The sequence below is a fragment of the Seriola dumerili genome, unplaced genomic scaffold (assembly GCF_002260705.1).
Source record: "Seriola dumerili isolate Sdu_G_001 unplaced genomic scaffold, Sdu_1.0 BDQW01000092.1, whole genome shotgun sequence".
In the NCBI taxonomy this organism is placed as follows: domain Eukaryota; kingdom Metazoa; phylum Chordata; class Actinopteri; order Carangiformes; family Carangidae; genus Seriola; species Seriola dumerili.
In genome coordinates, this window is record NW_019174347.1 from 1 (window position 1) to 229,221 (window position 229,221).

The following is a 229,221-nucleotide window of genomic DNA, read 5'->3' on the forward strand; positions in this document are numbered from 1 at the left end:
TATGACTTTTTTATCCTTACTATACATATGACGTTTTTTATGACTTTTTATGCCATACTAATATACTATGACGTTTATTATGACAAGTTTTGGTGATCTACTATGATACATATGACGTTTGTATGCCATAACCCTCTCTCTTTATATATACTATGTCGTTTTATAGTGACGTTTATGCCTAGTACTTATACTATGTCGTTTTGTATGACTTTTTATGCCATACAATAACTATGTCGTTTTTGGTATGACTTTGTTTTATCTCTTCTCTCATTATGACCTTATAATATACTATGACGTTTTATGACTTTCATGCGCTACTATACTCATGACGTTTATGACTTTTCTGCCTACCCTATACATATCTTATGCCTTACTATTTACTATACTATGACGTTTTTAAGACTTTTTGTGCCTTATTACACTATGTCGTTTTTATGACTTTTATGCCTTGCTATACTATGACTTTTTATGCCTTACTATACTATGTTGTTTTTAATGACGTTTTATGCCTTACTATACTATGACGTTTTTATGACTTTTTATGCCTTCCTATACGATGTCGTTTTTATGACTTTTTATGCCTTACTATGACGTTTTTATGACTTTTTATGCCTTACTCTACTATGTCGTTTTTATGACTTTTTATGCTATGAAGTTTTTATGACTTTTTATGCCTTACTATACTATTTCGTTTCATGCCTTACTATACTATGACGTTTTTATGACTTTTTCTGCCTTACTATACTATGTCGTTTTTATGACTTTTTATACCTTACTATACTATGACGTTTTTATGACTTTTTATGCCATACTATACTATGACTTTTTATGCCTTACTATACTATGTCGTTTTTATGACTTTATATTCATTACTATACTATGTCGTTTTTATTACTTTTTATGCCTTACTATATTATGTCGTTTTTATGACTTTATATTCATTACTATAGTATGTCGTTTTTATTACTTTTTATGCCTTACTATATTATGTCGTTTTTATGACTTTTTATGCCTGACTATATTATGTCGTTTTATGCCTTACTATACTATGTCGTTTTTATGACTTTTTATGCCTTACTATACTATGACGTTTTTATGACTTTTTATGCCTGACTATGCTATGAAGTTTTTATGACTTTTTATGCATTCCTATACTATGACTTTTAATGCCTTATTATACTATGACTTTTCTATGACTTTTTATACCTTACTATACTATACTATAGTGAGGCATAAAAAGTTATAGTATAGTAAGGCTTAAAATGTCATAAAAACTACATAGTATAGTAAAGCATAAAAAGTCATAAAAACGACAGAGTATAGTAAGGCATAAAAAGTCATAGTATAGTAAGGCATAAAAAGTCATATTACAGTAAGGCATAAAAAGTCATCAAAATGACATAGTATAGTAAGGCATAAAATGTCAAAAAAACATCATAGTAAAATAAGGCCTAAAATGTCAAAAAACTCCATAGTATAGTAAGTCATAAAAACGTCATAGTATAATAAGGCATAAAAAGTCATAAAAATGTCATAGTATAGTAAGGCAAAAAATGTCAAAAAAACATCATAGTAAAATAAGGCATAAAATGTCAAAAAACGACATAGTATAGTAAGTCATAAAAACGTTATAGTATACTAAGGAAAAAAATGTCAAAAAAACGACATAGTATAGTAAGGCAAAAAATGTCAAAAAAACATCATAGTAAAATAAGGCCTAAAATGCATAAAAACGACATAGTATAGTAAGTCATAAAAACGTCACAGTTTAATAAGGTATAAAAATGTCATAAAAACGTCATAGTAAAGTGAGGCATAAAATGTCATAAAAACATCATAGTATAGTAAGGCATAAAAATGTCATAAAAACATCATAGTATAGTAAGGCATAAACACGTCACAGTATAATACGGCATAAAAACGTCAAAAGACGTCATAGTACACCATAGTACAGTAAGGTATAAAAATGTCATAAAAACGTCATAGCATAATAAAGCATAAAAACATCACACTATACTAAGACATAAAAACGTCAAAAGATGTCATAGTATAGTAAGGCATAAAAATGTCATAAAAACGTTATAGTATAGTAAGGTATAAAAACGGCATAGTATAATAAGGCATCAAATGTCATAAAAACATAGCATGAATAAGGCATAAAATGTCTAAAAAGGTCATAGTATAGTAAGACATATGTGCATGTCTTTGGAATGCAGGAGAATATACAATCTAAACAAAGAAAGGGCACCATGCCTGGGATTCAAACCAACAACCTTCTAACTGAGAGGCAGCAGCTCTAACCATCATACCATTGTTCCACCTCATCACAAAGTAATAGACTTATGATATATTGTGCCTACATCAATAGTAACATTACCATATATGTCATCTATAAGAGGACATATCAGTATGACACATCCTCTGGATATATCACGATAAGTTTATAACATATACAGAATACTCATAGTAAAACTTTGGTAAATCAACATGCTTATTAAAATTCAATGTTTGTATATGATTTTCAAAATAATTTCTCATTAAATTTCACCATACATGTCTATATTTTCTATTTACAAATATACTAAACATATACTGACAGGCTGGGATGGATATATATTTATGTAACATATATCTATAGTATAAACCTATAATATAAACAGACATATTAAAATACATGTAACTAGTAGCTTGAAGTAAAGACAAAATTTAGCAGTGCTTTCTCTTGTATTACTCATCTTGTATTATCTCAATCTTTTAACTACGTTTTCAGCTGCTTGTCCAAGCAGAACAATGTAATTAACTCTTCTAAACATGAAAAACTTTTCCCCAAACTTTCTTCCAAAGCCACACAACAGCGCCATGTGATGCAGTGGTCTCTGGAGAACAGCAAGAATATTCTGGAAAGTTTGGAGGGGCAATCAGAAGAGTCCTCAGGGAGTTTTCTCTGGATAGTTTCAGTGCTGAGGAGCTGACAAAATCATGTTGCGAGTAAACATTCAAACAAACAGTAAAAAACAAAGTAAAAAAAATTCTGCTGCCACAAAAATCAGCATGGCTCTTTCATCTGTGGCTTTGGCAAAATCATTCATGTTCACATATATTGACTAGAATACCACTCAGCCTGCAGCAAATGATTATTTTCAATGAATAGTTTTGACTGTAAAATTTCAGAAAATAGTTAAAAAGCCTATCACAACTTCCCAGAGCTGAAAGTGACATATTGTTTACAGCTCGTTTCTGTCCAACTAACAGTCAAAAACCCACAAATGAGTTTAATCATAAAAGTCAAAGAAAGAAGCAAATTCTCACATTTGAGGAGATAAACTAGCAAATGTTCAATACTTTTGCTTTGAAAATGACTCAAAAATAGTAGCTGATTAATGTTGATCGACTAATTGAGACTACTACAGAGATACAAATATAGATCCAACTCAATTTAAGTACAGTATTATATATATCTATATAATATCTTTGTTCAAAGCTCAGAAAAGAGAAATAACATTGATGCATGCCACATTTATAAAGGATAATGAGCTCTTAATATGGAAGGACATGATATGGGAGGAAGGAAATCTGGTGCCCTACTTCCTCTTTCAGCCACAAGAGGGCAGTGTGAGATCAGGCATGAGAAGCACAATCAATGAGACATCAGTGTCTGTAGATTTATGATTTACTTTATGGTAGAGGAACAAATCCCTGCAGTAATAGGGCCTGTTGTCACTGTGTTATAGGTCCATTAAGACATCTGCACCCTCTGCCACAGCTTAAACAAATCTATATTATATTTACATCGACCCATGGAAAGTTTAAGTACACAGCTGCACAAACACACTGACATACCCATGAGCATGTAACAACACAATGTAAGCACACATAATTATGTCTGGATCGACACTGTGTCATTACATATTTGTATGGACACATAATGTCATGTGCTTGTAGTAATTTTCCACAGGCTGATGCTCTGGACAACAGTGGCACACAGTGTTACCCAGGGATACCATGCTATGCTAATATGCTAATTAACCATGTTTACGCCTCAGTGTGAAAGGGACCCATTACTGATCTTTTTGCTCACATGTGGCACTAACAAGATATAATATGGGTATTTTCTTGGGCTGCTTCTAATGATTATTAGCTCCAACAGTAAGGTCATGTTTTCACCCATGTTTGTTAAATTGTCAGTAGGATTACACAAAAAGCACTGAACCGATTTGCACTGAACTTGGTGGAGGGGCGGATCATTGGCCTGGGAAGAGCCCATTAAATTTAGGGGGCTCATCCGGATCATTTACTATGAATTTGAATTTTTTCTCTGAAGTGTGGTGTATGTTGTTTGTAACTGGACTTCGGGAAGTTCTGTGCTTTCTGAGTGCCCTTCTAGCTTTCACTATCGACTAATCCGCAAACCTTTTCCTTGATACATTAATTTATTGTTTCTTAAATCAAATATTTAAAAACAGCAGCATGTGCCCGTTATAATATAGCTGATGTCTTCAAAATGTTTTGTTATATCAGACCAACGGTCTGAAACTCAAACATATTAAACATATTAACCTTACAATCATGTATGATGAAAAGAAACATCAAATTCTCCCATTTGAGAAGCTGCAACCAGCAAATGTTTGGTATTTTTGCTTGAAATATGACTCATGATAAATTGGAAGACATTTGTTCAAAGCATAATAATACAATAGTAGGAATCTGATGAAGCATTTAATGCCAGCCTTTGATACATTTAGTTTTCACTTTGGTGGAAAGTAACTAATTACATGTACTTAAGTGAGGTAGTTGTATTTAACTTGAGTGTTTCTATTTAATATTACTTTGTATTTCTACTATATTTCAGAGGTAAATACTTCACTACATTGAACTGAAAGTTATGGTTATTACCAAGTTTTCAGATTAAGATTTTACAAACAAAACCTGATCAGTTCATAAAATATGATGCATTGTTAAAGATTAAACTACCTCTTCTCCTCCTCAACCAGCAGCGACATGTAAATGCCACTTACTTATATTAATGCGTTCAATTCTTAATGTACAATTACACGCTAAAAGGAGTCATTCTGAGTATTTCTACTTTTGATATGTTAAAACTTCTATTGCAGGACTTGTACTTGTACTGGAGTAATTTTCATTTTGAGAAAACGTTTTTATGCCAAGAGTTAAATGAGAACATGGTTAAGTTAGTATTACATAAAGTAGTGAAATTAGTGTTACTAGTGAATTTAAGTTGTATTGATTATTGTATATTTGAACTTTGAACAGAGCCAGACCAGCTGTTTCCCAGCTGTTTACCAAGTTGTGAGTCTCCTGAGCACAGCTTCATATTTAGCTTTCAGGCACTAGAGTCATATTGATCTTCTCCTCCAACTCTCGGCAATAAAGCAAATAAATATCTCCCTAAATGTCAAATGATGATGTCCTTTCAGTAAAAGACCACCATTGTTGGTCAGTACAGTAATACAATACTGATTCATTGCACCTTGTGTTTGCGTCATGGTTTGTCTGTGTGGGCTGCACGGACACACTGATTTTTATATGTGTGGTTTGTTTTAAGCCGCTGTGGCGTGATCACATTAATCAGATATGGGTCACTTTTAAAAGTAGGTATAAACAGGAGGTGAAAAATATCTGGGGAAAAAAAAACCTCAACTAATGATCAAAGGCCTTTTATGTAACCAGGTGTGAAATCAACAGGTAAACACCATCTACATGTTCTTCACGCTCTAAAAAATCTACAAGGACTAAAGAAAATACTCCTGGATGGTTTGTCCTCACCTGCACCAGCACCTTCACTCAGCTAGTCAGGCAGGACATGTGACACTTTTCACAGAGGTCACAGGGGAAGGTCAAGGGCTGCAGGCACTTATACTGGGGGGGTGGGGGGGTGTCGGGGGGGTGAACCCTTCACATCCTCATTAGCTGCTGCTGCTTTGAGCCAGCTCTTGGCAATCGGGACAGGTGTAAATCATCTCATGTGCATTTTGGCTCATCCAGACTGCCGTCCCATTGGCGTCAGACTCTTGGGCCTTAAGAGAGCGATGCACCTTGGCACAGTAGCTGCTGCTCTCACGTGGGGGTTGGCATGAAGGAAGCAAAAAAAAAGCAAAAAAAAAAGAAATAAAAAAAAGACAAACACAAAAACTGTGACGTGAGGGAGGGGATGCTGGACTCAAGGCAGGTTGAGGAAAATAAGGACGGATTGATTTCATGAATGAGGATGACGATAAATAGGGGGAGATTAAACTGGTCAACTCACCAAGCTAGGTATATCATAGACACTATGAATATGAGGAGCACAAAGGCTCCGGCTGCTACACCATACACCCACATCTTCAGCTTCCCATCTGTGGAGGAGGAGGCTTGTCAGTTTGTCTGTCTGTTTTCAACATGGCACCAGCAGCCATTAGAAAGTGAAACAATTCATCCTGTGAAAGCTTCACAAAACATCAACACATTGCTGCAATTGCTACTTTTTCTATCACGGTTACACTTTATAATAATACAGCCCACTTAAGCCCACCCCATTTAAAGTGTAATTTCCTTGTATGAATCAATTACCAATGAAATATGGGTCAGATATATGTACAGAACATGGGGAACACAGCAGTAATATCTGGCCATAAAGGAGAAATACATTATACCAGGAGGTGTCTGATATTTGTTTTTTGTAAATAATTGTATCATTATTATTATTATTATTATTATCATTGTTGTACAGTAAATACTTTGGTTCTGGCTACTATAAAAGCTGACCAGAGTTCTCCTCTTTAACAATTACAGTTGTATGCAAAAGTTTAAATGAAGCAAATTGTGACATATTAAAAAGTTTGAGCACAGTGTCGATTGACAGTAAAACATTACACCATAATTATTTATCCCAGACTTCAGTTTTGTTTCCTAGACCCAGTATTTACAAAAATACATAAAGGACGAGGGATTTGTCCTTTCCTCTAAAAGGCCAAATTGTTACTTTTATTCCCCACAGTCTTGTTTTCTTCCACTGTACGATCATCAGTATCTTATTGGCACCTGATTTATACAATGAAATGACACTGTAAATCACGGGCTGTGACATAAGCCTTTGTTTTCTTTCTTTCTTTCTCAAAAAGCAAAAACACATTTTAAATCTTACTGTAATTTACTCTACAATAACAGAGAGTGTGCTGCAAAAAAAAAGAAAAGAAAAGAAAAGAAAAAGCAAACATTTGGAAGATAAACGATACAAGGGTTGGTGTATGTGTTGGTGTTTGCTCCTGACAGACGTTAACTCAATCTGTTCTGCACTCTTGCATCCTAAATGTTTATTTTTCTGTCATGCACCATCAGTCATGACGCTCTGTGCAGACGCAGCTCTCAGATGTTAATGTACCAGCAGCTCAGAGGCGGCGGCGACGTCCATACATGCCTCTGAGAAGCCCTGCATTTGAGAGAACACTTCTGATGCATTGTCAGTCAGTTGTATTGCATGCACAGTTGTGAGTATGAATGTGTTAAACCTAATGTTAATTAAACCCCATCAACACTAAATCTGCCCGACGTGAACTGAAAGTAAAGCATGTTCTGCTGTTGACATGTGAAAACCTCTCAGCTTTATGTCTTAACTTCACTTCAAGGATTACATGCTGCTCTGCAGGTTGAGAAAATTCTACTAACTCTCTGGGCTTACTAAAACCTTTTCACTTTAGATAAACTTCAAAAGACATAGTGGGCACTCGAATAATATGGAGGCTGTTTCTCTTATCCACAAGTGCAAGTGGAAATATATTAAGTACAAATTCCTGTCTTAAAACTTTCAAATAAACATGAAGTTGCAGCTTTGGAAAGGATGTGTGATGTTTTACTGACCTTTGCACTTTTACCTTGATAGTAATTTCATTTTTGTTATCAATAAAGACCTATTTACAGTCATCACTGGCTGCTTGTGTTTTATTTCTACTTTTTGTTGTAATATAAACCAGCCATGTCTGTATTACATGTGGTGGTTTTTATAAGTACGACTTGACAAGTGGAAACTAGGAGCTTCTGCAGAGAACATTAAGGCGGGGTTAGTTCCCTAAAACATGACAGTTTAATAGATTAAAGGTTTTCACTTGACAGCAACAAAACACTTCTTCAACAATTCTTTACAACTGGATGTGTGGGATCCATTTTTTAATATTTTTAATTCATGTGAAAAGAAGCTAGATTTTGGTAATCCAGTGGGATGTGGTCTGACCTGGTCCGTAGGGCTGCAGGTACCAGGTCCGTCCGCTGCGTCCGGGCTGGATGGTGCTGGGCTGGGTGGGGTTAATGGCACGACTGGTCTTCACATCGCCCTTCTTGTCCCCCGCCGTGGGGATCTCCAGGACTGGGATGGGGGCGCACTGGTCCAGCTGCCCAGTGGGCGACAGCACCTCTGTGAAGCCGTCCTCGCACATGCAAATACCAGCCTGCAGGGGGCAGCGCACAATCATGATTGGTTTGAGCTGCAGCTACAAGTACAGTACAAGAAAGTGATGAGCAGTGTCGGAGTGGAAGTGAAATAATCTGGGGGGGGAGGGGTGTTTGGAAGAGGCTCTGGTATGGTAGGGTGACCGGCCCGTTACTGTTTGGTCACATGTTCAACCCCCTGTATGTCCACAGCAGCAGTGTGTACTGTTGACACGTCTCTGTCTCATTCACTCAATCTAGATAAAAGCCTCAGCTTCCACAAAAACCAGAAGCATTTCAGAGCATGTTTGTGACCTGTTGGCCTCATTCCCGTATATTGTATTTTCTACTAATACGTGTTTCCAGTTCAGCTGGAAAACTACACAGCATTAACCTGTACTACTTTTTTTTCTCCATCCTTTATCATTCACGATAGCTTGGCTGACCATGAATGCTCTTTTAACGTCTTGGACACGAAGTTACACAAGGGCTGCTCCCAAACTTCACCCTGCTGAAACTAATGCAGACGTGGTGATTCAACTCGCTGTGGAGGATGTAGTTCATGATGCTGCTGAACTGCAGTGTACAGAGACGTGTTTCTGTTCTGTAGCCTACAGTCAATGATATAAATTGAGTGGATGAAAAATTAGGAACACCATTCGTTTTAGCTAGCTGAACCTAATAAACTGGCATCAGAGCATAGATTTCTCTCTCCGGTCAACCAGTGACCTCAGAGGTCACTTCTCATCAGATCATTGTGACCTGGTTATCCTGTGGTTATGAAGTCTGACAGCACCACCACACAACAGCTGATAACCAGCCTTTACTGCTAAATCTAATTTTGGTTTTTATTTAAATATACAAGCCACTAAAATGGATCAACTTTGAGATTTACCAGCTGCTGCATGTGCTGGACGAAAACGGATTCTCCTCATTCTCATGCAGCACAGCTGAGTGACACTATGGAGAAATAGGTTTTACATCTCCATGCTGCCATCATTTCATTCTGTGCTGTATTCAGATTCAATTCTGGCAGCAGTGTGTCACAGTGAGTACAGAGGCTGCCATTCATCCAGAGGACCTGTGCTTCCAGGTTTATGTCTTCTTATTGTTTTTTTTTTTTTAATACTGTTTATTGGGTTTTCATTGTATATTTTTGTCACCAAACCAAATTTTTCTTCACAGTATTTTGTTTTTGTTGCTTTTTATTTTGTTGTCGGTTAAATTGGTGATATGAGAACAAAGGGGAAGCTTACCTCGCTGCAGAAAGACTTTGGCATGAGACAGGGAGGGTCACAGGAGCTGTTGTCCACTGGAGGGTTCATGGCAGGACAACCTCCTGCGGGTAAAAAGACAATCAAAGTAAATAGGTTACATGTTTTTAAAAGGAAAACAATGAACATCAACGTCATCTGTGTGTCCTGGTGGATCCACTGCTCTCTGCTGCTGACATTTTCATATTTAAAAGTTACAACTTTTATTACACAACCTGTACGGTCATCCATATGAGCATTAAAAAAAACAAACTGTAGCTACACCTCGATACAGCTGATGTAGCCAGGTTTATTTCTGAAACTATTTCAGGTGAGTGGGCACGTGATCGTGTTTTATGCGGCGACCAACAGTTGTATGGGCTGCCATCGCCCACCACCTCACCTTCTTATAGAAATAAGTCCCTAGTTTTTCAGAACAGTGTGTTATATTTCTGACATATTTTGTGTAAATTTTACCTCCTACATGAAACTGCCACCAGAGCTTCAGACTTACTGCTGAGCTATAGAGTCGCACAGTCTCTCACTTTAAAGATAAATAAAGCAGCACTGTGTATTATCACTATGTCAGAACTGTAGGATGGTGTTTCCCAGATATTTTAGTGTGTGACACCTCATCACCAGTTATATGTTGTGACCAGTTCAGTGATTTTATTCTGTTTATCAGTTTTTTGTTAGAGCTGAAACTATTAGTCCATAAATAAATAGGTCGATTGGCAGAAAATGAAACCACAATTTTCAATGATCGATTAATCATTTAAATCATTAAAGAAAAGCCTTGAAAACGTGACTATTCATTCTATTCACTATTCATAGTCTTCTATAGTATTACTGAATATCTTATGTTCTGTTTTGATGCTCAGACAACACAAGCAATCTCAATACATCAACTTGGCCTTCGGGAAGTTGGGGTGATCATTTTTACTGTCATTGACCAAAGCAATAAATCATTTAAAAAAGGAAATAACAAGCAGAATAAACGATAATGAAAATAAAGGTGAAGTCATCCAGTTATTTACAAGAAAAAAACATTGCAGAAAAGTCTGTTTACACATTGGGTGGGTGACAGAAAGTCGGAGGAATTTGCCGACCTCTGATGCAGAAAAAAAATGTTTTATGGACTTAACAAGTAAGTCAGCCAAAAGCCAAGTCTTCCAGAAATCTGTAAACATGCTACTGTGTAATCCAAGCTCCACTGTAAGACTAATAGTTCCTTACCGGTGACATTGAGTCCATCTGAGCGCTGACACCACATAAAAGGGCGGGTGGAGTTCGGACGAGCGCTGCTGAACCATTTGTACTCGTAACATTCGCCCCCTGAAAGCAAAATAAAAAAACACTCAACAACCATAAAGACTGTAGAGTGGGAGTCTTCAGAGGAGACATTAATCAGACGAATGACGGATTAATAAAGCAGCTGCTAAGTTATGGTTGTATAATAGGCTGGTGTCATATAATGTCACTATCAGTGTGTCTTCACACAGAAGGGTCCAGTTCAATGTTTTAATCTTCAGTAAGAGCTTTTGCTTAATGACTTTCTATCAATGCTATTATGACTTTATCAATATCTCCATCAGTGCAGTAAATGACCGTATTTCCCTGCGGAGTCCTGTGTAACCAATCATCAGCCCTGCCCATTCGGTTAGCATAAATGAACAATTTAACCTTGAACAAAGGAAAGATCTATTCTCCACAGGCCTGGGTACAGTATCTCCAGTCGATGGCACAGCTCTATCTGCAGCTTTCACGGGACGATTTGTCTGCGGCTGAGGCGACTTCTCCCTTTATGTTCTTCACTTTTTCTCATTTCTTCCCTTTCTCTTGCCGTGGTGCAGCTGAGGTCGTTTTTCAGATGTGTTAAGTTATGATTGAATCACTCACTTCAGCTGGGACTCTCCTCCATCCTTTACAAGCAGAGTGGGCTTTTACTGCTATAGATATATTTATCAGAAGAAGAGCTGCTCTGGAAGAAGAAATAATGTCAGACGTTGTGTTAACCCAAAAAAAAGAAAAAACAAATAACAGGTTTTTGAAACGTGACTGAAAGTCTCTGTGAGGGTAAACAAGGGAAAAACTGATGTTCTAGCCTGTTATATAAAAAAATGCCATTATAACCATCTTGTGTAGCACTTTTATACCAAAAGGGTTTACTGTGTGCCTGTCACATACACTAACATGGCAATGGTGGTAGAGCAAGGCCGAGACATCAGGGAGGGTTCAGTGCTCAAAGACACTTGGACTGGATGAGTCAGGGATCAAATCAAATGACCCATTCTACCATTAGCAAGCTAGTTAGCTAGTTAGCTAACCGGCTGAGCTCCAAACACATTGAATCCATGGTTACGAGTGACTGTAAAAAGTCTCTGCCATTCATACCTTAGTGTACAGTTTTAGCTTTTAGCCACGTGAGCGTCGTGTGTTGACAATACTGTATTTTGATGGTTGGTTTTAAAGGAATTGATTTTGCATTCCAAAGAAATGATGATCACACTGCAGCATTTAAACCTGCAGCATTATCATGTTTTAGTTGTGTCTCTGGCCACCTGATGAATGAATGTTTCTCCAATATTCACTCTTCTTTTAGCTCTGCTTTGGTCTCAAAAAAATATTGATTAGTGCAGTTTTAAACTGCTGCCAGTTTCAGATGTGAAAACCTCAAAAACAGCACGAAGGGTGTTTCATCAAGGATTTACTTTTATGTCCCTGAAGCTGTTTGGAAACCATCTATGATTTTTGCATTTCTTCCAGCTGTGAGCAGCTCCTTTGTTGCTTTTTTTGGGTTGCATTGAAGTGAAATGGTGCAGACCAAAAATCTAGTAATTTTAGTGCGTGTTGTCATTTTTAATTGTTGCATTGTGAATGTAGTGTAGAAACAAAGCATGGTAAGAATTGGTATACAGTAAAGTGTGCAACTGGGACACAGCTGTGGTTTTGTTTTTCTCAAGCGAGCCTCACATCAAACCGCTCCCTCCCTCTCCATCCCCAGCCTCCCTTTCTCCGTCACCGCCCTCCCTCTTCCCCTGCCTCCACTCTCTCGTCCTCCTCCGCCTTCACTGGTCTTGGCTGGGCCACTCCTCCCCCTTGTGCCTTGAGTGATGCTGTGAAACCAGGTCAGGCTGGTGAACACTGCTCTGGGGCTGTGTGTAGTAGCCAGGCAGGGAGGAGAGGAAGAGTGGGAGGCGAGGGAGGAAGGAGGGGATGGGAGGGGGTGGCCGCTCCGCAGACTGAGCCTATGGCTACTGTAGATGTTGAGCTTTGGTGGTGGTGATTCACAACCCACACTGAACCTAATGGGTGATTAACACGCCTGGGGAGCTGCAGAGATCACAACAGTAAATGAGCATGTGGGTTTCCTCCGTTTGGAGACCTGACTTGAGAAATCCCATCTGGGAGAACGCCAATTGACCCAGTGTAAACAGGGAAAAACAAAGTGATTGTAGCAGTGTAGCGCTTTAGTTCCTCTGGATACCAAGGTGGCTCAGTGGTTTGTACTTTCACCTCGCAGCAAGAAAAATCTTCATTTGATTCCTGTCGCCAATCCCTTCTCTACAACCTCAACACGTTTTCTCTCTCTGTGGGTTTCTTCTGGTGCTCCAGTTTTCTCTGACAGTCTAAACGTGCAGGTTCAGATGGATAGAAGACTAAATAGCCTGCAGGTATGACCCTGAATCTAAGTGTCTTTTTGTGTTAGCCCTCTGATGCACTGACAAGCAGTCCATCGCGTTTCCCTGCCTTGCACCCAGTAATGTCCGACACTGACTCCAGCTCTCCGTGAGCATGCATATTAGGAGTACTTGTTATAAGGAAGGCTTTGTTTGGGTCTGTCGGCTGATTTGCATTCAATAAAACTTCACTCTTCAAAGGGAGTTTGCTTCGGGTAATTTTTTCAAAACTTCTGGCAGTGAGAGGATGAAGCTGTCACTCACCTGTGCAGGGCTGAGACTCCCACGCCTGGTCCGGACAGAGCTGCAGGTTTTCAGGCTCCTGGGCCAACACAGCTCGCGAGCGAACCTGAACCGAGCCAAAGTCCACGCCTGCCCCTTTGACGCAGATGCTCACACATGAGCTCCAGTCTGACCACTCCATCAGGTAACATTCACCTGCAGCAGAGAAGAGACGCATCACATGACAGGGACGGTTAACGTGAGGGTTTTGGGTGGGGAAGGATTTTACTGATTAAGTGTGGCTATGAAAACTTTTCAGCTGAATAAATACAGTTCTATATCACAGTGACATTACTCATTATACATGTCACAGAAGGGTAAAATAACTTTTTCTTTAAATTTAAAATCAATTAGTCAATCAACAGAAACTAGGCTCAAAAATATTTTGATAATTGAATAATTGTTTCATATTTTTAAAGCAAAAATAGTTACAAATTTCTACACCATTCATTTCTAAACATCCTGACTCCAGTTTCTCCTGTGTGAGGATTTACAGCTTTTCTCTGCTTTAAATAAAGTTTCAGACTTCACCTTGGACATTCACAAAATTTATTATTATCATTTTATTATTAATCAAAAAATAATTTGGCAAAATAATGGATAATGGAAATAATTGTTAGTTGCAGTTCTATTTAACAGCACTCCCAAGAAGTTAAGTTATTCTGTAAACAAACCATTTTAATTTACAAAACAATAAAAACTGATTTAATTCTGAGTGATAAAAAAAAATCCATTATAAATCAGTGAATAAATAAATAAAATGATGCAAATGTAGAACAAACTTTGCTAAGTGACAAAGATTTCACTTAATATCGCCAAAAAGGCAAAAATATGTAATTTTAAATAAATGAGAATTAACAATCGATTACTGTAACACATGTAAACATGAACTGCAGCAGCAGCAAAGGTCCAAGGGTCCGAGTCTGAAACCTGAACGTCCAACCACATCTCAGCTCTCTCACTGGTGCACGCTCACTATGGAAGTTTTGAAACACCTGACCAATGACCTGAAAAAAAAATTGCGAGGTCTGGCTTCGAGCCGTATCACAAATCTTTTAATTTCCTGTAAGTCAGTGTGCAGCCTCAGATCCTCAGGCTGGGTGGCCCTTCTGGCTCCGGAGTTCAAGACTAAAAGGTGACCAGGTTTTTGCCATCAGGGGCGCTGGCGGACGGGATCGGGATTATCTCAGTTCCCATCTACTAGATAAGATGTCTTTTATTTCTTTTTCAGTATTACTGTTCATTTTTAGCCTCCATCTCTTGTGCTACCCTCTTGTTTTCACTCATTTCCACTGCTTTTATTTGACTGTTAAATAAGTGTTTATACTATTCAGGGAAATATCTATGTTGCAGTGTGGGTGTCCTTGGTGGAAATCAGATATTCAAGTCTGATAGTATTAATGCAATGCTTTACCTATTTACCTATTTATCTGTGGATGAGAACAGCTGAATGTGGGTGAGATGTTACGCTAGGCAGCAGAGTTGCATACAGAATATGTATTTACTATTTACATATCACATCATATGATGCTTCAGATGCTTTGAAGAGTTTCAGGAGGAGGAAGGTGTAAGTTCGAGATGCAGGGTGGGTTGGTTTTGATCACAGCTGACAACTGCAGCTCATCAAACAGCAGGGGAAATAGAACACAGGTCAAGGGTGGCAGTGCATGAAAGTGTATGTGTGTGTGTGTGTGTGTGTGTGTGTGTGTGTGCATGCGTGCGTGCGTGCGTGTGTGTATGTATGTATGTGTGGATGCAACCTGCCAGAATTCCCAAGCTGTCCCCGGCCCTGCACAAACAGCCCTTGAATTTCCTCCCAAATCACACTACACTACCTCCCTGCACAGAAAACAGTCTGTGCTTTTGATTGCTGTTTGATACTTCAGTGCTCCTGCAGTTTGGCAAAAGGGGTTGGACTGACTTGTTATCTAGGGCAGCGTTTCTCAGTGTTTTCCATCTCAGGGACCAGCAGACATCTGATGAGTTTTTTTTTTTTCCCTCCAAAATGAGAAATCCGCCAGTGGAAACACATGCCACACACTCTTAAAATATAAAATGAATTGAAACGGTGGTACTTTGAAACAACGAGTTGTGGGTTGAAGAACATTCTCCTCTATATTTAAGAGACATTGAATGCTGAACGATCAACGATGAACTAAAATAGAAACAGAGCCATTTGGAAATGAACTTCACATTTGTATTTTGTCTTTTGGCACAAGTAAGGAACAATAATTCTCCCTTCAGGGACCGCTAACACTGAAAATAACACATTTATATTTAAGAGGCACTGTGTGAAAAGACACTGTTGTTGTCAACTGCATAGCACTGTAAATCGGGGGTTCAGTCTCCCATCATTTCCTATTGAAATGTTGCAGATATGCCCTATTTACCCAAAGGAAACACTCATGTTCACTTGTGTATGTGCAGCACGATATCAGGGGTGCATCATCACAATATGAGGAGCGATGTTGTGATTGTGGGAGGGAGGGGCAGCTAACCGACCTGGTGGACAGAGTCCAGCAGCTGTTGGGCAGAGCTCACCTGTCTGCTCTGCTCTGCTCTGCAAAGCTACATCAAAACCCAGCAGCTGACAAGCCTCCGTCACAAAACCTGACAACAACTCATCAGACCCAACCTTTGAAGTGATAATCCCATCTGTGAGATGTTTTTTTCCAGTAGGGGGTTGACATCCTTGGTGCTAAGATGATATTGTGCTGTTTTTGTGCTGCAGTGCTGAGACGCCACCTGTCAATCAAAGTGTGGTCCATGGGCTGCGTCTTCTGACTTACCTTTTTGTATTAATGAAGGCTTCAGCTGCAACAGTGATTACTGCTGTTATTGGTAAATACCCACTTCTACTTATTCCCAAGAAAATGCTGTTAGTGCCGCTGGAAAGGATCCATCCCTGTAAAGACCTGCGATACTCAATACCGCCTTTTAAAACAACACTATAAACGCTGTCATGAGTTATAACGTCACTACTTTCAAAGCTGCTTCATAATGCCTCCCACATGTTTAGGGTTCATTGTTGTATAGAGCCTGAAAATATTTAAAAACATTTTTCCCCATTTTTATTTAAGAGAAATTATTCTATTTGCTGAAAAATTTGAAGTTTTTTAAAATTAGTTTTGTTTATTTATGTCGACATAAACACTTCAGCTGTGACCTAAATGCCTACATATAAAAAATGCCTCTTTTTAAACCTGAATCCAAATTTTGACCTGGAGCACAGACAGTGTTCAGAGAGGTGGACAATTTTTCATTTGAATGCTTCCTGTCTCGTCTGCTCAGAGAAAGCTTCTGGTCTCCTGAAATGTCAAGCAGCATTTCTGTAATAAAAATACAAATTAAGAGGGAGAGGCGACAAAAGAACTCGTCGCTCAGCTTCAGATCGTTTATAGTTGAAATCTTTTGTTAAAAAACACTGAAGTTTGTTTTCTGCAAAGTGGAGAGAACAATCCTTTATGTGGGCTGCAGGCAATTTGAATAGGAGACGGCTTTCCTAAACTATTGTTATTTAAATAATGTCTGAATTTTTTGGGCGACATGAACAAATAAAAGCGTAACTGCAACAAACGCTGGCTAAATTATCTGAGAAACTAAAATAAAATGACCATTATGCTGCTCTGAGTTTCTCTTTATAAGAGAAATACTGTCTCCACTCACTTTTCACTTCTTCTAATTTGCCATTTTTTTGAGCGATGTTAAGCCACTGAAACTTCCTGTGGATATTTCACATTAAAAGCCTCCCAGGAAAGGAAAAGATCTTTGCAACGAACAAAAAAAACAAAACAAAAAAAAACTGGAATTCATCCGTGAGTGTAACTGTATTTCTGTTAAAGAGAACTACAGTGGTGAGTATGACATGGCAATATTGTTTGTGATGCTGCTATGGACACGTATGTTATCCTGACTTTATCAAGACAACATGTGAACATGTAAAAGCTGATTTACAAAATCAGGGAAAACAAGGAATAAAGGCCCAGTTATCTCTGCAGCAGGGGTAAATAAGGAATTTAAGTTCAGCTGAATCACCGCTGTGTTATATTAATTAATGACAGACAGCAGCTGAAAATGAGCTCATATGAAAACGTTATGGATTGTGACTTTAAAGCCAGGACGCTGCCCACAAAAGAGGCAGAGAGCCCAGTGGTCTCCTGAGTGTGAGGAGTGATGTTCTTGAAGGTGGAGTTGGCGTGTGAAGTCGACCGCCAAGGACGGAGGGAAATGAGGCCTGGCAGTCATCTGGAGGGAAAGTCTGATACGCTCCTGATTTTAAGATTCCTATTGTTTTATGTTGAGAAAGTAAAAGTTATATTAGACTCAAACTGCAAGAGTGTTTGTTTACTTTTGCAAACCAGACTGCAATAAACCTTAAAAGGGCTTATAGTGATTAAATAAAACCGTGCTGTGTAATACCTAAAAAGGATTTGCTTTGTATGGTCGCATATCGAGTAAATCACAACAGATGTCCAGCTCAGCATAAAGACTGCGCTGAGACCTAATCACTCACCGAAATTAAAAAAAAGTCATCCTGTGCAGGTCGAGCGTCGAGCAACACTGCCAGGTTTGAGGGTTTGTTACCCACTGGGGCTACTCATGCTGAAAATGTGTGCACACATGGCACACTAACAAGCTCTGGGTGGAAGTATCGACCAAATGGCACCAGGCACCAGTCTAGTTTTAGGTTTTTGTTTTACACTCAATCGGAGTCTGTTTAACAGTTATGCATGAATAGTTTTGTCGGCGTGTATCACACAAGACTTTAAAAATAATGTAAAAACAAAACAAAAAAAAAACCCTGCACAGGCTAGATCTAGAGTCAATTAAGCATTTGTTAAAACCTGAACCTGAACAGTGATTGTTCAGTTATCTTTTAGTAACCATAAGTGCTCGCAGCAGGGCCGTCAAGCTTTGGATTTGCGGTAGCCGAGAGAGAAACTCAGCATCTAAAGAGTCCGGAGGGTGGTGAGTTTTTTATTTTTCCAGTTGCGTTTTGAAAAGCAAAAATATGAGGAATGTATTAAACAGAGTGTTTATCTGGCTAAATAACTTACTACCTGCAGCAGCAGTGCTATCACAGTGTCATTTCCATCATTTAATTAGCTCGGACTGCAACAGCCACTGTGTGGGAGCTGCTCTTGGCTGCTGCTACATCAGAGTCTATAGGCCAGCTGTCCTGCTCTGTACTGGGTCTTTACACTGCAGCAGCTCCAGCCAACATAACACAAGGCAGCGTTTCATCTGTCAAACACCTTGGTGAGTCGTCGCCCTGAAAGTCTTAAATAAATAAAATAAATACAAACAAGCGGCTAAACGGATTTATGTTGTAATGACATAAACGTCTTTATAATACCAGGACGAACTATCTCTACGCTGCAATACAAGAACAATGCTTCTTCTTTATTTCTTCTACAAGGATCATTAACTGGTGAAGGGCTGGGACCTGTTAGCGTTAGCCTCAGTCTTGTGGCATGATATAATATATGTAGAATAAAGTGAATATTTAAGATCCTTTTATAGGATTCCTGTTCTAAGACAAATCACGTAGAAACTGTGAGCCAGAGACAGTGTTTTCAACTAATTCATGTAGCTGCTGTTAGCTTAATTATCTACTGAGACTTTCCAGTGCTTTTGAGGCTTATAACTCCAGCTTCTATCCTTTTATGTCGTGTTTTTAATGTGTTACGCTACATTTCTTATTTAATGCTTTTATGCAATATGTAAATCAAATGCTTTTGTGTTGAAATGTGAAATACATTAACAGCCTTACAGAGAGTCTACCAAATATGGTGCTGCACATAGTTTCACATGAGTCATGCCTATGATCAAGAGTGAAAAACACATCTTCAGTCTGCTCTCTTGTTAATCAGCATCTCCTTTCATATGGGAGGTGCACGAACGCATAAAATCTGCACTTTATTGTCATTTACACACAGCAGACTGGGATTCAGCGAGGTTGTGTCTCAGCTCACCATCTTGTCTTTTTTAAAAGCCCTTAGGGTTTTTGTTATCTCACCCGCACATATTATTGATTGCAACCTTTTTCTGTTATTTTATCTCTGTGTGTCTGTTCGTGTGTGTGTGTGTGTGTGTGTGTTTTAATCACTTTGCCTCTGTGTTTCTTCACTGTACAAATGGAATAAATTGAATTGTGGGGGTCAGAGCTTTCATCTGGATTCGCCTCTCAGTCTATTTCACTGAAAGAGCAGGTGGTCCAAATAATCTGTGCGTTCCACATAAAACAGAAAATAGTTCCTGACAGCGGTGCCTCTGGCTTGGTCGGGAGCTTCAACAAACACCACTAACAATGTTCACTGGTCGGTAGGCCTGCGAGGGATCGTCTTTTGACTGCCGCACTAGTGAAAACCTCAGTGTGTTTTACTCCTCTCACTGTGAGGTAAAAAAGAAGTGGCTGCAGCGCCTCGGGTGCTTTATATAAAAACTGTGGATGGATATCAAGCAAACTGCAAGGAAATGTGGAGAAATGGAACCAGAAAGACTAAAATATGAGACGCAAATCTGCAGGTAGACTATACGGTGGAATGTCTGTCATGATTTAGACTACTTACTACCCTGGCAGAGGAAAGTAGAGTGCTCTCTGAGTTGCTACAGGCAATGAAATACAGAAGCTACGAGTAAATTTAATTCGCATAAAACAGCACAGCTATACAAACCATCTGCCATAATGTAGTCCATTTATTCTGCCTTCAGGTAAGCTCCTACCTCTGATTTTAGAGGTCATGAATAGGCACTAAGTGGTATTGGTTAGAGATAATATAATCTACCTTGTGACAAAAGTATTTTTTAGTGGCTGCTTTGTGATATACAGTAAATCAAACTGCTGACAAGTGTCGACTGTGTTATGCATTGCAGCGTGACGTTCTCCTGGTTGAACCTGAAAGCTGCTCTGCAATGCAAAATAAATTAGCATTGGGTCTTTTTGCTTATGCCTTTGTTTTTCATTCGGAAGGATGACGCTGACCCAGGAGCTCAGGTAAACAACACACACTCAGCCACTGTTTACTGTTGTTTGTGTGGTAGAAGACATTGTTGTCTGGGTCTTTCTTTATCAGGAAAATTGAAAAAATAATCATTTTAGTCACATTTTTATAATGTAAAAATGACAAACCCTAATTGCAGCTTTGAACATCGTATTTAGTGGATCACGGACTATATATTTAAATACAAGTCGTCTGAGTGCAGAGATACACAGTAGACTCTTGTAGACACTTGCCAGACCGATGACAATGATGTTCAGGCTGTGAAAACATACATGCTATAACAGTACTGCCTCTACTCTGTCCGGTGTTCGGACATCACTTTGCACGGTGGCTCATGCGGCGCAGGAAGCTGAAAATTTCCATTTGTCGAACAGCATTATTACCTGGACAGGGAAGGTTACAGGCTTCCTTCAGTCTGATCTGCTTGTCTCCGTCGACGGCGAGCTCCAGGCTGCTGCACAGCTCCTCGTCCACCAGGCTGCCGTCGCCGTAGCTGGAGCCGTCTGACACGAGGCAGGACAGGTTTCTGTAGCGCATGCCGTGACCACACACCACATTCTGACAGGACAGGAACACCACAGAAGAAGAAGAAGAGGAAGGAGGAGGATGAGTTACTTCAGTCAGGGAGAGGAGTCACTTGGGGACAGATGAGTGCTGGTTAATTTTAGCTTTGGCTGCTCATGTGGCGGCAGCAGCCACTAATAAAGAGGTTTGTATTTTTACGTCTGAATTACAATAAACAGAGTGGATGATAGATAATGATGTAGTTTTGAAACATACAAAGGTTTACATGTAATTAATGTGTAAAGTGCATATGAACATTAACTGCTGATGCACGTGTCTGCCCGACTATTAAAGATGGTAATGAAGATAAAAGCCACTATCCCTTATTGATTTCCATTATTAAATCAATATCCAAACATCAAGGGCAGGTGTACATAAAGACTTTGAGCTAAATCAGGAGACTAACGTGAGACTAACTAACTTTTCATGGACAGTAAGCTTTCTGAACTGATGGGAGTTTTGAGATCTGATCCTGAAATCTAAGGGAAAGAAACCTGCTCACAGACGCTCATTACTTTTCCTGTCTTTCAAACTATTCTTGGCACAGTTTCCTTCAGTTCATCAACAACAACAAAAGACTCTGCCGTCTCTTTGTTGGACTGCTGAAGAAACCTCAAGAGTTTGTGTTGTAACAAAGGCCAATTTGTCACTGAGTCTTACGTAAGTCATGTTCCCTAATAAACATAGATCAGATAAATGCTTGTGTTGAAATTGAGTTTCACTTTGAATTCGATGAGTTGACTATTTGCTACTTTGAGTCTTTCTAAGACTTTTAAAGTATTTATCCCCGTGATTTTCATGAAAACTTGTCAGCAGTTTTTTTAGCAACGGTCCTTTTTGGTATTTTTGAAAGGTGGTGTGGAACAGGCAGGAGCAGCAAGTTGAACTTCACTGTGCTCAACTACTCGCACCATGTGCAGCATGAAATCACATTACAGTTACAATTATTACCGACTGACCTCTTCATCTAACAACATGGATTTGTTTGGCTGCGCTGCAAACAGACACAAAGAAGCTGCAGATACAAAGTGTCTGCTGTAGCTGTGGTGTTAAAAAAAAAATAAAAAAAAATCACTTGCCGTTACCATGGTAACCACGGAGGTTGCCAGATTAACTTCCAACTTTAAAGACGTGCAGACATTGTGTATTACTAACTCAATAACAAGAGACTGCATTAGTCACTTTATTAGTTGTGTAGCATCTAAAAAAAAACAAACAAAAGAAAATCAGGTCTGACAGTTTGTTTATGTGAATCACGGGTAACAGCTGATCTCCGAGATATCTGTCTCCGCGTCTCTCTCTGCCATTTGTGAGATTGACAGCTGATAGAGTTGAGTGAGGGGAACAGGTGATGTATATGATGTATAAATAATTAAGCTCGCCCTTTCTGCCCATAAAGCCGCAACCGTGCTTTCACGGTTTTCTTTTATGTCATAAAGCAACGCGGCAGATTTCTTTAACAATCTGACCTGGTGGCACAAAACGCACAATGAAGTATGGAAGCTGCCAAATTCCTTGGCGAAGGTATTCGTTTGCAGTAATGTATCAGCATTAAATGTGCATTAGATTGATTTTTACCATCCATCTCTCAAAATAAGTGTATGAGCATGGATTTTATCAGGTTGTTCATCAATACTAAAGACTCCATTATTTTTTGCCAGATGCTGAGATTTCTTTTTTTCCAAAATCCACTTTCTGGCTCAAACTCTTATGTGTATTGATCTCGGCTGAGCCAGGCACCTGTCAAAGTTGCATTTCTTGTAGGCTGACAGAGGTCGATACAGTTATTAATATTTAATGTCCCTGGATTATGGTATAATGTTATGATTTATTGACCCACCTCCACCCGACACTCGGACCAGGGGCTGTACTGCCAGCGGTAGCAGGGTCGGACGGGGCAGGGCTTCCACTGCTCCATCTGGGAGGGGCAGGGCCGGCCGTCGCCCTGAGACGCCTGGACCACCGACCGCCGCCGCCACATCTTACCTGGAGAAAACAAAAGGTGACATCATCAGTGTATTATCATTCATTTTCCCTTTTTTATTTTTCATATCAGGAAGATTTTTTCATGCTGTACTGACACAGTCTGTGAAGGACTTGAGGACTTGTATTGCCATGGTTACACTGCGTTCATTGTTTGCAGATGACATTATTCTATAAAAACAATTATTGTTTAAATAAATGAAATTAAGTACCACTCAAGCCAGAAAAACAACAACAGTGTCCTCTGTGACCAGCTCTTGAGTCCTGTGCTTGAGCAGCGTGACATAAAATAAATGTCCAGTGATTTTTTTTTTTTCTTTCCTGCTCCTGTAGAGGTTTAGATTCCTGTCTAAAATAAAACGATTACACACAGAAAAGTAAAGTGGCTGTGTTTTCTCTTCATAATAAACTAAATGCAAACAGATGGGACACATGTGGTGACCATTGCGGTGTGACACACAGCAGTAATCCATTCCCTCTGTAAACAACTCATTTTAGATGCATGTTTGTTTTGAACGCTTTAAATTAATCTCACTGTGCGCAAGAGCACTTCACTTAACAGAGCAGGAGTTTCTAAATGGCCTGAAATACGGCACTTTCTCTCTGTGCCGTCTTTGATTGGTTCTTGGTCCACTTGACTGAAATGGCTTTTTTTTTTTTTTTACTCCACATCAATCAACAAACTGACTTTTAATAAATCCAATACATCACAGCAGCTAACACCTCAGAGACCGTTTGTTTTAAGTGCAGAATCGATGCTATGAATTAACTTGAAAAAAAAAAAAGAAAAGAAAAGCATACGCACACGCACGCATCTCAAAATCCAACCTTCCTGTCTACCTCTTTTAAATAGCCCACTCTCAAATCTCACAACCCTTTATTTGTTGCATATCCCACTTTGATTTCCACCTTGCCAGACCAGCAATCTGCTCACCTCAGAGCAACCTACGACATCTTTCAACACGTAAAACACTAACCAGCCTTCCCACACAAAAACTGTACGATCTCATATCCTGTTCCAACGAGAGAACATCTCCCACACACACACACACACACACACATACACACACACACACACATACACACACACACACATCAAATGAGATCCCTTCTTGCTCCTTTAGCCGTTCTTGAACTTTTATCTTATTCCTTGTGATTTAGCAGCTCTCGCTGTGGCGCCTCTTCTTCAAAGTCCTCCCCACAGCCCCGAGGAGCAGGAAGATGTAATGGGACAGAATCAGCTGATTGAGCTGCTGGAGTTGCAGCCAGGTAAACAGGAGAGCACATTTTTTCGCCGGCCGTTTGACGACACTTTAAAGCAATCACTCTCTCTTATTCAAACACCCCCTCTCTTTTGTTTAGGTGAATTTTTTCTGGCCAAGAGCCTCCGGTGGGAGCAGGAAGTGTGTAACTTCTTTAGTTACCCAAGTACGTTTTCTTCATCAACACACACACATCGCTTTGGTGTGAAGTTACACACATGCAGAGAAAACTATTAATGCAAAAATACTGGGATGGTTTTTTCAAACCGGTCCCTCTACGCCTTCATGTTTTCACTCGGATCCTCCTGCCTTACATTTACACATGCATGAATGGATTATGACACAAAGGGCCCCTGGGTGCAGACATGTAACAGGCCCCGCACCCCTCCTACATGGGAGCACACCCTCACACCAAAAGAGATGCAAAAGGGACACAAAATGATTGTGAGCCGAGTCATTTGTAGCAATTTTGTGTCTCATTCAATGACATTTTTCAAGGTGAACTCTCCAGTTCTGATGTTATTTCAAACACTGCACCTGGGCTTCAGTATCTAGTTCACACTGGAGATGAAGGGAGGTTGTCTGACTCCTGCCAAAGCTTCCTGCCGCAGCAGATTCACACAGACACTGATCTGTACAGGCATTTTACTAAATACTACAGCACATTGTACAAAACAGTAGAGAAAACCATCAAAGAAATGAATGCAGAAAAGATGCAGGTTCTGTTACAGCTGTTCTGCTGCTCTGATTCAAATTCCATTAGTAATTTGCCTGTATTTTAATTAAATGTTACTGCGGCCTCTGTACGCAGCTGCAATATGAAGGAAAAATGTAGAAAAACTAATACTATGTTGGATTTGATTCACAAAGAACCAATATTAAATTACTCTGATACGGATCAGGAGCAACAGAAATAATCAGGACATCCCAACTTTTCTGAGTTCTGTGATTGTCCAACAAAAACATCTAACTTCATACAGACGCTCTGGCTTTAGGGCCCCAGGCCTCTGCCCTTCAGGCCAGTTCAATAATCCAACTGCAGTCTTCTGGTACTGACCACTGAGCATCATAAAGTCGAATTTCAGTCAACTTAGAAGTCAGACGGGGAAACAAGTTTATTTCAGCTGGAAGGTTTTTTTTTTTTGGCTTCCTTTTTAATTGAACTATATGTGTATATATGTTTAGAGATTGAGCCGGGAATCGAACTCACGACCTCTCTGTCACCAAACCAAGTGATCAGGGGCTTTCTGAGCTACAGCAGCTCTCACTCAAATAACAATCAGCTGACAACATCATCATAATGATAATAAAGCTCAAGTCTGCCTCCTCACATTAACTATGTAATTATCGTCCACTTGATGACATGCACACCTGGGTGGACGTGACCCCTGCAGTTGGACACACCCACCGACGCCGGCTTGTTCTTGTGTGTTTAATGGAGGTGAGGTGATACCAGTCAAATGATGCATGTGTCTGACATGTTGTAAACCTTTCAACCTCTAAATATAAAGTTTCTCCTCATTTTTCTCCCTTTAGTTTAAGGTTGTTAAATGAATCTTACTCCACACTGTGACAGAGTCAGTTCTGTACCAGCTTGGTCCAACTCTTTCAGAGTGAGTAAAATATTCCCCCCAAAACTTGGTATCATATTTGGTATCTTCAGTAACTTTATGACCTCCAGTGGAATTTGCAGTTTCTGTGGGTGTGAGCTGTGTTTGGTTGCACAGCGTGAGTTTGTATTGACTCAACCAACAGCAGTGAGCGAGGTTTAAGCTTTAAGCTGGATCACAGGACCTTGTTGTGTGTTACACTTTCAAGATTTAAGACTAGATGTTGTTTGACCATTTGCCATCAACACTGCGAAGTGATCAGGTTCAAACTATTTCGGCATCATCTTTTATTTCATATCTGAAAAAAACATTTATAGTCAAGCTTTAACGTCAAGGTGTTTTATTATTTGGATTCTAAGTGCTTGTTTTTGCTTTGCCTTACTTCGCTGGCTCTGGCTTTTACTGCGATTTAATCTCATTATTGTACATTAATAAAGTGCAGTATAACTACATTTCAGTTTAGTCATCATTTCAATATGCTGCTTGAGTGATGATGAAAAGATGAACTGGTGTCATGTTAGAAAAAGGCCACAGATTTGTCACCAGTGAGTCGGTTCCTTGATCACACTGGAAGTCGCTCAAGATAAAAACGCTAAATGTCAACATCTATTGCACAATTTTAGCTGATTATAGTGTTGAGCAACATCTTTGATACGACGAGTCTTACCCTCCAGTCCGCAGGTCTGTGAACACTCTGACCAGGCCGACCAGTCTGACAGCTGACAGTTGACGGGACACTCGACCACGCAGGAGATGATCATCTGCCACTTCTTCTCCAGATTCAGCTGCAGCACATTGAGGGTAATTCATGACACATGATGGAGTCGTCCACAACACAGATGAACAGTCATGGCAGCAATCGATCTATGACTGCCAGACAGCAGCTTGACCTCTCAGAACTACAATTCCCAGAAGTCTTTGTTCTGGCAGGGGGGAAGTCTATGCTGAGCAGCATCTGGCCGGCAGAGTTGGAATATCGAAGCTGCTGCGAAAGCCATCCTGACACTGTGTTTTTGTGAATGAGCCAGATGATGAAGGTGGCCAAGGGTTAAATAGCTGTGGGGACGGCTCTGCCACAGGCCGCCGGCTACAATTACAGGGAGCTGGGACACATTATGAATGAATAAAACACTCAGCCTACAGCAACGACAACAATCTCTGCATGGGAATACGTCTGAATATTTCATGTTGCTGTGGGCCTAGTAGTACAAGAAGGGTACAATAATATATTGCAATGACTGATGTGATTAAGTCATTAAGAAAAATGAGTGTGTCAAACAAAGAAAGTAAAAACGAAACTGCCCAAGAAACAAAAAGGGAAAAATACCAAACGAGACACTTGAGGAATTTTCTGCAGGTCTCACCTCCTCGCAGAATTTGATATCCACCGATTTGCCGTCGCTGCGAACACAGTCCAGCATCCGGGTCTTGATGCCGCTCCCACACACGGCGTTAGGACTGAGCTGACATGTGCTCCAGTCTGAGGAGAAACAAAACAAAGCCACATTTACATTTCTGGCAGATAATGTTCACGCAATTGCCAAAATAAAGTTAACTCAGAGAGCTTGATACAACACTACAGGGATCTGTTAGTGCCAGGCTGAAATACCAACAACACAGGCAATCCCCCGCGACACAGTACGGGCAATGTTGTTTATAAAGGATTACTACATAATGATGCAACCACAGTCTTGTAGCGCTGGCCACTGAGCATCATTAAGTCGATGCATTTTCTGAATTTGATTCCTTCATGTCACAAGCAGCCCGGGGACTGTCAACAAAAGTCGCACAGAGGTTTTGTCGTTTCTTGGTTGTGCTGGAGGTTTTCTGAGCTATGTCAGCTCTCACCCGGAGAATAATGAACAACTCCACATAATGATAGGTTGAATAAATATGCAGTGAACAATTAGCATCTATTTTCCATCACTTATTTCATCTACATCTACTTTCTGCAAATAATCACTCAAAATAAATGTCACAGAAAAAGAAACCCAGCGACACTGTCATCATTGGAATTTTTGCTCTGAACTTCATCAGTGCAACTCTAGGAAAAGCTCATTTTCCATCAAAGCATACATCAGAGCTGTTTTGAAGTCTTTCGGGGGCAAGTCCCAATCAGATCTCAAGTCATTTGAGACATGTCTAAAGTCAAGTCTTAAGTAAATTGCGAGTCAGAATGCAAATCTTTCAGGTCTGAGAACTGACAACTAAAATGGCACGCTGTTTGAACATTCCTCTACAGCGAGACTGCGTTCTTTTTAAATGTGTCGGCGTGACGAGCGTGTCGCTGTTCCTGGCTTTCCTCACGCTGTCTTATTTATTTATTCTACCAGAACAACTTGAATGTTTTTGCTTTTAAATCCAGATGTGTCTCCGTGCAGCCAAATCCAAGATAAGATCATATTTGTGACAAAAAACCTGCATTAACTCTTTTCTTTTTTTGGCCACCTGGAGGTGTGGGATATTAACATTTTAGATTGAGGAACTAATGTTCTGATTTGTTGTTATTGTACGGGTTTGAGAGGATAACACAAAAGGGTCATTGTGCTGAGAAAGGCGTGATTGACACCTGAACGTACGTCCGATTAAGCCAACTTTGTGATGAGTCAGCAACTGTTGTTCTATTGTTCGCCTGACAGGATATAAAGCAAGGTCTTTAGAGAACAGCCGTGTTGGGTCTTCTCTGCCTGCTGCAAGACTTAAAGAGATCTGATTCATCACGACGCATCTGTAATTATTCAGAGGACTAACAACTCTCGACATTCAAGAGGAATTTCTATCGCAGAGACAGAAAAAATCAATATGGGTTAATGTGTTAACAGTCATTTGTTTGCACATCCAAGAGAAACAGAGCAACATCAGCATTCATTTGAAGTGGTGTTTGTGTCCATCTGATGAATGGTAAGTCCAACATTTACTGTTTTTGGTCTCGACCAACTCCTGAGGGAAATACATGGCTTCATTAACTGCTGAATGCTCCATGTGTTAACCAGTTAACTGTGTCAGTCTCCTCGCCTTGATGCTGGGATGGTTTTGTACAGCTACACGCTCCATCTGAAAACGACCGAAACAATAAAGTTTCAGGCCGGAAAAACTGAAATTATGTGTGATCATCTCTACAATCGACCACATAGTTATTTGATCCATTGTTAATATGGAAATATTGATTACAGTATGACTCAACCAAGTCCTGACTCTCTTATTCTGGCTAACGTTACATACACCTGGAATGGACAAAATAAAATGGGTGTATAAACACGCTCATGATTTTTATTATTAATACTTTATAGAGAAATGTACATGTGCACGAATGCAGACATTAAAAATCAATATGAACTACAAGAATGGTTGAAAACCTTTTCATCCTCTAGCAGTCGAGTAGCTGTTAAATCCCAGAGTTCACTCATCACAAATTCTCCAGCTACATTTTATAGCCTCACATGATAAATGTTACCCGCCAGCTTGAACAGCTCATAACTTTACCTCACATAGCAAATATTTATTGGTGTTCAGCAGGTTGCTGCGATTCATATTACCGTCCTGGGTGCAAGCAAAGCTGGAAGGCGGGCGAGAGGGAGTCGTGGTATCGACGGGAGCAGGGAGGAAAACGAGAGGAATGTATTCAAGTTACAAGAAAATAGCATTTCACTGGTGTTCTGCTTCTGTAGCTGGATGTATTCTCAGTCGAAGCGGGGATGGAGCGCGGGGACAAAACACGAGGAGAGGCTGTTCACGAGTCTTCAAATGCTTGTTGAATGAATAAACCCCAGACAATATGAAAGCTGTGGTGTCTTAGCTTTTAAAGGGTGAACACACAGAAACACACTGTCGCACCATGTTGTCCTGTGTTACTCTAACAGTTGCTTTATATGCTGATATACAACAGCTCGTCCCAATTCAGGGGCTGCATCCTTCGGAGGCTGTATTTGAAGACCGATTGCGTCACAGCGGCGTGACAAGGCTGTCCTGTTTCGCAGGCTCCTTCAAATGCAGCCTTTTTCTTTTTTTTTTTCCTATGGACCCACCTATCCCAAGATTCATTGCTGGCAGGTAATGAAAGCAAACAACACCGACTGAGAGCCAGAGGATTACACTTTTAAATAAAAAAAGTATTGCGTTTCAGCTCAGTTCAACAGCTAACGGTACAACTGTTAAAACCAAGGGCCTTAAAACTTCAAGTTATGTGTTGTCAAGGTTGCCAGGCAACAGGAGCGGATACAGCAGGTGACACAAAGCGAAAATCCTCTGTAGGCTAGACTGTCTCATTTCGGTTTATGAAGTCTATGACGGGCCACACCTCAACGGGCCGCGTCCTCCGAAGGATACGGCTCCAGAATTGGGACACAGCTGATGTACAACGACCAGATTTCTAATATAAAATATCAAGATTTTATCAGACTGATAAAAGATTGATAAGATTGTATGAGGTGCATTAACACAGTGCAACTCCATCAAATTAATTACCAGCTATTTTGCTGACATAAACAATCTCCTCATTCCTTCACTGCAATGTATCTGGATAGATGTTTTAGGACCGACGTGTCATGCATACAAATCAACTACTTTAGGCATCCAGATGACTCAGCAGAACGGCGAGCACGCCCTGTACTTGCCGTACTGTAAGTTTGACTTCAGCTCATTACCTTGCATGACACACCTCCTCCCTCTGCCTCCCTTTCCTTCTGCCACAGCCTTCAAATAATCACCCTGTGTGTTTCTTTGTTGTCTCTTTGGAGTCAGACTCTTAAACAGCTTCTGGCTGGCAAAGATCACTGTCAATAACAGATGATTACTTTGTCAGCAAAGAGGTCATTGGAGGTTTAAAACTGCTCACTTAAATCCAATAACTGTGGCTGCCATCAGCATCCTTTTATGCTGGCATCATTAGTGAGTTGTGTGGGCAGGCGGTCAGATTTAAGTTTTCTCTTCTGACAAAGTAACCAGGATTTAAAAGCAACATCACCACAAGTTTTCCTCAATAAATCTCACCACACAATTTCAGAGCTGTGAGAGGCTGAACCTCGGCACACCTCCACCTTAAAAAATATATTTCTATGAAGTAAAGAGACGACATTTTATTCCAGACTTAGGGTGCAAATGCCTTTAAAACCACAGTGTGCCATGCTGTTGTTAAAAAAACCCTCTGTGACAACAGGGAGGCGGAGGTATCATCATGAAGTGTGCCCTCCGCTGACAAAGATGAGTGGCTGTTTTTAGCTGCAGAGAGCTCGTTTGCAAACTCAACTCAGGGAATTGTGTCTCCTTCTGCCGAGGAGCTTTGTGGCACTCTGGGGACCGAAAATAGGGAGATTGCAACAAGAAAAAGCGACAGTAAGAGACTCAGAGAAAAGGCGGCAAGAAAAGGAGAGAAACACTGAAGGAAGGAGCAGCTTGGATGGTCTCGGCATCAGCAATGAAAAAAAAATGAAAGAAGAAAAGTGTGTTTTACCCAATAATAATCTCTGCTTCTATATTATGTACACACACCTTGGGAAGCCTGTATGCCACTGTGAACCCAGCAGTAGGGATTATATGTCACATCTCTTGGTGTAACAACACAACAAGGAAGACGGGAGGGTTGGTGAAAATATGAAGCAGCAGCAACGAAGGCAACACAATAAAAATTTCAACAAGTGAAATATAGGAACGCTGCCAATCTCTCTTTTTGTTTATTTTTTATTGAAATAGTTTGTAACAGTTTCCAGAATGAAATGTGAAAGAGTAACCTCTGTGACACGCGGTATGACGCGGTGATATCCTGCAGATTAGAGAGCAGAGATTGGGAAGCATGCAAGCTCAAACCTGTCTGATTAAAGTAAATCAAAATGTATTTTCTATTCTCAACAGTCACCACAGAGGTGCCACCGAGGAAGGCACTTAACCCACAGCAGCCAACAGTCAAATGTTTTACCTGTACTTCGCTTCCAGACTTTAAAGGTCCCATATTTTACACTTTCCTGTCTCTTATTTGAAGTGTTGATCCATAAGTTTTAAGAACCATCTCAGTGTAGTTTCACATCTCCTCTCTCAGGCTTCTCTCTGGAGCTCTAGTAACAACAGGTCTGTGAGCCAATCAGAAGAGAGGAGGCTCTGAGACCGATTGGCTAACAGTTTTCTGAGTGATCGAAAACACTTCAGAGAAACCAAATCCTGCAAGGTTGGATGGTGGGTTCAGGTGGGCGGGGCTTGGGCCGTGGCTGAGAGTGGCGACTGCTTTGTTGTGACATCACAAAGTTACAGAAGTCCTGAATACAGGCTGTGTGCATTTCTCTGTGGACTGAGGCTTTGATACTTTTACAGTATTAATATAGAACCCAGACCTGATCTATAATCAGAAAAGACATGGAAATCTACCTTTATACAATAGGGGATCTTTAATGGCTGTAACTGCAGGAATCTGCAGAAAAAAACTTACAAACCGACAAACAAAAAAATGATCCTGTGGTCAGAGAGGAGCTTTGCAAAGAGCAGCTGTGAGCAACACTCGAAAGAGCTCCATTAACATTACATCATCATAACACAGCACACAGTCTGATAAAACCTTGCAAGGTTTGCAATTATCTTACTTGAAGAAAAAAAAGTGATGAGGCTGTTGAAAACAGAAAAACAGATAAGTCAGTTATTGATTCTTTGTCTCGCTGTTAAAACAGATGAGGAGTCTCATTCTGAAGTGGAGACTGTGTTCACAGTGATGTTCTCCCAATTCAATAGCTGTTTTAATATCGGTGTTGTGGTTAAAGTTGAGAAAACTTCAACCCGAAACACCCACGGCAGCAAAAACCTGCTCCGTCCAAAACACAAAGCACCAACAGTGTTGTCATAATGAGGAGACACACAATGTTTTCACGACCTTACAGACAGAAGGAAACTCAGCTTAGTCACTCCAACCCGCTGCAAAGATATGAAGATTTTCTATTCTTCGACATGTACTGTACCTGTGATGTTGTAGAAGTAGTTGAAACAGTTGAGGTTCAGGCTGCACGGCTCCGGATCAGTCGTGTCCGGACACTGCCTCCCTACACTGGGCGACCGGAGGGTGAGCGCCGTCCGCAGTCGATTGTTGGTTCTGGTACAGGGCTGAAACAAAGACCGACCGTCAGAAGCTGCAGCCTGTAGAGTGTGTACATGATTAGGCAGTCCTCATTGCAGAGTGATAAGAAATGAATACAAACATATCCCTGGACTGGAACAAAGCCACAGAGCTCCTGTCACACTGATGCTCATATTTATTGAACATTAAAGCTGATAACTGTGAATTTGCCTGCTTCTGGATTGTTTCCCAGCTTCTAGAGCCACAATTCATTTAAGATTTCTTGTCAAGACATTCTCCCTCAGTTTGCGCAGGCCTGGTTCCTAGGGATTCCCAGTATGTGGAATTTGATTTTTTTTTCCAGCGGGAGATGACAGGACGGCTAAAATGGATATTCTGGAGGAATGGTAAACCACCAGATTCTACACAGTCATTGCTTGCTCAGAAGAGAGTTGGGGGAGAAAATGACAGCCTTTGAATAACTCCATCGCTGGCACGATGAATAAAACATGCACGAGGCCCCGCTGGTGCCGCTGCAGACTCCATGTCGAGATTGGAATTGTGGGAAGTCTTTGTGTCAAGCACTTTGGGAGAGAATGGGGTGTGATTAACAATGGCCAATGTGATGCTGCGAGAACAGCAGGTGAAACCGGAGCAGTTAAAATGGCTTTTTTACCACGAATCAGAGGTGTCAGGGATGGAGGAGCTGAACAGGACGTTCTGACACCTTTCATGGTTGTTTCTTTTTGGTTTTTTTTTAGGTGAGAATGAAGATTACGTACATGCTGCAGCCTGTTGGTGTGTGCTCTCCAATCAGGTGCTGGTGTCTCTTTACAAATCTCGATTTTAATATTTAACACAGAGTTGGAAAAAGGATCATTGCATATCTTATAAATCAATATTTAATATTTTTCTGAAATGTAACTAATTATACTCACAGTTTTTAGTTTTTTGCCAAATGATAATCACAAACAGCCAGGTTTATGTTCGCCACTACATCACTTCTGTGTGTGTGTGTGTGTGTGTGTGTGTGTGTGTGTGTGTGTGTGTGTGTGTGTGTGTAAATGTAAATTTGGAAACCTGCTCAGGAGTTCCGAGTCTTTATCATAAATCACCTTCCTTCCCTGCTGAACACACAGTGAGCACACTATAATATAGGTGATGTATCAGCCATTTTCTTCCTGTTTCCCAGTTCATATATCTCTTTTATTCTTCCTTGGTGGACAAGAAATAACCTGTTGACAAAGATTCAGTCACTGCTCACAATAATACAGTGCAGCTACGCTTTGAATTCCTCGAGCCTCAGAGGAAATATTTCTGACAAGAAAAAGATATCATGATAAATCTCAGTGGGCTTCACAAAAAGTCTGACGCTCCCGTATCTCCTCTGTGTCAGACAGCTGAGCTGCTGCTGTCTGATCTGGGTTCAGCTCTCACCAGGCTGCAGCGGCTCCAGGGCCCCCAGTCGTTGAGAACGCAGTCCTCGGGGCAGGGCAGACGGCTCTCCCTGGCCCCCAGGGGCATCTCCTCCGGGTCACATAGGTAATCCTCCACGGGCTCCGACGGGCCGTCTATGGTGTTCAGCATGCACCTGTGGGATCGGCCGACAGACACACTGAAGCTGACCTTATTTTAGCAAAGCTGATGTTGCGCTCCAGCGAACAAAAGAGACGTTGGCGTTGGCTGGTACATGAGATACTTAACAACCTGCAGCGGAGTGTGTTCCTCAGTTACGAAGGTCAATATTAAGGAAAAATGGAGTGTGAGTGTAAACGCAGACAGTCTGAGCAGGGACAAGCTGAATTACAGACCTGACATGAAGTTGCACCCCACTTTTAACTTTCATTTTATGTTTTAACCAATTGTTAAAATACCACAGTAAATACACATATACAGAAAAAAAATCCTGGCTTTCCTCGACCACCACTGCCACCACATTTCTTTTTTTAAATTTCACCTTGAAATTGCAGCTTTCTAACATCATTTTCTTCATTTGATGTTTTTCAAAAAACATGAAACTTTACACAGGGTTGTTAGTTTGGATGTGTCACATTTCTTTAAGCCTTGACTGCCTCCAACTGTTGGAAATAAAGCCAATTATTTTTTTCTTATTAACTAATTAATTACACAGAATGTAAAACAGCAAAAAAGTCATTTTCAATCATATAAAAATAAATAATATTAAAAAAAAAAAGGATTAAAAACAAGCAAATTGTCACATTTGAAAAGCTCGTTCGGCCATTTTTGAATCCATTTTCTGTTGACTGACTAATCAACTAATTACTTCAGTGCTACATTTAATGGCTATGAATATGCTAATATACATTATGTAAATAATGTAAAGATGGAGAGAAACAGAAGGACAGAAAAACACTTTGACAGATACCTGACTTTTCTGGTCTGGACGCCTTCGCCGCAGTTCTCCTTTAAGTCCACGTTGCTGACTTTCCACACACTCCACGGCTCAGCCACCCACACATACTGATTGCAGTCGCTCTGACACGGCACCACCTCATACACCTGAGGACAGAATAATCTTATTCATGTGCTCGACACTTTCACATGGATTTCATGGCACATTTTCTTACGGCAGGTTAAACCTTGATTGTTGGGACTTTGTGATGATCACGATCATGAATAGAAAAAGAAAAAAGTGGCCTCTACAAATCGTATTTTCATAGATATTTTTGCCTTAGCCAAGCAAGTTTGTCAGTTAAGTTTTGCCTAATACGTAGTGATTCAGCTCTCTGAGGTTTAACTCAGCCAACGAGATTATTTCTGCCCCCGGAGCAGCTCTGCCTCTGAGAAATGTCTGTAGAAATAAAACTCCCATCTGCCGTAGTACCTTGTTTACTCATAGTGAGGATATTGTGACTGTGTACATCTATCTGTCAGTGACCTACTGACATCAGTGACACTTAACATCTGTGACTACATTACAAATAGCTGAGAATAGCAGCTCTTACCTGGGCCTGTAGCAGTGAGTCACATCCAGTGAGCATTGAAGTGGATTAAAAGGAGACAGATGGATTAATGAGCACATGCCAACTGTTCATATAGTGCAAAACCTATGATTAATGCAACATTCAAGAGCACATAATCAGAAAAGCCTTTGGCATAAATACCTGTGTGAACTGTGTGAGTGCGCACACACACACACACACACACACACCCACACCCACCCACACACACACAAACACACACACACATCGGCACCACCTCAATCTGAATCTGCTGATACTCACAGGCCTGGAAAGCATTTCATTTATTGCAAATCATGGAAACCTGAAGGAGTCAACTGGCTCACGTTGGGGCATTAATATGGTGGATGGGATCCATTTATAGCACCCAGTGCTTTTTTACTGTTGCTGCTCAGCAAAAAATGAGTGCAGCAATAATGAGGAGAAGGTAAAGCAAAGCTCTGCAGACTCAGGCTAATTATTCATTAATAATTAATTTCTTCCTCTCGCTCTCTCACTCCTCTGCCTGTGTTGGATATGTATAATATGCATCACACTTGTAATAAGTTTAAATATATTGTTGCACAGTTCATAAATATTCAAGCAACAATGGTGAGCTGAACACCAGGCTTCAGTACCGAGCTCCAGAGAGCCTCAGCTTCAGTGTCTGCTTCACCTGGTTGATGTGGTCCAGTTTGGGACACGGCCGGCCGCCGTTGTACGGCTTCTCTCTGAGCCACTTGGAGCGAACTTTGACCCCGCTGCCGCAGGACTTGCTGCAGCGCGACCAGTTGGACCATTCGCTAAGTTTACAGTCTGAAGGACAGGGGATGATGCACGCCTCCTCAATATAACCTGAAAGGAAGAGAAGAAAAAAGAAAGGTTGTTTGACAGAAAATCAAACACACGTTTACGGTGGTGATTCTGGTGAGCTGAAGGGGATGATGATTCGTAATGGCGCACTAGGTGCATACACCTGTCAGAAGAAACACTGAAAGAGAAAATGATGACACTTTTCAGGCTATGAATATTTAGAAAGCGTATTATAGTCTGTTATTAATTATTTCAGAAGGAAAGAGCATCCACCAGAAAATTGATTCATGAGAAATTACCTTTGAAATAAAACCTTTGTTCTCTCTACATCCTACAAGCAGCCTCGCAGGTTAAGAACGACTGCTTTGGAGAAAAACCTCGGCTGGTTCTTAGAAGAATCTTGTTTTCTTTATCCTTTATGAAACTACATTTGTCCTAATTCCCAAAGCTCAGTTTGTCTTTTCAATCTAACAAGAGACCATTAAAGTTCAAGAACTCTTTAAATGCTACGTGGGGAAAATACCCAGCTGTAAGAGCAAACTATTAACCGATACTTCACAAACTAATCTAACATGCTCTTATTGATTTTCAGCCCAGTGGAATGAAAACAGGGCCAACATTCAAAGGCACAATTTTAAAAAAAATCTAGCAAAGCATTGGTTAAGTCTGGCAACAAGCTTCATTGTTTGAATCTATTTTCCTCGACTCACGGGGTCGTGGCACAGTCAACAGGGGAGGGTTTAACCATCTCACTCTGCTTGTTCCGCTTTGGTTTTTTTGTTTTCCATCTCTGGACTGTGATTTCCTTTGTTTTTGTCGGTACACACAGGTCAAATGTGTTGAAAGAGATTATTGTTCTGAACCTGAACCACACATATTTCCACTTACTCAGAGAAAGCAAGAGAGAGAGAGAGAAGGAGAGAGAGATCAGAACTTGATGCTTCTTTTGGGTTTGTAACAGCCTGTAAATCAGTTAATCCTTTGATTAAGAAAATCGACGAGGTGAACGGAGGCTGCCCAACCACTTCCTCTTTCTGATGTGGGCTCTTTTACACCGCTGCTTCGCTTTATGCTGAGAGACATGAGGTGCTAAACTGACTGACGGCTTCGCTATAAACACACTTCCCACGATTTCAGAGGAATCCCACATCGGCCAGTCAGACCGTACAGATCAATTTTGTCAGAGTATTTTTTCTCACTTTATTTAACCTGGGAAAAGTCTCGCTGAGCACATATGTTCCTTGTGTAGCGCCATCATGCTTCACACTGACACACTGAGCTGCCAGGTACAACAACACATATCCAGTGCCGGCCGCCGGGAGCTCTGCTGGAGCAAATGGAGGATAACTAGAGGGGAGAGTGGCAGTCATTCATATTCTTTGTGCAGAATTTCTGAGTTTGTCCTATAACTGATTTGAACAAGTGACGGCTCACTCTGGGAGCCGTGTCTCAGCCCAGGTTCAGACCCAAAATAGCACTGCAATGAAATAAAAAGCAGCTGTGTTGGTGTGGCTGTTGTTGCAAATGGTACTATAGAGAATATAACAATAACTTTAATAATGACACAGTGACACAGGATCTAACAGTCCTCTGCTGTGGTCTAACTCAAAGTGGTTATCAAAGCAAAAAGGGGAATACTTTATTTTCACTATGATTCCATCCATAAGAAACACAATGACGGAATGTATGACCTTTCTTTGTCAAAGGTTTCAAACACTTTCTGTAATAAAACATCTAAAAGGTCCGTGGTCTACTTTGTGTCAGTTCAGGGGTCCTTGAAAAAGTTTCAGAATCACATGTGAATGTTTGTTTCTTGTAATGTGAGTGTTTCTCTCAGCCAGTCTCAGCCCTCAGTTTGGTAGGAGGGTGACGACTTTAGCTCCATAATAAGGAAGTGAGTGTGAAGCCCAGGAGAAAAAGCTGGGGTTTGTTTTACCGAAGCTGGAACGGTTTATATAAAAGGTAAATTCAAACTGACAGCCGGATGTTTGCCATTCTTCTCCAGCCGCACACATTATTACAAGAGGCTTTTGTGATGTAGTGCGAGTGTCGGTGTGAAGGCAGCCTGAGCATTGCTTCGGACGGTGGTTGTTTGTCACAGAGGACAATGTATGCATGAGACAAACCCTGACCAGAACCAAACAAACCTGCGTTTTCTCAACACACACTCACACTCCTATGTGTCCTTTTAATTTTTCTTTTCTGTTGCCGTCTTTCATCTGCACACGACTGCTCTCAGAGGTGGTAGCGTCTTGCCTCAAAGCCAGTTTAGCAAGATGGATGGCTGGAGCTTAAACCTGGGGTTTCAACTCGGCTCAGCCGAAGAGGACAGTTGAAGGGTGATCTCGTCGCCCACTCCACCGGCCCAGAGCTGAGGGGTAAGATGCATTGCAAGCTAATATGATTAGAAAATAAAAAGTCTACTTAATCCAGTCAAGACTAGAGTCCTGGCAGCACTTTGGCACCAACTAAATACACAGTGACAGCCATACAGCTGCGCACACACACACACACACACACACACACACACACAGACACGCACTTCTGCCTGACCTCCTTACACTCTGGTGAATGCTCAACATCGTTACATCAACACCTTGCTGAGTTCAGCATAAGCTCTGAAATAGGCTTCTTCACCTTTGACCTCCCGCTCTAAGGCCCCACAGTTCACTGAGTGCAACTGCTGCAGCACCTCAGCCCTCAGTTATAATATAAACCTGTTCGGTGTCTTGCCGAGCTCTCGGGGAGGTTTTTTTGGGCTGTGTCCAGGTGGGAGATCACCGCTGCTGCCATTAGAAGTCAAGTTGCAACCTGGCACAAGCTCCCGCTGTACCTCCCAAAAGCAGTTGTCACTGCTGTCGGAAGCTTCCCTGGCTGCTGCCCCACTTCACCTGAAATCTTAACAATTTTACTGCCCAGCTGATTCTTCAACCTCCCAGCGACAAATGGGATCTACGCTGAGATGCCTCTAAAAAACAAACGAGCTCTACAGTAACAACCATGATCGATCAATATTTTTTTAATATTATTATAATTTTGCAAGTGTTATATTAAAGTAATTAGCCATAAGGAACATTGTTCAAACAGATCACATGTTAATTTAATCTGTACGTCACCACTATCGATATCGTGGTAACAACACTGCTTTTGTGCATTCTTCCTTTTTCTCTTGGCACATGCAGGAACCCACTGGCATCTCTAGCACATTGGCACATTGTTTAAACTTGAAGGGGATAAATTGATGTAGAAATAGAAGACAACCACTTATTGTGGCAAATACAAAAAAGTGCAAAAGATTGATCACTTGCATAGGGATCCATTTGCTGAATTCCCTGAAGCTCCATAACTTCTTGGAATCCTTGGCATTCCTCCCAGAAACTTTCTGAACTCAGTCACATTTTTCAATTTTTTGTAGCGGTTGTTTTGACAAGTAAGATTGTAAAAATGTGGCACGGCAGGTCTAAGAACTGGATGAGCCCCAGCACGAGACAGGTCAGGTTATTACACTAATAATGCTGCATTTTCTTTTATTTAAGCCACGTTTTTGTTTTGGCTTCACAACCAGTGAAATCACTGGTATGTGTGATGCTACAGAGAGCAAAATGTGCAGAACTTCTATAACTTTATGATGTCACAACAAAGCAATCACCACTGTCAGTCATGCCCCAAGCCCCGCCCACCTGGACCGGCCCTCCAACCTTGCAGGATTTGGTTTCTCCGAGTGTTTTATCTGAAATCTGCTATATGTTTATTTAATCACTCAGAAAACAGCCAGCCAATCAGAAGAGAGGCTCACAGCCTCCTCTCCTCCTGCCCATGAGGTTAGTCCACTTCTGGACTGATGCTTATACCCACAGCAGTTAATGATGTCCTTTTTTCAAATATTTCTTTACTCTCTTTTTGCACTTCTAAGGACCCACTTGGATGCTGGGCCCCTGGGTGCCCACCCAGGACACCCTGATTGTACATCCAGCCAGAATTTGGAATGAAAATTTCATCCACTCGACGGGTGGCTGGCCCGAGAAGCTTTATGTGAACCTTTTGGCTCCAGGAATCCAACATTACTGCCTGATTTCTGACCTGTTACTCCCCCTGCACAATCATCTCCATGGCAATGAGGCAGCATAATCCCTGGGAACTCTGAAAATAACTGTGTCCGGCTCTGTGCTCAGGCTGCAGCACAGAGGAAGAAGAAGAAAGAGTCACCAAAGGACAGAGGGACCCTTTCATGTACATGACTAACCTTATCAGACACCGACCTTAGTCCTCAGACCTTGACAGCACACTGCTAACATGTGGTAACACTCAAAGCAGAACAAACTCTTTTATATACGGCGCAGGCTCTCAGTGTCTTCCTCTTGTTATTACAAACATCCTGCACCGACACATGTGTCGACTGCAGTTCTGCTCAGGTTCAAAGGATCCTCATTCACATCTTTGGCTGTAAGTTTTACCCTTTATGGCTTCACACAGTGACCCCCTTCCCTCCTCCTTCTCCACATCCCGCTGAGACGAGACCAACGCCCCCTGAGCCGTCCTGTGGTATTAAGTCATGGAAAAGGTCAAAGCGTAATGGGTCGCTTACAGGCATTAATACAAGAAATATATGAGTAATGTCAAATATATAGGACAGAGCAGGGGACTCCCAGGGGACGTCCCTCACTTCACTATTGCCTTTGGCACGATGCCATGTTTGTTGCGTAGTAACATTTTGTTAAGCTGTTACACACTGTAGTATCATCGAGTAGTTCCATTCATTTGTTGAGTCGTTATGCTTTTCTCTCTTTTTGTTGAGTAGTTACATTTTTATTGCTCAGCAGTCTCTGCATTGTGCATTTCCCTCGTGTGGAACAATAAAGATCTGAAATCGGTCGGAACAATATGCAGAAAAAAAATTATCCCTTAATTATTATTAAAATTAATATTATTATTAATTATTATATCATTATTTTGATTGCAATATGAGTCACACTTTAGTGGGAATGGTCATTTTTGCTGGGATCTGAACCAAACAAGCTTGTTCTCTCACATCTGGAGAATATGTTTTGGGGCAGAGCGTCTCTCTTTATCCAAAACATTGCAGCTCCTGTGATTTGGATAATGCTCGTGGCCATATTGCAGTTTCAATAATATTGTGATTAATTGTCCAGCTCTAAATTAAACTGTTTCATTGGCAATTACATTTTGTTGAGTTTGGTTCACTGTTATAAACATATGTGCAGAGACATCTGCATTATACCCCATTCTTTATTTTGAAAAACAATGGAAACTGTGTCACTCACATTATGTTGGCAGACCAACACTCTTTCAGTCACTGTGTTGAACTGTGAGTCTGCTGATTGGTTTTGAGTCTTGACCCGTCTCTGTCTCAGTTGTGATTTGCCTTGATTATATTCAACATGACAACACACTAACTAGATCTTCTTCTGGCTGACTGCAATTACTGCTGGGAACTAATAGAATCAGGAATTTGTCACTGGGATGTTTGCGCTGCTGATTATTACATCAGTCAAGCTTAACTTTGACCATTTAGATTCTTAAAAGTTAAAAGAAAAACACATGATATACAAATTTCCAAAATCATTTCAAATGTTTTAATCTCTGAAGTTCATGATCCTCAAATTGTTTCTCGCCGCATGTGTGTGTTAACTCCGAATGGCACTCAAGAACATTCAGCGTTATCTTCCCTCATAGTATTCACTCCCTCTCACGGAGGAGTAGGGCAATCTGAAAAGTGAGCACCACGACAAAGCTTGGATCAGTGTGCACTTTTAATGAGAATCCCCCTTTTTTTCTGTTGATGTCTGTGGAATATGGAGATAACAGTGGCACAGTTCGCCTGATCGACATCGTTGCCGAGAGCATCGTGTCAGCAGCGGAGTCGCGGAAGGACTCTGTCTCCTCCTCGATCAAGATTAAAAGTGATGATGGCTGCGATGGAGAGAATGGAACGGAAAATGAAGGAGGGAGTGGCAGAGAGAACGGGGGGAAGAGTGACTGAATGGTGGGGAAAAAAAAGAGCTTTAATATCTTTTGAGATTCACATGTTCTAACGCCAACCCCTCATGAATGTGTTTTTGTTTTCCTGTGCACCTCAAGGAACATTTCTTTCTTTTTTTTTTTTTCTAAGCTCAATGATGCTTGAAGATGAATGCATGGGTGCACACACACACATACACTCAAACATTCACATAGGTGTAAAAATACACAGAAGCTGACAAACACACACACACACACACACAAGCGCGCACAACCCCGTCTTTACGATGTGCTCTTGTCACACCCACACTCAGATTAACTGACGCATATCTGAATCTGTGACTCACACAAGGAGACTAAAACCATGTTTATATATGCACAACACTGATGTATTCATTTGAACATCTCCCGCATTCTATTTCACAGCAATTTCACAACGAGTTTCTGAGCCCAGATTCTTTGCTTGAAGTATTTTGGATCTAAGATAAGACCTTACAACGAGGAGACAAATGATTCTGACAGGAATGTGCCGGAAAAAGGCCTCCTTATGTGAAACTAGGTATTCAGAATGAGTCGCTAGCCTCCGTGGGAGGGGCTCTCATATGTGCACAAACAAAATCTTTCACTTCAGATGAATATTTAACAGAACAAAAAGTTATTCTTGCATCTGCAGCTTTCCCGGTGTGCTACAGTATATTTCTCACCTGAAACTGAGAAGTCAAGGCTGGCGAGCGAAAAGATCTGATTCGCTACATAATGGGCTGCACCCAAGACTAGAGATCTATTTCTGTGCTTTAGTGCAGATTCCTGCTTCCATCATCAGGGGTTACAGGCCAATTTAAAAATGTCACTTTATTTGTCCTGGTCAATTCGACAACAACATCGCTTTCCACACACAGCGTCTCTGACGCTGGATAATTCATGTAACACCCTGTTAACAGTTTTCACTGGGACTGTTTCTTCATTAAAAAGTAAATCCAATGAAAAAAATAATCACAGCAACTTTTTTTAATGATTCTGTCTTTCAGTCTCTCTTTATCCACTGCACACATTCGAAAATCAACCTAAGTGGGGTGGGGGAGAGGAGGGTGTCAGAGGGCGTGGCTCAGCTCAGAGATGCATCATCAGGAGAGGCAAACTCGGCAAATGCTCGGGGCCCCCCAAGGAGAAAAGGGGGCCCCTGATGGCCACAAATATTGGCACATTTTGCAATGATAGCCATGATAACCCCCTTAAACCTCCCATAAAGACACTGAGTGAGCTGCTGTTGCCCCGAAACCCCTTAAATATGATGATGTGTTCCGTAGCTAGCATCTGCCCATTGCCTGCATGTGAGGCGTTAAGGGGACATCTGTAAATTGTAGCATCTGCCAATAGTCTGCACGGGGGCTGGCCACTGGCTCTGCTAAGCTAAGCTAGCTCAGTGGCGCCTCCGGTTACTGAAATCACCATTTTGACGCCCCGAATCACCGAATTGTATCACAGCGGTTTGATCAATACGTTACTATATACAGTATTTCATTATATATCATTATATATCATGTCATTATGCCTAACTCAAGGAGGTTGTTAAATTTACATCACATACCATTTGCAGCACTGATGAATGTTTTTATATGTATTTATTTTTGTGTTTAATCCTCCAAAGCTGTGAGCCCCACAAACAAAAATCCATTTACCCCCATGGTACTGCAGCGGCAGCTCAGAGGGGGATATGTCAAAACTTGAACAAATAAAAATAACCTCTGCGGTCACAAGCACACAAACATGCACATGCGCTCACCGTGACTGTTGCAGCGTGAGGTCTCCACCAGCCTGTTGTCCTGGTCGTAACACACCATGGCCTGATAGCGGTAGCCCTGCCCGCACTCCTTGATGTCTCCCTGGACCTTCATTCCCAGGATGCTCTCCACTCTGCCTCCCTCAGGAAGGATGCAGTCCGACCAGTTCCCCACCGGCTGGGCGTTGTACTTGTCGCAGGGACAGTACTGGGTCTCACTCAGAGGATACATTTGCGTGTTCTTGCACTTGTCTTTCTTCTTGCTCCTCCCTGAGGAGCGGAGAGGAAGAGGAAGAGGAAGAGATCAGCCAAACTGCCTTCGGAGAGGTGACTCCGCTCATTTGCTGGTGTTGGTGGATTTCTGTCTCGCTGAGTTTCACCCCGACGTGCTGAGGCTACTTTCTTGGCCTTGTTTGGTACAGTCTACTCACTGACAGCAACAGAAACTCCTGAGGACAGATTACGCTCGCAAAATGGTTTCAAGCGGAGTGATCTTTCACTGAAACAACCTGACATTTCTTATCCTCAGACATGTCAAACATCTTCGACTGATGCAAAGAAACTTTCTTTTCTTGTTGCAGTCTATCATTAGGAGCTGTTTCACATACAAATAAAGAGATATGGCATATTTACCTGTGGGTTCCAGTCTCTGCATCAAGCTGGCCTTCTTGTTTTTTTGCATTAAAATAATTCCAGCTGAGGTCTGATTTATCCTGCATTAGAATCACGCAACAAGCAGCATACTGCTGTGCAGAATGCTATAATGTGTCTGTAAAGGTCGGAGTATATGTTTTGCTCCACTGACTTTGTGTTGTCTTGGTATTGTTTTGGATTGAGCTAAGATTACTGAGATTAATAAGAGGATATAGACGTATTTTTCACTAGTAAAAAGATCTGAGGGACTGGCCAACATCTAACATATTGTTGATAACCTCTGCCAAATGTAGCTGCAGGATTTTGGATAAAACTACAAAATCCATGCTCTCTCCTTTCTGATTTAAACCTTGGAACCTCTTCAAAGAGTCTTAATATGCCTTACATGACCTCTCTGCTCTCGTATACGTCGGTGAATGGGTCAAAAGATATTCAACATTCACATCAGGAGAAAATAAAAGCCATTCAAACCCACTTTCTCAATGTTTAAAGTTGACTTTTCAACCCCCCACAAACCTCTGGCGGAGGTGCATTAATGCATTGCACCACTTTTGTCATTTTTGCTTTTACGGCTGTGATGCACAGGACAGCTCTCCGGGGACACACTGATGGATAACAAAGGCTGAGGAGTCATTTCATATTTGTTGCTTTAATCCCACTGGAGCATTTAGCTGGCAAGAACTATGTGAACAGATTTATGACCTTGTGTTTCACTTTACTGCTCTTGGAGTTTTGCCCACCAACATTTCCCCCCCCCCCCCCCCCAAACTGCCTTGTGCCTCATCAACACTTAAACTACAGTGCAGATAAGCTTGTCTGAAAAGAGTTCACATCAACAGCCCATTGTGTGCGCTGTGCCTCTCTCTGTTCTCACCTATCAATGCCCTCTTTCTGGTGCGGACCCCCACGCAGTCAGCTGTGCAGGACGAGAACTTGGACCAGTTGGTCAGCTGGCAGTCATCCTGGCAGGGGAGCTGACAGCGCTGAGTGATGGCAGGCATGGCCTTGGCGAATTTCAGACACTCGCTGATGTCGGCCTGCGTCCCGTCCAGCTGGCGACAGGACACAGCTGGAAGAATTAGAGGAAGTCGTGTCAGAAAGGCTCCATTAGATGGTGTAGGCCATTACATAGTTTAATGCTGATTATTTCAGCAGACTGATTGATAGTCAGAGCAGGTACTGAAAAGTGCAAGACAAAGATATATGCTAATAAAGCAGGAAATGAGTCAACTGCAATGGCGGAAAATACATTTACTCAAGGTCTGGACGTTCTGTGAATACAGCTTTGTGCTACTTGTACTCTACATCATCTATTGTACGTGTAATAACAAGATGATGATGATTAAAATGTCAGTCGTTCTGCCTATATGTACTTTTCCTTTCAACAGTTTCACAGTTTATTACCTTTTGTTGTTAAAAATAGTTTGACATTTTGAGAAATTAGCTTTCAAATAGAGAATTTGAGATACAGAGGAGATCGAGACCACTCTCAAATCTATCTGATAAATACGGTATAAAGTTAAAGATGCCGCTCTCTAAAAGCGTATATTGCAAGATATGATATCAGGCTAGCTGTTTCCCCATGTTTCCAGTCATTATGCTAAGCTAAACTAAGCTAAGCTAACTACTGGCTATAGTTTAATTCTATATTTAATGGAAGAAATGAGAATCAGTCTTCTCATTTAACTCTCCGTAAGTATTCCTCCTTTAATTCATTAGTTTAGTATTTCTCTGCTGTAACTGAGTATTTTTCCATCATGTTGCTCGTCTTACTGGAGGTGTCTTACTGGACACTCCAGTAATTTAGTATCGCATTTCCATAAATCAAATGATAGCACTTGAGTCCTTTTTCTCAGAGCTGCTGAGAGAGATGAAGCTGCTCCAGAGCTTCACAAGACACTTTACGTCTGTTTCCTCTGGCTCTCACTGGCTCCCTGTGACTAATACAATTACTTTGATATGTAAAACTGGTGTAGTGCCCCTTTATGTAGACCCCAACACTTCTTCCCCCACTGGTGAGCTACATAACATCAAAAATAGATTTAAAGAGGGGGAACTAAAGAGTTAATGAAAAATAGATCAGAACTGTGCTCTTCACATTAGATCTCATGAGGGGCTAAATAACAATTATGAGCATGGCAGACACAAATGCATTTGTTTTGAAGCCCACGAGTCAGTTCGTCTTGGCTTGCATCATCCCATTCTTTGTTCTATCAATTAGGGGTATTACTTGTGTTGCTGCAGTATTTCATTTTCCTGTGATGCAGACGTTCTGCAGGGCTGTACCTTCATAGAAAAATCAATCCCTAAGCACATTTCTCTGCTGAACCCCCACGGGCGCTGCTATTGGTTTGGAAAGCCTTCGTCTGATGGTGTGTGAGGTCAGGTCTTATCTTATGCGAGAGTGTGTGTGTGTGTGCGAGAGAGAGAGAGAGAGAGAGAGAGAGAGAGAGAGAGAGAGAGAGAGAATAGCACATGCTCCCAGTTGTTCTGTGTGTTTAATTCTGCCACTACAGTGTTTTTTGTTTTTTTCCTCTAAGGAAAGCCTCTGTCCAGGTAAGCAACACCGCCAGAAAACACAGAGTAGGGAAGACAGTGTGTCTCATTTGGTTTCAGTCAATGACAAAATGATTTCTGCCATTTACAAGTGTCAGAGGTGTGAAAACAAGTGCAGGAGGGCCAGGACGTCAGGTGTCACATGGTATTAAATCAGGGAAAAGCTGCATGGAATCTGTAATAGCGCGGTGAGCAGAGACAGAGATCCCGCTGCATTGACGTGAAGAAGTCCCCTTTGTCTGTCCAGCCACGCCAGCTCCGTCAATCCGGCTCTGTCATTACCTACGCTGCCGCCATTCGCGCTTTTCATTAATAGACTGATTATTCCATTAATTAATGTAAGTTAGCGAAGAAGAAACTGAAATATGATCACTAATAATGGCCTTCTATAGGAGCTCGAATGTAATGAAATTGATCATTCTGCGTGACCCTCTGAAATTGGATTTTTCTGAAAGCCTCCCAGGACGACATGGTACATCCGTCCTCTAATAATATAATAAAATAATAAAAAAAAATTTAAATAGGCACGAGGAAATATGCTTTTAAAGAGGGAGAGCCACAGCTCCTTTAAAGCACTTGTCATTTATGTGTTGAGCCCATATGAACAAGAGGTTGAGCTGTCGTAAGCTACTGGCAAGGTGCAGCATCTTCTCCAAAATTTCAACATTCGATTAAAATTGCATGACAAGAGCCTGAGGTGGGAAAAAAACCAGCGGTGAGACAACCCGAACTGTCAAACGAGTCTCAAGAGGCGCCGTGTTGAATTGTGAACACATTTCCTTCCACACTTAGGAGGATTACAAAAAATAAAAATAAAATAAAAAATAACCAGAATAAAAAACTCTTGTTGATGTTTTTAGGGGTGTCAGCTCCAGTTTATGTTGTTTCTTGTAAGTTGGAGGATTTGATTTGTGCTCTAAGTAAACTGGCTTTAATTTGGCCTTTTCTCTAAACCCTGGCACATCCAATCTGCCGCCTCGGGGGCCGCACTCCAGATGCACCGGTGCTGAGGGATTGGTTCACGGAAAAGACACAGAGGGGAAACGGGAGATGAAGAGATTGGTTTTCTTCACCTCTTGTCTGAAGTCCTTGTCCACAGGTCTCCTGAGCGCTGGGATTGTCCTGTCGGAGAAACCACGGGACCAGCTGGCACTTCCTCCATTTGTGGGTTTTCCACCTGGAATAGAGCAGGACAGGACACAGCATTCTCCTTTTTTTTTTGTCAGTCAGAGAAAAGTCAACTTGAAGATTTCACCCAGTGTTCTTCACATTTATTCAGATATTACGTCAGTTTTATACTTGACGTTACTCAGTAACCTCCACATACAGTCATGACATTCAAAAGTGGCGTGACACCCATTACACCCAGACACATTCAAAGCTTCATCCTATCACACCGTCTCCTCCTCCTCCTGATGACTGCTCTGCACCTGCCTTAAATCCCAGGAGATGGGAGAACACAAACACATAAACTATGAGCCTTAAGGTCTTCTAAATTTCTCAGCCCACTTACTCTAATTTGCCAAAATCTGGAAAAACCTTCATCTGACATCAGTACTATGGGATTGCTCCAGTGTGTTTACCTGAAACCCGGACAGACGCTGGGCACCTCGCAGTCCCTCTCCTCCTCCAGCACCTCTGGACACTCCTGTCCTCCGTTGGATGGCAGCTGGATGATAAGACGCTTCCTTGATTGCTTTCTCTTCACAGCGTTGCCAGCTGCACAGACACAGACACAATTCTTGAATTAAAATAAGAAATGTCTGCATGGGAAAGTGATGAGAAAAATGTCAAAATGATAAGCTAGGCGGCTCCTTTAATAGTCCTTGAAGAATGGGCTTGGAGACCACTATTGCCAGATCTAATTGACAGCTATCGTAGACAACATGCACGTCTGATTACCTACGATATCAAGCCAGCAACGATGATGTAGAAAAATCCCATTAGAGCTTGGAATTGACTCAGATTAAATTTATGGTATTTACATGTGTGGAGATGCCCTCGAGTAGTTCATTAAGATGAAACGAGCCTCTGGGTGCTCCTGAACCCAGCGTTAAACCTTTTGTATGTGGGTGGTGTGTAATTCTCTGCACAAGGTGAAGATATCAACAGCATCACATTAAAATGCGCAACCGCTGCTGCAGCACGCTCCGAGTGAAGAGATTTATGCCGGAGTGTCACACGAAGAGGTCATAAAAATATGGACAATAATGATTTTCAGTCGTAAATCAATATAATGTATTTGCCACTGCTCAACAGCTCGGGCGAGATGGCCGCCTGACAAAGGTGACCTCCTCTGAACATTGTTTTCCTTTCACAGCACGAAAACTACAACAACGTCACGCACTCGCTGACACTTGTAGCCATGGGCGAGTCGGCTCGCCGGGCGCACTAAAGGAGGTCAGCCCAAAGATTGTCTTACATGCCAACCTGTCAAACTAATTACGTGTAACAAGATGTGAGTGCACGTGTCTGTGTGGTAGCTAATGTGTCTGGCTCTGATCCGCCTCTGTAGTTTTTCTACATCATTAAATTAAACTTGCTTCTGTGTATATGTCTAGACTGGGATAGAGTCAGGGCAGTACATGTTTATTTAATGATTATTGTTTATTATCATATTATAGTTCCTAAGACTATGAAACCAAATACTGTAAGCATTAGAAACCCTTGCCATAAACACTATTTTCTAAATTAAGTAATAAAAAAACTACCAAAGACAGGCTGAAAACTACATCAAAAATGATCTAATTAAAAAAGGAAATAAAAAAGTTTATTTAGAGGTTAATAACCATGACAGTTTCCCAGCCATCTGTATGAGGCTGTATAACTTCACATCAGCTGGGTCATCTCATCTTTTCGTTTTCCACCGTACCTGCGTCACAAGTAACGGGACAGGGTGTCCAGTCGCTGAATGGGGTCACGATACAATCCTTCTTGCAGGGCAGCTGACACGGTCGCACAGTGCTGGGGCGAGGGCCGTCTGGACACCTAGGCAACAAAAAACACACTCAGCAGGGCTTTAGAGTCGCACTGTGGGGGCTCACGCTGGGCTACACATTCACCAATACACAACAGTGAAAGGTCTGAGGCCAAAAAATTGAATTATCTTGATACACGGCAGCAGATTCTTTCTCAGTGGTTTTTTCAGGGAGCCACTCAACAGCCATAAAAACACCGTTATTACGACTGAATCCAACCCATGGTAAAAAACCCATCTTAGGTAAACATCAGACTCACATCACTGGCTGTTTAACAAGAAGCACCAGTTACACCTCGCCTGCTTTTTGCCCTCAGGATTGTAGAAACCCAAATTTCTGCTCATTTTCAAGCTGTAGCGGGGAGAGCCTGAAAATTCACTCTCAAATGAAATCCAAAAATGTGTCTTATGGGCATGTTTCTTTTGAGCCCTCACAGGAAGTAGCAATTTAACAAGAGAAGAAAAAAAAAAGAAAAGAAAAGCTTTGCACACAACTGCAAGATGAACATGTAGAAGGATACACCATGAGTGTTTCACCTCCTCACACTGAGCCCATAAAAATATACGGTCAAGGGCATTTTATTAACACTCATAATATCAATACGTTTCGCTCAGTGCTTCATCAGGATCTTGAAGAGGCAAATTTTCATAGTAAAAGATCATTGAATATACAGTATATTTTTATGGGCTGCAGCCACCACAGTGTAAAAGCTGGAGCCGTCTTCCCAAACCGAAGTGAAGTTGAACTGAGAATCTTGTCGCTTGCATTTTTCACATCTGTTGGTCCAGCGTTTTACTGTCATCAAGTCAGCTGGTAAACATGTTTGATGGGTTTTACATTATGTTGCTGTGATTTCTAGTTACTGAAGGTCAATGTGTTTTTTCTTTTTTTTTCTCAACAAGCAAAGATGTCTGTAAAACATCACGCAGCCCCCTGTGACTTTCACATACAGAGGACTCCACTGACATTTGAAATGTTGACTGCTAGAGGTATAAACCATGAGCTTTCATAAATATCTCTGTAGAGGTTTGGCACACCAGCCGTCTGGGTTTTGCTTTAATACAGAATGTAATTATTCGAGGCACAATCTAGGGCAATAAAAACTGAGGGAAACCTTCGTAATCACATCCGGTTTATGTCTGATGAATGCCATCTGGCTGACAGCAGATATAAAGGAGAGGTGGTCATATCCCCCGACAGAGCACAGCGGGCATTACGGGAGATGTTTAGCAGGTCTATATGAGGATGCTTTACATTAATTACTCTGCTGAGGACACAGAGCTACTGGAAGGCTAAAGCCAGCAGGACAGAAACTCCCTTGTTTTAACTGCAAGCTGCTGTCAGTAAGTGATAATCCTTTCGATGGCACAGAATACAGGGTCAAGCCGAGTTTTTTTCGAACTATGGTTATGGTTAATCTCCAGTCATTTAAGCACCTAAGGTCCCCCCTGTGCATACGACTGGACCAAGATAAATAGGTCGAGATAGACCTGCTGGAAGACATCTTGTAATGTGATCTGTGCAACACTGCGTCCCCGGGCTCTCAGCCGGATGTTGCCGCTCTGTTTCCTCATGTATGGCTGACACGACGATCATCTGGGTCAGGTTTAATGTTGCTAAGAATGAGCGCTCTCCTCTGGGCCTTCCATACTCGTTAGCGTGGTGTTATCGGGGGGAAGCGATAGGGAGCCTCACAGGCCAAATGTAATAATGTAACAGTGACACAAGGAGAGATTTATTTTTAATACCAATAGACAGAGCTAAATCCCTCTCGAGCGGAACAAATCCTCTGGTGTCTTCAGACGAGTGAATGGTCCTCAGGAAAAAAGAAAAGAAAAAAAAGAAACAGCAAGGGGAAGATACATTTAGATTTCCTGTTTCCAGCTGATGCTCACATCCGTGAAGAAAGTGAATGAACAGGTGTCCCACTCAAGGACACTTCAACAAGGCTGTTGAAAATCCAACCTGCGAACTCAGACTGGAGTGTCTGCTGACAAGGATTTTTATCAATTTGTATAGAAACGTATTTTAACTCTAGAGTCTGTTGAGATCAGAAACCACTTTATCAAGGGAAACCTGGTGTGAAGATGGAAATAAAGAGAGCAAAAGAAATCTACAAGATCTAAATACAATCAAAGTTTCTACAGATAAGAGAGAAAAGCAGTTTATAATATGAGTAGTCCAATAAGCAGGAGGCCAATATCAAAGCTGCAGGTTCAAGAAGCAAATTTATTGAAGAAAAAATAAACGCAGCTTTTTCGTTTTGTGTCATAAGTTCTTTTTTTTTTTACCATTTCAGTTCAAAATAATAAAACAGTTATTTCAGCCTCAAACTATTTTCCTGTGAGTTCAACAAAGAGGTTATTATCAGGATACTGAGTGAGTTTTATTGGGTGGTAAAAGTTTTTTTTCTGGTATAAAATATCTTCAGACTTCTCTGTTTTGTTGGAGTTTTCAGTTTTTTTTGAAAATACAGCGGGACTCCTGTAAACTCTATACAAATGTTACATCTCCTATTTATTGGTTCTTGACTCGGACATGCAAATATCTCTCTGTGTCATGGGGGATCAGAGCACTGGTGCTATAAGATGCTGTGACTCCAAGAGCTGTTTGACAAAGAGGGGATTAAACCTTTGACCTTGATTTACTCCCTGTGCTGCTCAAAAATGGCAACTGTCTAAGGATGAGCTACAATCTAACACTCCGGTGAGATCTTGAAAAGGACATGCGCAAATAAATGTAGATTCCCATTTAGTGCACACAACACTGCAGTTTAAAAATACAGCTTGACTTTTGCCTTTGAAGCAGGAAGAACTCGCTCTGAATACCAAAACTAAACCTTAGGGGACTGTGAAGTGCAGATTGCCAGTGTTTTAGATTTCACCTTCTCAGTGTGCTTCTTCCCCCAGTTGCTACACTACACAAACACTAAGCTAATGTTCTGGCGAGTTGGGTCCTCACCAGAGAAACAACCGCATTGATTGTTGGTTTCAAACGCCTCACACAACCTCTGTTTACGATTTTTTTGCTGACAAGGAAAAAAAAAAAAAGTTTCTCCCGGTTTCGATTGAATTATTACTGTTGTCTCCCAGAGGTGAGGGTGGAGACGGGGTGGAGGGCTGGGCATGCAAAGTGAGTGACTGCAACTTGGGACGCCACTGTTCACATCTTGTCTCCTACCAGCAGTCAACATTGATTTTTTTTTTTTTTTTGCCCAGGCATGACTACGATCTCTTACTGAACCATAACATTTTAGTTTCTTCATCTAATGAGCCTTCGACTGCTGCTGCTGCTGCTGCCGCTCCCCCCTCTCTCTCTGTCTGTGTGGGTTTCCTCTGGGTGCTACAATTCTCTCTCACAGCTCTAAAACATGCAGGTGTTGTGAGCTGGAAAATTAGAATTATCCATAGGTGTGAATATGAAGAGAAATATGACGTGTTTGTTGTCTATGTCTATGTTTAAGCCTGGCTGCAGACTGGTGAGCTGCATGCTCAGACTGGACAAAGACCTTTTCACTATCCTTTAAGTGTAATTGTTCTTGTTGTGCGATTTTGTACAGTTGTGGTTACAGCCTCTCTCTATAAATAAAGCATCCATCTATCTATCCATCTATCTATCTATCTATCTATCTATCTATCGATCTATCTATGGAATAAAAAAACAAAAGGCTGTGGTTGTGTTGCATCAGTTTGAGAACAGCAGCCTTATCTCAGTGGGCTCTGCAGTGTCTGAGCTGCTGTATCATTCACCTGTTGGGCAGACAGTTGTCATGAGTTTATCTTACAAATACCAATTATTGACACAAAACTGAACTTTGAAGGAAATTGTGAAGCTGTCTGCAAGAAGGAAGTTTGTTGTGTCTGAGGAAACTGTTGTATTTATATATTTGACCTTATTCTGCTGTGCCTCTGTCGAATCAACTTTACGTTTCTCTCTGGCGTCATGGTTTGGAAACCTATCTTTACAGAACGGGGATTCTCTGAATCAAATTGTTAAATGGGCCAGTAAGCTGATTGGCGAGTCACAGCTTAACCTCGCGTCCCTGTACAGCAGCAGCGGAGAGCTGGCTCGTTTCCTCTGAACGGTGAATTTCAGCTTCTTCCTCCTGGAGGAAGGTTTATCGTCCCAAAGTGCAGAAGAAAACAGTATAAAGAGAGCTTTGTTCCAGCAGCCATCACTCATATGAATACGTTTTATTCATCTATGAGTTTATCTGACAGGGACAATACATGTTAATGAACATCAGAACAAAATACAGGATGTAAACCTGCCGGTTTGTTGCTAAAAATGTTCGTGATGTTGTCTGTGCTGTGTGTTAAATGTGAATGTGTAAGACTGATGACTCCTTTTTACTGCAAAACAAAGTTACCTACGAGTACAGACAAAGTAACCTGATCTGACCTGAGAGAAAAAACCCACTTCACAGTGAAGAAATCTCTTAAGCTCCACTGATTCTGCTCAAATTTTTTACAGCCTCACTTCTGGAGAACCTAAATCAGATCAATTAGGGCAAAAAAACAACTGGGTGGACGGTCACTTCCCCTCAGTATCCATGTCTGACTCCTACAGAGACAGATAGGGTGAACAGGGACAGGTGCTTTTCTCTTCACTTACTGTAACAATCTCATGTAGTGCAGCATTCACTCCTACTTTTGATCTCTGCTCTCCCCTTTGTGACCGACCTGTATGTTTTAAGTGTTTTAAACACAGGGCGAGGAGTTGACTCATAGCAGGTTTCCCTCTGCGGATGGAGGCTCCCTTTTTAGTCTAATTATATTGTAGCCCCGCTAATGATGGGTATTATCCAAATTTCGATGATTAAAATCCAATTAAATTCCAGTTTTCAGGGAGAGAAAGAGGCCATGTTTGTTGGCAGAAACACAATACCAGCCAGAGTACTTCCAGCACAATGCTTGGCTGGAAGACTCTGTCCGTGGGGGTGTGAAAGCTAGCTGTAATACTGTATTGTCGTTCATGCATTTTTTATTATGTATACATTTTTGTTGTTCCGCTGCTTTCCTCCTTTATTTCTCCTGCTGTAATTCTTTGTAATATTAAATTCTATTATCTTTTGCTTGTCACATTGTTTTTATTGTTTGTTTGAAGAAAAAAGAAAAGAAAAAAAAAAACGTTATTTACAAGGAGCTTGGGGTATTTTATCCTAACTGCACAATTTTCTATTATCCATTTGTGTGTTTATCGCTGTGGAAATGCACTGCACTGAAATGAATAAAGCCACCCACTAATGGCATGTGGTTTTAACTGACTCGCTGGTTCCAGTCAGTGTCACAATCTCATAATGATCTTTAAATGTCATGAATTGTAGCGAGGAAAAAAAAAAAAAAGACATACACAACACGGCACTGGGAGCTTGTCCCAAAGCACGACATTAAGATGAGCAGCCGGGCTAATGCTCATGTTTTGCTCGCTGCTATTAGCGCGCTGAGTAATCTGTTCAGTGAGACGCTTCTTTTTTGAAAAAAAAGAAAAAAAGAAAAAATGAGCAGATGGTTGAGCAGGATGAAGAGAGGAGATTCAAAGCAAAGAACTGTCAGTAGTTTTAAAAGAGTGCACGCACACACAGAAATGAAGGTCTGGTGGGAAAAGATAAGGCCTAATTAATTTCATTATTAAAATTACGGACTACAAAACAAGAACATCATTTGTTTAATTTAGCATAAAACAGTTGCAGTTCTTCAAGGATCCTTTCAGTGGTGTCTTTGGCCTCCATCTTGGAGGCCCCTCAGCTACTGTTTCTATCGTAGTCAAAAACAAGGAGTGAACACGGCCTTTATTAGAAAACACGGCGGGGAGATGATTGACTGGGCTTAATACAGCTCCTGTCGAACATCATAACCATGAATCATTCACTTTCCTTTTTCACAGATTCCGCAGCATCAATGCGATTATACAAACACACATTTGGTACCATTCAGCACGCAGACTGTCAGAATCAATAAGCAGACGTTGTTGTTTTTTCCTCACACCACAACAGCTTTCTCGATAGGATGATAGCAGCCCAACCCTGAGGCACTGGCATATTTGTCTCTGTTGTGTCTGTGGTTTCTATTGGGCTCTGACAGTCAGTATTTATGTGTGTGTGTGTGTGTGTGTGTGTGTGTGTGACATGCACTCTGTGAGGTTCACTGCCTGAGGCTGCAGGAGGAAGACAGCTCAGATCCATCTGTGAATGAGACAGGGCACATCTGCATATGCAGGGTGCAGGCGGCCATGTTTGTTTGTTCTACTGGGATCCCATGGGTGCACTGATCAAGAATACCTGCCAGTTGGATGAAGACATGCAGGATGGGAAAAAAACAAAAAAAACAAAACAAAAACATAATCATTCCTGAGTACAGCATAGGAAAGACTGCCCCTCAGCAACAAATGGCCAGGAGACCAGGGCTGTTTCATTCCTTATTCTCTTAGTTTGTTTAATCTTGCAGTCTAAGACATACACCATTAAGGTCTGTGTCAAATACAAGGTATCAAACGCCTTCATGAAAGAAGGACCATAACCGTTACACACCGTTACCGGTGAGAAAGTGAAAGAGAAACCTGGATAAATGAGTGGAGGAACTTAATGAATTCAGACGATGGCATACAGGGTACAAGGGATCAGTGGATGGTGCGATGTAAATGATAAATCACACGCCACGGTCTACCAGACCTAAACCCAGCTGAACACCTATGGGAATCTTTGATGAGACACGTTAGACGGCGCTCTCCACCGCCATCATCAACACACCAAATGAGGGAATATCCTTTGAGAGAAGAACACTGTTTTATATGACTTATTAAACTTATTCTCTTGGCCTTTCACTCCTTAAAAAGTCTTGAAGTAGTATTGAAAAATGCTCATCAAGTCTCTCGGGTTGTCCATAACCAAAAAAATATTAATCTTACTCTCATATTGGAAAGGGAACGAGGCATATCCTTACATCTGAGGGGCTCAAATTAGGAAATATTTAACATTTTTTTGGCTTAAATTATGACAGATTTTTCTGTCATTCAATGAATCGACTAATTGTCTCAGCTGTATTTAACAAGTTCTGCCACTGCAGTCTTTTGTGTATCATCCCAGGGTGGGGCTGCTGGCAAATATTACAAAGCAGCTACCAGAGGCCAGTTTTTCCCTCTTTAATGTTTGATTGATTCATATTTACGACCATGATATTAACATGAAGACAGGGATCTGTATGTGTTGTTACTGTCTTTCAATAAAAATATATTGCAAATAAAAACTGACAACAAATATGTGTATTGGTCTACCCTTTATATACTGTACATCCAGACTGGTACTGTCAACCTCTGACCACTGTTCATCTTTGCAAAGGCAGTTCTATTTCCCTTCACATACATGGATGTGTATGTATATTTTTTGAAGTTGAGAACAGATGATGGGGCCTTTTGGAGGGTTTTTTGAGGTTGGCTACTAAAGTGCTGAATGCAAGGTGAAACAAAGTAAGTGTCGGCCTCATCCAGATGGGTTTTGATTCTGCTGAGTCTGGGACACATGCCAGTGCTGTCTGTCAAATTTACAGGGTGAGACAAAACAAACACTACTACAGACTACAGTTTATGCACAACTATATTACCAGTCCTATTACACCAACTGCTCCCTCAAATGAAATGACAAAATATCTAAGCCCTCCAGAACGACAAATAGAAGTGTTTTCACGTCCTTAATGTCAGAGCGGCATCATTTCAGCCTGTGAAGACTCTCAGTCATCCAGTTAACCTTGATTCAAGGTGAATCGTGGGCAACTGGACTTGATTATAGATACTTGAAGACGTTTCACCTCCTGATCAAGAGGCTGAATCATTTCTGATTGACTGGTGGGAAGACCTCTGCGGGGTCATAATCAAGGTGACTGATGTCACTTGGTCCGTTAGTGCTCCTGGTTGCTGTAACAACGAATAGTTGCTAAAGCTCCTGGAGAGGGCTGAGAGGACAGCACTGTGGTGTTGTTAAAGGCATCATTTAAATCATCAGTTATTAATCATAAAATCAAATCATATTTGGTCTAAACAGAAGGAACATCCACCCCAACCTCCCCAACAGGTGCACTTTACTGGGAGGACAGTCTCATTAAACTGGGTACCAATAAGATGTATTTTCAACACTCATATTGTGTAAGTCCTTTGTTCCTATCAGCTTTTGACATCTGACTCATTGCAGATTGTGTTCATTGCATGTTGTCATTATATTTTCAAAACTGTTCCTGTCAACATATTAAAAGTTTTACTTGTTTTTGTTTTGTCATGCATGTTGTGATGATTTGGCCTCTTCCAGCTCTGTTAACTGTCTCATGTTGCTTTGAACACTTACTTATCAAAGGGTTGATTGCCAGGCCTCTTTTATAGCAGACAAATGGAGCTAATTGGCAATCAACCTAATAGGACCCATCTTGGTGGCAACATTTGTCATTGCGAGTTGAAGAGTCAAAGTAATTTCCCCATGAGGGGTTTGTGTGTGTGTGTGTGTGTGATAGTTCTGAGCAACAACCAGAACACTTTTATGTGTTCACAGCTACAATAAAAAAGCAATATTGCACACCCAGAGACCCAGAGACTCACAGCCAGTTACTGGGCCCCTGCCAGTGACTGTGGCCTGATGAAAATCCACCTCAGGACTCTGAACAAACATCTTTGAAGGGTTGCAACAGTCAGAGTGGCTGCAAAAGGGATATAATAATAGACACTGAGGCATAGCTGAGGTTGAATACAGGCAGCGGCAGAATAAGAGCAGCTTCTTCAGCACCATGGACAGCACCACTGGTCCATGAAGGCGGGTGAAAACAAGCCTCACAGTCTGTGAGAGACCCCTGTTTGACAGCAGTCACAGGATCTGTCAGTCTTTGCTTTTGCCTCCAGGCAGATGGAGACTGAGGCTGTGATGACAGATCCACCTTTTTTTTTTCTATAGTCCAGACCATTGTGGATCATTTGACTTAGTTATGTTTTGTCTATTAAGGTCCACAGCTCTCAGCTAGGGAGGTGGAAGGGGTCAGGACGTATAAGGACTGTCTTTATTTCCTGAAGAGGCTGAGGTCCTTCAACGTCTGTAAGAAACTACTGCGTTTTACAGTCTGTGAGGAGGGCTGGCTCTGTGGTGGCCATGGAGCCGGACTCCCAGGTGATAAACTGCCCTGGATAAACTGCTGTCCATCTTGGACAACTCCCACATTCGCCAGGCAGAGGAGTTTGTTCAGCGGCAGACTGCTGTCCCAGCCCTGCTCCTCAGACAGACTTAGATTTCTCCCCCAGGCCATACGGCTGTACAACTCTTCCCAATGATGGTGGGGGGGAAACTGACAAATGCTCAGCCGCTGAACCCTGGGCACAACAGGTATTTGCAATCTATAATGTCACCTCACAATTCAACAGTGTGGTTGCATGGTGTGACTGAAAGGCAGTGCAAATGTAGAGGGTTCATCCCTAAATCAGAGCTTAGACTCTCATTCAGCAAACTGTCATTAAGAGCTTAAGATTGCCCGAACGTTACAAGTGAAAATCCAAGAACAATTCTCCCACTCCTTAAACCGCTGAAGCAACATGCCAAGATAACCGCATACAACAGATTTTCCTCTCTGCCACTCCAGACAGTATAACCTGAGGACACTACCAACTTTTTCATATATCCCTGTGGATGGATTAAAACTAGTAATGTCAAGAGGTTATGCTGAAAGACTGACTTCTGAAAGGCTTTCCACCTCAAACACAGTGCATTTTTAAGAGGAGTTGTTGTTCTACTAAAAATATTCATTAAAATTAAAACACTTGGCACAAGTCTTCTCCAGTACACCATGCTTTATTCTACAGATGTCTTTGGATATCTTGCCTTCATCAGGATGAATAAAGCATGGTGTAATTTGAGCTAAATGCTAACTTAAGCATGGTAGCATGCTGCTATCCATCGGGTATAATGTTAACCATGTTCACAGTCTTAGTGTAGTGTGTTAGCATGCTAACATTGCTAATAACACCAAAGTCAAGGTACAGATTATTGGAATATCATTACTTCTACAGGTCATTGTCTTCCAGCTGCTCCTGTAAGGGGTCAACACAGCGGATCACCGTCCACATATTGATTAGGCAGAGGTTTTAAGCTGGATGCCCTTCCTGACGCAAACTTAACCTGCTCCACCACTTCTGCAGGTATGGGGTCATTAGACTAGATGAAAATTACCAAACTTATTACAATTCATTCAAACCGGGACATGAATGTATGAATAAAATTTGAAGGCAATCCATCCAAAAGTTATTGAGATATTTCACTAAAAACAACAAATTTGCAGCTGCTCAAGGGTAATTCATGAAATAGCTCTTCAAAACCCAACATGTTTACAATGAACAGCTTGGCTGATACTGTGCAGTTTTCACTTCAAATGAGTGGTTTGGAAAGTAGGGACTTATTTACAGCCAGTCTGATAGTCCGACTATTTGTGTTGTTCGGTCTAACAGACTCTGTTTTGATCCCCGTTACCATAGCAGCGCCACACTGATTCATCCATTACAAGCAAAAGAAAAAGATTCTGTGGTAACTGCATATCACAGAAGTGACCTAAAAAAACATTTCCCTATTAAATGGTACACAGGTTGGAAACAGCTCCTGGAATATTCTAAGTCGAGTGTGTGACCTTCATTACACTAAAGCTCAGTCCGACTCAGCTCAGGTGAATTACAGTGACCACCTGCTGAGTGGGTGAGTAGGTGTTGATGGGAGTCCACTCTTCTTTTCACTCCTCATTAGTGATACTGTTACATGTTGTTCTTTTGCCCTTATAACAAATGATACTTTACTATATTGTTATATTTATATTATCCTTGTTATATATAGTTATAGACCCGCCAAAACAAAACATAATGGAGTCGAATCGACTGAAACCTCTTTCTCGCCTCTACCTGCTGCTGCTCTCCAGCCCGCTGAGCTTGTGTTTGTCTCTGCTCTGTTTAAAAAGTAAAATACATCCTGGACTTCGACCTCTCTTCTGCAACTCGATAAGTGCAGCTGCTGCGTCTGGGTCAGCTGCTGAACCAGCCGCCACTGAACTGGACATTAATCTTCATTTTATCCAGTGCTGTTCTCTGTGAATCACATTTGCCTTGTACACAACGCACTCCGACCCTTTAAATAATTTATGTTCCCATCCTCTCCTCACTGATAACTACGCCTGAGGGTGGGGGGTGTGATACAGGAGGAAGAAGAATTTTCTTGTCTAATGTGAGAGACTAAAGGAACACATTCAACGAAGGAGAACATACATTAAGAGGCCCCCTTCTTTTTTTTTGCGAGGAATAAATCCGTCTACTCTGGGTGTCGTTTGCACAGAACATGACACAAGCAGATCCGCTCCTTTATCTTGTGTTACGGAGTGAAGCAGTCGAGGATAATTGACACCAGACCAGAGCTGAACTTTCCGGCGGATGTTAAAGTAAACTCGACAGCGTATTTTGAATCTGCCTCAAGCAGTGTGGTCTTTCAGAGCTCACCACAAACATCTTGTCTCTCATCTGCCTCATGATTAAATTGCCTTAAAGTATCAGTCCCATTTAATTACTGTCATTATCATCAATGAGAAATTACCAGAGCCCAAAATGGCAGGGTTAATTAGGCTTACAGGGACGGAGAGATTATTTATTTATCTGTGGTCGCCTGCGCAGGGAAGATATGAATTGGGAGGTAACTTCACGTAGAGTTTGCTCAGCTTACTTATCCTGCTTTGTCAGCGTCTCCTTGTTTTGTTTTTTTCTTCTTCTCTGACTTGCTTTACTCTCCTGCTGTCACTTTGCTTCCCACCACTGCTGCTTCTCTCATCTGTCTCTCACTTCCTGACTCTTCCTTTGTTTTTAAATCTCGCTCACTCTCAATATCACACACACACACACACACACACACACACACACACACACAAATCTGCATGTACCATTCAGTCTTACCATGGACAGTTTACCACTGGCTTTTCAAAAACATACTTAGAAATGTTTACTCTGTTCGCCTCCTCATCCTAACAGATGCTCACAGATCTCTGTTTGACCTGACAGTGGAAGACGGGCTTTTCTTGTTTCACACATCAAAAAGGAACCGAAGCACCCCTTGTCTTCTGTTTGTCGGATCTCACCTCTAGATTTCACTGATTAGTTTCCTCCATTTTGGATTAAAATGTCCAAATCAGTAGAAATCGGCTGTTCTGGAGATTTGTCTGAAATGAAAGCGCGCCTGCTCTTGGATCTTGATGACACATGATGGAGAACTACTGCTCAAAGCAAGTGGATTTTTACTTCTAAGAAGTGAGCAATTTTCTCTCTAACACAATATTCCAGGAGCTGATTTCACAGTTATACACACTTACAAATCACAGAGGCTGGAAACACCCACCACATCTAAATATGACTGCTGCAGGATGAAGCAACCTTATGGCACAGACACAGCTGTTAAAAGCAAACACGCACGACTGTTAGACGGATAAGCGAGATGGAAAAACAGATAGAAAAAAAAAAGTGAAAAATAGCTTACTTCTTAGGAGGCACCTGTCCCACGTTGACCCGCACGCAGATGACTTTGCGAGTCTGCATTCCCATGGAGCAGGGGCCCTGACCGTTGCTGCTGGAGGAGTTGAGGGACGAAGAAGAGGGGTCTTCAGTACAGGGGCCCCATGGTCCAGTCTGCCAGTGGTAAACCGTGCAGGCGTGTTCGTTACAGTTCCGCACCTCCTGAAGGGCGCTGCTGTTGGGGCACAGGGCGCCACCTGAGAACCAAAACATAGTGGGGGTCAAAATTGTTCTTACGTACGGGATAAAAACTAAAAACCAAACACTTTTTTTACTTATACAATGACAGTTAAGTCGCTCGTCATGACAGACCCACAGAGAATTACCAACTCAGCACATTTAGCTCATTATTTTGGTTTATGGTCCAAAACTTTGCTGGTCTGGTTCACACTCACTGCTCTCATCAACCTTGTTTCATGTAGCTGCTTTCAGCATTAAAAGGCTCTAATAAACCTTCTTCACACTACCTTCCCAAACGGCAGGTTGCAAAGTTAGCAGCACATAATTTAACATTTAGCTGCTAAAGATCCCTGACGAGCCGAGCTAACAGGAGGTTGAATCTTGGACATCAGTCAAAATAAATACTAATGTTATAACTAGTCAGCTAGTTAACTGTTTACTAAACAATTGACATGATATATAATGATACAAAATCTGATCTATAGATGTTTGTGTAGGTATCTGATTCTGTTATGTGGGTTTCGTTTCTTTTCTTCCTCTCTTTGTCTTTGTCTTTGTTTTCTTGCTATGGATCCCCCATGAGTGGTGTGCTTAATACAGATTGAATGAATGTTAATAGGTCAATGTTAGTGTTTACTACAATTAATACTGCTTTACTGCCACCGTTTCAGGAGGACTGCGCTGTCGCCACGTCACCAGTCGACTAGGTGCAGAAAGATGCTCAAGCAGCAATGAACAATGTGAAAAGAACAACTCAGCAGCACAAGCTGACTAATTTATTTCATTTCACCAATTCATTTCAGCACAGGATCAAAACACCAGGGTGATTTACAGAAGCTACAAATATAAATAGCTTCATCAGCTGTGACCATGTTGGATAGGCAATTAGTGTAGCCAAGCCGTTTTTTCACACTGATAATCGTACCTCAGAAATATCATAACTCAAGGCCAGAGTTGTGATACGTCTTGGGTTATATGCTTCTCAGACTCGGGGCTTAAGCACATTTTCCCTCCAGTAAGAAGCTCTATTAAATCCAGCACAACCTGTCTGACAATTGCTGTTAGCCTATTTTCTCCCTGAAACTCCTGGATCTGTGAAACTTACCGAGTATAACCTACACTCCCACACATAAAAGCACCTTTATAGTAAGAGTTTCCTGTTGTTTAAGAGACGCTTTCAGCAGCTTTTCACCTGCATATGTAACTTGACAGCACGGAACAAAATGATAGTAGCTGTTTGCCAAAGCACACCTGGATTTTATTTACATAAGCGGGAGCTAACCATAAACTTTTTCCAACCTTATGTTCAATGGCAGCCAAATAAAAAGACGTAGCCAGATTTTAATGTTGTGAAACGTTCTCAATTTTCACAAGGAATTAAACCTTAAAGAATATATTCTTATGCACAATGCGATGCAATAAACAACTTTGAAAATGAACAATAAAGGAGCCGGTGTGAAGTTTCAGGAGAGATGTGAGAGTTTGTTTCCCTGAGGCTACACACTGAGGCTCAGGTTGATTGATTTGTATGCGGCTGCTGCTCAATCTTACGTGCTGAACTGTGATAAAGAGTCGAGACGTCACCGTGCTCTCTTTTCACTGCGCCGTCTTCTTTATTTATTTGATCATCATCATTATAACTGACTAACGCTCAGTGTATTTAGTATATTTCGCATTCACGTATTCATTGTTGGCGTCATCAGCCCTCTTTGCCTGTTGCTCAGTGTCTTTAGCATTAAAGGTTGGTATTTGTTTTGAAGGGCATATTGGAAACGATTGTTCCCAGAAACCGTCAACTCAAGATAATCTGGGAAACTTTGGAGGTGTGAGTTGGACGGGTGTGATTTCAATATTCTGCAGGTGCTGCCAAGAAATCAATTTAAGCCCCTGAAAAGCACCAGTCTGAATACAGATAACTTTCCCCTTTGTCTATCTGAAATGACTTTTTATCTTAAGTCGCTGACTCCAAATACAGCCTGCATTTGCATTATCAGTGCATAAATCTATTGTGTTGTTTTCTATCAAAATAGTCTGTTAAGGTGTTTTCATCAACAAATGTTTATGCCACTAATTCTGTTTCACAGACCAGCCTCAGTTAATTTAACATTGTGTGCAACTGAGTTGGACGTTCTTATTATAGATATTGGTAAAACATATACTTAGGTGTGTTCGCACACTGAATGAATAGCTCCTCTCATGCAGGCATCTTGGTTTTCTGGAGACTATTCATACTCCTTTTTTGCTGAATCCAGCTGCAAGTCATAGGTCAACCTCTCAGTGCATTACTTCTGTGAGTACAACCTCCATTGTTTTTCTCATTCCCCTTTACAACCCCCCCCCCCCGTTTACGTCCGTCTCCCTCTCATTTGTCTTCTGAGGCGGCAGTCAGTCAGTCAGACAGTTGTTGGGTCGATGGACTCAGAGAGCCCTCTCCGGTTAAAAGTAATTGCCGACACTTAGGGCTTTCAGCAAAGATTGAGAGGCATTGCAGGACTGCGAGTCCTTCGCACCTGTATTTCGCTGCCGTAGTTGACAGAGAGCCAGCTCTGTAATGAGTGGCGGTGTGCACACAGTTGGGCCTGAATCACAGACTACCTAATGGTTACTGAGAATGACTTCTTTTCTGCTGACGGCATCGTGCCAGCTTAGCTGAGTAACAGCAGGGGCGACGCTCATCCCAACACTAGCATTACATGGTGCCTCAAATGACCATGAGCAGCTGCCTAACGATGACCTTGAGAAGGCTGTATGAAAAGCTGACGCAGCCTTAGATAGAAACATGATGGAGCAATAAACAAAACCAGCAAACCAATGTTAGTAAGAAACAGAGTCACTGAGTTGGTTTTTACTTTCAAAACTCCGTGTGTAAGTTATTTAAACGTATTCACATTTGCAGAACGGATTTACAATTTACTGGAGCTGGAGCAAACGCCACTTAGGACGCATCTTGAATATGATTCAAATGATGAATGTCAAATAGTAAGAGGCACTTGGGCTTCATAAAGTCCCATCATAATCACCATGCAGTTCAATATAAGCAGCTATGCTAAATAGGTCATTAATTAGGCTTATTAATGAATTAATTAGCAAGGCACACGACTCTGTGCCAGCATATTGTTGGTTGCATATTAATATGAACCCTGTATCTTAAAACTTCGGGTTCCTGTAGTTTAAACAGTTTTATTTCCTCATTAATATGCAAAACAGCAGCTGCAGAATCTGCCAAGAAGCTCAAAATCTAATCAGATAATCTAGTTTGCAGGGGAAACCTGTTGTGGAGAGACAAAGCTTCTTATCAGGTATTGTTACTGAGTACCTGTGTTCATAAAAATGTGACTGAATAGACATAGGAACATACTTGAATATAGTTTTCTTTTCTATTTCTCCTCCTTTCTAAAGTTACTTCAAGTACAACTATTATATCTCTGGTCTAAAGATTTACCAAAAAGTTCTGGAAACTTCGGCACCCGTGAAAGACCTTTGATAAACACAGATGTTAGATATGTTAATGTGACAGGTGAGATATGCAGTACATACACTAATACTACAGCAGAACAACAGAAAACAGCTAAGACAATCAAGCTATTTCACACATGGCCAACACGCCTTGACTAGACTGGATGAATAACTACTAAATCAATTATAAGTTACCCTAAAGCTGTTATGATAATGTACATAGTTTTTAGATCGCACAACAAGCTAACGATTTTCATTTTGCCACATGTAGACACATAGCTAGAGGTTTAAAACAGCTACCAGCAAACTTTAATTACGAATGTTACCCTCCATCACTGTGATCCAGGCTACAACCATCGCAGTGACTGAGAGGAAAACACACACCCAGATAAGACACAGGAAAACGTTTGGTGACATGACAAAAAGAAAGACGCACAGACAAGCAGACACACACACACACACACACACACAGATTCAAACCAGAGAGAACAAGCATATGCAAAGAAATGATCTTAGAAACAGATAAAAAGTGAGTGTCAGGCGAAGAGACAGACCAACAGAAATAATCACCAGGACAGATAAGCAGACTGTTTGAGATAAGGACAAATGCACATGCAGACAAGTGTGAAATCCAGACATTCAGTGAGTGACAGCAGAGGACAACTTGAAAGGCCATGACTAAGCCAATATCCAGGCCTCATCTGCATACATTTCCATACGTGATGGCGCGGAAGGCTGTCGGCAGGTGGAGACTCACCTTCCCCGGCGTTGTAAGCCAGAATGGAGCGGGTCCTCATCTGCTTCCCCTCGATGGTCTTACTGGAGCAGGTCTGAGAGCACGTGGACCACGGGGTCCAGTCGCTGAGCACACAGTCTCTTGAGCAAGGCACCTCACATGGCACGGGCTCCGGAGCCGGGGAGGACGAGCAGAGGTTTCTGTCCACCACCTCTCCTGAGGAAGAGAAGAATATACGACAGGGTCAAAGACCGAAGCTTCGGTACAACTTGGTAATAAGAAGTTGACAGAGGGGTGATTAACTTTTGTTACAAGGTGGCAATGGGGAAAACATGACAGCTTGACAATGTGTTAATGTGCTCACAGTAATAAGGATATATTAGGGTAATAGTCTCTCAGTAATAATGGGGTAATATTAGTGTAGAATCTTGGGGAACTGGGGTAAAACCGTCAGAGTCCACACACACACACACACAGACACACACACACACACACACACACACACACACTGTTTTTTAAATTTTAGATGCATTCAGATGTGTAATTTATTCAGAATGTGCAATTTCCAATTTAATTCACCGCGTCCAACTGTATTAACTTATTATAATTATAGTATTCTTATATTTCTGAGCCAGATGCAACGCAACTTTGTTCTATGTCAATGTTAAACCACCACAATTACAAGACATTTCCAGGAAATAGAAATCGGTAATTACCTATAAATTGAATTTTGATTGTATTACATGAACAGAAAAGAAGAAATATTTGCCAAATGAGGAAGTGTCCTGATATCACCCCATTAATACTGTGAAAACGTTCACAGCATAGAACCTTTATATCAAGGATGAATATTACCATGATATCCTCATTAGTATTACTACATCATTGCCTCTTTATCACCCTGCTTGTATTAACAAGCAACAATGTAAACTGCTGAAATTTGAGGCATCACCTTTTCCTCATTATGATGATGGTCTATTTACCCAAATTAAATCCTAGGGTGTGTGACAATGTGCAACTGTGTCCTTAATATATCTGTGAAAATAGCAAATCACCAAAGAATAAATTTTAAACCACAAACTCTGAAGAGGGAGGTCATTAAATGTGCCGCTAGCTTAATGAGAGAGAAAATGAGCCCTATGTGAAACAGGTTGATTTTATCGGTGTCAATAAAAATACCCTCCATTATATTTTTGAGTGCAGGTTAATTTTTTTCCTGATTATGTGATAAAAGTTTACTCGCTAATTTTGGATACATTGGGTAGTTACTTGGGCGATGAGAATAAATTTGAAGGCTCAAAGATTCATTGCAAGGATCAAATTATCTCCCTCAAACTACACTTCAGTAAAAACACGGCGGGAGCAGCGGAGAAAATGAACAGCTGTGTGTCTTAATTGATAGCACAATGTCAAGCACACAGCCCATTTCAAATTGCGGAGACGTGCTTGTTTTCTTAAGACGTCTGTTCTCCCCAACACAACTTGGGGAGGGATATTCTCCAAACTGGCACAGGCATCGACTTGGCATTCTTCGCTCACCTCATGTGTCTGGTTTACAAACTAGGAGGAAATCTGCAGACAAGAGGTGAAGATTTGAAACACACAATAAATGCATGATGCATGCTGTTTCATAAACAGCAGGTAGAGGGGATTCTGTGCGGAGGAGGCTGGATTTATTCTACCAGTGATTCATCTTGAGTGTGTACTTGTTCTCTACTTGATCATTTCTATTTTATGCTGCTTTATACGTCTACTCCACTAAATTACACAGGAAAATAATGTACGTTTCAGTTCTTTACATTTATTTGACAAACATTACTGTCACAGATTTTTTTTTTTTTGCAGCAAATCTTTGTTTTTCTTCTTTCCTCTCCTATTAATCATCTCATGACTACTCAGATTAACCTGTGACCCTGAGGAGGGGCTTGACCCCCAGGTTGGCAACCACTGGATTACGACCTAACTGTATAAAGAACAGTTATAAGTAGTTCCACTTTGACCTGCTACAACAGTGAAATATTGTGAGTACTTTTACATTTGATACTTTAAGTATATTTTGCACATAAAACTTTTGTAATTGTGAATAAAGGACTATTACAAAACTGGACGCGGCCTGCGTGACGTCACCCACGGGTGTCTGAGGTGTGGTTTTGAAGCTCAGAGTGAGCTGCTCCACTGTTGCCATCTTGGCAGTGCCTGACTCCGCCTAACTCCCAGCTAATACAAACATGGGCAAAGACGTGGGGCATGTGTGGAGCCAAGGATTCGGTGTATGCTCATTTGTGGCAAGCATATGCTCATCCACCTGTCACTCAAAGCAGCCTCAATTATACATGACTTTAAGCCTTAATAAAATGTAATCAGGTGATTTATATAAAAATGTACCTGTGCGTACAGTTGTCATGAAGGAGGAAATTAGCTATAAAGACTGAAACTGTTTTTGTACCAGGCTGTAGAAATGTTTATTTCTGCTGTAAAGTTGGACATTTTAACATGGGAGTCTATGTAGATTGACTTGTTTTTGGAGCCAGACTCTAGTGGCCATTTGTGGAAGTGCAGTTTTTGTCACTTCCGTGTTGGCTTCATTTTTCAGTCCCAGAGGATGATGTTTGACTATTATCTGTAATTCAGTATTTTTACATAGTTGTATTGGTGCTTTTACTTACAATGGGTAAAGGATCTGGGTAATTTTTGACCTTCTCCTCTTTTGACATTGTTTTTCATAGAGCAGTTCTAGACCAGACCAGGTTTTCAAACATAAGGAGGATCTGTGGCATCTCATTTAAAGATTCATGGGGGATACAAATACAAATTGATGAATTACAAAGATTGGATGTTATTTCTTGTTTGTCCTTTAGAGTCACGGGGCTGTGAAGATGTTCTGTGCTGCTTCAGGTAATCAAAACTTGTGACGTTGATGAGAGCAGAGGAACGATAACTAAAACTGGATGAAACCTTATTTGCAAATAATGTTTAATCACAGACTAAATCGAGGAATCTGTAAAGCAACAGCAAAGACATTTCTGGGCTGATCCAATTTTCCTGGATTTACCTAAGCTGTACTTCACCACAGAAATAATTTAAAACGTTTCACTTGTGTTTCTCATATTGATGTTGGCAGCTGATTATGAGCCTTTTTTATGGATTATCTGTAGAATATTCATACTGATGCACTTTTGACTCTGGCCTATCTTCATACTGAAGTGGCATTGAACATGCAAAGAGCAAATCCACATGGGAATCCCACATTTTTTACACTACTGTTCATGTTTTATTAATGGCGCTGCATGAACCAGCTATATGTGAATGATATTAACCCACATATTCAGTCCATGTTGCCTTGTGTGCTGCAATGAACCAAGCAGAGAATATTCTTATTCTGTAAGCGATGCACACACTCAGGAAAAATGTAAATCTTTCAATGGCTGAATCGAAATTTCAAGCAGTGGAGAATCGCTTGAGCTTCAAAAGTCAGACCGGGCCTGACTTTGCATTAAGATGTCACTTTGACAGATATGCAGTGAACCAATCATGACTGAACTCAGAAGGCATGGAAATAAGAAGTGACAAGGAAACCTCGCAGTTTTTAGGCTCCCACACAGAAAACATGAATGAACAGAACACCCACAACGAGAGGAACACCTCCGCACTCAGTGTGCAGAGAAGAAACAGCTCTCTGCCTAAGTGGGCAGGCAGTCAGTACGGGGAATATCAATAGCCAGTTTCAATAACATTTGTATCGACCTTCGCCTGTTGTCTGGGGCCCGGCTGTGTGGCCTTTTCTTTTATGACTGGGACATACTCGGAGAAAATATACTGCCGACATTGCAGTGAAAAATCTCTGAGGCGAAAAAAAGGAGAGCTGAAAATCCAAACAGAACAAATCAATTTTCATCAGATGAGGGAGTGAACGTGGGAGGGATCAATCAGCCGAAGTAAGGGGGAGAAAGAACAGTGCGGAGTTTGTGTTACTCCTGCAGCACGAGGGGGGAGGGGGGGGGGAGTATCCACCGGACCAACCTCAGCGAGTACCTGCAGCTGATGCATGAACTGTGATTTGTGGTCGACATTAGAAGGACAAATCAAGTTCTCTAGTGGCGAAAACACGAACGCAGTCATTGCACCAGATCATAAAATGAAGATTTACCGGGTGTATTAGGAAGTGAATGAGATTCCTAGTGCTGCAGCTCTGTCTAACTTTACATGCTGGATGAATAAACATGGTATGTAATCCAAAGCTTACCAGGAAAGAGAAACTGAACTAAAATCAATAATGTGTCGTGCCTTATTTTGTCTAACATCTGTGCTTAACCTGAAAGCAATAAGAAAGGCTGGAAAGCATCTCTGCACCACCGGCCCTCATATTAAAGATTTACAGTACTAAAGAGTAGCAGTAAAAAGGAGCAGCAAAGGGCACGAGATACCCCAAGACCCACGGAGGATTGATTTGATTTAGTGTGAGTAAGGTTTAATTGTGCGTGCAGAGAGAGGAAGACTGTAATGAGAGAGACAGCGTGAGAGAGGTGGCAACGCTGAATCGAGCAAGCGTTAAAGTAGGAGAGGTTTAACAGGGAGGGGAGGGGAGAGGAGAGGGGAGGGGAGGGAGGGAGAGAGGAAATGGAGTCAGGAGAGAACTCCTCGCAAAGTTGATGAATGGCAAAGCAGAAGTCCAGCCATGGAAATCTCCTCACGTACAGAGCTGTACAGCCAGAGTTGGAGGGGTCAGCGGAGAGGTGACTTTGAAAATATAGAATGTTTCACACAAGGTCAGACCTGCACTTCCATGCAAACGGAGGTGGACCAAAAGCACAACACACTCTTTAGATGAGTAAATGGAGAGTCGGAGTTTGCTCGATAAGGTCAATCAACAAGTACAGCCTCTACAGAAAGAAAATGCTCACAAACTAACCACTCAGCCGAGGCATCATCGACAGCAAATTCAGCTTCAGTAAAATCTCATCATCTACGTGGACAGTGAGACTGAATTCTCCCATCTCACCGTTGCTGTTGACACACTGGACCTGTGCGAGCTGACTGCCGGGCCCACACGGCTTCTCGTCTTCAGGAACACACTGATCCAGGCTGACCAGTTGCCAGTCGTAACAACTGGGCTCGTCACACGGCACCGCTTCCACCAGGTGCGGGCAGTTTCCAGGCCCTCCCGTTGGCTCGTTGGTGATTTGCCGCTTCCTCAGTTTAAAACCTGCAGCATGGCAAAGAGTGCAAAGACAGTGCTTAGCTGCCCTGATTGAGAATTACACCAAATCTATTAGCAGTATATTTACAGAACACTCTCCCTCATATGTGCGATAGCCAGCGATGGAAAAGAACTAAGAACATTTAAATTAGTACACATGTGGTACCTTACACTTCCTCTCCACTACACTATAAATCTTTTTACTCCACTATATTTTATTTGACATCTTTAGCAACTGAGTTACTTCTAAGATTAAGATTTTGAAATTCAGATTTTGTTGAATTTTACATAAGAAAATATGATAAACTCATAATTCATCGCTACAACCTTTTTGACTTGTGACAAAATTACCAATAAAACAAAAAACAAAACTGTGTCTAGTTGGGGCCCTTTGTCATGTACATGTACATAGCGGTTACACCAACGAGACATTTTCCCCACTAAACGTCTCACAGCGTTTCATTTAAATAACTGTCCAAATAGGTAAAATCTAGTATTTCATAACAAAATCAAAAATTACAGGAGAATCCGAAAAAATAATATAATTTTCTATACTAGAAATTAGTTTTTTGTCCTTTCCAGCCCTTCCATCATCTCACAATCCTTCAGATTTATCTTGTGACCCTTTGGAGGGGGCAGACCCTTAGGTTGGGCATCACTGTACTAAATGTATATAAAGTAGTTGAATCAAGTTCAGTCTCAACCAGCTACATCAGTAAAGGCTAATACTGACATATAATAATAGTTCAGTCACAGAGCACTTTGATAATACTCCTGTACTGTTACATTTGGATCCAGGATTTTTTATACTGTGGTACTGATACTTTTACTGAGGTAAATGATCTAAGTATTCCTTCCACCACTGATGATAGATGGTCATGATTAGCTTGGTTGGGTTTGATGGCTGACTTGCTCAGACAACTCATTAATACTAATGGGAATATGAGAAAAAATTGGGGCGAGCTCGAGGCGACCAGGAATCTCACCCCGCCCATACTGTTCCAGTGAGTTCTTACAGTTACAATACACATGTGACCAATGAACCAAGTCATGCAGAAGTCAGACTACGACATGTTTTTGAAGCTTCAGTGAACACTACGTTGATCATCTAATGGCTTTTTCAAATATATCACATTAGATTTATGTGTAATTTTGCAAAAACATTTTATTTTTCCCAAACTATGAATGCACTGATTGAAGAACTGCCAGATGTTGTTATAACAGATGCACATTTTATGTTGAAAATGTAATTCTAACATGGCCGCACCACCACCCACACAAATGTTTCCTATGTATTTTTAACAAGATGACCTGCTATGACTACAGACATTCAATCATTAACTATTCATGACGATATATGGTGAGGTTATAGCTAGTATAAAAATAATAATGTCATGTAATAAAAACTATGATGAAGAATGAAGGTTCATTAATGCTTTCAGACTCAATAATAATGTTTATCCGGTACTGCATACTGATTATATTGCTCTCTTAAAAAAAAACAACATAAAGTGCTGGATGGAGCATGAACAGCATTTACTACACTATAAAATTGTTTTGTTTACCACACACGGGAAGTTACTGAAATAAGATATGCATAATAATCTACTTTGTTATTTCCTCGTTAAATTAAATACATTGGTATAATTTCTGGAAAAAAGAAAAAGGAACAAAGTGAGAGGTCACTGCTTTTTCATCACAAAATAAAACTCAGTGTTAGAAGGATGAAGGAATGGACTAATTACTTGATAAAGTAACAAAAGAAAGTGAATATGAGCAGGGGTGGGAGGGTGAGTTTATTTGAAAAAATGACAAACATTACAACTAGCCTGAGACAGTTACTGTCTTAAAGGTCCCATGGTTTCCCGGTGTTGATATCCATAAGAAGATAAATTAGTGGTTTTAAGTATGAAAAACCATCTCAATGTAGTTTTACATTTCTACAGCTCTAGTAACAACAGGTCAGTGAGCCAATCAGAAGAAAGGAGGCTCTGAGCCTCTCTTCTGATTGGCTGACTGTTTTCTGAGTGACTGAATAAAAATATATCAGATTTCAGGTAAAAACACTCAGAGAAACCAAATCCTGCTAGGTTGGATGGTGGGTCCAGGTGGGCGGGGCCTGGTGCATTGTTGAGAGCGGTGACTGCTTTGTTGTGACATCACAAAGTTACAGAAGTCCAGACGGGTCGTTTTAAGGCTCAGTTTCTGAATACAGGCTGTGTGCATTTCTCTGTGGACTGAGGCTTTGATACTTTCACAGTATTAATATAGAAGCTAGACCTGATCTATAATCACACTACACATGGACATCTACTTTTATACTATATGGGACCTTTAAAGCAATGTCACACAATAACTCAGAAAAATCATAATCACGTTTAAAATGTGGCACATGAAACCTTCAAACCATGATGATCTATTTGCATGTATGTCTTTGTACCTTTCTTTCCAGCCTGATCATCGCAGTTTTCAAAGGTGCAGGGCCCCCAGGCACCCCAAGGCGACACCTCACAGTCGATGGGACAGGGGATGTGGCACAGCTGGGACCTGTTTGGGATCGGCCCCTCGCACAGCCTGTTCTCCACCGGGCGGGAGGCTGCGCAGACGAAGAAAAGGAAAACAGAAAATGAGCAGCAGATAAAATGAACCTGCTTTACTTTGATCCTATCCCGGTTCGTCTTTATGTGGGGTATTTTTACCAGCATCACAACCAGCAGGAACAAGGGACACAGAATGCTTATTTACTTTTGTTCCTGGTATTAAAATCCCTATAGAGAGCAGATGAGAGCCACGGTGGAAAAAAAACAAAAAACAAAACAAAGCATGTCTGTGAAGTAGACACTATTATCCCTTTGTTTTGTTTATCGCCTCCCTGTTAGCATGTCAGAATGATAAATTAGCAGTGATTATCTTGTGCAGCGCCTTGCTAGCAACATAAAACATCGTGGAGTCCTGCCCACCGACTCTCGCCGGAGACAGGAGAGAGGATTCAACAATACAACACTGAAGGTGTGAGAGAACGGTGACGACGTCTTGGCTGGAGATTATTCCATGAGGTGTGATTCGGCATCTACTTTCCCTCTCCATGCCACGCTGGACTTAAAAAGCTCTTTCCATAATGCAACTGGTAAGTGCGCGTCTGTCTGACCTCCCACTGAGGAACTTTGTCGAAAATAAAATGGAGAGATGCTATCGCCATGCAAAGGCACAGCTCTGTGACAACTGTGCAGATCACATTTCTCTGCTGAGCCGTGGCGTGATAAATACATTTGATGTGTGGAGTTTCTGAAGATACTGACTTGATGCATTTATGCATGCACATTTTGTATGTATGTTGGTGTCAGTGTCATTTCAAAGTAAACCTACTGTATCTTCCAGCTGTGTGTGCAGGGGTTTTTTTTTTTAGTATTCATTTGATACTAGAAAGTGGAGATTGACAAAGTATGACAAAATATGAGGACAGAGATGGAGAAGAGAACGTCTTGTTAGACTGAATCCCAAGAAGCGATTGGCATGGGCCTTAAAGGAATGAGTTTGACATGTAATCTTAGCTTCACATGCAGACTGGAAACAAGGGGAAACAGCTAGCCTGGCTCTGTCCAAAGTGTAAAAATGCACCTACCAGCATCTTTAAAGCCGACTGATTAACACGCTATATCTTATTTGTTTAATGCCTACAAAAAATGTGAAGTGTTAAAATGACAAGTCATTTCACAGGAAGTCTGGGAGCAGCGAAGTCTTGATGAGACAAGAGGATGAGAACATGTTAATGAGTCAGCTTTGGAGGCAGCGTGCAGATTCTTTTAGCTTTACATTAACAGCCTTGCTAGCCGTTTTTTTTCCAGTTTCCAGTCTTTATGCTAACCTCAGCTGACTGGCTGCTGAGCGTCGCTTCATATTTAGTGATGAGATATGAGAATGGTTTTGATCTTCTCATCAAGAAAGCAAATATTTTCCAAAATGTTGAAATATTCCTTCAAACCACCAGGCCAGCAGTGCACCACCTCCGTGCTTCCAGGTCGTCGTCGGTGATAAGAGAGAGTCCTGTTCGCTCAGCAGACGGGTTCAACCCCCTGCCTGGAGCTCCACACTCTGACTGACACTTCTGAGCCTCGGCTGCTTTACAGCTACACACATACAGAGCAAACATGTCCACCAGATTTCATCCTAAAACACACATTCCAAGTTAGGGAATAATTGGTATAAAACGGTATAAAAACATAAATAAAATGGAAACATTTTATTTTAGTGAAAAAGACCTAAAAGAAGATGAGCTTAAAGCGGCTGTTTGTAAGTTTTCTCTGCCGCCGAACGTGTTTTCTTGCCAGCTATTAATGCTAATGTTGGCTATGTAGCAGTAGCAAATCTTACAATTAGCTTCTTTAACTAAAAGTACACGTTATAGTCTGTAGATTTAATGTTGTAATTTAATGGGAGCTACTGACCATTAGAGTAAATTAACTCTACTGAAAAAATGCTGGCATGAAAGTTAAACTCTGAAGTGAATATCAAAGATACAGCAGATATTTTGAGCCGAGTTTCACAAAATATTGTAAAAGACGAGTCTTCTGTAATCAACTCATGACACTGCAGTTCCTCCAACAACACCTGTTAGTGTAAGCAGACTTTGCTTCATTTTAATTTGATGCTACAAGAGGACAGTGACTGAATTGGCACCATCTGTTGTGGGTTCTGTCACTCTGCGTTTTACATAATCTTTCCCGCACAAAATGAAATTCTCCCTGGTTAAAACTGGCCTTAAGTCTTAAGAAGAGATCAGTGGTGGCATGAAAGTTAAATACACATGTACAAGACATTTGTAAGATTTCTCTCTACAGAGTCTGAGGATCGAGTGATCTCCACTTTTCAAGTATTGAGAGATAAATTTCAAATATGTTTTTCTATAGTGGATATTTAGTGACTCAAACAAAAAGAAACAAAAAAGAAAAAAAATCTCTTCACATGTTCAACCTGAGGCACTTTATTTCCTGTATTCCAACTGTTCCTACAAGACATCTAAGAGCTTAAAGTCTCACATAGTCATGAGAGCTGAATCATAATTCCCTCAGAACTGTACAGGGGAAGGTAAGTGGGGCTTTTGAAATGCAAAATGTCTAATTCCTCTTACAAATACACTGCAAGTCAAATACTGAGTTTGCTGAGCCACTGTTAATCCACGTCTTATTGGGGAACTACACTGACTTCAATCTTTTAACATCAATCCATTTGTGAATAAAACATTGAGGACCAACACAGTTTTAGTCTCCGTGTGATAAAAAGAGAGAGAGAGAGAAAAAAAAATAACCTTCTCTATATCCCTCTTCTCTATTAGTCCACTTTATAGAGTGTTCCCCAGTGAGTTCATTTTTCTATTGTGCTGAACTGACAACGGAGGGGGGAAAAAATCCCTCATGCGAGTGCGGCTTACTGTCTGCAGCGGTGGAAAATGTCTCACGTCTCACTTTCCACATTCTGTTTGTGAAGGGAACAAAGTTTTTCTTACAGTCCCTTCAAAGTTTCCCCTCTTCTGCCCGGCTTTTTGTGGGAGAGTACATAACTTTGTTGTAATGCTTCTTATCCCGTTGTTGGATTTGGTCGACAACACTGAACACTCTGAATGAGGAGCCGCCGTCTGGGCGTGTTACTTTGGTGAAAACACAGATTTGTATTTTTGTGTACACTACACATGTCATCATAAATCTACAGTATCACAGTGGTGGAGGGAGCCTTCACAAATGTGTTGTTAAAATCAATAATTGAATGATTTTGTCTTCTTTTTTTTCCTTTGTGGTCCATTGTAATGTTTACAGAGGAGAGGAGAGGAGAGGAGAGGAGAGGAGAGGGGAAACAAGGAAGGGGGAAAACGAGGAAATAAGGATAGAGGTGAGGAGATGAGATGAAATAAGGTGAGAGGAAAGGAAACAATGAGAGAAAAACCAAGGGTAGAGGAGAGGAGGATGGAGGATAGGACAGGAGACAAGGGTAGAGTTTAGGAGAGAAGATGAAAAGAAATGGGGAGAGGAGAGAGGAGACAAGGAGAGATAAAACAAGAGTAGAGGAGAGGAGGACAGAGGATAGGAGAGAAAAAGAGGATATAGGTTAGGAGAGAAGATGAGAAGAAAAAAGGGGAGGAGATCATGAGAGGAAACAAGTACTGAGGAAAACAAGAGGAAACAAAGAGAGGAAAGGAAACAAGGAGAGATGAAACAGGAGAAGAGGAGAGGAGGACACAGGATAGGAGAGGAGACAAGGGTAGAGGTTAGGAAACAGAATAGAGGATAAGAGAAAAAAGGAAAAGAAAAGGGTGGAGAGGAAAGGAAAAAATGAGAGAGGAGAGGTATAGAGGACGGGAGAGGAGGATAGAGCAGAGGAGACTGATAGTGAGAAAGGAAGTGGATAAAGAGGGATGTGGAGGTAAAAAAGAAAAAAGAAAAAAGGACCTGGGGGGCATATAGCACGGGGAGGGGCTGGGGCTCCGTTATCAGCGTGACTAAAAGCACCTACCTGTAATCTGGAAGGTGATGGAGAGGAGAGGGGGAACACTAGGCTTCTGCTGTCTTTGGGTCTGACCCGCTGCAATTACAGGGGGAGATAGCGCTATTAGCTACGCACACACAGGGGAGACGGAGGCATTACCAAACAAACACGGAGAGTGTGTGTGTGCGTGTGTGTGTGTGTGTTGGGGGGGGGGGGCTGTACATCAGACACTAGCAGAGACTAATGCAACAGCCACAGCAGGAGAGGCCACAGAGAGCTGGGCCTCGAAAACCCGGGACTGTTTACAATCAAATGCTTTAGAAGAAAGATTCAATCTTTCTGTCTGTGTCTTTTCTTCTTTTTTTTTTTTTGGTCTAAGCGATAGTACAAGATAATTTTTGTTTGTGACTCTTTTATTTTGATATGGCCAAATCAGACTCGTGGTTTACGAACAAAAGCCACACAGACTTTTGGTCACCGTGTCATCTGATCAGGTTGGAGATGTTAGCATTGGGGGATCAAAAGAAATCTGATTACAGTCTTTTTAACTTCACAGCGACAGACTTATCTTGGGTCTTTGACACAATTAACATCTTTGTTTCATGGCAGCTAATTAACTGCTGATTGTCTTGATTTTGCATTGTCTTTTATGACTTTCCAAGCATTGAACCGTTTGGGGAAATGTGCTTATTTGCTGTGTTTCCAAGAGAGAGATGAAAAGATCAACGTCACTCTGAGCTGCAGTCAGGACATGGTTAGCCTAGCTTAGCATAAATACTGGGGGCAGGAGAAACAGCTAGCCTGAGCTCTTCCCAAAATACGCTCACTGACACATCTGAAGCTAACCAATAAAAACGTTTCACCTGCACAAAAAACTGAAAAAGGTAAAAACAACAATTACTGGTTTTAAAAGGTGTTATGAGCTGGAACTAGCAGGTGCAGTGACTGTAGTGTTGTCATCCATTGTTACTGTGCTGGATTATTTCCCGTAGCAACCCCTCACTGTAGCTGCAGATGCTGCACAGAAAATGCTGGGTGGAAGGATAAACTGTTCCAGCAGCTTTCTTCTACCAGGAGATTTATCCTGTTTCTTTTTTTTTCTTCTTTAGCAGGAAGTGTATTAGCATTGAGCTGTGCCTGCATCACTCCCCTGGGATTCAGATTTCTTATTCCTTCTCTTAATTGTGTCTCTGTGTATTATTTCTTGATATCTTTGTGTCTTTTTTCAAAATGTAATAACTGGTCAGGAAAGAAGAAAAAGAAAAAGCTTGAGCACAAAGCTGAAGCATAAAATCACAAATTGCTGCTTTTACATTTCTGTTCATGTCACAAACAACACACATTGTGTCAATAAAGCACTTATGCCTGCAAAGATATTTGCAGGGATTTGCAAAGATATTTGCAGGCACAGAGCCAAGCTAGCTGTTTCCCCTTTCTTCCAGTCTTTATGCTAAGCTAGGCCGACCATGTCACTCCAATCACTCACACTTTCAGATGATTCTGGTTCTCAAAAGACATTGTTCTAACCTTTATTTACAACATGTGGTTAAGAATTGAAATCAACCTTTTAAGTAAATCTTCTGGTCAGATACTGGGAAAGGTGACCAAAATGTCAACTCCCACCAGGTTGGATGTGGTGCTTCAGGGATCCATATGCTGCAGCAGCTGAGCATACCCAAGCCTCGAGTTACACAGCATTAGCTGAGGAAATGCTAGATGAAGTTACTTATGCTATAGATACAGATCTGGGGTCAGATTGGAGCTACTCCCCCATAAAGATTAAGGTTAAGATTTAGGAGGTGGTAAGCTGATTCCAGATCTTGGCCTGAGGGTATCCTCCTCCCTTTTGCATGGTGATATTTATGCATGAGAACGGGGGGGAAAAGAGAGCGCTGGTTGCAGCAAACTTCACTTGAGCCACTGTCTGCCTCTCTGTCTCAGTGGTATGCTGGGAGATTACCCCCCAATGGAAGGAAAAGAAATCCTGCGCCAAGAAGATAAGAACTTTGTGTGCATGTGTGTGTGTGTGTGTGTGTGTGTGTTCATGCACTCTCACACACAAGTCACGCACATTTCTGCACAGCCAGCCCTGGCAACACCACTTTCAACATGCTTGTTTATATGAATCTTTCACTGTATACTAGCAGAGGTTACACCTCAACATGTATGATCGCTCCACGTGTACCGTGTGCTCTCACTCGCCCTACAGTCCGTATAGCACTTCAGCTTAAAGGGAGACAGGAGGAGACGGACAGAGGAAAGACATACAGTCTCACAGGCTATACATTATACATTCTTCCTTATGTTATACAATACACTTTGTCCGTCGATGGATTTAATCTTTGCTACCAGACTCATTATTCTTTAATTAGGGCAGATACTCAGAGAAGCAAGGGACCGCCGATCAATTCAAACCCAGAAAAACATTGCTTTAGATTAGCAGAGGCCCTGCCAGCTCCTCCCTCACAAGTCATTCATTATAAATGTATTCAACATCTCACATTATAGTTTTAGATTAATATTATGACCCTTCAAGAAATATTAAAAAGAATAAAGTGTAATAATCTAGAAAATTAAACGTGTCCATCATTGATTGATGGTGGATACGTGAATATGTTATTCCAAATTTTTTGCATAAAATCCTTCCTCAGCTTTTAGTAACTACTTGCTAGTCTCAAACTAACTACTGAATAGGTTTGTACTAAAATCTTAGTGACAATAGTAAAAACAAACAATTTATTAAACCTATCTCACAATACTTATTTAATACTTATTTTCTCAGGGAGAAAATTTTGATGCACATGACGTGATGTTGTGTTTTATCGTCTCTGGATCATGAATAACCAGATAAACACAGATGGAAAAAATAAAAAAATCATATAAAACATTGCTGTTGAGTGTTTCATTAGCTTTATAGTCTGTTTCCAGACCTATGAATTTACATCTCAGACACCACTAGGTCTGCTGGTGTGCTCTCATGGCTGTTTCCCTGGTTGGAAACACCACCGAGCCAATGAGGGCTTTGTAATTAAGATTAAGAACAGTAACGTCACCCTCAGGTGCCAGAAGCAGAAACATTGCGACAGAAAAATGAGCACAAACATGGACAAACCCATAGAGCTGAATACAGCTATAAGGACTGTTGTAAGTTTACTTACAGCGATAACTCCTTGACTCTTTAATTAACATATTTTATTACTTGGCTTGACAAACATTAGGTTAGTTGCTCGGCTACCTCAGTTTATGTAATCCCTTATTAAACAGATGACTTAAATAAATGGCGGTAAAAGATGTCACTGATTTAATTATCGTTTTCTGTCATTTTATAATTTCTTCACTTTATTTACTTACTTACTTTACTTACTTTACTAACTTATTGCTTGCATCACTGTAAAGCACTTTGTAGCTTTGTTTTTGAAACGTATTATATAAAAAAATGATTATTATTATTACAAGCGATGGCTGTGTCAAAACAAAGAGGAGCATCTCTCTACATTTGGCAAAATTGTCGACTGGCATCTCACCTCCTCTCAGACTTTGTCACTCTCTCACGCGATCAACACAGTTGGTCTCCATAAGCTTAGTCTCAACTAATGTCTTTAACACCCTCTTTAAGAGGGCAGCTTTGACTCTAAGCTGGTTTGACAAGTGTCAGAAACGGAGGCCTTTGCTCCTGTGGCCACTGGCAAGTCACAGCAGGACACACGAGCGGACAAATCCCTGTTCTAAATGACTCCTGATTTGGTTCAAAAGGAGCAGATGTGCTGTTTAAATGTTCAGACAGAACACATGACTCAGACAATGGGGGATATTAAAATAAATACTACAATGACTATGAATGCAGATGCAATATCTTATGTCATTGTATATCTGTATATGAATTGAGACAACATGTGGGCTTATGTCAGCATTTGATGTGCAATTATCTGCTACAAATCCATAGAGGGACTGCAGAGGGACTTCCTGTATACGCTGTGTGTGTGTGTGTGTGGGGGGGGGATATAAGCCGTCATGTAACAGCGCTTGATCAAATTTATTTGAGTTACACTTGAGAATTAAACTGATTTTTTTTCAGACGTGGCTGTGTGATGCTGTGGTGTTGACTTTAGTTACAGTGTGGAACAAAGACGACTAAAGACTAAAATGTGCAAGTTGACAAAAAGGGAATTCTTTTACACGCTGCACCCATTATGAAAAAGCTTCAGGTGGCAGATAACGATGAATTCAGCATTTTTCTCAAGCTTACGAGATGGAGTCAAACGCTTGTGACAGCAAATGTTTCCACCTTTCATGCTGTGTTGACATTTTTTATGTATAGATTCATGTGTCGATTAATTGACTCAGAAATGTAATCATAGAGGTCTTAACTGAGCCCACACTAAGGGACACAAGATACTCCTCTTGGTTCTGTATGTGCTATGATCACTGCGGTGTGTGAACTGTGATTTTTTTTTTTTTGTGTGTGTGTTATTGTTCTGCATTTTACTTTTATACTGATATGGACCTGTGTGTCAGAAATAACCTTAGTACTACTACTCTTATAATAATATAGAAATCACAGAGGACAGAAGGGATACAGGAGAGAGCAGTGGACACAGAAACGGAGGCTGGAATAAGAAAAATACAACCTAGAAGGAAATATTGTGAGTGAGTTATTTTCATAGTGAAGTGCAGCGTTTTGAAGCAGTCTGAGCATATTGTGATAAATTAAGATAAACTATCTTTTAGATTTGGCAGAAGTTTGACTGGCTTCAAGACCCATTCAAAACATCTCAATCACGTACTTTGCAGCAACAAGCTGCTGGTCTACATAACAATGTGTCCATGAACATAAATAATACATATATGACAATATATTAAGTAGAAGAACATATTGTTAGAATAATCCAAGGCTTACAGTCACTGTTATCCTTTAAGGTCCCTGAAAACTTGAGCAATATAGAGAAATACTGGAAGTTTTCAAGGGCTTTAACACTGTGCATGTGCTGCAGACTAATCGTGCCACTAAACGTGTTCAGAATGAACTCTAACCAAGTTCTACTATAAGTGGTGTAATTGCATACTAAGTCAATGCAAATTCACTCCCGAGGATGCAAAGTGTAAATGATGAATAAAAGCAAGGTTATTTATTCTATTCAACATTTACAACTTTTTTTTTTTTTTTTTACCTTTGTCTTTTTCTCGGAGGCTGTTGAGGTATTTCAGAAGCTCCGCATTGGCCTGGACACAGTAAACTTCTCTGGTCTGCAGGCCTCCTCCACAAAGCCCCGTCAGGTTGCTACGTCGACGGTCCTGTTGGCTTAGCAACAAGTCAACCCGGCAGTCGCTCCACTCCGTGGTTCTCCAGGTGTAACTGCAGACAAAGAGAACGTGGAACAGCAGGGGTTGGGTGGATGAGAGTGTGACGGAGTTCAGTGTGGATGGAACTGAACAGCATATTTACAGTCTTGCAGAACTGACTTTAGCACATAAAGATGCGTTGCACACCTACAACCAATTTAGTCCCTCTGTTTTTCTAATAACGTTATGTGGTACTGTGGTGCAGTATGTATAATATGCAAGTACATTCAGCATCACATGGTCAGCCTGTAACACAGTTTCTTCACCACTTTAACCATTTATTTACCCAACAGAAGAATAGTGATGTAAGATTTTTGTTTATAAAGGTGAATATTTGAATAATAATCACAATCTAGAGGCTCATCCCGTAAAGTGGCTGCGCAGTAATAAGTGTCAGTACACACCAAAATCTATGAAGTTTCTAAAAATATATAATAAATAAAATAACCAGTCTGACAGAAAATCAAACACTCTAGGATGAAAGTGGGAATAGGTTGTTGGTAGTAGGTGTGTAAAGATGATATAGGATGAAACTGAGGGAGTGAAGGCCATCTGTGAGCCTGCGGTCTGAATGTTGTGTGAGAGAATTTGTTGGACTCAAATATCCGTGCAGTCTCCCTGCATTTGTCTCTACTTTGTGTCTGGCACCAGCCCAAGCACTTATACTAATCTATCTCCATATGCTGTCTCCTACACACACACACACACACGCACACATGCACCCACACGCGCGCACACACACACACCCACACGCGCGCACACACACACACACACACACACACACACACACACACACCTCCATGGGCCACCCAGGAGAGCAAATTAACTTGGTGATATGAGTAAAGGGAAGTCAACAGGAAACGTGTGCAGCCTCAGTTAGGTTGAATACCAAGCAGTTTGGTTTTACTGTATCTGAGCCTGAGCTCTGCTGGAATACAGAACGAACCCCTGCCGTGTGTTTTGTACTGGAGCAAGGTCTTGACAATGTGGTACCCAAGGAGGAAGGTATTATCACAACTTAACATGCAATTGTATCCCTGTGAAACATGAGCCCCTGTCGGGCGCTAAGCTACGAAACCCACATCTATACTTTTACTCAAATTCAAAAAGCTCACTCCCCGCTGTGCCCCCCCCCTCCCCCCCATCATCATCAGAAGGAACTCACGTGGCGCAGGGTGGCACACCGTCCCCCTGAGGTTCACAAGGCTCCGACTCCTCCAGCGGCGCGCAATCCGCCCCCTCGCCCACAGGAAACTGGAGTACCTGTCTGCTCCGAGTGCGATTTCCTCTGGGAGACTCGGGGTCCACGCAGGTTTTGGAGCAAGGGCCCCACTCGGCCCAGTCGGTCACCTGGCAGTCCTTGGGGAGGACGCAGGACTGGACGGTCAGAGGCAGGTCCCTGAGTGTGCAGAGGCTGGGAGACGACAGGGAGGGGAGGGGGAAGGGGGAAGAGGAGGTATGGTTATGAGGTTGAACTTGGATGAAAGGGAGGATTCCTCTGCTCAGAATCCAGACGGTACTACAAGAGAAGGATTCCCCACGCTTGTAATCGAGACCTTTTTATTGAAGAAATAGTCCAGCAGTAAAACCACATTTTAACAGATTAAACAACAACAAGATGTAACATTTTAATTCCTCAGTTCCTCTTATTATTGTCTTATTTTTATTGTTTCTATTTATAACTCAGTCATTTATGGCTCTGTGTGTGGATGGAGGTGGTGGGGATTGTTTTTATTGTTTTTCTTCTGCATTTGTGTTATATTGTTTGTATTACTGATTACTGACTGACTGACTGAATTAGTGAGCTTTGGAGATGCAGGTAAGCTGATTTCCTTTGTTCCAGTCTTGCTAAGCTAAGCAGCTGGTTGCTGTAGCCTCATATTTAGCATATAGATATGAGAGTGGAATCAATCTCAGCATATTTCTCAAAATGTCAAATAATTTCTTAAATTTACACTGATAGAAAACAAAGAAAAACTGATTTTTTTAGAGGCTGAAACAACCATTTTTTTTTCTTGCTAAACGATTAAAACTGTGATTGTCTATCAATATTTTGGATGATTCATTTTCTCTCAATTGGCTTATTTATTGGTTGACCAATCGTTTCACAGCAACTAAATGACAATTCCAAGCTTGAGAATGAAATACGCCAATAAGCCTGGAAACTCTCCAAAGGCAGATCCTTTTATTCCTTTGTTATCCTCGGGCTTTAACTGGTCACAGAGCATGTTTATGGTAAACAGAGTGAAGTTAAATCTTTCAGTTACTCTCACGGCTGTGTTAATGTCACTGCGCCCAGATGCCTTAAAGCCACAGTTTCTGGTCTCTGAACGCGTCGGAGTAATAGATGTGTGACACAACGAGTGGCGTGCAAAGCTTCACTCTCTGCCCTTGACTGGTGCCACATTTTTGTCATTAGCTGCTCTCATTAGCATATGAGCTGCATAATCACTTTTACGTTAAGGGTAAAATAGGGGTGGTGTGGCATCCTTCAGTTTTAAGTGTGAAGACAACCAAAACAACCTCTGATCTATTGTTCACACACATCTTTTGATCATCTAAATAGCATTTAGATGTAATGAATACCCCGTCCTCTTTGGGCCCCTTTTGAATCATTAGAAATTTGTTCTAACTAAAGCCGACTGCTTTCTGCTACTAAGTCTGGATGTCTTTCCCCTCGAGGCGATGCAGCTGACGAGCTATTAGTGCTAATTACAGCTCTGCTTCATTTAGAAAACTCTCATTTAGACATTGCCACCACACTTCACCTCCAGCAACTCAGACTTTTGGTATAAATGAGGAAATGTATGAGCTGTGTGTTTTTTTTAATTTTATTTTATTTAACTCCTGCGTCTATGGCGATTAAAACACCTCTGCAGTCTTTGAAGTGCTACTGAAGCGACACTGTGAAAAATTGTAGTTTTGTTTTTCTGCCAAACATGCTCTGTGTGCAGGCTCTTTTTTTCTTTTTTTCTTTTTTGCATCTGAGAAAAACAATGAGGAATTTAAACATTGACTGTGAGGCACTGAGGGTGATGGCTCGATTTCCTGTCTCAGATGGAACTTCTTGTGTTTTAAAAAGCCCCTAATGCAGCCAATGACCCATTTTCGCTGAAACTGGATCCCTTTGAGTCTTCGCCGTTTGTTGTGTGCATGCACGAGCATTTTTGTGGAGATTTCAAAGTTGCAAAAAGAAGTCATTATTTCTTCATCTCAGTCATTGAGACAGAATGAGGACACAATCATTCTCTATTTAAATAAGTGAGATGATGTCTGAAAAAAAAAATGTTCATTTTTAAGCCTTTAGGTTTTACACAGTGACTTGCAACAATGGACTCCGAGGGCTTTCAGAAAAAATACAGGCAGTCAGAGAGTCCTCATATTTCAACACTTGCATGCTCATTACTTCCAAAACAGAAATGTGCTACAGAGATGGTCTAAAAACATAAATCTATGTGGGTCAAATTATTAAAGAAGCCTTTAAGCCCACGGAGGACAAAAAATATTAAGAGGAGAAGTTGGGCCAAAAAAGAGACGAGAAACAAAAGTCAGGATTAAACGCGATGATGTAATATGATGCACCCCCCTCAGTGGCGAAAAAAAATAAAATAAATAAATAAAAAGGTCATAATGCATGCTGGTTAACAAGACTGAGTTATAAGTACGTGGCCTGTTTGGGACGAGTGGGGGACTGTGGAGAAAGTAAAAACCCAGTGACAGATGTTCATCAAACAAAATTGGAAATGAAGTGAGCAAGATGTTCAGAGAGCGTCTGGCTAGGATATGACTGGGTTATTGCTTCACTGGGAAGTTTGTTCCACTTTTCTGAAAGTGGCAAAAACAACTATGAATATTTCAGAACAAGAAATAAACAAGTCAAGGATTAATATTTATGCTCCTAAGGGCATGTGAGTTGTTTTCACGGTTCCTTTGAAATATTTGATCCCAGTCACTGCTGAGAGCTTGGCGCCAACAAAGCATTAATGAATAGATTTAGTACATAATTGATCAAATCTTAGAGTACAGTGGCATGTGACAGATATGTGATGTGAATGGAGGCTTGCTCTACTGACACTGTCACTGATTCTTTCCTGGAGATCAGAGACCTTATGAAAGCCCCAAATCCAAGTTTCAGGGGAGCGGCGCTGACATTTTAACTTACCGTCAGTCGAGGAACAGAAACAGAGATGAGACATCCACGGAAACATTTCTTTAGAAGAATTTCTTACTATCTTACACTCATCTAATGTAGAAATCAGAGGGTTATTACGAGTAACATCACTACACGTTGTCACGACAACTATAATTCACTGATTACCTCGTAATGTTACATAACTTTTTGTTGAATCTGGTCGTCCACAACTTTACAACTCTCTACAGCGGCTGTGGATTTGTAATATTTTTGACAAACACTGACTTTTAAAATTGTACCAGATGGTAGAATATACATTTTTATATTTAGGTGATGAAACTTTCTTTTGTTTCAGAACGAACAGGTCACAGATGAAATATTCAGTTTGTCAATTAGAAACATAGAAAATACAAATACAAACAAATACCTTTAAGAAGTATCTAAATATTTTTTTTTTTTAAAAAAGGGATCAAGAGACTTATTTTGACAGCACTAATCCTGCTTTAGGAGTCCATTTTGTAGACATTCTTGACTACAGGCATCAAATCTGATTGCATCCTTCATTTGTTTTCCTGGGCTTCGTGCAAATTAGGGTCAGTCAGCCCCTCCTCTGGCCCAGAGGGTGGTGATGATGCTGAGGCTGAAGTTGTTTGGCAACTGCCTGAATATGAAGAATATATAACAGCAATATCTGTTTAGCTCCATGGTACTCCATGGAGTAACATAAAACACACAAAAGGCCTGTGTCCAATTCCATTGTCATTTCAGCTGCAGTCATCACGTGGACCATAAGAAAAAAAAAGAAAAAAAAAACATCTGCAGCTCTTAAATTTGTTTGGGAAAGAGATTCGGTGTCTCATTTGATGAACAGAAGTGGGATAGAATCTGAAGCAACTCCCGTGTAATGTCAAAAGATTTCAGGGTGAGGCTCATACGATTCAAAATCTTTCAGAGTTACAAGTGGAAGCCAGATGGTTTATTTACAGACTTGGTTTAAAGGATTCTGCAGCCTGTTGGAAATGTAGAGCTCGTACATACACTCTGGACACGCACCAAAATCCGTCAATGAAGATTCACTGTTATATTTTTAATGTCATAGTGATGCAATTTTTATTTGGTCCAAAACTTTATATGTTAGGAGATTGTAAAGTGCTACCTGCTTTTCCCACAATCACTGAAGGACTGAACCCAGACAGCAGTAACAATTGGATGGCAAATCATTGTCAGGAATTGGGAGAAACAGGGAGAGCCTCCTTTTAAGGACTGGGTGACAGTGTTAGGAGAAGTTTTCTGTGTATGAAAGAAGGATGTGTGACAGATGTGTGACAGAAAAATACTTGGGCACGTGTATTTCTTTTTATAAATAAGAGGATGAGGAGGAAGCGCACTGTTGATGATGATGTTTTCCTGTGCATTTTGTACCGTCTCTGTACTGTCTCTTATTTACTGTCTCTTATTTTTAATCTTTTTTTGCTTTACTTCTAAGAACGCCCCTGTATTTTGTTTCACCCCTCTGTATTTGGGTGTGGTGGGTTTTGGTACTTCTGTTTGGAAATAGACTGTATCTTTTTTTTATTTTTAGTGCTGATGTTATGTTTCAAAATAAAAAGTGCAAAAAATAAATTGCATGCAGTTACCTCCATGTTTACTGACACAGTTATATCGAGTAGGAGAATGACTGAGGATGTGTCATGGAGAGATGGATGCATTCACACCTGCATGTCAGTCTAACACTTCTAGATTGCATTTACACTTGGCTTTTTTGATGTTGAACCTGATCCTCCGAGATGCAAATGTAGATGTGATAATTAAGTATAATGAATGACAATAACATTAACCAGTCTGTGAAAATATGTTTTTGCTTGACGGGTTCTGCAGGAGACACTTCTGATGTCGGCACAGCCTGACACTTAGAGTGGAACAATCAGACTTGTCATGTATTTACCAAAATCCCAGCTCCAAATCCGAGGCTTTACGTTAATGGTGCCTTCCTCTCTGCAGGCTGGTGGTAGACTCATTTCTTGGGAGTAAACGTTTGATGTGCATTTCAGGCTGAGGCTTCTGCTGAGAAATGAGTGGGAATTGAGAGCCATTTGATCTGTCTTATTATCAGTCAGAGAGTGTGACTTTGTAGCTCGCAGCAATAATAAAGAGAGGGCGAGAGGTTAAATCCCAATTGGGTTTACCAACACTATAAATGGTAGCACTCATACAGTTACAAATTGTATTCTGTATAGTAGTGTCCATTCAATTACATATTCAAGCAATTCTTTGTTTGATGGAGTTAAAAATTTTGCATTTTGTGATACTAGTTAAAGGTCCCATATTGTATAAAGTGAGATTTTTAAGTCTTGTTTGATTATAGATCAGCTCTAGGTCCTGTATTAATACTGTGAAAGTATCAAAGCCTCAGTCCACAGAGAAATGCACACAGCCTGTATTCAGAAACTGAGCCTTAAAACCAGCCGTCAGGACTTCTGGAACTTTGTGATGTCACAACAAACCAGTCACCGCTCTCAGCCACACCCCACGCCCCACCCACCTGAACCCCACCATCCAACCCTTCTCTTAGTGTTAACCTGAAATCTTTGCAGCGTTAGCTTACAGACTTGACTCCTAAATCATAAACATTTTTTCACATACTCCTAGTTTTGATTTTTAAATATCCGTCACTTCCATCTCTACATGTTAGACACTTAAAACTACAGTATCTGTATGGCTTGGTATGTGAGAAAATATCTGTCTTGTTATTTATATATATTTATATACATATTTATATGAACTGAACATATCTGGCAGTTGTAACCTTAAAAGGTTAAAATGCAGTAAACAAATCTTCCCTTTACTGTTAAGAATATTTACTGTAGCAATTTGACTTCAAGGTGCCATTTTGAGTGACCCTTGATTTGTTCACTTCTTTACACATCCATTCAAAACCCAGAGGGAAAAAAACCCCCCCAGAAAACTGCCTTATTTTGAAAAGTGCTACACAAAGTTGTGGCTGAGATTGATTTCATGTCATAAAAATGAGTTGCTTTGCCACTTCCATCCTCGGAAGTTGACATCAAATACACTGTGGTAGTTGTGCCTCATTGCTCTGACAGCACGGCAGTGACAAAGACACAGCCGATAAACATCCTCCACTACATGTCACCTCCTGACAGGGAGAAGAAAAACTTGGAGGAAAACAAATTTGGTATCATGTTTAGCTGTTAGAAACCCACTGACTTAAGGACCAGTGCATCTCAACATCACAGCTACACAGACACATGACAACATTAAACAGGTGGATGGAAATACATACAAGGAATACTTTGTAAATTAGTGAAACAAAAGAAAATATGAAAAAAGACACTGTATGGATACATCATGCAAGCGATGTGTTCATTCTATTTTTAAGATGTATTTTTGATGAATTTTTCATCAGTGCCCTTGCAGGAAGATTAAAGTGACATACAGTATAATAGTGCTGCAGAAAAGAACCCCAAAACATATTAACTTTAATGTCACATTAACATAAAAATAGTGCCACTCACTTGCGTCCCACAGCGCTCCCATTCCTATGTATGCAGGTCACATCCCGAGTCTGGTAGCCCACCTGAATGTCCCAGAAGGGGCTCTCTTGCCGGTTAAGGCGGTTCCTGGTTCGTTTCTTCTGTATAAGCTCCCTGGTCTCGGGATCTTTGACTCCTGCTCGATCCCTGAGCCCCTGGCCTTTACCTTTCCTGCGCTTGGCTTGACGTGCTGTCCGTGTCTGCGGGAGAGCGCAAGGGCTCCACGGTCCAACCCTGAGACTGTACATGCCCTCTGGACCTGTGCAAGGCCCTGGTTTACAGGACTGGAACTCAGTTAGGTTGGGGCAGACGGCGCCTCCAAAAAGTGGAGGAACCAGGACGCTGCGGACCCTGTTCCTGAGGCCTGTTCCGCACGTTTTGGAACAGGATGTCCATGGTGAATACTCGGAAACCACACAATCCTGGGGGCAAGGGATCAAACATGCCTGTTCCAGGCGAGGCTTGGGCTCAAAGTACTCACAGATGGCATCATCTGCTGGAGAGCCGTCTGACTTCAGTATGCAGCCCACCTCCCGGGTCTGAATGCCCTCTTCGCCTCCACTGCATGTGAACGGCCGCGAGGCCCCAAAGGTCCTTGCCGACACTGGCACGCACTCGTTCCAGGCACCCAGTTTCCAGTCATAAAGGTCCTTGTGCCAGTCACACACACGGAAACAGTTTCTCTGGTTGGACGGACGCTGGCCCTGGTCACAGTTGGTGTGAAGCGTCGTCCAGCCTTCCACATGGGCACACCACACTGCCCGGCTTTGGCTGCCACCCGGGCCACAGTCACTGCCCATGCACCTTCCCCATGGACCTGGGAAACAAATGAACAGGGCTCAAATTACAATGAGGTAAAACATGAAACAATAAACCTTGTACCTTCAGATGTAACTCCAAGAATCACAGTCTGGTGTACTGTTAGAAACCTCAAGAGTAAATCGCTTCATCACATAACAAAACAGAAGCAAGATAGACTGAAGAGGAAACATCTTAACCCTTAGTTCTGCTTTACTGTTGGAAATCAGAATAATGATGCTCCTCAGAGTGGAAAAAATGAAGAGCATATTGTTTTGTTATGGATCATTTCAAAATAAAACATGACATAACTGCACAGGCTGTGAATTGAGTCAAAGTGTAGAATTAACAAACATCCTGCAGTTACACTTGCAACGATTAGTACAGATCAATGAAGCCATTTGAAAACTCTTATGTGCTTTTAAAACAGAAATCCATATCATGCAAGCACCAATTAGTCAAACACTTTAGACTCCTGATACCAAAGGAAGACGGAGACACTGTTTATGTTACTTTGCTGTTAACTAAGGAAAAGCATACAATGCATCTTCAAGGATGACACAGTAACTTCACAGACTCTTCTAATATGGTCCTTGATGTAAAAGGTGTTGAAAAGCTGCTGGCAACCCACAGCTGATGATGTGTGAGTACAGAAAATATGTCACAGCCAATAAAAATAATCTGCCGCCTCGTTTTTGCACTACACTCAAGTCAGACTCCACAATTCTTCAGTGCTTAGTGGTAAAAAAACGTCCTGAGAGCTACAGCACGGGGGTGGGGGTGGGGTGGGGTGGAGGTGGCTGGTGGGAGGGGCTGATTAGGCAATGCAAATACAACGTGCAACGATGGAGATTACAGGTGATCAAAGAAAAGTGTCTGAAAGCCAATTTACAGGGGTTATGAGTAATCTGTGGCATTTATCAAACTCTATTGGCAACCTGCAGGAACTGCCACAAATATCAATAAAACTTATTTGTCTGTACACGAGTCTCTGGCAAAGCCTCCTGTCGCTCACAGCAGCAGAGGTTCAACAAGCAGACCTACGAGCAGGGCTGGGGTAGTAGAGAGGTATTCATACAACCATACATCATCATGCAGTAGAAAAATAAAGTAGAAAAAATACTAGCAATACTTGGCTCAAGAATGAAGCTCTTATTTTTTTTTAGAAGTCAGGAAGTAATGAGAAATTAAATATAGAACGACATCAGCTTTATCCTTTAACAGCTGAAATATTATTTGATGCTGGTTGCCTGCTCGTGTTATCATCCTCAAAATCGTTTATTGATATATTGATCAGTAACCCTATCAACCCTGTGCAGATACACAGTGTTATGTTTGCTTTGTGTTGACCTATTGCTCCTCTACAGACGGTAAAAGACAAATGTATGAAATACTAGAAAGCTCAAATATCTGCACTGCTCACTTGACTTGAAAATAGCTTTGCTGCTTTATTGCATGGCTATTCAATTACATTTGAGCTTTTAGTCACTCGGCTTCTGGTGGTTTGCCCTTTATAACTTTCCAGTTTTTTTTGCCTGAAAGCTTGTATGTAATAAAGTAGAGAAGAGACTCAGATTTCTTTTTCTCCACAAGGAAAACTTAGCTGACACCATGAAAACTGTCTTAACCGAGTCAGCTCAACTCAGTGAAAAACATTAATTAACACAGGGTGGCTGCACTCACACAGTGTTATCCAAAGGCTATTGACACTACAACGGAGAAGAAATCAAACTAATTGGGTAGCTTCGCATTTCACCTCACATTAACCTCTTAGGTAATTGATTGTATTAGCATGTGGCCGGGGGCTGATTGGACCCTTAGTGGGCAGTGGGCAGGTAAGGGTGAGGGCAGCTCATGTTGACCCACGTCCATGCAGAGCAAAAAAAAAAAAAAAAAATGGCAGGCAGACAATCAGGAGCACATTTCTGGCAAAGAATCCCTCTGATGAGGCGGATTGTAGCCTTGTTGCTGATCTCAGCTGCTGATAGTGCCGACAGGATCTATCTTCAGTCAACATGATGCTGCCTTCACAGGAAGCTCAAAGCATAGTCTAAATGACTCACCGCTGTATCAACACACTAGATCAATGTCCTATCATTATGTGATTTCAAGGGTTTCTGGGCATCTATAGTGCCAGGTCACATCATGCTACTTTCTTAAAACTGCTTTTTAGAAACTGTGGTATTCAAAGGATAAAATACATTCAGTATTTCCCAGGCAAATCCTTTCAGAGACCATGAACTATATGTGATGTTTATTTTTATTTCAATAATTGAAAAAGGCACATTGGAAGTCTCGCCTTCACAATACAAACTGATAAAAATATAGAATGTTATCTCAGGACCTGATATTGACTTTCCAGGAAACGAAAAAGAAAATGCAGCCGAGAAAATGCACAGTCAAAATCTAAAATGCAGTAGAATCAGACAGGTTGTCTAGTACCAAAATAAAACACCTCCTGCTCCAAATCTAATCCATCCCAGACAGAAGTTATCTTCTGCAAGACAATTCTCTGGCACAGCTCTTTCATTCAACACTCCTCTAGCTCAGCAATGTGGAATAAATCAGGTCCTCAACAAATAAAGGTCACAACACTGGACCATATTTAACCCTGTAATGTGCTGTGTATCTTGTCCTCTTTATCACAGTTTGTGATGTCAGATCTTTGCAACTGTCTGCAAGCTTTACCCCACAAAAAACTGAAACTTGGTCTCTCTTTTCTAGATGCAAATCAGTGCGCAGCCCCGGTCGCCCACAGCTAACTTTTCAATATTACATGCAGTCTGACGGCACAATTTGGCATTCTGAAAACAAACATTGTCCCACCTCCATTTATCATACAATCTGTTGAAAGTATTCTCAGAATTTTAAACACCATCAGGTCTCAGGTCTTAAGATAATCATCTTCTGACTTTGAAATTGAAAGTACAATCACTGTTATTAAACCAATAGTCATTAAAAGTCTACTTTATTTTGATAACAATCTAGTTCTGTCTTTCCCAATATCAGGTCAGTACTTTATCGTTGCATTCACGTGTTATCTTTTTGGGAAAATCAAATTGAAGACAAATGAACAGAGTTGCCACATTTACATCCTGGTGAAACTCAACATTTGCAAGCATGAGCATGAGCTTGCATAGATTGCATGTATAGAGCTCAGACCTGTGCAATCTAAATGTAAATTTAGTTTTATCACTCAGCAACAAAAAAATATCCTTTCTGTGTGTTCATTATTATAGCTGATAGTGAATTTACTGATAACCTCTCAAGATTTTGCATTATTGTCAGATTTCATGTTAAACAGGAAGCACAATCGTGCCGACGCCACGTGTGACTCAATCAAAAGTGAGCAAGGTGGGCAAGCATTACCCACCCAGCCATATAAATACTGTACAGAGAGACAAAAATCATAAAAGTGTAGTATGTTAGTAAATGTAATATTTAAAGAATATATGGTTCCCTTTAGACTGGCGACCTGCCTAGGCTATGGACTCCACAACCCTGGATGACGACATGATTAGTGGTTATGAAAAATGTCATAAATCCTCCAAAGTAAACATCTTTATGAGTTGTTTGTAACTTCTCTCAAGGACAGCACATGTTGTGGACAAAGTGTTTTCTGACTTCACACCCCTACTGGCGGGAAAACATCATTTGCCACTTACTAATGACTGTTGAAAAACAAAATCAGTTTGATGATGTGACAGCATGGCTATGGTTTGGTTAAATTTACACACATAAAACAACTCAGTTAGGGCTCAGGGAAAGATCATGGTTTGCGTTAAAATAAGTACTTAAATATGCTTACAATAACCTTTTGGTTCGGGTTAAAATTACTACTTTGTTAAAGGGGTGGTAGTGATTGTCGCTGACGAGCGTCGGCCATTGTTGCATTTACAATACAAGAGGTGATAGAGCAGCGCTACGTCTTCAGGGCAGAACTCATTCGGTCAGTCGTCAGTAGAAGAAAAGACTTGATAGTTGGCATTGCTTTCCACCATTGGAGACAGCTCTTGGTGGGTAGAGGAATATATGCTGTAAGTTTGATGCTGAAGTTGCAACATTTCTTGTAGACTGGTAAGTAAATAGCTGTTAATGCTAACATTGGCTACATAGCAAAAGTAAAACGCACAAATAGCCCGATTAAGGTTAAGGAACATTCATCATCATGGTTACAACAGTTAGACAGTGATATAGGGCACAAATACTGTCACTGACGGTCCACTTAAACTGAAGTATCTTGAACACTAAGTAGCATTAAAGCTAAAGTGGCTAAAGCCTTATGAGCTGGAAGCTAGTTTGGATTTGTTGGAAGTTTCTGCTCGAGCTAACACTCCTTGAATATGATATTTGCTTCAGAAGCAAATTAAAAATCCATGCATGTCTGAAGCTGCGACCTCTGTCAACAAGCTTGTGTTTGTGTTGTATTTGTTGTCAGCAGAGCATAATAAGAGATGAGTGGCACTGCAGAAAAAACAGTCCATGGTGGCAAATGTGTGGGAGTAAGTCCAATGACCTGTTCTGACAGTAAATGCATGAAGTTGCAGGACATCATAATATAAACCAGAAATTTGCAATTTAGGAATTTATGAAAATGCCAATGAAATTAATGAGGAAATAATAATAACAGTCTAGTTTAAATGAATCAATTGTTGACCAAATCTTCAAAATTACATTTTGTACAATTATCAATTGTACAAAATGTAATTATAAACATTGGCCTCTGATTAAAACCACAATAGCCACAATGGATCACATTGCCACTATACACTATACATTTATTTATTATTAATTACTATAGAAAGATAAATCTTTGAAATAAATGCAGAAGGCGTTCTCAGTGACTTTCACACACATTAAAACCTGGGAACCTTAAGGTCCTAATTACGATTACGAAAAAAAAAAAAAAAAGTCACCAAAAAGAAAAAGAAAGGTTCTGCAGGCAACTTAATTTTAATCATGATAAAATGAGTTATCCGTTGTTTTACCTGAGGTCTCATGGAGACTTCAACAGGTCCCCTGGTAGCCCCGAGCCCCATCCTGGGGACCTTTGCTTTGAACAATATATGTGGAGTGTAATATTCTCACTGTCAGGGTGAGAGTCTGATCTCTGACTGGGCCTCGAGTGTCTATTTAATGAACAGCTTCTTTGTCCCGGCAGGGTCAGCTTCACTAATGAATGGGTCACTGTGTATCTCTCTCTCCCTCTCTCTCTCTCTGCTTGTGTTTGTTTATTATTTCTCAAATCCACAGCAGCTCGCTCTCGCACTCGAAGACAGGACCTTTTTCTCGACGGGGTCAGGGTTCATCTCAGGATCACCTCGGCTGTCTGGCTGGCACTTCACTGCACTCCTATAGCCAGTAGCTGTGTCTTGACTTCAAATCAGTCAGCCTGTCATTTGTAGCTACAGTAAGTGAAAAAGGTCGAATGAGATACAAGGTGGTTGGTTCAATCAGCAAAATGAAGTTTTCGTAAAGCACTGCAGGGGCATTGCGCTGCTAAGAAAAGTGTGTAATACCCTTCCACTTTTAGAAGAAACTTGGCTGCAACTGAACACTGTCAAAACTCCCACAGTATGTTGTCAGTGTGTATCTATTGCTGTACAGTAATGAGAAGCAGCAGTCTGAAGGGTTTGAGTTAATGTACAGTCCCTTGCCAAAGCATCCATCCCCCTGTGGTGTCATTCTGTTTTGTTTCTTTACAACCTGGAATTAAAATGGATTTTTTTTTGGCATTTTTACCATTTGATTTACACAACATGTCTACCACTCTGAAGGAGCAAAATGTTATTGTGGCACAAACAATAACTAAGATAAAAAAAAGAACTCTTGATTGTAGCAGAAGTATTCATCCCCCAAAGTGAATCCTCGTAGAGCCACCTTTTGTTGCAATGCTATTACAGCTGCAAGTCTTGTCTGTATTAGCTTAGCACTTCTCACCACTGAGATTTTTGCCCATTCTTCAAGGTGAAACTGCTCCAGGTCCTTCAAATTAGATGGGATTGTGTTTTCATGCTACAAACTCTCAATAGGATTGAGGTCTGGGCTTTGACTGAGCCATTCCAAGACATTTAAATGTTTCCCACTCCAGTGTAGCTTTAGCAGTATGTCTAGGGTCATTGTCCTGCTGGAAGGTGAACCTCCCTCCTGGTCTCAAATCTCTGGCAGACGGAAACAGGTTTTTCCTCAAGAGTTGCCATGTATTTAAAGCTATCCAACTTTGCTTCAATCCTGACCATTTTTCCGGTACCTGCCCATGAAAAGCACTCTCACAGCATGATGCTACCATCACCACACTTCACTGTGGCAATGGTGTTCTTGGGGAGATGGTAAGTGTTTCCGATATTCGCCAGAAAGTTCAATTTTAGTCTCATCTGACCAGAGAAACTTCTTCCAACCTTTTTTCTATTTGTCTGCCACATGCTGTTTGGTGAACGTCAAATTTGTTTTCTTATTTTTTTCTTGAAGCAATGGCTTTTGTCTGGCCACTCTTCCACAAAGCCCTGCTCTGCGGAGTGTAAAAGTGGAGCGTAAGAGTGTTAGAGTGGTCCTATTGACAGATACTCCCATCTCTGCTGTAGATCTTTGCAGCTCCTTCAGTGTTATCTTTGGTCTTTGTTGAATCTCTGATTAATGTCCCTGTTGCCCAGTCTGTGAGTTTTGGTGGGCACTTTCTCTTGTCAGGTTTGAAGTGGTGCCATATTCTTTCCATTTTGTTATAATGGGTTTAATGGTGCTCTGTGAGATGATCAAAGTTTGGGATATTTTTTTATAACCTGACCCTGATCAGTACTTCTCCACAACTCTGTCGCTGACCTGTTTGGAGAGCTGCTTTGTCTTCATGTTGCTTGCTTTGTAGTGTTTCAGGCTATTTATCCTGACATCATGTGACACTTTGATTGGGCACAGAGGGACCTTAATCAACCAATTATATGACTTCTGGACCAGATATTATTTAAGGGTTTCATGGCTAAGAGGCTGAATACATATGTACTCACGACTTCCGTCAATTGCATAAAATCCAAATAAAAATCCATTTTAATTCCAGGTTGTAATGCAATGGGGGGAGGGGGTTGAATTATTTCACAAGGCACTGTTGTGTAAGCCTTGGCTCTCCCACACAGCTCCAGTAAATGAGAATGAGTTCAGTCAACTTGTCAGATTAAATCAAAGCTTATAAAGATGATTTCATAGAAGTCTGATTTTACGGATGACTATATTTATTTTATGGATACGGCTGCAAACAAACAAACAAACCTTCTTTTAGTGTTTTTACAGTATTTAAAAAATACGTAAAAGCCTGAACAAATAATCCAAACGCTCTAGTGAAGCTTGTTTAATGAGTAAAAGAATGTCAGCGTTGTTTTAAATCTTACACAAACATGCCTGAAAATTGATCTATCAGTTCCAGTTATACTGCAAGATGTCAGTTTGATTACATAACCCTTCTTACTTTCAAAGCCTGGCTGCAGTGTTTGAGACTACTGCGTTTCTGCTATATGAGTTTCTAAAAAAGCAACTTCAAATCGAGTTTGTGAATTTTCATCTCTCCGTGTAGCTTCACAGTTTAGACAGAATTAACCGTATGAACCACAATGCGGTAATTGCATGCTTGCATAGCCTTCAGGAGAAGTAAGTATTACCACACTGAACTTGCCATGTTGAGTCACATCAAACTCACCAGAGCATTTGCTTGCCAAGAGCTACAAAACAAATCTGTTTTGCATGAGGCTAAGGCCAACTGTGCATTGTTATTGTGTTTAAAGAGCACAGCCAGCCATAAATACTGTTGTCAGACAGATAATGCTGCCATTCACAGCATCCTATTCCTTATGGAGCGTGGTCAAACAGTCACTATTGAGCACCAGATGTACATTAGTCTTTTGGTCTCAGTGGGCCTCAGTGAGCATCAGAAAAGAGCTGCATGGAAAAGAGCAAAAGTTAAAGGAGAAAGGAAAAGAACCAGAGGCTAATACTTAACATCTGAAGGAATACTTTGAGCAGCTTAGCATTCATGGATGATTGTTAACCCTGGCCTGCATTCAGTGTGATCGGTGCCCTGGGCTGCGCGGCACTAAGCCACATTGACTAAGGCTCTCCACTCACACTTGATCTAAATTTCATTAGCTGTAATACCATGATTGTGTTTGCATGGCTCGAAGGAGCTTCTTTGATGACTCTTTACTCATCACGTCCAGCACCTAAATGTGAGGCAGGCATTTCAACAAGGCACACAATGTTAAATAGTCTCCATTTTTTATCTTAGCTCCTTGTTGCATACAGTATATTCCATATTACCACCTTATAATATCAACTGCTACAATCACTTAGTAACTGATAGTAGCAGTCTTAAATAATGAATAATATGTATATGGAGCTAATTTAATTAAGCGGGCTCCGTGTATTCATATCAGTCAATTATCATGTTGATCTTGATATCAAAATGTGTTCATCTTTCAGCTTTAAAGTGTAAGTTTATATTTTCTAACTCAAATGCCCATATGTACATTGAGTTATTGGTTGGTATAATCATTCCTCCTGTGAAGAGACCCCTTCCCAATTCTATTGATGTTTCTTTGAAAAAATGTATTTCCAAGTTTGACCAAACATGAGACTCGCTTCAGCAATGGATAATCTCAGCCGTTAGAGTCTTTTCAGTACAAAAATCACATTCAAGTGAGTCATTACATTTCTAAGCACCTGGAATTCAGCTGCTGCATAAACAGACATGAAAAGCGATGGAAGAAGCCAAAAGTGAGCATTAGAAACTGGAAGACTAGCTTGTTGTTCTGTTGTTTACAGATAGGTTGTGTTTTTCTGTCCTCGGCTCATAAACACCCCCAGTCGATGGAGGAGTGACAAGATAAATTACAGAGAACATGCTCCAAACCAAGTAACACCCACATGCTCAGTACTGACAATATCGCTATTGGCAGCATTAAAGAAATTTACCAAAATTCTTTGAGTGGAAGGGTCAGGACCGGGCATCGAGCCAGACTGAAACACCTGCAGCCTGCAACACTGCTTCTCCATTTGTCGCCAGAAAAACAGCGACAACAAAGTGCCTGACTTCAAATGAGCCATTCTAGCTTCACAATTTAAACTATCAGCGCCTAACACACACAGATGCCCACAAGTCAAAGGGAATGGTTTGTGCCGAGGTTCTGTCAGGAAAAATGTCAGATGCTGTAAAATTCAGTAGCAAATCAATGCACTCTGTAATTGTCCATTATACTCTTTCCTCTTCCTCATCAGCCTAATAAATGACACACATGACGGTTAAATCGACAGGCAAACAAACCTTGAGTGCAAAAGTTATAACGCATCGCATCACTGCACAATCATACATACACATACATACCCTCCAAAACAAACCAGGTGACCTTGACTTTCCTCAGAACAAACAAAACAACAATAACAAGAATCGTCTGGGAAACGTCAGTCTTACAACACATGGATGTGTCCTCTACTCTTTCGCCATACTTTATTGATACCACAGCCACAAGAACTTCATTGTTCACATTGTATTGGTTTTAATTAATAGGAGGAACAGACTGTCATGGCTCCCAGTGAAGTTAACCTTCACTGTGAGCATTGATACTTCATTGTCAATACACAGGCCAAACACTTCCTGTACAACAGTGATGGATGGATGGATGGATGGATGGATGGATGGATGGAGTAAATGTTAAGGAGACGATGAATTAACTGTTTGCTCCAAATGAAGAGGAAATATAATGTATCTCGATCCGGAGCTGAGCTGACTTTATTACTGTCAAGCAAACTTACAAGTCTTTGGATCAATCAATCAACAGTTATCACCCGCTCAGATTAATTAGACAGACCATGATGTATCTTGTCTTTGTTTTTCGCTGATTAATAAGTGGCCTTTACTTAGTTTGAGAACCACTGCTGTGTTTATCCCTCCCAGCTAAAAACTGAGACGTGAGTATTAAATCATGGAACCCTAGGTGCACTGAATGTTTCCAATTATTTGGCATTTGTTGATGGTTGTCCTTTAATAATCGTCAGTTGTCATTTGCTTTCATGTAACTGTTTCATTTTTATTTATTTATTTTTTATTTGACAGACTCCTTGTGGAGTAGGATGTTGTATATGGCAACAAATTATTCACTGTGTGGACCTTGATTCTTGAATCTTGACTGCAGGAAGCTTAGCAACCGCTAACATGGAGGCTAATGTGGATGCAAATAAACTAAACACTGGCCTTCAGTAAAAAAGAACAGGGGTGGGAGTTTCTCATGCTGTGCTACTGTACTCAACATGCCAAGTTTGTTTAAAGAAAATGATGTCTAACCACCCTCTAAAGCAACAATGCTGGTGGTTGTCACCATGTACAGTAGCCAGTCGCACTAATGAGGGAGTATTTTTTTTCTCCTTAGGCTTGTGCACAAGACATTTTTGATGATATTGTGACAGGAATCATGACTGGCAAGACTTTTCTTGTTCTCTTTGGAAAAGATGTCTGTGCACTGGGTTGAAAACAAATTGCTTCCATCACAACTAATACTTTTGATGCTTGACTATTCATATAATTCAGAGAGCTGATCCTGGCTACACAAATTAGTGACACAATGTTTTTCTTCAAATCAACTTAATGTGTGTTAAAAGTAAAACAGAAGCTGAATGCCACAGGAAAAAAGAAATATCAAGACACATAAGTAATAAAGACCCAGGAATACTCTTTTAGGCTATGGTGTGGAAAAGTACCCTCTGAATTTTGAGTAGTGACACTGAAGAGAAAAATAAATAACAGTGGCCATACCTGTCACTGTCAAGGTAAAAATAAGTATGAGTGTGCACTACAGTGCACTGTTTCATCTTTATTTATCAAGAAATGAACTCTCTTGTTCTACAGTAAGGTGATACAAACATCATAAACACATTTATACCCAAGAGCGGCCAAGTACAACCTCAATCCTCCAAACTGGCCGACCGAGAAGTTTCACATGTCTGGTTTTGTTGACTTCTTGACTCAAATCTGTGCTGACAGGCCCATGGATGTCTTCCCTAAAGGGGTGTGATAGTTTGGCAAAGGCTATGTGGATAGAGGGAATTGGGGTGAAGGAAGTTTCAGTGCCACACAGGGAGTGTCAGAGGCTCAGTGAATCTGCCCTGTGGATGAAAGCCTCCGGTCTGTGAGACACTGCACTGGCAGGTTTTACAAGAGCAGCAGTGACACAGACAGTTCAAGGCGTTTTACTGTGAGCAAGAAAACTAGAAGAAGAATGAGAAGTGCACACAGCAGGGATGCTTGTTTTCCCAGTGGATGATATTTTTCTAGTCTGGGTGTGGTATTTCATCTCCATCTCAGCCTCACAAACATACAATATGTATGTGACTGGTTGCAGCCATTCGAGGGCAGATATGACAACAAAGGCATGATGACATGTTGTAGCATGGAGCTCAAACTAGGTGTCAGCCAGGCAGCCTCCCTAAACCAGACCTCCAATCTGACACCCATTTTGGGGCAAAGTTATGATATTGTGTCCACCCCTGATGTCAGGGGGTGGACACAATATCCGCACCTGTACCATGTAAACGAGTCCAACACAATGTCCCTGCAAAGAATAGCTGAGTAGGAGTAACAATGATTCAAATATATGGTCATTTTTTGAGGCATTTGTTTGTAGCGTGGGACTGAATTTCCACTATACTGCAAGGTGTTCATGATATTTTATGACCCCTGACTGCCCAACTTTACGTATATGGAGTGGTAATGGGTCTCAAGGGTAGTTTTTCCATGGTCAGAGTAATTACATAGAGCCACAAGCCTTACATTACACGCGTTTCCAACTCATTGCCTCTGTTGTGGTCGTGTTTAGCAGCAGGGTCGACCACAGCCAATCTGAGACGGCCTCCTCCCTCAAACCAAAGCCTTGTATTGCGCTAAATTGCTTGACTCAACAATGTGTAGCTGTGATGACAGCAAGAGAAAAGAGTGTTTTTAAAAGGTCTTTATATGTCAGCTCTCTGTACTTTTGTAGCTTCTAACTGGATCTTTGTGGTTTGCAGTTTAGAGTCACTCCTACATTCATGTTCCTGTTTTTACCTCAGATATAAGTCTTACTTTACTGATCACTTATACAGCTATATCAGAGCTGTGTATGCAACCTTGTCAACCCTGTCTACATTTTAACATCAACATAATGACAAAATGTTGTCAATTAATTTATTTGGCAAGTCTTAGAAAACCGTAAAATGTTCAACAACGTATTTTGTTTGTTTTCTGACAAAATATCCAGTCTTGCACTACAATATCCACTTTTAGTGACTACAGCATTAGACTACAGCAAGGTTAGAGACAGACTATGGTCTTGGTTTAATACAGAAAAAGTCCAGAGTGACTGGAAGCAGAAGACACGAGGTGTTTATTAACATTTAAGAACTCAAACGATCTTTTCTAACTTTAATTAAAGTGTTTTTGTTGGCTACACCGAATAACAGATGAGATTCAGGGTGCAAATCCCAGACTTTAGTGTCAGAGTCTTGCTCTGTGTAAACCCAGCATCCACCCTGACCACCCACCATGTGTCTCCAGCGAAGTACATAAATAAAGCGCTTCGTTCATTCACAAAAAACTCTTTGAACAGACAGCGATTATGGTAGCTACCACAGTGTTACTGGGAAAGCAATTTAATAACATAAAAATTTAAAAATGTTCTAGGAGACTGGGTTGGTATAGGAGTAATGTTAGGTTACTCCTGATGCAAAACAACATTTCCTGCTGCTTTACATTAGAAATTTTCCACCAGTGGGAGGCTTTTCTTGCAAAGCAGCTACGGGAATGCAGCCTATTTGTCACATTTGAGTTAGTGGGACATTGTTAGCGGTGCTGTGGTTAAACAGAATATGACCTACACAACAAGATATAAAATATTCATTATTACTTTCAGAGGATAAGTTTTAAATATTGCACAGAGGAACAGCACAAGACAAAATACCCACAGTAAGCAAGTTAAATGAAGAGTGGTACAAGATGTCATCAAGGTAAACAACACCTAGACTAATAGACTTACCTACACTGACTAATCTGAACATAAATTGAACATTATTATTATATTGTTATTTCCTCATTTCCTTCTAATAGTATCTAGCTATTAAAATATTTTGGTGTACTGTATCTATCTCTGAGATTTCTGCTTTCACCCCAATCCAATAAAGGTATAAGGAGTTTCTCAAAGCTTTCAAATATTACATTTAAAAAGTTTCCAAATACAATGCTCCAGTTAGTCTGGGTAATCCACAGACTTCACTGTCCACTGATTTCACTGGAACTACTTTGAGAGTTGCTCTGAAAACTGCTGACAGAGCAACAGGGGAACTCTATGTAGAAATACTTGTCACTGTTGAATGTTTTAAATGTACTTGTTCAATTCCATACACCTCTGTTGTATTGGGGTGAGGGCAGAGATATGAGAGACACATCTGAAGTACTATGACTAAAGTACAGAACAAAAGTATCTACATTAGAGGTAAGACAACATTTAACATACATTTAATATAAACAGAGTTAGTAGCCTACAGTATGTTGCAGGATTACTATTGATTTTTGTATGAGGGCGACAATGTTATCATGTCGACCTGTTGTATTTAAAGGGGCTATTTGTAAGTTTTCCTATCGCTATATAGCCAACATTAGCATAAACAGCTATTTACTTACCAGTCTTCAGCCACGGCTGTATTTACAAGACAAGAGGTTTTTATACTCCCTCTTAGCAGCTCTACTTCTCCAGGACAGACTGGTCCCTACAGTGACTCGGTATCGGAAAATGACGAGACAGCGTGATCTGGCAGGGGGCTAGCTGGTTAGCATGCTAACTTCAGTAGAAGAAAAGAAGTGATATAAATAGAAGCAAAACAAGAGGATTGCTTTCCACGGCTGAAGTAAAGGAATGATGTTTGATGCTGAATTCACAACATTTCTTCTAAACTCGTAAGTAAACAGCTGTTAATGCTAACATTGGCTATGTAGCAATAGCTAAACTTACAAATAGCTCCTTTAAGGCTCTATGTAATGTGTATATACTGTATATCTTCTCATATGCTGTTACAAATCCCCTTCTTTCAGTAATATCCAGCCATGTGCATGAAGTAGTTGGATAATCTTTTGTATACTAAGGATTAAGCTCATGTGTGGATTTTCTTGATGGGGGATGCAGAAGAAGTGAATGAATTTACACGAGGGGAAAGTGAAAGCAGCATGAAACAAGGCTGTGGGCTTTAATATTACTGGTGTGGGATGCTGTTGTTAGAAATGGCAGGTTACAGGTGTTTTTTTTTTCTGTGCATCTGTGCACATGTGCCGCGGTGTATCTGCATGTGTTGTTCTGTGCAGGTGCCACTGTTGCTTTGGAGGGGGGTCGGGAGCAGCTTGATGATGTAGCTGTCACTTTATTAAGATAAATTTTCCAATCACATGGCGAGATCTCCCACCCTCAGGAGTGCCAGCATTGGGGATTAGATTATCACCTCCCACAATGCATCACGCTTTACATCACAATCCAATAGGCAAGTAGTGCTCAAGTGGGGATACTGTGCAGCCTCCCCTTCTGAAACGAAGGGTTTAAAATTAGCTCCGGGGACGTGCAGTAAATCAAAATAACAATGAGAATCATCATGATAACACTCTTAGGAATCAGCTAATTTAAAAATACTGAATGCAGGATCTGCTTCAACAATATATTGCTGTGAAATTAGTGGTGTTCATGAATTTAAGCAAACAACTGTGCAAATATAAGCTTTACAGACAAGTGTTATTTGCGTCATGCTTTGATTTGGACTGTTAATATCAAATAAAAGCTAATTTTGTCAGACTGGTAAGGTTGCATATGAAGTACAAGATGAGAATATAATGAAATATGGCAATAAGAATAAGCTCACATGGGATGCGCACTGGAACATGACACCAACGGTAATTATTACTGTTCACTCAAGACTGATATTGTTAAAGAAAAGCTTACACAAGCTGCTTTTAAGAAAGTCTATCAGCAATTTCATTATTTTAGCGTTACGGTCAGCTACAGTGAGATTCAAGTATTCCCAAACAGGCACCTCATATCAAGCCATGTGTTAGCAGTGGAACATTTTCATTTTTCTGCTTCAACAAAGCTTGGTATTACACAACAATACAATTACAATCATCTCATAATCCTGCAACAATCATCCACAGTAACACAGAAGACAGTTTGAGTAAACAGATACCAAAGAAGCAAAGTCAAAAACTGACATTTAAATTGAAGAATGAAAACTAAAAGAAAGCACATAATAAAGTGCCTTAACATGACCCAGACCTGGATCAGAGAATAGAAATCTACTGTAGTTCACCCGAATACTGAAGCCAATGAGAACAATGAGAATGAGCAGCAGCCCATAGATAACTGTCTAAATGTCTGAGAGCTTCATTATGCAGATGACAAATTAAAAATTAAAAAAAAATTATTTCAGCTTTATAGCAACTTTATAGTAGAGCATTCACTGGTTGATGTCACTGCAACTGGTTTTAATGTTGACTGCTGTATACAGAATATATTGTATATCACATATGTATAATAGGTAATTTAATGTGGCTGATTGGTGTATACAAATGTGAGTTGCATCCAGATAACTTACAACGTAACTGATTTAATACACTAAACTGATAATTTATAACAAATCTGAATTATGACCTGATGATGGGGCTGGATGAAAAGTTAATTGTCTGCACCAAATTCGTCAATCCCTCCAATAATTTCAGTCTGTACTGGAAGTGGACTGACCTACTGACATTACTGCCCCTAAAAACACATCCATCTAATCATCTAATCCATCTAAATCACTAAATGTAGCTGTAATTTTGAAGGTCATCACTTTCTTTCCAATTCAGTCATTGTAGAATCCCCTAATTAATCAACCTCATTAACTTCTACTGGACACATAAAGGAAGATAACTATTTGCCCCGAGAGCCTAACAGAAAGTTTTTATCAGCAGTATGAAACACTGGCTGCCATCATTTTTGTGTTTTTTTTGTATTTTAAAGCATCATATTGGGACCAAAGTGGTAAATGTGAATGCTATCATGTGAATATCTCACATAAGACTTTTTGTATTCTGTTGTTTTGGGGTTTTTTTTGTTTTTTGTTTTTTTTTGTATGGGGGCGTAGCAGTGGGAAGGTGACAACAACAAGTTTGAGACTTTATTGTTAAATTTACACTGAATTCACACCAATTTTCAGTATTGTCCCCAACACTAAGGCTTTGAAAGTTTGTTATGTATTAAAGCTCAAGAAATTATGTTTGCTACATTCTTTTGTTTCAGTTAATTAAAGTCCTGGTGATGCAACATTGATGGAAAATTACCGCCTGTCAGGTTATTAATTCAAGTAACAGTGGGGTTTCCTGTTTTACCAACGAGCCTAACTGACTGGATTTAAGAAAGTAACACTTCTAGGCCAAACTTATTGAGGTGCAGGCCCACTTTTCGGGGCCTACAGGGGATCCTTCTTGGACGCCGATTCGGCAGCAGTAGTTAGGTGGGAGGTATTGGACAGAGAACTTGGAAATCAGAGCCAAGCTTGATTCAAAGCACGCACACACATATGCACACATGCACACACTCAAACATTCAAACACATGCGTGCATGCATGTACGCACACATACACGTGCGCACAGCAGGCCAAGGCAGACAGACTGTGATCGTACCACCACATCGACCCACCGCCTTCTGTTAGCTCTTTTTATGCTTGCCTTCATTTCATGTCACGCTGAAGTGTATGATGAAAACAGAGAATAAGAAGGTGAAATCAGGTTGAAACCTTTGAATTTCATAATTAGGCCTCCAAATTGCAATCAGAAACATTGCATTGTTTCATCTCTGTTGCATCTGATTGTCTTTGTTTTTCATTTACTTTCATTAAATTCCTGCCAAACCGTGCATGAATACATTTTCCTTCACTTGGCTTGAAATCCTCACAAGTAAAATAGGTCATATGTAGAAACCAGATGCTGCGTTTACACTACTGCATTATCAAAAACGTGCACACCAACCAGAGGACAGATGCCTTCGCCGGTGTGAAAGCGACAAGAGGGAACCTTCCTCGATCCTCCTCACCTGTTCTTTCTGCAAAAGTACACAGTGTAATTTATTCAGTATTGAGACTAAGGTCAGGTAGAGGTAGCTGCTGATCCCTTGGGTTATTCCTTTATAATGACTTTTTTTGGGCAGAACAGTTCACACAGAGTTAACTGTGCTTCGTTGAGAGGAGTTTCTGCTGTGTGTGCTCAGCAGAGTAATGAGACATTTCCAGCCATCACGGATACCAAATTGACAGCGTCACTGACTGGTCGTCCACTGGGAGGTCTTGTTAAGATGTTGAGCTATAATTGCGCGATATGTTGGCAGGGTGGGGGGGGGGGGGGGGCCACATAAAGAGAAAGGCCAGAAGTGATGCAGTTTAGCATCTTGCGGCTGGGTTGCCGATACTTCTAGTATCTGCTGAGGATAGTTAACCATGTGACTATTTATATTTTGTCACGTTATGGACAGTTATTCCTTTTCATCCTTTGAAGAGGTGAACACAACTCTTGCCTTTGATACCTCTGAATAATAGGCTCCTTTTATTTTCTCTTTGTCCTCGCTCATATCAAATTCTGAAACGGCCGTGGGACAAATGATTGATTACTATAAAACCTGTCAGGCTCCCTGAATCCCCCAGTTGTGTGAAGACTCCCATAGCCGAGAATAGATCTAAAGACTGACAGCTGCCTCTCCCATAGGACACCAGCCTCTTGCTTGTGCTAATTTGTGCCAATGCCTACGCATGTGGAGGTGTGAGCATATAATACCAGAGAGGTTTGGGCACACTTGTCAGAATCAGTCAGTCTCTGTTGATTGAGCGCAGGTTTCTGGTGCAGCTGCTTTTCATGCAGGTCCATGTTTACTATGCAGCATGTGTGCATCTTTGTACGTATATCATGTTTAATATAGTGTGCGGTGTGGAAGCCTTTGTTCTGGCGCTCAGTTTTGCATACAGGAGTTAAACGTAAGATGCTGCCCCTCTATCTAACAGAATACAGTAGTGCATCCTCCGTGGGGGATCCCGTAGTTAAAGAGATGACACACAACAAACTCAATGTCAACTCTGCAACTATAAGAACTAAACGTTTGAATAATTCATGTGAGCTTCCTGCATGCATCCTATGTGCCACGGAACAGGAGCGATAGTCCCACCATGGCATCTCTGTGAGATAAAAGAGGCACAGGGTATAGAGCACTGATGTTATTGTCTGGCTTTCACAGAAGTGGTGAATAACTGTCAAACTGTGGCAGCAGATGAAGGCCTTCTCCGAGATGGGGCGAATTTGATCCGGTGCGTACCTGAACGATTCTGCCAGATGAAGGCGAATTCAACAATCCAACTGTGAACATTAGCGTTCAGCAGGAAGCTTTTCAAGCAGTCAATTCAAATTTAGCTCATTTAAGGAAACTCGAGCTGTGCCCCTCGCTCGATACGTTGCAGGCGTATGCAGTGGTTAACCTTGCTAGCGAGGCTATTTCTGTTTTTGAATCAGTGCAGCCGCTAAGACTGAAACAGCTCAACAACCAAATCAGGTGGCCAGAGCTCAGTGGCTATTTATTCCACATGACACCAGACTGACAAGTGGCGCTGCACCTAATCAAATCAAGAGGCTGACATGAACACGGAGAGAAAGATGCCACCTGGGCGCCACAGAAATATATCTGGGGTGTAGACTGGAAGTGATGAAGCTGTGATCTCAGTCTCAAGCCTTTCCGTATGGAGTATGAAGCCCAGAGCCCAGTCTCTGCTCCTCTGACTCCCCTCTCACACCCTCCTCTCCTGTTAATTGGCTAGATGGGGGAGATTATAGAGCCCCTGGGAGATGGTTGCTAGGATATTGATGGCACTCACAGGGCAGACATGGCTCTGGACATTTCTTGCCTCTCTTTGGTGTAAAGGTCTCTCCATTCGATTTTGCAAAGGACATTGATGGTTGTTTTTTTTTTTTTTCCATTTTCTGTCAGCTCAGAATCAGTTGAGTTGTCAACACATTATTAAATATGTTTATGTCAAAGAGCAATAGTAACAAAATGCACTTTTATCTGCACAATCGCTCATTCCAAAGTCTGAAAAAAAAAATCAATGTCTACAATTAATACTAAACTGTACACAACCTTTAAAGAAGTTACCCTGCGACTTGCAGTGCGCCATGAATTTCCATATTCCTTTTAAAGAGGAGATGTTTTAAAAAGCTCCCCGAAGACATAATTTGAGGATTGCGGTAACGGATTGACCAGAGGGCAAATCTATAACAGCAAGCGGCTGTTTGTACACTTCAGCAGAAGCATAAATCTCTGTCCAACAACATGAACTGCCAATGTTACACAGCGGCAGGTTTAGTGCGCCTTCAGAGCTACTCAACCGCATGAGTGGTGGGGAGGTTGCCATCATTTCCATATGGCACTTACAGCCATGTGCTTGGACACATATGCTTACTGTACGCCAGGGTAGAAAGAATTGGCTGTGAATATGTTCGTCCGTTACTAATGTTGACTGGAAGCACGAAAGAAAAGAAACGCTGCCAATGTGAAAAGGTCAACTGAACAACGAAGAGTAAGACGCACTTAAATTAGTGAAGAAATCAGCAGAGAAGGCTGATAGTTTATAGAGCTTCTTCTGCATTATTTTGATCTCATTAATTACTGTGTTTAATTCGTGCAGTTATTAATCTCTCTGACAACTTGACAGATAACTCTACTGTGGATACAAGCTTCTACAGCTGCAATATTTATGATTTTATTGCCTCATAACATAAACTGACATACTGTAATATATATATTGGGGTTTCTGCATGACATCTATTTCACCAGTTGCTGAGATTTTTGGCTTCAAAACTCACTTCCCAGGCTGAAATCTGCAGGAACCTCAAGTTTCAAGTTTTTAAACCCTTTTTCCTGCTCGCACTGTCAACAGTTCAGTGCTGGAAGAAGTTGCCATGAACGAGCTTCCGGCATTACAAGACATTTCATTCTCAGGCAAGCAGCTCAACATGAGAGACAAGCAGACTATTTTTATTCCTGTATTTTTCATGGTAATATTTTCCTTTTTTACCTCAAATTTAGGCTTATAGTTTTTGTCAATCACTGTTTGTGACCATTAAAAGGTTGGGATATCTTTGGGTTTGACCAATTTAAAACACAACCCGGCCTCACAGAAAAGCAAATAGGTACGGTGCGTGTGAAACAAACTACCTGTGATCTGTCTCTCTTAAAAGACTCTCCACACTGTTTTTGTCAGGTAAAGATGAATCCAACAGGCTCACAGGGTCACTGACAACAGTCTTAATGTATATCACTACATACTATTGGATTCAAGCTAACTGCTCAAGCAATAGCAAAACTTACAAATAGCTCCGTTAAGCAACATTCAATGGCAAGATTTTTTTATGTCCATTTACCAACATTTTATAATTCTCACCTTCCACAACATCTTTGAAAGGTAATTACAGTATGGTTTACATTAGGGAAAGATTGGTCTTATGGCAAATGAATCACAATCAGTACCAGAACTGTTTTGGTTACCTACAACACTGACAACTGAAACCCATGCTCAGTGAAAGATTGTGGTTGCAGTTAATAAAAGTCAAATGCAAATCTGTGACAAGACGTGGACTGTGGCTTCCAGGGTGAAAAGCAGACATGCCCATCCAGCACCCACACCTCCAAACCTTCACTTTCTGTTTTACTACTACTACTATTTCCGGTATACAAGAATACAAATGCAGATGAAGCATTGCATCCAATCAGAAAAATCAAGTACCCCCCCCCCAAACAACTCACCAGACTAATGTCGCTGACTGAGAGTCAGTGATTCCTGAGGACTACCGAAGGGGAGTAACATAAATATTACAGGATTATATTCTCTGCCTCCATTTTTTCCATAAATGTCAAGATCGGCTGCCAGTGAGAATAAGTAGGTGGGGCCTTTCCATCTGAACAGTATGAGCCGCCTGGCCAACAAGATGCAGAAGGCCAGCGTGTTATTTAGATGCAAACCCTGCGGTGCAACATCGAATAAAACAATAAGACGGGATGGATCCAACGGCTCTTGTAATATTTTAGAGAAAGTATTATAAAATTGATTGATTGATTGATGCCAGAACAGTCGTAGCCTTGGACATGTCCAGAACATGTGCAGTAGGCTTGCAGGGCTAACTTGTTGAATACTATTCACTAATTCATCTTCTTAGCAGACTCAACAGTATGACTGTCAGTCCCTGAAACCCCTATTCCACTTGACTTCAGGGTTGGGTCACCTGAACTCCAGACTTAAGAATGATTTGAAGAGAATACAGTAAAATAAATGGGAAGCCGCCCAATGAAAATGAGTGACCTGCCTTTAGCATCCTAACAGATGTTTTAGGTATTTTATCTGTATTATGTGCACTCTATACTTAAGTGTTTTTTTTTGTCTCAGTGGTATCTTGTTTTCCCATTTGCTCTGTCTTTCAGTTGTTTTATATGTAACTTTCTAGTTGTTGATGAGCCAAAGACAATTTTCCACTCTGGTGGACAATAATGTATTCTGCTCTGTTCTAAAGGGAGCACTATTTCCTGTCTTGGCACTGAATCTTGGTGTTGGACGCAGATCTTGAGGAGTGGAATCATCCAATACAGATGTAATTCCTTGGGATACTGGCCTGAAAATTTCAAACATATCACCAAGACAGCTCAGAGTGGGGTACATTTGGAAAGCTGACTAAATCACCCTCAAAAAAGCAGCGCATGAAAGGAATTCAATAAAGTCATAATAGCAGACTTTATAAGACTGAGACAAGGGACAAGTTGTCTGGACAGTAAAGATAAAGATGGAGCAATTCAGGTAAGAAGACATAAGACGGAACTGGATGGTACATTTCAATTCAAGCAGATCTCTTTAAAAGCCCCACTGTATATATTAAGGGCTTGCTCTGGGACTTGCTATACCTGTACGGTACATGCATTTCATCATGTCACTCGCATCTGATCTTCCGTACTTACGGTCTTCTCAGTCGGTGAGATAACAAGAAGTGACATCACAAGGAATATCATTATGTATAAATGAGCCACCCACTGCTTGAGTTTCCTCCATAAATTAGCAGGACGAAAAAGAACAAAGCTTTCAAGGAATAGCAACACGATTTTAAAATCCTTCCTGCTCACTGCAGTGTGAGAGGAGTTAATGGACAGCTCATAGTGAGCTGCAAGAAGGATGCTGCTGTTGCACTGGATCAGGTAAAGCAGGAGGTCCAAGGTGATGGAGAACACACATGCACGCACACCGCACATGCTCAGTGCTATGATCGCACCAGGGGGGTGTGAGCTGTAAAAAACCGCCACCCTCCATCTGAAGGTGCTGAGATAAATGAGCACACAACTCTGTTTCTGCCCTTTGATTCCTCTTCTGCGCTGCTCCAGGTAAACATGAGAGGAGAGAGAGACGAGATGGGGCCGATGAGCATGTGATCTCACATACACAAACACACACACACACACACACACACACACACACACACAAACACACACACACACACACACACACACACACACACAAGGACATAAGGGAGATGGGAGCTTTGAGCATATGCACTTCCTCGTGCAATTTAAACATGCCTGCACCTACTTTCTCTTCTGCACTTAACACACACACACTCCGCCAATATCTACCCAAAGACAAGCTTGTGTGAGCCTCTGATATTTTGTTTCTTCACATGGATCCAGATCTAGAAAAAACAATCAAGACTCGAGTCTGTTCTGTATTTGCAGCCTGACACAACATCACCACCAATAAACACATAAATCTCTCTTCCTCCTCCCTGTTTGTCGTCAATCCTCAGTTGGCGACAGCAGAGCGATCAAACAGTTTTCTTCCAAGTCCGTGTAAGTGGAGACAACACAATCAGATTAAACACATACGAGATAATAGCTTCTCTGTAACTGTGATTGAACAAGCCGCCCGGGGAGTCAATCGATTCGCTCAACTCGAACCGGAAATGTCTGTGCTTCGACTCATCTAACGTAGGCACCTTTGCCTCTCCTCAATCCAGTCGTAACATCTGGATTATAACACAGTGGAGGTTTAATCAGGGGCAAGCATCGGGACAGGGGGAGAGAGTGTGCTGAATCCATTAAACATGGATTAGAGTGGTAATCGCCGGAGAGTGGGACAGGAGGGCAGAGGGAGTGTGGGAGTACAGCCAGGTGGGCGAGCTGGTTGCAGGAGTGCAGCACGGGTGTGGCGACAGAGTCAGTATTAGCGTGTAGAGGACTATATGCTAACTTGTGGCTCCATCTGTTTGCTCTTCAAGAGCAAACAAAGGAGCAAAGGAGCAGGCAAATGTGAATGAATGCAGCGTCTGAGAGCTGATAGCAGCAGGAACGAGTGGGTGTTTGGGATTTGTTTGTTTGCGTCTGTGTGCCTGCACATGTAGCCCACGGAGGGCATTTGATGTGACAACACTGTGCAATCCGGGAATAAATGTGGGTTAATGATGCTGCAGACCAGATGTGTCTCTCTCACATGCTAGACGCTAAGCAGATGCTACTGAAAAGTGAATGGCTGCACCGCCACTGCATATTTTTACACTGACAGCTCAATGTCTTATTTCAATCTGTAATAACACAGGACTAGTCAGTGGCAAAACTGTGCATTAAATATTTATTTTAAATGCAACAAACGATGCATTAAAAAGTTTTCACTGCAGGTTTAAATGACACGCTACAGATTTGTAGTTTGCGTGTCAGTCTGCAGAATCCTCTAAATAGATTTGCATGTTTCCAAAAGGATCACAGGTACAACAGGATTCTCCAACAAGTTGGTGTTCAGGATGAAAATAGCTCTTTGTGACAGAGCGACAGAAAATGATTCAGTTACTATTTTGATTGTCAATTACTCAGTTTGATTCTTTATTAAGCAAAAATGCCAAATATTCACAAGTTCTAGCTTCTTAATTGTGAGGATTTAAGGCTTTTCTTTGTCTGATGCAGGGCTGCAACAAACGATTATTTCTAGGGAATTATAATGGACATTTTTACTATTGTAAATAGCTTTTTATTGTAAAAATATTTCCAGCCCTTCTATGAATAATACATCTATAAGTTATTATTATAGGATATTAAAATGCTGCACAGCAGACAAAGACAAAACTGGAAAGTTATCATAGCAGCAGCAGAATCGTTTCATCCTCCATCACAATAATTAAAAGAGGAATTACACTGTCATTGTTATAAAGCTACACACCAGGAATGTGACCTTCAACATATTGGATTGTCCAATGCTGAGCTGCCTTTCATCGCAACAAAAGTTGAGTCAGGTTCAACTTCTTTTTCTGCCAAACAAGTTTTGTTTTGTTTTTTTGCCAGATCTCCAGGTGCCAAAACACAAACCTTACACAACAACCAGCCTTCAGCCATAGCTATAAATGTAATATAGACCGAGGCTTGATTCACAGTTGGTAGCTATGTTTGCAGAATCAAGACGCGCGTTTCATTTGAAATATGGCTTTGGGTGAAGAAGCTTTTTCTGAAGAAAGCCAAGTCACATGAAATCCTCCATATCCGAGGAGGTGAAAAAACTAAATTCCATATGAAAGAGGGTTTCTGTTGGATTTGGCAAAGAGTTTCCTGGTTTGGCCGCCAGCGTGTTTCGCTTCGAGCGCGGTCCTGAGCAGAGTTGTATTTTGTAGACGAGACCCTTGACAGACTGTTCTTCACTCCGCAGAGTCGCGTTCAAAGGCGCAAAGCAACTCAATAGCCGCCCTGGACCATCATCTTACGCACCGTGCTTTTTGGAGAATCAAACCCTGTTCTGCAATACTCTCCATTGTACTCAGCAATGAGACTGAGCAAAGGCATTTGATGAAATGATAATTGGGTGAGAAAACATAAAGCTATTTTCTTGTAAAGATATAAGAAAATGGCGCTTTGAACTATTATAGCTGATATTCTTCAGCTGGTGTGACTGTATTTACCTTAGCTTTATATCTACTGTGGAGACAAAATTCCAGATTTTAGGTCCCAGACTGAATTGACAGAGAAATGATCAAACTTGACTGGTATGAAACAGTATTGCCTCAAAGGCCAACATGGTGTCTTTGAAGGATGTTTGATGGTGGCAGCTTAAAAGTCAGCCGATTCTTTTGACAAGCAGACTTTGACAGACATATCAGGGCATTGCGGCAATATCATGGATAAATTGAACCTGACAGATGGAAATAAATTTCAGATGAAATTGAAGAGTGCTCTTCCCTCTCATCATTAAAGCCGTGTAGGAAAACCCTGCTGCTGGCAATATATGATCAGCGTTAATAAAGAGAGGAGCTCTGACTTGATCAATCATAGCATTTGGCAGCAGAGCACACCAAGGGAAGTCTTATTATTTCTCTCCCTTGAGTATGCTGCTCCATCCTGAGTGGCTGCATTCATTTTCACAGTGGGTCTCTGTTGTCTTTGCTGCTCTCTTCCTCTTTCACACCCATTCCATCATCTCTATTCTCTTAGGCTTCTCCTCTCTCTCTCTTTCTTTCTTTCTTTGCCCCTCATATTCCTACCAGTTTCCCTTTATAAACACAAGTACCCCAGTGGGGTCAACCCATACGTGAGAGACATTTGGAATCTACTACTAGCGTTATAGAGTCAAGCACCACTAAAGGTTAATACTGTCAATTTCCATGCTACAGACTTTAAGCCTTTGATGATAGCCTATTCCCTTTTTTTATTTTAAAGAGATGGTCGTTCTGCTGAGAGGGACGGATGGAACCAGGAGCGGCTCGTCTAGTCTGAATCCTTCCTCTTTGTCATTTGTCCTCGTCATCATGAATTTTCAGTTCAGTTTCTCTTTCTTTTGAAGAGCGATTAGCTGTGGCTTCCTGCAGTCATGAGGGGCAAACTGCTATGCTGGAGAACAATGTGTGAAGACCATTAAAATCACTAATTAGCGTGTTCAAATTATACAAAGGGTGGAGGGAGAGTGAGGTTACATCCACACAACTAAGTTTTAGTTTTAAAACACATCACTTTAGATACGTTTACACCTGGCGCCCACAATACTTAACACCTAAAACGGAGACCTTTGGAAACGCCGCTGTTTGAAAACTCCAGGGTTGCATTGTATCTGGATGGGACAAAACGGAGACTTTGATTGCTATTCCTGGTTCATAGTATTTTCTGCAGCTATGCAACTGTGATATGAACATGATATATTTCAGGAGTACTAATATGGACAGAGATCACTTCTGATGCGGAGCTAAAACAGTCATCTGCACCGTGTTTAAAAGAAAAATGAAAACATAGTCCTGTGGATGAAGCCTGAATCAATATGGGACATGAGATAATGCTCTGCGCTTGGTACGTCCCTTGTACCTTTTTTAACGGCTCTTAAAAAGCTTCACAAACATTCTCTTTGGCTTATAACAGGGATTCACTTAAATCTTCAAAAGCCTTCTAAACCAAAGCGAGGCCATTGGCAGTGCAGACCAAAGAAAGCTTCGGAAAGAAAGAAAACAAGAATAAAAACATATCATGCAGTGATGTTTTTAACCCTGACGGAGAGTAAAGTCCTCCACAAAAGACAACAGCTGTGACACAGGAGTCAACGGTACATAAATATATCTTTGTTACTTTTAAACAACTGACACCAGAGTTTTCAACATAATGTGACATATGGAGATTGACACCATTCACACTTATTCAGACAGATTTACTTCAGCCAGTGAACACTAACACGGTATTATGAACTGTTTCTGTAAAAACCCAGAGAAACATGTTTTTTTAATTCACCTAAATAATGCAGGATGTATTAAAGTGGTTGGCGCAACACGGCTACTGAGCTCTGACAGCTTCTTTCGCTGTGGACTCTTCAACTTTCTCTGTTCACTCGAAGGTCAAAGGCTTTCTCTTGGTCAACAGTGCAAAATTTGCATGTCAAACTGCAGCAAAGTTGAACTGAGAAGTACAAAAAGAGGCAGATTTACTTCATCCCAGCGAAACTTAAGTCAAAACCCATATACTGTAAACTCAGGATTATGAATGCTGGAGCTCAAAACTTGGAAGTGTTAGTTGAAACTCCAGTGCCTCCTTGTCACTGTCAATCATGCGTTTGTTAGTAAACTGCACTGTGAACGTTGGCATCGACATCGCCCTATTACAGCATGCAGCACAGTCACCAATAAATACATGTAGTCATATCCTTCCTGTGTTAGCGCAGCTTACAGTTCTCTGCTCCACATTTTTCCGTGCTGTACAATCCCATCAAGATGCTGTAACACTAAACTCTCATCTATCAGGAGGAGACACCGTGGAAACAGTCCTCGTACAACCTTTAGTGACAAAGAAAAGGAGCAATACAACATGTTCATAGAGTGCAGTGAAACATAAGGATGTGGAGGTCAGGGTGGTGGATGGGAGTAGATGGGTTTGTCTTTAGCACCAATGGCCTCACTTTGTGTCCTATCTCATACTAGTAGTCGGCATAGATATTGTTATTATCATTTACCATGAACATGATGTCCTCCTCTCCACGCTGGCAGGACAGAAATTCCTTCCTCGATGGGAGACGAGATCCACGAGAAAATTATTCTGACATTCAGCTGTGGCTCATATGGGTTGTGTTTCTACAGACTGTTTTCATGCTGAGCTGCACAAAGAGACATTAATACAATAGATCTTTGTACTAATTTTGTACTAAAAAGACTATCACTCCTGAGAATCCCCACTTCATTTGGCTAATTCAGACTGCTGAAGCCTCAGATACGCTTCGGCACAGGAAGGGGACTGTGGATTGTGCATCTCATCGTTTATAGTATAGTAGCTGCTCGAGGAAGAAGTGACTTCATGGTTAGTATGGACGGATGGAAAAACTCTTCTATTATACTCTTGTATTATCATACAAATACACACACACGCACGTTTTTAGGGGATTTACATATATTGTCATTCGATTCATGTGCTGCTGTGCACCGGTCCATCCGCAAAAAACATGTTTCAGCCACTTTTAAAAAATGCCCAATAAAAAATTCCAATATAAGTTCAAGTTAACATTTTATCACTTTACCTTGCCATCAAACATATCATTGTGCGTAGGAATACGGTAGCTCTATGGTTGAGAAAACATAGTTCCAAAGGAAAGTGCTGTTTGATGGCAGCGTGAAGCAGTGAAAATATTCTAAATGAAGCCTGAACCTGAACCGATATTTCACTTTTTTTTTTTTTTTAAGTGGCTTAAACGTGTTTAGTGCTCATCTGAATCTACTGCAGATAATACACCGACTATATATAAGTACCTCATACAACCCCGCGTCAAATAAACTCAAACTATCACTTTAACCACTGACCCAAAAATCTGCTTTTTTTCCCCCAATCGGGGACACAGCTTTTTTGTCTCCAGTTGGACAAGCCGTCCCCAATTAACTGGTCTTTAGTCTGAAAGTTGCCCCAAAAAGTGAGATACACACACACACACACACACACACACACACACACACACTCTTTGAGAAACAGAGAGGAAAAGTAATCTCCCTTCTTTCTCCCACGGCTTCGCTCAGTTTAATTCATCCGCGGATCACACCAACACTACCTCTCTCTCTCTCTCTCTCTCTCTCTCTCTCTCTCTCTCTCTCTCTCTCACTAACTGCCTCCTCCTGTTCATCCACTCCTCCTTCATTTCTTTCCTCATCTGCAGTCTCCAATCACGTAAACAGCTGCAGGGTCTTCAGACTGCAGTTTTACTCACTGAGGACCCGGCAGTCAACAGGAAAGGCCACGAGCGTGGACGAGCTGGCTTTAATGATATTAATCCTCTGTAAATTAATGGTGGACTAAGGGAAGATTTCATCAGAAATGAGCTTCTCTTAAATAGTGTTCAAGAGGCGTGGAGAACTGACCCATTGCCGCCGGTGCTACTTATCCTGCTTCCTACTGTGATTTAGATGTCTTATTGCTGGGCTGCAGTATTTTTTTTTTTTTTTTTTAATGACAGCAGGTATACTGAAAAAACAAAAAAAAAGCAGATGTGGAGGATCAATGGAAGGGCGGGCCCACATAAAAACCACGTGTCCATGTATGAGTGCACACATGCCAGTTCAGATTGTCCACTGTCTGACTGGAGGGTTCACCAGCAGGCTACAACAGCAAGTCTGACCTACATTTCACACACACACCACACACACACACACACATACACACACACACACACACACACACACACACACACACACACACACAGTATTTTGGCTACGGTTTTATTTTTGTCAGAGCAGAAAAGCCTCTGAAACAACATCTGGATCAACACGGGATACTAAAATTCCCAGCTGTAACCCAGAGTGAGGAAATTTGTTCAGGGATGGCAGCTGGTCCGAGCAGAGACACCAACCTCACTTTTTTACTCTCGGATACACACCTCCACACGTGCACACACTCAGTGGCATCGTGGAGACAGGTGCAGGGACGCAACTGAAAGCAAGTGTGGCACAGAGGTGAGAGGTTTACTCAAGAACTTTGAGGTGCCAGTGTTTTATTTGTATGACTTTTTACTTTTCGTCCTCTGTGTTTACTACTTTGCAGATTAAGTTTTTACATTCAATCCGAGTAAAGCTCAGAAGATATCACTTCAAAATGTCAGTTTTTTGGATATTATACAGAGTTGTAAAAAGGGAAAGAGGAACTATAATTTTCTCAACATAGTGTGAGTATGAGATCCTTCAGCTTATCTGACAACATGAAAATGCCCATACTTTCACCCAGCAGTCACAATGTAACTCAAACCCTGACTCTGACAACATGAAAACTGCCAACCTTAAACCTTAAAAACACCTCAGTAGTAAAATAACACGTAGCAGTTGGATTCAGCTCCATTATAACAACATTAAAACCCTGTTTATAGACTAATGTATCAACAAGGAAAATAATGTTTTCCTCATAATGATTTCTGTAATGTTAAAGCACATTTTACAATTAATACTTCTTTATTTTTAATTAACAAAAGTCATTAGGATGCAGAACTTTTAATTACTTTAAGAATAGGTTTGGTGTTTTTCTATATTTGTCTTTCTGTTGCCAGCCTCAATAGTTCTCTACACTGTCTGCAACCTCAAGTCCAATCATTTATTTCTACCGAAGACTTAAATCCTCAAAAGCAAGTCACAGATATGTGCTTTCATTTTTAAAACAGGTGGGCACAGTAGCTTTTAGCGAACTGGAGATTATTTAGCCATGGATACATGCAAATTAGTGAGTTTTAACTAGTTTTAATTGCAAGTTTTAATATTAGTGTGTGGGTTGGATGGTGTCCATGGCGATGATTGTCATTCAGTGTAATGGCGTGGCTCTCTAATGTGTTTTTGGATCACAGCAGAGCTTTATAGGGCATAGGGGAATAAGCCGTATAATGCTTGTATAAGTGCTGTATAAGCGAGATCTAGAGTTTAAACTAACAATTATTTCCGTCATTGATTAATCGCCTAATTATTTTCTCAGTTAATCAATTCATTGTTCATTGGTCGAGGAAAATGTCTCACCAACACTTCAAAACACAAAGAAAGCAGGAAAGATTCTGAAAAATAAAAATAAAAATAGTTGATAGATACTTTTATTTCAATCAACTAATCAACTTATTGACCATAGCATTGCAGCTCTAGTGAGATCAGTTCATTGTTGGTTTTGGTGTTTTCCTCAGATTTACTGACAGTAAGAACGACTGCGGCGCTGCAGATGAGTTCTTCTACCATCACTGGTCGTTACTGTATAAACCCAATTTCTGTTCTGTTGCAACAATTGCAGGAAAACTGTCTTGTCAAACAATTATATAATTATGAAAAATAATGAGAAATGAGATTACACTGAATTACTCCGTGTTCTCACACAGCTTGTAGAAGCTGATTTGATAAAAACTAGACTTTCTAAACAACCACATAATGGACTGTGTGGCGGTTTAACATATTCCCATTAAAGAGACGTCAAATGAGCAAGGCAGGTGCAGTCACAGGTAGCAGGGCAGAGGCTTTGACATTTACACAGTCATCATGTTATCTCTGTTGCCATGGCTACAGCTGTCAGCAGCTCAGATGGTGGGGTGTGGTGGTGTTGGGGGTGTTGGGGGTGGGGTGGCGTAGATGTGTGGAGGTGGAGGGGGCAGCTCGAGCCTTGACTGACAGCTGTGACAGCTATATAATCCTGTCGGTCGTGCTTTCAGGAGAAACACACAACACACACACACACACACACACACACAATCATTCAGTGAGGCAGGTGCGCCCGGCTGAAGGAGGGCTGGGTCGACCTGTTCGCACTGCGGCCACCGACAGCTGATGAGAGCTTTCGAATGACACACTGTACCGGGGAGCCGAGGGCCCGTGTACAGAGGGATGTGGGCTGTGTTATTTCTTTACTTTATTTCACTCTCTGCCTAGGAGCAAGACAGAAGCCCCATGAACGCGTGATGTATGGTCTAATAAATAGTGAGCGAGCCGCTGCTCACTGAATTCCAGCTGGCTAAGTGATGGAGAATATGGCCGATACACCAGGGATATAAAATATAAGCTCCAACAATCCCACAGGGAATGTTTACCCTTACCGCTCTTCATTGCTCAGTCATCACCAGCTTTATCTTCCTCTTTTCTGCAGGTTAAAGAACAAAATCCATCCAATAAAATAATGTGAATGTGTTTGTCTTAACACATTCCTGGAGAGCTGACTCAAATGAAATTCAGGTCTGCTAATAACTGAGCAATGTCATTCGTATTTCTCATACAGAGAGAAAAACTATCAAAGAAGTCATGATACCACTTTATAAACTGACAGCAGCCACTAAAACCACAAAAAAATGCATGATATCTCAGGTTTTCAGACAATAGTGTGGCTCATGCCTTTTGTCACCTATAAAAACTGCTGCTCTGTTAACATTTTCTCTCTCTACACCAACTCAGAAAGATCCTTGTTCTCTGGGGGTTTATGAAAAGTCGATCTGAGAAACAGGAAATTACTAACTGAAGCAGAAGAAAACGAGGCAACCCAGAAAAGTAAATTACAACGTTCAGTCACACACACACACACACACACACACACACACACACACACACACACACACACACAAAAAAAAAAGAAATAAAATAAACCCTCCATAGACTGATGGCACCTGAAAGAGTGAGATCATCAAAGGTTGAGTTTCTTCATTTAAAAGAAAGGAAGTTTGGAGCGCACAGTGGCGTGCCCTCCAAGAACTTCTGGCACAGCTGTAATTCCACAAAACTTAGTTCTGGTCCTGAGCGTGCCAGAAAATGTGTGAGTGCCTCTAGCAAACTGGCAATTTTTCACTGCTTCAATGAGGAAGCAACCCTGTTCCTCCCTTCCTCTGTGTGACCACTGAGTTTTCAATAAGGGCCCTTTCAGAAAAATGAACTGGGGAGAATGTAAACACGGAGGTGATGGATGACATTTTCTGAAGCTTTGTCTTGCAATTAGTTGTGGTTCAAGTGCTCCAAAGCCCTTCAACATCTTTCGGACATTTTTTCTTTGATGACAAAGACTTCCTGCTGCGGAGTCTCTAGATTAGTTTTGTCCAGCTACACACAAGTAGGTGTCTCCCCAAAATTTTTGTGTAGCTCTCATTCTTCACCAAGATCAAAGTCCCAAAAGACATGTTTAATAAAAAAATTCTAGTGGCAGCCATCATCACTGATGGGTTATAATTGAAAACTCTCAAAAAGATGCGAAATAAGCTTAAGTCATGAGAAGTAAGCAGGAGGATAAAAGGGGCTATTTGTAAATTTTCTCTGCTGCCGAATGTGGTTTCTTGCCTGGAGCAGGTGGTGGTGATTCTCGCTTGTCGAGAGCTCCGACCATCATTGTCTTTATAATAAAAGAGGTTATAATACACCCTCTGAGTAGCGCTATGTCTTCAGGGCAGATTTGAGGTCACAGTGAGTTGGAAAGTGACGAGATGAACTCGGGGCTAGCTGGTTAGCGCGCTAACTTCAGTAGAAGAAAAGACGTGACAGATAAAAGAGTTAACATTTGTGTTTCTTCCCACATCTGGAGACAGCTCTTCGCCAGTAAAGGATGAAGTTTCTGTTAATGCTAACACTGGCTATGTAGCATAGCAAAACTTACAAATAATTCCTTTAAGGTTTAAATAATAGTCATACTTCTACTGAGCAAAGGTCAAAATGAATGTACATGACACTTGCGTGCCAGCACTGCAGGATGCTGCTGAGAGATATACAGTATGTCCCTGCAGGAAAGGCAGAGGTCAACAGAAGCATGTGCCACTTTGACACAAGTCTCTAGTGACACGAAATGACGTCTTCATTGCAGTGACTGGTTTGCCTCCAGCCATGATTCATGTGTGATGTATGGAAAAATCAGTCGCAGAATAATGCTTATTACTGTACATTTATGAGATGGAAAAATGTTCTATTTTGTCAGCATTGCTAGAAAAATAGAGCAACTGATAAAAGCTAAGAGGAAGGCAAGGAGACAACACAGCTCAAACATTAAAGATAAAAGGAAACGTTAAAAAAGAAATTTCAAAAAAGGCAGCGCACATATGATGAGAGAAACTGAACACTTCAAGACAGAATAAATAGTGCCACAGGGTTTAAGTATCTAGCACATTCCTGTGTGTCTATGGAGGATGAGGAAGGGCACAGTGAGAACAGCCAGTGCAGGAGAGAGGTCACACGTGCCATGATGAATTACAGTACCCGCGGTTGTCTTGGCTGCTTGTTCATTAACGAGTCCTCTTAGGGGAGTACGCTGCGACAACACAAAAGGACACATCAACGCTGCATCAGTCCTAATCTGCTCTTTACTGTGTGTCTCTTGTGTGCTGTTTGTATTGGATCTAACTGTGTGCTCTCATAATCGAGTACAGCTCGTCTAATCTTAAAATGACAAAAGCTCATTAGCATATTTTATGGATGCACTCTAATTTGTTCACAACACTTAGGACTGGAAAACCACTGGCAAATATTAGAGGCGCTATCAAAGACTGTATTATTATCATTACATTCATGCCCATGAGTGCATCACCCACAACGTGAAATACTTAATTGCTGCTAATCAATCAATCACCGTGTAGGTCATATTGGTGAGATGGCATTTTGACAGCTTACAACGACGCACACTGTCCAAACAGGGAAAAGATACAGTATGATGCAACATTAGACTGCACGTCTCTCTATAAATATACTGTGCGTTTGAATTCACATGAGTTGGCTATATATAGTTGTAGAATATGGCTGTCAAACCTGAAGCATCAATTCTAGTAAATGTTTGATGTATTAATGCAAAATAATTCAGTGCTGCTTACACACCACCCACCACCCACCCACCCACCAACATGACGGTGATAAATACTGTGGAAACTGCAGGTTGACTCGTGGTCCTACAAAAAAAAAAACTGCCTGACTATAATTTAACTGTGTGATTAAAAGAAATCACAAGAGACAAACAAAATAAACAAAGAGAAAACCCTCCCCTCCTTGTTTTAAGAAGTGGCTCAATCACATCTGGCTGCATACTGTGCATTTGCTAAGATTTGGAGTCCCTCTATTGATTATATCAGAAAGCAAACTGACGTATGTTGATTTATGTGCCACTGCTACGTGTGGCTTAATGCACGTCATTTGTAACCTTGTAAATCATACTCATGGTTTATATCCTTGTCCCTGTATCCCTTAACAGACAGTTCCAGCCTGTATGGACATTTACATCATGGCAGCTACAAACAATACAGATGCAATTGTTAAGTGCTGGCAAACTTTTTCAAAGAAAGAACTACAATAGCACTAAGTAGAGCTCATACCTCTGCCAAGGCCAACATTTTCTTCTACCAGATCCGGATCACTAACAGGATCTGAACCAAACAATGCAAACACATATATGTCAACACCACAAACATGTCTGATGTGTTACATAAAAATTGATTGTTTCCTGAGAAATTGATGAAAATGTTGAAAAATCTTGCAATGTTAAGGAAAGAAGTCCTGGATCCACCCTTTTAATCAGATCTGCACCAAAATGTAATGGGTTTTTCCCTGGCCCACGCCCCATCCCTCTACCAAGTTTGGCTTAGCAAATTGGTTAAGTACCTCTTGCGTAATCCTGCTGACAATCAAACAAACAAACAGACTCGGGTGAAAACACCTTGGCGGAGTTAATAAAGAGACACTAAGAAGTTTTCGGGGTCTGCAAGACTATTTGCTGTGAGACAACCTGACTTACTGTTTGATTCTGTATCTCAAATGAAATAACCTGAAAGAAAGTGAAAATAGACTCGTCTTTACGTTTATTCTGAAGACATCGTTCTTATGTTGCTGCTTAATTCTTCAGCAGCTGCTTGTTAACTGACAGTGCATTATGTAGCTGCCATGTTGGGGCTCTCCCTCTATAAGAGTGAGTTTAGGCGTTATCCTTGGGTTTATTTAGGTTGGTCTGACTGTGCTCATCTGCCCATCAGTTCAGGTCTATCTTTTCAGGCAGGTTTCCCAACAGTCTGTCAAGGTCAAATCAGGTCAAATATTTAGGACCTGTAGAGACCTCTACGAGAGAGATTATGAGTAAGCGGGAGTTCAGGATGTAAGCGCAAGGTTAAGAGTTGTGATTAGACTCAGTCAAAGACAGAGGAGTTTATGTGAAATATTACAACTAAATGTTCTTCTCAGACTCCAGAAGACCTGAGAGGCCGAGCGGGTTCACATAGTGATAGAGATTTAGAGACAAGCAGCAGTATTTTAAACTCTATTCTGTAACATACTGGAGGGAGATAAAGAGACTGGACATGAATCTTCTGATTTCTTAGAAGATAGTAATAAGCACAGTATGAAATTCACATCTGAGTCCATGGTTACACAAAGGTTTCTTATCTACTGCAGTAGCTTTACAGACAGATGTAAATCTGGGTGTCGTCTGCATAATTATGATTGACAATTTGACTGTTTTGCATAATCTGCCCTAATGGAAACATGTAAATCTTAAATAAAACACAAGACTCAATGACTGAGCCTTGGGGATCGCCATATGTCATGTGTATTTTCTAGCACACAGACAAGTGGTAGACAAATGAGACAAAAGTGTTCCTCTATCGTGGAAATGCTTGAACCACTTCAGGACTGTTTGAGAAAGTCTATACCGGTTATATAGTCTGTCCAGTTGTATTGTCGTGTAAATCATGTCTTAGATCGAATGGGTCTAGGATTAGAACCTTAATGAGAGCAGTGTCAGTGCCAGAGAAAAAAAAATCCAGACTGAACATTTTCAAAGTGACACTTTGAGGTTAAGAAATTGCTTGCTTCCTTATTAGGTGCAATTTAGATCATTCTTTCCTTACACAGATTTTTCTGTCATTCTAAATGTTTGAAAGCATCACATCATCTTGCTCTCTTGAGTCTCACTTACGTGTTTCAAATTAAAATGCTTTCAGCAAATTATTATATAAAAAAAAATACTAATACTTATTTATAATTAAATTGCACTAAAAATCATATGATCAGTCTTTTTTAATTACCACTGATAACACACACATTAAATGTTGAGTGTACAGTGATTTTTTGAGGTTTCTCAGAAATTGTGCCGGGTAATGACAGCAAAGTGCACATCCTTCCTTCATGTTTAATGTTGTACCACAGAAACACAAAAGAGCAAAGGCAAAACAAAAATTGATTACATGAGTTTGTACTTCATTTTTCATTCTTATCTCACTTCCTCATTGTCAAAAAGTTTTTTGATTGATTATCATAATTTCAGAAAGTCCATGCTGTTACAGGGGCTTAAGTCAGAAATGATCAAATATCTACTCCTACTTAATAATAAACCACAGCCAACCTAGTGACAGTGACTGACTTCCTCACAGAGATGACAATGACTTAAGAATGGATGAGAAACAGCCTCTCTCACAATCTGTCACATACTCGCACTGAGCTGAATATAGCTGGAAGTGTGACCACTGAAGAATTCTCGTCCCTGGCTGTAACTGCTAAAACACTTAAAAAGCTGCTTGGTTATCGACATTGTGTTAAAGGGAAATGCCAACTTTCTCTCTATGGATTACAAGTGTGGTCTTACTGGGATTCACTATGTGTGTGTGTGTGTGTGTGTGTGTGTGTGTGTGTGTCGATTGTGGTAAGTGTTTGCCAGAGACCTAGCAAACGAATGCAGGCCCACGCCAAACACCCACATCACAATGGGTAGTGAGAGGAAAAAGCTAATGGACGAACAGACGAATAGATGTTTGAATCAATGGATGGATGAAGAGCTGGATGACGTTCAAGATTGTAGTTTTAGTTATGCAACCATTTAAAAGCAGCAGAAATAACCTTACTGGTTAAACAACAAAGGACACAAAGTTAACTTTCTGCCAAACGTAAATACTGTGTATTAGACTGGAGATCTGCTCAACCCACCACTACTGTAGTCTTACATATGATGCTATTTATGTTCATAATACACCTTCCATGCAATATGCGACCCTGTGGCCCGAATATTGTACTGAGAAAGAAGAATGTCAACCGTCTTTGCTGGAAAGGCGTTGGAGCTTTGACAGTCACTAAACGCACATTTGAAAAAGTCATTGTGCATTGTAGTTTTTTTCGGAGCCCTGTGTGTGTGTGTGTGTGTGTGTGTGTGTGTGTGTGTGTGTGTCTTTGGGAAGTGCTGGTACATATCCATGCTGTTTGTTAAAGTGGCTGTAAATTTATATTTTTAAATAACAGTGCATCAGATGAGAATGTGAAAACAATGTGACAACGTGAGTTTCTCACAGTAATGAACCTCAGAGAATTATCATCTGAATCTGCAGCTCCTGTCGGCTTTACAGAGCTTTGCAGTGGATCGGCTCATTCTTTATCTGCTGGGCCCAGAATTTTACTTTTTTTTTTTTCTTTTTTTTTGGTTCACTCTCACTACTCTCATAGTGTCATTATTGGACTGCAGCAGAAAGTTGTTTTCTGTGAAAAATCTCCAAAAACCCATTGTACACTACCTGGACAGAGAACAAAAACAGAGCTAAAAGAACCAAGTTGCCACAAACATGACTCTGAATGAATGATAATGATGCTCCATAACTACTGGATGTGTAAATAAGCAACTCTTCAATAAGGTGATGCAATGTCAATGTGTACACAACTTTTTTCTGCTGTCACCCAGTGGCCAAAAACAAAGATCTGTTATTGCAGGTTACTGTTTGCCACCAGTTCTTGTTAATGTTACCAGCAGCAAAGTATGAGAGGCATGAACTACGGCTACAGTCATCCAGTATTCTGCTTTTTATACTTGTTGTGGCAACAGTTGTGGGGGGTCATTTAACGAAGTACACCCCAGAGTCTTGCCTATTAGGGAGGGACCAGAGGATTCGGACTGAACTGTCAAATCCAAGAGATGTACAGGCTTGTTTTGAGCAGAAAATGTGTTTTTTCAATAAGTGTATCATCGGGAAATGACGTATATCAACATAATATGCCAGCAAGAATCGAGCAAAAATGTATAAATAAGTGAATAAATCTATAAATGTTCATAATTAATTTGCATCTCAAGGTGTTTTTGCTGTCTGTGGTCGTACATACATAGTTGTGTAACATCTAGTTAGCTAAAGTAGCTAGCAACCTGAAAGTGGTGTTTGTTGTATGACCGGCAAATTAAAGTTTGTGGAGCTGAAACGATTAGTTGATTAGATTGTTTGTTACTTCATAACACATTGAAGATCTTTGGACTTTAGACTGTGACAAAAGAAATTTTAACTCGACTTTAGATTGTGGAGACTTTCTGAAAATCATTGTCAGTTGCAGCCCTAAATGTTAGCAAACCATAGCCATGTGCATTGTTCGTAATGGCTAACTTATAAGTAATTGGAGTTAGAAAATGTTTATCAAGTGGGATAGGTCTCATTAAGTAAGACAACTAAATAACAGAGTAAAAAAAGTTCTCTGATTATGTCTGTTTTTGTAAGTAAATAAATGTACGGGTGGGCAGCGACCACCAAACACTGACAAATGCTCTACACACGCCATGTTTGTCTGCTGTAGGCATGAGGAGTTAGTGAGCCCTATCAACCCACTGGGATATTCATATACGGACAGCCCTGCCCTGCCCGGGGCCATCTGTTGCCCTCCCTCTAATCCAGGGGCTTGTCACTGGTGATTAGCCAGCCACTCTATCACTCTCTCTCCCTCCACCATTATATATTTCTAGCTTATTATGTTGATACTAGTGTTAAAGCATGCCATGGTGTGCTCTCACACCCTAAACTCCTTTGTATGGATTTTTGATGCCTACAAATCCTCTATGTTTCCCCTCTCCGTCTCCTTCTAACTCCCTCATTATTATTTCAGGCCTATTATGCTGATGTTAGAGCTTAAATGAAGTGTGCTCTCTCTCAAACTATTTTCTTTTCTATGCATTTTTAAGTCGGCAAATTAACCACTTTTTCCAATTTTCTGTTGGCATGTGCACCTTTAATAGGGCTAAGTGTTTCTTGGCACAGAAGCAACTTGTGCAGATAAATGCAGATAATGCAGATAGATTTCAGCAGCCGCCTCAAGAATAAAGCACACACTGTACTCTTTAACGGAATTCAAAACAGGTCCATATTATCAATCAAATGTTTAAGTGATAGGTTTACTACCGACTTGACTTTTAATATCTATTTAAAATCTTTATCTCTGTTGAACTATGCCTGTGTGATGAATAAGTGCTGCCTGTTATTGTGAAGGCTAGCTATTTGGAGAGCGGTGGGTAACTTCTGTAGTAATAAGTAGGATTAATGAGTTACAGAGACAACTCTAGGCAACAATATATCATCTTACCTTGTACTTTGTGTTAACATGAACAAATTAGTATGTCATTTTCTGTCTATGCTTATAGTCTCACTAGCAGCATGGCACTATGTGGGTCAGTCTCCCATTTTGATCCAGACTTATCTATCTCAACAACTATTGGATAGATTGCCATGAAATTTTCTACAGACATTCATGGTGCCGTCTAGCTCCACAGTGAGGATGACATTTGTCGTTCTGAGTGGAAATATCTCAACAACGGTTCAATTATGCCTTCCTACGGATGCACTGTAATAACTTTGGTGATTCTTCAAGTTTTCATTAAGTTTTGCTAATGCTTTGGTTAATGACCAACTACCTGCAAAATGATTCCTATCAGCAACAGCTGTACTTTGAGTTTAATGCTAATTACCAAATATTAGCATGCTAATTGAGGGATAATACCATATGCATTATACCTGCTACACATCGGCATGTTAGTCCTAAGCCTTATCCCCTTTTTGAAGAATCTGGATATTCTAACTAGAGTTCTCTAACAGAAACCAGGGTATTGTGGCATGTAAACACTGTATGCAGATGAGAAATCAAGACATAATTGCACACACATGATCAAAAACCTGGATACTGTTGGAAACTTGTAAACAGAGATATAAATGACCAAGTTTCTCATGTTTTATGTAAACACTGTGTCCCAAATATGATAGAAAACCAGCATACTGGTGCTCACTGTCATTGTGATCATGTTAGCATGCTGACATTAGCGTTCAGTTCAAAGCCCAACTGTGCCTTATTACATCCTCACAGAGCTGCTAGCATGACCCTCAGTCTCGTTAGTCACTGTTCTTTACTCACTTTACTGCATTTTGTCATTGTACAGTGAAACTAAACAAAAGCCGAAGCACAACATGTGCAAGTCAGTAAACAAAGGGGGCAAACATTATCCCACAGACCCACACCATCAAATCAGGGATTGGCAAACACTGTCACAAACAATTACCTAAAGCCACTGTCGTGTCACTGTTGCTTAGGGCACTCTGAGGAATTACTGAACCATTTTTACTCAACAAGCCAAGAACACATGGTCCAAAAACAAGCAGAAAATCATTCAGAAATGGGGTCAAAACTGAGCCGGTACAATGTGACTTTCAGTAACAAAAAGCTTTGTGGTTATATAAGATTCAAACCAGCAGCAGCTCAGCATCTAATGTAACGTTCTCATGATATTCAGATAGATTATGTAGGTTTGATATATGATTCCTTAATCACACTGTAGATTATAGCAGTCTGTGTTTACAGTTCATCACATGATCTAATGATGAATTAATCTTCTTGCCACACAACAGTGAGTGCTTTCCAGAGCAGCCAGTTCTCCATCAGCTTACCCACTATAGACACCAAAGCCACAACACTCAAACTAATGTGATACGAGGAGGTCTTATGTTCAAAAAAGTCTATATATAAAAATATGCCCCATGCCACAGCTGAGCGAAAACAATTGATGGCCAGTGGAAGAAATGAAGGATTAATGACAGGGCTGCTGGATGGACGGGAGGATATCTACTCCTGGGTGTCCGCCATCTCTTCAGCTTTATTAGAATTGCATGGGAGGAGGCAGCAGCGGCCCTTTTCAGGTAAATGTCATGGCTTTCTTCAATGATGCCGCTATTCCTCTCAGCCCACTGAAGCCGCCTTGCTGCCTCTCGTGGGAGTCGAGGGCCTGTTTTGAATGCCACTCCCTGACCACGAAAAATGCTCGGTTTTCCCCCAGTATGCGCAAGGGATTTTCTTTGTGTTTCAACTTGTGGCTGAGCCCAGATTTAATGTCCTTGTGTGTGAGGGGACACCGTAATGACATGACCAGAAAAACACAAACCCTCTCTTTATTTTAGAGAAGACTGGAGAAAAACGATACATAAAACAGGGAAAATTAAGGAGCAGTTGTTTTCCAGATTCTAGTTGTGAGGAATGACAAAGGGGAACTTCGATGAAAATGGCAGCTACCCTCAAACAGCCCTTGAGCAAGGCACCGACACTTTATGTTTTAGCCAACTGTAGTAGATTAACACACAAAGTGAGCTTCAAACAGTGTCCAGGTGTGAGTATGACTAAATATGAATTGTGCAGCTGCTTAAACTGAACTACATTAAACAGTAGGTCAGATTTTTCTGTCATATACTAATCTTTTTGCAGCACGTGTCACTTTGATATATCAGGTCAAGGCTGATAATCAGAGCAAAAACATCCCTAGATAACATAAATCTATCACTGATCTGCTTACTCACGCCCTGACCGTCCACAAAGTCCACTGCTAGGGTAGCAGAATGACACAGTGCCCCATCAAAAATATGTTATGAGCCATTTGAATATGGCAAAATAAGGCAGTGGAAATCCTCTTATGTCACTCTAAATAAAGTTTTTTGGATGAAGTGTAATCTCTAATCCTGCCATCCCTCCTATATCAGTAATAGCCAGGTCTTAGTGTAAGCTCTGCCATTTAGATTAAACAAACTCTGGCATCTCTTTGGCATCTTTCTCCGCTGGATGGATTGGCTATTTCAGAATTGCAGCCGTTTGGAGAGCAGAGTGGTCGGGTAATATCTCATAAGCCACAAAACAGATCAATCTGGGTCAAATGTGACGTATTGTGCTACAAATGCTTTTAAAATCAAGTGCAATGTCATGGTACAATGTTGGTATCATTTCTGCTGCGGTGATACTGAACCGCAGACCACTGGAGCTTGAGCCACACTTTTTTTTTTCTTTTTTTTCCACCGAGACAAAGAGTAACTTTGAAAAATAGCTTCCTTCCTGTTTTCGACAGAAAGATGCTGAGGCCACTTGGCTACTGCTGTTTGTTGCGTTTCCTTAGCACGACTCCACCGGCTGCTGAGTGTTCACTTTCTGATGCTTGTAGGGCCAGACACACACAACACAATTAGCCTCCATTTCCACTCCAACTGAACTACGCATGAAAACAAAAACACAGGCACAGTGAATTAAAATAAAACCCACTGGCATACTCTGTAATGAAAAATGAAAATCCCAAGGAAATTGTCTTAATTTATATGCATGGCCTAAATTTGTTGCCTGTTGCTAAGGAATTTAAACAGTGGCTAGCCAATTACCTACCAGACTCTTGCTTGCCCTCTGGTGCTATGCTAATTAGGGTCACAAAGGGTCACGTTGTAATGCACTTGCTAAAATGAGGTGGGAATCTCCAAGGGATATTCTCATTTGGGATGATGCCAGTCACATTCCCGCTGCTATCAAAAGCTACAGCCACTCAGTCAGATGTGTGTTTGTTTCTGGCTCAGTACAAGACAACCGGTGGACATAACGCAGGCAAGCAGGTATTAGCACAGTTATTTAAGGCGCAGGATTTTCAGGGCGCACAGAGACGGAAGATTCTAATTTAAACCTGGGACAAGAAGTGAGGCAGGTGCTCAGGTCAGCTGAGGACGTGAATCAATCGAGTATGCAGTCAAAGAAACCCGTTTGTATAATGAGAAGCTATAAATGGGAACATTAAGTCAAAGTCACTCCATATAAATTTAGATGATCAGGCAAAAACACAGAAAATGAAGCCAGAGAAGCAACTTCATGCTTAATTAGTCGGAGGCACCCCTAAGAGATCAATACTGTACAATCTGTACTATCTCAAGGCTTTATGTTTGATCTCAGCTTGTCTTGTGTTCGGTTACAACAACCCGCTTGGCTGGAGGTGTTTCGCCATATTAATGACCTTGGGCTTGCTGTACTGAACTTGTGAACCCGTCACACCCACTCTCCCTCAATTTCCTGGATGGCCTCTTCAGTGGGTCCGCCGTAATAGCAGGTGATTGTGAGAGAGCCACTAACAACCCAAGGGGAGGGCGACATCCTTCAACGCTGGTGCCTCCGTGAAGGGAGGAGTGTATCCGGCTAACAATGGCCTGTCAGCGCTAGCCGCCCTGTCCCCGTGCATTCAAAGGTGACATCAGCGGCAACGCAGTGACACACAGCAGCGTTTTTCAGAGAGCGCTGAAAGCTGTGTAGAACTAAAACTCCATTGTTTCTGCGAAGTGACAGGTCATTAGAGATGCAGGGCTGATAAATGTGAAGACCTACACGCGCAAAAACACACTCGCATGCATACACATGCTGTGGATACACACGCTGCAATTAAATGATGAATAAGAATATTTTTCACCAGACTTAGTGAGTTTTAAATCTAGAAATCTTAATTATTCATTAAGTCAATTAATAATGCATAGAAATGTTCAAGTTTATGATTCATGATTCATTTAGTTAACCATCCAGGAAGCAATGAAACAAAAGTTTAAATGCTAATGCCCTGTGAAAAGTGCAACAGGTGGCTAATCAGGAGCCTGTTTGATACAAAGCCACTGGTTTGCCTTTAGCTGTCTAAGCTTTGTCAGCACAAAAAGTCCCAAATGTAACTTGCCAATGTGGTGGTTGACCAAATGCAAATGTGCTTTTTTCTGGGTGTTAATGTCCGGCACTGCGTGCACTTGCAGACACACACACATATGGAGGTAAGTAGGGAAGTCGGAGCAATTGGTTAAATAGCCCGTGCATGACTCAGGTGACTTAATAGGACTATGGCAGAGAGGCACATGCTCAGATGTGTGACTTGACCCTATGAGGCGAGACAGTAGGTGAAATCAGATTGGCTAGATCAGAGGCTCCAGGCGACTCCTGCATAATCTGAATGACAGATAATCTGGATACCAGGAAAGATTAGGGGCCCAAACTCAGGGAGGGTGGGAGTTGATAAACAGTCATTAAATAAAAGATCTCAAATCAGACTCATACATGACTTGGCACCTGTTGGTGCACACAACAACATTCTTAAAAAAGGACATTATAATGTTGATTTTCACCATGCTAAAGTCTTGTATATGTCAAGATCCAGTGAAAAATCAACCTGCGTGATCATCAAACTGCAACGCTGTCTCTAAAGAACACTTACAGTGAGTGAATAGAAAATGCCAAGATATGAAGATGTTACAGTGTGTGTTTTCTTGAATACACCATCACCTCCTCTACCACATGTAATTGCTTTGTCCTCAGGCAGACGTGTGAGGTCTTGACAGCTGAAACCTGGCAACCTTGTCGCTCCAACAACAGACTCTAATGAAGCCTGCATACAGAACCAGAATGTGAAAGATACACCTGCTGTGTGTGTGTGTGTGTGTGTGTGTGTGTGTGTGTGTGTGTGTGTGTGTGTGTGTGTGTGTGTATGTGTGTCAGTTCTCTATTACACATAAATTTGCAGGGTACAGCAGTATTTGTTAGATCCCCTGTCATCCTGGTGTTACCTCTTGACTATTGGTAACAGAAAAGCTTTCTCTGGAATTTTACTGCTGCAGTTATTGGAAAAAGCTGTGGATCTTAAAACAGCAATGCAAAATCAAGTATGAGCACCAGACAGGGAAACAGAGCGATAGAGATGCAGAGGAAGAAGTGCAGAGGGAGTGCACAGTTGAGAGGAAACGACAAGAAGAAAAATGGTGTGAAAATAGCGTCTGAGAGGGAGACACATTCCAGGCAATCTCTCAAAGGCCCCGGAAAAACTGTGGCATGCCATTATCACCATCATCATCATCACCACCGTCCTCATGGTGGCTGTAATCATTCTCGTTTTTTCTTCAGTTATCCTCACTGCCACCTTCAGAAATATCACTTGCAGTGTCAGGCAGAGGCTGTTGTCTCTATCTGCCTCATTTGAATAGTATTTTCAGAGCAAAAAAAAAAAAAAAAACACAGCACTGAACTGTCTCACCTTCCAAAACAGATACATCATATTTTCACAGAAGGCAGTAAAAGCAATGCAGGCCCAATTCCCCACAGTTTCGAAGACAGGGGCTGTATTTCAGCTAGACTCATCAATATGCAAAACATCAGAGCATTGCTTGCCACAAGAATATTCCCTCCACTGCATACTCTGCAAATGTGCACAAACATCATCACATTTTGTGTTTTTTTTTTTTTTTTTTTAAACGCGCTTCGATTGGCAAGAAAAAGTATGCAAATCTTGTGCAAACATAATCACATTTTGATGAAAAGCACTGGGATTCAAAGCCCTAAATTGCCCTATGTGATTTTAATACTCTGCAGGCAATTGTCAAACCAAAGAGGCACAGAAAAAAAAGAAGACTCTAGGGCTGAAATCAATGCGCTACCTTTTATTTGGGAAGAAGTGAACAAACTCCCAACACTGGATTACATTTCAAAGCAAGAGCCTAGAGCTTTTCAGTTGTGGAGCATGTATAGTGTGGGAGAAAGGTGTTGTAGCGTGGGAGAGAGGCATAATCACTATGACCTACAGTAGGGTAGATGTAGGTTAAGTTAGTCCCTCTCTCTGCCTGCAGTGCTCGCTCTGCCTTTCTCTTTCTCAAGTCTGTTCCCTGGGCTGTCTTTCCTGGGTTGTTAAATCCCTGCTCCTTTAATCTCCTTACTCAGCTACATCCTCTTTAAAGATGCAGAACCACAGGAGAGACGTGGGATACGTCAACTGGGGACTGGTGCGGGGCGAGGCGGGGCAGGACAAGTGGAACGGGGGTGTTTGAGTTGGGGTTAGTGAGAGAAGTTGTACTGGTTTTAAAAAAATATAGTTTTTGGCTAAATGTGATAATCAGAGCTCACTATACTCTACAATCTTTAAGTAGTGCTCAGCATCCATTATTGGCAGTGTGCTTCCCATGCACATCAACAGTGATAACAATATTCAATGGAACCCCACTGTGACACTCTATTGACTCCATATGAGTCTTTTTCAGTTTAACACAGCTGCAGTCAGTGCAGAAAACAAGCATGTGCAAAGATCCGAAACACAGTAACCATCAATCTATCTGCATATCTACAACATGTATGAGTCTCACACACATCCCCCACTCTTCAGCACTGATTTTGCATCAATATCATCAAAAACCATTCCACTCTGCTTCCCTCACCGAGCACTGTTGTGCAGCAATGTCTATCAATCATCTACATGCTGTAACACACAGCAGCAACATTTCAATAAGGGTGCATCACCTGAGACTCAGGGAGATGAAAGTAATCCATTAAAAAATGGATCATGGTTGTCCTGTGTGCCACATGCTGTATGAGGAGACGGCTCTACTGTAGATTTCTGGGTCATCTTCCAGTGTATGTATCTTAGAAGTTAAGCTACGTGGAGTCCAATACGTCAGATAACAAATTTATGAGACAGCCAAAGTGTGTCATCTGGAAGCATTGTAGACCTGTGCAAGTCAATTAAGCATGAGAATATGCCGGTGTCTGAACTAGATCCTCAAAGCTTTTATTTTAGGATGCGCTGATTTGAAATATTCCCTAAAATATACAAAGTTATCACACCGTTCAGTCTGCATTTGCCACAAATGATGAACTGAAACCACACGTGTGATTACATCTGACTGATCGTGAGAGTTCACACAGCACAGCAGCACCAACAGCGTGCACTAATTCACCACCAAACATCATGATAGTCCATATGTAATACAAAGGATCAAATATAATCTCTAATTAGTGGTTTAGTTGTACCTGTTTCCCAGAAGTAGACAGACTTCCAATCGTCTGTCTGCGTGTGAGCCTTCCAGAAACCACAGAACAGCAGCAATGTCACCAAAAGGTACCAGCTCCCCTCTGTCCTTTTTCGGAGGGTCCCTGCTGCACCCCTCCACCCCAGCCCCATGGTCCGCCACAGGATAAAAGTAAATCCACTCAGCTCAGAAGGTCAGCGGAGGCAGTGAAGCAAAAAAAAAATTACAACAACAACAAAAAAAAAAAAACACACTAGTCCAAAAGGCAACGAGAAGTGAAGTGTGCTGTGAGTGGAGGTGTGAGTAAGTGTGTGGGATTGTAAGAGAGGGAGAAAAATTGAGGAGTGTGTGCAGTGTGTGTTATCAGTCCTGCAGGAGTTGAGGTCCAGTACTTGGTCTTGTGAAGGACAGAGAGAGAGAGAGACAGAGAGAGACAGAGAGAGAGAGAGAGAGAGAGAGAGAGAGAGAGAGAGAGAGTAGTTTTCTCCTTTTTTTTTTTTCCTTTTGCTCCCAACTTGGCAGGATGGTCCCAGAGGGAGGCCGTCAGTGTCGGGGGCTGAGCTGCAGATGGATGGTACAGTCTTCCTCCTCCATCGTTTCCGCTTCCACTGTTGCCGTTGCTGCCTCTGTCCTCTGGCTGTGGAGCAGTGACAGTGGGCGAGTGTCTGCAGTGTTGTTCGCCTCCCTCCCTCTCGCTTGCTCTCTCTCTCTCTCTCTCTCTCTCCCTCTCTCACTCACTCACTCACACTCTCTCTCTCTCTCTCTCTCTCTCTCTCCCTCTCCGTCTCAGTCTCCGATTCGCTCACTCATTTGCTCTTCTCCCTGTTCCACCCCGCTCTTGCTCTCTCTTTTTCTACTCCTGGCTTTTTTTCTATTTTTCTCTCCTGCCCTCACCTTCTCTTTGTTGCTCTCATTTTATCTTTATTATTACACTCTGCATCTCTCACATACTCACTTCTTACTTTCTCTCCCTCTATCCAGCCTTTTCTCTCCCCTTTTTCCCCCCCTTTCTCCCGCCTAGGGCATGAGGACGGATACTCCCCCCCTCTCCCCTCCTCCACCACTCGTCCTCCACTGGCAGTGCTGGGAAGGCGACTGGAGACCAGCAGTGCTCACACTGGTCTGAGGAGCTCCCATAAGCACTGCTTCCAGGATCAGAGAGGCAGAGACACAAGCAGGGCTTAATGCAGAGCGGGAGAAAGTGGGGGGGGGTGTGTTGATGGGGGAAGCAAAGGAGGAGCAAAACACTAAGGCAGAGAGCGCGAGAAAGAGATGAGGGAGAGGGGGGTTTATGCTGGTGAGAAAGGGGTGTGAAAGTGCAATGATGGAATGGAAGAAGTGGAAATGAGGGCTTACAGTGATAGTATGATATTCTCATAGAAAAAAATATATAATGGCTGTGATATTCTAGTTCAGTTGCTCAAACCTGATGCAGGTGCGTTGACAGAAATTAGTTGAAATACATTTTGGCTTATTTACATCTAGGAATGAGTTTAAGAGGCTTTAACTAGACAGTGAGTAGCTGACACGTTCCTTATTACAGCAGCAATCTTTGACCTCCAGTAATTATCCATCTCAAAATCCTGTAGTGGGTGAGGCGTTTCATGTCACGGTGGTTTGTTTGGAAAGAGACAAAGAAAGAATATTTAGCATAGATGGGGAAACCCACCGTGGCTGAGTAGATAAAGAAAAGAGTTCCACTGTGAGGAAATACTTCCATCCAGGAGAAGATTTATCTTAGTATAGTGTTTGACTGACATGACATTTTTTCTAACAAAGCAGAAAATGCTACAGACTTGGCTGCATAGTGTCAAATATGTCAGGGGATCTCATAGGTTACCACTTTAAAGAAAGTCAGTGGAAGTCTGGATTGCTGATTATAAAAAGATAAGGCTGCCATTATAATTTTTCTGACCTCTCTAAGCCGTCTGTGGCACTCCACCCCAAGCCCCTTTGTTCCTACTGAAGATGTGACTCTTTAGAGAGAGGTCACAAACATACCTTCAGTGTTATCTTTTAAACAGGAAAAGCTTTTTTTTCCTAAAATAACAGGGAACTGTAGTTTTTAGCAAATGTAACTGAAACACAAGTAAATAGTAAGAATGGGCATTTTCAGTAATTTCAATATTTGAGTACTCTCATTAGCTTATGAGCGAGTACTTGATTACTCGTAAATTATATATATATTTTTTTTTACTGTAAAAAAAGATATATGGGTCCGTGCATTAATACACATATGGTGCATTAGTGTGTATTTGCAGCAGCAGGATGGTGTCTATGACTCAGACTAAACATATAGTACTTATGTTCATAGTGATAAATGGTAAATGGACGGCTCTTATATAGCAATTTTCTATTCTTATCAACTACTCAAAGTGCTTTACTCTACGAGCCACATTCAGCCATCCACTGGCACATTCACACAGGGCTTTCCCTCTTCATACAGCCCTTCTTTATCACACACAAGGCTCACACACTGATGGTACATTGGGGTTCAGTATCTCGCCCAAGGAGCCAGGAAATCAAACCTGCCGCCCAACGTCAGTGAAGGAACATCATAGCGCAACACAGTGGAATGAGCAATATTAGTCTCTGGCTACAACAAACGATACTTGTTGGTTTATGGATATACTTGGATCAATTCATTGCTGATTTGATGTTTTCATAGGATTTGAAAAAAGAAAAATATACAATACAGCCAGCCTGACTCATATGGCAACATTGGGTATAGTGCATTAAAGCAGAAAGAAGATTATATACAGCTGAGACAGTGTCTAACATATCGACAGTGGGTTGAGAGTGACTCTAAATGGTGGATGAGATTGCCGTTAAATCTCGAGCACACAACCTTCAATCGAGGAGACAGCTAGATTAGAGGAAGGACAGAGCAGGTGGAATTCATTTGCGTTTAATGTTTCTGTGTTGTCTCAGCTGTTCTGTCTGCAGTCCTGACCGACCAGCCGGGCTAAGGTCGTGTCGGGACATCTGACTGGCAGGCTCTGAGGTTGGCAGAGTCAGCCTGTCATACCAAGTTTTAGTTTTTTGTCTGCACTTGGACGAGGCAGATGAAGGGATGCAGAAGCCTGGTTAGTGCCAGAAAAGACTGAAAGGAAGCCAACTGTTGTGATACTATTTCTCCTTTGCCTTTTTGCAATAATCAGAGGAGAAGCACAGAATTGGTTTGAACAGTTAAAGATAACAAGTAAAGCCAGAACCAGAACCTGGTTGCTACGTTAATGCAAGAACATTCTCAAAAGTCACCGTCAAGAGTCACAGTGACCAGATCAACATACAAACTATTTTATACCACAAGATGTTGAGACTTGAATGGTTTGTGCATCGTGATGGCCGCGGTCGAATGTTATTGTTTCATTGAGACGAATCATCAGAATCAGCAGCTAAATCATTGGACCGGAGCAAGAACCATGAAGCAGCATCTACAGCAGGCAGACTGAAATGAAAGGACTACAAATAGCCTTGGATACTACACACATGCAACCAAGCTTTGTGTTGGGGCTTGACCTTGACCTTATTTACTTGTTGCTATGTATCTGTGGACGTCTTCGAGCACACTTAACCTTACCATCTGAAACTGTTTCAGCCAGGCTCAGCTGTACTGGTTTCTACTCCATGTTTGTGCTTTTACACAAATGAAGCTCCCAAAGTTATTTGGAGTTTGAAGATATTTTGATGCATATTGTGAGGTTTATTTGATGCTATCACACTCACTCATACGCTGCTGCATTTTTGCCCACATTATCTATTTCTCCAGTAAGATTTAGCAGAGAGCAGTAAACCCAAATGAAGACTCAAATAAATCCTCTTTAGAAACTTACAGTGACATCACTAACGCTGTCTCCGTATTGTTTGCGCCATCAATCCCAAGAAATCATTATCAGGTAACTGCTCACAGCACAGAGTCTATTAACCCAGCCAGTCTGTTATATCTAAAGTAACAGATTGCATTTGACACTATGCAGCGATGAACATGAGAGTATTGGTTATTTTTATTTTCATTAGCATAAGCATTCGCAGGAAAAAGCTTATACAAGGAGCCACTGACCAACTATGGAACCTCGCACATTCAAGAGGAGAGTTTAATGGTGAAAAAGCTCTCACAAGTTTCACAAGCATTCGTCTGTCCAGTCCACATGTTTTTTGTGGATTTGCGGTGTCTTGTGTGGGGTATTGAAGGAATATGGGGCTATAACAGATTCCAAGAGCGGTGTCTCGCATTAGAAGTTTTCTCTCTTTGGGTTTTAGGCGCTGCCAGGGTCGCGTCTGGACACAGATTTCATGATTTTCATGGACAGGATCTTAAGGCGTAGCAAAGGAGTAGAGAGCATACAGTTTAGGGATCTCATTATCGCAAGTCTACTTTTTGCCTATGATCTAATTCAGTTGACTTCATCCGAATATAACCTCAAGAGCGCACTGGGGCTGTTATGAGCCGGGATGAGGGTCAGCACCTGCAAATCTGAGGCCATGGTCATCTGGCGGAAAATGATTCGATTGGGCACGAGTTGCTGCCTCCACTGAAGGAGCGTAAGGGTCACTTTATGCTCGATCAAAACTAGTTTGCGAGACACGCTGTCCGACCAGATCAGCAATCAAAAGCGTTTATAATGTTCTGTTCCATACTCAGAGACTGGGGCGAAAAGTCGGCTACCATAGAGAGCGGAGGAGACTTGATGTTGTTTAAATTTAGGATTAACAGTGTGAATTTTCCAACAGTGTGTCCAGGAAGGAAGTCACACAGTTGTTCACATGTGAAAAGTGAAAGAAATAGCTGTGTCAAAAATGAAAAAAAGAGTTTGAGAGAGAAGTTAAAATCTCGGCTCCTTTCTCTCCTCCACACAGCCGGTCAATCCCCGTGTGAAAGCGGTATGAATACCAGATTGTCTGTTTCAGAAAGTTATAGAAGTGAGGGGTCACAGTTTCCCCTAATGTGATGTTAGACAGGTTTGGTGGAAGGGGTTTCTGAAGTTATTCCAGCATCAGACAAGCAGTTCTGACAGAGTGCACTGGGCCCTTATGTATTTCAGAATCTTCACAAGTGAGTGTAAGATGATATGGATAGGCTGAGTGGTGCAGAATCTGCCATGTAGTGAAGTGATGCAGGCATAGTAGAGGACTGGCATGGTTAAAAAAAGCTAAGTGATCCAAGGCCAGCCGATCTACGTCCTTATCCCCCCCCATGAGTTCTGGAAAGTGACTGAAAGAATATGATCACGGACAGAAGCGTCTGAAATGAATTTCCCTTGCAGGATGTCTGGGCACAGAGGACAGGGAAAGATCCCCTGGCATTTGGAAGGAGCTTGGAATAAAATGATTGAAAAAAGCCAGCTGAGATAGTTCATTCATCTGTTCAGATTGTACAATCTGTCCTTTTCCAGATGTCTCCTCTCCCCGTGGAGGTATCCCAGGCATATAGAACTTGGAGGGGACCCAGAGCAGTCCTGGAACATGCTGGAGGGATGAAATATCTAACCTGGTTTAGCAGGAACGCCTTAAGATCACAAGAAGAAGCTGGAGGACGTAGTTGAGGAGAGGGAACTTCGGGCTATCTTAGCCTGCTGCCACAACCAGTGGTGCAGTGTTATTTTCTTAAGTAAGAGAGCACACCTATGATGCATGCGCATGTGTGTACGTGCACGGTGAAGTTATGTAAGCACTGTTCCTTTCGTGGAAAGTTTACATACATTAATCAGCTACGACTGACTTTATGAAAAGTTTCATCATGTTGAGAATTTACGCGGTTCAGCTAAGTAGTATCAGACGATGTCATGGATGTAGTAGGTTGTAGTTAGCGTGGCATTATGTAACACAGGCCAATGAACACAAGTGGTTTGTGCTTTGAATGATTTCATTGACTTACTTGTGCCGAGCAAATGAAGCCACTTTGGAAACATCCATTCTGAGGAAAGGTTGCAATGCAGGCAGAGGTCAAGCTCATCTAATAGCCTAGGCTGTTAAAATGAAGCTAAGCTAGCAGGCACTGCGGCTGCAGCACAAGCTGTCCAAGTTTAATAGATTGGCTTTGTCATGTTTCAAAAGCTTCACAAATAAAGAAACCGTCAGAACCGGCGGCTACCAACAACTTTTAAGGTAGAATAGGAAAGGTAATAATAATAAGGTAGCGTTGCTCCGGTGTGCTCTGGCAGCAGTACACCTTGAGCCACAACACCTGTGTTGCCACCATCTTTGCTGACTTCGTCTAGACCAGTGATGAGGCTTTTACTGCAACTATGCTTCTATGCTGTCAAATCAAAATAAGCTTTACCTTGTAAAACTTGTACAGAAATTATATCACAGGGATGAAAGTCAAAAAGATCTTACAAGAGAGAATGTAAGTGACGATATCACGTCTGTAACTTTAGACTGATAAAACAGTCTAGACTTGTTTGACTACAAGATCTATCCACACAACAGCTGTTTCTCATTGGGGACGCATGTTCACATTATTATGTAATATAAAAATATGGTATGATTTGGAGCAGAAAATTGTTTAGTTGACTGACAGACCCAACTGCTTTCAGTTAAAGAATGGAAATTTTGATCCTATATGCTGTATTAAGTGTAGAGACTTCATCGTACTCAGTTTATTTAAAAGCCAAAAATACCTTCATATTTCAGTCAGTCTATACGACTTGACAGCTTAACAATAGCGTTAAAGTGTCAGCTAATGACGTAGTGTCTGGATGTCACTGTCTTTGCCATTAAATGTCAACTGTGAGGAGCGCGCTGGATTCAGTTAGACAGACAGAAAAAAGCAGATAAGACTGGGCAGATGTGGGTGGAACTGGCAGGATGAAAAGTCAACACCAGCCACCACCTAAATACTGGTGGGCTTATCTTTATCAGTAGATGACAAATGAGTCTACTCTACAAATCAGCTTTGCCACTTATCTAATCACCAATTGAATACCCTTCAATCAAAAAAATCTAATTTGTAAAATAGTTAAAGGAGCAGCCACTATCTCCTGTGGAGAAAAGCTCTGTCCTTAGAACAGAGTCAGATACAGCAGCTGAGCAGTATGACAACACCTTCCCCTGATCCATATCAAAACACAATCAACACTTGGCATCAGTGAGCTGGCAAGAATAGATCTGAACGATTTGGGATGTCACACCATTATCTGGATGCCAGCTTCTGTAACACTTTTTTTTAATGATTGATTTGCATTTAAAAAAAACACATCATGTGTCCTTAGTTCATTTGCAATTAGCTTTTCGATCATGAGTAATTACTGGCAAGTAGATGTCAATATGTGTTGGTCTCCTAATACACAGATGTCTTTATACTGTGGGATACTTTGCTCAGAGGTTACGATACAGTTTTTGCATGTTTTGATAATGGAGAATGAGTAGATGTCCTGAATTTAATGCTTAGTTAAATTTAATATTTAACTAGTTAATTGAAGTTTGTGTGGAAAAACCATATCTGAAAAAAAATATTATTCTAAGCCGAGTGTTTTTATAAGCCTTATGGTTGGAGGGAATCTTAAACTGTACCTTTACTTTTCCTTCTCCTTGTCCTAGTCCTATATACTTCATTAAATTGCATTTAGCACAACTGAACAGACAGATGGACGGTGAGGAGCATTATGCTGCCGGAGTGGTTTGAGCTGCTTCTATTGACATTCTGACACTATTCTTTTTAACTGATCTGCAATGGACAAGACTGCCCTCTGTGTGATCTTCAAACTTTAAGAAAATGCTAAACTTATTCTTAAAAACTCTGCTAATTATTCAGCGTAAACAACACTTTCTCCATACAGTAAAATATCTCCGCTGTTAATAATTTGCATAAATCTTTTTTTAGTTACATGTGACTTCATGTGTGTTATATAGTCCATATGTGGGCTTGTTAGTATGGTGCCTATTTTCACAACATGTACTTTGCTTCAGATTCACATGTCAGTTGTTCTCATTAGTACAAACTGCATATACATGAGATTTCATACTGTGAATGTGTTAATGCTCCTGTATTCTCTACTGTGGTTTCTGCTTTGGCTGTTTGTTTTTTTTTTCCTTTTGTGTTGTATGTTGCCACATTTTATATCATCCAGATTCGATTTAAACAGTCTATGTGGTCCTTTGAGAGATGCTTCATATAGAACAATCACTTTAAATCCATTCATGTAAATAATTTAGACTCATCCATATCAAACGTTTATTCTGAGGTTTTTTTTTTCTTTTTGCATTTCCCCTGGGCTTCATTCATGCATCATTGTACCTTATCTCAGGTGCTGTAAGTTCTCGGTATTCAATTCATCATTAATGTTTAGCTTGTTAGGGTTATGTTTAATTATTCTAAAGTGTTGCCCTACGCTGCTGTGCTCCTCTGAGTGGGTGCTTATCAGGGAGTCGGGGTTTCTTTACTAATAATTAAAGAAAGTGCAAGGTTAAATTTGCTTGCTGCTGTAAAGCTGGATGTGAATGGCTTAGCCAGCAGTTTGATGAAAAGCAGACTCAGTAGATGTGGAAAAAATAGAAGATGATTGAGATAATGACAGAGGAAACACAATCACTCAACAAGAGATTGCAACTATTAAAACTGATTAATCAAACGCAACGAATCAACAAAAAAACATTACAGCACTCCATGTAGTGAATTATAAATCAGAACTCAAGGAGTTCCTGCAGCATGTTATCTGGTAATCACAGCAGAGCAACACAAAGACCAGGTCCCTAAAGCAGGATGAAGAGCCCTGCCATCTTCAGATCTGATTTGTTAGCTGATAGAGTGGACTGTTTTAGCAAATCAACTAGCAAAACTATTATTGCTTTGTGATTACTTTGTTTCTAAATTAAAAATCCACCGAATCCAAGTGATTTGTTCAGACACTTCATTTATCTGACCATCAGTCCAAACCCCAAAGATATTCATTTTATCATCATATAAGAAAAAGAAAAGCATAAAAAATAAAAAGCTATAAATTGAGAGACTGAAACGAGCATTTGATATTTTGGCATGAAAATAACAGGAACAATTATTTGATAATCAAAATAGTTGGCAATTAACAAATAAAAGCCTGGTTCTGTAATAAATTAAAGCCTCATGTTGTGATAACTGTTTCTAAAATTAAAAATCCACCATGTGATAAATCTGACAGCGTCATAGTTTGAAAATGATTGATGGCAACACATTATGAAAAATTAGACTCCTTTTAAAATGACACAAGATGAAAGGTAATGCCCTCAAGTCTTTGTTGTCTTAGAGATACTGAATATCAAAAATGTCACAAGTTGATATTAGAGATATTAATATCACCTTGTGATATTTTTCTAAAATAAGTAAGCCTTTTAGAACTGATGATTAAAGCTGACTCCGAGCCTCGGTTGCTTGAAGGTTACTGGTTTAATACACGTGCTCTGCAGTTGTGCAGATGACTGACATCAGAGCATTATTATTGTGAATGTGGTGTGGCTTACATGCACAGACAGGGTGTAGTTATTGGCTAATAAAAATTGCATTCAGGTTGTGGAAATAAGTCTTCCAGCTGCTACTTTACAGAATTGTCCTGTCTGTCAGAGGTTCTTCATCCACAGACTCCACAGTTTAAAGTTGTGAAAGCAGCCACCACCGTGGTGTTTTTCAAAAGTACAGCAATTACTGCTCCACTACTGTCTCCATGATTTGCTGACACTAAAATGTGCCTGTGCTAAGAAGGCGTTCACAGCCATCAAAATATTTGTTTTATTGTCATTATATTTGGGTCAGAATGACGTGAGGTGATCACAATGACAAAGTCTGCAGCATTGCAAAGAGTTGTCAGTTTTGTCTTCACCTTGCACCCTTTGAAATACAACACATGGAGTTCAAAATTGTTTCTCCTATAGAGAAGGGAACATAAATCAAGTTTCTACCTTCTAATTTATGCAAGATATTCAATAAACTATCCAGCTTTATTAGTCAGACTTTTTATAATAATGATATAGTTTTTTATTGATAAGTTACTGAACTCCAGTACAATAATAATCAGCTGGGGCTGCAACCAAAGATTAAAGATTCTCCATTAATCAATTAATCAGAAAATAGTAAAAAATGACCATCAAATTTTCCCAGAGCCCGTGGGGGCTTTTTCAAATCCATTATTTTATCTGACCATTGGTCCAAAACCCAAAAGCATTTAGTTTACTGTCATACACAGATACGAAACACAGAAGCAAAGAAACACAGAAATAAATCCTTTCATTTGAGTAGCTAAAAATACATTTCTTCTTAATTTGCGTATAAAAAAAAAACTGAATGGAAATGCAAAGAATAAATCTAAAAACATCTTGAAATATCACAGAAAAGGTTTTGCCCTTGACTGAGGTGAAAAAGTTGGTGTATCGACTTGGCAATAAATCATGACGTATATGAATCAGATCTGTGAGGAGCGATGGATATACTGTTACAGAAATATATCCCATATGCTCTACATTGTTTCCATCGTTTCAGGTTTGACTGGTACTCTTTTAATAAATCATCTTTTTGCACCCTCTTTGAATTGCGCCATCTGTTCACCACGATGAACCAACTCACTAATATTCATACATGCCAGTGTTGCATCGTACATGTTGTTCTATTAAAAATTCATTTGTAAATATGTAAAAAAAGAAAACTGTCATGCTTGTGTAAGTGAAGCATCTTCATTGGGTTTATTACAATGGAAATATTAGTTCATCCTCAATATTCAAAACAATTAATGACATTTATACTCACTGACTCAGAGCCAAGTTTAGTAGAGAGGAAATCCAGAACAGCTTCTCAGTGTGTGTGTAATCAAACAGACATCAAATTACATTTCTCACTAGAATGAAACTAAAAAAACAAAATTGCAATGAGATGGTCACTTAGCCAAAACATTACCCGCAATGCACATGTTTTATACTTCAGGTGTGAAGAGTCATACATGTCTGCCACTTTGTACAAGCAATAACAGACCTAATCGCTAATTGTTGGAGTTAATTAACTGTATCAGTGCCACACAAGTTTGAAGTCAACTGTGCTGTATCACAGTATCAGTGTGACTAAATGAGAAAATGGCTGCCAGCCCCTGAACCAGGTGCCACTGCCGTATTCTGCTCTATTGATTAGAGCAGTAGAGGAGGATTGAAGAATGAAGAGCGAAGTCATCACAGCAATGTCACAGAAGGCCAAACACCATTTCAAGGTAAACTGACCATAATCACAAAAACATATACAATTTGTTTTTCACACAGCAAATAGACTACAATTCCCTGGCATAAGATGACAGACCAAAAAAATCTATTTGTGGACTTAGCAAGATGTTCTTGAACGACTACAGTGTAATTAAAATGTGGAGAGAAAGTTGTATTTTTTGGACAACAAATGATGGTTTTATTCAAGCAGCAACCTCCGAGGCTGAAACATGAAGCCAACACTGAAGTGCCAATAACTGCAGTTCCTCGAATGGCCACTTGGGGCTGCCTCCAAGAGCTAGTCAATCCCCATAGACTCCCATGTTAAAATGACCAACTTTACTGAAGAAATAAAGATGTTTACAGCCTGGTAAATTATAGTTTGGTCTCTACAGCTAATTTGCTAATTTATCTATAATTCACACATGTAAATTTAATAAAGGCTTATAGTTCTGCATAGTTAAGGGCATAGCTGCTTTGAGTGACAGGTGGGTGAGCGAATGTTTGCCACAAACCAATATGCGCTGAAGTCTCGGCTTCATTCGTGCCCCAGCTCTTTGCCCATTTTTGTATTAGCTAGGAGTTAGGCGGAGTCAGGCACCGCCAAGATGGCAACAGCGGAGCAAGTCACTCAGAGCCTCAAAACCTATGGGTGACGTCACAGAGGCTGCATACATCTTTATTTACAGTCTTTGGTTTTAATCCGTAATAACTGATTAATTGGCCACTTGCGGGCTGTGGAAACAAGTTATGAACATCAGACTGACATAGCATCACTTTTTAAGTGAATATGCTGAATGCATGAGCACATAGTTGCTTATTTTCAAATTCAACAGTTATGAAGCAACATTATCATTCATTTACAGTCATGTTTCTGGTTACCTGGTGAATTTCAGTTTGATAATCACTGTATTTTAGCTCTGTTTTTGGTCTCTAAAAACTCCTGAGAAAGATATCTGGCTCTTTAGCTGCTAAATTCTACAATATGTTCACCAGCTGTTCTCTAACGGTGTCTGTCTGCTGTTTAGTGCTGAACCGGTAGGGTACACTGGTTTTCTAGAGCTTTTCTCTCACAACAGCTGCCTGCTGCAGCTGAAACCGACACCATGGGAGAGGCAAGAGTAAACCGAAATAATAAAGTTGCAAGGCTCTGTGAAGCTGAGGGGAAATATAAAGATTAGGGTCATAATTCTCTGTAGGTTCATCAGTACGAGGGACTCCTTTCGCATTGTTTTTATATTGATATGTTTATAATAATAATGTATCAAATGACAATTATAAGCACAAAGTCAAAAGGCTATTAATTATAAATAATACATAAATATAAATATAAAATATAAAATAATATATAAATTATCATAAAAGGCAACTACCCAGTACAAACAAACATTATAGTAATGATTTATACTGTTCTTCTTCTTAGTATTATTATTAATATTATTATTATGTATTACGGTTCAGGGTTGATTTCCTGCAGGTGACAACATGACTCACAAAGCAAAGGACAATGACAGTGACATCAATGCTCAAGTCAAGCAGAGCAGCAAGCCCAGGATTCTCTACAGACAACGATTGAAAGTGGGTCTCGGGAGGATGACTCATGTGGTGGTGAGGGGACATGATGCCACAACAGCACTCTGAGGACTCAAGTCAAAACATACCCTCACACTGGTGCCTTATAGAAGTGGTGACCGTGCTCCAGTATATGCTGCAGAGCATGAATGCACCTCCTTGTGACACAATGAGATCAGTGTGTTTTGCCACAGTGAAAGAGGGAATAGAGCCCTGGGATCTGTACAAGAACATTCCCCATGACTATCCTAAACTTAGTTTGTTTGAGGTGATTTACTTTGCACAGTGATAAGACGATGAGGTGGAGGGATACAAACATAATAATGAAATATAATAACAAAGAAATCTGTGAGAGTTTATATCATATACAACCTCTGGCAGCATACTGCATACCACCTCCATAAAACCTCCTGCAATATGATTAACAGCTAAATGAAGCATGTCTCTCTTGGCAAGTTTAAACAAATAATGAATTTTATGGCAGAAGCAATAAAAACTGTCTTTGCTTTGTTTAGTCAAGATTTAATGGGTTTGTGAATCTGCTGGTTTGGTAGAAGACTAGTGCATATATTTACTCTTCATGATTTTATTATAGCATATATATATAATATGTAAGTTTGATTGTGTTTATATAAGTGACGATTGCATTTCAAGACAGAGGTACTTCCACACAACAATTAAAATTCAAGTGGGATCCAAAGGCCTGAGGACATTTTCCCCATTCACTTGAATGGGAATGAGAATGAATGCTCTCAGACCTGTGAGACTGTGTGTCCAGAGACATAATAAGGGAGGAGACAAACCACTTAAAGAATCCTGAGGAGAATAGTCAGTAACAAAGATGGCGGTTGTATGACACATCCCATCCATCCCCTGAAACAGCCAATCATCTGCTTTATATCAGCTGATATCAAGCCAATCCCAGTGACCATTGAAAGTGCAGTTATGGTGCTGCCCCCAATCATTTAGATAGCGGCCTAGTCTTGTTAGCCCAAAATAACTGCCTGAGGGTGTTTCCAAGATGGCTGCCGAGTGGCGAGACTTGCCTATAAGAACTTTGTTATGTCCCCAAGAGATGAGATGATTACCTCTTGTGCAACTCCAACTTGCACAGAGAAAAACTATTGTGTGTTGGCATTTAGGGCCATTCGTTGAGACAATGGTTCAGGTGCCGATGGGGTCTGGATAATTGGGTTCATTCCCATCATATTTGAAATGACGTTCACTGGACTGGACTGGACTTGCTGTGAGAGGGGTTATGCTATCATCTTAATTACATCAAATATCATTGTGGTAACCCTGAAGATGTTGTAAGGGTATTTGGGGAATTGAGTATGGTCAGTCTTAAGCAAGTCTTAATATATTAATAAAGTATGTTTTATTTTCCTATTTGTTCCCTATAATTATTTTGTCTTTTGTCTGTTTGTTATTAGTCATTCTGGCTTGTTATCATTCTAGTCTTTGTTTGAATGTTCTTAGATATTATTGCCTTTTTACTGCCTTAGTTGTTATTACTTCAGTTGTTTGGTATGCACTGGTGTTTATTGTCTGTACAGAATGTATTACTGGATGCGTCTGTCTGTCTGTCTGTCTGTCTGTCTGTCTGTCTGTCTGTCTGTCTGTCTGTCTGTCTGTCTGTCTGTCTGTAAGGGTGTAGATTAGAGATGGGCCCAGTTCAGAAATCTCTGTCAGAGATGTGGCTGTCTGGAACAGAAGACAAACTGTATTTGGTGTCTGTCATACTGATAAAAATGTGTCACCAGAGTTTGTTCTAAACATGAAAAGAAGATTGTCGAGATGGAAAGAAGATTGTGTAAAAAAATAATAATAAAAAAAAAGATTTAAAAAAAAAAAAGACAGTGAGTAAACTTCAGGCATTTTCTCACAGATTATAATGTGAATGAATAATATCTACAGAGTTATTTGGCACATAGGCGCTGATCTTGTCACTTCCCACAAACATGCACCATTACTGGGGAGTGATGATAATGTCCCCGCAGGGGAACTTAAACTCAGAGCCTACAGATGGAAGTCGGGACACAGGCGGGGCTTATTAAATGCTAGACAAACAGCAGTGATGGCAGTAACAGTACGAAGTGATTGCAGCAGTTACAGCAGAGTTTTACTTGAACCCCAAACAGCACATGTTCAGCATTGTTAAACAGGAACTGAGCTAAAGTCTAACTTTAGTTACATTTATCACTGTGTGGTTCTTCTGCATTTCAAAAATCTACATTTTCTGATGGTTTAATGCTCTTTGTTTTCTTCTGCATATAATATAACTAACTATCTGACCTTTAAAGGAAACATTAAAAGCGACCGATACAGTACGCTTGGTGACACTGAGTCCATGTGTTTTAGGAAGCATTCACAGAACAGATAGCCATCCAGCAAAGTTACCCAGTGCTGACACTATTTGACACACACTGTCAAAGTTCCTGTTAAGATAAGCTGTGAAGATTCACTGACCATGATCAGAAATGTTCCTGCTACTAATAATATAAGACAGAGTATTACTCAATCAAATCTTATTTAACAGGAAAACAATCCTATCTTGAGTGAGAATAGTGAGATACTGAGAGGAAGGTATAATCCTTCTCTTGGGTTCACAGAGTTAAGTTTCCGATTTCAGATTCAAACCACATAGACTGACAAACAATAACCAAGCACAGCTCTGCAACAATTAATTTCAGAAACACTATGATACTGACTTTTTTTAAGGCTTGTTAGAAGTGAGCGCTTCATAGCAACATCACTTGTAAGTCTTGCAGGTTGCCTGGAGCCCTGTTGTCAACTTGATCCTGACCCGGATAAGCAGCAGGGATATGGATAGATGGTTGGATAATACTACATTTCATTTATACAGCCCTTTTGGGGATTTACTGTATGTAAGTCCACAAAGTATAAAATTTAGATGTACTCTAAATCCCAGCTCTGTGTATTCAGCAGTTTAAATCTAAACTCAGGAAGCATAGCACGTATGCAGAACCTGAACAACAGTGCTATGTACGAGAACAATTCTGGACCTGAAATACAATCAGACATCCCACATTTCAACACAAAGATTGCAGTTAATGTCCAGTTAAAGCTGCAAGCCCTTTCCAGCAACAGGAAAAAGATTCTGAGTCAAACAGATTCAGGCTACACCCACCAATGGCCCATCAAATAGATCTAATACCGCAGTGATCAGGAGGAGGGAGGAAAGCGATGTTTGATTCGTTGACCACAATGTTATGAAACTGATTAAATGCTGCATTCTGTGAAATAGTCCCCATACGTCTTTGCTCACACAAGGCTGCTGTACTGACTGCCTGGGGTAAAAGTAAGCACCAAATTCACTAGGGACAGTTTCACAGCAAAGTACCCCACATTAAGATTAGCACAAACCGCAGTATTATCCAATGAGCCTGAGATGATTCAGCAGACCTGGGCTGACTAATATTTGCAAGGAAAGCATAATTTTGTGTGCTGGGAGGACTAAAGATGGAGGATTAGAGAGTCAAGATGAATCTGTTGTATGCTGTATCTCTCTGATCTACAGAGTTGTGTCTTATAGCCCCAGCGGGTAAACGTATAACTCTAAAGTGCAACTCTGTACCTTGTTTTCTCAAAATGGTGTTTAATGCAGTTAAGCCTGACCCTGTCCCACCTGCTTGCAGATGCTTCTACCTGGTCTATGTCTCGTTTTCACTTCAAACAGCCAGTAAAGAACAGACTTGCAGTAAATAACACTCCATATTAGCTTATCAACTTCATCCATATTTGGTTCACTTAAGACAAGATCTGATTAACAAACATTTGGATGCCAAACTCTCTCTGCAAGCCTCATCAAAGTAATCCAATCTCTGAGTGTGTGACTTGTAATCCATCCTAAAGAATCTTTAGGGAAGCACAAGGTAGGTAATGGCTTAATGAGATCAACCCTGAGGTCGGAGCACTTCTATGTCTTTACAGGAGTCTTCTGCAACACGGCTCACACATCCTGGCATGCCAACGGGGGAAAAAGAACTGCAGACATTTGAAAACATTTGACTAAAAGCCATATGGCAAGATAAATATTTACTCTGAGTTCAAATGCAAACCATCAGAATCTGTTGTAATATGCATGAGAGAGCAGGATGATGTGAACACTAATTCTCTATCGCTCTGACGGCAGTATGTATGCTATGCTATGGCAGCTAATGTCCTCTGCATCCTTCCTCTCTCTCTGTCACTCTCTCACACACCATTCTGATCCTACTTAAGCAGTAACTCAGACCATTACTTGTGTGTGTGACCTCTCATTTGTACCCATTTGAAAAAGTGCTTTGAATTAAATGGGTTTCGTATTGTACTTCTATAGAGTCGAGGGACTCACAAGGGATAGATTACGAGTCTACAGCCGCATTGCAAAAAAAAAAAAAAAACAACCAAAAAAAGGAAGTATTAGAAGAATTGAAATTTTGACCTGATGATGGCGTTCAGTGAAAAGTCAGAAGTTCATAAAGACCGTGGATGTCTGCACAAAATTTCACAGCGATCCATCCGAGAATTGTCAAGACATTTCACTGTCAACCACAAATGTCAACCTTGTGGTGGCGCTAAAGGAAAAGTCAGACGACCACCAAAGTCATTATGATTCAGTCTCCGTAAATATCTGTTCACGGCAACAGCATGCCCAAAAAGAATGGCCGAGAACAAAGCATAAGAGGCTGTGATATTCTGACTTTTACTCTCTAGTAAGTCAAGCCCTAAAAACCCTGGATCATACACTTCCCATAATGCAACCAACAGAATCTTGGTTGTGTCCATATCCATAAAAGTCACCAAAGCTCTTCTAAAGTAATTTTTTTTCAACTTTCTAGCTGTGAACTCTGCGGTCTAAAAGCTTCAACACTGTTCAGTCCTCTCTGTCCTGCTCTTATTACAGACACGTTTGAACGAGCCTCGGCTAGCTGAGGTGTGGTACCAAGGCGATTGTCAACGGCCTATGGGAAACAGTGTTCGTAAAAAGTCAGCAAAAAACAGAAATATTGAAAAATATTACTGTCACACAACAGACATATGGAGTCAACCACATTTGTGATTTTGAATGTGTTGTTGTTTTTTTTTTAGTTCTGGAGCGTAATCCAGAAGTTCCAATTTTGCATTGGCTCACTTATACAACACTGGCTGTGTCGTACTCTCCTTGACTGATGAACTGACCTTTATCTGTTAAATCAATGGAGTCCTCTATTTAATACTTGAAAGACACATCCACAATGGACCTAGATGGACCTAGATGGACATTATCATCAGATATCATCCCGTCTACGTCTCGTTTTTCACTCACGTTTACAAGTCGTTTAAATATTAACGCAGACTGCCATATCCGCATATATTAAACATCAGAATGCTTCCTGAGACCATCTCAAGTGTGGTCTCTTTCATGCACACACAGGACACCCGAGCTGTGCCCCAGCTGCATACGACATACTATTTATAACCAAGTTTTAACTACATAGTACATTCAGATTGGGAAAAAAAAAGTACAGAATGGAGTATGCTTAAAAATGCCTGCATAAAAGCACTTGTATTTTGAGTGAGATGTTGATGGACACTATGGACCAAAAAAAACAACCCACAATGGAAATGAAGGAGCTACTTATGCTTGTAAAAATGTGCAAAAAGCTCTGGAGACAACTGAGAAAATGAGGAATTAAATTAATAAATCCTTGGAAAAACATTTTACATGCAAAAACACGCACTTCATGACATTTTCAAATTGGCAGTGGATAATTCAACTTTTAGTTTCAAATGGCTCATATCATAGTACCTTGTATTACTACAAAATTGTGAATTATTATTTCTGGCATACTAATTGGCCCAAGAATCTGCTATTTTTTATCCTTAAAAATCCCAAGTATAAAGTTATAGGCTAGTATAAAATTAGGACATGGATCTAGACCCTTGTAGAGGAGAGAAACCCATAAGATAAAGGGTTTACTGACTACTCCCAGGCTACCTCATCAAGTGGTCACCAGCCAAAGCCAATTAGTGTGATGACACACAGGAACACCATCCATTAGCATCTCCCGGTTTCGTCAGGGAAAAAGGCTTCGACTCTATTTAGCTTACCACTGATTAATTGTAGTGTTCCACTCAGACTTGACTTTCAGCCTCCACTACGGGATACAGCAGATTAATCAATTGATGAACTCCTTGATTAATATGTTAAAATGTGTATGAAAGCCACTCTGGATATTAATACAACCATTAATTTGAAGACATTTAGTTAATGATCTTTTCTGAAAACCAAGCACATTACTTTATATGGACTTAGTGAAATATAAACATGAGACAGGCTCAAACGGTTTTATCCATTATGACTGCACAGTATATAATCTCTGTAGGATTAGTGAGTTTCCATATATAGCTACACTCCAGTATCTGTCTCTGCCAGTTAAAATTAGTCAAAATTAAATATGTGAGCACTATAATTCACTGCTTATTGTCCTAACAGTGACAATAACAAGGTTGCTGAGACTGTGCACTACAGTAAAGATGAGTCTGTAACTGCACTATGGCCCAGACCTCTAGCAGCACCCTAATAGTAGCAGTCCTCTTCACCACAACATAGACCCTTCACTCGCCATGTGGAAGATCTGGGTTTGTTAATCTGACCAATGTCAAGGATTCAATCCCAACAATTAATTTGCACCAGAGCCAATGATAAATACATGACGCAACTAGAGACTATCTTAAATGGGATCACACCAACCGACCAATGAGTCCAAGCCACGAATACTCATGTAATAATGTAGTTATTACTATGTTAGTTATACTATGTCAATGCCTTGCTGTTGTTAACCCACAGAATAAACACATGCTTTATTGGGTTACTTTTCACTGCAATGAATGACTGTGCAAAGCTGGCAAGTGCAGCTTTAAACACATCTCGGTATTAGAAACATCTCCTGCAATTAATCTGATTATATTTAAAGATGCTTATTCTGCTGTGTTAATATATTGCGATTGATTTGTAAACAAGATTTTTTTGACACTCCAAAACTGCTTCATGTGGGTGTAAAATAAACCCACATCAGCTGCCATCAAGCACATTGCTGTCTCTGACAATCACCAAGCACATCTAATCAATTTCAACAGTTACCTGCCTCCCGAAATTACAGCCTGCAAGCTGTTACATTTTTCCCATTTCACTAGTCAAATGATTTACAAAAGCTTGACATCAATTTCCTTGTTTTCAACTCCTAACAAGCAGCTCTAAAAGAACACGTTTTGGTGTATCAAGCCAACTTTTCTACAATTACAAGTTGTTTTCATAAGTAATGGAGTGGAAAAATTGCTTGTATAATTAGAAATATGGTGAGGTAAATGAGGTAGAAGGTTCATGAGGAAAAAGAGACACCGTTCACACACTGAAATTTCCAATCTCCCAGGTTATTATTAGTGCAACGTTTTGGTTGTATACAGTACACAGACAAAACATGACAGCTCCACCTACAATAAGGAGATCACAAGATACTCACAACAATGTGTATTGCATGTTTTTTTGCAGGCTACACCGTATATAGTAAATTGATAGGAGGGTTTTTTATCCATCACGTGATCTCCAATTGTAATTGGAGCTGCAATTTTCAATCAAAACGTGGGAGGTTGTTAATTCCAGTGTGCAGACACAGCTTCTTCTTCTTCTTGGGTTTGGGTGGATTCATAAACCTAGTGTTTTATCTCCAACTTGAAATGTGGGTTTATATTTATATAAATGTACATGTGCACGGTGGCAGTTTTTTCCTTTAATCTTATTTAGTTCCTTCTGGACAGATTAAGATAAAAATAAAAAAATTAAAAAAAAAATTCAATTTTGGAAACAAACAAACTTAAACTTAAACAAAACTATCCACGAACAGTCACAGCATATATGGGTCATTGTCATTATCAGAAGCGACCAAAAAGGGGCTGAAGTAGAACGAGGTCAGATAGGGCTGCTTTTTTAATGGCCACTTTGCCAAGCCACTGAAAATAAGAGGAGAGAAAAAAAACACAAAAAAAACCTCGACCCAAATGACAAATCCATGTCTCCACATCATGCCAGCATACACAGCACCTTCCTGGCTGCTGACAGGACAGCTTCTATAGCACAGTCAGAATCACACCTATTGTGAGATACATACAAACACGCTGTACATGCTAAGGGTTGCCACTAGAACCTTCTAGGTACCTGGGATTTGTGGAGCACTTGTTTACAGGATCCTTTTGACAGAAACAGCTGTTGACAGAAGTGTTTATTGTATTTGATTGAAGGGATTTTAGTTTTCTGACTCTGTAAACATCTTGTGCTTCCAGGGTGTGACAAAAAGTCTTGGCACACAGCAGTTCACTTCACAACAGAAAAAATAAATAAATTGGCATCATGGTTTTGTCTATAACATTATTGGCTAATTTTGACCCAGATAGATGGTCACGATTTTGAATTGTGCCAGATGAAACTAATGTAATTAGACTGGAGGATTCCTGAGGGCATATTTTAGATACAGAACAATATGTGTGACTTTAGAAAGTTAACACAACAAATGATTTTGATTTGCTTGCAGCCAAATCTAAAGAAATTAGCAGGTGTATAATTGTTGTTGTGCAAGCGTGGATTACTACGACCTGATCATCTTTTAAAAACATTTTATATTTGATTTAATGAGCAAAATATTCATATTAACAACACTATCAAGTAAAGGAAGGAGAAATGGGATAAAGAAAAGAAATAATGGTTAAAGGTCCCATAAAGCAGGTCTACATTCTGTATTAATACAGTGAAAGTATTAGTGTTCAGTCCATAGAGAAATGCACACAGCCTGTATTCAGAGACTGAGCCTTAAGTAACGAGCCGTCATGACTTCTAGAACTTTGTGATGTCACTACGAAGCAGTCACGCCCCCAATCCCCACCCACCTGGACTCACCATTCAACTTTGCAGGATTTGGTTTCTCTGAATGTTTACCTGAAATCTGCTATACTTTTTTTTTTTTTTTTTTAAATTCAATTTCTCAGCCAATCAGAAGAAACACTCTGATCCTCTCTTCTGATTGGCTGACCTGTTGTTACTAGAGCTCCAGGCAGAAGCCTGAGAGGGGAGATGTAAAACTACATTGATATAATTTTATGTTACTTAAAACCACAAATATATCTTCTTATGGATATTAAAACTTCATATAAAAGACCGGAAAAGTGTAAAATGTGGGACCTTTAATGTACTTCAACATCACACCTGAGATGATTTAATATCAAATCTGGGGCTTTATGAGACCCCTTATACAACCTCAGTGAGAGATATTAAATGAATAAACTTTATTCTGGGCCTGAAAGGCTTTGACCCCTTTTTGTGATGACAAATTACCGTCGTTTCATATGCAGTATATTAACAGCACTTCAGTTATTCATACATATTTGAGTCACACTCTTACATTACAGCGGTGAGGAGCAACCTCTCACAGTTACACCAGTCTTACTGCTGCAGCCCTGTTGTTGCCTGTAGGAACGGCCCATAGACGGCCATTTTTCTCTCGCTGCTGCCATAGCAACAAGCTCAAAAAAAGCAGCCCGACCTGATGTTAATATGATTTGACAAGCAAGAATGTGCATGTGTGTGTGTGGGTGGGTGTTCTATTGAGAGAATATACTTTTCTTGTGCATGCATGTTCTCAGCCACAGTCTGCGCGTTGCAGTGCGATGCGTGTCTGTGTTTGTATGTAAAGCTCATTAGCTCCTCAATGTGTCGTTGCTATGCTTCTTAGCTGAGACTCAAACAAAAATGAGAGTGGAGACAGCCCTTAGTCCCCACACTCACCCACAAGGTTATAAAGAGTGTGTGTGTGTGTGTGTGTGTGTGTGTGTGTGTGTGTGTGTGTGTGTGTGTGTGTGTGTGTGTGTGTTACTTTAACTAATCTCTGCTTTCATGCAAAAAGAACCTCGTCGCTGCAATTTAGGATATTTTCACATTTTTTCATTGTGTAGAGGAATTTTATCCAGCCCCAAAGCACAAAATGACCCCAATACATCGCTGGGGTATTGATAGGGATATCAGATCAATAATTACCCCAAACCCACTCATGTGCTCCCATTTTTTACCCCTGATTAATGGAGGACACACCACAAGCGAGTGGCCAGTGTCACGATACATGATAGGGCCTGTATCACAAAATTAGTTTGAGTTAGTCCAGCTCTCTTTGAACTATCTGGTTTCACTAAAGCTAACATCCAATGTTTTTCAACCTGGGTCTTTTCCTCATACAGTAATTAATCCAGGGGGATAAATTCTGTGTTCACTTTCAGTCTGACTCAGAGATAAGCGACATAATTTCTGTAAAATCGAAATTTATTTGTAAAGCTTCAGGAGGCTTGCCCTGCTTGTCCCAGCAATTGTTGTTTTGCCGGTGTTGAATTTCCCTCCTCTTTACAATGGAGGTGGCAGGTGCAAGGTTAGAAAGGTCCACTGTCACAACAGACACAATTATGAGAAACAGAGACAGACATACTATAATTTCCCTTTAACTTGCTCTGTTAACCCCATATTTTCCATTGTATTCGTCAGCTTCAATCACCTGCTTCCACCATGAAAATTTCTCTCTCTGAATTTAACACGGAGTTTTCTAAAAACTCCTTTAGAAACCAGGCTGAGCGAATAAATGGCCAAGAAAAATCAGGTTTCTCCAGGAAAATTGTAGCTTTTCTGATTGAGGAAACTGAGTTTCTCCTTTACATGATGTTTAAGCAATCAGTTGACAGCAGAGCAATGACAATAGTCACATTAGCCAAATACATGTAAACGCTGTGTGTTTGATAGACCATTCAGACGTCCTCTGATCGAGGGGCCAGGTATGCCAAACAGAAGTGATAATTACCCAGCCAGCTCTGCCTCGATGCTGTGTCCCATTTTGTCCCGGTCCTGTCCTCTCCTGTTCCCTGATCAAGCTGCAATTTGGTAAATTAAAAGGTGATCAAGGGGATTAGAGTAACTACAGACTGTCACATCCTATTTGCCATGCTCACACCAAAATAGCCTCTCAGACAGAATAAAGAGCCTTTTATTGAACGCTACCATTGGCTGCAGGAACTGTCAACAACAGTATTTTAAGATCAAAACCTCTTACAACTTAATCTTAAAGCTCTTTTCTCTCTGCAAATCTGAATACGGCTCACAAAATGGGTCCAATTTCATTTGCAATTTAGATGAAATTGCTCTCCAAAATCTGAGTGTCAAAACATATGCGGAGATGTTACCACTACCTGTGTGATAATCAAGACCAAATGAGATGTACATGTGGTATTTTATCAAGTTTAACCTGCAAGATTTTGTTAAACCCAAAACAAAAGCAACTCAATCTTGGTTAAAAAAGATTTTTTTTTCCGTTCAAAAGAAAGGAAATACTACTGTAAAGAACAAGCTTTCATGAAGTAGCTATAGTTTGAATTATTATTTAGCTATATCAACTAATGACAGACGGTAACAAGATGTATAATTGATTTAAAAAAATATTTTTAATTATAATTATTCAAATGTTACATTTTTGTTAAAATTGAACTATTCTAGTAAATTTGTTGATGTCACATTCTCATCCTCACCGACAGTCATGAACTTTGGGTAGTGACCAAATGAATGAGATCATGGATAGAGACAGTGGGAGGAGCTCGGACGGTAGTAGAGCCGCTGCTCCTTCATGTCAAAAGGAGCCAGTTGAGATGGTTTGGACACCTGATCAGGATTCCTCCTTGGGTGCCTCCCAGTGGAGGTCAGAGGTCAGCTGGTCAGAGACCCCAGGGTAGTCCCAGAACACACAGGGGAGGTTATATATCTCATCTGGCCGGGGAACGCCTTGGCATCCTCCCAGGAGGAAAACACTGAAAACATTGCCAGGGAGAGGGACGTCTGGACTACCTTGCTTGACCTGCTGCCACCGCGACCGACCCCAAATTAAGGGATTGAAAATGGATGGATTGTCGATGCCAAGGTTTTCTGAGACATCTGCCTCACAACTTTGCCAATGCTTGGACTATCTACACTGCATCCTAATGTCCTCTCTATTCCTGATCTGAATACCACTAATAACTACAGGACAATGAAGTCTTGAGCCAGTGTCTCGCTCTGCTATAGGTATCATTTCAGTGAACAACGAACGTTCATGGATGCCACATAAGCAGAGTTCTACGACATGGTTCAAACTTTGCATGCTCATTGGGAAATTTTTCTCCACAATTTGCTGTGTATCTTAAATTAAGACTTTCCTGTCCAAAGCTCCAAAGCAAGATTAATGAAATGTACTCCAGATGACTGGATAGCTAATTGACCTTGACCTGTGTGGGAGCCCACTTAGACCACCTGACTGCACACCACTGAGGATTTAAAAAGACAAGGAAGTGATCTACACACCACAGCTTCCAGGTGTACTGACAAACAGATGGAGGACTCATATCATACGGTGGCCATTGCACCCTTACACTAAATTCTAGCTGCTAACCCAGTATATAAAACTGCTCTGTATTAGGGATGGGTACGAGTACTCCAGTACTGGAAACACAAGTTTAACATTGGTTCCGCTTGTGTTTCCAGTCGGACACAGCCCTCCCGAATTTCTTTTTTTTACAGTAATAAAAAAAAAAGTATATACATACACACGTTATGTATGTATAATTTGCGAGTAATCAAGTACTCGTTCATAAGGTAATGAGATTACTCGAATATTGAAATGACTGAGAGTTGCCCATCCCTACTCTGTATACATAAATAATTTCTTATACTACATTATGGCCCTTTTACTTCACTGGAGCATTAACTAATATTAATACTAATACTAATGAGAATATATAAGTTGAATTACTGGAATATTTCTTCCATCTTCCCCTTCCTTATCTATTATCTAACCCTCTTTGTAAATCCCTCTGATATATTTTTTTTGCTGTGTTCGAACCAGAGTGCTCTCTTTTAAAATAGAGCATCAGATTGGATTCCAGCAGGAGTTAATCAGAAATGCTGCATGGTGCACAAAGATGACATGCTTTATAAGCAGGGTGGAAAATAACCATCAGCTCCTGCCTCCAGACAAAATACTGGCAAATTTTGACAGAAACTGGTATGTGCATCAACCAAGCACTTTGGCAGGCACCCAACCATTGTGCGTTACAATTTTTGATTATAAGAATCCAGTGTAAGTGGGCAGCAAGTTCTACAATACATTAATGGTTAGAGGTGTTATCTGCTCATGATCTATTAGTCACGATGTGTTTCTTAAGAGCCAAACACAAACATGCAGCCAACACCAAACCCTGTCCCTTCAGTGGCTGCAAGGAGGATGCTTCTTTAGACAGAGGCAGACAGATGTGAACACCGCTGGCTGAGCTGACCAGAGTTGAATCCCAGGTCAGCTGCACGAGACAACAATAACCAAAGGATACTATAAACTGCCCGAGCATGGTAGATCTGCTTGGAATTATTTGACAGACTCCCTGCTGGGATCTATCCGGTCTCTAAAGTGTCACAGCACTGTCAGTGATGAGTGTTGGTTATGTGCCTGGAAGCATACAGTAGCCCTGCTGGTTCCCATCCCTCTGATTCTTTTCTGCTGCATCTAACATATGTTCTTTTTTTCTCATCTCATGATAAAGACGTTATTCAATAAATGTTGTTGTTTTGAAAAGAAAAATTGTTGTTCAAGCTCTTTTTCTCTAGACTACTACAAATTACTGTTTTTTTTTTTATGTCTAAAGACAGGCAGTTATTCCATCTGATGATACATAATCACAAAACAACAAGACTGAAAGCAACAACAGGAGAACAAATTGAAAGCAGCAAACATCTGTTCAAATGTAGTCCAATAACAAAACAAAAAAACGGACTTTCAAGTTTTCAGATTAGCTCTGAAACCATTTCTTCACATGTACAAGCAAGAAAATGTGGTTGTATTTGATGTCAACACAAAATGTAATGGGGAAACAAGACATCAAATTCCTCAAAACTCAAGAATTGGAAACATTCTTATCACAATTTTTTTTTTTTTCTGCTAGTTTCATTCACTCAACTGAAAACATCACTCATTTTGCAAATTGGGGATTCAATTTGTTCTACATATTTAGCACAATCGGGCATTATGTGCAGTCACGTGGATGTGATTTTTCTTTTTTTTTTTTATCCTTTTCACAACGCTTGCTTCTTCTTTCTGCTGTGTAAAATATTTGGTGAGTCTTGTGCAAAATAAATCCTTCTACTGCTGGGTCAGGTCAGACCATGATGAATCCCTGTTAAATTTTCTTCTATATGCCATTTTTCCATGCTGCAGTTTTTTATTTTTTATGCTTTCTCTATTGGTGTGTAGTAACCCTACTGAGAATCCATTTCAAAATGGCAAGATTTTGTGTTGTATAATCCCACTTTATGATAATTACCGGGATGATTCCACTCCGGCTGTATATTTGAACCCAGATAAATACCCATGATGAATGACGTTTATGCCGTCACCAGCCCCGGCACACTGATTCTTATCTATTTATTTTTATATGAGATTATTATGTGAATCATGTGAACTAGTTTCATCCCTCTTGCATTTTAACAGTTTTACAAAGCAATTAAGGCCAAGTGCAATTCACTTAAGAGGTTGTTAATGCTGTATTTAAGAGCTCAGTCATTGCTGTTTATTTGCACTGTCACTGCTCAGCTCACAGCTTACGGCCGGGACTGATGTGTGCACACCTCTTAATGATGCTCAGTAATTTCTCATTTCATCCAACAGGCTTTGTGTTATATGCTATCATATGTTTGATTGTGTCTAATAACTCAAGTGGACTTACACTGCAGTGCTGTAAATTGCTTTAATATACCATGAGAGGGCTTGTCAATTAAATATGAAGTGTGAGCTCTTGCTGTGCCACTATAGGAAGAAAACAGGGACAGAAAGCTTTCAAGAGCAGAAATCCAGTGAGTCACCGCTCCCAGAATTCTGTTTTTTTTTTTTTTTTTAGGTTAAGAACAAATTGACACCAGACATGAAATATTACAAACTCAGAATATCCTCCACTTCACCTCTGCAATAAGGAGTTTTACACATTCACTGTGAAGCTGTGCTTCTGGTTTGAAGTGCTGACACCTGAAGTAGGCTGACGTGTCCTCACCACTCACTCCCTCTTATCGGGGACACACAGGCACCTTCCTCACACAGCGGACTGGACCAGCACTGCCACTTTTAACCTGCCTCCTCAGACTGGTGCTGAGGTGTTTTCATATGCCTCACGGTGATTCAAAATGAATTAGTCCTCTCTGTGTACTACACAACTGTACTCATACTGTGAGTTGCAGTGACAGGGGAGGATTCTGAGATTAGGGAAGACAGACTACTGCATGAATAAGCAGGGCAGGAAGCTAACCAATTTGCCCATTGGCAAGCATTAAGTTTATAACAAGCATCTTGACAGCACATTTTCTTCTGAGGTTAGATTGTTTGGCAGGTGGCGGTAGCAAATCTCCTCACCATGACGCCTGAAACTACAGATGTCAGTCTTCTCTCATGCAAACTGCAGTGTGGTTTGATAGAAGCCAGAATGTGATGCAAACTAAGTGCAAGAAACAACCACAACACACATGGTTTTATGGCTTTAAGGTGAGAAATCTTGACATCTGAAAGCCACGAGTTACCCATGCTTGGAAAGCAGAGTATAACAAAATGAAATGACAGAAAAGCACAGTGTGTGCTGAGCCTCAATTTATGCTATTTTTTAAAGAGTTCTTAACTGGAATGAACAGCAGAGAAGGTAGGAGTTCAGTCTATTATGTTCAGTTCAAACATCAGGGAGATGGGAATCAAAATTTAAAAATCTCTAACCAGGTGGGAGGAAAGATTACAGAAAACAAGAAAACTTGTCTGCAATGGTTCAGATCAGAGAAAACAAACTGCAGTGGCCTCCTTTAGATGCAACTGGAGCTCTGAACAATGGCTGTTTTCTTTCCAAAGTGCCTAGTGAGTTGACAAATCCAACACCACCTACGTGGACATAGCTGGTGGTAATTTCCAACCCAGTAAATAATAAAAGAGGAAGTACTCTGATCCCAAACTCTCATATCAGCAGCAGCAGATCTGCACTCTAAATCTTTTTTGAGGATGCATGTTCCGGTCCTCCAGGTTCAACACCGAGTTCATGTTGTTACTTGCTGTACAGTCATTGTTTAATTAAAGTGAAACTAAAGGAAATGAACAGTCTAGATGGTTCATAAAACATTTAGAAAATACTGTGAATGCACATAATTAAAAACATATTTTCTCTAAAGTAGCAAATCCGTATTTAAGGGGATATTCAGGGCCGCTGTTGATGCTGGTTTCTGCCATTTAGCACTGGCATTATGACAAACTTGTTGACGATGCCAAGTAGGTCATTGTTAAAGCCAACCTGTGTCAAATAGCATTTGCTATTTATTTTTAGCGTATTTTTAATGTGACTCGCAGATGGTTGCTGCACACAGCACTGTACAATGACTCATAAGTGTCACCGAGTTTAACAATCACAGGAAAGTGTATAAAAAACAGAAAGTCTATTGTGATAAATCATTAAACCGGATCCATCTGGTACGCAAAACAAACATAATTGTTATTTGCAAATATTATCTTGACCTAGGCCAGTTTTGAGGCATTACAGGTTATTATTTCATTAGCTGTTTTCTAAGTGTACTTTTCCCTCAGCTTGCCAGGTTATGTATTATTCAGAGTGGTTGCTCTGAAGTCATGGAGAGATTAAACAGATTAAAATAAATCTATTGTAACTTTAATTTGATGTTTGCTCATGGGCATTAATGACCATGTTATGGTTGTCATGAGGCTTCACTAGCTCGCTGCTGCTGAGTGACACAGTCACACATGGCAGCACACTGCCATCATCTGGCTGATGGAGAGCACATCCCAGTTGTTCTATGAATGGTTATAGAAATACTGCATTCTGGATATCTGATGTTTTACAGTCAGTTCTTTGGGGTCTACTGGAGTTAAATTTAAATTTAAATTTGAGGCTTCAATAGTTTTACTTTGGTTAATCCGAAATGACTACAGTAAGAAAAGATGGGCTTTTCATTTTTGGACTACTCTCTTAGTTTCTCAGCAAGTGTGAATAGTTCAACTTTTAGTTGAGATGACAATTAATAGCACAGCCAAAACAAAAAACTGTAAAACTGAAATGTTAACTATATATAAACCTCTTGCTATCTGTTTTTCAATCTTCTGAGATGCAGTTTCCACTAAGAAACATCTGTTTTAAGAAGCTTAATGGAATAATATGGCAAATTCTTGCTGATTAGCAGTGACAATGGTAGTGCTTGTGGTACAAACTTGCTCACACCAAGAACGTCTGACATGTTTGTGTCAGCTGACATGATTTTCCAGGAACTGCAGCTAACCTACATTGTGGATGTTGTCTTTATCACAGTATGTGAGACAGTGTTTCAAAACACTGTCTTTAGGTCTGAGGATGAGTCTAATTTTGTACTCCATGCTGTTTTAACAGCATACTGAAAATCTTGGCCTACTGTTCAAAACGTTTTGTCTTGTTTATGATGCTATTCTGATCCGTGTCACTTTAAAATCAAATATTCTACATCAATTCTGTTAACTAATTGAGTTTAGATCAGTATCTACTTTTTATTTCATTACAAAAGTAAATATTCTTATCTCAATAGTAAAGCTGTATATTCTGTTTTGGTTTGTTTTATGTTACTAATGATGGATTTTTCCACTGGTGCTGATAAAAAATAATGTAAAAATATTCCTACAGTGTAATGATCCTGTAGACTTGACGTATGTTTGTATTAAATGGCACTGTTTCTCAGTTTTAGCATCAGGACACTTCAGTCAACTGTTCAGTCAACTAACAAAAACACATGTACCACCTGTGTGTGATAGCAGGCACTGATTTTCTTTATTTATTTTTTTTCCCCGATCCGAGTTAAGGTTGATTGATTTTCCTGTGGGTACATGATTATACAATATTCTTTACAGCGGATTTGTAATACATAACAGTGCATTTAAAGTGATTGCATTTTGTGGTCCTTTGTGCCTTCAGTGGGATCACTATAACTTTTTATTGTAATTTTAAAGTATTTATAATTTGAGGTATTCATTAGGTTTGACATTAATAGACTGTTATTTTGTAAATCATGGAGTTAGTTGTATTTCTCAGAGGTGGAAATAGCTTATTCCCATTTTATTTTACTCTACATACATCACAGCATTTCAGAGGCAAATACTGCAATCCACCACATAAGAGGTAATTCTGCCAAACAAATATTTTTGCACTTGACATTTGAAGTATATTTATTAAAACATACCTTCTGTCGTAGTTAAATTTCAATATATAATTTTGACTTGTAATAGAGTATTTTTTACTTCAGCAAATCCGGGTACTTCTTACTGCAGTACTCTGAAAGAACACTGACTAACTCCACTCTCGCCACTGGTATTGCTATTGCACGTTTTACCAGGTTATTAGGTGCATAGTAATCTTGTCATACTTTGTGGGGGGGGTTTTTTGTACATCAGTTTGTCTTGTGGAACCTGTGTTGCTGTTAATATAGCCATCTATGTTATATGTTAATATACCATCTGCGTTGTTTTGGTACCGTCTGCAAGGTGGAAACGGTTACAACACCCAACATGAGTCTGACCAATAGGGAGAGGAGGGGGCGGTCCCGTCGGCTTCATTTCTCATCGGTGTGTGAACCATAACAAAACAGCGACGACACGACGAATGGCAAACAAGTCAGAATAAAACACAAAACAGGTAAGACGTTAGCCAACACCACGAATTGCTTAATTATTTTAACACACAGCTCACTGTCAGTGGAGTATTTAACGGTTCTGGGTACGTATTTACGCGGCGCGGGCTGGTCTGCTGAGCGACCGTTGATTCGTGCCATTTCATTAATTAAATGTCTAATTTACGCGACGACATGCAAACCCGTTTTTACGATTGTGTTGTGTAGAAAAATTTAAAGCCAAATATCGGTTTCGGTGGCGAGAATGGAGGCGATATTATCGTTTACTCACGGCCGGTACGCTGTGTTCTTCTTGGCTGAGCCTCAGCGGCTAAGCGGCTCGGCAGCATGGCGGATCGGCCTGTGTTTGCGATGTAGACACAACAGACATCCTGGACGGCATTTCTGAGCCACAGCCCTGCGGTTTGACTCGGGCTATTATTATCATCTCCACACTGTTGTGTAGACCTTGCATTGTGTTACGTTAGCAATTATTACCAACGGGTGCTTTGGCCTAACGCCACCGGTAGAAGAAGTGCTCACATCAAGAGGTGCCATTACCACATTACTCCGTTACAACTACAGGTCCTGCTTTCTTAATCATACTCAAGTAAAAGTACTGAAGCATCCTCGGTAAAATATATTTCAACTATGAAAAGTAAAAGTGTTTTTGCATTATTAAAGTTACTTAAATGAAACCATATGAGAAGTGGAGGTGTCAACAACTCTAGGGCATCTGTGATAGGCCGCAACTAGACACTGTGTTTGTTGTAACTAAAATGTCAACGTAGTTGGAAACCACTTACCTAATCTTAAACAGTGCATCGTGTTTTAGGAGCTCATATTTTCATGTAAAATCATATCTTTTTGAAGTCTTAATCTAAGAGGTAACTAGTAGATAAAAATGTACTATATTTCAAAAAGAAATGTTGTCAGGTACAAACTGCCAAAGGTGCAGTGGATGACTTGACTGTTCTCACAAGCTTTTAATTTAGAGGAAACCCACTTTTCCTACAATTATTGGTGAATATATATAATCTAGACGCACAGTAATATTATGTTTTAGAAATATTAATGATGAACGATGGAAGACATACAATGAGGAAATATTCGAGTAAAAGTCATGCATCTATTTACAGAAGAAAACAGAAGTATTATTTGAAAAATGCATTTTCAGAATCAAAAATAAAAGTACTCATAGTGCAGAGTGACCCATGTCAGTATTGTATCATAATTGGTACATTAACATGTAAACAGTTGTTCATTATTTCCTTCTGATATGCAGTGAAGTATAAAGTAACATGTGGAAAAACCTATGTAAAGAACAAGTATTTCCATACAGTACTTATGTAAATGTGCTTAGTCAGTTTGCACCATCAAGGAAATATTATGAACACCATATGATAGACAAAACAACAGTACTCAGTGGACCATCCACTATAGCTTCCTACCATCCGCTAGTCTTGAAAAGTACTATATAAATAAAGGCTTACCACTACCACAGACAACAGAAGGTCACAAAAACTCACTTTTAAAATGGTTAAAAATGTTAGACAGCTGCTACAAGTCTAAATAGCCAAATGATTTTTGACCAGTATATATATTTCCTTAATCTATTTTTACCCAGTATTATTGTCCTTGCACAGATGTGTATATACATGAAGAGTCTCTTAAAACTTGTACTTACTAAATACTTATATTTATGAATATTATACTGATGCCAGAGATGTGACCATCAATTTCCAGTATTCACCAATGACTAGTGGCTCATTCTCCATTTAAAGACAATCAATGTCTATCAGTTAAGGCCTTAATGACCAAAATGTCCCCTATAAAAAGTATAAAAAGTCTCACTGCTACGATCTCTTTTGAAGGATACTACACAAGCTGTAAGCCTAATGTACTGTATACCACTTTGAAAATTAGAGAAAACATCTATTCAGCAGCACACTTCCAAGCCCTAACAGAATTATTTCTGATATATTACAAGGGTTTTTTTTTTTTATTATTATCATGGGCAGTGCACCAGTTGAAGTCTCTTCCTCTGGGGAAATGTTTCCTGGAGTCTGTCCAGGTCCAATTTCACATTCAAATGGCTGTGTGGCATGTGGTTAGTCAGCACGTCCTGCTGCATCTATACAGCAGTTCCTCTCTCCTCCTCTCTATTCATGCCATCTTTTGTGTTGTGTACAGACAGCTGCAGCTATGGGCAAGTCCCAGTCACACTTGGCCAAGCACAAAGACGAGAGTCAGGACGCACTGACGACTGCTAGCGACTACAGTGACGGTCAGACAGAAGAGGATGGAAAAAGTGGAGATGTATCTCAGTTCCCCTATGTGGAATTCACCGGACGGGACAGTGTGACATGCCCCACATGTCAGGGCACTGGGAGAATCCCACGAGGTACAACTTTCTAGATATTAGTCATTATTACTCAGTGACCATTAATAGTATAAATTTTAACTCTGTATACAGAATTGTGCATTTTAAACACTCTAAAAACTTAGTTTCTCTTTAACATTAAATATTCAAGACTAAATAAGCAACAACCAATGGATTTATCACATTTGATTGACAATGACAGCAATGAAAAAGGAAATTAAATCTACAGGAACCATCTGCACATGTTGGTGGCTCCAAATTAAAGCATCAAGTAATGTTGATTCATTCTGACTCAGAAATGTTTTTAAGTCCTTTTTATGGACAGTGATCAGCTCTCTGCTGTTTGGGAGACAGTTTTGTTTCAGGCAAGTTGAGGTTTAATCTGTACAAGTGCAGAGGCCTCTACCAGGACTCACTGTGATATAAATGCAACCACACAGCAAACTGTTTCACCTGAAGTGAGCTACAGTTTTACATTTAAAAATCATGCATTTTGCAGTGAAGATGAGTGAAGGCTTCTGTGTTTTTATGTCCAACTCCAAAATGCTCACATGAAACCTAAACTTTATATAAATCAGATCCAGAATGCTAGTGCACACATTTGCAAATATAATACTACAACTGTCCAAATGTAAGGAATACAAGTTTCACACAAGATTCAACCAGATCTTAAGGCCGTAATGTCTACAAAAATGCTACAGATCACAGATACAGCAGGTCCATAAGAATAATGATAAGAAAGAGAAAGATTCAAGAGAAAATAAATATTTGCAGTACGCCATATTGACTTTTTCTTAACTTAAAGATAACACAATTAAAGATCCATTTCCATCTTCAATTATCTCTACATTGAGAATAAACCAATCATTGATTAAAAAAAAAAAAGTTTTAAAAAACGTATAATTTCACAATATGGCGATAAGAGTCTAGTTCTACAGCAGTGTTAGATAGTGGGAAATTTACAACCTGCTCCTAACTCAATCAATCAGTCAAATGACAGCTTTCCTATCCTTTTTTTTTTTTTAATCATTCAACAGGTCAAGAGAATCAGCTTGTGGCTCTGATTCCATACAGCGACCAAAGGCTCAGGCCAAGCAGGACGTAAGTCTGCACTCAGTGCTCTTTTTACAGATTAACTGTGTAAGCTGTCTGTATGATGAAACTAAATGAACACACAGGGGCGTGATAAGATATCAGCTGGTTTCAGGGTCTCACTTCTCTTCTCCCTCTCCTGCAGAAAACTGTATGTCACAATATCAGTGGCTCTTTGCCTGCTGCTGTCTGGCCTGGCTGTGTTCTTCCTATTCCCTCGCTCCATTGATGTGTCGTATGTGGGGGTGAAGTCTGCCTACGTCTCCTATGACCAGGAAAAACGAATTGTCTATCTCAACATCACAGTAAGATTGTGTAGTTATGTACTCCCTTAACTTCAAATAGAACCGCAATCATACGCTGTAGGAGAATTTGAATGTGTATATTGCGGAGCATTTAGCAGCTAAAGGGCCAAAAGCAGAGCTAAAAGAGTGTGAATATTGGACATAAATTCACTAGGTGGACAGAAACACGACTGCAAATGAATGCTAATGTTACTCCGTGTCTGCTGGATGTGTATATAGGCCACTGTTTGCGAACAAGTTTGCCATTATTAACTTAAAATGTGATTATATGTCAGTGTTGTGTGTTTACAGCTTTTTTCTGATGCCTCCAAGCAGCAAAAAAAAAAATCTGTTACTGCAGCTTTAAAATGCTACACCTTTCTAAATTAGGAATTACCACAAGGTCCCTATTGCCACAATCTCACACCTTTTCTCCTCTTCTATCCAGAACACTCTGAACATCACCAATAATAACTACTACGCCATATCTGTGACCAACATCACAGCGCAAGTACAGTTCTCCAAGACGGTGATAGGCAAGGCCAAGTTTAACAACAGCACAGTGATCATACCACTGGATGAAGAGCAGGTAGGTTTGAAATGCTTCACTGTACAGAGAGGAGGTAAAATAAATCAATTCAAGTGAATGCACTGAACTTCTGATCCACTTTAGTTATGACACTTTCACAGCCCACACAACAGCTCATTGTTACACCCATAGTCACAATACCAAGCAACCCCATCTGACTCATAGACTTGTCTTGTGACTGCTTAAAATTAATATCAATTATATTTCTGCAAAATCCAGTCTTCAAACAGATGTTCTAAGCACCGTTAAAGCCTCATTTGTCACATTACAAATCTTGGCACCACCTCTCACATTGTTTAAACAGAATTTAGGAGAAAAAAAAAACACACCAAACCACATTGGGTTTTGTTTTAAATAGCAGAAATGTTTAATATTTTGATATAAACTGTGCTGTTGCAGATTGACTACACAGTTCCCACCACCATTGCTGATGAGATGAGTTATATGTTGTAAGTAACCTACTTAAAATCCTAAAAGTGCACTATTGATACGTGGATCATGATCATTTTTTAATTTTATACTTTTTTTTTTTACAGTGACTACTGTACTTTGCCAACCATTAAAGTCCACAACATAGTGGTGATGATGCAGTAAGTATGGCTGGATGAACAGTAATTTAAACATTAGGTATTGTGATTTTTATCCTTTGGTTTGTCATGAGATGCATGACTGGGCATCAGCCTGTTTTATGTCAACATCTCTCTCCTCCACACTCGCATAGTTTCACCCACACATGTTGAAGAGCTGCCCAGAACAGACCCAGCCTTCTGCTGTGGAGTACTGCTTACACCAACAGAAGATACTTGGGCCTTTGGGAGCCTTGCTAATTTACACGTCAACGCTGACATTAAAGCAGACTGTAAATTTAGCAACTATTTCTCAAAGGCAGAAATGAGCTTTATTATTTGACTTAATCCTCTGTGGTAAAAGCCTAGTAAAAGCGTTCGAGCCAAGTATCATGAGACTAAATTCCAGTGGAAATGGGAAAGAAAAGTTGTAATGTAATGACCTAAATGGAACTTGCGGATGTTTGTTGCAGGCTTCATTTTGATGCAATTAACAAGGGAAAACAATGTGTTTATCAACCAAAACAAGCAACAAAGAGTGATGACAGAAATCAGTGCAGTTTGTGTCTAGATATTTTGGGAGGTGAGGCAAACCAGGAGAACAGAAATAAAACAACATAACCATAACATGAATCTAATTCAGACATTTTGTAAATAAGTATTAGGTTATTAAAATTGTTAATTAGTTTTCTGATGGCAGACTAATGATTGCAGTACTACTTAGAGCAAGCCACTGCAAAGCATTGTGGTCAATGAAAATGCAATCTTGTGATTAGCAAAGTTCAGACTGGCTTTTACTCAGCTCGCATACATAAACCAGGAGTTAAACAGTTAGAAAATCTGCTGACTTTTCAAGATTATGAATTAATGTGAAAAAAAAAAAAAAACTATTTTAGGGATTTATCCATTTCCTGTGGATCTTGAAATCTAGTCAAACAAAAACTTCTGCCTCAGAGAAATATTTCTAATCTACTGAAGCTCAAATCTTAATCTGTTAAGAAGACGGGGATTTCTCATCTGTTATTCCCACACCATCTCAGGATTTTAAAAAAATGACAGCAGCATGTCTCACCTGGTTGCTGGATGTACGGTAGTTGACTCTGTGGTTACCTTTTCAGGGTGACGGTGACGACATCGTACTTCGGACACACGGAGCAGGTCTCCCAGGAGATGTACCAGTATGTGGACTGTGGGGGGAACACCACCTCCTTGCATGGGCATGTGCAGGTCTACCAGTAAGGCAAGCAGAAGACCCTGGGTGTCAGATACTGCTGCAAGTGAGGTTCTCACAGAGGTTGACTGGGCTGACTCCTGCAGAGGAAGTCCGAAACAGTGAAATGATTGAAAGCAGTAGTTTCAGATATGATGCACTTTAGCCGGATCCTTATCTTCAGAAAGTATTGAGAATGTTGGATGAGTACAGCAGGAATGCGGTAACTGCTGCTGCCCCCTACTATTCTATACCACTTTTAAATACTTTTAATAAAAATACAATAACTAAGCTACAAGAGGTACTTGATTTTTTTTTTTTTTTGGTCTTAGTGAAAACCACTGAGCAGTTCCTAACCACTCTTATCTTCCCTCTTTTCATTCCTTCCTGCTGCAGCTTTTCTTCCTTTATTTTTCATAAAGTAGAATTCTTGATATTGTGTAGTGCAATACGTTTGGTGTATCATCTTATGTCTTTTTTTTTGAGGGGGGGCTCAGAATTTTTTTTATTTTCAGCTTGAGTAAAAGTTGGTAGTATCAGTCTTTTCTTGTGTTTATCTATCATCCAGCAATCATGACTAATGTGAAGATTTTGACATCAGCATATTTTTTATGAATAATTGAAACCATTTTGCCATTTAAGAAAAAATAACTTTTTAAAAAGGGATAATATTTTCAATTTCATAGCAAATGTGGAAGCAATACAGTGGGCTGTTAAATACAGGAATATGTAAATGTGAATATAAAATATGTACTTTCCTTCTGGTTTGCTTCAAAGCATTATATCTAAAATAACGCCTGGTCTGGAAGTAACTTTTTCCCTTTAAGGAGGCTGTCTTATTTGTGTGGGTTATGGTGTCAGTGCTATATTAATCCACTCTGCACCTTTACTTTGAGTTGACTGCTACTCTTTAATTTTTGAGATTACAATGACTTCTGCCTGTCTCTTTTATCACGTGGTATCATTTTGGATTGGCTTTGGATTGATCACCAGAAGTGACTCACTGTGGATGCTGTGATAATATGTTAAAGTTTAACAGCAGCATAGATTGTGTAAGTTGCTGAATGACATTTGTTTTGTCTGACAGACCATGCCCATAGCACATAAATGCCCGATACATGATTTCTAAGTTCAAAATTTCTGATCTGATTCTGATTTCTGATTTGTGATCACACTGATAGTCTGTTAATACAATTTCCAGTCATCATAAGAAAACTGTAAGATCCGACCCTTCATGACATTTCATGACACAAGTTTAGATGTGAAAACCTTTCTGTTTCTGCCTAACATCTCCACAATGTTTTTTGTGTTTTAAATGCATGAAGCTGAAAATAAAATCATGGTTCACTTCAAAAGTCTTTTCAGTTTTTTTCTGTGTGCTTGTAAATTTCTCTGTACACACTGGGTGGTGCTGAATGTTCTGCTAAACCACAGTAACATTCGCCTCTGATGAAGACCCCAAATATGAAATATTGGATCATGTAGTAAAGTTATATAAACTACAAATACTTCACTGCAGGACTACTTCATTACATTCCACCACTGCCAGACAGCGGTAGACAACAAATAATAAACAAGAGGGAAATAAGGACAATGAGGTCCAGAATGTGAACTGAATGGACAGACCAGCTGAGTGACCAACAACAACCACCACTAACCTCGCCACTAGAGGGAAAAACAAAAAGCCTCCCTCCAATGCAGAGGAACAAAGAATCACTATCTAGATATGTAGGCCAGTAAATAACCACAGAGCAAATAAGCCTTATCTGTTTGGTTTAGACCTTTTGGTCTGATTGGATTTAAGACTATAGTTGAATAGTCCGTTTCACTGTATAAAAAAGTTGCCATCAATATGTAAAAAATGTTTAGATATAACCATCTATCTATCTATATAAATCTATTTTTTTTTTATCATTTACTTGCTATACATGTTTATGGTTGTATTGTACTGTATGTCACTGTGTTACTCAGTACAGGCTTCTTGATGCAACTGAAAACACACAACGTCCCCAGTGATCATGGTATGTTCACATCTGCTGCACTCATTAAAGCACCAGTTCACTTCCTCTCTAAGATCCAGGTCAGTGGTTTGGACCAGAGCTACACTGAAATACATGTGGCCAAAAAATGGAGGAAAAACACACATGCACACAACCACTGAGCACCATCAGTTTCCTCTTTGTCTCTTAAGGTATTTTGTTTTCATAGACTGTCAATCTAAATGTTATTATATGACATAAAATATAATCTAATGTAAATGTATTAATTTAATGTAATTAGTGACATTATTGGCTTATTTTATCAGTATGTACATGTTAGCAATCATCTAAAAGGAACATTTTGATCATTTTTTTCTTAAGTGAAGTTTACTGTTGAAAGTGTTCTTTTCCTCTCTGTTATCTTTTACTGTTACTATCATCTTTGACAATAGATTTAATGTTAAACTGTCAAATGAATAAATATCTTTGTCACAACTCCACATTTAAAAAGGGAAAGATGTTTCTTCACTGCATCAAAAAAGTGACATAACATGAACAAACATCAGGATTAGCCTTCAAAAGTCCACTATTTATCATTTTATCCTCCATTATGCTATGTTTTGCTATCATTTATAGTCTGTTATTTTCTGGTTTGAGATTGTACTTGTTGCCACATCTACACTGATAAGCAATTGTTTGTTTCTTTGATATCAAAATCATTTATAATTAAACCATGCAACAATAGACTTGTGATCTGGGCGTTTCCACGCCTTTGACTACATGCTGGGCATTAAGCCAGCCTGCCCTTGACCATTGCTAATGATAAGCCAGTCAAGTACTGAACATATCACAATGTGTTATCACACAAAAAAGCTAAACACAGTCACATAATTATGTGCCTGTAATTCTGTACTAATTCAGCTTCACCACCCAGTCTAAAGTTCACGACTTGTTTGGATCGAAACTGAAAAGTCACAAAGGAGGACTATCTCAGTCCAAGCTGTCTGGAAAATGAAAATGAGAACTACTGAGTTTCAAAGCTTTGTCTCGCTGCCAAGACTGGACTCAACGACATACAACAACCCAGTTCTTGAATCAGTGTTGGCTGCCTGTCCAGAGTGACTGGCAATGAATGAGCAGTGGAGGCTATTCAAAGTCTTACTCATGGACTTTAACCAGCAGCTTTAAAGTTACAGGATGATCCATCTGACTACTTGGCAGTCTGGTATCAACATACAGAACTTTGTATGAATGTCACTGTAGGCAGATGAGCAGCTACAGTGTACTGGATTTTTCCTACTAGCTCGCAGCCAACAGGTTTAACTGTACAGAGGCACGGTAGAGAAGACAGCTACATCCGCTGCTGATTTGGTGTGTTATTTCCATTACAGCAGACCTTCCCCCTCATCCCATAGTTAATATAGGCCCAGCAACTTCCCCTCACCAGGTAAAAGGAAATGGCTTTTCCATATGTGCTCTACATGAGCACACTTCCTAAAACAGGTCAGACTCACTGAAAATGATACGCTGAGTCCACTGGATGTGGTCTCCCATCACAAGAATGCAAACATACAATATGTCCACTACAGCATGACTGTTCATGTTTATGTCTCTTCAAACAGTGTCACACTGGATAACCAACAGAACGTGTTATCAATAGTTTTTAATAGGATTAAGCATATCCAAAGAAAACTTCTCACAGTGGATATTCAAAGTAATTTCTCACTTGTGTTGTACTGAGACAGGGGCAGAACTATCTACAGGGCTACATACCTGTAAAAGGTAAATGATAATGTTGTGTTTTGTTTTCTTAATTTGAGCAACAACAAAAAAAACACCCCATGACACTATGTCCAAGTCCCATTCAAATGAACATATTTCAAATCTTGTTTTTGGACTGAATTTTCATCACCAGTGAACAGAAAAGGTCACAGTAAGGTAACAACCACACAACCATACCACAACCCTACACATTGTTTTTGTTTAATTATCCATCGATCTGCTTTCACACCAACTTGCCTCTATATAATGGCTTTGTATTCATTTTTTAGTTCGCTTTATCGTTTAGCTGTACATATACAGAACTGAAAAGCTTTTAGGCATCATCATCATTTAACTTCATACCAAGTGCAGTAAACAGATTTAGGCTGTCTCTCTCTTCATGACTATGGCTTTATGTTTGGGCCAGTCAGGCACCTACCTGACAGTACTGCATGACGGATAAGAATCTAAACATATAAAGTGCCTAAAACTCTTGCACTGTACTGTTCATGTGAGTGCTACTGAAAACCAGTCTCCTTAATGTCCCAAACTTTTTTTTTTCTCCACTTTTTATCCCTCAAGTCATTTTAGGATTATTAAAATCCTCTTATTCCAACTGTATCTGACAGTGTCATATATATTCTGTATTACAGTTTTCCAGTTCTAAATTGAAGCTATATGACAAGTGAGATATTCAAGACCTAGACTCCATAATTTAAAGGCTTGCGCTCTTCCAGTCCTCCAACTTCATGTGTTTGGTGAAAACTTTGGGATCTCCACCAGAATTTAAAATAAGGTTCTGGGAGTTTTAACAAAGTTTGTACTGACTGACCCACCAATAAATTTTTTAAACATGCACTCTGGCTAAACAGGACTGTGCTGCATTATACTGACAGGTGTTTCTGTTATTTGGGCAACCATCGTTGATGTAAATGGGGGTGGACAAAATAATGGAAAAACTTATTCAATACAATTCAACAGCAGCCTCCAAAATGATCACAGTTGAATCAACACATCTCTAAAACACTTACAACACATACTGAACATTAAATGTCATAAAGGGAGGATTTACTGCAGGACTGTTGTGTTAAAGTCTGCAATAGTTTTAGCCAGGTGTACCTGATAAACTGCCACCCGAGAGACTTTAGTCACTAGCTAATACGTGTTTTAAGGTAGCGTTAACAAAAAAATTACACAACTGCTTTTTACTGAGCAGGTCTGTTGACTTTTCTACATCCATTTGCGTAATTTGTTAGTTTAACGCTAAGAGAAAAGTGTTAGCTAGCTAAAGTAGCTAGTTAGCTTAAAAGTTAAAGTTACCGTTAGTACTTTGAACTTCGAGACAGTTTCTCTGAGAAAACGTATTATATTGTCTTTCAGTTGCCAACAATTAATGTTTGTGTTGTTTGTGTTTGTGTTCATGTGTCCAGTTTCTCCCGGCCACCACCACAGGACACTCCCACCCCCCCCCGGCACTAACCTGCATGTGCTGCAGTTTCCCTCGGTGGAGCAGCGGGGGCGACGTGGAGAAGTCTCGGTACTTTGCAGGGGACTTCTCTCCATCTCCGTCCACCGCCTGTCTCTGTCCGTCCTTCCCCTGCACTCTCTCCAGTTTACACACCGACCATGGGCTCTGTGGGTCTCGGCTCAACGGTTCTCTTTCTCGCCTCCTTGGTGGCTCTGGTCGGCGTCTCTTCCGCGGGCTCCGACGCACCCCGGGGAGTCGCGGTCGGGTTCGTCTTCGACCCCAAAGCGAAGTGCGAGCCGCCGTGCGCACACGCAGGAATCTGCATCCGCAACAATACATGCTTCTGCTCCAGGGGCTATGAAGGAGAGACCTGCCAGTATGGTGATGTTACAAACCTTTTGACCACGTTTATTTCGAAGTGCATTTAGTGTGTAACATGTTTTCCTTTGTTAATTAGGAAAAATATACCAGAAAATTAATCGATTAATCGTTTTGTCTAGAAATTTGCAAATAAGACAAAGAAAAGCATCAAAGTCCTTATTTTGAGAAGCTGGATCCAGCAAATGTTTGGGATTGTTGGTTGAAAAAAATTACTTAAACAATTCACTGGGTATCAAAATAGTTAAATTATTTATTTTTCAACCGATTAATCAACTAATCCTTGCAGCTCTATATCATATGCTTCCCCTTTAAAGTGTGTTTTCATGTAACTTATACCATTTTATTGCAGAATTTACATCACAGAGATTCATGTCAGCGAAAGCCAGACCTTGCTCTACCTTGATGGGAAAAGCACATTTATTTCAAGACATAAAGAGGCTCATTTCCAAATGATCAACATTCATATACACTTCTATAAGAGCGAGTTATTTTGCTACTGATTTTTAAAAATGTCTTAAGAAACACTCAAAATCATGTGTTTCCTGTGTGAATTCAGCCAACTGTTATCCCAAATGTAAGAATGGAGGGGAGTGTCTTCGCCCTGGAAAATGCAGATGTCTTCCTGGATTTGGAGGAAGATACTGTCACAAAGGTAAGTGGGTTTATTTGGAGTGAACTGTAAATGAAATATCCAGTTGGTCCAACAGTTGTTGACAGAATCAGTGGCTGTGTGATTCAGATTCAGAAAGCAGTTTTTCCCTCTGCTCTTAATGTCATGCATTTAACTTAACTCTGTTTTCTTTCCTCCGTGTGATACAGTAGAACTACAGCCATACATTCCAATACGCAGCTGTCCCTCTTTACCAGACATACATCAGATTCCTTCTAACCTCCGGTCAGAAAGTAGAGCAGCTGGATTTTTCCCAGAAAGTAGTTCAGTAACCTTGGAGTAAAAACTTTTCCACTGGCTCAACCTTTACATGCCAAATCTATCAGGGCTGTAGTCAACCTATGTAACTACAGTCAAAGTTATGTAGTGAGTTTTTAAAGGATGGTTCTTATGTGACTCTTTATGGCAAAAACATAAGTTGAATCAAAATACAAGTTATTTATCTCCCTGGTAGTATGGAGAATTCTTTGAAACAGTATTCAGACTAGTGTTTTTCAACTTACTTTACTTACTTTACCTTGATCCTGGGTCCCAGGATAAATCTGAGAAATCACAAGACAATGAAGCTATGTTATTTTTTTCCAGGCTTTGTTTAATCCTTGCCTTTTTCTAAGAAGATTTCGGGATAATTGTACCTTTTCGTGCTTCTAAAAAATGTATTAAAACCTAATAACCACCAATAGACATATGCAATTTGTGACAATGGGTTGTTAGGAGGCATTGCTTCATTTAAGGGGTCATGGTTAAAAACACAAAGGGCAGTTGTGCAGGAACAGGTCATTTAACAGGAGGGTTGCCTATAGGGTGTTAGGAATCATGACCAGGTTCTACTTCTACATGAATAAAGTATCTATCTATATAAAATCAATGCCGTCAGAAACCACTTGAGGACAGGTATAACTCTGATCAACATCACTGCTGACAGGTGTGGTCTGTGTGTGTGTTTTGGCAGTGACGTGTGATGCAGGATGTTGGAACGGAGGGGAATGCACCGCCGTCAACGGAGTGGCCAAGTGCATCTGCCCCTCGAGCTGGACCGGCTCAAGATGCCAAGAGGGTCTGTTTATAGCCGTATCTAATTACCCTATTAACACCAAAGGTCAAAGTCATGGAGCCGGTCTCCCAGCTGGAGCTTCATCAGCAGTAGACTACTAAAACATTTTCTGAGGCTGACAGTGGAAAGCAACATTCAGAAAATCAAATCAATCTATCTTAGTGGTTATGTGTGATACTTAAGTTTTACAGCTTGTTCATGATGATTAAGACAGTAGCAGTAAATTAGAGTTTAATTTCTGCTTCACACATATTTTAAAGGGGCGGAGCTGCTTTGGAGGCAAAATGCAGAAGTTCAATCAACAAAGACTTCACAGTGATTCTGAGCTGGGTCTTTGTGTGTTCACTCTGGAAAAGTAAAAATAAATTTTACTCAAAGTAGACAGTATGAAAAACACAACATGGTTTTTATGGTTACTACTGATGCAAGCTATTCGCCCACAATGCAATGCATAAATGAAGTAGCTGCCCACAGCTGGAAAGATACAGGTGATACAGCTCCAAAACAATGTTGGAAAACAAACTGATGTCTCATTGGGAAGTTTATATGGTGAGTGGCACACACCGCTTAGAGCTAAACGCTAATGTCATCATGCTAACATGCTGATGTTCTGCAGGTATGTTCACTATGTTCACCATCTTAGTTTAGCATGTTAGCATTGCTAACGTTTGCATACTAGCACTAAACACCAAATGCAATAGGGTCTGACGGGAATGTCATTAGTTTTGCATGTTCTTGGTCATAAACCAGAGTATTGGACACACTAAAATCATGACCTGATGATGGCACTAAAGGAAAAGTTTCAAAATCAGACAAAATCAATGTATTTTCCTGTTGTCTAGGTTAGCCTAGGTAAGCCTCTGGAGCAGCTCTGCCTCCATCACATATGTGTAACTTAGACTAAAGCCCAGATCTGCTTCCTGGCATGCTGAGAATGTTTCTCTATGGTTTGTTTCCCATGCAGCAATTTGTCCTCAAGGCTGTAGGAACGGGGGAATCTGTGTGGCTCCAGGAATCTGCAGCTGTCCGGAGGGATGGCTGGGTGGTGCCTGCCACACTGGTGAGTTAAATCTGGTCCCAAAGACCAAGTACTTTCATATGCATCAATGCACTTTACAAGCATTTCTTTTGTCTCTCCTCTTCCTCTCCCCCTCATTCAAACTCTTTTCAGTTTGGTCTTAAATCCCTGTGAACTGTCTACATGTCACTGAGAAGAATAATGGTTCAGATATCAGTCTGCCAAACCAACAAGAATGATATAAATTGTATGTAGGTGTTTATTGAAGAAATTTTACAACTCAGTGTTTTTCCAGATGTGACCAAACCCAGACACTGAAACACTTCTCACCTCTGTGGCCAGTTTCTGGATTTGTGGTGTGAGGATTTACAACATCATCAGTTGTAAATCCTTCCAGTCACTTCCACTTTCTCAGGTTTTTACAGATGATTAACACCTTTTGTTGTTGATGTTGTTTCTGCCTGTAGCTGTGTGCACACAGCCCTGCCTGAACGGAGGGAAGTGTATTTCTCCTGACAAATGCCGCTGTCGTCTCCCTTATTCTGGCCCACGCTGTGAGGAGAGGAAGAAGTCTCACTAGTGTGACCCAGCCGGGGTCACAGGTCAGTGAGGCCCAATCAGGGACCGAGGACAGTTATATTTTGAACATTGGTAGTTTTTACATTTTTTTTTACCACATGATTTGTCTTTTTTAAGAAACATTGAACCTGTGTAATGTTCTCATTTGACTGTACAAACATGCTATGTACTATACTGTAATTTGTGTGATTAAATGAATAAAATAATGAATTGCATGCCTTATCAAAGCTCATTTAACCAAACAAAAGCACAGAAATAGTACATTATTTAGATTTTGTCAGGTTACTTGTACCACAGTGTAATCTGCTGCTGATAAAACAGTTTTTAGAAAACATAAATCCAACAGGTGGTCGTTATTTTAATACACGTTTAGTATCAGTGTAAATATATAATGGGTCATAACCTAAACGGGCCTGATCAAACAATATATTCAAGAAAGCAATAAAGAAAAAAACAAATGCAATTTTTGTTAAATTGCATCATATTTATATTAATGTCTTCAGTCAAATAGAAATTAGTGATGTGAACTAAGTTAGGCAGAATTAATAAAGTAGACTTTTTATTTTTTGATTTTAGACTATTTTATTTTTCTCTTAAGTGAGCAACAAACAGTGCACATCAGTTTGGTAAAAGTTAAACCAGGCTATAATTTGGCTAAATTACAAAAAGCCTAAAACTGAAAGTTTGCTGGTAATAACCTACATTGTCATTTACTTATTCTACATGATACTGTGCAGTAACACTCGCACATCTGTATAGAACCTCTGCTGATGAATTGAACAGATGTGTGTCACTTGTAGCCTTGAGGTAGTGATATACAGGGACAAAAAGACAAGTGCAATACATCAAGTCCCTCTGGTAGCATTCGAATGTGCACACATGCCAATATTGATCAACACACACACACACACACACACACACACACACTCATACATACAACTTCTGGTGCTCTCTTCTTGCTTTGTGCATTTTGTAGCTTCTTTCTCTCCTCGTCTCTTTTCTCTTCCATCATGCTTGTGAGGCCTGTGAAGGTGTAGAATAAATTCAGTAAAATTAGATTTCACATACCACATTTTATCAACACATTCAAGGTGATTAATGTCTTTCCCTGGTGAATTACAGTACCGCAAGCCCCAGTTTGCACCTCATGTATTAGTGTTACATTCAAGTCACAGAGCTGAGCATCAGTGTCTCTGAAAGATAAATACCCAGCAGATTTTTTGAAAAACCCAGGAGCTCGTTTAACATCACTGATCACTGTTCTGAAGGTATTTTCTGAATCCTCAAAGACTCCTCTCACCATCTGGATGAAAAAACACTCCATCTGTTGCACGATGAGAATTACTTTTAACCCCTTTCCCAAGATGCAGCTCTCTTAAACGAGCATCTGGGTGTTTCAAACATCACCAGGTATTCATCTTTCAAAGAAAAACCGATGCTTGGATACATCTGTAACACTAATACATGAGAGGCACCTACCAGGTGTAAAGGTAAGGAGACGCCTCGGAGATGACAAACCCTTCAACCCTGTTTAGTGCTTCTCCCACTGAGCTACACAGAGCCATGTGCTGTATATGAAGTGCTGACCTTGACTGTGCAGGTGAGGCCTTTGTAGCCTTTCCGACAGTGGCAGTAGTCAGGTAGGACACACCTGCCTCCGTTCAAGCAACGCTGTTTACAGACCGCTGAGGAGGGAATCAATATTAAAGGATTCTTTACACAGAGTAAACACTCGAGTATTTATGATTCAAAAATAAATCAAAAGGTGTATATCCTGTAGAAATACTATATATTTTATCTGTTTATCTTGACAACAAACAAATAAATAGCAACAACAATGATAAAGCTTCAGGTAGCTACTGTAACTTCACTCCAGAGTCTCTGAATTTCTTCACTGTTTTATCATGAATACACTCACGTGTTTGACACTGAAGTCCTTCCCAGCCACTGGGACAGTGGCAGGTGTTTGGTCCAACGCACTCGCCACCATTTTTACACTTTTGCAGACAGACGGCTGCAGTCAGAGCACAGAGGAAGAAGTTAGCGGTCTTCATTAGCTTGGCCAATGATTTTAGCACAAAACCTACAACACTGTACCTCTGACTCGACTGCAGGACCACCCAACACCAAACATGTTGTAAATGATAGTTTTACATTGGTAAAGTATAATATATAATGTATCTTGGGAGAGATAAACAAAATAAAAATAGCTATTCATATTGAAAACAGTGAAACAAGCTTTCAGAGGCTCAGTATCTTTTCGCCGACACTCATTATCAGCATTAGAGCGATGACTAGTTACTGAACGTTGAATTGCTTGACGTAGATTTAGTGTTTCTGGTGACTACATGGGATGAAGAAGGTAAAATAATCTTCACTACAACACTCACCTTCTGCTGTGTAAAGTCACAGTGAATCAGCATTTACACAGTGGGACACACAAATTTGGCCTGTGCACATTCGGCACAACAACGTTCGGCAGCAAATGCTTTGCTTTAGACCACACTTGGTAAAGTTAAAGTTAGGACTATGGTTGGGGGTCAGGGGAGGGACAGAGTAAAAAAGTCCTAATAATTCACAGAGCATCTATTATGTATGTCCGTTGAAACAAAATGCCAAAGTGGGACATAATGATATAAGGAACCATTCGTGTTTAATCTTGAAATGCATTTACACCTGCTCTGCGAGACATAATGAGGTAATCACTGAGATACAAGGTTTGCTTGAATGGAAAGTATAAGTAAGTGTTTAAATTGTCAAACTGAAAAACGTCACTTATTTCTAATTATTTGAGTCACTGAAAAAATCTTAAGATGTGGGAAAAGCTTAAGAGGTCTGGAACCAGCATTAAATTAACCGACCTTTAACCTGAACAAGGCTGAGCAGGTTTAATGCTTGATCTTAAAGCTAAACACGCAGACTGCACACACCACTGTATGATCCTCATATTACCTGCGATGTAACTGGTGTGTATGAATACATGGAGTCACTCACGTATGTTACACCTCCTCCCTCTCCATCCTGATGCACAGGAGCATGTGTTGGGTCCCACACACTTGCCTTTGTTCATGCACATCGGCTCACACACACCTGGAACACATTTTTATTTTATTTTTTTTCCACCATATTTATTTAAACTGTGAACTGCCAGTTGCAGGGATTACTTCAAATAAGCCTGCACTCAACTATATGCAGCCGGTAAACTTACTTACTCTTTTGACACCTTTTTCCCGTGTAGCCTTCGGGGCAGGAGCACACGTTGTTCCTCATACACTGACCTCCGTTCTTACAGGGCGGACTGCACACAGCTGAAACACACAGCGACACTCAACTGTGGGGATTTCGAGGGGCATTGAACACATGGAAAATAGAAATTTAAATCTGACAGAGGTAACACTGACCACATTTTTTTAAGAAATATTGACATAGCCTCCAACGTTCAAATGTCAAATGGAGGGAAAACAGAGGGAATAACTACAGTGACTGTAAGTAAAAGGCATCATATGTCTCCTCTCAGCCATCACGTCCTGTTGCTCTTAGCTGGTGTATTAAATAGGAGGAAAGAAAGCCTTTAAGCTACATCTAGGTCTGTGTGACCTGGCTCTGACCTCTGACCTCTTTGTGTAGAGGGGAAGTGAATAAATCTGCCTGCAGGGATCGCTGAATAATCACCATATTATTAGTGAAAATAAACCTTCAGTACTGCAGACTGCTTTAAAATCTTTTAAAGGGTAAGTATGCTGATATCTGTATAGAAAAATTGCTGATATTTCTGGCAACATTCCCTCTTTTTATACGAAACACAAGAAGAATTCATTTTCCCTTAATTTCATTCTCGCCTTTGAAAGATTCTCCATGAACTTTTCATCAAAACCCAGCTATTTAAGTCTCAGTGGTCTAACATATTATTATGTAAAACATCATGTGCTCAAAAGATTTAACAAATTAGCTAAGAATGACTAAAAAAACATAAAATAGCAATACATTGATCAGAAAGGGACCTCCATCTTATCGGAGGTGAAGTGATTGTATCAGAGTTTCAATAAAAAGCCAGTAACAGCATCAATAAATGTCTTTAACACTGTTTGAGGCTCATTAACCACCTCAAAGATCCTTCTTTGATCTCACAGTTGTTGAAATGGAAACAGGTCCATTTAAAATTCAAAGTTTCTGTGCAGCTCACTCTCAGAGGTGGAAGAGCAGAGCAGTAGAACTTGTCCCTGTGATATTTATTCATGACCGTCTCACCAATTTGACACTGAGAGCCATAGAAGCCACTGGGACAGGCGCAGACGTTGGGCTTCATGCATGTTCCTCCATTCAGACAGACGGGTTGACAGAGAGCTGCAGAGGGAACAGCAGGCTACGTTTAGATAAGAGTGCGTGCAAGTTTTGTGCCACCTGGAAATGTGGTCTGAGAAAAAACCTTCAAATGTTGTACCTGAGTTACATGTTGGTCCGTACCAGCCGGGTTTGCATCTGCAGACGTCAGGCGAAACGCACTCGCCTCCATTTTCACAGTGCCTGTTACACACCACTGAGACAGACACATGATTGTTACGCACACTCCTAAATGAAAAGACAGAAACTCAATCAAATGAGAGAGAGAGAGAGAGAGAGAGACGGCATCACAGCATCAGCAGGGGAGACACAGAGTGTCTGCTGAGCTCTGCTGGTTGGAGACTTCAGACAGACACTGACTGCAAAGAGATGAAAAATGTGGACTCACCATATCTTAATTACATTTGGTCCTCTGAAACTAGGGTACACAGTTGTATGTACAAGTTTGCCCCCCCCCGGGCAAATTATGTGTTTTGTTGACTTTTGAAGTGAAAAGAAGTAAATACAACCCCTGCAGCATAAACAGACATTTTCTACTTTTTTGCTGATGAAATAAAATCAGTGCATTAACAGTGTCTGTTTGCTGCAGGGGGTGGATTTACTTCTTTTGCATAAAGGTGTATATAAGGCTATAAGTTCTCAATGGTTGATCTGATGTAAGTAAATGCTCCCAAACTAAAGGAACAATTAAGACAGTTTGGGAAATACTTGTTTCTTGCAGAAAGTTCGATGAGAAGATTATATGAAGCTCCAACCAGCAGCTGATTATTTAGATCGGAAACGGGGGAAACACCAACCCTGGCTCTGTCTAAGGGTAAAAATAATTCACCTTCCGGCCTCTCTGCAGCTCAAAACATCATATTTCGTTTCTTTAATCCATACAAAAACAAAAAAAATCTGCTGGTTGTCTGTCAACTTTGCCATGGCAACAAGACTACAAACAAATGAAAGAGTTCGGAGTTCTGCCAGAGACTTCTGGTAGACTTTAACTGCAAAAAATTAGTGAGCTTTATAGGTATTGGCGGCCAGATGTTTTTAACTTTGGACACACCCTGGCTAGCTCTTTCCCCCTGATTTTAGTCCTAATGCTAAGCTAAGCTAACCGGCTGCTTCATGTCATCATACAGACGTGATATCCAGCTCTCAGAAAGAAAGCAAATTAGCATAAACTATCCCTTTAGAGTCAGTACTTTCAACTCACAGTCACTGTTTAACGTGCTGAAACACAGAATCAGTACAACACAAAAATGTATCACGGTCACACTGTTCACAGGCTGCACTGTCGTAACCACATCACAAAATGTTTCGCCATGTCAGAGTCATTCAACAACATCTCACTGATTTCACATCTGGGTCCCACGTAGCCGTAGGGGCAGGTGCACAGGTTTCTGGCCAGACAGGTGCCTCCGTGCCGACAGGGCGGCTCGCAGCTCGCTACACGCCGACACAGGGTTGTAAACAACACCAAAAAAAAAAGACAAGACACTCGTCGGTATTTTGTGAGCAATGTGTGGTGTCAGTATGTTGGACAGGTGTGAATATGAGCTCAGATTACCTTCCTCACAGGTGGGCCCTCTGTAGCCTGCAGGACACTCACACACATCAGGTTTCACACACTTCCCCTGGTTCTTGCAGTCGGGTCGACACACGGCTGAGAGAGAAGAGACGTGACAGCTCTGATGAACATAATGAGCCGCTGAGGTTAATATGATGAATCCTCAGTGGTGGTTTAATAGTAACGCGTCGAGACAGTGTGCAGAGCACTCCAAGGTCTGCTCTGTTGAAACGGTGTGTGGGCTGCAGAGGTTCACTGGAGTGTGACACGATTTAATGAACTGGGTTTCATTAAACAAATCGCACTCTGTCCACCCTCCCTCATTCTCACCTATGTGACAGTTGTATCCGGTGTAACCCTCTTTGCAGGAGCAGGTGTTTGGCAGCGAGCACTCCATGTTCCTCCCGCACTGATACCTGCACACAGCTGGAATAAATCACAGGTTTATTTTGAAGGTGTCTATCCATCATGGGATGACTGTACACTGCTTCAATGTGCACAACTACTGTACAGAACACTGAGGGCGAGATTAATGCTGAATTGATTAACAAGCTACGAATCGACTAAAGCAGACACATTTACACATTATTGTTTATTGTTGATGCGTTGTTTGTATCTTGACCCTCATTAGAGAAAAGAATTAAGGATATCTTGGGCTACATCAGTTTCTACCAGTCTGATCTATCTGCTGTGATCTTCATCTTCAGATAAGTTCAATATTAATTTCCGAGAGCCTTTAATTAAAGACAATGACAAAGACATGTTTTGCTTGTTTAACTGATTCATCCTGGAGTTTATATACCAATAATTTGGAGGTTACAAATTCCCAAATTTGAGGATTTCCTGCTTTTGCATTTCATAGTGTGAATTTTGTACGTTTCATGTTTCCCTGTTGGTGAAACAAAAATAAGCAGATTTAAAGAATCATTTTGGAGCCTGCAGACATGCAGTAGACATTCACCATTACCAGGAAGTCACTACCTTTACATGTGACCCCGTCCCCGGTGTAACCGTACGGGCAGCGTCCACACCTAAAGGACCCGGTGGCGGTGGGCTCACAGGGAACGCCAGGGAAGCAGGGAGAGTCGGCACAGGTTATGCGGTGAGGCGGAGGCCCCCATTTGACCCCAGTGGTGAGGTCGGGGGTCAGCTCCACCCCACTCGGCTGACCTCTGAGGACAGTGGGAGCAAACACGCTGGCTGCAGTTTGATTCTGTGGGGTCGCTGTGGCCTTCCTGTCCGAAGAGGAAACTCTTCTGGTGGTAGAGATGGTGGCTTCTGGTCTCGTCCTCCTGTCAGATGTTCGTCTGGGTGAGGTGGGAGATGATGACGAAGAGGAGGAGGAGGTGGTGGGAGTCATTTCCTTGCTGGAATTTGATCTGGTAATGTGAATATGTCCATCTGCTCCGTCGGCGACTGTTCCCTGCCCTGTAAAACACTGGAAGTTAGAGGACATGACTTAAAAAAATAACACTAATGTAGTTGATAAAACACTCAACACTCAATCAGGCTGCAATGACAGAGCACTTTAGTCTTATTTAGTTTTTATTTGTTTGAACACACAAGTAATAAACCTACTTAATTAGTCAGAAAAAGAAATATTTTTAATTTGTTTTGGGTTTTTTTCACAGGAACAGTTTTCAACAACAACAGGCTCTGTTAGAGTATCAGGACTCTCCCTGGACATTAAGAAAAGTAATGTTTGCTTTAACTCCGTGTGTCTGTGTGAAAAGTTTTAATTAGTTTTCTTTGGGTTAAGAAGCAATGTTTTGTTCTTTGAAACATAAATGCTTCATTTGTAATATTATTGTGTGTCCTGTGATGTAATTCATGTTTCATAAAATTTTCAAATACACTATTTCACAACTGTATAGCCTGCCATAGCACACAACATGGTCACTGCTGTCCCTTCATCAGCATCCTCACCTGGCGTTGCGCTGCATGTTCGTCCGTTTCCATGGAGACCAGGAGGACAGGGTCCACAGACGAAGCCTGCGGAGACATGGATGCTCTCAAAACACTGAACCCCGGGGTGACACGGCCTCCTGCTGCAGGGCGACCCGCCTGAGGGTTTGGGCTTCAAAGAAACCTGCGGTATTCTTGGCGGTGTGGTCCCAGCTTTCACAGTAGAGTCTGTGTTACCTTGGAAACGAAAAGGATGAGAGCAAACTTTAAATGAACGACAAGAATTTTCTTATTTATGTAGGGAGCACATCAATCCTAGAGATCGCCACCTTATCCTTTAGCAAATGAAAAACAACTGATTTTCAAAATAAAATCGACTTACGGGTGCAGTGTTTTCCATCACCACTGTATCCGTGTGGGCAGACTCCACAGATGAAGGAGCCCAGCGTGTTGTTACAGCTCACCCCAGGGAAACAAGGCTGAGAGACACACTCATCTACATCTTCTCTACATGTACGGCCTGAAAACACAGGAAGCACAAAGTGGAATAATGTGAGGAAACTCCACAACTTACAAAAAAATAAAAAATAAAATATGCAAATATATATGCACCTGTCATTCCAGGTGGGCAGATACAGGAGAAGGAGTTGGGGCCGTCAATACAGCGGCCCAGTCTGCAGGGGTTGGGTTTACAGTCATCAATGTCCACCTCACACCTCTCCCCTCTAAATCCATCGAGACACACGCACAGGTATTCCCCGCTGCCGACAGGGAGGTTGACGTTGGTCACACAGGAAGCTCCGTTCAGACATTCGCAGGAACGCACAGACACCTGGGAGAAACACACTGCTTTAGTCTGACTCGTTATTTGGATGACACCAAATGACCAATGTCACCACCAGTTTGTGACTTAAAAACAAGCAGGTACATGGACGTATTTATACATGTAAGAAAACAAAAGAAACAGAGGTGGACAGCAACACTTATTGTACAGTAGGGGAAATCAAACTCATGATAAGAAAACAAATGAACACTCTGAAACTAAAAGTAGGTTTACAGAGAAAAACATCTTAGCTCACAGTTGCACAAACTATTACTGTACAGTTTATGCTCTAGTTCAATTTTCATAGTATAGTTTTGCATAGTTTTTGCATTTAGTCAGTGCACTTTACTCGTGTGCAAACAGGAAATCATACAAAATATCGACAAAGATGCATGTCATTCAAACAGTGACTTTAAGCTGCTACTGCTGAAAAAATAAACTTCACAAAGAGGAAGGAAATCACACATTTTGTGAGTTGTTGTTGTTTTACCACCATTAACAGTTTTTGTGAATGTTTTGCAACTTTCAGCAGCTTCCCCTATTTCCTGTGTGTGTTTCAGTACATACTCAAAACCTGCTTAGAATTAGTGGCACAGCACCTTCAGTAGAAACTAAGGCATCGTCAGCTCCCTCTAGTGGGAGGAAGCAGCAAAGACATCAACAGAGAACCAAAGACCATCAAAGTCTCTTGACCAGAGGTTTGCTGCTTTTGGACCCTCTCAAGAATTTACTGACCTGCCAAAAATAACTGACACTTAAACCCTCCCTCAAAATACACGAGTTGAGGTGGTGTTAAATAAAGCACCTAACTCCCACTGCTGCAGTGGAGCTGCTCACTGATTGTCTCTGTACAAGGCAGTAAATGTGTGGAAGCAAGCTGGTTCAAAACACATTTGAATGTTTGACTAGAATAAATGTTTTTAGACAAGGAACAGCTTCTCACAGTGTCAGCTTCACTTACAGTGACTTATTTATTTTGAAAAACGCCTCATTCATGATGTCTGATTAATTCTATATAATTTTTTACATTATCACATGTATAATTGTATTTTTCACACCTGTATAAACTATCAGAAAATAAAATAATGATCTATTCAGGCTTATGTTTTCATTATATTGTATTTATTTTGTAATTCCACTTCTCAAACATACTGATACTTCATACTATATTTGTAAGAAAACTTCAACACTTGTAAAAGGAAGTCTGTTCGGGTCACAGCACGACACATAAAAGAAAAACAAACCCAGCAGTACCTGCACAGAGGCTCTGGTCTCAGCGTTACAGTCGTCCGTCACGGTGAAGTGGAACGTGTGCGTGTCTGTAGTTTCGGCTGTGGCCTTCCACATCAGCAGGCCGGCCGCAGACAGAGATGCACCTTCGGGACTCGATATCAGGGTGAAGAGAACCGCCGAGCCCTCGGGGTCCTCAGCTTGTAGCTGGTAGATGAAGTTCTCCCCCTTGAAGGACCGCAGACCAAACGGCAGAGACTGCAGCACCGGGGGCGCGTTCTCTGATGGGGGATACAAAGGTGGGAAAAAGCAAGTGAGTGTGGTTAAATATGTGAATGAGGACTAAAGGACATAAACCACACTCTGCAAAAACAACCACAGCATAATACAGACGGAACAAATCTATCTTGTCTCTCTTTAGGCTGCTGTGTTACAAGCTGATAAAAGGGTTAATTTTTACATAAGACTTCTGCCTCGTAGACATTTCGACAGAGCCCAGATATTATATTGCTATTCTAACTATAAAAAACTAATTTCTTGTTCATAATATAGAGTCTTGCCTGCACAGCACAGAACTTAATTTTTCTGTTTATTATAATTCTTCTATAATTTATTCAGTTTTCTTTATCAGCTGTATTTTTACATATTTTTACAATCTTATTTTTCTAATCTCAACATTAGTATATTTTTGTAGCATATTTGTTGTTGTTCATAGTTTTTATTGCCTTTATTCAAAAAAGCTAGTAGAGAGCTTACAGGACATGACATGAGAGAGAGAGGCAGTGCCAACATCACACTCTGGTTATTGATAATACTTTGATTTCCAGCATGATTAACCGTTTGTTAATTTATAATATTTGTTGTTAGGGTTACTTCTTCAAATGACAAATGTCCCACTCACTACATATCTTAGTAAAAACTCATGATTAAGAAAATGTTTTCTTATGTTAACTGTTAATGTAAAATATTATATTATAAAAAAATACTGTTCTCATATTTTTTAACTCTCAAATATCAGAATTAGCCTCAAAAATCAAATATCAAACATATTAATGAGTATATATATAATCAGTCTAATCAATATCACCTTGTCTGTCATCATTATCCTGTAACTCCTGTCAAGTTCATGCCACGTATTTTGTCCCTTCCTGCGGTCGGAGCACAGCACCGTTTGACCTACTTTAAGTTGAAGAAGTAAAGTTGGTCAGAAAGTGTAACAATGAGGTAAGCTCTCCTCATGTCAGCGCCGGGGGACTCAAGCAACTTCAATGGCTCCAATCTGCACAGAGCTGCTGACAAATTATCCAAACAGCCCCGAGCGGCTACCAGCCACAAAACTCAGCGATGGCTATCCAGCCTCAGCTCCACTGAGGCAGTGACGGCTTTCTCAGCCTTACACAGTGCTGGGTCTAGTTTACACTTTCTCTGTGCTGTTAAATGTGCACGAGCTGTGAGACAAACCAGATTAAAGACGCTGACATTGCTGTGTACGTACTCTCTGCTATGGACCATGTGTGTTTGGACGAGTCCGGCCGACATGTGAGGCAAGGGCTGCTGGGATTGGACTCTCCCTCACTGTAACATAGACCGTCAATGTTGCAGGTTTTCTCCTGGGAAGCAAAGAAAATACACTGTAAAAAAATAAATAACCTCAGTGTTTATTTCTATCTGGAACAAACTACCTTTGTTAACATGAAACATGCTGACCTGCCTCAGTGACACGCAGACAGAACACGCCACCAAGAGAACAGGGTCGGTTTTGTTGAAACAAACAACACATTTGGTTCGAGGGAAACAAACCTGATTGTTTCCTGTGTTTCACCTCAGACATTCAGCAACACTAACTCACAAACAGATCAGTGATTGTACCATTACGGTTGACAGTTGCATGATGAATGTTCACTCCGCTGCAGAACACGTGGTCGGCATCATTGTTCAATGATACACAGAAAAAAAACTTTATTATACTTCTTTTTTCCCCTCAAACCAACACAGAGAATTTAATGCAGCACCTCATACTGATTTCTTTGCATTGTGCCTAAATATATATTTTCTATTCTGAGTTACTCTCCTGCCACAAACTTGCACCTTTCTGTTGGAAGTTGCCGATCACTGCGTCTGTAAGTGAAAACTTCTCTTGATATTTAGTCAAATCAGGTTTAAGCGTCAAACACACACAGTTAAGTGTTTTGTAAATAGCGGCAGCAGAAGCGAGACGCAAGATTTAACTGTCGTCTCTTCATTTTCAGCAATACAGGAAAATGCTTTGTTTGTCAGTCAGATTAGTTAATAAAACATTTAGTCAATCAACAAAAAAATAATTGGCAATTTTGTTGATTTATTAATCATTTAAATGCTAAACATTTGCTGTTCCTGCTCGTGTTGCAGCTGTTTGTTGCAGCCCTACTTTGCTACATATTTTAGGGCACTTGAATACAGATCTAAATGCACATCTGAATTCCTTAAAGTTCCATGTTTGTACTGGGATAATTCATTGCTGATTCTTACGAACATCAGAAATGTAAATTTATTTATTTTCCGTATTTTATTTCATTTATTCTTGAATTCACCAGGAACAGAGGGCAGCAGAGCTTTGAAACCAGATGCAGAAGTTTCAGGTCGAGAGTTCAGCTGAAGATGTTGCAGGATGAAGGATGCAGGCTGAGAGGAAAATTTATCTTCGGAGATAGTGCTACTTTTTGATCCATATATTAAATTAAAATCAGGAGGATGTCTTACCCTCAGGGTACAGAGAATTTCGGTGTTGAGGCTGCAGATCTGACAGGCTCCATCGTACAGAGTCAGTATCTTGGCGTTACTGTAGCTGTAGCCGTCATTAGATACCTGCCATCAGAGGAGAGGTGTTTACTGTGGATCACTGGGAAAATTAAACAAATAAACTGAACAACAGTTGTTCACAATGGGTCATTTTTGACTACTCAAATACTTAAAAGAAGCAATACACATAAGAGGCAATATGAACTGGGGGCACTGTGGCCCTGGAAAGGTCCTCCTCAGGGAGAAAGTTGTTCCCACACACTAATTTGTTTTATGCACTTTGCTGATGGCACTTTGGATCTGCACTGTTTCAAAGTGCTGAGTCTATTTTCCTCTTAAACCCAGTTAAAACAGGAAAAGCTCCAGCTGCACTCTGTGGACCCTTTCCACTCCAGCAGCCAAATAATGAAAACTAACTTTCACATCTGTCTGCTTCCAATTACCCCAGTGCAGATTTACTGTGGGAGCATTCTGACATCTTGCAAAATAAGAATAGAGTTTCATATTTATGAAACTGTGGAGGGAGTGGGGGGAGACAAAAGACAAATAAAAGTGAGTGAGAGTGAGTTAACGTATTCTTGATTTCACAGTAGTTTCACCAGATGTGACTAACTTTGATCTGCCAGCGGGCCAGTGGTCTGTTTATCACCGTCTCCAGGTCCAGGCTTGAAGGAGTCCGACCGTCCTCCAGGGGGAGCTGGCACTCCAGGGCCGTCACATCCAGAAAGGTGGCCAGGACAAACTGGGGCTCGTCCAGAACCCAGTCTCCATCCACAAACTTGACCAGAGGCACAGAAGGAGGCGAAGGCAGAGACAGACATTAGAGATGAGAACAGGAAAGGCAAGAGAAAAGGGGTAAAGTAGGGAACGAGAGAGACGAAGGAGAGAGAAAAAAAGGAGATGAAAGTACAGATGTCAACTGGGAATCAAGTATAAATCACCTGTTGACATCGGTCAGTTTAATGCTGATCAGAGCATTACATTAAGAAAGGGGCTTATACAGGGAGACACAAGGTCACGAGAACAGGCAGCTTAGTCACTGGAGATTAAGTGAATGCCAATGTTGCGCTACATCTGCTGGATGCATCAGTTTTGTGTTAACAGCTTGTTGCATTGCCTTTCTACAGTTTTAGTAAAGATCCGGAGCTGAACATAGACGTGTAATAATTAGCGATGCATTTCGGAGAATAACACACAAGAACATGGAAGTTTCATGTTTCTTTTTTTGATTTTAATTAATAAAACAAACTAAAAGTACCTTTTCTTTAACAAACTCACACTTGAGCTCGTAGGAGTCCTTGAAGCCTTGACCGTAGACCTGGATGGCGGAGCAGTCTCCCTGTCGGACGTCACACAGACCCTCCTTCTCCAACTCGGTGATCTCTGGGATCTGGTCTTCACAACATACACAAGAAAAAGCGCAGACAAGCACGGACTGTTAGAGCTAGGAATTCAGTCAGAATCACAAACCATATGTCTCTCCGTCATACATCTGTCATCACAGAGGTCCAGAAAAGTCAAAGTCCAACTGTTAAATGTATTACAAGTAGGCTAGAAACAGAGATAACTTAAAAAGGTGTTGTGGTGCGGGTGCAGATCTGTTTTTATTCTAATCCGCTACAAGCTGTAGCTTTAACCTGCTGCTCTATGAACATAAAAAACAGATGCTTTTTTTCTAGCCAGGTGTGTGTTTGTGTTGGTCTGTGTTTAGTATGTTACCAGACAGCACGCTGCAGTCATAGGACCCAAATCCCGGGAAGCACACACAACCCCACTCCGAGCACTGGCCGTTCCCGTTGCACAGATTGGGACACTTGAGGACGGCCAGAACGTCCTGGTGCTCTTCTTCTCTCCTCCTCTCCTCCACCAGCCTCCTCTCACACTCGTTCTCCAGCAGTGGCAGCGTTGCATTCAGCCATGACGTCTCATCCTTCAGCTGTAGGTCAGTAACACACATAGTCACAGCGTGGCTAACTAGTGACTCCTCTAGTAGGCGCCCGCAACCTATAGCAATGCCTGAGTGTGCCACAGTCTGCTGGCACTGATCCCGGGCCTGCTGCTCGGTGAGGCCAGAAGGTGTGGGCCATGTTGGGGAGGAGTCTGGTTGAACTGCCGGTTCGTGGTCCTCTGGGAAGAAGTAGGTAAAGCCCTCTAAGTCAGACTGACTGAGGCTTTGATGTGGGGAGTTAGAAATGTAACGGTGGGTCTGCCGCCTCCCCCTGCGCCGCCGGTGCTGGGCTGAGGTCAAAGCCTCATCCCTGGAGGCTCTAAAGCTGAAGCCTTTTTCACGCAGCTGAGCGTCAACACCTTGATCCTGGGTGTTTTGGGTGGAGTGACCCGGAGGCAGCGACTGTCTTTCATTTCCTCTGAGTAGCTCCACTGAGCCGATGTACTCGGCCGTGACGTCCAGAGTGGGGATGACACTGAGGAGATGCACGTTGCCATAATGAGAGCAGGTGGAGTCAGAGGAGGTGACTGGTTGGGATCGTACTCTCGGAGAGGAGAGGTGGGGCTCTGTCTGACAGGTACAGTACTTGCGGGGGCTCAGTGTACTCAGATGGGATGGCACGGTGTCAAACAGGCTGGAGCCTGGAGGGAGTCTGACACAGGAAAAAAAAAAAGAAAAAGATGTCAGTGAAGAGGAAAGAGGGTTTTACTGTGCAAATTCCTGAAGAAATCTGCAAATAATCATAATACATACATCAACTGTTGTATCCTAACTAACTAAAGCAAAATAACAAAACTAACCTCCACTCAGAGATAAAAGCATGCAGATCCTCCAGTGTGGCGCCCCGTGCTGAGTGGAAGTCATTGTCTGACTGTCCGTCGTAGGTCCCACACAGACCCTCAGTGTGACTCCAGTCTGAACTGGGAGCTCTCAGCGTCAGACTCATTCCCCAGTTAGACACGTCTGCACGAACAAACGCTCCGGATGAGAAGGTCATCTGCAGATAAAAGAATATCTTATCTTCAGTAACAAGCAGCAGCTAAATTAGGTTATCACATTTTGAAACCGAGGTAGTCTTAGTCAATCGACTTGTACAGATTTCAACAGATTTGTTTTAGTCTTTGTAGGGGATAAGGGGTCTTCTTCTCAGTCATATTTACATATTTTATACACCAACCTCAGTATTAATGTTTTGAAACAGCTTTAAATCTTTCTGAAAGTGCTCTGGAAGTTGGTGGGGGTGTAAGTAGGTACAAAAGTGTGATTTTTTCCCCGTAAAAATGCAATGATAATAATAACTGAATAATAATGAATGAATGAATGTTGGTCAAATGTTGGTCAAAATATGATAATGTAAGTGAACTAAAGCGCTGTCAAAATGGAGCAATTTCATATATTATATTTTTTATTTGTGTCTGACTCGTCTTCACTCACAGTGACTTTGCGCCCCTGGTAGGACTCCGTTATCCGAATGCCGCTCTTGCTCAAGTCCCTGTTCTTCACAGACAGATGAGGTTTGGTTTCACCCATTTCCCCACTGCACATGTCAAAAGCGATGACATCGCCGCCGTCCCTCGCCACGAAGCCGCACACGCACGAGGCAGCATGCATCACGCTGCCGCACTCCCACTGACGAACGTGGACTTCAAACGGCCAGACAGTGCTCTTATACAGAACAAAGGTGCCTATTTGGTAGCTCTCATAGTGCCTGTGAGTAAACAAAGAAAAATATTAAGAGAATTGTTTTCCTTCTGGTTCCTGAACCTTGGATCATTAGATATTTGCAGCTACAGTGCAAAAACAGAGAAAAGCCATTATTCATTATGTACAATTCAAAATTCACACATGCAGTTTAATCTGTTAAACTGCAATTAAATATAACAAAGTGTATGACACATCTTTCCTGATTAACTGAATAAGAGACTGAAGTACCTGCCATCAAATGTGATGATGTGAGGATCAGTGAAGGAGTAGCAATAGGCTGAGGGAACATCCTTTACTGTTATCTGAAAATGTGAGAGCAATTAAAATAAAATACAGGATCACACTACAGACACGTGCAACCAACAAATGCAACAATGATGATGTAAGCAGCTACTAATATATAAAAACTGAAGCCTTGTGAATTAATAAACCATCAACAACCCCCCAGACAGTTTGATCTGTTTACCTCAACAGGTTCTGGTGAGTATCCGCTCCAGAGAAAGTTTTGTGTGACGATGGCTTTGACAGAGACCTGAGTTGTCCTGTTGCCATCTTTGACAAAGTCAGTGATTGGGCTGAAGTGGATCCCAGCTCGGCCACAAACCCCGTCCCTACAGGGGCTCCGGGACAGCTCCACCACACAGGAGGACAGAGACAGATCTGCACCCAACACTCCCTCATCTGCAACACAACAAGGATTTAGGTTTAATCTATTTACAGGGTGATAAAACAGATAGATAGAACAGCAGTTCTATTTCCACAGCAGTTTTACTTAACCCTTTGTCTGCTGTTATTGAGCATATATTAGATCCTTTCACAGGTTTCTCTGTTTCTCACCCCGACTGCTTGTGCTGAGCTGCAGCGACAGAGTGCACTGCTCCATAGAGGAGGAAGACTCTTCCAGACATGGGACAGGAACTGTGCTCTCCACCACCAACTCATACAGTCTCCCATCCTCAGGTACACTGCTCACCTCAGGTCTTAGCTGCACATAACAGTCAAAAAAGAAGAGTGGTCAGCCATTTTACACATGATATTCAGAAACACATGACATTCAGAGAGAGGTGTTAAAGGCAAACAGTCTCTCAACCCAACCGGTCGATGGCCACCCACCCTAAGTATAAAATATTCACGGTACAATCACTTATACAGAAATATAGTGACACAGACACACATTCAAAAACAAATAAATGATCTCTCTTTGCTCAAAAAATATAGCCATGGTCATTCACATACATCACACAAACAAAGTTGTAAGATTTCAGATTACTGTGATATACCCTGATCCCAGCAAAAAACTCCTGACTTTCCACTGAAGCACCACGGACGTCGGGCGAGTCCAAGAAGAAACTGGAGCTGGAACAGTAAATCTGAGAGAGGGAGAGAGATTTGTTTTCTTTCTTTTACTATAATATACTATGTAGTAATGTGCACACGTTTACAATGTAAACCCTGCACATCCTGCTTTGACAATACTGAAATTAATCAAGGTCATGCTAGTAAAGCTAGTCTAGAAATAAATATGACAGAAAGGCAGAGAGAGAGAAAGAGCAGAAGGAACCACATAGCAAATAAAGGGGAAAAATCCTGGATGTATAAAAAGTTTATTAGGAAGGGTTATAGTTCCAGGTCACGCACATGACCAGTGGACAGTAAAACAAAACGACATGTTGACATATTTCAATAATAGCTTCGGTCTCTGCTGCCACATACTTGATTTACAGTATGTCTTACTTCCAAAAGAATGGAAAGTCAATTGTCACAGGAATGCTATACTGATATATTCACTGAAATTAGGCTTTAATTTTTCTGATCTGTTCAGATTTTTTCCAGACCCCAATTTATCCCGGAATCACCTTCACTGTTAAATTTTGATAGTTCTCTTCCACGAATATAACAACGTTAAAATATCATAATGTGTCTGTCCACCTCATTAACATTATTTCATAAATACAAGCCTGAAATGAGGTTAAGTTAGTCCTGACTGTTAGCTGCCATTAGCCCAGGGTCAGTATTAGCCCAGTGCTAATAACGCTAAGCTAAAGATAGCAAACAGTTAGCTTTGAGTTCATTTCCAAGACAACTGAGGGGAAATTAGCCATTACTGTTAATTTTTAGTTTGCGATATTATTATTAGATCATTGCTAATAAAATCAATATATAAAATTTAGGAAACAGTTAAACACTGGGGTAACCTTATTTCATAAAAATACGCTTTAAATAACGTTAAGTTAGCCCCGACTGTTAGCTTTGATTCTTTGCTCTGACATGACACTTAACTACAGACAGCGACGCTGTTATTAGCCGGTACAGTTAGCCAGTGCTAAGTTAACCTCCCCACCTGCCTGAAATTAAGTTAAATCAACCTTGAACCTTAACTAGCTTTCCATATCATCGAATAAGCTAAAGATAGCAGTGTTGTTTTTAGCCGATGCTAAAACTAGTTTAGCCTGAAGTAAGCTAGCAACGGGAGCTAGCTTAAATTCGTTTCAGGCTTGTACGAAATGAACTCAACTCTAAATTAGTCCTAACTGTTTCTTTTAGCCCGTTGTTAAGAAATGCCACAGCCGGATAATGTGCTATAAATAAAATGTTGTCACTGAATTAATTAAATGTTGAAACTACTACTATCTCTGCATATTTGCAAGAACCGTATTAGCCATTTTCTCGTCTTTTATTGGAGAAAACAGACTTCATTTGTTGTTGTTCGTGCTCTTGTTTCGGGTTTATCCCTCTTTAGTTCTTGACTAAGTGGGAACTCATCTTGAAACCAACTTAAACCACTGTAGCCTTTCATCAGACCTTGTCCCCCAGACGGAGGTTGAAGCCGTCCAGCTCGATGAAGACGGAGGTCTGGATGGTGGTCTCCTGTTTTAGCTCCTCCTTCCTGCCCTCAGGTGAGAGACGAGACCAGGCAACCACGTAACCCAGGGAGCTCCTGGAGCTGCTGTCAAAGCTGCACTTCAGGTAGACGGTGTTACCTGTCAGCTGGGAGACAATGACTGGTACAGAGGGAGCGGGAGGATGCTTGTCTGACAGGGGAGAAGCAGAAACAGTAGGTAGATTAGTGGGGTCTGAGATTATGTTTATGTATGCGTGGTTTGAGTATACACTATATGCCCATAAAGAAATCTTGCCATTTTGATTTATTGTCTAAACAGTATTGTTAAACTTTCAGTTATTCCTGCATTCACAGCAATTTATCTTTGACAGCAGTAGTAAATGTTTTGCTGACTTAATTTGCCCTGTGATTTGCTCTCAGGCTACAGACTAATCTACACTCTGATGGGTGGATGTTTGTACCTGCAGCCTGAAAGGAAGACTGCGAACAAGACTCAGGGCTGGAAATAAAATCCTCAAACTCTATTTCAAGGAAAATAATAATAACTGAATGACAAATGATGCTAGAATTTAACATTATTCAAAGTTAAGGCAGTGCACGACTGTGCTCTTGGTTGTAAAGATGCATATCTACAATTTATCATTAAATATGAGCTGTTTACCAAGAAAAAACTGGCATACGTTTACAAATAGTATCGCAGTTAACATGGTGTTTCTAGTTTTTTGTGATAACCAGTTTCATAATGATTTTAACGTAATGAGTTTTGATGTCCATATACAGTATATTTGTCCATATAGTCTATGTTCAGAGAGCTTTTTTTTTTATTGTGGGTCCAGTAGGATCTTACTTTTTTTGTTTACTGCCTCTATCATATTAACTACTATAAAAACATAATTTACTAACATTTGACTGGAGACTGGTGCTAATTTCAACTCCAGGTAGATTCAGTAACAAAAAAAAAGCTCCCTCTCTGGGAGAGTAACACCGCTGCTACTTCAACATAAATTGCAGCAAATGGTTATGCAGAGGAAAGTAACTGAAGTTGAGGAATATGAATTCATTTATATGAGCAGCTGAAGCCAGAAAATATTCAGCAAGGTTTGCAAGCTCAGGAATCACAGCAACCTGGATTCCATTATTTAAAACAAGTTAATGAACGCATTCAGGGATCTTTCATCTATCTCTAATTAAACCTTCCCTCCTCCTTCTTTCCACCTCTGCCAGCTTCCTAAAACCTGCCTTGGCATAATTCACGTCCTGGCCGAGGGCCGTCACCATGGAGACAAGGCCCAGCGGACGCCGGAGCACATGCTCAGCTCATTAAGAGGAGCGGTGAGGGGGCCGGTGGTGCATTCCTGACCGCATGGCAACTCCCTGACCTCCTGATTGTTTTGCTGTTTGACCTAACATGAGGAGACAAGCGTAGGCCATAAACACGGCAGCAGGATCCTCACTTTTACATGTTCCATCGACGTTCACCTCGTCAGGGCCGCAGGGCGTTGTGGGTAAAGTGTCGGACATCTCTGATAGGGCGAACAGAGCAGTAATAACAGTCAACTGTAAATCAAGATTAATTAACATACAAGAGTATTCATGGCAGAGAGGAGACTGTGAGTTTGGTGCCAACATGTACTTTGTTTCAAAGATCTTATCTGGGGAACAGTTTAGTTTAAGTGAGTGTGCAATTCTTCTGATAAGGCTGCAGTTTTGTGTTCACCTTTAATGTGTCTCTCAACATTTTGAGTTGGCTCTGCTGCCAGAATAAATGCTTAGATGTTGTATCCTAGAAAGCAATGGAAAGCCCCACACTCATAACTCCAATGTAATCTTTTTTATACTGAATGCATTTACAAAATGTTTCAAAGCAACATATTCAATTTTTTCTTCCATCCAACATCTGTTCTTGAAAATCAGCACCGGCTCAAGGCAACTTAAGCCTGAGTAACATTATTTTAAGGGTATGTTTTGGATCTCACAGCAGGTTTAGAGAAAGGTTGTTGTATTGTAAACACGATCTGTTCACTTTGTAAGATTTGACCAAAACCTCAAACCTTAACCAAAGTGGTTTTGTCGCCTTAATCTAACCACACACAGGACTCAGGATGTAAACCCTGTCTCCAGTTTCAAAAAGTCTCATTTAATAGACTTTAAGTCCTTATGTAAAAGGTTATGGACTTGTAAGAATTGCTGATGATGACCTGTTGTGATAAATAGTAGTTCAAGAATTGTGAGCATTCAAAGCATCACACCACATAATGAAGGCTTACAGCAATATTAGAGATATTATTGTCTATAGTGGGAAATATAGTGGGAAACAAGCAGCCTGATCCTCTGAGAGGAACCAGGCAAAATGTTAAGAATGAATTTATACACATGAGATTTGCACTTGGAGAAACTGCCAGTCCAACTGGGAGACTTCAACCTCTCAAACTCACACTCAGAGAGATTATATAGCTCTGTCTCACACTGGCACACAGTGACAGTGACGGATAAACAGTACCAGCTGCAGGTCATAGCTACAAACTAGCAAGTCTTTAATGACATGTTTAGTTAAAGCTTTTACAAATACAAACACATCTAAACTTTAACTGGTTGACTCATCTTTCAGTGTTTGTATAATATATAAGGAGCAGGTCAGAGCCGATCCTCTGCACAGACGTACCCTGAGCGCAGTATCCCATGCATCCCTGTGTGGGCTGCAGCAGGTAAACATAGAAGTCTCCACAGTTACGCACGGTGACCGGGATGCGGAACAAGCAGCAGTCTTTGCTGCTGCTCGGGTATAACTGCCACGCAGCGCAGGCCGTCAACTGCCTGACCTCCAGCGGCCCAGGCAAGGTCTCACCGTCACCCAGAGAGAGCCACACAGGGGCCTGGGTCCCACAGTGGTTCACCTGGATGTTCAGAGAGAGACAGAGGGGAGAGCATTCAGTCTGATGAAAGTGCTCATATTTTGACTATCTAAGACGCTCATGAACCACAACTTCCACGAACGGACTTTGACTTTAAAAAAAAAAAACAACTAAAAATCTGGATTTGTATTTGACAAAGTTACAGTTTGTCAGTTAATCTCCCTTTGAAAATCTCCTTGGCCTGACAAATCTGGCCATTTATCCGCCATCATCATAAAGACATTGCCTTATTATGTAACACATGTTCACAGCGATCTTCCTCTCTTCCTTCCTCCGCCCCACTCCTCTGGATATCCATCACCCGGGGTGGAGAGCAGCGATGCCCTGGGAAGGCAGAGAGAGGCTGACACTTCAGATGGATCCTGCAGGCTCCTCACAGCGGGCCGCCCGCAGGAAATGAGACACATTCCAGCTCTCCTTGCACTCTCCTTCATAAATACGTACACACTCACACACACACACACACACACACACACACACACACACACACCGATAACTGTGTGTGTCCATGCTTGCACAATCAAACACACACGTTATTGTTTGACACACAGATGATCACACCCGGGTGACGTCAGAGCTTCTCCACACGAGGTCACGCTCGGGCTCTCCGGAGATTTCACCGCCTGACGTGTTGATGTTTGTAATTAAAAGAAACATATATCAGCACGTCTATATAACACCTCTTGACCTCACCACATGCTGCTAAAAAGTTAATGACGTGATAAAATGAAAACTCTAATTTCGGGGGTCAAGAGAATTTTAATTTTCAATTCAGGTCAAATAGTGAAGAAACACTGAGCTAACTGCAGTAAGACTTGAGTGTAGGGTTGAACGATATGCAAAAGAAAATCATATTGCGAGTATTTTGGCAGATATGTGCGATATGAGTCACAGTTTCAGTTGGAATGGTCATTTTTCCGTTTTATTTTCACTGAAAAACATGTAAAATTGATGATGATGATGATTTTGTTGGGTCTCGTACCAAAAAAGAACGTTCCCTTTCATCTGGAGCATATGATTTGGGATGTTTTATGTTTCAAATTTAACTTGCAGCTGCAATTTGGATATTGCACTTGGCAATAACACGATTTCGATAATACTTTGATTACTTGTTCAGCCATCGTTGAGTGATGTTAAATTCCAGACTCTGGCTTTAAAAGCTGTACCAACACTCGAACTGTGAATTCAAGTTTGACCATTTCATGTCAGTATGGGAACATTTCTCAGACATTTTTTAAACCAAACAACTAATCGATTAATCAAGAAAAATAATCTGTAGATTAGTCGATAATAAAAAAATATGAATGGAAAAGGTAATTCATAGTGAAATATATCACAGAATATTGTTCCTCCAGTCTGTGTCTGTGTCTTTGCAAGGTGTTCTACAGAAAAGGTGATTTACCTCCACACACTGAGTGGGCATGCTGGCTGGCTTGTCAAAAATCTGAAACTGGTACCAGCCCGGAGTGAGGGAATGGTCGCAGATGAAGTCCTGCAGGGCCGACTGCTGCAGCCAGCTGGAGCTGAAGGTGGTGCTGCGGTAGGGGTTCTGGAGGACGGAGTGGCCGCCTGGTGCACATTCAGGAGGGAGCGCTGCAAGTACAGCCAGCCAGAGACAACATAAGCACTGGATGTTCACCAAGACTGTCAATACCAATGATCAAATATATGGAAAGCTTTCTGCGAGCCAAACGGTGGATTGTGGACGCTCATTGTCCAGCTGGTTTATAGTCAAGATAAACATTTCCAATTGAGTTTCCAAGCTGATAAAAAAGGTGCAGAGCTGCCCGGTGCAGCATGAGGGACAAAGCATGACGTTATCATTTAGGATATGAATACATTTACTGAATGATTCAGTCATAGGAGAAACAATTTTGCAAAACTTGACTTGTAGCAGAGAATAACAGTGTACAACAGAGAAAAATATGGTTTTGGAAAACATGACAAAAAACAGCAAGACATGGTAGGAAAAAAGTGTAACTCATGTCAGGAACAGCGAATGTACACAGACTGTCTAATGAATACCCACTTTATGTAGCACCTGCTTTTGCTTTAAAAGCATCTGCAGCAGCAGGTGAAAGTGTCGGGAAACAGAAACAGCTCATTCAGGTGAGCACACTTGCATTATTTAGACTGATTATGTCCTGAACTAAACTGCAGGATTATACATCTACATATATAAACAACTTGAGTTCTTTAAAAGCTTTAAACACTGTTCAAAGAAGGCTCGCATCTGCTCACTGCTGCAGCTCGTCTTAGAGACAGGACGTCCTAATATTTACTTTGATCAGTTGTTTGTGTTTCTTTTTTTGTCCATGTAATTAAAATGAAGATACAGGCTGATGACCATGGATAGATTAAGTAACAGGCCTCTCAGGGATAGGCCCAGGTGCCACGAGGACAAAGCCTTTGTTGACAATAACTGTCAAATGTCCTGAGCCAAAGTAGGATGTGGGGGCCTGTGCCTAAGGTCCGATTGTCCGTCCACACTGGTGACGGTGAAGTCAACAAGTGAAAGAAGTGTGATGAAACTAAAGTCCATCTGGCCGACCAGAAGACGTCGCTGTCTCATGAAATCTGAAACAGAGAGGAGACTTACCCTGAACCTAATACAGATCTACTGGGAACATTGAGCAAGATGACGACTAGATTTACTATTATGAAGGTAAATTACCTTCTCACCCATTTTCCCATTACAGGTTTGAGCTACAACTAATGTTTCACCTCTAGTCTTTATTAAATAAACTACCATGATGACAGACTGTCCTTCAGACACCAGCACAAGGAGAACAACCTCTCTAACAATGATGAAGACCTGAGCTGCAGACAAACCTAACAGCATTATTATTATTATTAATGGATTTCCCGAGCAGGAAGTGACTGTTGATGTCCTTATGGTCCATTTTCAGATTTGGTTTCACAGGAGCTGTATCATGTATCAGCTTGTGGTATCACTGTTTGAAACATCATTCTTTTTGCTTAATATGAGCGCATTAGAAAAACCGTGGATTTCAAGCTTTAGGGCAACTGTTTATTTGGATCATACCATAAGTAAATCAAAACTTTGCTTAGTGGAAGGAAGTCGGAGAGCTGGTCCAGAGAAAGGAAAGGTCAGCAGGTTAAAGGTTAAAGAGGGAGTCTTAAACACACAGTTTGAGCGCTCTGAGATGATTAGAAAAGCCAATAATATAAAAACATGTTTGCAAAACATTTAACCAAGGGTGACGAAAAGAGCTACATGGGCCCTTTCAACTAGCCTGGTTCTGGACCTCTGACGCATCACAAACATCTCAGATTTCTTTATCCATTCAAAAAAAGTCTGGTATTGTTCTCACTGATGATTATTTCCACCATTTGATGGAATAACCTGACCAATCAGAGGTCAGCAGGTGGGATTAAAAATTGCCATCTATATGGCTGGCGAGCTACGATAGCTAGCAGGGTGAGATACAAGCTGCTGCTCTGGGAGCAAGAAGCCGAAATGTTTTGAATCGACACCAGAAGAAGTCCCAGCCTCATGAAACACAAAACCCAGGCTGAGCAGTTATAGCTAATTAAAACCAATTTAACTGTATTTTAACACTTGTACACACAAACCTAATTTGTAATTTTATTTAATGATGACAATTGTTAATTTAGCTGTAGCTTGTCAAACAGTATTTCATGGCATCATCATTGTTACTGAACCTCCTGACACCTCAGGTATTTGCTCCATTAATTAACCTCAATAGCTCAATGCACAAAAAACTTTGTCATCCAAAAACTTCACATGCATCTGCATCTTTTAACCATTTGAACATTTTCTAATGTAACATGGGCTCAATGAGTCAGCTAAGGACTGGATTATTGTGGCACCATTTATGACTTGGAGCGGGAAATTAGGGAGGGATTTTACTTTAAAGGAGGTTAAACGACGGGGAGAGACTTGAATCTTATGGCGTTTGACCACAGAAGTTGAAATATGACCACATGACCAGAGAGAAAGAAACAGCGCCACGCTGTGAGAAAGAAGTACCAGCCTCTGCTCCACTGCAGCCAGGGTTTCTGACCCTGACCTCTGAGGTCAAGTGAAAGGTGATACCCTGACAGTCTGCCACAGCGGTGACGGGCTGACGAGCCGCTGAAGGAGACGACAGTAGCTGTCAGAGCCGAACCAGACATCCTTCATTCATTCATCCTTCAGCACCTGGTCACTTCAGTCCTCATCACCTGAACACGGACTCGTGGAGTCCTCGTCCCGTCATGAGGCAAAGGCCCATGTGGGCGAAAGGAGAGTGAACTGCTTCGTCTTTGCTTTCCAGTGACAGCTCAATATATTACACTGTGACCATGAGACGCCACATGATGGATGAAGAGGGGTCAGCTTCTTTTTGGCAGAGGGACAAAAACCACCTGAGGAGTCATGGGGCTCTTTGATAAAGGCCTGTCGGAATTAAATCTGAACTTTCATCCCATTTTTGTTTGTAAATGGTGAGTTTTCCTCATCTTCATCATCATCATCATCATCACCAGAGAACAATTTATGGTTAAACTTGTGAAAACAGTGCGCAGACAACAACTGTGACGCATTTAAACAGTCAAACAGAGTTAGTGAGGAGTGATCTTACCTGTCTGAGCGAGCATTGCGTTAGGGAGTAAAAACACAACGCAGGGAAGAAGCTTCAGGAGAGTTTCAAGTCTCATCGTCCTGGAGTCACCAGCGCGCGACTTTGCCACCGGACAGCACGAGAGTACCGGAACCGATTCACCAAAAGTCCTCAGCCTGCCCGGAGGAAGAGGAGAGCAGCCGCCCTCTCTGAGTTCCGACCCAAAACAGATGAAGCAGACGGGGATCCGGGTGTATACAGCGACTCGTTACGGTCGCTTGTTGCCGGAGGACTGCAGCAGCTGTCGGCTGATCCGAGACGCCGGAGAGCAGCGGCTGACCACAGACTGCTGCAGGCTGCAGCATCAGTGTGTTAGGAGGGGCATCGGCCGTACGACACCTTCTCATGACCCAGACCTCCAAACATCTGCACACATCTGCCTCTGAGCTGCACGACTCCTCACACAGGCCGAACTACTATTTACTGTGGCTGCAAATACCAGTTCTGAACGATCAGAAATGTTTATGAGAATCAGAATCTGCTCATTCTGAGTCTCACTTTGCTTTGAAAAGTGTGAAAAGAAATAGTGGGTGTTAGAGATTTTGTTTGTTTCTACTTGTGGTGATGTTTCAGGAAAAGAAAAATATAAAATATATACAGTGGCAAAAAAACCCAAAAACAAAACAGAAGTAGCCCTCACCCAGAAATTAAACAAATTTAAAACGGTAAAAAAAACAAGTAATTAAATAAATAGATATTTATATTAGATAGATATATGTAATGGGCTACCTTTACATGTCTTACAAGTGCATCATATATATATTTAAATTTTTAGACACTGAAAAATAGCACAGCCGACCTACACAACACTTTTTAATCTTTATAATAATATTTATATTCAGCTAGTTTTTCTTATCTTTTGTATTTGTGTTTTTAATTAGTTTTAAACTTTAATATAATTATTATTCTTTATTGTCTTTATTTTAACACACCCTCAAGAGTATGCCATGAGTAGTTTTTATTTGTCAGTTAACTTCATATAAAGTAAATCAGACGAGTATTTGCTGTGACCTCTTTGTCTTTCCACCAGCACCAGTTCTCCTCAGTACACCTGCACACAGTTTTTCAGGTACTTGGCAGGTAGGTTGTTCTGAGCATCTTGCAGAACCTGCCACAGTTCCTCTGCCTCTTCATGTGATCTCAGACTGACTCCATGATGCTGAAACCAGGTCTCTGTGGAGGTGGACATATTTCTCTGGTTGTGTGTTTGGGCTTGTTCTCATTCTGCAGAATTAATTTGGGACCAATCAGACGCCTCCCTGGCGGTACTGCATGATGGAGATGAACCCAAACATCTGGACTGGATGACAAGATGACAAGTGTCCAAAACTATTGCACTGTACTGCATTAAATTGGCATGTGACAAATAACACTTTTAAATCTTAAATAAATACCGACCATGCAAAATGGTCTGTTGACCCCTGATTTACTGTGCACAATTAAAATTACATTTCACTGCATATTAATCAGGTTAAGCACCATAAACCTAATGACTATCCAAACAGTAGGGACGTCCAAAAAGTGACTCATTTGTCCAAGCTTTTAGGACACATCTTCTTCATTCTAATCACACTGATCTGTTATTCAGAGCAAATTAAAATATGTGATACAACATAAATACGGTGAATCAGCCTCAGCCTGTAAAACTTTCTGCACCGAAATTTGTTTTAGAGGGAAAAAAGTCGACTGAAGGTCCAATCATGGAGGTTCACTACTGGGCAGCCAGAGATATTTCATTAGTCACCACTCCAAACCACTAAAACAGATGGCCCACATGCTGCATTTTTCAGGGAAGCGGCCTCGGCCAAAGAGTGGGATTTTGGATAAGTCAGATATCACATTCACGTCCCTTCAAACTGCTCCTTTCCATTCTCACGCTTTCACTGCTACTCAGATATGGAGTTTCACTGGCCGGAGCCGATCGTTCTGTCAAAGACCTGAAACTAATCTCTGGGGAGGAGGAAATGTGATACGGAGGAAGTGATGGCTCACTTCTAAATTGTAAAAGATAGTAAATTCAGGAGGCAGTGACTGAAGATTATAAGATGCAGGGAATTAAATTTAGTCAGTTAAACATCGAGGAGAGATGAGATGCTGCATCACATTATTACCAATATACAGTCAATTATAAAGAGAAATCAACATTAATTTTTCTAATTTGTTGCATGCTACTACAATCCAGGGCTGCATATCATTTATTTTCATTATCAGTTCATCCCTTTGCCTATTAAGTACAATAAAATAACGAGAAATGTCCAAAAATATTCAATTTATCACAATATAAAAGATAGAAAAAGCAGAAAAATATCCATATTTTAGAGGCTGGTAGCAGCAAATGTTTGGTATTTTGGCTTGAAAAGTGACTCAAACAATTAACAAATTATTTAAAAAGTTACAGATTGATCTGATTTTCTGTCTCAGTGTTTCTACTCAACAACAACTGTATGATACGAGCTGTGTGAGGTGTTCATGCTCTGCAGGACTGCTGCAGAGACACTGCTGCTGCCTCAAACTCAGACTGATGCTTTTGCCAAGTATCAACAGGAAGACTATTTTTAAAATAAAGTGCACGGTTCTGGTAAAATGTGAAGTTTCTATAAAGTCAGAAAGACGATCTTCTGTGATTAATGATGAATAAACCTTCTGCACGTCTAAAGGGAACCAATGGGAAGCTGACAGCTGTGCAGGTCGTAGACTGCTCCTCCTGTCCTCTCCCTGAAGGTGCCTGACCGTCTTGTTGAGACGCTCATGTGTTTGACTCCCAGGCGGAGGAGGGATACAACCCCTCCCTCATAAATCTCCTGGACCGTCAACCTGGTGAGAGCCTGGAATAGCCATCAGGTACAAACCCACTTTCTTCCCGTCTGCCCACTGCTCGTCTTACACAACCAGCAATTAAATCTCAATCGACCCCTTGGATGGAAAACATGAATCTATGTCAAGCGAACATATGTACGTACATGACATGTATGAGTTTGTACCTTTAAGATTAAATCCAGGAAGCAAGAAAAAGTGGTAAACAAAAAGGGATAATTGCCTCGTTTAATACTTTAATCTCCACACATGAGCTCATTTTGTGCAATTTTCTCTCATTATAATCAGTTATGCAGATGTGGGAGAAATGGCAGCACTGCAGTGTCCCCTGGGAAATGTGATATCAGCTAAACGATGCAGGGAATTCAAACTGTATATAATTACCTTAACCTCCACCACTGAGAGGAAAACTGATTGCACAACTTAAATGTCTTTCAGAGCAGAAAAGCTGAAGAGAATAAGTCAAACCCACGTCCAAAACCATGTTCTAAAGGTCTCAACATAAACACACCTCCACAGTTTGATGTCTTTGTCTTCCTCACTGTCGGTTCTCTCTCTTTCACCTGCACGACAATCACAGCCCACTTTCAGTAAAGGTTGAAAGTGCTTATCTGAGTCTCAAGCACACTGGGATGATGGGCTTCCCTGCCGCCTTCGCTGGGCCCCTGTGGAGAAGATTCGGGCATCAACATGTTATGATTTGTCAGCTTGTGTCTTGCCCGGCGAGTGCAGGGTGTTTTGGCAACAACAGTGATGGAAGGAGGTCTCAAAATGTATCCAGATTTATCAAGACAAGTGTTTAAATCCCACGGTTAAGTGAACATATGACTACCACAGTGGAGAAGCAGTGCACTACTGCCCTACTGTAACATTTTATTTGGGTAAAAGTGCAGAAATACTGTCAGTAAAATGAACTTCAAAGGTAAAGTACGGATGTGAAGAGGCATGGAGATAGTTGCTGTTGGCATCAGAGCATTTATTCATTTACAGGCATATTTTGGGGCATTTTATGTCCTTATCAGAGTAGAGATCTGACAGGAAATGAGTGGAAATGACAAACAAATCCCCACAACTGGACTTGAACCAGACACATTATGGTTAGCATGTTAACCCATTGGCCACCAGGACGCTCCTGCTCACAGATCAGTTGAAAAAGGAAAGAAGTAAAAACAAAAAGGTTCGGGGAGAAGGAAGAACAGAAGACAATGAAAGACAGAAGGGAAGGAGACAGAGGAAATGTCAAAATGAAGAATGAAAGAAAGAAAAATGGAAAGAGAAAATTATATTCAGCATTTAAAATCTGATTTGGTAATTACAGCCGTCAGATAAATGTGCAGGAAAGTATGTTTTTGTTTGCAATCTAGAAGGGAGTTAGTAGAAAGACTCTCAAAAGGAAAATGCTACACTTGAAATTCGTACTTGTGCAAACTCGAGTAAATACTTGAGACTTGAGTCGTTTTATTTTCCACCTCTGGAGAGAAAACAGCACACGAGAGCTGCTGAATGTGGGTTTTGTGTTGTAACTGATCCACGCCGCGGAGGGGACGGCCCTGTGTTTTGTTACTGTAGAGGACAAATGTGACCTCAGAGCAGCTGGGTCATGACATGAGCTATTCCTGCTTCCACCCCCGACATCCAGCCTCCATCACATACCGACATACCCAGACCGCCAGTCAACGCAGTGCAGCAGCAACAATGCAAACGTCGTCTGTACAGTCGCTGTGACCCTGTAACAAACCGAAATCAAAAGATCCAACAGGGGAAAAGAAGTTATAGCTGAGATGCCTCTCGCCTGGACATGTATTGTTCTTTCTCACGTGGACGACTTGCTGGATACAGTTCACATCTCCTGAGCAGTTATCATGACATTTAAGACTCTGATTCACAGAGTACAAACGTTTTTGAGGTTCACCTTTGCTTTTAACTGATATTCAACAATTTCACAAGCAGGAAGATCTGAAGAGATAAAAATGCAATCAATAGACTTGCAGGATTTGTTTCTTTGCAGAGCTGTTGTGCGTTTCAGGTGAATTACAAACACCTCAAATGATTTGAAGAAGATTTTCTTGATGCATATGGGTGTAAAAATACAAAAAAAAAAAAAAAGTGTTTGGTCTGTTTTGTCCTAATGAAACCTTAATGATTTTTCCTTCATATTACAGCTTTACATTACATTACATTTCACTTAAATTCAAATCAGTTTGACATAATTCAACATAATGCTGGTTTAAAAACCTCTATCTCAGGTTGCTGGTAATGCTTTGTATATGGTGCTGTAGGACAATGGTTCTAAAAGCTTTTCCCCCTCTGGGCAGTCTGGGTTTTTCCACAAATTGAAAGATATGTTATTGTCTTCATCAACATCTTTACATTTTTTATTTTTTTATATTTTCCATCAGAATTGATGTGGCAGTTTGAAGAACAGTGGTTGTACTGAAACTAAATGTTGGCATGAATGCAGTAAGCATCATAAAATCATAACTGACTCCAGTGTATCCATATTTATCACATTTCATTTGACATGTTTTTATGTGGAGGTTTGCCTTGATTTACAGTATATCATCTCCTCTGTTTGAGCCGGGATGAAAGAAAAGAAGAAAAGGAAGGAAGAGCGTCTGATCGGGCGGGATGGGCGGTGATTGCACGAACTGAAAATCCTTTCTTCCCTCTGTGACGATGCTGAAAAGACAGTAAAAACAGATGGAGGTCCTGACACACAGTCAGACGCTGGAAGGGAATATAAGAAAGTCCAGAAATCAGAGCAGTAATTTCCTACGTTTAGCCTTGGATAATGTTTCAGCTTGTTTCTATTTCCTCCAGCAGTTACAGAGTCATAATTTACAAACTTCCCTGTGTTACCCCAGAGGAAAATTGTACGGCTCAAAGTTTGCTCTTCTACAGCTCAGGAGACAAAACTGTGATTCTCATTTCAGTCTCACTTTAGTTTCTATTTTGTCTGAAACGCTGTTTCTCACATTTTTCTCCTAAAATTCACGAGGAGAAATAGGTGAGACACGATGACTTGAGGAGAAACCCTGCTGAACTTGATTCTGTGTTTTTAATGGCTCCTTTTATTCTCCTTTGTAAATGAAACTGAGCGACACTAGAGCTGCTACGGAGCAATATGTGAGGCTACATGGGAAAGTGGTCTCAGACTTTTGGACACCACTGTATATAAACTAACACTATACTGAGAGGTGTTCCTAATATTTTGTCCATTCCATTTATAGGAATTAGATTTGACAAAATATTAGGAACACGTCTCAGTATATCCCAGTACACTTAAACATTACCACAATTACAATTACAGCCTCCACAATGACCATAAAAATAAACCACGACTTCTCAAACAGATTCAGTAAATACTGAACATTATAATCCTCATGAAGGAGGATTTATTACAGGCCTGTTCCATTATACTGCATTAGTTTCATTCAGGTTCACCTAATACATATATATGAATTAAACCGAAAAATTAAGGTCACTTAGAAATGCTTAAACAAATCAGCCCTTTATTTAAAGTTTACTCAATATACAGCAACGCTTAATAAAATGCATTCCTTTGAATAGAATGGTAATGGGCCGGAAATAAGTGACTGCAGATTGCCTTAAAAAGGTCCACTGAATAACTGGTGCTAGATGTCCTGAACGGTCTGTCTCATCTTGTAACACCACTTTGTTCCTCAAGAGGCGATAGTGAGTCACTGTAACTTGATAAACTTATCATATAACTTATCATAAAACTTACCAGCAGAACTTGAGGTTCAGGTGAAACTGATGGTCTCTCCCAGGGCTCCTCCCCCTGTGACAGTGAGTCATGTGACGACCTTAGTTTTCTCAACTGATGCCCATCCATGCACTGCACCACAGCACATGATGTGAGCTGCAAGAACAGAAGAAAGCACAAATTACAAATGAATCCTTACATACAGTAACAGCATTGTGCCCAATGGAAACTATTTACAACATTTTTACCAGGGAATCAGTCAATGTCCAGTGTTTGCACTGCGCTCATTTTAACTTTCCATCTTGGCGTTGAAGAGTTTTTAAGACCTTTTTAAGGCCATCGTGAAAACAAGTTAAGAATATAATTAAAGGAAAGGAAAAAGAACTTTGCAATAAAAGTCTTTGACATCTTTGAATGTATATACTTTTTAGGCCTTAACTACTGTCCACGACCTCCTGAGCAGCAAACAGCAGACAGACACGATCCGAGAGCAGCTGGTGAACATAGTGGAGCATTAAGAAGCTAAACAGACAGATTTCCCTCAGGAGCTGGTGGAGACCAAACACAGAGCTCAAAGAGAGGGAACATTGGACTGAGATCATCATGAAACATCAGGTGACACAAACACCACTCCAAATGCAACAAATATAATAAATAATGTCAATTAAAAGTTATAACTGAAGATAAAAAAACACAGCTTTACGACAAACTCTTACCACTGAGTCCTCAATTTAATGTAAGAGCTGAATGTTGGTCAGAGCCATCAACCTGGGGCCGGCCAGCACTGCCTCTCTGATGTCACATAATCCTTGAGAACGAATGACCACCGAGTCCTCACGGTCCCTCTGGACCACGTGGCCACCGGGTGAAGACGGCAGAGCTGGTTGCAAACGGCCGCTGCCTTGAACTGTCACCTGGGCTGCCTCTCCTGGTCTCTGGGAGGGAAAACAACTCGCCATTTCTCTGCTCTGTCTGGCACGTGTTGCCAGGAGCTTGGAAGTACTTGGCACAGGCTTGAGGAAAAAGTAGTAGTTTCTCATTACTCCATCACAATAAAGTTCCTTAACAACAAATCAGAGACAGCAAGTTTCCAAAGTTTGCTTTTATTTGAGTAAATTTAAGGTGGATGACGGCACAAGCTTTAAAATCTACTACACCTGTCAGGATATGAAGGCAACTAATTTTTATTAACTAATTATTGAGGGTTACTGCAACACATTACAACAGACCTGCATTGTAAACCAGAGTGAAATCCATCAGCTTATTGTGGTTGTTTTTAGAGTTGTATAGCTTTGGGCAGTAAAGTCAGTAAGCAGAGTTATTATTGAGTAGTTCCTTATAACACCAAAATAATTTTCTTCACAACAAATCATAGACAGTAAGTTTCCCAACCAATACTTTAATTCAAGACACATAAATATTAATAATCACACCCACATTGTTTTCTGATGCATTTGTGATTATGACGACTTAGAAAAATGAATTAAGAATCATTTTAACATTTTGTAGTTAAAATCATCATGCGCATCACTTACCATTTCTTGCTGGTTTGACTGCAAAGGTGCGGATCTGGCCCGAGGTGGAGTCTGCCATCTCTATGAAAACATGGAAAAATAAGGACATGTTAAGCATTCCAAGGACTTCGAATATAAAAGATGAATCATTCATCCATTTAAACATCATTTAGCATATACTGTAATAAAAACAAGACTTAATAAATCTGAACAAATGACACATGTGAAGAATTTGTAGAAGAGATTTATATTTAAAAACACATTAGTGGTGAGGCAACACAAAGACACTGAAAGAGGAAGAGTTTCTGTCACCATCTGTGTACACATGCAAAGCACTAAACTGTAAAACGTGGTGCTCACAATTCCTGCATGTGTGTGACACTGAGGTTACAAGTAGAATTTAAATTCAGGTGTAAAAATGGGATCTAAATTCTACTAGTAACCTCAGTGTCATACACTTGCAGATTTATGAAGGCAAGGGCATACTGCATGACACATGGATGGTACTTGGCAGGTTAGAGCAGCATGAGGAAGGGATGATGACATCATCACAAAGGCAGACTCAGAAAATAACGTTTATTACCAGGTAGGTTTTCATTTACAAGATATTTGGTTTGGTGTAGTATCCAATTAACATATTCACAGGAAATATCAATAAAAAGGTCAAATGCAAAACTGCAATACTCAAATATAAATACACATCAATTTAAAAAAGATACACAACTATGTACAAAAGTGTTTTACAATTAAAAAACTCATGCTGAGCAAGCTGTGCAAAAGGTATTGATTAGGGGATGTGCAAAAGATCACAGGATAGACAATATCTGTTATGTACAGGGATGATACCTCAAGGTGTTGATGTAATGTGGTTGTTGATTGATGAGGCCAGATGCAGAAGGAAAGGCAGGTGCTGGTCCATCATTGGTGATGATTAGACTGGAATTCTGGTCCTGATACAGACAAACATGTGATAGGACAATTCCTTTAGATCATACAAGTTCTTTACATTCAAACATGTTAGGCCTGTTGTGTGTATAAGAAATGATAGATATGAATATGCAAAAATAAATACAGTATGGATATTATGACATGTAAATGCAAGGAAATGAAGGGTAAACAACTAGAGGTGTGATAAGAATTCAATGTAAACACACTATATAACCAACAAATTCTGTAGTACAAATATGGATATGCTGTAAGATACATAACCAATATCGGCAGTGGTATATTCATTAAGAATCAGCAGTGTGAACATGTTCACACTGTGGGTCTGATTTAATCACAGTGGTATAAACAAGTCTTACTTTTAAAAGTGAATGATAGCATGTTACTCACCTAGACCCTCCTCACTGTCTGGACTCTGCCGTTGGTGAGACAGGTGGAGGCGGTATTGCATCTGTACTGGTTCAGGTCCTGATAAAGACAGAGGGATGATGAAATCTGCTGAGAAATGTAAAGTGGTTACAACATGGTGAACCGATCGACGTGTATTCACTCGGGCTACTGGGTCCGTACAATCTCAAGTTACAGTCATCAGTTACAAAATGAGCCTAAAGTCACTGACATAACTAGCTGGACAACAGCTGAGAGCAACAGACACAATCCTACTAACCGCTAAAACGTCTGTCGACAACGTCAATATCACCACCTGAAATGTTTGTCGGTACGGTTTGTCAATCGTTGCACTAATTATACTTTTAGCTAAAGAGCTAATGTTGACGCTACTCACCGGGCTAACAGGAAAGTTGCGAGCTCGGCATCAAACCGCATCTCTTTACTCTCAGCTGTCTCCAGCGGTGGAAAGCCACATCGAGATTTACTCGTGTTGCTTCTTTTCTTTGCCGTTGAACGTGGTTTCTTGTCGGGAGCGGTCCTTCGGGATGCAGATGCATAACCTCTTAGGAGGTTCAGCCATGAAGTTGTTCTTCTTCGTGGGACTCAGGGAAGACTCTGCAGACCCTGCTGACTCACACAGCGTCTAGTGTCACAAAGTGGTATTACAACACAGGACAGGTCGGGGCTGGCTGGTGCGCATGCTCATTTCAGTAGATAACTGAATACAACAGATGGAGATCTCGATAATGACATCACTGTGTCTCCTTCACACACTGTTGATCGTGTTAATTCGTTTTTTGAACATTTTAAACTAAAGTTCTGGCCAGATCTTATATTGGACCTTTGCAGCAAAACCACCAAAGCTGACATTTAAAAGTAAAGCTACATGTTCTTTGCCCACATTGCAAACAAACTTACAGTTTTGACACTTAGTTAAAATTAAGACATTGAGCTTAACTTGACTGATATTGACACATTTGATGCATACAAAACACATTTTTATTTGCTTAGACGTATATAAATCTATGAGAGAGAGATTGTATCCATATTTATCACATTCAATTTGACATGTTTTTATGTGAGGTTTGCCTGATTTACAGTATATCATCTCCTCTGTTTGAGCCGGGAATGAAAGAAAAGAAGAAAAGGAAGTAAGAGCGTCTGATCGGGCGGGATGGGCGGTGATTGCAGCAAACTGAAAATCCTTTTCTTCCCTCTGTGACGATGCTGAAAGACAGTAAAAACAGATGGAGGTCCTGACACACAGTCAGACGCTGGAAGGGAATATAAGAAAGTCCAGAAATCAGAGCAGTAATTTCCTACGTTTAGCCTTGGATAATGTTTCAGCTTGTTTCTATTTCCTCCAGCAGTTACAGAGTCATAATTTACAAACTTCCCTGTGTTACCCCAGAGGAAAATTGTACGGCTCAAAGTTTGCTCTTCTACAGCTCAGGAGACAAAACTGTGATTCTCATTTCAGTCTCACTTTAGTTGCTATTTTGTCTGAAACGCTGTTTCTCACATTTTTCTCCTAAAATTCACGAGAGAAATAGGTGAGACACGATGACTTGAGGAGAAACCCTGCTGAACTTGATTCGTGTTTTTAATGGCTCCTTTTATTCCTCCTTTGTAAATGAAACTGAGCGAACTACTAGAGCTGCTACGGAGCAAATATGTGAGGCTACATGGGAAAGTGGTCTCAGACTTTTGGACACCACTTATATAAACTAACACTATACTGAGAGTGTTCCTAATATTTTGTCCATTCATTTATAGGAATTAGATTGACAAAATATTAGGAACACGTCTCAGTATATCCCAGTACACTTAAACATTACCACAATTACAATTACAGCCTCCACAATGACCATAAAAATAAACCACGATTCTCAAACAGATCAGTAAATTACTGAACATTATAGCATCATGAAGGAGGATTTATTACAGGCCTGTTCCATTATACTGCATTAGTTTCATTCAGGTTCACCTAATACATATATATGAATTAAAACGAAAAAATCAAGGACACTTAGAAATGCTTAACAAATCAGCCCTTTATTTAAAGTTTTGCTCAATATACCAGCAACGCTTAATAAAATGCATTCAAATGAACAGAATGGTAATGGGGTGGAAATAAGTGACTGCAGATTTCCTTAAAAAGGTTCACTGTTGTAACTGGTGCTAGATGTCCTGAACGGTCTGTCTCATCTTGTAACACCACTTTTGTTCCTCAAAGGCGATAGTGAGTCACTGTAACTTGATTAAACTTATCATATAACTTATCATAAAACTTTACCAGCAGAACTTGAGGTTCAGGTGAAACTGATGGTCTCTCCCAGGCTCCTCCCCCTGTGAACAGTGAAGTCATGTTGACGACCTTAGTTTTCTCAACCGAATGCCCATTCCATCCACTGTCCACAGCACATGATGTGAGCTGGCAAGAACAGAAGAAAGCACAAAATTACAAATGAAATCCTTACATTACAGTAACAGCATTGTGTGCCCAATGGACAACTATTTACAACATTTTTACCAGGGAATTCAGTCAATGTCAGTGTTTGCACTGCGCTCATTTTAACTTTCCATTCTTGGCGTTGAAGAGTTTTTAAGAACCTTTTTAAGCCATCGTTGAATACAAGTTAAGAATATAATTAAAGGAAAGGAAAAAAGAACTTTGCAATAAAAGTCTTTGTCATCTTTGAATGTATATACTTTTTAGGCCTTAACTACTGTCCACGACCTCCTGAGCAGCAAACAGCAGACAGACACGATCCGAGAGCAGCTGTGAACATAGTGGAGCATTAAGAAGCTAAACAGACAGATTTTCCCTCAGGAGCTGGTGAGACCAAAACCACAGAGCTCAAAGACGAGGGAACATTGGACTGAGATCATCATGAGACATCAGGTGAGACAAACACCACTCCAAATGCAACAAATATAATAAATAATGTCAATTAAAAGTTATAACTGAAGATAAAAAAACCACAGCTTTACGACAAACTGCTTACCACTGAGTCCTGAGCTGGATGTTTGTCTAAGCATCAACCTCGGGCCGGCCAGCACTGCTCTCTTGATTGCATCATAATCCTTGTAACGAATGACCTACCGAGTCCTCAACGTCCCTCTGGACCACGTGCCACCGGTGAAGAGGCAGAGCCGGTTGCAAACGGCCTCCGCCAGGCGCTAACACTGGCCCAGTTTCAGGGCCCGAGTTCAGTCCAAGAAGACAGCTGAAAGATAATAAGTGTGTGTTATGAATATAGATCTGATATTTCATTAGAAGGAAACAGTGATATCTGAAGTGAATCTCACCTCTGAGACATCTCCTTCACCAGGAAGGAGTGTGTTCTTGCCGCTGATCGCTGCCTTGAAACTGTCAACCTGGGCTGCCTCTCCTGGTTTCTGGGAGGGAAAAACAACTCGCCATTTCTCTGCTCTGTCACGCAAGGTGTTGCCAGGAAGTTGGAAGTACTTGGCAGCTGGTTGAGGAAAAAGTAGTAGTTTCTCATTACTCCATCACAATAAAGTTTCTTAAACAACAAATCAGAGACAGCAAGTTTTCCAAAGTTTGCTTTTTATTTGAGTAAATTTAAGGTGGAAACGACGGCACAAGCTTTAAAATCTACTACACCTGTCAGGATATGAAGGCAACTAATTTTTAATTAACTAAATTATTTGAGAGGGTTACTGCAACACAGTTAACAACAGACCTGCATTTGTAAACCAGAGTGAAATCCATCAGCTTATTGTGGTTGTTTTTAGAGTTTGTATAGCTTTGGCAGTTAAAAGTCAGTAAGCAGAGTTATTATTGAGTAGTTCCTTATAACACCAAAATAATTTTCTTCACTACAAATCATAGACAGTAAGTTTTCCAACCAATACTTTAATTCAAGACACATAAATATTAATAATCACACCCACATTGTTTTCTGATGCATTGTGTGATTATGACGACTTAGAAAAATGAATTAAGAATCATTTTAATACATTTTGTAGTTAAAATCATCTATGCGCATTCACTTACACATTCTTGCTGGTTGACTGCAAAGGTGCGGATCTGGCCCGAGGTGGAGTCTGCCAATCTCTATGAAACATGAAAAATAAGGACATGTTAAGCATTCCAAGGACATTCGAAATATAAAAGATGAATCATTATCATCTTTAAACATCATTTAGCATATACTGTAATAAAAACAAGACTTAATAAATCTGAACAAATGATACATGTGAAGAATTTTGTAGAAGAGATTTATATTTTAAAAACACATTAGTGGTGAGGCAACACAAAGAACACTGAAAGAGGAAGAGTTTCTGTTCACCATCTGTGTACACATGCAAAGCACTAAACTGTAAAAACGTGGTGCTCACAATTCCTGCAATGTGTGTGACACTGAGGTTACAAGTAAGAATTTAAATTCAGGTGTAAAAATGGGATCTAATTCTACTAGTAACCTCAGTGTCATACACATTAGCCAGATTTATGAAGGCAAGGGCCATACTGCATGCAACATGGATGGTACCTTGGGCAGGTTAAGCAGCATGAGGAAGGGATGATGACATCATCACAAAGGCAGACTCAGAAAAAAATAACGTTTATTACGCAGGTAGGTTTTCATTTACAGTATTTGGTTTGGTGTAGTATCCAATTAACATATTCACAGGAAATATCAATATAAAAGGTCAAATGCAAAACTGCAATACTCAAATATAAATACACAATCAATTTAAAAAAGATAGCCACAACTAATGTACAAAAGTGTTTTACAATTAAAAAAACTCATGCTGAGCAGCTGTGCAAAAGGTATTAGGATTAGGGGATGTGCAAAAGAATCACAGGATAGACCAATTCTGTTATGTACAGGGATGATACCTCAAGGTGTTGATTGTAATGTGGTTTGTTGATTGATGAGGCCAGATGCAGAAAGGAAAGGCAGGTGCTGGTCCATCATTTGGTGATGATTAGACTGGAATTCTGGTCCTGATCCAGACATAACAATGTGATAGGACAAATTCCTTTAGATCATACAAGTTCTTTACATTCAAACATGTTAGGCCTGTTGTGTGTATAAGAGATGATTAGATATTGAATATGCAAAAAATAAATACAGTATGGATATTATGACATGTAAAGCAAGGAAATGAAGGGTAAAACAACTAGAGGTGTGATAAGAAATTCAATGTAAAACACACTATATAACCAACAAATTCTGTAGTACAAATATGGATAAATGCTGTAAGATACATAAACCAATATCGGCAGTGGTATATTCATTAAGAATCAGCAGTGTGAACATGTTCACATGTGGGTCTGATTTAATCACAGTCGGTATAAACAAGTCTTACTTTTAAAAGTGAATGATAGCATGTTACTGCACCTAGACCCTCCTCACTTGTCTGGACTCTGCCGTTGGTTGAGACAGGTGAGGGCGGTATTGCATCTGTACTGGTTCAGGTCCTGATAAAGACAGAGGGATGATGAAATCTGCTGAGAAATGTAAAGTGGTTACAACATGGTGAACCGATCGATCGTGTATTCACTCGGGTCTACTGGGTCCGTACAATCTCAAGTTACAGTCATCAGTTACAAAATGAGCCTAAAGTCACTGACATAACTAGCTGGACAACAGCTGAGAGCAACAGACACAATCCTACTAACCGCTAAAACGTCTGTCGACAACGTCAATATCACCACCTGAAAATGTTTGTCGGTACGGTTTGTCAATCTTGCACTAATTATACTTTTAGCTAAAGAGCTAATGTTGACGCTACTCACCGGGCTAAACAGGAAAGTTGCGAGCTCGGCATCAAACCGCATCTCTTTTACTCTCAGCTGTCTCCAGCGTGTGGAAAGCCACATCGAGATTTATCTCGTGTTGCTTCTTTTCTTTGCCGTTGAACGTGGTTTCTTGTCGGGAAGCGGTCCTTCGGGATGCAGATGCATAACCTCTTAGGAGGTTTAGCCATGAAGTTGTTCTTCTTCGTGGGACTCAGGGAAAGACTCTGCAGACCTGCTGACTCACACAGTTCGTTAGTGGTCACA

At 40.6% G+C, this 229,221-nt stretch overlaps 4 protein-coding genes across 4 annotated transcripts; 2 read left to right on the forward strand and 2 right to left on the reverse strand.

The window, feature by feature from the left end:
• Window positions 1-5,924: 5,924 nt before the first annotated feature.
• Window positions 5,925-140,748, reverse strand: LOC111222411 (thrombospondin type-1 domain-containing protein 7A-like). The gene is made up of 32 exons (XM_022746126.1): window positions 140,598-140,748; window positions 92,416-93,250; window positions 85,913-86,161; window positions 84,576-84,760; window positions 79,435-79,503; window positions 75,371-75,526; window positions 72,733-72,936; window positions 67,755-67,949; window positions 67,324-67,362; window positions 66,984-67,019; window positions 63,327-63,558; window positions 50,701-50,816; window positions 49,412-49,547; window positions 48,902-49,005; window positions 46,147-46,341; window positions 44,752-44,888; window positions 44,622-44,709; window positions 36,723-36,901; window positions 36,053-36,058; window positions 35,473-35,606; window positions 34,524-34,677; window positions 32,992-33,133; window positions 27,421-27,536; window positions 26,724-26,841; window positions 23,042-23,187; window positions 21,021-21,195; window positions 13,616-13,789; window positions 10,908-11,006; window positions 9,675-9,757; window positions 8,225-8,438; window positions 6,266-6,353; window positions 5,925-6,069 (listed from the first exon to the last, which is right to left on the reverse strand). Exons 1-32 carry the CDS (start codon window positions 140,746-140,748, stop codon window positions 5,925-5,927), a joined length of 5,100 nt encoding a protein of 1,699 aa, XP_022601847.1.
• Window positions 140,749-171,990: 31,242 nt separating this feature from the next.
• tmem106b (transmembrane protein 106B) lies at window positions 171,991-179,543 on the forward strand. Its single transcript, XM_022746191.1, has 8 exons — window positions 171,991-172,099; window positions 174,267-174,477; window positions 175,494-175,557; window positions 175,694-175,853; window positions 176,281-176,421; window positions 176,821-176,870; window positions 176,958-177,011; window positions 178,106-179,543. Exons 2-8 carry the CDS (start codon window positions 174,279-174,281, stop codon window positions 178,224-178,226), a joined length of 789 nt encoding a protein of 262 aa, XP_022601912.1. The 5' UTR covers window positions 171,991-172,099; window positions 174,267-174,278; the 3' UTR covers window positions 178,227-179,543.
• Window positions 179,544-183,471: 3,928 nt separating this feature from the next.
• Window positions 183,472-187,309, forward strand: LOC111222446 (von Willebrand factor D and EGF domain-containing protein-like). Its single transcript, XM_022746178.1, has 5 exons — window positions 183,472-183,786; window positions 184,343-184,438; window positions 185,409-185,513; window positions 186,475-186,570; window positions 186,996-187,309. The coding sequence occupies exons 1-5, from the start codon at window positions 183,564-183,566 to the stop codon at window positions 187,106-187,108; spliced, it is 633 nt and encodes a 210-aa protein (XP_022601899.1). The 5' UTR covers window positions 183,472-183,563; the 3' UTR covers window positions 187,109-187,309.
• Window positions 187,310-188,087: 778 nt separating this feature from the next.
• vwde (von Willebrand factor D and EGF domains) lies at window positions 188,088-221,925 on the reverse strand. The gene is made up of 31 exons (XM_022746156.1): window positions 221,868-221,925; window positions 210,548-210,789; window positions 208,896-209,127; window positions 207,688-207,756; window positions 206,194-206,423; window positions 204,672-204,761; window positions 204,229-204,376; window positions 203,858-204,072; window positions 203,620-203,693; window positions 203,122-203,395; window positions 202,488-202,684; window positions 201,459-202,339; window positions 200,998-201,134; window positions 200,353-200,517; window positions 199,701-199,805; window positions 198,457-198,571; window positions 196,986-197,242; window positions 195,521-195,740; window positions 195,291-195,428; window positions 194,930-195,145; window positions 193,985-194,431; window positions 193,334-193,429; window positions 193,004-193,099; window positions 192,787-192,882; window positions 191,549-191,644; window positions 191,356-191,451; window positions 190,320-190,415; window positions 190,102-190,197; window positions 189,026-189,121; window positions 188,695-188,792; window positions 188,088-188,130 (listed from the first exon to the last, which is right to left on the reverse strand). Exons 1-31 carry the CDS (start codon window positions 221,923-221,925, stop codon window positions 188,116-188,118), a joined length of 5,391 nt encoding a protein of 1,796 aa, XP_022601877.1. The 3' UTR covers window positions 188,088-188,115.
• Between the last annotated feature and the right edge of the window lie 7,296 nt (window positions 221,926-229,221).

Excerpts from the sequence above, each read along its gene's own strand:
- vwde (XM_022746156.1), bottom strand. The coding sequence starts at position 221,925 with ATGGCAGACTCCACCTCGGGCCAGATCCGCACCTTTGCAGTCAAACCA. Across the intron at positions 204,762-206,193 it reads ACCTCCGTCTGGGGGACAAG|ATTTACTGTTCCAGCTCCAG; the intron begins GTCTGATGAAAG and ends TCCCTCTCTCAG. Across the intron at positions 194,432-194,929 it reads AACATGCAGCGCAACGCCAG|GGCAGGGAACAGTCGCCGAC; the intron begins GTGAGGATGCTG and ends AGTGTTTTACAG.
- LOC111222411 (XM_022746126.1), bottom strand. The coding sequence starts at position 140,748 with ATGGGGCTGGGGTGGAGGGGTGCAGCAGGGACCCTCCGAAAAAGGACA. Across the intron at positions 72,937-75,370 it reads TGATCAGGCTGGAAAGAAAG|GTTTTAAACTGAGGAAGCGG; the intron begins GTACAAAGACAT and ends GCCATGCTGCAG. Across the intron at positions 67,950-72,732 it reads CCAGTGTGTCAACAGCAACG|GAGAGGTGGTGGACAGAAAC; the intron begins GTGAGATGGGAG and ends TCTCTTCCTCAG.
- LOC111222446 (XM_022746178.1), top strand. The coding sequence starts at position 183,564 with ATGGGCTCTGTGGGTCTCGGCTCAACGGTTCTCTTTCTCGCCTCCTTG. Across the intron at positions 184,439-185,408 it reads AGGAAGATACTGTCACAAAG|TGACGTGTGATGCAGGATGT; the intron begins GTAAGTGGGTTT and ends GTGTTTTGGCAG. Across the intron at positions 185,514-186,474 it reads CGGCTCAAGATGCCAAGAGG|CAATTTGTCCTCAAGGCTGT; the intron begins GTCTGTTTATAG and ends TTTCCCATGCAG.
- tmem106b (XM_022746191.1), top strand. The coding sequence starts at position 174,279 with ATGGGCAAGTCCCAGTCACACTTGGCCAAGCACAAAGACGAGAGTCAG. Across the intron at positions 175,558-175,693 it reads AGGCTCAGGCCAAGCAGGAC|AAAACTGTATGTCACAATAT; the intron begins GTAAGTCTGCAC and ends CCTCTCCTGCAG. Across the intron at positions 175,854-176,280 it reads TTGTCTATCTCAACATCACA|AACACTCTGAACATCACCAA; the intron begins GTAAGATTGTGT and ends TCTTCTATCCAG.